The 288,358-nt window shown below is 39.2% G+C and overlaps 5 protein-coding genes, 2 long non-coding RNA genes and 2 pseudogenes across 8 annotated transcripts; 4 read left to right on the forward strand and 5 right to left on the reverse strand.

Annotated features, from left to right (window-relative positions):
- Positions 1-3,807: 3,807 nt before the first annotated feature.
- On the reverse strand, positions 3,808-5,117 carry LOC121782333. Its single transcript, XR_006046311.1, has 5 exons — positions 4,954-5,117; positions 4,724-4,854; positions 4,406-4,545; positions 4,209-4,315; positions 3,808-4,092 (listed from the first exon to the last, which is right to left on the reverse strand). It is a non-coding gene; the product is annotated as an uncharacterized LOC121782333 (long non-coding RNA).
- Positions 5,118-18,182: 13,065 nt separating this feature from the next.
- Positions 18,183-129,131, reverse strand: LOC121781473 (annotated as a pseudogene).
- Positions 129,132-133,700: 4,569 nt separating this feature from the next.
- On the reverse strand, positions 133,701-135,388 carry LOC121780893. The gene is made up of 2 exons (XR_006046111.1): positions 134,190-135,388; positions 133,701-134,078 (listed from the first exon to the last, which is right to left on the reverse strand). It is a non-coding gene; the product is annotated as an uncharacterized LOC121780893 (long non-coding RNA).
- Positions 135,389-147,507: 12,119 nt separating this feature from the next.
- On the forward strand, positions 147,508-149,607 carry LOC121781474. The gene has a single exon (XM_042179209.1). The coding sequence runs from the start codon at positions 147,508-147,510 to the stop codon at positions 149,605-149,607; it is 2,100 nt and encodes a 699-aa protein (XP_042035143.1).
- Positions 149,608-150,628: 1,021 nt separating this feature from the next.
- On the reverse strand, positions 150,629-152,620 carry LOC121780905 (GDSL esterase/lipase At5g62930-like). The gene is made up of 6 exons (XM_042178562.1): positions 152,467-152,620; positions 152,301-152,378; positions 151,735-151,878; positions 151,454-151,530; positions 151,183-151,347; positions 150,629-151,013 (listed from the first exon to the last, which is right to left on the reverse strand). The coding sequence occupies exons 1-6, from the start codon at positions 152,563-152,565 to the stop codon at positions 150,848-150,850; spliced, it is 729 nt and encodes a 242-aa protein (XP_042034496.1). The 5' UTR covers positions 152,566-152,620; the 3' UTR covers positions 150,629-150,847.
- Positions 152,621-174,183: 21,563 nt separating this feature from the next.
- LOC121780913 lies at positions 174,184-178,241 on the forward strand (annotated as a pseudogene).
- Positions 178,242-193,079: 14,838 nt separating this feature from the next.
- Positions 193,080-193,823, forward strand: LOC121781475. Its single transcript, XM_042179210.1, has one exon. It carries the CDS (start codon positions 193,080-193,082, stop codon positions 193,821-193,823), a length of 744 nt encoding a protein of 247 aa, XP_042035144.1.
- Positions 193,824-207,508: 13,685 nt separating this feature from the next.
- LOC121780922 (phospholipase A2-alpha-like) lies at positions 207,509-211,089 on the reverse strand. 2 transcript variants are annotated; one of them, XM_042178580.1, is made up of 4 exons: positions 210,890-211,089; positions 210,736-210,778; positions 210,512-210,637; positions 207,509-207,829 (listed from the first exon to the last, which is right to left on the reverse strand). In XM_042178580.1, exons 1-4 carry the CDS (start codon positions 210,980-210,982, stop codon positions 207,654-207,656), a joined length of 438 nt encoding a protein of 145 aa, XP_042034514.1. In that variant the 5' UTR covers positions 210,983-211,089; the 3' UTR covers positions 207,509-207,653. The 2 variants fall into 2 exon arrangements, with proteins under 2 accessions (XP_042034514.1, XP_042034513.1); XM_042178579.1 differs by having other exon boundaries at positions 210,875-211,089.
- Positions 211,090-244,126: 33,037 nt separating this feature from the next.
- Positions 244,127-247,090, forward strand: LOC121780849. The gene is made up of 2 exons (XM_042178488.1): positions 244,127-244,932; positions 246,818-247,090. Exons 1-2 carry the CDS (start codon positions 244,647-244,649, stop codon positions 246,862-246,864), a joined length of 333 nt encoding a protein of 110 aa, XP_042034422.1. The 5' UTR covers positions 244,127-244,646; the 3' UTR covers positions 246,865-247,090.
- Positions 247,091-288,358: the final 41,268 nt, after the last annotated feature.

The raw sequence follows: 288,358 nt of genomic DNA on the forward strand, positions 1-288,358 counted from the left end.
AATTCAACACATCAAAACAGAACAAAATTATTATAGTTCGAATTGAATCCCTAAAAATGAAAAATCATTTAAATTAGGGATTCTCATGTTAAACGAGTTATAGCTTTTCACACAAAGAAAACTGTGATTCCTTAACGATAGAGTTGGTGTGCTACCTCAAGAGCAGTCTCAAGATTGTTAGAGAGATGAGAAAGAAACTTGTCCAATGAATCAAACCCTCTCAGCAAAAGCACTGAATCCTCCTTAAATCACTTAGCATGATAGACTGCTTCAGAACTGTGAAGACCAAGCACAATCCAGCTCCATGTTAGGGAAAAGTAGATATGAAATCAATGATATTAGTACTATTTAGACTTGGAAAAAACTCACATTTTCTTGGAACTCTTTCTTTGATACTGCTTTATACTTTTTTTCTAGATCTGTGACACCAATTTTTTCTTTTCTTTTTCTTCTTTTCTCTTTTTTTTCTTCCCACAGATCTGCTTTCCCTTTTTTCCTTCTTTTTCTTTTTTTTTCCTTTTTTTCTCTCCATTTTGCTTTTATTCTACCCCTTCCATGTTTCTATTTACACTTTCTGCCCTAATGTTGGCTGACTACAATCAATATCTCACAAGAAGATGAGATATCATGTGATGTCAGGTTGTCGAAGTTGAAACTCTCATCTTCAAAACCTTTTTGCGGAGACAAAAATCAAACCGCATTCCCCATAGCAAGCTCTCATAAGAAGATGAGATATCATGTGATGCCAGCTGGTGGTACTCGAAAATGCAGGAACTGGGTTACCCTCGTCAAGTATGCATTGTCATTTTCCTGTCTTGATTGCTCTGCTAAAAGTGCTTCAAGTTGAAGCTTCACCAATTCAACGTCTTCATCTCCCGTTACTCCATCACAAAGTTTCTTGTTCTCTTCCTCCAACAGCCCACATCTCTCTTGCATAAATGCCATATCCCATCTGACCCACATCGGCTCTCTAGCCATGCTCGCTGCTTGTCTCGCCATGGTGATTGTCATCTATGGAAACACAACATTAATCCCAAAATCAATCAGACAATATGTTAACAATGCAAGCATTTCTCCACGTATTTAAAGAGACTCATATAACACCTGCTATCGTTGCATTTTATGTTGCATCAGCAATAGCATAAACATGAGGAGTGTCCAAAAGCTTCTTTCTATATCATCCCCATATAGCTGGGCATTTTTAAATGAATTGACTGAAATAATACAGGGCCTGTCATTCTCTATGCAAAGCAAAGACAAGGAAATTGTTTATAAGATTTAGAGGCAATCAGTATAAGCAAATAAAATGAAAAGGTTGTCAAATAGAGAATTACATATATATTATCTTGTAATTATCTATACCGATGATTGTGAAGAACTGAAGGCTCGTTCAAATAACTTAGTTCTGCAAGATTATCAACTTAGTCAAGTATCTAAGGATTGGTTGGTAGAAGGTCTTGTGTGGAAACTGTCACAACCTGTAATGATAATGCAGTAAGCACAAAGTTCTTGTAGAATGCAACAAAAGCAGTGAAGAGATGAAAAATCAAATGAACTAACACTTACGTCCGATAGCTGAAACAAAGATTTCTCCATAGAGTTTGATTTTATTTGCCCAGATTCCCATAGCTGATCATGTTTCCAACACCTAGCACAAAGATTCTAAAATCATGTCATCATCAATAATGAGTAGCTGAGATCGAAATTCCATTTGTAAACTGTAATTTGCTGATCATTTGGGCAAGATAAAAACGCAGCATTCTGATCATTCATGAGGCCAACTCTTTTTTAATGTGTCCTACAATACTGCTTGATATGTTGCATTGACAACACGGAGCTTTAACTACCCCAGCCAAATGCTTTAGTGTCGAGGAGAACAAAATGCAAAGAAACCAGACAAAGGACAAGCTGCATTCCAAAGCAATATATACATATGCCTGCAGGTATGAAAATATATTAAAGCTCAAACTTGTTTTAGATAACTACCTAATCTCAGGCAATGCAACCAGAGCCAAGTCAATAAACCATATAGAGTCCAAATGGACAGCATGATAACCCTCTAAGAAAAATCATTGAATCCTCCTCCAATCGTTTAGCATGATCAACTGCTTCACAACTCTACAAATCGGGAACAAGTACAATTCAACTTCAGTTTAGGGCTAAATAGGTAGGGAACAATGAGATTAGGACAACTATTTGGAATGCAAAAAACACACCTTTTTTGGCTTTTGGTTCTCAACAATCATGTCATGCGGCTGATAAGAGAGCTCTGGAAGAACTTATCGAAAGAAGGGCTAAACATCGACGAAGAAGAAACCGTGGAATATCAATGGTCCTGATGAAAATTGGAACTTAATTATCAGGGTTCAATCCATATTCCGAATTAAATGAACAGCGGCATGGATTTTAAATAGAGCAGTAGAAATACTTTGGGAAGGGAAGTCGGTATTTATCCCCTTTTGTTAATATTCTGTAGCCGAGCCTCAGATTTATCAGAGAGAACCTTCTGACAGTAGCCAATCAGGAGTACGTTCGACACTCTGAAGTCGTATGTGTGGCAAGTAGAAGTCTAGTCATCTCCCACTGCCTTGGCTTCTTCGAGTTCTCCAAGCTTTACCAAAGAGCCCATCATGAAGCTTCTTGTTCTCTTCCTCCAACAGCCCAGATCTCTCTTGCATAAATGCATTATCTATCCCATCTTCTTCAATCAGTTTTCAAGCCATGCTCACTGCTCATCTCGCCATGGTGAATGTCAGCTATCGAAATACAACATTAATCATATAATCAATCAACAACCTCAAACAAAGTTCCTTTTCAAGTAATATGAAGGTAAAGGCTTACAATTTTTGCTTTCTTGAACTTCTCCGTTTTTTTAGGCTCTTTTTTTTGCCTCATGGGAAGATTCTTCATCATGTCATCGTTATTTAGACAACACTTCATCCCCACATGGTTCAAACAAGGGGATAACATAGTATTCCACAGCTTATTCGGGCTATTTTTTGCTTCACATTTTTGTGGATCACTCTATTTTTTTTCTAGATCTGTGAGACCAATTTTTTCTTTTCTTTTTTTTTCCACAGATCTGCTATTTCTTTTTTTTTTCCTTTTTTTTTTCCTTTTTTTCTCCCCACTTTCTGCCCTAGTGCTTGCTGACATCATGATTACCCTTTAAGCAAAATCATTGAATCCTCCTCCAATCTCTTAGCATGATTAACTGCTTCACAACTCTACAAATCAGAAACAAGTACAATTCAGCTCCAGTTTAGGGCTAAATAGGTAGGGAGTCAATGCGATTAGGAAAACTATTTGGAATGCAAAAAACATACCTTTTTTGGCTTTTGGTTCTCAACAATCATGTCATGCGGCTGATAAGAGTGCTCTGGAAGCACTTATCGAAAGAAGGGCTAAACATCGACGAAGAAGAAGCCGTGGAATATCAATGGCCCTGATGAAAATCGGAACTTAATTATCAGGGTTCAAATCCAAATTCCGAATTAAATGAACAGCGGCATGGATTTTAAATAGAGCAGTAGAAATACTTTGGGAAGGGAAGTCGGTATTTATCCCCTCTTTTGCTAATATTCCGTAGCCGGGCCTCAGATTTATCAGAGAGACCCTTCTGACAGTAGCCGATCAGGAGTACGTTCGACACTCTGAAGTCGTATGTGTGGCAAGTAGAAGTCTAGTCACCTCCCACTGCCTTGGTTTCTTCGAGTTCTCCAAGCTTTACCAAAGAGCCCATCATGAAGCTTCTTGTTCTCTTCCTCCAACAGCCCAGATCTCTCTTGCATAAATGCATTATCTATCCCACAGATGTGCTATCTCTTTTTTTCTTCTTTTTCTTTTTTTTCCTTTTTTTCTCCCCACTTTCTGCCCAAGTGCTGGCTGACTACAATCAATATCACACAAGAAGATGAGATATCATGTGATATCACACCTTTTTGTGGAGACGAAAAATCAAACTGCATTCCCCATAGCAAGCTCTCGTAAGAAGATGACATATCATGTGATGTCAAGTGGTGGTACTCCACAATGCAGGCACACCCACATCTCTCTTGCATAATGTCATGTCCGATATGATCCACTTCAGCTCTGTAGAGCAGAAATATAAAAAATTAGCAAAGCAAAAAGATAATTTTAGCAACATGCTAAACCAATATTTTAACAAGGGAAGCATTTCTCTCGGTATTTAAGGTAATATATAGCACCTGCTACCAATGCATGGTATGCTGCATCATCCCCATATAGCTGGAAATTTTTAAATGGATTGACATATTGCCGGATTGACAGAAAGTAATAAAGGGCGTGCCATTCTCTATGCAAAGCAAAGACAAGAAAATTGTTTAAAATTAGAGGCAACATGTATAAACAAATAAAATAAAAAGGTTCTCGAATAGAAAATTACATGGAGTATGTATTATCTTGTAAATATCTATCCTGAAGATTGTGAAGAACTGAAGGCTCGTTCAAATAACTTGGTTGTGCAAGAACGTCATCTTAGTCAATTATCCGAGGAATAGTTTGGTAGAAGGCTTATTGTGGGAACTGTCACAACAAAAGTAGTGAAGAGATGATAAAGCAGTAAGTGCAAAGTTATTGTATAAGCAACAAAAGTAGTGAAGAGATGAAAAATGCAAAGAAACCAGACACAAACAAAGTTGCATACCAACGTGCCTGCAGGTAAGGAAATAGATTAAAGCTCTAACATGTTTTAGATAACTACCTAATCTCAGGTAATGCAACCAGCACCAAGTCCATAAACCATAAAGATCTAAATGGACAGCATGATAACCCTCTAAGCAAAAGCATTGGATCCTCCTCCAATCTCTTAGCATGATCAACTGCTTCACAACACTACAAATCGGAAACAAGTACAATTCAGCTCCAGTTTAGGGCTAAATAGGTAGGGAGTCAATGAGATTAGGACAACTATTGGGAATGCAAAAAACACACCTCTTTTGGCTTCTTGTTCTCAACAATCATGTCATGCGGCTGATAAGAGTGTTCCAGAAGCCGTGGAAAATCAATGGCCCTAACAAAAATCGAAACATAACTAACAGTGTTCAATCCATATATTGAATTAAATGATGAGCGGTATAGATTTTAAAGAGAGCAGTAGGAATACTTTGGGAAGGAAAGTCGGTAATTATCCCCTTTCGGTAATATCCCAAAGCTGAGCCTCGAATTTATTGGGGAGTCCCTTATAACAATATCCCATCAGCAGTAAGTTCGGCACTCTGAAGTCGTATGTGTGGCAAGTAGAAGTCCAGTCATCTAGCACAGCCTTAGCTTCTTCGAGATCTCCAAGCTTTACCAAGGTGCCCATCACGAAGCTTCATGTTCTCTTCCTCCAACAGCCCAGATCTCTGTTGCATAAATGCCATATCCCATCTGATCCACTTCAGATCTCTTGCCTTGCTCGCTGCTCGTCTTGCCATGTCATTGTCAGCTATGGAAACACAACATTAATCCTATAATCAATCAAACAACCTCAAACAATGTTGTTTTTCAAGTAATATGATGAGTAGGGTACCTATAATTTTTGCTTTCTTGACATTCTCTGTTTCTTTTGAGCTCTTTTTTGTTTGCCTCTTGTGAACTTTCTCTACAGAATTTTCTCCATCTTTGGTTAAGTTGATGATCTTGCACAACTAAGAAAACTATGATCCCTTAACGATGGAGTTGGTGTGCTTCCTCAAAAGCAGTCTCATGATTGTAGAGAGATGAGAAAGAGACTTGGCCACTGAATCAAACCCTCTCAGCAAAAGCACTGAATCCTCCTTAAATCACTTAGCACGATCAACTGCTTATGAACTCTGGAAACAAGCACAATCCAGTTCAAGGTTCGGGAAACACAAAAACGAAATCAATGATATTAGAAGTACTATTAAGACTGCAAGAAACTCACATTTTCTTGGAACTCTTTCTTTGATTCTGCTCTCTATATTTTTTCTAGATCTGTGACACAATTTTTTCTTTTTTTCTTTTCTTTTTTTCTTTTCTTTTTATTTTTCAACAGATCTGCTTTCTCTTTTTTTCTTATTTTTCATTTTTTTTTCCTTTTTTCTCCTCATTTTGCTCTTATTCTACCCCTTCCATGTTTCTTTTTTCACTCTCTGCCCTATTGTTGGCTGACTACAATCAATATCCACAAGAAGATGAGATATCATCTGATGTCAGGTTGTCGAAAGTTGAAAATCTCATCTTCAACACCTTTTTGCGGAGACGAAAAATCAAACCGCATTCCTCATAGCAAGCTCTCATAAGAAGATGAGATATCATGTGATGTCAGGTGGTGGTACTTCCAAATGCAGGCACACCCACATCTCTGTTGCATAATGTCATATCCGATCTGATCCACTTCAGCTCTGTAAGGCAGAAATATCAAAAATTAGCAAAGCGGAAAGAGAAAATTAGCAACTTGTTGAACCAATATTTTGAACAAGGGAAGCATTTCTCCAGTTATTTGAGGTATTATATAGCACCTGCTACCATTGCATGGAATGCTGCGTCATCCCCATATAGCTGGACATTTTTAAATGAATTGACAGAAAGTAATACAGGGCCTGCCATTCTCTATGCAAAGCAAAGACAAGAAAATTGTTTAAAATTAGAGGCAATCTGTATACACAAATAAAATAAAAAGGTTCTCGAATAGAAAATTACATGGAGTGTGTATTTTCTTGTAAATATCTACACAGAAGATTGTGAAGAACTGAAGGCTCGTTCAAATAACTTAGTTGTGCAAGATCATCATCTGAGACAACTATCTGAGGAACAGTTGGTAGAAGGTTTATCAACCTGTAGTGATAAAGCAGTGAGTGCAAAGTTCTTGTAGAAGCAACAAAGGCAGTGAAGAGATGAAAATTCAAAGAAACCAGACATAAGAAAAGTTGCATTCTAACGTGCCTGCAGGTAAGGATATAGATTAAAGCTCAAACTTGTTTCAGATAACTACCTAATCTCAGGTAATGCAACCTGAACCAAGTCCATAAACCATAAAGAGTCCAAATGGACATCATGATAACCCTCTGCCAAAAGTGCTTCAAGTTGAAGCTTCACCAATTCAACGTCTTCATCTCCCGTTACTCCATCACAAAGTTTCTTGTTCTCTTCCTCCAACAGCCCACATCTCTCTTGCATAAATGCCATATCCCATCTGACCCACATCGGCTCTCTAGCCATGCTCGCTGCTTGTCTCGCCATGGTGATTGTCATCTATGGAAACACAACATTAATCCCATAATCAATCAGACAATATGTTAACAATGCAAGCATTTCTCCACGTATTTAAAGAGACTCATATAGCACCTGCTATCGTTGCATTTTATGTTGCATCAGCAATAGCATAAACATGAGGAGTGTCCAAAAGCTTCTTTCTGTATCATCCCCATATAGCTGGGCATTTTTAAATGAATTGACTGAAATAATACAGGGCCTGCCATTCTCTATGCAAAGCAAAGACAAGGAAATTGTTTATAAGATTTAGAGGCAATCAGTATAAGCAAATAAAATGAAAAGGTTCTCAAATAGAGAATTACATATATATTATCTTGTAATTATCTATACCGATGATTGTGAAGAACTGAAAGCTCGTTCAAATAACTTAGTTCTGCAAGATTATCAACTTAGTCAAGTATCTAAGGATTGGTTGGTAGAAAGTCTTGTGTGGAAACTGTCACAACCTGTAATGATAATGCAGTAAGCGCAAAGTTCTTGTAGAATGCAACAAAAGCAGTGAAGAGATGAAAAATCAAATGAACTAACACTTACGTCCGATAGCTGAAACAAAGATTTCTCCATAGAGTTTGATTTTATTTGCCCAGATTCCCATAGCTGATCATGTTGCCAACACCTAGCACATAGATTCTAAAATCATGTCATCATCAATAATGAGTAGCTGAGATCGAAATTCCATTTGTAAACTGAAATTTGCTGATCATTTGGGCAAGATAAAAACGCAGCATTCTGATCATTCATGAGGCCAACTCTTTTTTAATGTGTCCTACAATACTGCTTGATATGTTGCATTGACAACACGGAGCTTTAACTACCCCAGCCAAATGCTTTAGTGTCGAGGAGAACAAAATGCAAAGAAACCAGACAAAGGACAAGCTGCATTCCAAAGCAATATACATGCCTGCAGGTATGAAAATATATTAAAGCTCAAACTTGTTTTAGATAACTACCTAATCTCAGGCAATGCAACCAGAGCCAAGTCAATAAACCATATAGAGTCCAAATGGACAGCATGATAACCCTCTAAGAAAAATCATTGAATCCTCCTCCAATCGTTTAGCATGATCAACTGCTTCACAACTCTACAAATCGGGAACAAGTACAATTCAACTCCAGTTTAGGGCTAAATAGGTAGGGAACAATGAGATTAAGACAACTATTTGGAATGAAAAAAACACACCTTTTTTGGCTTTTGGTTCTCAACAATCATGTCATGCGGCAGCGGCTGATAAGAGAGCTCTGGAAGCAATTATCGAAAGAAGGGCTAAACATCGACGAAGAAGAAACCGTGGAATATCAATGGACCTGATGAAAATCGGAACTTAATTATCAGGGTTCAATCCATATTCCGAATTAAATGAACAGCGGCATGGATTTTAAATAGAGCAGTTGAAATACTTTGGGAAGGGAAGTCGGTATTTATCCCCTTTTTGCTAATATTCCGTAGCCGGGCCTCAGATTTATCAGAGAGACCCTTCTGACAGTAGTCGATCAGGAGTACGTTCGACACTCTGAAGTTGTATGTGTGGCAAGTAGAAGTCTAGTCATCTCCCACTGCCTTGGCTTCTTCGAGTTCTCCAAGCTTTACCAAAGAGCCCATCATGAAGCTTCTTGTTCTCTTCCTCCAACAGCCCAGATCTCTCTTGCATAAATGCATTATCTATCCCATCTTCTTGACTTCAGATTTCAAGCCATGCTCGCTGCTCGTCTCGCCATGGTGAATGTCAGCTATCGAAATACAACATTAATCATATAATCAATCAACAACCTCAAACAAAGTTGTTTTTCAAGTAATATGAAGGTAAGGGCTTAAAATTTTTGCACTCTTGAACTTCTCCGTTTTTTTAGGCTCTTTTTGTTTGCCTCATGGGAAGGTTCTTCATCATGATCATCGTTATTTAGACAACACTTCATCCCCGCATGGTTCAAACAAGGGGATAACATAGTATTCCACAGCTTATTCGGGCTATTTTTTGCTTCACATTTTCGTGGATCACTATTTTTTTTTCTAGATCTGTGAGACCAATTTTTTCTTTTCTTTTTTTTCCACAGATCTGCTATCTCTTTTTTTCTTCTTTTTTTTTCCTTTTTTTCTCCCCACTTTCTGCCCTAGTGCTGGCTGACATCATGATAACCCTTTAAGCAAAATCATTGAATCCTCTTCCAATCTCTTAGCATGATCAACTGCTTCACAACTCTACAAATCAGAAACAAGTACAATTCAGCTCCAGTTTAGGGCTAAATAGGTAGGGAGTCAATGAGATTAGGAAAACTATTTGGAATGCAAAAAACATACCTTTTTTGGCTTTTGGTTCTCAACAATCATGTCATGCGGCTGATAAGAGTGCTCTGGAAGCACTTATCGAAAGAAGGGCTAAACATCGACGAAGAAGAAGCCGTGGAATATCAATGGCCCTGATGAAAATCGGAACTTAATTATCAGGGTTCAATCCAAATTCCGAATTAAATGAACAGCGGCATGGATTTTAAATATAGCAGTAGAAATACTTTGGGAAGGGAAGTCGGTATTTATCCCCTTTTGCTAATATTCCGTTGCCGAGCCTCAGGTTTATCAGAGAGAACCTTCTGACAGTATCCAATCAGGAGTACGTTCGACACTATGAAGTCGTATGTGTGGCAAGTAGAAGTCTAGTCATCTCCCACTGACTTGGCTTCTTCGAGTTCTCCAAGCTTTACCAAAGAGCCCATCATGAAGCTTCTTGTTCTCTTCCTCCAACAGCCCAGATCTCTCTTGCATAAATGCATTATCTATCCCATCTTCTTCACTTCAGTTTTCAATCCATGCTCGCTGCTCATCTCGCCATGGTGAATGTCAGCTATCGAAATACAACATTAATCATATAATCAATCAACAACCTCAAACAAAGTTGTTTTTCAAGTAATATGAAGGTAAGGGCTTACTTGCTTTCTTGAACTTCTCCGTTTTTTTAGGCTCTTTTTGTTTGCCTCATGGGAAGATTCTTCATCATGATCATCGTTATTTAGACAACACTTCATTCCCACATGGTTCAAACAAGGGGATAACATAGTATTCCACAGCTTATTCGGGCTATTTTTTGCTTCACATTTTCGTGGATCACTCTATTTTTTTTCTAGATCTGTGGGACCAATTTTTTCTTTTCTTTTTTTTTTCCACAGATCTGCTATCTCTTTTTTTCTTCTTTTTCTTTTTTTTCCTTTTTTTCTCCCCACTTTCTGCCCTCGTGCTGGCTGACATCATGATAACCCTTTAAGCAAAATCATTGAATCCTCCTCCAATCTCTTAGCATGATCAACTGCTTCACAACTCTACAAATCAGAAACAAGTACAATTCAGCTCCAGTTTAGGGCTAAATAGGTAGGGAGTCAATGAGATTAGGAAAACTATTTGGAATGCAAAAAACATACCTTTTTTGGCTTTTGGTTCTCTACAATCATGTCATGCGGCTGATAAGAGTGCTCTGGAAGCACTTATCGAAAAAGGGCTAAACATCGACGAAGAAAAGCCGTGGAATATCAATGGCCCTGATGAAAATCGGAACTTAATTATCAGGGTTCAATCCAAATTCCGAATTAAATGAACAGCGGCATGGATTTTAAATAGAGCAGTAGAAATACTTTGCGAAGGGAAGTCGGTATTTATCCCTTTTTGCTAATATTCCGTAGCCGAGCCTCAGATTTATCAGAGAGAACCTTCTGACAGTAGCCAATCAGGAGTACGTTCGACACTCTGAAATCGTATGTGTGGCAAGTAGAAGTCTAGTCACCTCCCACTGCCTTGGCTTCTTCGAGTTCTCCAAGCTTTACCAAAGAGCCCATCATGAAGCTTCTTGTTCTCTTCCTCCAACAGCCCAGATCTCTCTTGCATAAATGCATTATCTATCCCATCTTCTTCACTTCAGTTTTCAAGCCATGCTCGCTGCTCGTCTCGCCATGGTGAATGTCAGCTATCGAAATACAACATTAATCATATAATCAATCAACAATCTCAAACAAAGTTGTTTTTCAAGTAATATGAAGGTAAGGGCTTACAATTTTTGCTCTCTTGAACTACTCCGTTTTTTTTAGGCTCTTTTTGTTTGCCTCATGGGAAGATTCTTCATCATGATCATCGTTATTTAGACAACACTTCATCCCCACATGGTTCAAACAAGGGGATAACGTAGTATTCCACAGCTTATTCGGGCTATTTTTTGCTTCACATTTTCGTGGATCACTCTATTTTTTTTTCTAGATCTATGAGACCAATTTTTCCTTTTCTTTTTTTCCACAGATCTGCTATCTCTTTTTTTCTTCTTTTTTTTTCCTTTTTTTCTCCCCACTCTCTGCCCTAGTGCTGGCTGACATCATGATAACCCTTTAAGCAAAATCATTGAATCCTCTTCCAATCTCTTAGCATGATCAACTGCTTCACAACTCTACAAATCAGAAACAAGTACAATTCAGCTCCAGTTTAGGGCTAAATAGGTAGGGAGTCAATGAGATTAGGAAAACTATTTGGAATGCAAAAAACATACCTTTTTTGGCTTTTGGTTCTCAACAATCATGTCATGCAGCTGATAAGAGTGCTCTGGAAGCACTTATCGAAAGAAGGGCTAAACATCGACGAAGAAGAAGCCGTGGAATATCAATGGCCCTGATGAAAATCGGAACTTAACTATCAGGGTTCAATCCAAATTCCGAATTAAATGAACAGCGGCATGGATTTTAAATAGAGCAGTAGAAATACTTTGGGAAGGGAAGTCGGTATTTATCCCCTTTTGCTAATATTCCGTAGCCGAGCTTCAGTTTTATCAGAGAGAACCTTCTGACAGTATCCAATCAGGAGTACGTTCGACACTATGAAGTCGTATGTGTGGCAAGTAGAAGTCTAGTCATCTCCCACTGACATGGCTTCTTCGAGTTCTTCAAGCTTTACCAAAGAGCCCATCATGAAGCTTCTTGTTCTCTTCCTCCAACAGCCCAGATCTCTCTTGCATAAATGCATTATCTATCCCATCTTCTTCACTTCAGTTTTCAATCCATGCTCGCTGCTCGTCTCGCCATGGTGAATGTCAGCTATCGAAATACATTAATCATATAATCAATCAACAACCTCAAACAAAGTTGTTTTTCAAGTAATATGAAGGTAAGGGCTTACTTGCTTTCTTGAACTTCTCCGTTTTTTTAGGCTCTTTTTGTTTGCCTCATGGGAAGATTCTTCATCATGATCATCGTTATTTAGACAACACTTCATTCCCACATGGTTCAAACAAGGGGATAACATAGTATTCCACAGCTTATTCGGGCTATTTTTTTATTCACATTTTCGTGGATCACTCTATTTTTTTTCTAGATCTGTGGAACCAATTTTTTCTTTTCTTTTTTTTTCCACAGATCTGCTATCTCTTTTTTTCTTCTTTTTCCTTTTTTTTCCTTTTTTTCTCTCCACTTTCTGCCCTAGTGCTTGCTGACATCATGATTACCCTTTAAGCAAAATCATTGAATCCTCCTCCAATCTCTTAGCATGATCAACTGCTTCACAACTCTACAAATCAGAAACAAGTACAATTCAGCTCCAGTTTAGGGCTAAATAGGTAGGGAGTCAATGAGATTAGGAAAACTATTTGGAATGCAAAAAACATACCTTTTTTGGCTTTTGGTTCTCAACAATCATGTCATGCGGCTGATAAGAGTGCTCTGGAAGCACTTATCGAAAAAGGGCTAAACATCGACGAAGAAAAGCCGTGGAATATCAATGGCCCTGATGAAAATCGGAACTTAATTATCAGGGTTCAATCCAAATTCCGAATTAAATGAACAGCGGCATGGATTTTAAATAGAGCAGTAGAAATACTTTGGGAAGGGAAGTCGGTATTTATCCCCTTTTGCTAATATTCCGTAGCCGAGCCTCAGATTTATCAGAGAGAACCTTCTGACAGTAGCCAATCAGGAATACGTTCGACACTCTAAAATCGTATGTGTGGCAAGTAGAAGTCTAGTCACCTCCCACTGCCTTGGCTTCTTCGAGTTCTCCAAGCTTTACCAAAGAGCCCATCATGAAGCTTCTTGTTCTCTTCCTCCAACAGCCCAGATCTCTCTTGCATAAATGCATTATCTATCCCATCTTCTTCACTTCAGTTTTCAAGCCATGCTCGCTGCTCGTCTCGCCATGGTGAATGTCTGCTATGGAAATACAACATTAATCATATAATCAATTAACAACCTCAAACAAAGTTGTTTTTCAAGTAATATGAAGGTAAGGGCTTACAATTTTTGCTCTCTTGAACTACGTTTTTTTTAGGCTCTTTTTGTTTGCCTCATGGGAAGATTCTTCATCATGATCATCGTTATTTAGACAACACTTCATCCCCACATGGTTCAAACAAGGGGATAACGTAGTATTCCACAGCTTATTCGGGCTATTTTTTGCTTCAAATTTTCGTGGATCACTCTATTTTTTTTTCTAGATCTGTGAGACCAATTTTTCCTTTTCTTTTTTTCCACAGATCTGCTATCTCTTTTTTTGTTCTTTTTTTTTCCTTTTTTTCTCCCCACTCTCTGCCCTAGTGCTGGCTGACATCATGATAACCCTTTAAGCAAAATCATTGAATCCTCTTCCAATCTCTTAGCATGATCAACTGCTTCACAACTCTACAAATCAGAAACAAGTACAATTCAGCTCCAGTTTAGGGCTAAATAGGTAGGGAGTCAATGAGATTAGGAAAACTATTTGGAATGCAAAAAACATACCTTTTTTGGCTTTTGGTTCTCAACAATCATGTCATGCGGCTGATAAGAGTGCTCTGGAAGCACTTATCGAAAGAAGGGCTAAACATCGACGAAGAAGAAGCCGTGGAATATCAATGGCCCTGATGAAAATCGGAACTTAACTATCAGGGTTCAATCCAAATTCCGAATTAAATGAACAGCGGCATGGATTTTAAATAGAGTAGTAGAAATACTTTGGGAAGGGAAGTCGGTATTTATCCCCTTTTGCTAATATTCCGTAGCCGAGCTTCAGTTTTATCAGAGAGAACCTTCTGACAGTATCCAATCAGGAGTACGTTCGACACGATGAAGTCGTATGTGTGGCAAGTAGAAGTCTAGTCATCTCCCACTGACATGGCTTCTTCGAGTTCTCCAAGCTTTACCAAAGAGCCCATCATGAAGCTTCTTGTTCTCTTCCTCCAACAGCCCAGATCTCTCTTGCATAAATGCATTATCTATCCCATCTTCTTCACTTCAGTTTTCAATCCATGCTCGCTGCTCGTCTCGCCATGGTGAATGTCAGCTATCGAAATACATTAATCATATAATCAATCAACAACCTCAAACAAAGTTGTTTTTCAAGTAATATGAAGGTAAGGGCTTACTTGCTTTCTTGAACTTCTCCGTTTTTTTAGGCTCTTTTTGTTTGCCTCATGGGAAGATTCTTCATCATGATCATCGTTATTTAGACAACACTTCATTCCCACATGGTTCAAACAAGGGGATAACATAGTATTCCACAGCTTATTCGGGCTATTTTTTTATTCACATTTTCGTGGATCACTCTATTTTTTTTCTAGATCTGTGGAACCAATTTTTTCTTTTCTTTTTTTTTCCACAGATCTGCTATCTCTTTTTTTCTTCTTTTTCCTTTTTTTTCCTTTTTTTCTCTCCACTTTCTGCCCTAGTGCTTGCTGACATCATGATTACCCTTTAAGCAAAATCATTGAATCCTCCTCCAATCTCTTAGCATGATCAACTGCTTCACAACTCTACAAATCAGAAACAAGTACAATTCAGCTCCAGTTTAGGGCTAAATAGGTAGGGAGTCAATGAGATTAGGAAAACTATTTGGAATGCAAAAAACATACCTTTTTTGGCTTTTGGTTCTCAACAATCATGTCATGCGGCTGATAAGAGTGCTCTGGAAGCACTTATCGAAAAAGGGCTAAACATCGACGAAGAAAAGCCGTGGAATATCAATGGCCCTGATGAAAATCGGAACTTAATTATCAGGGTTCAATCCAAATTCCGAATTAAATGAACAGCGGCATGGATTTTAAATAGAGCAGTAGAAATACTTTGGGAAGGGAAGTCGGTATTTATCCCCTTTTGCTAATATTCCGTAGCCGAGCCTCAGATTTATCAGAGAGAACCTTCTGACAGTAGCCAATCAGGAATACGTTCGACACTCTAAAATCGTATGTGTGGCAAGTAGAAGTCTAGTCACCTCCCACTGCCTTGGCTTCTTCGAGTTCTCCAAGCTTTACCAAAGAGCCCATCATGAAGCTTCTTGTTCTCTTCCTCCAACAGCCCAGATCTCTCTTGCATAAATGCATTATCTATCCCATCTTCTTCACTTCAGTTTTCAAGCCATGCTCGCTGCTCGTCTCGCCATGGTGAATGTCTGCTATGGAAATACAACATAATCATATAATCAATTAACAACCTCAAACAAAGTTGTTTTTCAAGTAATATGAAGGTAAGGGCTTACAATTTTTGCTCTCTTGAACTACGTTTTTTTTAGGCTCTTTTTGTTTGCCTCATGGGAAGATTCTTCATCATGATCATCGTTATTTAGACAACACTTCATCCCCACATGGTTCAAACAAGGGGATAACGTAGTATTCCACAGCTTATTCGGGCTATTTTTTGCTTCACATTTTCGTGGATCACTCTATTTTTTTTTCTAGATCTGTGAGACCAATTTTTCCTTTTCTTTTTTTCCACAGATCTGCTATCTCTTTTTTTCTTCTTTTTTTTTCCTTTTTTTCTCCCCACTCTCTGCCCTAGTGCTGGCTGACATCATGATAACCCTTTAAGCAAAATCATTGAATCCTCTTCCAATCTCTTAGCATGATCAACTGCTTCACAACTCTACAAATCAGAAACAAGTACAATTCAGCTCCAGTTTAGGGCTAAATAGGTAGGGAGTCAATGAGATTAGGAAAACTATTTGGAATGCAAAAAACATACCTTTTTTGGCTTTTGGTTCTCAACAATCATGTCATGCGGCTGATAAGAGTGCTCTGGAAGCACTTATCGAAAGAAGGGCTAAACATCGACGAAGAAGAAGCCGTGGAATATCAATGGCCCTGATGAAAATCGGAACTTAACTATCAGGGTTCAATCCAAATTCCGAATTAAATGAACAGCGGCATGGATTTTAAATAGAGTAGTAGAAATACTTTGGGAAGGGAAGTCGGTATTTATCCCCTTTTGCTAATATTCCGTAGCCGAGCTTCAGTTTTATCAGAGAGAACCTTCTGACAGTATCCAATCAGGAGTACGTTCGACACGATGAAGTCGTATGTGTGGCAAGTAGAAGTCTAGTCATCTCCCACTGACATGGCTTCTTCGAGTTCTCCAAGCTTTACCAAAGAGCCCATCATGAAGCTTCTTGTTCTCTTCCTCCAACAGCCCAGATCTCTCTTGCATAAATGCATTATCTATCCCATCTTCTTCACTTCAGTTTTCAATCCATGCTCGCTGCTCGTCTCGCCATGGTGAATGTCAGCTATCGAAATACATTAATCATATAATCAATCAACAACCTCAAACAAAGTTGTTTTTCAAGTAATATGAAGGTAAGGGCTTACTTGCTTTCTTGAACTTCTCCGTTTTTTTAGGCTCTTTTTGTTTGCCTCATGGGAAGATTCTTCATCATGATCATCGTTATTTAGACAACACTTCATTCCCACATGGTTCAAACAAGGGGATAACATAGTATTCCACAGCTTATTCGGGCTATTTTTTGATTCACATTTTCGTGGATCAGTCTATTTTTTTTCTAGATCTGTGGAACCAATTTTTTCTTTTCTTTTTTTTTCCACAGATCTGCTATCTCTTTTTTTCTTCTTTTTCCTTTTTTTTCCTTTTTTTCTCTCCACTTTCTGCCCTAGTGCTTGCTGACATCATGATTACCCTTTAAGCAAAATCATTGAATCCTCCTCCAATCTCTTAGCATGATCAACTGCTTCACAACTCTACAAATCAGAAACAAGTACAATTCAGCTCCAGTTTAGGGCTAAATAGGTAGGGAGTCAATGAGATTAGGAAAACTATTTGGAATGCAAAAAACATACCTTTTTTGGCTTTTGGTTCTCAACAATCATGTCATGCGGCTGATAAGAGTGCTCTGGAAGCACTTATCGAAAAAGGGCTAAACATCGACGAAGAAAAGCCGTGGAATATCAATGGCCCTGATGAAAATCGGAACTTAATTATCAGGGTTCAATCCAAATTCCGAATTAAATGAACAGCGGCATGGATTTTAAATAGAGCAGTAGAAATACTTTGGGAAGGGAAGTCGGTATTTATCCCCTTTTGCTAATATTCCGTAGCCGAGCCTCAGATTTATCAGAGAGAACCTTCTGACAGTAGCCAATCAGGAATACGTTCGACACTCTAAAATCGTATGTGTGGCAAGTAGAAGTCTAGTCACCTCCCACTGCCTTGGCTTCTTCGAGTTCTCCAAGCTTTACCAAAGAGCCCATCATGAAGCTTCTTGTTCTCTTCCTCCAACAGCCCAGATCTCTCTTGCATAAATGCATTATCTATCCCATCTTCTTCACTTCAGTTTTCAAGCCATGCTCGCTGCTCGTCTCGCCATGGTGAATGTCAGCTATGGAAATACAACATTAATCATATAATCAATTAACAACCTCAAACAAAGTTGTTTTTCAAGTAATATGAAGGTAAGGGCTTACAATTTTTGCTCTCTTGAACTACTCCGTTTTTTTTAGGCTCTTTTTGTTTGCCTCATGGGAAGATTCTTCATCATGATCATCGTTATTTAGACAACACTTCATCCCCACATGGTTCAAACAAGGGGATAACGTAGTATTCCACAGCTTATTCGGGCTATTTTTTGCTTCACATTTTCGTGGATCACTCTATTTTTATTCTAGATCTGTGAGACCAATTTTTTCTTTTCTTTTTTTTTCCACAGATCTGCTATCTCTTTTTTTTTCTTTTTCTTTTTTTTTCCTTTTTTTCTCCCCACTTTCTGCCCTAGTGCTGGCTGACATCATGATAACCCTTTAAGCAAAATCATTGAATCCTCCTCCAATCTCTTAGCATGATCAACTGCTTCACAACTCTACAATCGGAAATAAGTACAATTCAGCTCCAGTTTAGGGCTAAATAGGTAGGGAGTCAATGAGATTAGGAAAACTATTTGGAATGCAAAAAACACACCTTTCTTTTGAGCTCTTTTTGTTTGCCTCTTGTGAACTTTCTCTACAAAATTTTCTCCATTTTTCAAGTTGATGATCTTGCACAGCTAAGAAAACTATGATCCCTTAACGATGGAGTTGGTGTGCTTCCTCAAAAGCAGTCTCATGATTGTTGAGAGACGAGAAAGAGACTTGGCCACTGAATCAAACCCTCTCAGCAAAAGCACTGAATCCTCCTTAAATCACTTAGCATGATCAACTGCTTATGAACTCTGGAAACAAGCACAATCCAGTTCAAGGTTAGGGAAACACAAAAACGAAATCAATGATATTAGAAGTACTATTAAGACTGCAAGAAACTCACATTTTCTTGGAACTCTTTCTTTGATTCTGCTCTCTATATTTTTTCTAGATCTGTGACACAATTTTTTCTTTTTTTCTTTTCTTTTTTTCTTTTCTTTTTTATTTTTCAACAGATATGCTTTCTCTTTTTTTCTTATTTTTCATTTTTTTTTCCTTTTTTCTCCTCATTTTGCTCTTATTCTACCCCTTCCATGTTTCTTTTTTCACTCTCTGCCCTATTGTTGGCTGACTACAATCAATATCCACAAGAAGATGAGATATCATCTGATGTCAGGTTGTCGAAAGTTGAAACTCTCATCTTCAACACCTTTTTGCGGAGACAAAAAATCAAACCGCATTCCCCATAGCAAGCTCTCATAAGAAGATGAGATATCATGTGATGTCAGGTGGTGGTACTTCCAAATGCAGGCACACCCACATCTCTGTTGCATAATGTCATATCCGATCTGATCCACTTCAGCTCTGTAAGGCAGAAATATCAAAAATTAGCAAAGCGGAAAGAGAAAATTAGCAACTTGCTGAACCAATATTTTGAACAAGGGAAGCATTTCTCCAGTTATTTGAGGTATTATATAGCACCTGCTACCATTGCATGGAATGCTGCGTCATCCCCATATAGCTGGACATTTTTAAATGAATTGACAGAAAGTAATACAGGGCCTGCCATTCTCTATGCAAAGCAAAGACAAGAAAATTGTTTAAAATTAGAGGCAATCTGTATACACAAATAAAATAAAAAGGTTCTCGAATAGAAAATTACATGGAGTATGTATTTTCTTGTAAATATTTACACAGAAGGTTGTGAAGAACTGAAGGCTCGTTCAAATAACTTAGTTGTGCAAGATCATCATCTGAGTCAACTATCTGAGGAACAGTTGGTAGAAGGTTTATCAACCTGTTGTGATAAAGCAGTGAGTGCAAAGTTCTTGTAGAAGCAACAAAGGCAGTGAAGAGATGAAAATTCAAACAAACCAGACATAAGAAAAGTTGCATTCTAACGTGCCTGCAGGTAAGGATATAGATTAAAGCTCAAACTTGTTTCAGATAACTACCTAATCTCAGGTAATGCAACCTGAACCAAGTCCATAAACCATAAAGAGTCCAAATGGACATCATGATAACCCTCTAAGCAAAATCATTGAATCCTCCTCCAATCTCTTAGCATGATCAACTGCTTCACAACTCTACAAATCGGAAACAAGTACAATTCAGCTCCAGTTTAGGGCTAAATAGGTAGGGAGTCAATAAGATTAGGAAAACTATTTGGAATGCAAAAAACACACCTTTTTTGGCTTCTTGTTCTCAACAATCATGGCATGCAGCTGATAAAAGTGCTCCAGAAGAAGATGTCGTGGAAGATCGATGGCTCTGATGAAAATGGGAATTAATTATCAACGTTCAATCCATATATTGAATTAAATGAAGAGCAATAGAGATTTTAAAGAGAGCAGTAGGAATACTTTGGAAAGGGATGTCGGTATTTATCCCCTCTTGGTAATATCCCGAAGCTGAGCCTCGGATTTATCAGGGTGACCCTTTTGACAGTATCCCGTCAGCAGTATGTTCGGCAAAGTCGTATGTGTGGCAAGTAGAAGTCCAGTCATCTAGCACAGCCTTGCTTCTTCGAGATCTCCAAGCTTTACCAAAGAGCCCATCACGAAGCTTCTTGTTCTCTTCCTCCAACAGCCCAGACCGCTCTTGCTTAAATGCCATATCCCATCTGATCCACTTCAGCTCTCTAGCCTTGCTAGCTGCTCGTCTAGCCATGGTCTTTGTCAGCTATGGAAACACAACATAAATCCTATAATCAATCAGACAACCTTAAACAATGTTGTTTTTCAAGTAATATGATGATAAGGGTACCTACATTTTTTGCTTTCTTGACACTCTCTGTTTCTTTTGAGCTCTTTTTTGTTTGCCTCTTGTGAAGCTTCTCTACAGAATTTTCTCCATCTTTGGCTAAGTTGATGATCTTGCACAACTAAGAACACTATGATTCCTTTACGGTGGACTTGATGTGCTACCTGAAGAGGAGTCTCAAGTTTGTTTGAGAGATGAGAAAGTGACTTGGCCACTGAATCAAACCCTCTCAGCAAAAACACTGAATCCTCCTTAAATCAATTAGCACGATCAATGCTTATGAACTCTGGAAACAAGCACAATCCAGCTCAAGGTTAGGGAAAAATAAATACGAAATCAAAGATATTAGAAGTACTATTTAGACTGCAAGAAACTCACGTTTTCTTGGAACTATGTCTTTGATTCTGCTCTCTATTTTTTTTCTAGATCTGTGACACAATTTTTTCTTTTTTTCTCTTCTTTTTTTTCAACAGATCTGCTTTCTCTTTTTTTTTCTTCTTTTTCTTTTTCTTTTTTTCTTTTTTTCCTCATTTTGCTCTTATTCTACCCCTTCCATGTTTCATTTTTCACTTTCTGCGCTATTGTTGGCTGACTACAATCAATATCCACAAGAAGATGAGATATCATGTGATGTCAGGTTGTCGAAAGTTGAAACTCTCATCTTCAACATCTTTCTGGAGAGACGAAAAATCAAACCGCATTCCCCATAGCAAGCTCTCATAAGAAGATGAGATATCATGTGATGTCAGGTGGTGGTACTTCACAATTCAGGCACACACAGATCTCTCTTGCATAATGTCATATCCGATCTGATCCACTTCAGCTCTGTACGACAGAAATATAAAAAATTAGCAAAGCGGAAAGAGAAAATTAGCAACTTGCTGAACCTATATTTTGAACAAGGGAAGCATTTCTCCAGTTATTTGAGTTATTATATAGCACCTGCTACCACTGCATGGAATGCTGCGTCATCCCCATATAGCTGGACATTTTAAATGAATCTGAGTCAACCATCTGAGGAACAGATGGTAGAAGGTTTATTGTGGGAACTGTCATAACCTGTAGTGATAAAGTAGTGAGTGCAAAGTTCTTGTAGAAGCAACAAAAGCAGTGAAGAGATGAAAAATTCAAAGAAACCAGACATAAGAAAAGTTGCATTCTAACGAGCCTGCAGGTAAGGAAATAGATTAAAGCTCTAACTTGTTTTAGATAACTACCTAATCTCAGGTAATGCAACCAGCACTAAGTCCATAAACCATAAAGAGTCCAAATGGACATCATGATAACCCTCTAAGCAAAATCATTGAATTCTCCTCCAATCTCTTAGCATAATCAACTGCTTCAGAACTCTACAAATCGGAAACAAGTACAATTCAACTCCATTTTAGGGCTAAATAGGAAGGGAGTCAATGAGATTAGGACAACTATTTGGAATGCAAAAACACATCTTTTTGGCTTCTTGTTCTCAACAATCATGTCATGCAGCTGATAAGAGTGCTCCAGAAGCCTAGGAAAATCGATGGCCCTAATGAAAATCGGAAATTAATTATCATGTTCAATCGATATATTGAATTAAATGAAGAGCGGTATAGATTTTACAGAGAGAAGTAGGAATACTTTGGGAAGGGAAGTCGGTATTTATCCCCTTTTGGTAATATCCCGAAGCAGAGCCTCGGATTTATCGAGGAGACCCTTCTGACAGTATCCCGTTAGCAGTATGTCCGGCACTCTGAAGTCGTATGTGTAGCAAGTAGAAGTCCAGTCATCTAGCACAGCCTTGGCTTCTTCGAGATCTCCAAGCTTTACCAAAGAGCAGCTATGGAAACACAACATTAATCCTATAATCAATCAGACAACTTCAAACAATGTTGTTTTTCTAGTAATATGATGATAAGGGTACCAACATTTTTTGCTTTCTTGACACTCTCTGTTTCTTTTGAGCTCTTTTTTGTTTGCCTCTTATGAAGCTTCTCTACAGAATTGTGTCCATCTTTGGCTAAGTTGATGATCTTGCACAACTAAGAAAACTATGATCCCTTAACGATGGAGTTGGTGTGCTTCCTCAAGAGCAGTCTCATGATTGTTTGAGAGATGAGAAAGAGACTTGGCCACTGAATCAAACCCTCTCAGCAAAAGCACTGAATCCTCCTTATGAACTCTGGAAACAAGTACAATCCAACTCGAGGTTAGGGAAAAGTAGATATGAAATCAATGATATTCATATTAGAAGTACTATTTAGACAGCAAGAAACTCACATTTTCTTGGAACTCTTTCTTTGATTCTGCTCTCTATTTTTTTCTAGATCTGTGACACAATTTTTTTCTTTTCTTTTTTCTTTTCTTTTTTTCTTTTCTTTTTTCTTTTCTTTTTTTTCAACAGATCTGCTTTCTCTTTTTTACCTTTTTTTTCAGTTTTTTTTCTTTTTTTCTCCCCTTCCATGTTTCTTTTTTCACTTTTTGCCCTAGTGTTGGCTGACTACAAATCAATGTCTCACAAGAAGATGAGATATCATGTGATGTCAAGTTGTCGAAAGTTGAAACTCTCATCTTCAACACCTTTTTGCGGAGACGAAAAATCAAACCGCATTCCCCATAGCAAGCTCTCATAAGAAGATGAGATATCATGTGATGTCAGGTGGTGGTGCTTCACAATGCAGGCACACCCACATCTCTCTTGCATAATGTCATATCCGATTTGATCCACTTCAGCTCTGTAGGGCAGAAATATCAAAAATTAGCAAAGCGGAAAGAGTTAGCAACATGTTGAATCAATATTTTAACAAGGGAAGCATTTATCTAGGTTTTTAACGTATTATATAGCACCGGCTACCATTGTATGGTATGCTGCATCAGCAACAGCATAAACATAATTAGTGACCAAAGCCTTCTTTCTCTATCATCCCCTTATAGCTGGACAGTTTTAAATAGATTGACAGAGGCCAGCCATTCTCTATGCTAAGCAAAGACAAAAAAATTGTTATCAATTAGATGCAATCAGTAAAAACAAATAGAATGAAAAGGTTCTTGAATAGAGAATTACATATATATTATCTTGTAACTCGTTCAAATAACTTAGTTGTGCAAGATCATCAACTTAGTCAAGTATCTGAGGAATAGTTGGTAGAAGATATTTTGTGGGAACTGTCACAACCTGTAGTGATAATGCAGTAAGTGCATCGTTCTTGTAGAAGTAACAAAAACAGTGAAGTGATGAAAAATCAAATGCACTAACACTTCCGTCCGAAAGCAGAACCAAAGCTTTCTCCCATGAGTTTGATTTTATTTGCCCAGATTCCCAGAGCTCATCCTGTCGCCGACACCAAACACGAAGATTCTAAAATCATGTAATCAAGCACAATGAGTGGCTGAGAGAAAAATTCTATCTTAAACTAGAAATTGCTGAGCATTTGGGCAAGATAAAAATACAACATTCCGATCATTCATTAGCCCAACTCTTTTTTCATGTGTCCCACTATGCTACCTGATATGGAGCTTGGACAATAAAAAACTTTAACTACCCCAGCCAAATGCTATATGTCGAGCAGAACAAAATGCAAAGACACTAGACACAGGAAAAGTTGTATTCCGACGTAATATAGATAAGCCCACAGGTAAGAAAATAGATTAAAGCTCTAACTTGTTTTAGATAACTACCTGATCTCAGTAATGCAACCAGCACCAAGTCCATAAACCATAAAGAGTCCAAATTGTCAACATGAAAACCCACTAAGCGAAAGCATTGGATGCTCCTTCAATCTCTTAGCATGATCAACTGCTTCACAACTCTACAAATCAGAAACAAATACAATTCAGCTCCACTTAGGGCTAAATACGTACAGAATCAATGATATTAGAAGTACTATTTGGACTGCAAAAAACACACCTTTTTTGGCTTCTAGTTCTCAAGAAGCATGTCATGCTGCTGATAAGTGTGCTCCAATAGCACTTATCAAAAGAAGGACTGAACATCATAGGAGAAGAAGAAGCCGTGGAAAATCGATGGACCTGAAAAAAATCAGAACTTAATTACCAGCGTTCAATCACCATATTTCGAATTACATGAAGAGCGGTATAGATTTTAAAGAGATAAGTAGGAGTACTTTGTTAAGGGAAGTCGGTATTTCTGCCCTTTAGATAATATCCAGAAACAATGCCTCAAATGTATCGGAGAGACCCTTCTGATAGTAGCCGAACAGGAGTATGTTCGACACTCTGAAGTCGTATGTGTGGCAAGTAGAAGTCTAGTCATCTCCCACAGCCTGGGCTTCTTCGAGCTCTCCAAGATTTACCAAAGAGCTCATCATGAAGATTCTTGTTCTCCTCCTCCAACAGCCCAGATCTCTCTTGCATAAATGCATTATCTATCCCATCTTCTCCACTTCAGTTTTCAAGCCATGCTCGCTGCTAGTCTCGCCATGGTGAATATCAGCTACGGAAACACAACATTAATCATATAATCAATCAGACAACCTCAAACAAAGTTGTTTTCAAGTAATATGATGATAAGGGCTTACAATTTTTGCTCTCTTGAACTTCTCCGTTTCCTTTGAGCTCTTTTTTGTTTGCCTCTTGGGAAGTTTCTTCATCATGATCATCGTTATTTAGACAACACGTCATCCCCACATGGTTCAAACAAGGGGATAACGTAGTATTCCACAGCTTATTCGGGCTATTTTTTTCTTCACATTTTCTTGGACCTATCTATTTTTTTTTTCTAGATCTGTGACACCAATTTTTTTTCCTTTTTTTCCACAGTTCTGCTTTCTCTTTTTTTCTTCTTCTTTTTCTTTTTTTTTTTCCTTTTTTCTGTCCATTTTGCTCTTTTTCTACCCCTTCCATGTTTCTTTTTTCACTTTCTGCCCTAGTGTTGGCTGACTACAATCAATATCTCACAAGAAGATGAGATATCATGTGATGTCAGGTGGTGGTACTTCCAAATGCAGGCACACCCACATCTCTGTTGCATAATGTCATATCCGATCTGATCCACTTCAGCTCTGTAAGGCAGAAATATCAAAAATTAGCAACATTATGAACCAATATTTTAACAAGGGAAGCATTTCTCCAGGTATTTTAGGTATTATATGTAGCACCTGCTACCATTGCATGGTATGCTGCATCATCCCCATATAACCGGACATTTTTAAATGGATTGACAGAAAGTAATACAGGGCCTGCCATTCTCTCTATGCAAAGCAGAGACAAGAAAATTGTTTAAAATTAGAGGCAATCTGTATAAACAAATAAAATAAAAAGGTTCTAGAATAGAGAATTACATGGAGTGTGTATTATCTTGTAAATAACTATACTGAAGATTGGGAAGAACTGAAGGCTCGTTCAAATAACTTAGTTGTGCAAGATTATCAACTTAGTCAAGTATCTGAGGAATAGTTGGTAGAAGATATTTTTTGGGAACTGTCACAACTAGTAGTGATAATGCATTAAGTGCAAGTTCTTGTAGAAACAACAAAAGCAGTAAACAGATGAAAAATTTAATGAAACCAGACAAAAAAAAAGTGGCATTCCAACATGCCGCAGGTAAGAAAATGGATTAAAGCTCTAACTTGATTTAGATAACTACCTATTCTCAGGTAATGCAACCAGCGCCATGTCCATAAACCACAAAGAATCCACATGGACAACATGATAACCCTCTCAGCAAAAGCATTAAATCCTCCTTCAATCTCTTAGCATGATCAACTGCTTCACAACTCTATAAATCGGTCACAATTCAGCTCCAACTTAAGGCCTAATAGGTATGAAATCAATGAAATTAGAATTATTATTTGGACTGCAAAAAACACACCTTTTTTGGCTTCTGGTTCTCAAGAATCGTGTCATGCGGCTGATAAGAGTGCTCCAGAAGCACTTTTTGAAAGAAGAACTGAACATCGGATGAGAAGAAGAGGCTGTGGAACTTCAATGGTCCTGATGAAAATTGAAACTTAATTATCAGCGTCCAATTACCATATTACGAATTAATAAAGAGCGGTATAGATTTTAAAGAGAACAATATGAGTACCTTGTGAAGGAAAGTCGGTATTTCTCTCCTTTTGATAATATCTCGAAGCAGTGCCTCGGATTTATCGGGGAGACCCTTTTGAAAGTAGCTGATCAGGAGTATGTTCGGCACTCTGAAGTCGTACGTGTGGCAAGTAGAATTCTAGTCTTCTAGCATAGCCTTGGCTTCTTCAAGCTCTCTAAGCTTTACCAGAGAACCCAACTTGGTGATGTAGCAAATTTCTGTAAAGCCCACAACCTCATCATTTCATCTTTTTGCCCTAGATGGGCATATCAAGTGACAGCATCTTTGTCAAGCTTCTGTTCCACCTTCTTCATTTAAGCAAGCGCTCTCACCTTCTTGTCTGCTTTTATGAACTGAAATGCAGCCATAGAATATGGACGCCAATCAAAGAAAATGTCAATTAGTGACTCCATCTTATCCAGAAGCTTCTCCATGCCACTGAGATCAGATCTCTCACCAAAAGAACTCAAGCCTATTCGCTACACCATTCTTCTTTATTTCTGAGATTCTCTCAGGGATTTTCTCAAGTTGACCTACTTTCTTGTACAGGACCATGATGTTGTTATAAGTAATTGCTGATGAGCCATATCCCACGTCTTTCATTCTCTGCAGATGGAGAAGATCCGTGCCTCGTGCTGAGTTTCCATTTCAATTTCAATTTCAATTTCTATTTCTATTTCTATTTCTATTTCTATTTCTATTTCTATTTCTATTTCTATTTCTATTTCCATTTCAATTTCAATTTCTATTTCTACTTCTACAGAGGAACTTAAAGGAGGAAGGGAAGGAAGAGAGAGCATAAAACAGAGAGAGGGGGGTGAGGAGAGAGTCAAGTACTTGTATAGCAACGGTCGTTTTAGACTAGGTATTTTATTTTTTAAATTTTAATCCTTACAAATTTTCAATTACTTGATTGTTATTATTTCGCACCCTCATTTTCAATTACTAAATTTTTTGGTAATCAATTATTGTTGACTTTATGTACGTTTCAATTTTCTAATGTCATTCGGGGACCGGAAGCAGAAATTAAAACAATGTTCATCTTTACAAGACAAAAAAGCCTTAAACCCCATCAATCAATTTTTAAATTGCTTATTGAGTTTTTAACGTGTTTGACATATTTAAAGGTGCGTATTTTAGTATTTATAGATTTTGAATTTAGAAGATTAAACAGTTTTTATGTTTTTCATAAAAATGGAGGAAGTGAAAGGTTTTGGAAGAAACTTCTATTTTTTTATTATATATATATATATGATATTGGTATTATATAATCCACACATTTTTATACGTTCAGGGTTTGATATCGGTGATGGGTAGTGACCTGATTTAGGTATTCTTCATACTCTTCATTAATATTGTTTTAACATGAACTTGGTTTTCTACATGATGATTTTTTTCATTTGTGCATTAATAATGTTAGCTTTGCACCCTCAATCCATTCCCTCAGTTATTTTGTTATTATGGAATTGTCTTTGTAATTATACGATCAGCTAAGCCTTATTTGGTTACTCCAGGAGCAACTATTCATGGCCATCATGGGGAACTCTTGTACAAAGGAGATACTTTAATTACATTTATATATGAAAATTCGAGATCTTGTGATATTACCCAAGGGCTCCCAAAAGTAGAACAGATGTTTGAAGTGCGTTCGGTTGATTCAATACCTATGAATCTAGAAAAGAGGATTGAGGGTTGGAACGAACGTATAATGGGGTCTCTTTACCTTTATAGTAATAATGAATCGCGACTCTTATTCGCGGGACACTAAAATGGAATAATGGATGCAAAAATGGACATAGTTACTCATGTTTTATCTATCAAACCTGAGTAATTTTATAAGCAATTCTTTAAAAAAGAAAAGCTTGTGTAGCTTCATCAATAGATAGATTGCAAGTCCTCTGATACATTTCTTCTGTCTGTCGATCTATCTCCATTTTGACGGTATATCCAAGGGAAAACATGACAGGCACATTGATTTCATATTCTTGCAGGAAGAAGTGACAGAGGAGTTGCACTCTTCTTCCTCATACGACAGCTTTAGCCCCGTTGACACAGGATTGGGGTTCAAAACGGTTCCAATACGGCCAGCTTCATCCAGACAAAAGTTGTTGTTCAATGATATGTGAAGCTTCTGCTGAATGGGCATGTTGATAGAGCAGTTGTCGGTGGGCGGGTGCCTGTTCCTGGCATGATTTATGGTTCCAACGCTGAATTGGAACTGCAGGCGAGTGTGATATGTAGATAAGGTCTGAGATGAGCTTAAGCTAATCAGAGCAAGAAGACAACATCAAAAGCACAACACTACCGCGAATTCAAGACGTGGGAAATAGGTGTTCATGGAATCTCACTTATTTTGAAGACAATTTCAACCTTGAGTATTATCATGTAGTCCTAAAATGGCCCGTCAGGCTCTCTTAATCCTACATGTATGCTCTATCTACAAAAGACATTCCAAAAACAAAACTATAACTTAAGCTTGCTGAACATAGAAGAGGAAACCATCCTCATATTGCAATGAAATGAAACTATTCATACATATAATCAAGTTCAAAACACAACATATTCAACAATCTCAAACTTAGTTTAATGTCACTGTTTTGCAATCTCTTTATACATTACGAGCCTAGGATTCACAAAACTTGGCACCTCAGACGATAACCCTTTAGACCACCGTTATATTAGCACTTTCTTGTCACAACGAGCACAGAAAACTTTGTAAGAATTCAAAAAACCGAACTAATTTGGTAATGTTGATTAACATCTTTTTTGGGGGCATTAGATTTCAGTATCTATGAGAAATCTCAGAGACATCAAGACGGGTTAAAATACACCCAAGTTGAGTGCAAAATGTCTCTAGAAGATCAAAGAAATTACCAACAATCACAGAAGCACCACCATAGCCATATCTAATAAGAAAACCATGTCAAAGATAAAACAAACTTAGAGAAAAGAGCCACTTTTCTATCATAACACAAATGACAAAATATACTCACCATTTGTTAATAGCTTTAGTTGAGGCAATGTGTTGTTATGGTATTGGACATTAGTTTCCTCCACAGAACCAGGGAACATTATATTTGCATCACTTCCTCCTCCTAACATTTTCCTCCAAGGCTTCAAGAAATTTTCTCTATATTCAAACAATATGACCCTAAAAAGCCAAATGGGTATGAGGTTTTAGCATGAATATACTTCAGCTAATGAAAATCTCCTTAATCATTTCCATCCCAAAACATAGTAAACTTTAAAGCAAGAACACAGTTAGAGCTACAAAATCAAGATCCAGAAAACACCCATTTGTTCAAATGAACTCCCAACCAAAAAATAACTAAACAAAAAAGTAAATTCTAAGATACACATCACATCAACGAAATGAAAAAATGGGGAAGGAAGCATAATAGAATCTCCATTCCTTAAAGTATGAACACCCAACCAAAACACAATTGAACAAAAAACAAATTCCAAGATTCACATCGATGAAATGAAAAAAACAACGAATCAATGATGCACTTTTTATTAGCACTATAAATACCTGCAAGTATACAGAGTAGGAATAGTATAGCTAAAGGTCAGTACCGGATATCGATCACGGGGAAAGCAAACACAAATTGTCTATCTTCTACTAAAACTCAATTACTATTTGGAAAGCCGAAAGATTCGAAGATTTTTTTAAAACAAATAACTTTGAAAATAAAGAAACTACTAATTGCAATAAATCACACGGATAAAAGTATAGAGATAATGGAATTTCAGGGATGTGCTTTCACAATTATGGTTATACAAATTCCAACCACAACATCCTAGCACAGTTCTTACTTTGATAGAACGAGTCACCTAATTTATGCTCATGCGATGCAAACGTTGATTATAAACATTAGGGTTGTCAATCCTAAATACGTAACTCCTAGAAGCTCCTAAGACTCTTATAATGTCTTCACTCTCAATTAAACCGTTTTAAAGGAAGCTAATTATAGTGTCTATTAAGTGGATCTAACTCGCCAACCTCCTCTCACGATTATGTAGCAAGTTATATTAAATAATCACTGAATGTGTCACTCAGATGTGAAGTATTATGGAACAACTTAAGGAAGAAACAAAGTAAGAACAAACAGATATTAAATAGAAATAGGAATTGTATAAACCAATAAAAGTTGCTAACACATCCCTAGAATCCTACGAGTTTAGTACACATGATAGAATAAACTAAAACATACATTGAAGGGAAGACAATGAAAACATAAGAACTAAAGCAAATAAAACCCGAAGGTTGAATCCTTGTAGTCGTGATGATCTTGAATCCTGTTCAACTCCTTGCACAATGAAGCTCTCTAACTTTTGAACTCTGGAAGTATTTTGCAAAGAGAAGATCTTTTTTTGTGATGAAGCTTTGGGGGCTATTTATAGGGGAGAAATCGCCCCTTCTCATATAAGGAAAATGGTTGCAAAATATGGTAAATCTTGGGAAGAAGGTAGGGCAAATCTGCTCGCCGCTTTTTCCTGGCGGGCCGCTGCACCTTGGCCAGCGGTCGCCATGAGTTGATCCGAGGCTTCTGACCTTTGGCCGGCGGTCGTTGCACTTGTTTCAGCGGTCGCCATCCATCATCCCGTAACTCTCTGGACTCGCGGTAGCGATCGCCACGCGTTCTCCAACGGTCGCTGGACGTGTCTTGACTTCATGCACAACCCCGAAGCGGGCCGCTATTGGCTTAGCGGTCGTTGGGCGCCAGCGGTCCCCGACAATGTTACAGCGGACCGCTAGACATGCAGAATAGCTCCATATTTCCAACTTCGGGTTTTGATTCCCTTTTTAGGCTCAAATATGCACATTTCTCACAAAATATGTCAAAATACCAAAATAGACAAAATATGCAAATAATGGACATATAATGTGACTTAGACATTAAAAACGGATCAAAAGATTGCCTTAAAACCGTGCAAAATCCGAGCGTATCAATCAATCACTCTCCTGTCTTTTCTTTCACTCAACAGTTTTGAACTGTTTTGGTTTGTGTTGTGTGACTGTACGGCAGCTTCCTGCTTCCATTTCGTTTCCTCAACGATTCTTCGGTATTTTACTTTTTTAAGACAAAAGTGGTCCTAAACATATGACGATTTTATGATTTAGAGGCAGAACATTATCTTTTGAATTATTTCATCCCTTACATTTGAAAATGGCCGGATTTAGTCTGTTTTGGACGGCACCGTTTAAAATTAACGGTCAACTACTGTTTAAACTAAATTAGAGGTTTAATTAGAATATTTAATATTTTTCTTAAAGACAATCTCTCTCTCTCAACACTCTATTCTCTCCTTCTCTAAACACCATCTTCTTCCCCTTCCACTCCACGTCTCCACCACCCTCCTCTGCCGTCGGTCCTGCTCACCAAGTTCGTATCAATTTATGATGCTGCTGCTTCTCCCGGTGTTCAATTCGCTGCCGCTGATCCTCCAATCCAACCATGTAATTCCCCACCTCCGCTCGAATCATCTCCTACATTACTCCTATCGATTCCCCGCTTAAGGGAGCATAATTAACTAGGGCTGGCAATTTTCGACACGACACGATAATCTGACACGAATCCGCATGAAATTATTGGGTTGGGGTCAAGTCTTATTGGATCCGTGTCTTTATCGGGTTAACCCATTAAGAACTCGATAATTTTGAGTTGGGTTCGGGTCGGATGCGGGTCGGATACGGGTAACCCATTAAGAAATAATAATATTATTTTTATTATTATTTAAAAAAATATATATTACTTTAATTTTTAATTTCTTATAAATTAGGTTTAAATATTATAAAACGAATTTTAATTGTGTAAATTAGGTTAAAAATTAAGGTTTAATCGTGTAATATTAGGTTTTAATCGTGTAATATCAGGTTCGGGTTGTTATCGTGTCGTGTCAACCCATATTATATCGTTTCGATAACGGGTTCGTGTTGGGTGCGGGTCGTGTTCGGATTTGAAGGTAGCAGGTCGGGTTCGTGTTCGGATTTACAGTTTTCTTAACAGGTCGGGTTCAGGTTAGGCCTTATTGGGCTGGGTCATTATCAGGTTGACCCGATAACGACCCAATCCGCACGATTTGCCAGCCCTATAATTAACCCCTGCTTGCTTACTGTTGCATCGGTTAAATAGGCGACGGCGGAAATTGTACAGAATTAGGTTGAATTTAGGGTAATGAGTTGGTAAGTTAGTGTTGTGATTAACGGAGTCGATCCGGGGAGTGAAAGGCTAAGACTTGTGGGCAGATCGCCGAGCGAAGAGCTAGTGTGGGTAGAATCAGAGGCAGAGGGTCTAGGTAGGGCGAAATAGGTGATGGAGACGGAGCCGGCGCTGACAGATCTCTTCAAGGGAGGAGTCGTCGTCTTCGGTGAAAGAGGAACACCTGCGCTTGAGGGTGGAATTCCAATGGTTTTTTATGGTGTTGTCGGTGCGCCGGAAAGGAGGCAGGCAATGGTGGCACATTAGTTGATGAAGCGGGCGTGGGCGCTGTGACGCCCCGATTTTTCCTATTTCTTTTAAGTTGGTTTTTGGATGACCGTCAAACTTTTAGTCGATATCGTTTCATTTTATTTTTAGAGTTTATGGATTTTTTTAGAAGTCCAAAATATTAATTATTTATTCTAGTCAAGCAGTCAAATTTTGGTCAAATATTTTTCTCCCAAATCCCATTACCAAACGATTTCCCCATATCTCCACTCCCTAAAATCTCTCTAACACCAAATCCATACATCTATCAGGTTTGCCTATAAATATCCCACATTCACGATCCTTTCAAACCTGCTGCAGCTCTTTTCTTCCCTTCCTCCAAAAGTGTGAAAGAGAAACCAAGAAAGTTGTGATCTGCTTGTGCAAATTTTCTTCCTCCCAAAGGTATTTTCTTTTCTTCAATTCCATGGCATAATTGCACAATCACGGTAGCTCACTCACAGAAAATAATACAACACTTAGGAACCCTTCTGAGAGACCCTTTCATGTTCAAGCTCCGATCTTTAGTGCAGTAGAAGATTTAGTGTCCCAATTCTTTTGAGTAACTCTGAATTTAAATAAGATGGTTGAATAAAAGTTAAATAAAAGGTTTAGAATGGGGAAAAGGGGATGGGACTTACCGGTTGTGCGAGCAGTGCTGCTCGGCGACGAAGAAGCGGTGATGGCTGCGAATTGCAGCGGCTGCTGGTACAAGCAGCGAGCGAGAGGGAGGTGGACACTCTGTTCCTGACTTTGGATGAAAATTTGGGGGAGGGAGAGAATCTGTTTTAGGGGTTTTTGTCTCTACTTGGATATAGAGACAAGAACTGAGCTTGGTATTGAAGAAATTGTTGTGGTGAATTTGTGGAAGAATGGTGGAGGGAGAGACAGACGTGAGATTGAGAGAGAGAGAGGGAGTTGTTTTGGGTTGATGAAGAAGACGTATTTGGAGGCTGGGAATTTTAATAAAATTGATGTGTTCTTTTTGAGATAAAAAAAGGAGAGAGAGATGTTAGGGAGACGAGGCTGACTATGTACTGGTTTTTAATCTTTATTGTATGCTTTTGGGCCAATACTTGTTTTGAGCAAATTGGAATTTAATTGAGAAAAAAAGGAATTTTTGTTGGGTAAGGAGTATACTTTTAAATACTTATCTTATCCTTTTTGTGCATATATGTGTAGTAATGTGGGAGCATAATTCGTTTACTCCTTTAGTTGATTAAATGCTATAGCTACTTAATCGGTAAGGCCTTGGGCCAATTTTATTTATTCGTAAGTTGGATCCATATATAATCAATTAGTAAATGGAGGTTCGGGTACTGGGCGGCTCTAATTTTTAAAAGAATCGAAATTTTGGCGTGTTGAGAATTCTAAATAGTGGGATTATTTTGGTTTAGTGTTGATCGAGAGATTAAATATTTTGGGGACTTTTGTGTTTAATTGATGAATTCGTCTTATTATATAAAGTTTTCTCGACGAAGGAATGAAGGATAATGTGAGCACACCCACGTCGTAGGATGCATGCATCGTTTTTAAATTAATTTATTTTGCAAAATCTAATTTTAACATAATCATATTGTGTTAAAAATGGTGAACTTTTGCACTGCGTTTGTGGTTGTAGCAGAAAGTGATTGAGGAGTTAAGCGTTTGAGGTGGGCTTTCTAACTAAGTATTTTGTGGGCTTTCTTTTAAATAAGGACTACGTCCTAAGTATTTTTTTATGTGAAAAATGATGTAAATATTGGTCATGCCGTGTTTTGTTTTATCTATGGAACCTATCTGATGTGGCTTTTGCCATCAATGGATAATCGAATTCGGGTCTGTCTAGGGAGTGAGTCCCTATTCAGGCTAGTGTACACCTATGGAGATCGTGCGCTATCTCTTCGAGTTGGCCGGTCTAGTGACTCTGAATGTGGCCACATTCCTTGTCATCAAAGGATCAGATATGGTAGACAGCTATGAGAAAATGGTTGATCAACCGAATTTTACAATGGAAATTATTTTAGTGTCTTGGGCGATTTCTAAAGTTAAAACCCCAAGGTCACTCAATGGTGGCATGATAAATACTTTTTATAAAATGTTTTCGGCATGAGTCCACTGAGTGCATCAAGCACTCAGCCTTGCATTTCTTTTTAAAAATGTGCAGGTTGAGCGTGACGGGTGCGGTGGGTGTTGAGCAAGACCGTTGAAGAAATTTAAGTGTCTAGAATGTGTCATGTTTTCACAGGTGGCATATTCCTTCTCTCAAATGCTTCCGCTGAGTAGTTGTCCTTCTTTTTGAGTTGTTCATTGTTGAGATACTCTGATTTTATTCGAGTTATTCCCATTTATTTTGAGTTATGGTCGAGTTGTGTTGTTTTCCCCTTTCTTCCCCGCTTCTTTAATCCTCCTCTAGTCGCGATCAACCGTGTTTTCTATCCTTAGAAAATGCGGGCGTGGCAAAGTGGTATCAGAGCAATTTTTCTTTCCGCTCTGGACCCGAGAGTCTTTTTCAGTCTTAGTCTAGACTTGTTTTGCTAGACTAAAATAATAAATAAAATAATAATTGTGTATTGAAGGCTCAACATCCCGCTTCGCCACGCTCAACCGAGAAAGAGGTAACATGTTTTTTTTTTAAATGTTTTTATGAGAAAGTTTTCTAGGAAGAACATGAGAAACTATGGTTTTGAAAACAATGTATGTTTTACAATGGGATAGAGGAGCTATGGTTATGAAAACAAAGTATGTTTTACAATGAGATAGAGGAGCTATGGTTATGAAAAAAAATATTTGTTTATTTTTCTACGAGAAGATGAAAATCTATGGTGATAGAAAGATGTATGCTATGCAATGGGACTTGTCTTTTATGAAAGGATTTGATTAATGGAAAATGTTGTGTTTATGAATTGTTCGAAAATTCTTGAGTTTCGAGAAAAATAGTTTTAACTTTTTCGTTTGGAGAATTGAGCTATGGAAGTGTGATGATATTTATGTTATGAGGTACAGAGTATGATGCATTATTCTATGGAGTGTTTTATACGAATGATGAAAGTTGATGCGAAAGTACGTTTTAGTTTTGAGTCCAAACTTTTACTTTAAAAGTGAGATGTGGAAATTTTTGAGGAAAGTGTGAAAGTGTAAAGGAAATTTTGTTTCAAAAGTTTTGAATATAAATGTGAAGTTCGAAAGTTTTTTGCTATGGGATGTGAAAATATTGTGTGTTTATCATGTGGTATGAATGACGTTAATTGTGGTAGATGTTGAGATGTGAGATGATGAAGTATGTTGCGAACATAGAGTGCTTATGTTCTAGGCTTGACTGGGTACGCGCGAACTGTAGTTTTAAGTTGAAATAATCTATCACTTTCCCGAGTGACAAAAACGAACGAGAATCTGAAAGTGTGGGGCGAACCCCTAATTTGTCATGGCACGACGAGGCAAGGAGATCGAGAGTGCAAATGGAGGACGATTGTCACGGCCACCCTTACTAAGGATAATAAAGACGGGGAAATCGTGACTAGGAAATGGACTAAGGAGCGGGGAAGAAGAAGGGGTAAACAATGAAAGACAACATCTTAAACAAAGCTTCAAAAGAAAAGTTTTAATTGATTAAACAATTAAGCAGCAGATTAATATCTCAAGGTAATTAATGTCAAAAGTAGTGTAGAGCAAAACGAATGACTTTATCAAGAACGATTCGAAACAAGGCAGCGGAATAAAGGTGTCTAGAGAGTCATAGGGAGACGCCTATGTATGAAGATACGACGCATCCGGAATTTCTTAAGGCTCGACTCAACATCCGCCGCAACATCATCGCTCAACCTGCACATAAAGAAAACATATGCAGGGCTGAGTACTTGACATACTCAGTGGACACATGCCAAAATATTTGATAAAAGTTATGTCATTCATACCATAGTGAACTCGAGTTTTAACATCTTAGAAAAGAATATCATCGAGTATCACAAAACATTTTCGTAGACTGGCCCGTCAAAACAATCTCCTCACTTTCTCATCAATCAAACAATCACATCCTCTTACCATAGTGTAACGAAAGTGTGGCCACACTATTCGCCCACGAGACCGGACGACTAGCAAGGACGGCTCTTGATCCCACCTGTGTACACAACCTGATAGGGTTTGCGGCCCTACTCAGACCCGAATTCGTTTCACACATAGCCCTATAGCCTAACGGAGCAAGCTCAAACGAACTAGGCATCAGACAACAATCTCAACATAAAAAACAATCATGGCATGACATAACACTTTAAACCACCCTTATATCTCCAATATCATAATTTTGAAACGTAGAAGAGTTTTAGTAAAGAAAGCCCACCTCGATTGCTTACAAACACGGTTCACAACTTTATTGAAATCCTTGCTCTTCGTACCCACGTACGCACAACAACCCTTATTAACATCATAACCACATAATACAACACAATCAGTTTTCTATCAACACATTACTCATGCATGCCCTATCGTTCCTTTCATCGTTTTCTCATATTGCTCATCCCAACGTTCACCATCATAAACGATACGAACCCTTTGGCATACATCAACGTGAAACGCATAATCACATCATAGGATAAGTTCTTACTCACACATGTATCATGTATTTCATTCAAAACTTGCCAACAAGACTATTTCAAACAAGACATGAATCTGGCAGAACATTGCAGTCGTTTTGTAAAAATCATTAAAAATCCATCCGATATCATTTGAAGCTAAAATTTGGTCACCACACAGTAGACACATCAAGGTTCATCCATTTAAAAATCCACACCAAAATCACATCTTTAGGTCGGTCAAAAACAAAAAACGAAACTCACTGGACGAGAATACAAATTCTGACAAGACTGCGCAGTTCAATTGAAAAATTCGTTAAAAATTCATCTTTTGTCAAAAGAGGCTGAAACTTTGACACAAAACAGAAGACGCTTAAATTTCACTCAGTTAAAAATTCGTGCCAAAATAAGATCGTTTGGTCGGCCAAACACCCGTCGGAACCTACTGTCCGGACACCACAGTTTTCATGCTCAACATTTACAAACTAAGGTTTGTCTATCATTCATCCACACATACATATTCATGCTTTCAACACATATTCCCGCTTCAAAAACGACATCACAGCCATGTTCTCCTATTTACACATAGCATTCACCAATGAATCATCCACAAACTCACACACACATATACATACACACACATACACATACTTTCACATGCAAACATCCTTCCCAACTGATTAATTTTTAGATCTACGATTTCTACACTCAGTATATGCATGAGGGGATCAAGAAACATGGATTCAATGGTAGAAAGAGAAAGATGAATCAAAGTATACCTTTCTCTTGAAAAACAATCGGTAGGAATGACGAATGATGCTATTCTTCGATGACGAATGATGCTATTCTTCGATGAATCTTGAATTTCCAACTCCACAATGATGCAAGAACAAGGAATTGGTGAAGGATTGGTGGAGAAGGAGAGGAAGAGAGAGACGTGTGGTATGGAGAGAAGAGGGAGGCAAAAATATGAGGGCTAGGGTTAGGGTTCTTTTAATTTATAGTCTAGGATAAATCCCACAATAAAACAATTAAAATTGTGGAAGAATAAAATAGATGTCAATGATTAAATCCCACCATTAAAAGGAAAATAGGCGTTTAGTATGTGGGGAGTAATTTTCGAAAATTGCTATTTAATTAGCATAGATATTTATTTGGTATTTACTTGGAGAGATAGATACTCACAAAAATAGGTAAAAAGATATTGAGTATTTAAAAGGCATATGGGCAAAAATTATGAGGTTTTAGGGAAAGAAAGAATCAAATCCTAATTAACATAGGATATAGAGAGATTTGACAAGATATGATAAGATTTAATTGGACTTTAATTCAAGGAAAGAGATAAATAAGATACCAATTAAATCTACAAAAATAATTCTATCTCCTAATTAATAGGAGATTTCGAAAATCTCAAGGGATGGCCAAGGGGCCGAAAATCATGAAGAATAGCATAGAGATAATTTGGTTTGGATTTAATTTGGATAAGTATCCCAAAGCAATTAATTAAATCCAAGAAATAAAGTATTATTTCCAATAAATAGGAGGGCCGAAAATTTCAAATAAAATGGCTAGAATGATTATGCATTATCCCATTTAAGTTAATTCGTACATTGGAAGCTTAATCACATTAACTCACATAACTCACAAGTCCAGAGCATTTGTCCTAGCGGCAAAGAGCTTAGACATTATTGTATGAGGTGCCGAGTTCGAACCCTCTTAACATCAATTGTAATACATCAATTGTAATTTTCTCCTTTCTATGGGAGTTAAAAAAAACTAACATAACTCACAACAACTAATTTCACATAATTAACTCAAACACATAGAGACTCAATTTCAATAAAAGAAATTCTCATTCAACATCCACATTAATTAAAATAAAATAAGCCATCAAATAAAAATAATTAAAAAAGTCACAATTTTCTGGGTGTTGGACCATGAAACTTTTTCTTGGGATTGCGTGAAACTTTGAAGCAAGCTCGGTGCGAACCATTCGAAGAACGTAAGCAAATTTCGGGACGAAATTTTTGTTAAGATGGGTAGATTATGCCGCCCCAATTTTTCCTATTTCTTTTAAGTTAGTTTTTGGATGACCGTCAAACTTTTAGTCGGATATCGTTTCGTTTTATTTTGAGAGTTTATGGATTTTTTTTTAGAAGTCCAAAATATTAATTATTTATTCTAGTCAAGCAGTCAAATTTTGGTCAAATATTTTTCTCCCAAAATCATATTACCAAACGATTTTCCCATATCTCCGCTCCCTAAAATCTCTCCAACACCAAATCCATCAATATCTATCAGATTTGCATATAAATATCCCACATTCACGATCCTTTCAAACCTGCCGCAGTTCTTTTCTTCATTTCCTCCAAAAGTGTGAAAGAGAAACCAAGAAAGTTGTGATCTGCTTGTGCAAATTTTCTTCCTCCCAAAGGTATTTTCTTTTCTTCAATTCCATGACATAATTGCACAATCACGGTAGCTCACTCACAGAAAATAATACAACACTTGGGAACCCTTCTGAGAGACCCTTTCATATTCAAGCTCTGATCTTTAGTGCATTAGAAGATTTAGTGTCCCAATTCTTTTGAGTAACTCTGAATTTAAATAAGCTGGTTGAATAAAATTTAAATAAAAGGTTTAGAATGGAGAAAAAGGGGATGGAACTTACCGGTTGTGCGAGCAGTGCTGCTCGGCGACGAAGAAGCGGTTGCTGGTACAACAACGAGCGAGAGAGAGGTGGATACTCTGTTCCTGACTTTGGATGAAAATTTGGGGAAGGGAGAGAATCTGTTTTAGGGGTTTTTGTGTCTACTTGGATATAGAGACGAGAACTTGAGCTTGGTATTGAGGGAATTGTTGTGGTGAACTTTAAATACTTATCTTGTCCTTTTTGTGCATATATGTGTAGTGATGTGGGAGCATAATTCGTTTACTCCTTTCGTTGATTAAATGCTATAGCTACTTAATTGGTAATGCCTTGGGCCAATTTTATTTATTCGTAAGTTGCCATATAGAATCAATTAGTAAATGGAGGTTCGGGTACTGTGCGGCTCTAATTTTTAAAAGAATCGAAATTTTGGCGTGTTGAGAATTCTAAATAATGGGATTATTTTGGTTTAGTGTTGATCGAGAGATTAAATATTTTGGGGACTTTTGTGTTTAATTGATGAATTCGTCTTATTATATAAAGTTTTTTCTACGAAGGAATGAAGGATAATGTGAGCACACCCACGTCGTAGGATGCATGCATCGTTTTAAAATTAATTTATTATGCAAAATCTAATTTTAGCATAATCATATTGTGTTAAAAAGGGTGAACTTTTGCACGTCGTTTGTGGTTGAAGCAGAAAGTGATTGAGGAGTTAAGCGTTTGAGGTGGACTTTCTAACTAAGTATTTTGTGAGCTTTCTTTTTAAATAAGGTCTATGTCCTAAGTATTTTTATGTGAAAAATAATGTAAATATTTGTCATGCCGTGTTTTGTTTTATCTATGGAACATATCTGATGTGGCTTTTGCCATCAATGGATAATCGAATTCGGGTATGTCTAGGAAGTGAGTCCCTATTCAGGCTAGTGTACACCTATGGAGATCGTGCGCTATCTCTTCGAGTTGGCTGGTCTAGTGACTTGGAATGTGGCCACATTCCTTGTCATCAATGGATCAGATATGGTTCACAGCTATGGGAAAATTGTTGATCAACCGATTTTTACAATGGAAATTATTTTAGTGTCTTGGGCGATTTCTAAATTTAAAACCCCAAGGTCACTCAATGGTGGCATGATAAATACTTTTTATAAAATGTGTTCGGCATGAGTCCACTGAGTGCATCAAGTACTCAGCCCTGCATTTATTTTTAAAAATGTGCAGGTTGAGCATGACGGGTGCGGTGGGTGTTGAGCAAGACCGCTGAAGAAATTTAAGTGTCTAGAATGTGTCATGTCTTCACACGTGGCATATTCCTTCTCTCAAATGCTTCCGCTGACTAGTTGTCCTTCTTTTTGAGTTGTTGATTGTTGAGATACTCTGATTTTATTCGAGTTATTCCCATTTGTTTCGAGCTATGGTCGAGTTGTGTGGTTTTCCCCTTTCTTCTCCGCTTCTTTAATCCTCCTCTAGTCGCGATCAACCGTGTTTTCTATCCTTAGAAAATGCGGGCGTGACAGGCGCGAATGATGGTGTCTTCCTCGTCGAGATGAAGGCACAGTGCTTGACCTGAGGGGAAAGCTGGTAGCACCAGCGGAGGCGGCAGCTCTTGCCGAAGCGGCCGGGAATGAAGGATTAGTACTAGGCTTGAATCCCCTTGATTAGCGTAAGACTTGTACAAAAACAATAAACCAGACATAGGATCTATTCACATGTTTACACAAAATTACATGCTAGGACGCAAATAATTCATGATCATAGAGTATAAATCCTAAAACATGAATTCTACGGTTTAGAAATACCGAATTAATTATCCAAAGAATCGTCGATTGCTTGCGCCTTCTCCACTTGGTGATCTTCAATACTTGACCACAAATCTTCTAACTGGTTCCCAAACTGTATTTCGATATAAGGGTGGGCTAATCTTATCAAAATACTAGGACTCGAATAAAGAAGACAGAACTCCCACATAAAGTAGGAGAAAAATTGGACTCATTCCCAGAGAGAGAGGGGACGAAAAATGTAGAGAAAAAAATAATGATTATGTCTCTCCTTTATTCTCCTATTTATATTAAGTTACATATTGAACCCAGTGAGAGATCTGTGGAGGTTTGGATGCAGGCCACACCCAATTAACTTTTATTTAATTAAATTGAACCATAATTTAATATAAGCTTGAATTGGAATATTATTATCAGCCACTAAGTAATAATATTGATTTACCTATCCAAGTCCGAAATTACAAGTAATCCGGGTTTCCTCTTTAATATGTCATTTCCTGCGCTTAAGATATAATGTCGATTAATTATTTTAAGTCTGTTACTGACTCAATTAATTAATACTCCCTCCGTCCGGCATTAGGAGTCCGGGTTGAGTTGGGTGCGGGTTTTAAGAAAGGTTTGAGTGTGTAATAATTGGAGTGTGTGAGAATGGTATGTGGGACCCATTTGCATTATTATTTGCTTTATTCTTTGGATGTGTTTTTACTTGTGCTTTTTAGTGTTTTATTTTATAGTATTTTTATTTCACTTTTTATGGAAATCTCTAACCGGGACTCCTAATGCCGGACGAATGAAAATGGTTAACCGGGACTCCTAATGCCGGACGGAGGGAGTATTTTATTTATTCCAAGAGTGGAGTCAACAAGAAACGATTATTTATTATTCATGGAATAATTAAATTCCAACTAGCTAGATTTCCGATTAATAAAACCTTGTTTCGAGATCCTCTTGAGGACATTATAAAACTAGACTCACCTAGCGCACGATTCATTGCAATAACAATACTAGCACCTCTAGATATTGATCACCACTACCCAAGATATCAGCATTCTTGGGTTGCGAAAAACCCGCACCATTTGATAAGTCAAAGTAGTGCATAACCAAAATCATATGTTCAATATTATGTCAATAATGATTAAGAAACAACAATCACTGAGACCTCGTTTTTCAGTAAATAGCAAGAAAGACTTATCTCACGGTTAGATCCGTTTAGTGCTATACCACACCAATGTCATCTTATTTCAATAAGGTTAGAAATATGCGGACTGACATTGCAACCTTTCGCGATTGGTAGTCAAATCCTATCTAGGTTGTGAAATTCTTATTTCTCTTTTGCAAAGCATTGCATAGAACCGATTGTAGTTACCTTAAAGCGGACGACGCCCACAACCAGTCTACTAAGCAAAAGACTTAGGGTTTGTTTGCTTCTTATACATTTAAATGTTTGTAAAACATCTTATAAATGCACAAGCAAACACAATGTAATAATAATAGTGATTCTATTCGTGCGAAACTGCTCGAATAATACTGATTCGGGTTTTTCGTATACAAGCAAGATTCTATTTGTGCTTGAAACATGCTTTTCAGTATACCAAAACTAACATTTAGGAATGCGGAAACGGTGATAAATTATGTCAGAATTATCAGAGTTATTGATTTGAATTGATTGGATTGCTTTATGTTTTTGTTTTTAGCAATAAGGGAATCCGAGGAAGAAGAAGATAATAAACATAATTAGTAACCCAATAAATAAATTAAGTTATAATTAAATTGTTAATAAAATGTAATTAGTAACATAATCTAGTCGAAATAGCTTAAACTGCAGTTGATCTTCATTTTTAAACGGTGCCGTCCAAAAAAGGACTAAATTCGGCCTGTTTTCAATTGTAAGGGACGAAATAATTCAAAAGATAATGTTCTAGACCAAAATTGTCATATGTATAGGACTACTTTTGACCTTCACTCTTTACTTTTTTCTTGCTAAATTGGCAACCCTTCATTTTTCTTTCACTTTTTACCTTTCTTTTTTGACGGCCTTGATTCGTGTTTCAAATTACTCCTCTCATCCCATTCTAAGTACACATTTTTATTTTTGAGATCTCCCACTCTAAATGACATATTTCTAAATATAAAAACATCACTCTCTATACTTTTTCCCTCTCACTTACTTTATTCTCTTCACTTTACTCACAAAATAATACTACATAAAATCTCGTGTCAAATTAGAAATGCTTCACTTAGAATGAGACAGGGGGAGTAGTTTGTTATTTAAGTTAGCCCCAATATTATTAATTCATTAAAAATTGACAAATACTTCCTCCGTCCACAAAAATTAGTATTATATTACCATTTTGAAATGTCCACAATAAATAGTCACATTTCTAAAAATATAAAGTTTTCTTCTCATACATACTTTTCTTATTTTTTTCTCCTCTCTCTTTCATACTTTATCCACTTTTTTTCCTTATTTCTCTTACTTTATCTAATTTTTTCTCATCACCTCTCTTACTTTACCAATTTTTTTATTAAAACTCGTGTAGGCTATAAATAAGACTATTTTTTATGGATGGAGAGAGTACTATACTTTCTCCGTCCCTGGAAAGTATGAACATTTTATTTGATATGGGTTTTAATATATAATTGGTAAAGTAAAAGGAAGAGATAAATAGTAGTGTAAGTAGTGTTAGTAGAGAGTGAGCTATACCTACACATAGTAATAGTAAGAGGCAGAACTGTGTGTAAAGGGGGAGGAGGGGCTTTAGCCCTTATGAATCCAATTTTTAAAAAAATATTCTATTATAAAGTTTCAAAATTTATTTATACTACCACCAGTGATGAATTTCTTTTGGACACGAGATCTAAGAGCATCCGCAGCGGTGGCGGTTGGCGCCACCGCCGTCCGTGCCAGCGGCAAGGCGAAGGACCGCCACCGCTGCAACCGCGCCGCTGGCACGGCGCTGCTCGATGTATCGAGCACGTCCGTGCCAGCGGACGCACACGTGGCGGTCTCCCATTCGCCAACGGCATAGCCGTTGGTTTCAAACATTTTTTTATTTTTATTTTTAAAAAAATCGGATTTTTATTAAAAAAATCGATAAAAAATAAAAAAAAAATTTTCACTTCCCCAAAAAATTATATCCGTTTATAACCGTTTTTCCCCACTTTTTAATTTTTTTTTTATTTTTTTTACCCCAAAAATACACACTTTCATCTATAAATACCCCCAATTTCACTCCAAAAAATTCACACTTTCACTACACAATTCTCATCATCAATCTCTCATATCCATTTTCATCTTCCTCTCACACCCTACAACACCACTATGTCCGGTAACGACGACAACCCAAGCGGCTCTCACGGTTGGAACCCCGAATGGTTCGGTTCGCAACCGTTTCATAGTCCGGAAACGGAATATTCGGCCCCTCCTCTCACCCAAGATTCGGGCGTTCCGAGTGGCTACCGGCCATACCCAATCGACGATCAAGGTGCCTCCGATGGGCGCTACGGGTGGACACCGGAGCCTAGGCCTCGCGCCCCTTCCCAAATGCCGAATCCTCCATCTCGCGCCGGTGTCCGCACACCGTACTCACCGGCGGAGATGGACAGATTGTTCAAGGCGTACTTGGAAATCTCCGAAGATGCGGTGGTTGGAACGAACCAATCCGGCGATCACTTTTGGTGGCGCGTCTCTAGCCGGTACAATGCACACCGGCCGCCGGGAACGATCGAGCGCAACGAGAGTATGGTGCGCAACTGCATCGGCCGAGCCAACGAAGAAATTGGCAAGTTCAACGGCTATTTCATCCAGGAGTCCCGGAATGCCGGGAGCGGCCGAAGCGAGGTCGACATCATCACCGCCTCGCTGAGCACCTACCAATCCATGAACGGTAAGTCGTTCAAATATCTTAACGTTTGGCAGGAGACGCGGACGCACCCGAAGTATAAGGGAGGCATAACATCCTCCTCTAGCGGCTCCTCCAAACGCTCACGGTCGGCATCCCTATCCGACGCCGGCGAAGAAGTGGCTAGCCAACTCGCCGAAGCTAACTTGGGTAGCCCCGATGCCCAACCAAGCGGTTCCCGACGCCGACCGCAAGGTAGGAAGAAGGCGGCGGCCGAACGACGTCGCGCCGCGACTCCATCTGCCCCTGCTCCCGAACCCGCACCCTATGTTCCACCTCCACCCCCGAACAACTCGTTGTGGGCCCTTTTGGCCCAACTCAATATGGCCGATAGGTCAACTATGACCCCCACGCAACTTCAAACGCACGAGTCCATGATATTGGGTCTCCAAAAACAATTGGGGTTGGTGCCGCCGGATGCGTAGTCTTCCTCGGGTTATATTAGCCAATAATTATGTAATTTTTAATTTTTAGGAGTTTAATTATGTAATTTTTAATTTTTAGTATTTTAATTATGTAATTTTTAATTTTTAGGATTTTAATTATGTCTTTTTATTTATTTGTAATTTGTTATTTTTATTGTGGTTTTTTTAATGAATTTTAGTATTATGAAAATATTTTGTGTAATTGAATTTTATATTAATTGTGCTCGTCCTTGCGGAAGAGCACAGTTGTGGGTGTTGTGCTCTTGCCAGAGAGCAGGCATGAATAGTACCACCCGGGCCCACAACCGTGCCGCTGGCAAGAGCACGGTTGTGGATGCTCTAAGGAAATGATATTTATTGAGTAAAAGTTGAGTGAAAAAAGTAGGAAATATATACACAGAATAAAGTAAGAGAGATAGAATAAAGTATGAGAGGGAAAATGTTTTGCTTTTCGGTAAAAGAGGAAATCAATCACTTTAGTGAGACAACCCAAAATGGAAAGTTGATCACTTGTGGTAGGACGAAGGGAGTACATATTACTCCCTCCGTCCACAATTAAGTGTCTCAAGTTTCCTTTTTCCTCTGTCCATATTTTAGTGTCTCATTTACTTTGTACTACTTTTGGTAATAGACTCCACATTCTACTCGCTCATCCTACTCACTTTTTATTTTATACTAATATACTTATCCACACTCTACTAACTTTTTTCAACTCAACTTAGGATACTTAAATGTGGACGTAGGGAATAATAAAAAGGCCCATACTTATAATCTAAATTACTTAAATATTTATTTTTAAATAAGATTTTGAAAATTTAACCCCTATTTTTATTCATTTCTGCATCGGCCCTTGATAGTAGTGTAGTGCAATAGTATAAAATGTAAATAATATGATGTGTAGGAGTAATGTAATACTCTATTTAACTATTTCAAAATTAGAAAGTTCATGATTTTCAATGACCAATTAATAAGAAAATAGTTCATACTTCTTAAGTACGAAGAGGTATGAATATTTAAAACACATGGAAAATCCCTTTTTAGAAATAGTACGGTATAATTTTGCGTAAAATAAAAATTAGTGAAAGATTGTATTTTTAAAGCAATATTTAAAACTCCGTATCTAAAAGAAATGCCTCAACTACCTTGGGACGGATAGAGTATTTTTTATAGTTATAAATTGAATTAGTCATAATTCAATTCAGACAACAACAAGTAATATTAATATTCTATTTGAGATGCGCAGAGGAAGAGTGAAAGAGCAGGTTTGTGCAGGTGTCGTTAAGGCAAGGATGTATCCTACTGATCAGTATGGAAGTCCCTGCTAATCCTGAACCTGGTATCAATAATCCTCAACCCACTTCTACTGGCTAGTATAGTGGGCGTAAGGGTCAAATCCAACAGAGATGAATACGTTTTGGGAATTGTGGTGATATTCTGGAAAGGTTTGGTTAGCTACCACGCTTTGGGTTGAGACTTATCTAGGCTGAAATTTAAGGTGGTACTCTACTGACTAGGGGGTGGGAAAGGTGTTGGACAGGCGGCTGTGTACGTGGAAAGTGGGGAACATGGTTTTCAGGAAGTATATGGAAAGTACTAGTTTACTATAAAAGGTTAAACAGAATATCAGAGGAAAAAGAGGTAGTTAGGTGACTAGGCCTACAGGTCTGAAAAGTAACAGCTGAAAAGTAAGGAAAAGTAAAGTACAAAAGCAAAAAGTAACTAAAAAGTAAATGTGGTCCCAAATTTGGATGTGGACATTGTCTTCTCCAACAAGTCTGAACACAAATCAAACAACTCAGGTTCCAAGAACGAGAAATGCAGATTAACAACTTCACAAAAACGGATCTACAATCTAAACTCCAAATCAAAAGATTAAACTAACGAAACTTAAATTACGCTTACTGGGTAACATGCAAGGTGACAGAATAACGTAAACTCGGATTTCACACTAAGACACTTCTGGAAAATAAATCCAAACAGCCACTGAACTAACAAATCACAGATCGAACAACTCCAAATGAAATCATGCTTCCAACACTTAGAAATTACTGCAACAACTAGATCTAAGCTACCTAGGTAGAATGAAACAGATTTGAACAGAAAGAGATGCATAAAAACAACTTCATTGCATAAAACGTTTGGATCTCAACAAAACACTTCAAAGGATGATAAGTACTGAAAATGCAGCAGATCCAACGAAAGAGAACAAGTAAAGGTTAACTAAGAAAGCAAATAAAGATTGTTTTGCCACTCCGGGCGATGAAACTGCTACTAATACGGAATAAACTGGCTGGAACGGTAGAAGGCGAATCTCCGGCGGACTTCTGGAACTTCAGGTGACCATGGCTGTGGCGAGGAACGAGAATTACGAAGGATAATGTTGAATGAGGGATCTACCGAAGAGAAATTGCTAACTAAGCGTAGGAGTTAACTAACTAATTGATCCTTATTCTCTCTCCAAGTGGCTTCCTTTTATAGGGAGGCCTCCCTTGATTTTTAGGGTAGACTTCGAACATGAAATGACTCTTTTGCCCCCTTGCTTGCGGCTGATCTTCCCAGCTATCCTTCTTCTCCATCTCGAGCCTTTTTGGCATGCATACTGGTCAGGATAACAACATCCTGACGCCCCCCTGAAGTATCCGAAGCTTTGCCTACTGGCTAGAACACTTCCCTACACACTTTAGCAACTGTTTTGCAGAATATATGCCAATTATGCACATTATACTGACCAGTAACCAAGGCCTAGAATACGACTTATCAAACTGCTCACACTTACCACATGCTTGTCCTCAAGCGTGGAGAACAAACAAAAAGAAGTAAGTCGAATTCTAGCTTGGTTACTCCCCTGACCGACTCTATCCTACCCTAGACTCTAACTATGACTCAAAGAAAAACACATAACAAAGATAAACACATAAAAGAAAACTAAAACACTTAGACACATTAACACTGTAATTGGGCTATATTTTCAACCATCCCTCCCCTCGGGATCAGGTGCAATCCGGCCTTAGACAGCCTTGAACTTCCGCGCCCCTCTTTTTTTCTCCTAGTCAGTATATCCGCTCGTCAAGATCGCCCAAACTTTTGGCCAAACACTAGGTTCTCTCAGCCACTCATACCTCTCCAAGAATGTTAGGACTGTTCTCTCTAAATACTAGGTTTTCTTTACATTTTTTCTTCTTCCCTTCTTATTGTTTTTTTGGACCTGGAATGACTTCCTAGTCGATTTTTTTCCTTGCTTCTCAAATCTTTCGCTCCAATTGGTTTCTTTATTGTATGTCCTTCTGGCCAGTTTCCTTCTTGCCTTATGCCTTGCACACACAATTCCAGGGGCTAGGGGTTATATCTGGGTATGTGTATGGCTAGAAAGTGGGGTTCTAAGGGTTTGAAAATAAATATTTTTTTTGGGAGGGGGGTTTCCTACTGCCTTCAGTGTTGCTACACGCAGTCACTTCACCCTAGGCCCCTTGTGGCAGCCACTTTTTTTCTTTTCTGAATTAGTGGAAAGTGGTTCCACTTAAGGCTTATAACTCACATTTTAAGAGGGCTTTCGTGTTTGGCTCTGATGATGGGCTTTTCTTTCATACTCGCATCATCTATCCTGGCTAGGAGGTACTAAGGGGGGTGATTTCTGTTTTCCAGCATGTCGTATCTCCCTCAATTCCCCTCACCATCAGCTCAGGACAGTTGAGTTTTAAGCCCAATCAACAAACACAAGAAAAAAAAAACTAGACCTAACAAGATACTAACACAAGCATAAACACAAACCACACATATACACATATATCATACTGGCCATTTGATAGGCTAATTTCATGCATAGGTCTAGGGCTTTAATTCGTGAAATTTCTGGGTCTAACGCACGTTTTAAGCCAGGTGTGTGAAGATTTTTCGCCAGGTCCAGGAAATGAGGAGGACAGTTGCGTGGACCTAGGAAATAGGCGCATGAGTGGACATTATGCGGAAAATTGCTTGACGGAGGAAACCTCGGAGTTGAAGGGTAGAATAGAGATTTCTACGAAGACTCTAGAAGGCTATGTCTGCATCTATAAAAGGGAGAAGCATGCACGCTGGAAAAGGCTGCTGGGTTGGAGGCCTCGCTAACAGCCTGTAGCTTAGTTCACTTTTCACACACTTGGGTTCTTTTCGTGGGAAGATTCAGGGTTCGCACCGGGGTTCATGTTTAGTTTTCTTTGAAGCTATTGTGGGTTGTAACACCGTCCTTCTGTGGGGCGAAGAAACAATTTAATTTCTGCTTTCATACTTTCCTGATTTCGCCGAGCTTTGCTGTTCGAAGCTCGGAGCTCTATTTGTTTGTTTTGCCGAATATTCTCTAATTTTAATGCAAGTTTGATTTTCTGTTACATTGATTTTCATAATTTTGGAGTTGGATTGTTCGAGTTGGATGCGTTTCGTAGTTGTTTTTTGAATTTATGCAGGTTTGTAGTTGAATCTGGGTGATCGGAGTCTGTTTGTTGATAAATCGGAGGGTTGAGTTCGCTGGAGTTGTGGAGTTGTTTGTGGTTGTTTGAATTCGGAGTTGATCGGAGCAGATCTGTGAAAACCAGAGTTATGGAGTCGGTTGTGTCTGTTGTTGGGTTCGGATCGCTTAGATCCGGAGTGGATTAAGCATCCGACGTGAATCTGAGCAAGATTGATTTAATTTCATGCCTAGTTTACGTGTTTTCATTTCATTTCGCCTAGTTTATGTAGATCTGATGTATTTCCGGTTCATAGCAAGTTTTCGGCATCCAAATCTTTATATTCTGTTCGAATCTAGATATATGCTCTGTTTTCTCCATTTGTGTGCTTGAATCGGTAAGGAAATTGCATGTCGTTGTTAGTTGGAGCATGAGTTTGTTATTTGCAGCTTTAGCCGTACTTGCTATATTTGGAGTCATGGTCCCCACTGTTTTATTCTCCCTGTCTAGTCTTAATTAGTTAGTCGTCTACTCCATCCAGGAAGCAAAATGTGTCTCTCAGTATTGAAGTCTGATTCTATTACATGTTCTGTGTCCTAGGTCTAGCATTTACATTTCGTGTCTAGGTCTAGAAGTAGTTTAAAATTCTCAACCCTTTTGCGTGGCAGCAGCCGCTTGTTTCCAGAGTCTCTAAGCACTACTTTACGAATCCATCTTCGTGGAATCGACCCCGCTTCCCTATACTAATTTATAGTATTCGGGTTGAGGGATTTAATATTTTTTTAAAGGGGAGTCGAGTGTGTCCAACGACAAAAATACTCCGTGTTCTCTTGAGTTCCTGGACCTGGTGATCCAGTGGATTTAAGGAGCGTGGTGTCTTGACCAAGCACTTGCATTAGTTTTCTCTGTGCACACTTGCTTACTCCGTAATACGTAAAACATCAACGTTTTACCTTCAAATGGCGCCGTTGTCGGGGATGGATGGCGTGCTTTGTGTTAAGTGTTCAGAGTCTGTGGTGTAAATAGTTTTGATTTATTTTCTTTCTCTTTTATTGTAGTTTATGAGCAGAGGCTCAAGATCTACCTACTGGAGCAACTCATCTGGGTGGAAGCACGACCAGTTAAATTGGCGGGTTAAGGATACAGTCTCTACTGTTACCACCAGATCAGGGTTTACCACGGGAGATCCGTTTCCGAGTGAATTTACTAGCGACGAATCTTGGACGTCGTCAGGAGGCGATGATCCAGAGTCACCACCCGAATCAGAAACAGAGTCAGAAACAGGGGAAGCAAGCAGAGGAAGTAGTCATGGCGCACGTAGTAGATCTAGATCCAGAGATCGGCTCGCTCACTGCCCATTTAGATGGAGAACCAGCCCAAGCCATAGTAATGAACCAGCGCCAGAGGACTATTGAGATCAAGACAAACGTACTCGGCATCTTGCCAACGTTCTCTGGGCGCAGAAATGAGTGTCCGTATCAGTTCTTAAATGAATTCAGTAAGTTGTGTAGAATTCAGAAGAGGCCGAATGAAACAACAGAGGAGGATTATCGCCTACGGGCAATTCTGTTTACCTTGAAAGGGGAAGCTAATACGTGGTTATTGAGGTTGCCCCCGGATTCTATCCGCACATGGAGGGACTTCAAGTTGGAATTCTTAGATTATTTCTTCCCATCTAACAAGACGAATGCACTGAAAAAAGAAATACTAGAGTGTAAGCAGGATTACGATGAATCTCTGAGTCAGTATTGGTCGAGATTCAAGGGGTTGTTGGATGCGTGCCCGAACCACCGAATGATAGAGGCAGAAACCTACTCTCTGTTTTATGAAGGGGCAACTCCTGAGTCAAAGGACTTAATGAATTCCTCGAGTGGGGGGAATTGCACAAGAAAAAGGGGAAGTGAAGCAAGAGAAATCCTGGGGAAGTTGATCGACGCTAAGAAGGCGTACGATAACCCTAGGAATGCAGTGAGAAGAGGATCGGTGCATGCCATAAGAGAACAAGAAGATGATAAAGTAGAAGCGAGGATTGACAGGCTCGAGAAGGCTCTTTTGAACGCGATTGAAAAGACAATTCCACAAGCTTCACAAGGGAAGGATAAATCTCCTGGTCAAGGAGATAATCAAATTCAGCAATATTACGGGACCCAGGAAGGAGATTATCAGGCCCAGGTCAATGCAATGGGAAGTTGGAATCCCGATGGGAGCTGGAATCCAGGGAGACAGAGAGATGCGCCCTGGAGAAACCATCCAAATTTCAGATGGACTGACAATGAGCAGAATCAGCCAGCACCACAACAAAGTCAGCAGTTTGCACCTCAGCCCGAGAGACAAGGTAACTGGTCAGGAAGGAATCACAAGGGGCAGGGCAGCTGGATCAATCGGAACCAAGGAGACCACTCGAACTGGGGAAACAGAAATCAGAACAATCAAGGGAACTCCTATGTACCACCGCACCAAAGGAATTTTTAAAACAATTACCAGGGTCAAGGAAATCAATACAACAACTCTTCAGGAGGTCAAGGAAACGCTCGTCAGGGTCAAATGAGTGGACCGACTCTGAGTATAAGGCCAGGGCCCAGCCAGCCACCAAAGCCACCAAAGAGTATCGATGATATGGTGCACGATCTCGTCATTTCTCAACAACATATGCAAAACAACCTGCAATCGAACAACGATGTCGTGCACAAGCTTTGAGACACTCAACAGGAGCAGAAGGCAGCAATGGATATGCTGGCCAAGCAATTATCCCAGATAGCCACTTCTTTGAGTGATATGAGGGGGAATGAAGGAAAGATTCCCTCCTCGGTAAGGCCACCGGATAGAGCGAATATAAGTCAGATTACTTTGAGATCCGGGAGGGGATATGATGGGCCATTGGTAAGAATGAAGGAAGCGACAGACCCCAAGGAAGGCAAAAAGGAAGACGATACAATTCCTAGGTCTAGGAACTTGGAGGGAGAAAATTCCTTGGTCAAGGATGACCTTAAGACAGGAGATTTGGAGAAACCTCTGCCTAGGTCAACTGAACCATTCTTCCTCGATCCAGAGCCAGCATTGAGAAGTAAGGCAGTAGGGGAAGAAATCGGAGAATTCTCAGTTGAAAGCTCTATCGGAGCAGGGAAGCGACTGAAGCCTTTCCCAAGCCGGGGAGAAGCCAAGAAGAAGAAGGAAGAGCCGGTGGATTTCATGGATATTTTTGGGAAATTGGAGATTAATCTACCATTCTTACAGGCTTTGAAATTGCCGGTGTTTAGCAAGTTCATCAAGGAATTTATAGCTGGGAAGGCTAGACCCAGTGGGAAAATTTTGATAGGTGAGAACGTCTCTGCAGTGATTCAAAAGCGGAGGATGCCTTCGAAATGCAATGATCCAGGTATGTTTACCTTACCCATCTCTATTGGTGATGTAAAAATTGAGCATGCTATGTGTGATTTAGGTGCATCCATAAATGTGTTACCACTATCTATATACAAGAAGTTAGTAGGTGTAGGCATGGTGGACACCAAAGTGGCGATCCAATTGGCAGACAGGTCATGCATTTGTCCTGAAGGAGTGCTTGAGAATGTAATAGTAAAGGTACATGACTTCTTGTACCCAGCTGATTTCCATGTGATTAGAATGAGTGATAATGAGTCTGCAGAGTCTGGCGGCATACTACTAGGGAGACCCTTCCTGCGTACCGCTAAGACTATCATTGATGTTTTTGATGGTACCATCTGCCTTGATTATAATGGGGAGAAATATACATTCAGCATAGGTGAGGCAATGAAAAAACCTCTTGACGTTGAAAATTTGCATGCTGTAGATGTTATTAACCCCTTGGTCCAGGAATATCTTGAGACAGAGTTAATGCAGGAACATATCGAGAATTCTGAGATGAGTCATGCCATCGATAGAGAAGTAGCTAGTTGGTGTCAAGAAATGAACACGAGTGAGTTATCAGACGATGAGCTAGCTGAAGCGATTCTGGAATTCTGTACGAACTCGGAGCTAGCTCGATCAAGGAAGACATCTTATGTGGCGAGCATGGACAGTTCTACTGAGTCTAAGAAGGGAATAGCAATTGAGTCGACAGAGAAAACCCCTTGCCCCAGGAAAAAGATGTTCCCAAGAAAGAATTGAAGACGCTTCCACTTGAGCTCATGTATGCGTATTTGGAGGGGAATGAAAATTTCCCGGTGTTTATTAACAGCAGCTTGACCGAGGGACAAGAAGAGGAATTGCTGAAGGTAATTCAGAGGAACAAGAAGGCTATTGGGTGGACACTCTCTGACTTGGTTGGAATCAGTCCAGATATGTGCATGCATCACATTCGCCTAGAAGAAGGAGCAAAAGCCTGTAGGGACCCGCAACGCAAATTGAATCCGAACATGAGGGAAGAAGTGCTGAAGGAAGTATTGAAGTTGCTATCCCTAGGAATCATATATTCCATACCAGACAGTGAATGGGTTAGTCCAGTACATATGGTACCGAAGAAGTCAGGAATACAGGTGGTCAAGAACGATAGAAATGAGTTGGTCCCCACTCGACTTGTTACTGGGTGGAGGATGTGTATTGACTACCGAAAGCTGAACGAGGCTACTAGGAAGGATCACTTCCCGTTACCTTTCATTGACCAGATGTTGGAAAGATTGGCGGGAAAGTAATATTTCTGTTTCCTGGATGGATATAGTGGGTATTTTCAAATCTATGTGGATCCCGAAGACCAGGAGAAGACAACTTCCACGTGTCCCTTTGGAACGTACGCTTACAAAAGGATGTCGTTTGGTCTGTGCAATGCGCCAGGCACTTTTCAGCGGTGTATGATGAGTATCTTCTCGGATCTTCTGGAGGATTGCATCGAGATATTTATGGATGATTTCACTGTGTACGGGAATTCATTTGACTCATGTTTGGCGAGCTTGGACTTAGTGCTGAGAAGATGCCAGGAGAAACATTTGGTTTTGAATTTCGAGAAATGCCACTTTATGGTCCCTGAGGGAATTGTCCTAGGGCATGTGGTATCGGAAAGAGGCATACAGGTAGATCAAGCAAAAATCGATGTTATCTCAAAACTGCCTTACCCGACGAATCAAAAAGAAGTGAGAGGATTCCTAGGGCACGCAGGATTTTATAGGAGGTTTATAAAGGATTTCGCAAGAATTGCTCAACCGCTCACTCACTTATTGCATCACGATGTGGAGTTTGTTTTCGATGAGGAGTGTAAAAAAGCTTTTCAGCTGTTGAAGGACAGATTAGTATCCGCTCCAATTATCAGAGCACCTGACTGGAATCTACCCTTTGAAATCATGTGCGACGCCAGCGATTATGCAGTTGGGGCGGTGCTGGGTCAAAGAGTTGATGGAAAAAGCTACGTGATTTTCTATGCTTCGAAAACGCTAAATCAAGCCCAGAAGAACTACGACACCACTGAAAAAGAGATGCTGGTTGTTGTATACTCATTTGAGAAGTTTCGACCATACTTGCTGGGGTCGAAGGTGATCGTTTTCACAGACCACGCAGCTATTAAGTACCTGCTGACGAAGAAGGAGTCCAAACCGAGATTAATCCGTTGGGTGCTACTTTTACAAGAATTTGATTGGGAGGTTAAGGATAAAAAGGGAACTGAGAACAAGGTGGCTGACCATCTGAGTCATATTTTTCAAGGGGAGACCGAGGAAGCAATACCGAATGTATTCCCCGAGGAACATTTGTATTATTTAGGGAAATTTCCTAGACCTATCAATTGGGAAGAGATTATGACAGGTCCAGGAGATTCTGAAAAGGGTAAATGTCACCTAAACGATGAGCCATGGTTCGCAGACCTGGCAAACTACTTGGTCACTGGAGAGGTGCCCAGTTCGCAGGAAATCTCCCGGGCCCAGAGAATGAAGCTTAAAAGCGAAGCCAAGTATTATTTCTGGGACGACCCGTATTTGTGGAAAATGGGAGCTGACCAGGTGATTAGAAGATGTATACCAGAATGGGAACAAAGGGATGTGCTGAACCATTGCCATGCCCTAGCGTGTGGAGGTCACTTTGGACCTAGGAAGACTGCAAAGAAGGTGTTAGATAGTGGTTTTTACTGGCCTACTTTGCACAAGGATTCATTCGAATTTTGCCATAATTGTGAGAGGTGTCAGCAGACTGGTGGAATCTCCAGGAGAGATGAAATGTCGCAAGTCCCTGTGATCGTTTGCGAAATCTTCGACGTATGGGGAATGGACTTCATGGGTCCATTTCCATCTTTATACGGGAACACATACATACTTATGGCGGTTGATTATGTTTCGAAATGGATAGAGGCCAAGGCGACCACTTCTTGTGAAGCTAAAGAGGTAGCAAAATTTCTTAGAACTAACATCTTTAACAGGTACGGAGTGCCCAGAGCTATAATATCTGACAATGGGGCGCATTTCCGTAACCGGACTATTGAAGCTCTAATGAGAAAGTACGGAGTTCACCACCGTCTTCCCACACCGTATCATCCTCAATCAAATGGGCAAGCAGAGATCTCCAACAGGGAGATAAAGTCGATATTGGAGAAGAAGGTTAATCCGTCAAGGAAGGATTGGAGTAAGAGACTTGATGACGCATTGTGGGCATACAGAACAGCGTATAAAACACCCATTGGAATGTCCCCTTACAGGTTAGTATTCGGTAAGATGTGTCACTTACCGGTGGGAATTGAGCATAGGGCGTACTGGGCGGTCAAGGAGATTAATATGAATCCTCAAGCTTGTGAGGGAGAGAGGAAACTGCAGCTCCAGGAGTTGGAAGAATTGAGGCTTGAGTCTTACGAATCAGCGATGTGGTACAAGGAAAAGACCAAGCTTTGGCATGATAAGAATCTTCGGACCAAGGAACTGCAAGTTGGGCAGAAAGTTCTCCTGTTCCAATCCCGGCTCAAGTTAATTCCTGGTAAGCTTAAGTCCAAATGGATTGGACCATACACTGTTGTGAGTCTTCGTGCAAATGGGGCAGTAGAGATCCAGGGAAGTGCTTCAAACTCTACTCCTTTTCTGGTTAATGGTCATAGAGTGAAGATATTTAGGGATAACTCGGAGATGTGTGTAGTGGACGAAGTGCCGCTACGCGCACTCCTTGAGATCGCCTGACTGGTCTGGGAAGGAAGTGTTCTTAGAAAATTCCTGGGTCAGGTGACTTAGATTTCTTTATATATACCTTGACCCAGGGAATCTTGAGAACACTTGGAAACAAAATGTGTAAATATTTAATTGCTTTCTTTAAATCAAGCAAAAAAAAAACCAAACAAATAAAAAAAAATAATAATCTTCCAAAAATATTTTCGAAATACCAGACTCCTCAGGAATGTTTTTTTTTATTGTCATATCCTAGACCTGGGGGGTCTGGCATTTCATTTTTTTAGTTTGATATCTTTTTATGTGCAGTTTTGCAGAGAGTATCTACTGGGGCAGGGAGTTGCGGAGTACAAATTTGGGGGGAGTTGGCACCGGTTCGGATTTCAAAAGGCACTTTTATGGGGAGGCGTACGGTAGCTAGCGTCATACCTGCAACAGCCTGCAAAACGTCCTCTCCCATACCTACGCTATAAGCGTGTTTGTTTTTTTTTACTCATTCTCTCTCTCTACATTCAAAAATAAAAAAATTCGCAAATTCTCTCTCGTGTTTTCTTTCTCTAACCCTAATCAAGATACAAGTTTCGTCCAAGTTTCTCCAAATCTTTCTACAGAATTCCTCATGGATAACAAACAGGGGACCGGAAACACGTCGGGAACCACCGATTCAAGCGCGGCAGTGTTTATGGCCGACATACTACAAAAATTTGGGGGACCAGAAAAGGCGATGGAGGCGTTTGCTATGTTCGCGGCTGTGATGGGGAAATCCGTACCGGCAGTTTCAATATCTTCCGTACCACCACCGGAAATTTCAGGGGTTTCAACATCCCAACCGGAGGCCGTCGCGGAGCCAGTACCCGATATACCAGAAGCCGTCGCAGAGCCCGACACTACTGTTCCAGAACCGACTGCCACAAAAACTCATGCAGAAGAAGCAGATCTGGCGGCAGGGTTGGAGTTGTTGGCTGTAAGTGAACCCAGGTTAGATTCTGCCACTGGGGAAGAAACCCCTGGTGTTTCCGAGGGGGTAGGTCCTATTATCGCCGCCGTGGATTTTGTTGAGGGGGAAACCCTTGGTGTTTTGGAGGAGTTTGTTGAGGGGGAAACCCTTGTTGTTGGTAATGATGTTCCAGAGGGCGACGAAGCCCTAAATTCTGAAAGAAACTTAGCGAAGGAAACCCCAGAAGTGGTTGGGGGCACCGAAGCCCAAATTGTTGAGGAAGATGTCAAAGAGGGAGAAACCCCTGAGAAGTCTGTGGGTATTGAAGCCCACGTTGAACAAGAGTTGGTTGGGGTAGAGTCCCCTGTTTATCTCAAGGGGGCGACCCCTTTTATGTCTGAAGAGGAAGAAGCCCTCGTTGCTGATGCTGAACAAGACCCTGTTGAGGACAGGGTTAAATTGATTGTGGATCTGACGGATGTTCCAGAGGGGACGAATTTACCGATCGACGCAAGGGACGCAAGGAGGCAAGCTCGTCGGAGTTTACGTGATGAAATCGAGGAACACGTTCCACAGACAGAAGAAAGGTCGTTGGGTCTAGAGACCGCAACACCTGAGTAGGTAATCTCTCCTAGACCTAGCGATGGGGGGAACGACGAGGAGTAGCGCCACCACGCGATCGAAAGGAAGAGAAAAGGAAAACAGATTGCTCCTTCCTCGACCAAGAAAGCAAAAGGGAAGTCCGTTGAACCCTCTCTCCCTTCACCTGCTAAGGTACCATACGCTGCTGAGTCCGAAAGCCCTGATGGGTCCGGCGACTCCGAAGAAGAACAAGAAGAGGAGCTCAACTTCGAGCCGAAAGAAATCTAGATCACCAAAGAACTGCTGAACGAGATGAGGAAGTTCGCGGACCCAAAACGCTCCGCCATACACAAAGAGAAGAGTGGTTTGGGAAAGGTTGCTTAGTCCGGGAAGATGTATGACTAAGCGGAACTCAAGGAGATCGCGTCAAATGACGAGTTTTGGGGGTATATAGATGCAATCAGCTTTGACTGGTTACTAAAGCATAGCACCCTTGATGTTCCAATAGACTTGGCACGGGAATTTTTCTCGACTTTTCGGTTTAAATCCACCACCGACTTAGAGGCCGATTCCATTAGCTTCCGGCTCTTCAATGAAGAGCGTGTGATGAGCATCCATGAGTGGACTTTACGGATGGGTCTGCTGACGCGTACAGAAGATGACGAAGGATTATGGAACGAGAGAATAGTCGGCCCACCGAAGTTCACACCAGGTTTCAAAGCACAGAGTGCATGGGAGTTCTTGACTCACCCGAGGGTGGGTCAATTTAAAACTAGTTTTTCGAAGGCCCACCATATCGAGAACAGGATCCTGAGGTTCGCCCAAACCTTCATTAGCTACAATCTGATGGGCACAACCAACAACGCATTGACGACTCCCGACTTATACTTTACCTGGTGCATGGCCACGGGTGTACGTGTCCACTTGGGTTACTAGTTAGCTCAAGCCTGCCACCAAGTAACTGCCAACCCTTCCCGGCATCTATACACATGCCATCTTCTTGGGGCGTATCTACAGCGGAATGTGATTATGAAGATCCACAAGTCCTGCCGAGAAGTGAAGATGTGTCTACCCCCAGAGGTTTTCAACATGGATTACTTCTTCAACAAGGGGTTGCTAATCACGCACGGGAAGGACGTCTGTTTCTATGAAGTTGGTAAGTCGGAAGCCCAGATCAAACAGGAGCAAGAGGTGGCGGGAGTGAAGGAAATTGCTGATGTGGATGAAGCCAGAAGATCAGTCGTGGAAGTTGAAGAAATGAGGAAAGAAGTCGGATGGATGAGATCCGAAATTAAAATGGTGAGAGAAGAGATCGTGGCCCTACGGAGCAAAGGAAAGGACAGTGCTGAAAGTGAGAGAGTACGGAAGGAGGTCACGGGAGTAAGAACGGAAGTACACAACATGCGAATAGAAGTTGGGCAAGTTAGGGAAGAGATCGTGGCCCTTAAATGGCGTGTTTCCGATCTAGTGGCTACATCAGCCAAGTATACTGAGAAGATGACGGAGGCTGTTGCACTGATGATGACGATGGCAAAATGGTTTAGAATGAAGTTCCCAGACGCACCAGAGTTGCTTCCTAGACCTGGGAGCACTTTAGAATCGCCGGGGCAGGGAAGTTTATCTCTTCAAAAGTTTTCCCAACCGACAAAACCTCTAACCGCCCCGTCTGCCAGGAAGCCCGTGACTGTGAAATCAATCCCCAAATCTGTGACCCTGAGGAAGACCGTACCCATACAGACAGCAGAGACGACAGAGAAGCCGGAATCGCCGGTGAGAAAGAAAGCTAAAGTGACCCAACTGGCCGTGCCGCCCAAGTCTGGCTCCCGAGGGGGCCAGACCCCGAATTGAAACCCCCCTAACCCAAGTAACTTTTGCTTTTCATCTTTTTTTTTATTTGCTTTCCGTTATGTTTATCCGTGCCAGCATGCTTTGTTTTGTACATATGTGTTGCAACTTCCCACACTTAGCCCAATCTTAGGTCTAAGTGTGAGAAGGGGTTGCGTTTATTTTGCATGTTTGGTTTTGTTTGTTGAGCATTCTCCCACTTAGCCCGGTGTACGGTCTAAGTGTGAGAAGTTTGTTTTGTTTCTAGCATGTTGTTTGTTTGTTTATGGTCTGTTTTGTGTCTTTTATACTTCCCTTTTTCCCCCCTTCACTAGGATAGCTTGGGGACAAGCTTGAGTGAAGTGGGAGGGGGAGTGAATAGGTGCAAGTATTTGCTTTGTTTTTCTTTTTCTGTGAATAAGAGTCTTAGAGTTTTTCAGTTTTGTTTGTGTGTTGCGTGTTGCATGAGCTAGTGGATACAATAAGGAAAAAATTCCCTTAGTAAGAGCAATTGAAGAAAGGATACACGTCAACTTTGATGCCCTTTTGCTTAACAAACTAAAAGCGGTCTGAATGAAGTAAGGACGATAGAAAATGCCTTAGATAACCTAGCTGTGCAGCCCTACTATAAAATGAGTTATAAGTCTAAACACTTTGAGCTAACTTGTAAAAAATGGGCAACCATTTGATGCTTAGGGAGTAGAGTATAAAGGAGAAAAAATGGGTTATGGAGGTATAAGCTGGACGAAGTCCAGAAAAAGGAGGTATAAGCTGGACGAAGTCTAGGAAAATGAGGTATAAGCTGGACGAAGTCCAGGGGAGGAGTAAATTAAAAATATATATATATATATATTGAAAGGAAAAAAGAAAAAAAAGGAGGTATAAGCTGGACGAAGTCCAGTGGGAAAATAAAAAGAGGAAAAAGAAGATTAATTACCTAAGGGCAGGAAGAAAAAATTACCTGACCCAGAAAAAAAGGGGGGAGGAGATGATAGAAAGGAGAAACTCTCATAACCCAACGCATCAGTGGTGTAACTTTAACTTTGGAGCGTTTTGATCCTAACATCCCTGGTGAGGAATGAGTGATCGAGCGAACCTAATGGCTGGGAAATCAATAGGCTATCTTGACAAACTGACGGACCGTTTAGGTCGACAAAGGAAGAGGGAGGATTTGAAGACTGTAGACGATCAGAGAGAACTTAAGCTTGTGGGGACAGTCACCTAAAAGTTGAAACTAGTGCATGCTTATTTGTTGTGTTTTGTGTTCTTTTTGTGTTATTTTCTTTTCTGAGTCTGTATGTGTCTAGGTTTAGGAGTCTGTTTCTGTGTTAGTGTCTTGTTTGTAGAGTCATTCTTGGGAACCGTGCATTGAAATTTGCCTTTTTTCTTTTTCTTGTCTTTCATACTTGAGGACAAACATGGTTTAAGTGTGAGCAGTTTGATAAGGCTAATTTCATGCATAGGTCTAGGGCTTTAATTCGTGAAATTTCTGGGTCTAACGCACGTTTTAAGCCAGGTGTGTGAAGATTTTTCGCCAGGTCCAGGAGAGGAGGAGGACAGTTGCGTGGACCTAGGAAATAGGCGCATGAGTGGACATTATGCGGAAAATTGCTTGACGGAGGAAACCTCGGAGTTGAAGGGTACAATAGAGATTTCTACGAAGACTCTAGAAGGTTATGTCCGCATCTATAAAAGGGAGAAGCATGCACGCTGGAAAAGGCTGCTGGGTTGGAGGCCTCGCTAACAGCCAGTAGCTTAGTTCACTTTTCACACACTTGGGTTCTTTTCGTGGGGAGATTCAGGGTTCGCACCGGGGTTCATGTTTAGTTTTCTTTGAAGCTATTGTGGGTTGTAACACCGTCCTTCTGTGGGGGCGAAGAAACAATTTAATTTCTACTTTCATACTTTCCTGATTTTGCCGAGCTTCGCTGTTCGAAGCTCGGAGCTCTATTTGTTTGTTTTGCCGAATATTCTCTAATTTTAATGCAAGTTTGATTTTCTGTTACGTTGATTTTCGGAATTTTGGAGTTGGATTGTTCGAGTTGGATGCGTTTCGCAGTTGTTTTCTGAATTTATGCAGGTTTGTAGTTAGATCTGGGTGATCGGAGTCTGTTTGTGGATAAATCGGAGGGTTGAGTTCGCTGGAGTTGTGGAGTTGTTTGTGGTTGTTTGAATTCGGAGTTGATCGGAGCAGATCTGTGAAAACCGGAGTTATGGAGTCGGTTGTGTCTGTTGTTGGGTTCGGATCGCTTAGATCCGGAGTGGATTAAGCATCCGATGTGAATCTGAGCAAGATTGATTTAATTTCATGCCTAGTTTACGTGTTTTCATTTCATTTCGCCTAGTTTACGTAGATCTGATGCATTTCCGGTTCATAGCAAGTTTCTGGCATCCAAATCTTTATATTCTGTTCGAATCTAGATATATGCTCTGTTTTCTCCATTTGCGTTCTTGAATCGGTAAGGAAATTGCATGTCGTTGTTAGTTGGAGCATGAGTTTGTTATTTGCAGCTTTAGCCGTACTTACTATAATTGGAGTCATGGTCCTCGCTGTTTTATTCTCCCTATCTAGTCTTAATTAGTTAGTCGTCTACTCCATCCAGGAAGCAAAATGTGTCTCTCAGTATTGAAGTCTGATTCTATTACATGTTCTGTGTCCTAGGTCTAGCATTTACATTTCGTGTATAGGTCTAGAAGTAGTTTAAAATTCTCAACCCTTTTGCGTGGCAGCAGCCGCTTGTTTCCTGAGTCTCTAAGCACTACTTCACGAATCCATCTTCGTGGGATCGACCCCGCTTCCCTATACTAATTTACAGTATTTGGGTTGAGGGATTTAATATTTTTTTGAAGGGGAGTCGAGTGTGTCCAACGAAAAAAATACTCTGTGTTCTCTTGAGTTCCTGGACCTGGTGATCCAGTGGATTTAAGGAGCGTGGTGTCTTGACCAAGCACTTGCATTAGTTTTCTCTGTGCACACTTGCTTACTCCGTAATACGTAAAACATCAACGTTTTACCTTCACCATTGCGTCCCCTCTCCCACTTCACAAGTGCCTGCCCTCAGATAAGGCTGTGAAGTGGAAAAGGTAATGGCCAGTATGTTGACACATAGAAAAAACAAGCACAATGACATACTAAAACTGAAAACTTCTCACACTTAGACTATACAATAGGCTAAGTGGGAGAATGTAAAACCTAAACAGAAACCAACAATTACAAAACACATATATACAACAAACTCCTCACACTTAGACTATATAATAGGCTAAGTGTGAGTTGACATGCATACGAAAAAGAAAACAGAAAACACAAACACATGCGCCAAAAATAGCAAACCCTTTACTTCTCACACTTAGACTATTGCATAGGCTAAGTGTTATGAAAGGGGTTTGCTCACGTACTACACAGATTATACTACCTAAAAAAAGCAAAACACAATTAAAATACGAAAAACTAAAAACTGAAAATAAAAAGAAAACTAACTGGTCAGGTGGGGTGGTGGTCACTTGTTCCTCCTGCTCCTTCGCGGGGCAGGTTGTGGTGCAGGTGGTTCTTCCGGTTGTTCCTCCTCATTCTCGGACTGGTTCTCATCAGACTTCGCCGGCGGCACCTCGGCACTCTTGTTCCCTGATTCTGTTTCCTCTTGCACATTTGGTTTAGTATACTGGCCTTCATGGCCCCTGGCTCCGGTTGCTCCTTCCTGTTTTCCCTCGGTTACTTCCCTCAGTATTTCCTCCATCACGGACGCTATCCTGGTCAACTCCGATCACATCTGTTGGTTTTCCTCTTCCATCTTTGCCACTGTTTTTTCCAACCTCTCCTGCCTCTGCTCCTGCGCTGGTGTTCCCTGGGCTGCCGTCGCTCTCCCTGTAGGCATAGCTTCTTCTCCCATTGCACAGAAACGTGGTACCCCCTGCCTCATGTAAACGGTGTTTGTTCGGACGAACAAAGGTGTATCAAATAGACCAGGAGGGTCCACCATGATCTGGTCGGATAAGTCCTCGGCCTCCGTGATGATTATGTTGTTTCGGACGAACATTCCCAAGATATGGTATAGAGTGAGATTTCTCGCTGGGTGGGTGGCAATTAGATGGCATTGGTAGGCGGTCCAAAAACCCAGATGTAACTTCCTTCCGTGCTTGGCGCACCAGAGAAGGTATAACTCCGTCAACGATGTCCTAACAGCGGAGTTCGACTGCCCCAACAAATTGAAGTCCAAGTGAAGCTGGACTAGGCGTAGGATTGGGTTATTGAAATGGATTGAGCGAGAGAGAGTGGATGCAAATCCTCCAGAGGCTGGGTGAGTTAACTCCTCCCATGCCGCCTGGGGCTCAAATTCCACATGTCTGCGGGGAATTCCCCGCTCCCTACTTCTCCACTCAGGCCCTATGGCCTCCTCCAAACTGCACATTCCCAGACGCACTGTTCACTCAATCAGATTCATCCGTATCTCTCCGCCAAACAGCCTAAAACTGACACATTCCTCATCTAGATCAGTTGTGACCTTAAACTTAAAGGTCGTGAAAAACTCCTTCGCTAATGTAACCGGGACACTCGGATCTCCATTCTCCAATAACCATTCGAATCCTAACGCGTGCAAATAAGAGAGAAACTGCTCGCGGGCACCCAACTCATCTAAAGAAGGAATATGAAGTACCTTTCCGCTCTTCACTTGCTTACTCCCTTCATCCTTGCTATCGAAAACTTTTTGTAGCTCCTTCGAGTCAAAAAGCTTCATCTACTCCACCAGATCATCAGTAAGGTCCACTGTCCAGCGCCGGTACCTCAGTCTCTCTACCGGGGGATGTACTAGCTCCCGATGATCGTGCGGAAGCTGTTGCTCACTGTACTCCTCGTTCTCTAGGGAAATATCGCTGTCCGATTCTGACTCTTCACTGACATCGTATTCGCTATCACTCTGTTCCCTCCGGTATTCCTGGGCTCGCTGAACTAACTCAGTAATGACTATGCCAATGTTCACTGTACGTGGCTTCTTTTTGCTGGGCTTCTTCTTCATAGGGGCCTTCCCATTCCGTTTTCTCTCTTCACGATATCTAGCTCTTTCTCCATCTTCCTCGTCTTTCTTTTCTTCGGGTTCCTTCTCAGCTTGTGTTGAAAATTGATCCTGGGCAGTAGGACTGGTCTCCTTGTGGCCTACTGACCTGGATGCGAGGTCCAGACCCTCAGCCATCCCGTCAGCCTCTTCACCTTGGCCACTCAGTGTTGGAGAGACCGCTTCGGTTTCCATTGCAGTATCCTCTAGGTCAGTAACAGGTAAAGACTCATCCCCAGGTTTTGTGGGAGTAGCCCTTTCCTCATCACTCAAGATTTCCACCAGATCTGCCTCCGTGTTCGGCTTCGCCTTACTAGCTGCCCACTTTCCTAAGCATCATTGAGATACTCTTTGCGGCTTTGGCCGACTAGCCTTAGGTTCGCCCTTCAACACCAACTTCCTCTTGACGGCATTCGGTTTTGTCACCGGAGGTGCCACTGGGTTGGGTACTTCTGGTCTTGCTTCTGTTTCTTTTGCTTTCATTTTCTGTGCTTCAATAGATGTATCACCCCTCTCTGCTTCTGACTGGGGTGATTCCGGCATAATCTCTTCTTCCCTAGCTTGGCTTTCCGAGCGGTTTCCTTCTTTGGCTTCTTCACTCTCTCCTACTGCTCGTGATGCGAGGTCTAGCCCCTCAGCCACCACGGCAGTGTCATCTTCCATTCGATTGACATCATCTAAAATAGCCTGAAATTCCTCATCGGTCATTAGGCCCTGCTTCTTGGCTGATTCGTTCAGATCTATCTCCTCCCTCGCCACTTTTCGGGGAACGACTCCCGCCGTCAGCGTTTTCCCTGACTCAACTGCTCCTTATAGGCTCCCCTGTTCCTGACCTTTCCTCGCTTCACGTTCTTCCGAGTCAGAATCGTAATGAGCTGAAATGGGGTCAATCTCTATTGAATCACTGTGTTGTGGAGTTTCTGAGGGTTCCGAGGACTTAGGTGGTGGGGTAGTCGATGGAGCTTCTCTTTCTGGTGGAATTCCGAAGGAAGTCACAATGGGGGTGGGGAGTGTTGTTGTAGATGGCACAATCGGTTCCGAAGGATTTTCTCCGATTACTCTCTCTTGTCCCCCGGTTTGACCCAAACCGGCCAGCGCCGCCGACCAATCCCTATTGGGGTCCTGCTGTCGAAGAAACGCCGCCATTGCTTCCAAGGAGACCATTGTTGGCGCTTGAGGAGCCGGCTCCGATGGTTGCGGTTGCGGTTGTGGGCTCGGCGGCCGTTCTTCCCGCGGTGGTGGTGATTCTGGTTTTTCTTACCTGTGGATTGAAGTGGGTTTGATTTTTGTTGCGAATGCCTTCCTTCCCATGGCTTAGATCTGTGAAATTTTGGGTATAAAGTGGGGGTTGGTGTTTGTGGAGTGACGGTGGAAATTTTGCAGAGAGAAAAATTTGCAGAGAGAAATTGTGAAGTGAAAAATTGGGGAGACGGCTGGTTATGGTTGGAATAGGGCAGTTGTGGGTTTGCAACCGGTTATAGGCGGTTCCAAATCGCGTCGTTTCGAGGGAGAGGCGGTTGAGAATACCGACTCCTGATTGGTCGGCGTGTCCACTCTCTCTGCTCACGTGCCCCTTCCAGCCGCTGCCACCCTGCAAAAGCTGCAGAAAGTCCACAAATTCAAATTCGTCCCTTAATGATTTCCCCCTATATTTTCCTAGATTAGAAATAAAGTAAATAGGACACTTAAATAAAATAGGAGTTTCACCAAAATGGTATTCTGTTGGTCAGTACGTACTCCCAATTAATATTTGAGGTCCGAAAAATATTTTTGGTTTTTCTTAAAACTAACTAGCATGCAATGGTTCAAATTAATTAACTACCACATATGTACCATATTTACATCTTCCTTAGGAAAATTGGAATTCTACTTTGCCAGCATATGTACATTACGCTAAAAGGAGCTAGCCCAGTGGAATTCCAATCCCCATCCTACCGGTCAGTATGAAACCTGAGTATGTGGTTGCAGTGGGATTTCATCCACTACAGCCACATCACTATTGGCCCTAAATACCTTCAGCCTATGCCCATTCACAATAAAGGGTTCAGAGTTAGGAAGACTCCCTGAAATCTCCACTGCTCCATTAGAACGGAGTGCGGTGATGACATAAGGCCCTGTCCATTTCGACTTGAGTTTTCCAGGCATGAGCTTCAACCTCGACTGGAAGAGTAGTACTTTCTGCCCAACATGAAGATCTTTGGTCCTCAGATTCCTGTCGTGCCACAATTTGGTTCACTCTTTGTACCATACGGCTGAATCAAACGACTCCAATCTGAGTTCCTCTAACTCCTGCAGCTGCAGCTTCCTTTCCTCTTCACAGGCTGTAGCATCCATATTCACTTGTTGTACTGCCCAGTATGCTCGGTGCTCAATTCCCACTGGTAAGTGGCACATTTTTCCAAAAATGATTCGGTACGGGGACATTCCTATGGGGGTTTTGTAGGTTGTACGATATGCCCATAGAGAATCCTCTAACCTCATACTCCAGTCCTTCCTGGAAGGATTTACGGTCTTCTCCAGAATCTTCTTTATCTCTCGGTCAGAGATCTCTGCCTGCCCGTTCGCTTGTGGGTGGTAGTGGCTTGATAGTCTGTGATGCACACCGTACTTCTTCATCAAGGCTTCGATGGTGCGGTTACTGAAGTGGGTGCCTTGATCGGATATTATGGCCCTTGGTACTCCGAATCGACTTAAAATGTTACTTTTGAGGAACTTGGCCACCTCTCTTGCTTCACACGTGCTTGTGGCCTTGGCTTCTACCCACTTGGAGACGTAATCCACTGCAACTAGGATATACAAATTTCCATAGGACGAAGGAAAAGGACCCATGAAGTCCATTCCCCATATGTCGAATAACTCACAGACAATTACCGGAACTTGGGGCATCTCATCTTTTGCAGATATCCCACCGGTCAGTTGACAGATTTCACAACTTCTGCAGAACTCGTACGCATCCTTGTTGAGCGTTGGCCAATAAAAACCGCTATCCAGAATCTTCCTTGTCGTCTTCTTAGGACCAAAGTGTCCTCCACATGCCAAGGAGTGGCAATGGATCAAGACAACCCGCTGCTCCCAGTCAGGAATGCACCTCCTTATCACTTGATCGGATCCCACTCTCCACAGATAGGGGTCGTCCCAAAAGTAGTATTTTGCTTCACTCTTAATCTTCATTCTTTGGGCCTTGGTAATACTCGGCACTTCTGGAAGCTCTCCAGTCACTAGGTAGTTGGCTAGGTCTGCATACCATGGTTCTTGCCCTACCTTTTCTTTCCCTCTTGCTGTATCATACTGGCCAGTAAGCTTCATCACTTCTTTCCAGTCAATTTTCCTGACCTCAAAAACCACCTCACATAAATGCTCCTCTGGAAACTTGTCGTGCACCTCTTCGCTGTTTCCATCTTGCACTATTCTACTCAAATGGTCTGCCACCTTGTTCTCGACTCCTTTCTTATCTTCCACTTCCCAATCAAATTCTTGTAACAAGAGTACCCATCGGATCAAACGGGGTTTGGATTCTTTCTTGGCAATCAGATATTTAATCGCTGCATGGTCAGTATATACGATGACCTTGGATCCCAACAAGTATGGCCGGAACTTCTCGAAAGAATACACCACTGCCAGCATCTCCTTTTCAGTGGTATCGTAATTCCGCTGGGCTTGATTTAGAGTCTTAGATGCATAAAAAATTACGTACCTCTTCCCATCGATCTTCTGACCCAGTACGGCTCCCACTGCATAGTCGCTGGCGTCACACATTACTTCGAAAGGATAGTCCCAGTCAGGAGCCCGTATGATAGGTGCGGATATCAGCTTTTCCTTGAGAAGGTTGAAAGCAGCCTTGCATTGCTCATCAAAAACGAACTCCACTTCATTCTGAAGAAGTCGGGTAAGGGGTTGGGCGATCTTGGAGAAATCCTTGATAAATCTTCGATAAAATCCGGCGTGCCCCAGGAAGCCCCTTATCCCCTTCTGATCAGTAGGAAACAACAATTTAGATATAACGTCCACCTTGGCTCGATCTACCTGGATTCCTCTCTCTGAGACCACGTGCCCTAGAACAATCCCCTCGGTGACCATAAAATGACACTTCTCAAAGTTCAAAACCAAACTCCTTGCTTGACACCTTTCGAGAACTATGTCTAAGTGATGAAGGCATGAGTCGAAAGAATCTCCGTAGACTTTATTGTATGCTTTTGGGACAATACTTGTTTTGAGCAAATTGTAATTTAATTGAGAAAAAAAGGAATTTTTGTTGGGTAAGGAGTATATACGTTTATGGCTGGGAGTATATACGTTTATGGCTGGGAGTATACTTTTAAATACTTATCTTGTCCTTTTTGTGCATATATGTGTAGTAATGTGGGAGCATAATTCGTTTACTCCTTTAGTTGATTAAATGCTATAGCTACTTAATTGGTAAGGCCTTGGGCCAATTTTATTTATTCGTAAGTTGGATCCATATATAATCATTTAGTAAATGGAGGTTCGGGTACTGGGCGGCTCTAATTTTTAAAAGAATCGAAATTTTGGCGTGTTGAGAATTCTAAATAGTGGGATTATTTTGGTTTAGTGTTGATCGAGAGATTAAATATTTTGGGGACTTTTGTGTTTAATTGATGAATTCGTCTTATTATATAAAGTTTTCTCTACAAAGGAATGAAGGATAATGTGAGCACACCCACGTCGTAGGATGCATGCATCGTTTTTAAATTAATTTATTTTGCAAAATCTAATTTTAACATAATCATATTGTGTTAAAAATGGTGAACTTTTGCACTGCGTTTGTGGTTGTAGCAGAAAGTGATTGAGGAGTTAAGCGTTTGAGGTGGGCTTTCTAACTAAGTATTTTGTGGGCTTTCTTTTTAAATAAGGACTACGTCCTAAGTATTTTTTATGTGAAAAATGATGTAAATATTGGTCATGCCGTGTTTTGTTTTATCTATGGAACCTATCTGATGTGGCTTTTGCCATCAATGGATAATCGAATTCGGGTCTGTCTAGGGAGTGAGTCCCTATTCAGGCTAGTGTACACCTATGGAGATCGTGCGCTATCTCTTCGAGTTGGCCGGTCTAGTGACTCTGAATGTGGCCACATTCCTTGTCATCAATGGATCAGATATGGTACACAGTTATGGGAAAATGGTTGATCAACCGAATTTTACAATGGAAATTATTTAAGTGTCTTGGGCGATTTCTAAAGTTAAAACCCTAAGGTCACTCAATGGTGGCATGATAAATACTTTTTATAAAATGTTTTAGGCATGAGTCCACTGAGTGCATCAAGCACTCAACCCTGCATTTCTTTTTAAAAATGTGCAGGTTGAGCGTGACGGGTGCGGTGGGTGTTGAGCAAGACCGTTGAAGAAATTTAAGTGTCTAGAATGTGTCATGTTTTCACACGTGGCATATTCCTTCTCTCAAATGCTTCCGCTGAGTAGTTGTCCTTCTTTTTGAGTTGTTGATTGTTGAGATACTCTGATTTTATACGAATGATGAAAGTTGATGCGAAAGTACGTTTTAGTTTTGAGTCAAAACTTTTACTTTAAAAGTGAGATGTGAAAATTTTTGAGGAAAGTGTGAAAGTGTAAAGAAAATTTTATTTCAAAAGTTTTGATATAAATGTGAAGTTCGAAAGTTTTTTGCTATGGGATGTGAAAATATTGTGTGTTTATCATGTGGTATGAATGACGTTAATTGTGGTAGATGTTGAGATGTGAGATGATGAAGTATGTTGCGAACATAGAGTGCTTATGTTCTAGGCTAGACTGGGTACGCGCGAACCGTAGTTTTAAGTTGAAATAATCTATCACTTTCCCGAGTGACAAAAACGAACGAGAATCTGAAAGTGTGGGGCGAACCCCAAATTTGTCATGGCACGACGAGGCAAGGAGATCGAGAGTGCAAATGGTGGACGATTGTCACGACCGCTCTTACTAAGGATAATAAAGACGGGGAAATCGTGACTAGGAAATGGACTAAGGAGCGGGGAAGAAGAAGGGGAAAACAATGAAAGACAACATCTTAAACAAAGCTTCAAAAGAAAAGTTTTAATCGATTAAACAATTAAGCAGCGGATTAATATCTCAAGGTAATTAATGTCATAAAGTAGTGTAGAGCAAAACGAAAGACTTTATCAAGAACGATTCGAAACAAGGCAGCGGAATAAAGGTGTCTAGAGAGTCATAGGGAGACGCCTATGTATGAAGATACGACGAATCCGGAATTTCTTAAGGCTCGACTCAATATCCGCCGCAACATCATCGCTCAACCTGCACATAAAGAAAACATATGCAGGGCTGAGTACTTGACATACTCAGTGGACACATGCCAAAATATTTGCTAAAAGTTATATCTTTCATACTATAGTGAACTCGAGTTTTAACATCTTAGAAAAGAATATCATCGAGTATCACAAAACATTTTCTAGACTGGCCCGTCAAAACAATCTCCTCACTTTCTCATCAATCAAACAATCACATCCTCTTACCATAGTGCGACGAAAGTGTGGCCACACTATTCGCCCACGAGACCGGCCGACTAGCAAGGACGGCTCCCGATCCCACCTGTGTACACTACCTGATAGGGTTTGCGGCCCTACTCAGACCCGAATTCGTTTCACACATAGCCCTATAGCCTAACGGAGCAAGCTCAAACGAACTAGGCATCAGCCAACAATCTCAACATAAAAAACAATCATGGCATGACATAACACTTTAAACCACCCTTATATCTCCAATATCATAATTTTGAAACGTAAAAGAGTTTTAGTAAAGAAAGCTCACCTCGATTGCTTACAAACACGGTTCACAACTTTATTGAAATCCTTGCTCTTCGTACCCACGTACGCACAACAACCCTTATTAACATCATAACCACATAATACAACACAATCAGTTTTCTATCAACACATTACTCATGCATGCCCTATCGTTCCTTTCATCGTTTTCTCATATTGCTCATCCCAACGTTCACCATCATAAACGATACGAACCCTTTGGCATACATCAACGTGAAACGCATAATCACATCATAGGATAAGTTCTTACTCACACATGTATCATGTATTTCATTCAAAACTTGCCAACAAGACTATTTCAATCAAGACATGAATCTGGCAGAACATTGCAGTCGTTTTGTAAAAATCATTAAAAATCCATCCGATATCATTTGAAGCTAAATTTGGTCACCACACAGTAGACACATCAAGGTTCATCCAGTTAAAAATCCACACCAAAATCACATCTTTAGGTCGGTAAAAAACAAAAACGAAACTCACTGGAAGAGAATACAAATTCTGACAAGACTGCGCAGTTCAATTGAAAAATTCGTTAAAAATTCATCTTTTGTCAAAAGAGGCTGAAACTTTGACACAAAACAGAAGACGCTTAAAATTTCACTAAGTTAAAAATTCGTACTGAAATAAGATCATTTGGTCGGCCAAACACCCGTCGGAACCTACTGTCCGGACACCACAGTTTTCATGCTCAACATTTACAAACTAGGGTTTGTCTATCATTCATCCACACATACATATTCATGCTTTCAACACATATTCCCGCTTCAAAAACGACATCACAACCATGTTCTCCTATTTACACATAGCATTCACCAATGAATCATCCACAAACTCACACACACACATACATACACGCACATACACATACTTTCTCATGCAAACATCCTTCCCAACCGATTAATTTTTAGATCTACGATTTCTACACTCAGTATATGCATGAGGGGATCAAGAAACATGGATTCAATGGTAGAAAGAGAAAGATGAATCAAAGTATACCTTTCTCTTGAAAAACAATCGGTAGGAATGACGAATGATGCGATTCTTCGATGAATCTTGAATTTCCAACTCCACAATGATGCAAGAACAAGGAATTGGTGAAGGATTGATGGAGAAAGAGAGGAAGAGAGAGACGTGTGGTATGGAGAGAAGAGGGAGGCGAAAATATGAGGGCTAGGGTTAGGGTTCTTTTAATTTATAGTCTAGGATAAATCCCACAATAAAGCAATTAAAATTGTGGAAGAATAAAATAGAGGTCAATGAATAAATCCCACCATTAAAAGGAAAATAGGTGTGTAGTATGTGGGGAGTAATTTTCGAAAATTGCTATTTAATTAGCATAGATATTTATTTGGTATTTACTTTGAGAGAAAGATACTCACAAAAATAGGTAAAAAGATATTGAGTATTTCATAAATAAGGTAACAAAATAATTCAAGCATCTCCAAGTGGGGAAATAAAAAGGGGCGTGTATAATGGGAAAAATCAAGGAAAAATACATAAATCCTCAAATCAAATAGGAATAGGATTTAAATTTGGTAATTTCTTGTAGGAAAAGACTCTCACAAAATAGGTAAGAAATAAATTAATCCCACAAGTAATTGAAAGGCATATGGGCGAAAATTATGAGGTTTTAGGGAAAGAAAGAATCAAATCCTAATTAACATAGGATATGGAGAGATTTGGCAAGATATGATAAGATTTAATTGGACTTTAATTCAAGGAAAGAGATAAATAAGATACCAATTAAATCTACAAAAATAATTCCATCTCCTAATTAATAGGAGATTTCGAAAATCTCAAGGGATGGCCAAGGGGCCGAAAATCATGTAGAATAGCATAGGGATAATTTGGTTTGGATTTAATTTGGATAAATATCCCAAAGCAATTAATTAAATCCAAGAAATAAAGTATTATTTCCAATAAATAGGAGGGCCGAAAATTTCAAATAAAATGGCTAGAATGATTATGCATTATCCCATTTAAGTTAATTCATACATTGGAAGCTTAATCACATTAACTCACATAACTCACAAGTCCAGAGCATTTGTCCTAGCGGCAAAGAGCTTAGACATTATTGTATGAGGTGCCGAGTTCGAGCCCTCTTAACATCAATTGTAATACATCAATTGTAATTTCCTCTTTTCTATGGGAGTAAAAAAAAAACTCACATAACTCACAACAACTAATTTCACATAATTAACTCAAACACATAGAGACTCAATTTCAACAAAAGAAATTCTCATTCAACATCCACATTAATTAAAATAAAATAAGCCATCAAATAAAAATAATTAAAAAAGTCACAATTTTCTGGGTGCTACAACGATGGACCATGAAACTTTTTCTTGGGATTGCGTGAAACTTTGGAGCAAGCTCGGTGCGAACCATTCGAAGAACATAAGCAAATTTCGGGACGAAATTTTTGTTAAGATGGGTAGATTATGACGCCCCGATTTTTCCTATTTCTTTTAAGTTAGTTTTTGGATGACCGTCAAACTTTTAGTCGGATATCGTTTCATTTTATTTTGAGAGTTTATGGATTTTTTAGAAGTCCAAAATATTAATTATATATTCTAGTCAAGCAGTCAAATTTTGGTCAAATATTTTTCTCCCAAAATCCCATTACCAAACGATTTTCCCATATCTCCGCTCCCTAAAATCTCTCCAACACCAAATCCATCAATATCTATCAGATTTGCATATAAATATCCCACATTCACGATCCTTTCAAACCTGCTGCAGTTCTTTTCTTCCTTTCCTCCAAAAGTGTGAAAGAGAAACCAAGAAAGTTGTGATCTGCTTGTGCAAATTTTCTTCCTCCCAAAGGTATTTTCTTTTCTTCAATTCCATGACATAATTGCACAATCACGGTAGGTCACTCACAGAAAATAATACAACACTTAGGAACCCTTCTGAGAGACCCTTTCATATTCAAGCTCCGATCTTTAGTGCAGTAGAAGATTTAGTGTCCCAATTCTTTTGAGTAACTCTGAATTTAAATAAGCTGGTTGGATAAAATTTAAATAAAAGGTTTAGAATGGGGAAAAAGGGGATGGGACTTACCGGTTGTGCGAGCAGTGCTGCTCGGCGACGAAGAAGCGGTGACGGCTGCGAATTGCAGCGGCTATGGACGGCGGCTGCTGGTACAGCAGCGAGCGAGAGAGAGTTGGATACTCTGTTCCTGACTTTGGATGAAAATTTGGGGAAGGGAGAGAATCTGTTTTAGGGGTTTTTGTGTCTACTTGGATATAGAGACAAGAATTTGAGCTTGGTATTGAGGGAATTGTTGTGGTGAACTTTAAATACTTATCCTTTCTTTTTGTGCATATATGTGTAGTGATGTGGGAGCATAATTCGTTTACTTCTTTTGTTGATTAAATGCTATGGCTACTTAATTGGTAATGCCTTGAGCCATTTTATTTATTTGTAAGTTGGATCCATATAGAATCAATTAGTAAATGGAGGTTCGGGTACTGGGCTGCGCTAAATTTTTAAAAGAATCGAAATTTTGGCAGGTTGAGAATTCTAAATATTGAACTTATTTTGGATTAGTGTTGATCGAGAGATTAAATATTTTGGGGACTTTTGTGTTTAATTGATGAATTCGTCTTATTATATAATGTTTTCTCTACGAAGGAATGAAGGATAATGTGAGAACACCCACGTCGTAGGATGCATGCATCGTTTTTAAATTAATTTATTTTGCAAAATCTAATTTTAGCTTAATCATATTGTGTTAAAAAGGGTGAACTTTTGCACGTCGTTTGTGGTTGAAGCAGAAAGTGATTGAGGAGTTAAGCGTTTGAGGTGGGCTTTCTAACTAAGTATTTTGTGAGCTTTCTTTTTAAATAAGGACTATGTCCTAAGTATTTTTATGTGAAAAATAATGTAAATATTTGTCATGCCGTGTTTTGTTTTATCTTTAGAACATATCTGATGTGGCTTTTGCCATCAATGGATAAATACTTTTTATAAAATGTTTTCGGCATGAGTCCACTAAGTGCATCAAGTACTCAGCCCTGCATTTATTTTTAAAAATGTGCAGGTTGAGCATGACGGGTGCGGTGGGTGTTGAGCAAGACCGTTGAAGAAATTTAAGTGTCTAGAATGTGTCATTGTCTTCACACGTGGCATATTCCTTCTCTCAAATGCTTCCACTGACTAGTTGTCCTTCTTTTTGAGTTGTTGATTGTCGAGATACTCTGATTTTATTCGAGTTATTCCCATTTGTTTCGAGCTATGGTCGAGTTGTGTGGTTTTCCCCTTTCTTCCCCGCTTCTATAATCCTCCTCTAGTCGCGATCAACCGTGTTTTCTATCCTTAGAAAATGTGGGCGTGACAGGCGCTAATGATGGTGTCTTCCTCGTCGGGGTGAAGGTACAGTGCTTGACCTGAGGGGAAAGCTGGTAGCACCAGCGGAGGCGGCAGCTCTTGCCGAAGCGGCCGGGAATGAAGGATTAGTACTAGGCTTGAATCCCCTTGAACAGCGTAAGACTTGTACAAAAACAATAAACCAGGACAAAGGATCTATTCACATGTTTATACAAAATTACATGCTAGGACGCAAATAATTCATGATCATAGAGTATAAATCCTAAAACATGAATTCTACGGTTTAGAAATACCGAATTGATTATCCAAAGAATCGTCGATTGCTTGCGCCTTCTCCACTTGGTGATCTTCAATACTAGACCACAAATCTTCTAACTGGTTCCCAAACTGTATTTCGATATAAGGGTGGGCTAATCTTATCAAAATACTAGGACTCGAATAAAGAAGACAGAACTCCCACATAAAGTAGGAGAAAAATTGGACTCATTCCCAGAGAGAGAGGGGACGAAAAATGTAGAGAAAAAAATAATGATTCTGTATCTCCTTTATTCTCCTATTTATATTAAGTTACATATTGAACCCAGTGAGAGATCTGTGGAGGTTTGGATGCAGGCCACACCCAATTAACTTTTATCTAATTAAATTGAACCATAATTTAATATAAGCTTGAATTGGAATATTATTATCAGCCACTAAGTAATAATATTGATTTACCTATCCAAGTCCGAAATTACAAGTAATCCGGGTTTCCTCTTTAATATGTCATTTCCTACGCTTAAGTTATAAATGTCGATTAATTATTTTAAGTCTGTTACTGACTCAATTAATTAATACTCCCTCCGTCCGGCATTAGGAATCCGGGTTGAGTTGGGTGCGGGTTTTAAGAAAGGTTTGAGTGTGTAATAATTGGAGTGTGTGAGAATGGTATGTGGGACCCATTTGCATTATTATTTTCTTTATTCTTTGGATGTGTTTTTACTTGTGCTTTTTAGTGTTTTATTTTATAATATTTTTATTTCACTTTTTATGGAAATCTCTAACCGGGACTCCTAATGCCGGACGAATGAAAATGGTTAACCGGGACTCCTAATGCCGGACGGAGGGAGTATTTTATTTATTCCAAGAGTGGAGTCAACAAGAAATGATTATTTATTATTCATGGAATAATTAAATTCCAACTAGCCAGTTTTCCGATTAATAAAACCTTGTTTCGAGATCCTCATGAGGACATTATCAAACTAGACTCACCCAGCGCACGATTCATTGCAATAACAATACTAGCACCTCTAGATATTGATCACCACTACCCAAGATATCAGCATTCTTGGGTTGCGAAAAACCCGCACCATTTGATAAGTCAAAGTAGTGCGTAACCAATATCATATGTTCAATATTATGTCAACAATGATTAAGAAACAACAATCATCGAGACCTCGTTTTTCAGTAAATAGCAAGAAAGACTTATCTCATTGTTAGATCCATTCAGTGCAATACCACACCAATGTCATCTTATTTCAATAAGGTTAGAAATATGCGGACTGACATTGCAACCTTTCGCGATTGGTAGTCAAATCCTATCTAGGTTGTGAAATTCTTATTTCTCTTTTGCAAAGCATTGCATAGAACCGATTGTAGTTACCTTAAAGCGGACGACGCCCACAACCAGTCTACTAAGCAAAAGACTTAGGGTTTGTTTGCTTCTTATACATTTAAATGTTTGTAAAACATCTTATAAATGCACAAGCAAACACAATGTAATAATAATAGTGATTCTATTCGTGCGAAACTGCTCGAATAATACTGATTCGGGTTTTTCATATACAAGCAAGTTTCTATTTGTGCTTGAAACATGCTTTTCAGTATACCAAAACTAACATTTAAGAATGCGGAAACGGTGATAAATTATGTCAGAATTATCAGAGTTATTGATTTGAATTGATTGGATTGCTTTATGTTTTTGTTTTTAGCAATAAGGGAATCCGAGGAAGAAGAAGATAATAAACGTAATTAGTAACCCAATAAATAAATTAAGTTATAATTAAATTGTTAATAAAATGTAATTAGTAACATAATCTAGTCAAAATAGCTTAAACTGCAGTTGATCTTCATTTTTAAACGGTGCTATCCAAAAAGGACTAAATTCGGCCTGTTTTCAATTGTAAGGGACGAAAAATTCAAAAGATAATGTTCTAGACCAACATTGTCATATGTATAGGACTACTTTTGACCTTTACTCTTTACTTTTTTCTTGCTAAATTGGCAACCCTTCATTTTTCTTTCATCTTTTTACCTTTCTTTTTTGACGGCCTCGATTCGTGTTTCAAATTACTTCTCTCATCCCATTCTAAGTACACATTTTTATTTTTGAGATCTCCCACTCTAAATGACATATTTCTAAATATAGAAACATCACTCTCTATACTTTTTCCCTCTCACTTACTTTATTCTCTTCACTTTACTCACAAAATAATACTACATAAAATCTGGTGCCAAATTAGAAATGCTTCACTTAGAATGAGACAGAGGGAGTAGTTTGTTATTTAAGTTAGCCCCAATATTATTAATTCATTAAAAATTGACAAATACTGCCTCCGTCCACAAAAATTAGTATGATATTACCATTTTGAAATGTCCACAATAAATAGTCACATTTCTAAAAAATATAAAGTTTTCTTCTCATACATACTTTTCTTATTTTTTTCTCCTCTCTCTTTCATACTTTATCCACTTTTTTTCCTTATTTCTCTTACTTTATCTAATTTTTTCTCATCACCTCTCTTACTTTACCTATTTTTTTATTAAAACTCGTGTAGGCTATAAATAAGACTATTTTTTTATGGATGGAGAGAGTACTATACTTTCTCCGTCCCTGGAAAGTATGAACATTTTATTTGATATGAGTTTTAATATATAATTGGTAAAGTAAAAGGAAGAGATAAATAGTAGTGTAAGTAGTGTTAGTAGAGAGTGAGCTATACCTACACATAGTAATAGTAAGAGGCAGAACTGTGTGTAAAGGGGGGGAGGGGCTTTAGCCCTTATGAATCCAATTTTTTAAAAAATATTCTATTATAAAGTTTCAAAATTTATTTATACTACCACCAGTGATGAATTTTTTTTGGACACGAGATCTAAGGATATGATATTTATTGAGTAAAAGTTGAGTGAAAAAAGTAGGAAATATATACACAAAATAAAGTAAGAGAGATAGAATAAAATATGAGAGGGAAAATGTTTTGCTTTTCGGTAAAAGAGGAAATCAATCACTTTAGTGAGACAACCCAAAATAGAAAGGTGATCACTTGTGGTAGGACGAAGGGAGTACATATTACTCCCTCCGTCCACAATTAAGTGTCTCAAGTTTCCTTTTTCCTCTGTCCATATTTTAGTGTCTCATTTACTTTTTACTACTTTTGGTAATAGACTTCACATTCTACTCGCTCATCCTACTCACTTTTTATTTTATACTAATATACTTATCCACACTCTACTAACTTTTTTCAACTCAACTTAGGATACTTAAATGTGGACGGAGGGAATAATAAAAAGGCCCATACTTATAATCTAAATTACTTAAATATTTATTTTTAAATAAGATTTTGAAAATTTAATCCCTATTTTTATTCATTTCTGCATCGGCCCTTGATAGTAGTGTAGTGCAATAGTAGTATAAAATGTAAATAATATGACGTGTAGGAGTAATGTAATACTCTATTTAACTATTTCAAAATTAGAAAGTTCATGATTTTCAATGACCAATTAATAAGAAAATAGTTCATACTTCTTAAGTACGAAGAGGTATGAATATTTAAAACACACGGAAAATCCCTTTTTAGAAATAGTACGGTATAATTTTGCGTAAAATAAAAATTAGTGAAAGTTTGTATTTTTAAAGCAATTTTTAAAACTCTGTATCTAAAAGAAATGCCTCAACTACCTTGGGACGGATAGAGTATTTTTTATAGCTATAAATTGAATTAGTCATAATTCAATTCAGACAACAACAAGTAATATAAATATTCTATTTGAGATGCGCAGAGGAAGAGTGAAAGAGCAGGTTTGTGCAGGTGTCGTTAAGGCAAGGATATATCCTACTGATCAGTATGGAAGTCCCTGCTAATCCTGAACCTGGTATCAATAATCCTCAACCCACTTCTACTGGCTAGTATAGTGGACGTAAGGGTCGAATTCCACAGAGATGAATGCGTTTTGGGAATTGTGGTGATATTCTGGAAAGGTTTGGTTAGTTACCACGCTTTGGGTTGAGACTTATCTAGGCTGGAATTTAAGGTGGTACTCTACTAACTAGGGGGTGGGAAAGGTGTTGGACAAGCGGCTGTGTACGTGGAAAGTGGGGAACATGGTTTTCAGGAAGTATATGGAAAGTACTAGTTTACTATAAAAGGTTAAACAGAATATCGCTGTCCGATTCTGACTCTTCACTGACATCGTATTCGCTATCACTCTGTTCCCTCCGGTATTCCTGGGCTCGCTGAACTGACTCAGTAATGACTATGCCAATTTTCACTGTACGTGGCTTCTTTTTGCTGGGCTTCTTCTTCATAGGGGCCTTCCCCTTCCGTTTTCTCTCTTCACGATATCTAGCTCCTTCTCCATCTTCCTCGTCTTTCTTTTCTTTGGGTTCCTTCTCAGCTTGTGATGAAAATTGATCCTGGGCAGTAGGACTGGTCTCCTTGTGGCCTACTGACCTAGATGCGAGGTCCAGACCCTCAGCCATCCCGTCAGCCTCTTCACCTTGGCCACTCAGTGTTGGAGAGACCGCTTCGGTTTCCATTGCAGTATCCTCTAGGTCAGTAACAGGTAAAGACTCCTCCCCAGGTTTTGTGGGAGTAGCCCTTTCCTCATCACTCAAGATTTCCACCGGATCTGCCTCCGTGTTAGGCTTCGCCTTACTAGTTGCCCACTTTCCTGAGCATCGTTGAGATACCCTTTGTGGCTTTGGCCGACTAGCCTTAGGTTCGCCCTTCAACACCAACTTCCTCTTGACGGCCTTCGGTTTTGTCACTGGAGGTGCCACTGGGTTGGGTACTTCTGTTCTTGCTTCTGTTTCTTTTACTTTCGTTTCCTGTGCTTCAATAGATGTATCACCCCTCTCTGCTTCTGGCTGGGGTGATTCCGGCATAATCTCTTCTTCCCTAGCTTGGCTTTCCGAGCGGTTTCCTTCTTCGGCTTCTTCACTCTCTCCTACTGCTCGTGATGCGAGGTCTAGCTCCTCAGCCACCACGGCAGTGTCATCTTCCATTCGATTGACATCATCTAAAATAGCCTGAAATTCCTCATCGGTCATTAGGCCTCATCGGTCATTAGGCCCTGCTTCTTGGCTGATTCGTTCAGATCTATCTCCTCCCTCGCCACTTTTCGGGGAACAACTCCTGCCGTCAGCATTTTCCCTGACTCAACTGCTCCCTGTAGGCTCCCCTGTTCCTGACCTTTCCTCGCTTCACGTTATTCCGAGTCGGAATCGTAATGAGCTGAAATGGGGTCAATCTCCATTGAATCACTGTGTTATGGAGTTTCTGAGGGTTCCGAGGACTTAGGTGGTGGGGTAGTCAATGGAGCTTCTCTTTCTGGTGGAATTCTGGAGGAAGTCGCAATGGGGGTGGGGAGTGTTGTTGTAGATGGCACAATCGGTTCCGAAGGATTTTCTCCAATTACTCTCTCTTGTCCCCCGGTTTGACCCAAACCGGCCAGCGCAGCCGACCAATCCCTATTGGGGTTCTGCTGTCGAAGAAACGCCGCCATTGCTTCCAAGGAGACCATTGTTGGCACTTTAGGAGCCGGCTCCGATGGTTGCAGTTGCGGTTGCGGTTGTGGGCTCGGCGGCCGTTCTTCCCGCAGTGGTGGTGATTCTGGTTTTTCTTCCCTGCGGGTTGAAGTGGGTTTGATTTTTGTTGCGAATGCCTTCTTTCCAATGGCTTAGATCTGTGAAATTCTGGGTATAAAGTGGGGGTTGGTGTTTGTGGAGTGACGGTGGAAATTTTGCAGAGAGAAAAATTTGCAGAGAGAAATTGTGAAGTGAAAAATTAGGGAGACGGCTAGTTATGGTTGGAATAGGGCAGTTGTGGGTTTGCAACCGGTTATAGGCGGTTCCAAATCGCGTCGTTTCGAGGGAGAGGCGGTTGAGAATACCGACTCCTGATTGGTCGGCGTGTCCACTCTCTCTGCTGACGTGCCCCTTCCAGCCGCTGCCACCCTGCAAAAGCTGCAGAAAGTCCACAAATTCAAATTCGTCCCTTAATGATTTCCCCCTATATTTTCCTAGATTAGAAATAAAGTGAAAAGGACACTTAAATAAAATAGGAGTTTCACCAAAATGGTATTCTGATGGTCAGTACGTACTCCAAATTAATATTTGAGGTCCGAAAAATATTTTTGGTTTTTTTTAAAACTAACTAGCATGCAAAGGTTCAAATTAATGAACTACCACATATGTACCATATTTACATCTTCCTTAGGAAAATTGGAATTCTACTTTGCCAGCATATGTACATTACGCTAAAAGGAGCTAGCCCAGTGGAATTCCAATCCCCATCCTACCGGTCAGTATGAAACCTGAGTATGTGGTTGCAGTGGGAATTCATCCACTATAGCCACATCACTATTGGCCCTAAATACCTTCAGCCTATGCCCATTCACAATAAAGGGTTCAGAGTTAGGAAGAATCCCTGAAATCTCCACTGCTCCATTAGAACGGAGTGCGGTGATGACATAAGGCCCTGTCCATTTCGGCTTGAGTTTTCCAGGCATGAGCTTCAACCTCGACTGGAAGAGTAGTATTTTCTGCCCAACATGAAGATCTTTGGTCCTCAGATTCCTGTCGTGCCACAATTTGGTTCGCTCTTTGTACCATACGGCTGAATCAAACGACTCCAATCTGAGTTCGTCTAACTCCTGCAGCTGCAGCTTCCTTTCCTCTTCACAGACTGTAGCATCCATATTCACTTGTTGTACTGCCCAGTATGCTCGGTGCTCAATTCCCACTGGTAAGTGGCACATTTTTCCAAAAATGATTCGGTACGGGGACATTCCTATGGGGGTTTTGTAGGTTGTACGATATGCCCATAGAGAATCCTCTAACCTCATACTCCAGTCCTTCCTGGAAGGATTTACGGTCTTCTCCAGAATCTTCTTTATCTCTCGGTTAGAAATCTCTGCCTGCCCGTTTGCTTGCGGGTGGTAGGGGCTTGATAGTCTGTGATGCACACCATACTTCTTCATCAAGGCTTCGATGGTGCGGTTACAGAAGTGGGTGCCTTGATCGGATATTATAGCCCTTGATACTCCGAATCGACTGAAAATGTTACTTTTGAGGAACTTGGTCACCTCCCTTGCTTCCCACGTGCTTGTGGCCTTGGCTTCTACCCACTTGGAGACGTAATCCACTGCAACTAGGATATACAAATTGCCATAGGATGAAGGAAAAGGACCCATGAAGTCATATCCCCATATGTCGTATAACTCACAGACAATTACCGGAACTTGGGGTATCTCATCTTTTGCAGATATCCCTCCGGTCAGTTGACAACATTCATAACTTCTACAGAACTCGTACGCGTCCTTGTTGAGCGTTGGCCAATAAAAACCGCTATCCAGAATCTTCCTTGCTGTCTTCTTAGGACCGAAGTGTCTTCCACATGCTAAGGAGTGACAATGGATCAAGACATCCGCTGCTCCCAGTCAGGAATGCACCTCCTTATCACTTGATCGGATCCCACTCTCCACAGATAGGGGTCGTCCCAAAAGTAGTATTTTGCTTCACTCTTAATCTTCATTCTTTGGTCCTTGGTAATACTCGGCACTTCTGGAAGCTCTCCAGTCACTAGGTAGTTGGCTAGGTCTGCATACCATGGTTCTTGCCCTACCTTTTCTTTCCCTCTTGCTGTATCATACTGGCCAGTAAGCTTCATCACTTCTTTCCAGTCAATTTTCCTGACCTCAAAAACCACCTCACATAAATGCTCCTCTGGAAACTTGTCATGCACCTCTTCGCTGTTTCCATCTTGCACTATTCTACTCAAATGGTCTGCCACCTTGTTCTCGACTCCTTTCTTATCTTCCACTTCCCAATCAAATTCTTGTAACAAGAGTACCCATCGGATCAAACGGGGTTTGGATTCTTTCTTGGCAATCAGATATTTAATCGCTGCATGGTCAGTATATACGATGACCTTGGATCCCAACAAGTATGGCCGGAACTTCTCGAAAGAATACACCACTGCCAGCATCTCATTTTCAGTGGTATCTTAATTCCGATGGGCTTGATTCAGAGTCTTAGATGCATAAAAAATTACGTACCTCTTCCCATCGATCTTCTGACCCAGTACGGCTCCCACTGCATAGTCGCTGGCGTCACACATTACTTCGAAAGGATAGTCCCAGTCAGGAGCCCGTATGATAGGTGCGGATATCAGCTTTTCCCTGAGAAGGTTGAAAGCAGCCTTGCATTGCTCATCAAAAACGAACTCCACTTCATTCTGAAGAAGTAGGGTAAGGGGTTGGGCGATCTTGGAGAAATCCTTGATAAATCTTCGATAAAATCCGGCGTGCCCCAGGAAGCCCCTTATCCCCTTCTGATCAGTAGGAAACGGCAATTTGGATATAACGTCCACCTTGGCTCGATCCACCTGGATTCCTCTCTATGAGATCACGTGTCCTAGAACAATCCCCTCGGTGACCATAAAATGACAATTCTCAAAGTTCAAAACCAAACTCCTTGCTTGACACCTTTCGAGAACTATGTCTAAGTGATGAAGGCATGAGTCGAAAGAATCTCCGTAGACCGTAAAGTCATCCATAAATATCTCTATACAGTCCTCAATTAGATCGGAGAATATGCTCATCATACATCTTTGAAACGTACCTGGAGCGTTGCATAGGCCGAAAGGCATGCGTCTGTATGCATAGGTTCCGAATGGGCAAGTGAATGTAGTCTTGTCCTGGTCCTCAGGATCCACGTAAATTTGGAAATATCCGTTGTATCCATCCAAAAAGCAAAAGTACTTCTTACCAGCTAGTCTCTCCAACATTTGGTCGATGAAAGGCAAAGGGAAATGGTCCTTCCTCGTTGCATTGTTCAGCTTTCGGTAATCGATGCACATTCGCCAACCCGTGACTAGCCTCATTGGGATCAGCTCATTCCTCTCATTTTGAACGACTTGGATTCCCGACTGCTTTGGAACCATGTGGATCGGGCTGACCCAGTCACTATCCGGCACTGAATAGATAATCCCTAGCGACAACAATTTCAAGATTTCCTTCAATATTTCTTCTCGCATGTTAGGGTTTACCTTCCTTTGAGCATCTCGATGCGCTTTTGCTCCTTCCTCCAGCCTAATATGGTGCATGCAGACGTCGGGGCTTTCTTGTTCTTGCTCAGCACAGTCAGTAGTCTCGCCTCTTATTCCTTTGTAAGGCTGCTGCTGATGATCACTGGATATGAGTTCTCCTCTCCGAGGAAAGCATACTTCAGATTCGATGGCAGTTTCTTCAGCTCGACTTGGGGTGGAAGTGTGTCTTCGGGTAGAGGGTTTCTTTCAGCTTCTCCTTCTTTTTCTAATTCACCCCCTGGGGGTTCCTCAATACTAGCTGGTAGCTGAGCCCCTGCGGCACCAATGAACTCTGATTTCTGGCAAAATTCCTTGATCGCTCCTTCTATTTCTTCATCAGTCAACCCTTGGCTACTGATCAGATCGCACCATGCAGCAGCTTCTACGTCGGCCTGCTCATACACATCTAAAGCTTGAAGTTTCTCCTGCAATAGTTCGGTCTCAAGAAAATCTTGGACTAAGGGGTCAATCACATCAACATAGCATAAGTTTTCAGAATCAATAGGCTTCTTCATGGCCTCATTGATATCTAAAGTAAATTTCTCCACATGGAAATCAATGCAAATTGTCCCCTCAGCCATGTCTACTATTGTCTTGGCCGTTCTCAAGAATGGTCTCCCTAACAATATGCCACTAGATTCCCTAGCCTCGGACTCGCTCATTTTAATCACATAAAAGTTAGCAGGGTAGGTAAAATCACGCACTCTAACCAACACATTCTCTAAAACACCCTCAGGACTTATGCATGACCTATCAGCCAGTTGGATCAACACCCTAGTACTCGACAATATAACTCCCTTCAATCGGTTATAGATTGACAATGGCATAACATTTATAGATGCCCCCAGGTCACACATTGCATGCTCGACTTTTACATCTCCTACAGTTATGGGTAGAGTGAACATACCTGGGTCGGCTCTCTTATGTGGTAGTTTTTCCTGCACAATCGCCGACGCTATCCCTTCCACCATGATCTTCCCATCCTCCTGGGCTTTCCGGGCTATGAACTCCTTAATGAATTTCCCAAGAGGGGGTAGCTTCACGGCTTGGAGGAATGGTATGATGACATCCAATTTCCCAAAAATCGACAAGTAATCCACCGGGTTCCCCTTCTTTCTTTTATAACAAAGCGGAAAGGGAATGGTTTCTCCCCTTTCTCTCTTCTACCGGTCCCTCAGTAACCTCCGTGGAATCTTCCTTGGGCAAATTCTGGAACTGAGTCTCCGTTATGGATTCTACCTCTTGATGGGGTTTCTTCCTGACCAGTACGTTCTCGGGTTCACCTCCTCCACATGGCGTCTTCCCCAAGAAAAATGGGTCCTGCATCCGAGGCATGGATCTATTAAGTTCTTCCACTGAGATGGTGTCGCCCTATCTTCGTTCCACTCGGCTCTCCACTTGGTTGTTTCGGTCGAGGTCCATCATAAGTAGTTCCTGACCTCAATGTAACCTTACTCACATTTGCCTTTTCGGGTATTTGGACTGTAGACGGGAGTTTCCCTGCATTTCCTTTCAAATCACTCACCGAACTGGCCAGCTGGGCCAACTGCCTATTCATCATATCCATGTTCGCTTTATGTTCATTCTGGGTATTTTGCATCCCCTGCACTACTTCGTTGTGGGATTGCAACTCACCCTTGATACCTTGCTGCGACGCGAGCAATTCTCCCATCATGTCCTCCATGGATCGTCTGGTCCTGTTGGAATATTGTGACTGAGTTGGGCCTTGGTGCTGGTTATACTGGGAACTTTGGTTGGGCTGGAAATTTTGGAAGTTTTGTTGGTTCTGGTTAGGTGGGTATTGGTTATACTGGCCAGAAGGGTTATACTGGTCTTGGTGATATTGGTTCTTGTTCTGGTTTTGGAAATGATTTTGGTTCTGATGGTGTTGGGGTGCTTGATTCGGCTGATTTTGGTAATTTTGGAAGTTTCTCTGGTGGGGTGGTATATAGACAGGGTTTGGGCTTTGGTGTTGTGGGTTTTGGTTTTGGGATTGTTGGTTCCTTCCTGACCAGTTGAACTGGTGGTCCGGGTTTGCTGGCCCACGGTTGGGGTTTGGGTTCGAGTGGGGGTGATATTGGTTCTGACCTTGACCTTGGTTTTGATTTTGGTTCCCATCTCCCCATCGAAAATTTGGGTGATCCCTCCATGGTGCGTCCCGTTGTCTCCCCTGGATCCAATTCCCATTTGAGTTAAAATACCCGACAGCATTAGCCTGCTCCATACTGACCGAGTCGTTTGGCTGATCATAGCTCGGTTCTTGGTTTCCCTGTTCTGCACCCTTGTAGTTCCCAACTGGGGAAGTCGGCGATGTATTCTTCTCGATTGCGCTCAGGAGTGACTTCTTCAGCTCATCCATCTTCAAATCCATCTTCTGTTCAAGCTTCTACTCCTGGTCAGTAGACGAGGCACTTGCAACCCTTTCTCGGTTGTATCCATCCCTTGAATGGTCATACTCCTTCTTCACACTCAGTAGTTTCCTTAGGACCCTCTTCGCTTCGCTGACCCGTAGCTGCGTGAAGCTTCCTCCGGACGACGAATTGGCCAGGTCCTTGGTTGTTATGTTCATCCCCTCATAGAAGGTATGATGTATCTCAATGTCCGCCATGCGATGATTGGGACATGCATCTAAAAGGCCCATATACCTCGCCCAATAATCGCTCAAAGGTTTATCGTACCCTTGCTTCACACTAGTTATTTCCCTTTTCAGCGCGCTTGTCTTGGATGACGGGAAAAACTCGCCTAGGAATACTGACTTGAAATCAGTCCAACTCTCAATGGAGTCGGGGGGCAGGCGCATGAACCAGGTGTTAGCCTCCCCTTTCAGTACGAACGGTCCAGCCCGTCAGCCATCCCGTCAGCCTCTTCACCTTGGCCACTCAGTGTTGGAGAGACCGCTTCGGTTTCCATTGCAGTATCCTCTAGGTCAGTAACAGGTAAAGACTCCTCCCCAGGTTTTGTGGGAGTAGCCCTTTCCTCATCACTCAAGATTTCCACCGGATCTGCCTCTGTGTTCGGCTTCGCCTTACTAGTTGCCCACTTTCCTGAGCATCGTTGAGATACCCTTTGTGGCTTTGGCCGACTAGCCTTAGGTTCGCCCTTCAACACCAACTTCCTCTTGACGGCCTTCGGTTTTGTCACTGGAGGTGCCACTGGGTTGGGTACTTCTGGTCTTGCTTCTGTTTCTTTTACTTTCGTTTCCTGTGCTTCAATAGATGTATCACCCCTCTCTGCTTCTGGCTGGGGTGATTCCGGCATAATCTCTTCTTCCCTAGCTTGGCTTTCCGAGCGGTTTCCTTCTTCGGCTTCTTCACTCTCTCCTACTGCTCGTGATGCGAGGTCTAGCTCCTCAGCCACCACGGCAAGTGTCATCTTCTATTCGATTGACATCATCTAAAATAGCCTGAAATTCCTCATCGGTCATTAGGCCTCATCGGTCATTAGGCCCTGCTTCTTGGCTGATTCGTTCAGATCTATCTCCTCCCTCGCCACTTTTCGGGGAACAACTCCTGCCGTCAGCATTTTCCCTGACTCAACTGCTCCCTGTAGGCTCCCCTGTTCCTGACCTTTCCTCGCTTCGCGTTATTCCGAGTCGGAATCGTAATGAGCTGAAATGGGGTCAATCTCCATTGAATCACTGTGTTGTGGAGTTTCTGAGAATTCCGAGGACTTAGGTGGTGGGGTAGTCGATGGAGCTTCTCTTTCTGGTGGAATTCTGGAGGAAGTCGCAATGGGGGTGGGGAGTGTTGTTGTAGATGGCACAATCGGTTCCGAAGGATTTTCTCCGATTACTCTCTCTTGTCCCCCGGTTTGACCCAAACCGGCCAGCGCAGCCGACCAATCCCTATTGGGGTCCTGCTGTCGAAGAAACGCCGCCATTGCTTCCAAGGAGACCATTGTTGGCGCTTTAGGAGCCGGCACCGATGGTTGCAGTTGCGGTTGCGGTTGTGGGCTCGGCGGTCGTTATTCCCGCAGTGGTGGTGATTCTGGTTTTTCTTCCCTGCGGGTTGAAGTGGGTTTGATTTTTGTTGCGAATGCCTTCTTTCCAATGGCTTAGATCTGTGAAATTCTGGGTATAAAGTGGGGGTTGGTGTTTGTGGAGTGACGGTGGAAATTTTGCAGAGAGAAAAATTTGCAGAGAGAAATTGTGAAGTGAAAAATTGGGGAGACGGCTGGTTATGGTTGGAATAGGGCAGTTGTGGGTTTGCAACCGGTTATAGGCGGTTCCAAATCGCGTCGTTTTGAGGGAGAGGCGATTGAGAATACCGACTCCTGATTGGTCGGCGTGTCCACTCTCTCTGCTCACGTGCCCCTTCCAGCCGCTGCCACCCTGCAAAAGCTGCAGAAAGTCCACAAATTCAAATTCGTCCCTTAATGATTTCCCCCTATATTTTCCTAGATTAGAAATAAAGTAAAAAGGACACTTAAATAAAATAGGAGTTTCACCAAAATGGTATTCTGATGGTCAGTACGTACTCCAAATTAATATTTGAGGTCCGAAAAATATTTTTGGTTTTTTTTAAAACTAACTAGCATGCAAAGGTTCAAATTAATTAACTACCACATATGTACCATATTTACATCTTCCTTAGGAAAATTGGAATTCTACTTTGCCAGCATATGTACATTACCCTAAAAGGAGCTAGCCCAGTGGAATTCCAATCCCCATCCTACCGGTCAGTATGAAACCGGAGTATGTGGTTGCAGTGGGAATTCATCCACTATAGCCACATCACTATTGGCCCTAAATACCTTCAGCCTATGCCCATTCACAATAAAGGGTTCAGAGTTAGGAAGAATCCCTGAAATCTCCACTGCTCCATTAGAACGGAGTGCGGTGATGATATAAGGCCCTGTCCATTTCGGCTTGAGTTTTCCAGGCATGAGCTTCAACCTCGACTGGAAGAGTAGTATTTTCTGCCCAACATGAAGATCTTTGGTCCTCAGATTCCTGTCGTGCCACAATTTGGTTCGCTCTTTGTACCATACGGCTGAATCAAACGACTCCAATCTGAGTTCCTCTAACTCCTGCAGCTGCAGCTTCCTTTCCTCTTCACAGACTGTAGCATCCATATTCACTTGTTGTACTGCCCAGTATGCTCGGTGCTCAATTCCCACTGGTAAGTGGCACATTTTTCCAAAAATGATTCGGTACGGGGACATTCCTATGGAGGTTTTGTAGGCTGTACGATATGCCCATAGAGAATCCTCTAACCTCATACTCCAGTCCTTCCTGGAAGGATTTACGGTCTTCTCCAGAATCTTCTTTATCTCTCGGTTAGAAATCTCTGCCTGCCCGTTTGCTTGCGGGTGGTAGGGGCTTGATAGTCTGTGATGCACACCATACTTCTTCATCAAGGCTTCGATGGTGCGGTTACAGAAGTGGGTGCCTTGATCGGATATTATAGCCCTTGATACTCCGAATCGACTGAAAATGTTACTTTTGAGGAACTTGGTCACCTCCCTTGCTTCCCACGTGCTTGTGGCCTTGGCTTCTACCCACTTGGAGACGTAATCCACTGCAACTAGGATATACAAATTGCCATAGGATGAAGGAAAAAGACCCATGAAGTCCTATCCCCATATGTCGTATAACTCACAGACAATTACCGGAACTTGGGGCATCTCATCTTTTGCAGATATCCCACCGGTCAGTTGACAACGTTCATAACTTCTGCAGAACTCGTACGCGTCCTTGTTGAACGTTGGCCAATAAAAACCGCTATCCAGAATCTTCCTTGCTGTCTTCTTAGGACCGAAGTGTCTTCCACATGCTAAGGAGTGACAATGGATCAAGACATCCGCTGCTCCCAGTCAGGAATGCACCTCCTTATCACTTGATCGGATCCCACTCTCCACAGATAGGGGTCGTCCCAAAAGTAATATTTTGCTTCACTCTTAATATTCATTCTTTGGGCCTTGGTAATACTCGGCACTTCTGGAAGCTCTCCAGTCACTAGGTAGTTGGCTAGGTCTGCATACCATGGTTCTTGCCCTACCTTTTCTTTCCCTCTTGCTGTATCATACTGGCCAGTAAGCTTCATCACTTCTTTCCAGTCAATTTTCCTGACCTCAAAAACCACCTCACATAAATGCTCCTCTGGAAACTTGTCGTGCACCTCTTCGTTGTTTCCATCTTGCACTATTCTACTCAAATGGTCTGCCACCTTGTTCTCGACTCCTTTCTTATCTTCCACTTCCCAATCAAATTCTTGTAACAAGAGTACCCATCGGATCAAACGGGGTTTGGATTCTTTCTTGGCAATCAGATATTTAATCGCTGCATGGTCAGTATATACGATGACCTTGGATCCCAACAAGTATGGCCGGAACTTCTTGAAAGAATACACCACTGCCAGCATCTCATTTTCAGTGGTATCGTAATTCCGATGGGCTTGATTCAGAGTCTTAGATGCATAAAAAATTACGTACCTCTTCCCATCGATCTTCTGACCCAGTACGGCTCCCACTGCATAGTCGCTGGCGTCACACATTACTTCGAAAGGATAGTCCCAGTCAGGAGCCCGTATGATAGGTGCGGATATCAGCTTTTCCCTGAGAAGGTTGAAAGCAGCCTTGCATTGCTCATCAAAAACGAACTCCACTTCATTCTGAAGAAGTAGGGTAAGGGGTTGGGCGATCTTGGAGAAATCCTTGATAAATCTTCGATAAAATCCGGCGTGCCCCAAGAAGCCCCTTATCCCCTTCTGATCAGTAGGAAACGGCAATTTGGATATAACGTCCACCTTGGCTCGATCCACCTGGATTCCTCTCTCTGAGATCACGTGTCCTAGAACAATCCCCTCGGTGACCATAAAATGACAATTCTCAAAGTTCAAAACCAAACTCCTTGCTTGACACCTTTCGAGAACTATGTCTAAGTGATGAAGGCATGAGTCGAAAGAATCTCCGTAGACCGTAAAGTCATCCATAAATATCTCTATACAGTCCTCAATTAGATCGGAGAATATGCTAATCATACATCTTTGAAACGTACCTGGAGCGTTGCATAGGCCGAAAGGCATGCGTCTGTATGCATAGGTTCTGAATGGGCAAGTGAATGTAGTCTTATCCTGGTCCTCAGGATCCACGTAAATTTGGAAATATCCGTTGTATCCATCCAAAAAGTAAAAGTACTTCTTACTAGCTAGTCTCTCCAACATTTGGTCGATGAAAGGCAAAGGGAAATGGTCCTTCCTCGTTGCATTGTTCAGCTTTCGGTAATCGATGCACATTCGCCAACCCGTGACTAGCCTCGTTGGGATCAGCTCATTCCTCTCATTTTGAACGACTTGGATTCCCGACTGCTTTGGAACCATGTGGATCGGGCTGACCCAGTCACTATCCGGCACTGAATAGATAATCCCTAGCGACAACAATTTCAAGATTTCCTTCAATATTTCTTCTCGCATGTTAGGGTTTACCTTCCTTTGAGCATCTCGATGCTCTTTTTCTCCTTCCTCCAGCCTAATATGGTGCATGCAGACGTCGGGGCTTATCCCCACCAAATCTGTAAGACTCCATCCAATCGCTTTCTTGTTCTTGCTCAGCACAGTCAGTAGTCTCGCCTCTTATTCCTTTGTAAGGCTGCTGCTGATGATCACTGGATATGAGTTCTCCTCTCCGAGGAAAGCATACTTCAGATTCGATGGCAGTTTCTTCAGCTCGACTTGGGGTGGAAGTGTGTCTTCGGGTAGAGGGTTTCTTTCAGCTTCTCCTTCTTTTTCTAATTCACCCCCTGGGGGTTCCTCAATACTAGCTGGTAGCTGAGCCCCTGCGGCACCAATGAACTCTGATTTCTGGCAAAATTCCTTGATCGCTCCTTCTATTTCTTCATCAGTCAACCCTTGGCTACTGATCAGATCGCACCATGCAGCAGCTTCTACGTCGGTAAAATCATGCACTCTAACCAACACATTCTCTAAAACACCCTCAGGACTTATGCATGACCTATCAGCCAGTTGGATCAACACCCTAGTACTCGACAATCTAACTCCCTTCAATCGGTTATAGATTGACAATGGCATAACATTTATAGATGCCCCCAGGTCACACATTGCATGCTCGACTTTTACATCTCCTACAGTTATGGGTAGAGTGAACATACCTGGGTCGGCTCTCTTATGTAGTAGTTTTTCCTGCACAATCGCCGACGCTATCCCTTCCACCATGATCTTCCCATCCTCCTGGGCTTTCCCGGCTATGAACTCCTTAATGAATTTCCCAAGAGGGGGTAGCTTCACGGCTTGGAGGAATGGTATGATGACATCCAATTTCCCAAAATCGACAAGTAATCCACCGGGTTCCCCTTCTTTCTTTTTATAACAAAGCGGAAAGGGAATGGTTTCTCCCCTTTCTCTCTTCTACCGGTCCCTCAGCAACCTCCGTGGAATCTTCCTTGGGCAAATTCTGGAACTGAGTCTCCGTTCTGGATTCTACCTCTTGATGGGGTTTCTTCCTGACCAGTACGTTCTCGGGTTCACCTCCTCCACATGGCGTCTTCCCCAAGAAAAATGGGTCCTGCATCCGAGGCATGGATCTATTAAGTTCTTCCACTGAGATGGTGTCGCCCTATCTTCGTTCCACTCGGCTCTCCACTTGGTTGTTTCGGTCGAGGTCCATCATAAGTAGTTCCTGACCTCAATGTAACCTTACTCACATTTTCCTTTTCGGGTATTTGGACTGTAGACGGGAGTTTCCCTGCATTTCCTTTCAAATCACCCACCGAACTGGCCAGCTGGGCCAACTGCCTATTCATCATATCCATGTTCGCTTTATGTTCATTCTGGGTATTTTGCATCCCCTGCACTACTTCGTTGTGGGATTGCAACTCACCCTTGATACCTTGCTGCGACGCGAGCAATTCTCCCATCATGTCCTCCATGGATCGTCTGGTCCTGTTGGAATGTTGTGACTGATTTGGGCCCTGGTGTTGGTTATACTGGGAACTTTGGTTGGGCTGGAAATTTTGGAAGTTTTGCTGGTTCTGGTTAGGTGGGTATTGGTTATACTGGCCAGAAGGGTTATACTGGTCTTGGTGATATTGGTTCTGGTTCTGGTTTTGGAAATGATTTTGGTTCTGATGGTGTTGGGGTGCTTGATTCGGCTGATTTTGGTAATTTTGGAAGTTTCTCTGGTGGGGTGGTATATAGACAGGGTTTGGGCATTGGTGTTGTGGGTTTTGGTTTTGGGATTGTTGGTTCCTTCCTGACCAGTTGAACTGGTGGTCCGGGTTTGCTGGCCCATGGTTGGGGTTTGGGTTCGAGTGGGGGTGATATTGGTTCTGACCTTGACCTTGGTTTTGATTTTGGTTCCCATCTCCCCATCGAAAATTTGGGTGATCCCTCCATGGTGCGTCCCGTTGTCTCCCCTGGATCCAATTCCCATTTGAGTTAAAATACCCGACAGCATTAGCCTGCTCCATACTGACCGAGTCGTTTGGCTGATCATAGCTCGGTTCTTGGTTTCCCTGTTCTGCACCCTTGTAGTTCCCAACTGGGGAAGTCGGCGATGTATTCTTCTCGATTGCGCTCAGGAGTGACTTCTTCAGCTCATCCATCTTCAAATCCATCTTCTGTTCAAGCTTCCGCTCCTGGTCAGTAGACGAGGCACTTGCAACCCTTTCTCGGTTGTATCCATCCCTTGAATGGTCATACTCCTTCTTCGCACTCAGTAGTTTCCTTAGGACCCTCTTCGCTTCGCTGACCCGTAGCTGCGTGAAGCTTCCTCCCGACGACGAATTGGCCAGGTCCTTGGTTGTTATGTTCATCCCCTCATAAAAGGTATGATGTATCTCAATGTCCGCCATGCGATGATTGGGACATGCATCTAAAAGGCCCATATACCTCGCCCAATAATCGCTCAAAGGTTTATCGTACCCTTGCTTCACACTAGTTATTTCCCTTTTCAGCGCGCTTGTCTTGGATGACGGGAAAAAACTCGCCTAGGAATACTGACTTGAAATCAGCCCAACTCTCAATGGAATCGGCAAGGCCTTCAGTCTATAATCATCCTTAGTCGCTCCTGCTGGCCTTCTCTGTGCCCTACATATTTTACAAAACTCATGTAGGAACTCATACGGCCCTTCGTAACTCTTCCCGCAGTATGTAGGCAGAATTGCGATCACATGAGGCTTCACATCACAGGCAGTTTGCCCTGGGGTCACAACTATGGCTTGAGGTGGTTCTCCCTCGGTATGTGCGTTCAGCGTCCCGATCTCAGGATCTTCTTCTCCTTGAGCGGCCATCCTTCTCGGGTTTCCCTCTATCCTTGGTATCTCTTCCGGTATTGGTCCTTCTATGGTGTATTGCTCCTCGTCACTACTCGAACCTAAGTCAGACAAAGTTGTTGACAGGCCAGAACGAGTGGTCACGAGTATAGTTCCTCGCTGGAGTATATTCGGTCCCCGATGGTCAGGAGCCGAGCTGCTGCTCATAAACTGAAACGAAAAGAAAAGAGAAAAATTATGAACAGTATATACGCCAAAGTATCACTCACAATAACAGCTAATAACGCCATTCATCCCCGGCAACGGCGCCATTTGAAAGAGCAGGTTTGTGCAGGTGTCGTTAAGGCAAGGATGTATCCTACTGATCAGTATGGAAGTCCCTCCTAATCCTGAACCTGGTATCAATAATCCTCAACCCACTTCTACTGGCTAGTATAGTGGACGTAAAGGTCGAATCCCACAGAGATGAATGCGTTTTGGGAATTGTGGTGATATTCTGGAAAGGTTTGGTTAGCTACCACGCTTTGGGTTGAGACTTATCTAGGCTGGAATTTAAGGTGGTACTCTACTGACTAGGGGGTGGGAGAGGTGTTGGACAGGCGACTGTGTACGTGGAAAGTGGGGAACATGGTTTTCAGGAAGTATATGTAAAGTACTAGTTTACTATAAAAGGTTAAACAGAATATTAGAGGAAAAATAGGTAGTTAGGTGACTAGGCCTACAGGTCTGAAAAGTAATAGCTGAAAAGTAAGGAAAAGTAAAGGACAAAAGCAAAAAGTAACTAAAAAGTAAATGTGGTCCCAAATTTGGATGTGGACATTGTCTTCTCCAACAAGTCTGAACACAAATCAAACAACTCAGGTTCCATGAACGAGAAATGCAAATTAACAACTTCACAAAAACAGATCTACAATCTAAACTCCAAATCAAAAGATTAAACTAACGAAACTGAAATTACGCTTACTGGGTAACATGCAAGGTGGCAGAATAATGTAAACTCGGATTTCACACTAAGACACTTCTGGAAAATAAATTCAAACAGCCACTGAACTAACAAATCACAGATCGAACAACTCCAAATGAAATCATGCTTCCAACACTTAGAAATTACTGCAACAACTAGATCTAAGCTACCTAGGCAGAATGAAACAGATTTGAACAGAAAGAGATGCATAAAAACAACTTCATTGCATAAAACGTTTGGATCTCAACAAAACACTTCAAAGGATGATAAGTACTGAAAATGCAACAGATCCAACGAAAGAGAACAAGTAAAGGTTAACTAAGAAAGCAAATAAAGATTGTTTTGCCACTCCGAGCGATGAAACTGCTACTACTATAGAATAAACTGGCTGGAACGGTGGAAGGCGAATCTCCGGCGGACTTCTGGAACTTCAGGTGACCATGGTTGTGGCGAGGAACGAGAATTACGAAGGATAATGCAGAAGGAGGGATCTACCGAAGAGAAATTGCTAACTAAGCATAGGAGTTAACTAACTAATTGGTCCTCATTCTCTCTCCAAGTGGCTTCCTTTTATAGGGAGGCCTCCCATGATTTTTAGGGTAGACTTCGAACATGAAATGACTCTTTTGCCCCCTTGCTTGCGGTTGATCTTCCCAGCTATCCTTCTTCTCCATCTCGAGCCTTTTTGGCATGCATACTGGTCAGGATAACAACATCCTGACGCCCTTTTCGCCTGAAGTATCCGAAGCTTTGCCTACTGGCTAGAACACTTCCCTGCACACTTTAGCAACTGTTTTGCAGAATATACGCCAATTATGCACATTATACTGACCAGTAACCAAGGCCTAGAATACGACTTATCAAAGAGTTGCAAGAATGGGCAAGGATCGATTTCCACTACTGCCGTATAGTTGCAACATCTCTAAGGCACAATTGTTAGGCTTTGGGAGATGGCTTTCTGGCAAGAAAGTGTTAATGGCCCTCCCCCTTAGCGGGCCACTTTGTACCCTACTGTCAGACCTGGATGTGGGGACCCTTGAGGTTGGGGTTTCAACCTTTTGCAAGAATACTCTATTTGAGAATTGTCTCAATACTTTATTCTATCTTTACTTCTTTACTTTATTTTTTCATATTTATCTCTCTATTTAATTTTTAAAACACTCCCTCTGTCCCAGCTAAGTTGAGTTGTATACTCCCTCCGTCCCACAAAAGATGTCATACTTGTGGGATGGCACATGATTTTAGGAGGTTTTATTTTGTGTGTTAGGTGGAAGAGAAAATATAATATTTATATTATTGTGAGAGAGAACTTTTTCTAAAAATGAAAATGTGACATCTTTAGTGGGACAAACTAAAAAGGAAAGTGAGACATCTTTTATGGGACGGAGGTAGTACCTTTTGGAATATCTCAACTAAGTTGAGTCATTTTATTTTTTGACAAAAAATAATACATCAAATCACTATTACTTTATTTAATCACCTACTTTATTCTCTCTTTGTCTTTCCTAATTTATTATTTTCTCATACTTTTTAATACAATTTCTTAATCCTTGTTGTTAGAGAACAAAGTGAAGAGCATACTCAGATAGAAGGGTTTAGGGATGTCCAGTGTTAGTATTATTTGTATGTAGTATGTTTATTTTGTGTATAGTGTGTGTATAATGTTTAATTTATGTACTATGTGTATTGTATATGTGTGTGTATAGTGTGTGTACTTTACATAGTGTGTGCAGTGTGTGTATAATATATGTATAGAGTGAGTATATATCTCTTTTGTATGTAAAGTGTGTTTATTTTTTGTATTTTAGTGATTAGGGTATGTATGTTGTGTATTGTACATTTTTGTGTATAGTGGGTTTTTATATTTTGTGCAATTTATGTAGTGTGTAGTGTGTGTGCATTGTGTATAAATTTTATAGTTTGTATGTGTGTGTCCAATGCAAGTATGTTTTTTTTAAATAAACTCTTTTATTAAGGAGAAAATTACAAATAAACTCCTATACTACAGAAATGAGGAAATTGCAACTGATGTCAAGAGGGCTTGAACTCGGCACCTCATACGATAATGTCTAAGCTCATTGCCGCTAGGACAAAGGCTTTGGACGTCAAATGCAAGTATGTCGTGTATAGTGGGTCTGCAGGGTGTGCTTTTAGTGTGTGTATTTTCTGTATATTGCTTAAGGTGCACGAAGGTTGGGCGCCCATCTTCTGGGGAGTCAAACGTACAGATTTGTTCTTCTTCCTTAAAGACAAGATTGCTAGAAGAATCAGTGGATGGACTCACCGTCACCTCTCTTTTAGAGGAAGGCTCACCCTTATCAAAAGTACCCTGGAAGCGATCTCAATCCACATCTTTCAAGCTATTGAACCGACGAATGGCGCGCTCAAACAACTGGACCAGCTTGGGGATCCACAAATGACAGGAAAACAAAAACCCATTGGATTAGCTCGAAACAAATTTGTCGCCCCACGGCGGAAGAAGGGCTTGGGGTTAGACGGTTCAAAGTACTCAGGGCCTTCAACATCAAATTGTGGCGGTGGTTCCGGGAGCACAACTCCCTTTGGTCTGTGTACTTAACTAACAAATATTGTAGGACGTCCTCTCCGCTTGCCCGGTCGGTCTCTGGCAGATGTAGCCCTACTTGGCGAAGGCTCTCTAGGATTTGGGCCCAAGTTCAGCCGCATATCCGGTGGGTAATCGGAAATGGAAATATAATTTTTTGGGATCATATTTGGTTGGGAAATACACCTATGAGAGACGCAAGCCTTGATGACAGAGGCCCCCCTACAGCTCGGGTTTCGGATTCTGGGAGGAAGGAGGCTGGAGTACCCCTAAACTCCAGCTCCTTCATGACCAAGTCGGGTTGCCACAACAGATCATTGAAGAGATCGCTAATATCAATTCTGGCCGAAGAACAAGACAACCCGAGGTTAAACCTGTCTCGGATGGGGAACTTCACCCTGTCCTCGGCGTGGGAAACCGTTCACACGCATCGCCCGCTCATCCTGGCCCTTGGTGACATCTGGACGGCAGGGAGAAATATCGAACTCGCCTCAAAATGCCATTGTTGCCCCGCTCGACCGGGATTGAATCATTGCAGCATATGTTTGTACAAGGAGCAGGTGCAGCTAGAGTTTGGAGAGAGTTTGATGTGTGGTTTACCAGCAATCAAAACCCCCTCCGCATCAATGACACTACTATCCTAGACCGGCTCGAGGTATGGGCCAAGAGAGTCCGCCAACCGGCCAAGACACACCTAAGCCGAGTGATTCCGTATCTTATCCTCTGGTTCATATGGATAGAGTGCAACAAGAGCCAGCATAATGGTATTCGATTCAAACCTTTTCATGTGGTTTGGCAGGTGCAAAGGCACATTCGGAACCTCATGATCAATGGGAGCATTGGGCCGAAACAATGGAAGTGTGTTAGCATGACAATGGACGTGTCGGCTCGAGCGGAGAGAAGACATCCCCCCCAATGGTTATGCCGGTCAAGTGGAATCCCCCAGAACCCCCTTGGATCAAGCTAATGTGAAGGGGAAGCTGCCACAGGAAGTGCGAGTGGAGGTGGGATCATCCGCGATCACTGCGGAGCTTTGTTGAAGGCATTCGCCACTTCACTACGCGCCGGCTCCATCAAAGGCTACTTTTGTCCAAGGAGATCGGAACTGCAACAGTACAAACACACCAGGCACAAAATACAACAATAAACAAAACACACAACACCCCCCCCCCCCCCCCACACACACACATAACACTCCAAACACTAACAAAACACACATTATAAAAATGATACACATATAAAATACATATTGCACACCTTATAAACACAGAATCTACGCACATACATAAAATACATACATATACACGAAATACATGCATTGCAAATACACGTACATAAACACTATATACACATACATAAACACATGATACCAATAATATACACAAAATAGAAACAATTTGTTAGTCACACACACAATAATACAAGATATACACAAGATATACACTGCACACACACATTACACACAAAATAAACATGTACAAAATACACGCAACGAAAACTATAAACATACTAGACACACTATACACGAAATACACGCACTGCACATCCACTATACACAATACGCTTGCATTGTACTCACACATACACACTATACAAAATACACAATGTACATACACTACATAAAATGCACATAATACACAAGACTACATATACAAATTACAGAAACACATTATACACAAAATACACACTAGCCACTACACATTATACAGAAAATAAACTATCTACTCACAATGTAAAAAAACACACTTTAGACACACAATACAAACGAAATATACACTACACACTATACATACACTATACAAGTAAAACACACACTACACACTCTATACATAAAGTATACACACATTATACATGCACAACACACTCTATATACTCTATATAAAGTTATACTGCACACACTATTCACAAAGTATACACTCACACAGTATACATAAAATTAACACATACATAAAACAAATACAACACAAACAATACGCACGAAATATACGCACTGTACACCTACTCCCACTATACACACATACAAACTATACTAAATACAAACAATTGCATTTTATACACATACTATACGAAAAATACAAAAACAATATATACACAAAATACACATTACACACAACAATACACTATACACAAAACACTACACCATAAACATATATAAACATACTACTCTCACAATATATACACAAAATACACATTACACACAACACTACACCATAAACATATATAAACATACTACTCTCACACTATACAAAAAATAAACACACTTTACACACGCTACAAACGAAATACACAATGCAAAAATTATACAAACACTTCACACACATACACTACACACTATTCATAACTGCACACATACAGTATACTCATGTTATACACAAAATACAGACACAAACTATACACAAAATACACAATACACTAAAAATACGCACACATACATAAATAAAATATACAGCGATACATAAACATTATGCACAAAATGCACATGCTAAACAAAAGATATGCATGTACTATGCACAAAATATAGGCACTTACATTGCGCTACATACTCACAAACACAAAATATCCACAATACCCACATTGCACCCACTAAACAAAACACAAACATTATACAGAAAATACATACACTACACACATATACACACACAAAATAAACACACTGCACATATACAATACAAAAATACACACTACAAATATACACAAAATACATGCATTTCAAACACGACATACGGTACAAAAAATAAACACAACTTACACACATTACAGATGAAAGAAACTACACACTCTTTACATAAAGTATATACACACTGCACACACTCACACACATACACTACACATAGTACATAAATTAGACATTATACACGGACTACACAAGAAATATTGTACACAAAATACACAACATACTATACACAAAATACATATACTCTACACAACACACTACACACACTATACACATACTATACACATACTATATAAAAGTTACACACAATACTCACACTGCACTACATACACACTGTACACAAAATACCCCCACTGCACACACTAAATAAAACACACACACTACACACAAAATACATACAAGCTTACACAAAATAAAGAGTAGTGCTAAATGGCCACATTATGGCCAACCATAAAAATAAAAAAATAATAAAAGATAGTGTATTTAATGCCATTTCATTGAAATCAATACTTCTAAAAAGTATCAATTTTATTTATACAATTGCACCCTTAGTTATAAAATATAAATATGAAAGAGACTAGAATTTTAACTCATGGTGCATGAAATTTATATAAATAAAAATTAATATTTATTAAGGTTACATGATAATTAATTTAATTATTTCTTATATTTATAATACCAATGCATCGTGGTAATATTTTTATTTTTCATATTTACTTAAAATACTTTAAATGTTTATATATTTACAAATAAGTAAAATTGAGCTTTGATCAATATACTTATTTATATTAATAATCATGGGTTAATATTATAAATGATCACTAAACTACATATCAAATTAGTTCCAAATAAATTTATTTCATAACGAGTACAAAACTTTATTGATTCCTACTTGGTATAATAGGAAAACATTTTTAAAAGGACAAAATTTTAATATTAAATTAAAAAATAGTGTAAAAATAAATTATTGAAAACATAAAATTAAAAAAAATGAATGAATGGATTAGAGAAATGAAATAAAAAACAACTAGAATTAAGTAAAAGGGTAATAGTGTAAAATTATTTGAGCATTAAATGACTTATTTGAAACATTAATAGTCATACTATCTAAATTTACTAAAATGTCATTTTATGGCCAGTCATAACGTGGCTGCATAGCATTTCCCCAAAATAAACACCTTGCACACATATGTACATAACATACATGCATTGCAAAAACACATACACATAATACATGCATTGCACATAATACACACTATATACACAAAATACAAACAATGTGATAGTCACACACAATACACACAAAATACACACTAGACACACTACATGAAAAACACACACTACACATACTATACACAAAATAAACCCATACAGAATACACACACTGCACACCCATTATACAAAACACACACGTACACACATATACATACACTACACAAAATATACAAAATGCACGCCCATAACACACTACATATATTGAGCATAATCAAAGACTACACAAAATATAGAAACACATTATACACAAAGACCAATACACAAATCACATACTAATACACAAAATAAACATACAACTGTATAAAAAATTAACACACATTATACACACTGTACACTCAATACACTTATACACACACATACACTACACAATACATAAATTAGACATTATACACAGCCTATACACGCAATACTATAAATAATACAGATGAATATTATACACAAAATACATAACACACTATACACAAAATATACACATACTATACAAAATATACACAATTAACAATATTCATGCACTTCAAACACACTTACACACACTACACACAATACACAAAATACATTACGCACAATACACAAAGTAAATAATGCAGTGCACACACTATACACAATGTACACACTATAAATAAAATAAACACATTCTACACAAAATACATGCATTAAAAACACACATACACAAAATACCTAATACACACAACACAGTATGTACACAATAAACATACTATTCACATTGTTTACAAATTAAACACACATACACAGAATACACACAACACACACATACTTAAGATGAAATACACAACACACACTTCAGATGAAATACACACTACACACAATATATGCACACACACACACTACACACTCTACACTCCACACACTATATACACTACATACACTATACATTCTATATGTCTCTATACATTATGCTTATCTTATCTAATGACCTAGTCTGACCATATTCTGTTATGTCTCTTTACATTAAGGGAAAATAGATTTGCAAGCAAATTCTCTAGTACAATTACCATAATATTATGAATCTTTTGTTCATCATCAATGTTTGGGATCTTCAAAGATTCACTTCATAAGCACTTCTTCACCTCAGCCTACCTGAAAAAATAACCATGGGCATCCGGTCATAATATTTCCAAGAATTCGGACAATGGAAAAGTTGCATTCCTGTTAATATAGCAAAGCTCGCTGGAAAAAAATAGATTAAAGTTCTAACTCGTCTTAGACAACCCCCTGATTTCAAGTAATGCAACCATCACCAAGTCCATAAACTTTTCATAAAGAATCCAAATGTTACCAAATTATGCTATGAAAATAGTCACGAGGAAACTTCAAGATGGAATTCAAGCATGCCAATAAAATTGTAGAATAAAGAAATTTAAAGCAATTAGCATTATGTTGATTAAAGTATTAATCATTCAGATAATTCAAGACAAAAGAATTTACTTATATGAATTCACAATTTGTAACCGTTGCAGGCTATTTTGTGAAGGAAAGAAAGAAGAAAATAACTTGAGTGCCTTTTATGTTGATTAAAGCTTCAAAATGGCTCACTGGGATAACATGTGTTTGGTGGATATTCAAAGGAAACAAGGATCAAACATGGGTATCTAGCTGCCCTCTATCCCTATTGCATATTGACCATCCATCATACTTAAATCACTTAACTCATGTAGTTAAAAACCGAACTCATCAAATAAAAGCAAAAATTAATCATTAGGTCAACAAACACATAAAAGCGCACAAAAAACAGTAAGACACAAATGAGCAACACCTCCGCCCACTAAGGCCGTACTCTCAAGTTGGGGCTTACACTGGAAGAAGATTCAAAACGCTGACCAACAGAGAAACAGAAGAATAAAAGAAAAGAAAGGGGCCACCTTGTGTGCTGGTCAGCTTTGCATGTCATTGGATCTCAGGCATGTCTAAGATTGGGAAGTTTTCTATTCTACCCTTGCATCTTCAGAACTGTGTCAGCCCCATTCCTCTCCTATTTCAACTCCTTTCCTCCCTTGCAACAACTCTTGAGGTGGCTGATTTCGTCTGCTCCAACAAGCCTTTATCTTCTTTCTGTGCTTGCATCTCTTTTATTCTTATAGCCAACTTCCTCATTTCATTCCCTCTATCCACTCTCTTTTCTTTTTCACATTTAACTTAAACCTAGCACCAAACCAGAAAGGGCAAATAAAGTTGATCACAAAAAAACTATTAGAAATAAAGCTACAGCATGGAACAAAGGAAGAAGATCATTACAGGAACTGCAGCTAACCTGATAATTATAGACAGGCTTACTTCAGTCGCAAATATAAAAAATTAGCAACTTGCTGAACCAATATGTTAACAAGACGAGCATTTCTCCGAGTATTTTAGGTATTATGTATCAAAATTCTATTTGTAAACTAAAAATGGCATACATTTAGGCAAGATAAAAATGCAACATTCTGATCATTCACGAGCCCAACTCCTTTTTCATGTTTCCCCCTATTTTACTTGATATGGTGTATAGACTATACAGAGCTTTAACTTCTCTAGCAAAATGCTTAGTGCCAGCAGAAGTAATTTCCAAGAATTCGAACAGTGGAAAAGTTGCATTCCAACGTAATATAGGAAAGCTCGCTGGTAAGAAAATAGATATAGCTCTAACTTGTCTTAGATAAACCCCTAATCTCATGTAATGCAACCAGCACCAAATCCATAAACTGTACATAAAGAATCCAAATGTTACCAAACTCTGCCATGAAAACAGCATCAAGATGGAATTCAAGCATGCGAATATAATTATAGAATAAAGAAATCTAAATCAGTTAGCATTAAGTTGATTAATTTATTACACATTCAGATAATTAAGGCAAAAGAATTTATTTATGGATTCACAATTTTTAATCCTTGCAGGCTCTGTTTTGTGAAGGAAAGACCGAAGGAAATAACTTGAAATGCCTTTTATGTGTGATGCTTACTTCTTGCTCATATTTGACGAAATGTTGATTGAAATGGTGCTCGAGCCGCTGGTCAGCACAGCTGATGCAAAACAAATCAAACTATAAAATTATTCTTCTGGTGCAAAAAAGCAATCAAAGACTCCCAGTAAGAGAAACTAAAGTAGGACAAATTGCACCATAGTATATATATATATATATATATATATGTAGTGGAAAATATCAATAATTGTATACCTTAAGTGACTCAAACCCATATAAAGGATGCTTACTGAACGCCCCATATTATCTTTCCCCTAGGAAAGTGACAAGTTTATCTGCTCCACAGGCCATTAGAACAAGCTTACATAAATAAACATTGCCAATGCATCTCTTGTGTCAATTGCCTAAATACGAGGGAAAATAAACAAGTCATAAGTATGATGGTTTAGCAATCAAACCAAGCTGTAAAACATGCATATGCAAGGAATTACTGATCTTCGAAATCATGAACCTATTCAGGTGTCAAGAGATTTGGTGACCTCTCCTGGTTGACATCATAAGAATTAGATCTTGCTCCTAAAACTTCACAAAACCTGATGGACCATCACAATAATGATTTCTCATAAACCTGTTATAAACCTCACAGTCTTCATTTTCATTTGGCATTAAAAATAGAAAATTCTAGACGAGAGATCAAAGAATATCAGTAACCATCAGGATGAGAGTAGCTAGATAATTTCAGAATGTATAGAATCTATTCTCATTGCCATTGCATCTATTAATGTCGAAGCAGACCACACATTATCGTAAAAAAATATTAATAAACAGCAATTATGATTTACATACCTTTTAGCAGTCAGATAGAGGTAGGCGATTAAACTGAAGGCCAACGTTTCTCAAATTATTCCTTGCATATGTTTCCTTTGTGGTCATTGTTTGACTCCCCAAGCAATTTCTGGATGCCAACAATTTGTTTTAGAACAAAGATGTACACGATGGCATGGCTACCATGTAAAACACAAAGAAGAGCGGAAGCTAATAAGAACATATTCATAATATATAAGCTTAGACAGAAGTAAGTCATTATAGTTTTTAGTCTTGAACAGCAGAAGACTCCCTATGAAAATTCACAGAGTTCGAACTCAATCCCTAAACATCAAAATCATTCAAATTAGGGATTATCGTGTTAAACGAGCCATAGCTTTTCGCACTAAGACTATATGACTCCTAAAGGATGGTGTTGGAGTGCTACCTCAAGAACAGTCTCAAGATTGTTAGAGAGCTAAGAAAGAGACAGGGCACGAATACGTATGAAGCTTCAAAATGGCTCACTGGGATAACGTGTGTTTGGTGGATATTCAAAGGAAACAAGGCTCAAACATGGGTATCTTAGTTGCCCTCTATCCCTATTGCATATTGACCATACTATATGAAGAATACATGCAAATTAAAGTCACTCAGAAAAAATTAGTGTGTTTTACATCAAGGCTCAATATGGCATTAATCCAACTCAAAACTCATTATTCCATCATTCTTAAATCACTTAACAGGGTCATGTAGTTAAAAACCGAACTCATAAAAAAAAGCAAAAATTAATAATTAGGACATGCTCGACTAGCTAATAAAACAAACACATAAAAACACAAACGGCAAGACACAAATGAGCAACCCCTTCGCCCACTAAGGCCATACTCTCAAGTTGGGGCTTACTGTTGAAGAAGACTCAAAACACTGACCAACAGAGAAACAGAAGAATACAAGAATAGAAAGGGGTCACCTTGTGTGCTGGTCAGCTTTGCATGCCATAGGATCTCAGGCATGTCCAAGATTGGGCAGTTTTCTCTTCATCCCCTGCATCTTTAGAACTGTGTCAGCCTCATTATCAACTCCCTTTGTCCCTTGCAACAACTCTTGAGGTGGCTGATTTCGTCTGCTCCAACAGCTCTTTATCTTCTTTCTTTGTTTGAATCACTTTTATTCTTATAGCCAACTTCCTCATTTCATTCCCTCTATCCACTCTCTTTTCTTTTTCACATTTAACTTAAACATAGCACCAAACCGAAATAGGCAAATAAAGTTGATAAAAAAAATTTTATTAGAAACAAAGCTACAGCATGGAACAAAGGAAGAAGACAAGCATTTCATCCGGCTTACTTCATCTGCAAATATAAAAAATTATCAAATATAGACAGGCTTAAACTGAATAGCTTGCAGTTAACATGATAATTATAGACATGCTTACTTCATCGGCAAATATAAAAATTAGCAAACCAGATAGAAAAATTAGCAACTTGCTAAACCAATATGTTAACAAGACAAGCAATTCTCCGAGTATATTAGGTATTATATATAAAAATATTCTGCCATTGTACATAACTAGCACAACTAGCATGAATGGATCAGCCTTCCATTGTTGCAGATGATCAATAAATATTCTGCCACCAACACAATAAGTATAATGGATTTTTCATAACTGAACCGGTCAAAATCAAATGGTACAAGTTGACATTTTCTATCATACATGAACACTATTTGTAGCTCCAATTTCATTTAGCTAGATAACATTTAACAAATGCATACCCATGAAAACAACCATAGTAATTGATTACTACAGCATAACAATAATAATCAAGTTCTAAATCAACTTGAGGTTCCCTTGCTCTAGCTAAATTATTGCCTTTGTACAAATATTCCACTAAAGTAAAATGACAAGTACACTAACCTCCCGGGCATGATGCCGAATTCTGAATGTTACACCCTCTTTCTCCCGGTTAGTACTGATGTTTAGCTGAAAATGTTACATATGTAGCTTTGGGAAGATTTGAAAATATATCCAGCAATGATATGAATCCAATAGGTGTCTGATCTAGCACACCATTGTAAACATACAGTAAAGAGACACAATTTGTTCGATAGTAAAATATATCTATTCAACAAATGCAGGTAAAAGTCCGATAAAATAACAATTAGCAGATGAGAAAAATGAGTTGGGTGTATTATTACGGTTCATCTTAATGTTTTACTGATTGACAGAAAATGGCTTTAGTTGCCCTTCTTCTCATGCTACCCATAATAGACATAAATAGAACTATGTCAATCAAAATACTGCGTGAAAAAGGAAAACCCTACTATACAACAATTATAACGCTGATTACCTTCTCAAAAGGATCCACACAATCTTGGTTGACTTCAAAATCCTCTTCCAGTCATTTCCATCTACCTCATATTCTTTTGATTGTAAATATGTTTCACCAGCACCAATAATAAAATTACAGTATCAGAAGGGTTATGCTAAAATATGTAATGCACAATTTAAAATCAGAACAGTCAGTATTAAGTTGATTAATGTATTAATCATTCAGATAACTAAGGCACAATAACTTAATTACGGATTCACAAATCATAATCCTTGCAGGCTCTATTTTGTGATGGAAAGACGGCAGAAAACAAATTGAAATGCCTTTTGATTTGTAATGCTTACTTCTTGCTCATGTTTGACGAGATGTTGATCGAAATGGTGCTCGAGCCGCTCGTCAGCGTAACTGATGCAAAATAGTTCAAAATATAAAGTTATTCTTCTGGTGCAATAAAAGCAATCAAAGACTCCAAGTAAGATTATCTAAAGTGGGACAAATTGCACCATAGTGGAAAATATCAATCATTGCATACCTTAACTGACTCAAATCCATATCAAGGATGCTTACTGACCGCCCCATATTGTCTTTCCCCTAGGAAAATGACAAGTTTATCTGTTTCACAAGCCATTTGAACAAGCCCAATGCATCTCTTGTGTCAATTGCCCAAATATGAGGGAAAATAAACATGTCATAAGTGTGATGGTTTAGCTATTAAACCAAGCTGTAAAACACTCATATACGAGTAATTATTGATCTTTGAAATCATGAACCTATTCTGGTGTCAGAGATTTGGTGACCTCATCCTTTGTGTTCATACCCTCCAGGTTGACATCATAAGAATCAGATCTTGCTCATAAAACTTCACAAAACTTGATGGACCATAACAATAATGATTTCTCATAAACGGTGCTATAAATCTCAGTCTTCATTTTCGTTTTGGCATTAAAAATAGAAAATTCTCAACGAGAGATCAAAGAATATCAGTAACAGGATGAGAGTAGCTAGATAATTTCAGAATGTATAGGATCCTGATTTTTTCAAAGAATTTTCCCGTCTCATAAAGAACTCACAGTAAAAAGCTCACATCGATATAATTAAGCCAAAAATAATTTATTTATAATTTTAAAAACCTAAAAGAACATATAAATGTAACATATCCTATATCTAGAATTAAGTGGCATGTATAATACGTTATCAAAACTTTATCATCACTATGACAAGGAAATTCTAATCATAAGTCACAAAGACACCCACCCACATTATGGTCTCAAACAAATGTACATAACTAGCACAACTAGCATGAATGGATCAGCCTTTCATTGTTGCAGATGATCAATAAATATTCTGCCACCAATACAATAAGTCTAACGGATTGGATCAACCTAACTAGCACAACTAGCATGAATGGATCAACCTAATCTCAGGTAATGCAACCAGCACCAAGTCCATAAACCATAAAGAGTCCAAATGGACAGCATGATATCCCTCTAAGCAAAAGCATTGGATCCTCCTCCAATCTCTTAGCATGATCAACTGCTTCACAACTCTACAAATAGGAAACAAGTATAATTCGGCTCCAGTTTAGGGCTAGAATGCTAGATAGGTACGGAAGCAATGAGATTAGAAGTACTATTTGGATTGCTAGATACAAACCTTTTTAGCTTCTGGTTCTCAACAATCATAAGAGTGCTCCAGAAGCACTTATCAAAAGGACTAAACATTGAAGAACGTGGAAAATCGATGGCCCTGATGAAAATCGGAACTTAATTATCAGGTTCAATCCATATTTTGAATTAAATGAAGAGTGGTATAATTTAAAAGAGAACATTAGGAATACTTTGTGAAGGGAGGTCGATATTTATCCCCTTTTATTAATATCCCGAAGCAGAGCCTCGTATTTATCAGGGTGACCCTTCTCATAGTAGCTGATAAGGGGTATGTTAGGCACTCTGAAGTCGTGTAAAATCAATGGCCCTAATAAAAAATCGAAACTTAATTATCGTCGTTCAATCTATATTTTAAATTAAATGAAGAGCGGTATAGATTTTAAACAGAACAATAGGAATACTTTGAGAAGGGAAGTCGGTATATATGCCCTTTTGCTAATATCCCAAAGCAGAGCCCCGGATTAATCAGGGAGACCTTTCTGACAGTAGCCGATCAGGAGAATGTTCGGCACTCTGAAATCCAGTCATCTAGCACAGCCTTGGCTTCTTTGAGATCTCCATGCTTTATCAATGAGCCCATCACGAAGCTTCTTGTTCTCTTCCTCCAACAGCCCAGATCTCTCTTGCATAAATGCCATATCCCATCTGACCCACATCGGCTCTCTAGCCTTGCTCGCTGCTCGTCTAGCCATGGTGATTGTGTGCTATGGAAACACAACATTAATCCCCTAATCAATCACACATTCTCAAACAACGTTGCTTTTCAAGTAATATGAAGATAAGGTTACTTGCATTTTTTGCTTTCTTGACATTCTCCGTTTCTTTTGAGCTCTTTTTTGTTTGCCTATTGTGAAGTTTCTCTACAGAATTTTCTCCATCTTTGGTTTTCTCGTTGTTGGCATGTAAGATTTCACTCAATGTTGGTAGTCCGACATGACTTCTACCTCCTACAAAATGCAGACCACACATCAATTCTACGAACATTTTAATCATTTGATTCATTATTTCATAATTAGAATAAAATGGGACCATCAATCTTAGGATGAAATTCAACACATCAAAACAGAACAAAATTATTATAGTTCGAATTGAATTCCTAAAAATGAAAAATCATTTAAATTAGGGATTCTCATGTTAAACGAGTTATAGCTTTTCACACAAAGAAAACTGTGATTCCTTAACGATAGAGTTGGTGTGCTACCTCAAGAGCAGTCTCAAGATTGTTAGAGAGATGAGAAAGAAACTTGTCCAATGAATCAAACCCTCTCAGCAAAAGCACTGAATCCTCCTTAAATCACTTAGCATGATAGACTGCTTCAGAACTGTGAAGACCAAGCACAATCCAGCTCCAGGTTAGGGAAAAGTAGATATGAAATCAATGATATTAGAAGTACTATTTAGACTTGGAAAAAACTCACATTTTCTTGGAACTCTTTCTTTGATACTGCTTTATACTTTTTTTCTAGATCTGTGACACCAATTTTTTCTTTTCTTTTTCTTCTTTTCTCTTTTTTTTCTTCCCACAGATCTGCTTTCTCTTTTTTCCTTCTTTTTCTTTTTTTTTCCTTTTTTTCTCTCCATTTTGCTTTTATTCTACCCCTTCCATGTTTCTATTTACACTTTCTGCCCTAATGTTGGCTGACTACAATCAATATCTCACAAGAAGATGAGATATCATGTGACGTCAGGTTGTCGAAAGTTGAAACTTTCATCTTCAAAACCTTTTTGCGGAGACAAAAATCAAACCGCATTCCCCATAGCAAGCTCTCATAAGAAGATGAGATATCATGTGATGCCAGCTGGTGGTACTCGAAAATGCAGGAACTGGGTTACCCTCGTCAAGTATGCATTGTCTTTTTCCTGTCTTGATTGCTCTGCCAAAAGTGCTTCAAGTTGAAGCTTCACCAATTCAACGTCTTCATCTCCCGTTACTCCATCACAAAGTTTCTTGTTCTCTTCCTCCAACAGCCCACATCTCTCTTGCATAAATGCCATATCTCATCTGACCCACATCGGCTCTCTAGCCATGCTCGCTGCTTGTCTCGCCATGGTGATTGTCATCTATGGAAACACAACATTAATCCCATAATCAATCAGACAATATGTTAACAATGCAAGCATTTCTCCACGTATTTAAAGAGACTCATATAGCACCTGCTATCGTTGCATTTTATGTTGCATCAGCAATAGCATAAACATGAGGAGTGTCCAAAAGCTTCTTTCTGTATCATCCCCATATAGCTGGGCATTTTTAAATGAATTGACTGAAATAATACAGGGCCTGCCATTCTCTATGCAAAGCAAAGACAAGGAAATTGTTTATAAGATTTAGAGGCAATCAGTATAAGCAAATAAAATGAAAAGGTTCTCAAATAGAGAATTACATATATATTATCTTGTAATTATCTATACCGATGATTGTGAAGAACTGAAGGCTCGTTCAAATAACTTAGTTCTGCAAGATTATCAACTTAGTCAAGTATCTAAGGATTGGTTGGTAGAAGGTCTTGTGTGGAAACTGTCACAACCTGTAATGATAATGCAGTAAGCGCAAAGTTCTTGTAGAATGCAACAAAAGCAGTGAAGAGATGAAAAATCAAATGAACTAACACTTACGTCCGATAGCTGAAACAAAGATTTCTCCATAGAGTTTGATTTTATTTGCCCAGATTCCCATAGCTGATCATGTAGCCAACACCTAGCACAAAGATTCTAAAATCATGTCATCATCAATAATGAGTGGCTGAGATCGAAATTCCATTTGTAAACTGAAATTTGCTGATCATTTGGGCAAGATAAAAACGCAGCATTCTGATCATTCATGAGGCCAACTCTTTTTTAATGTGTCCTACAATACTGCTTTATATGTTGCATTGACAACACGGAGCTTTAACTACCCCAGCCAAATGCTTTAGTGTCGAGGAGAACAAAATGCAAAGAAACCAGACAAAGGACAAGCTGCATTCCAAAGCAATATACATATGCCTGCAGGTATGAAAATATATTAAAGCTCAAACTTGTTTTAGATAACTACCTAATCTCAGGCAATGCAACCAGAGCCAAGTCAATAAACCATATAGAGTCCAAATGGACAGCATGATAACCCTCTAAGAAAAATCATTGAATCCTCCTCCAATCGTTTAGCATGATCAACTGCTTCACAACTCTACAAATCCGGAACAAGTACAATTCAACTCCAATTAGGGCTAAATAGGTAGGGAACAATGAGATTAGGACAACTATTTGGAATGCAAAAAACACACCTTTTTTGGCTTTTGGTTCTCAACAATCATGTCATGCGGCTGATAAGAGTGCTCTGGAAGCACTTATCGAAAGAAGGGCTAAACATCGACGAAGAAGAAACCGTGGAATATCAATGGCCCTGATGAAAATCGGAACTTAATTATCAGGGTTCAATCCAAATTCCGAATTAAATGAACAGCGGCATGGATTTTAAATACAGCAGTAGAAATACTTTGGGAAGGGAAGTCGGTATTTATCCCCTTTTGCTAATATTCCGTAGCCGAGCCTCAGGTTTATCAGAGAGAACCTTCTGACAGTATCCAATCAGGAGTACGTTCGACACTATGAAGTCGTATGTGTGGCAAGTAGAAGTCTAGTCATCTCCCACTGACATGGCTTCTTCGAGTTCTTCAAGCTTTACCAAAGAGCCCATCATGAAGCTTCTTGTTCTCTTCCTCTAACAGCCCAGATCTCTCTTGCATAAATGCATTATCTATCCCATCTTCTTCACTTCAGTTTTCAATCCATGCTCGCTGCTCGTCTCGCCATGGTGAATGTCAGCTATCGAAATACAACATTAATCATATGATCAATCAACAACCTCAAACAAAGTTGTTTTTCAAGTAATATGAAGGTAATGGCTTACAATTTTTGCACTCTTGAACTTCTCCGTTTTTTAGGCTCTTTTTGTTTGCCTCATGGGAAGATTCTTCATCATGATCATCGTTATTTAGACAACACTTCATCCCCGCATGGTTCAAACAAGGGATAACATAGTATTCCACAGCTTATTCGGGCTATTTTTTGCTTCACATTTTCGTGGATCACTCTATTTTTTTTTCTAGATCTGTGAGACCAATTTTTTCTTTTCTTTTTTTTCCACAGATCTGCTATCTCTTTTTTTCTTCTTTTTTTTTTCCTTTTTTTCTCCCCACTTTCTGCCCTAGTGCTGGCTGACATCATGATAACCCTTTAAGCAAAATCATTGAATCCTCTTCCAATCTCTTAGCATGATCAACTGCTTCACAACTCTACAAATCAGAAACAAGTACAATTCAGCTCCAGTTTAGGGCTAAATACGTAGGGAGTCAGTGAGATTAGGAAAACTATTTGGAATGCAAAAAACATACCTTTTTTGGCTTTTGGTTCTCAACAATCATGTCATGCGGCTGATAAGAGTGCTCTGGAAGCACTTATCGAAAGAAGGGCTAAACATCGACGAAGAAGAAGCCGTGGAATATCAATGGCCCTGATGAAAATCGGAACTTAATTATCAGGGTTCAATCCAAATTCCGAATTAAATGAACAGCGGCATTGATTTTAAATAGAGCAGTAGAAATACTTTGGGAAGGGAAGTCGGTATTTATCCCCTTTTGCTAATATTCCGTAGCCGAGCCTCAGATTTATCAGAGAGAACCTTCTGACAGTAGCCAATCAGGAGTACGTTCGACACTCTGAAGTTTTATGTGTGGCAAGTAGAAGTCTAGTCATCTCCCACGGACTTGGCTTCTTCGAGTTCTCCAAGCTTTACCAAAGAGCCCATCATGAAGCTTCTTGTTCTCTTCCTCCAACAGCCCAGATCTCTCTTGCATAAATGCATTATCTATCCCATCTTCTTCACTTCAGTTTTCAAGCCATGCTCGCTGCTCGTCTCGCCATGGTGAATGTCAGCTATCGAAATACAACATTAATCATATAATCAATCAACAACCTCAAACAAAGTTGTTTTTCAAGTAATATGAAGGTAAGGGCTTACAATTTTTGCTCTCTTGAACTACTCCGTTTTTTTTAGGCTCTTTTTGTTTGCCTCATGGGAAGATTCTTCATCATGATCATCGTTATTTAGACAACACTTCATCCCCACATGGTTCAAACAAGGGTATAACGTAGTATTCCACAGCTTATTCGGGCTATTTTTTGCTTCACATTTTCGTGGATCACTCTATTTTTATTCTAGATCTGTGAGACCAATTTTTTCTTTTCTTTTTTTTTCCACAGATCTGCTATCTCTTTTTTTTTCTTTTTCTATTTTTTTTCCTTTTTTTCTCCCCACTTTCTGCCCTAGTGCTGGCTGACATCATGATAACCCTTTAAGCAAAATCATTGAATCCTCCTCCAATCTCTTAGCATGATCAACTGCTTCACAACTCTACAATCGGAAATAAGTACAATTCAGCTCCAGTTTAGGGCTAAATAGGTAGGGAGTCAATGAGATTAGGAAAACTATTTGGAATGCAAAAAACACACCTTTTTTGGCTTCTTGTTCTCAACAATCATTGCAAGCAGCTGATTAGAGTGCTCCAGAAGAAGAAGAAGATGCTGTAGAAGATCGATGGCTCTGATGAAAATGGGAATTAATTATCAGCGTCCAATCCATATATTGAATTAAATGAAGAGCGGCATAGATTTTAAAGAGAGGAGTAGGAATACTTTGGGAAGGGAAGTCAGTATTTATCCCCTGTTGGTAATATCCCGAAACCGAGCCTCGGATTTATCGGGGAGACCCTTATGACAGTATCCCATCAGCAGTATGTTCGGCACTCTGAAGTCGTAGAAGTAAAGTCATCTAGCAAAGCCTTGGCTTCTTCGAGATCTCCAAGCTTTACCAAAGAGCCCATCATGAAGCTTCTTGTTCTCTTCCTCCAACAGCCCAGATCTCTCTTGCATAAATGCATTATCTATCCCATCTTCTTCACTTCAGTTTTCAAGCCATGCTCGCTGCTCGTCTCGCCAGGGTGAATGTCAGCTATGGAAATACAACATTAATCATATAATCAATCAACAACCTCAAACAAAGTTGTTTTTCAAGTAATATGATGGTAAGGGCTTACAATTTTTGTTCTCTTGAACTTCTCCGGGTTTTTTCAGGCTCTTTTTGTTTGCCTCATGGGAAGGTTCTTCATCATGATCATCGTTATTTAGACAACACTTCATCCCCACATGGTTCAAACAAGGGGATAACGTAGTATTCCACAGCTTATTCGGGCTATTTTTTGCTTCACATTTTCGTGGATCACTCTTTTTTTTTCTAGATCTGTGAGACCAATTTTTTTTTCTTTTTCTTTTTCTTCTTTTCTTTTTTTTTCCACAGATTTGCTATCTCTTTTTTTCTTCTTTTTCTTTTTTTTTCCTTTTTTTCTCCCCACTTTCTGCCCAAGTGCTGGCTGACTACAATCAATATCACACAAGAAGATGAGATATCATGTGATATCACACCTTTTTGTGGAGACGAAAAATCAAACTGCATTCCCCATAGCAAGCTCTCGTAAGAAGATGACATATCATGTGATGTCAAGTGGTGGTACTCCACAATGCAGGCACACCCACATCTCTCTTGCATAATGTCATGTCCGATATGATCCACTTCAGCTCTGTAGAGCAGAAATATAAAAAATTAGCAAAGCGAAAAGATAATTTTAGCAACATGCTAAACCAATATTTTAACAAGGGAAGCATTTCTCTCGGTATTTAAGGTATTATATAGCACCTGCTACCAATGCATGGTATGCTGCATCATCCCCATATAGCTGGAAATTTTTAAATGGATTGACATAATGCCGGATTGACAGAAAGTAATAAAGGGCCTGCCATTCTCTATGCAAAGCAAAGACAAGAAAATTGTTTAAAATTAGAGGCTACATGTATAAACAAATAAAATAAAAAGGTTCTCGAATAGAAAATTACATGGAGTATGTATTATCTTGTAAATATCTATCCTGAAGATTGTGAAGAACTGAAGGCTCGTTCAAATAACTTGGTTGTGCAAGAACGTCATCTTAGTCAATTATCCGAGGAATAGTTTGGTAGAAGGTTTATTGTGGGAACTGTCACAACAAAAGTAGTGAAGAGATGATAAAGCAGTAAGTGCAAAGTTATTGTATAAGCAACAAAAGTAGTGAAGAGATGAAAAATGCAAAGAAACCAGACACAAACAAAGTTGCATACCAACGTGCCTACAGGTAAGGAAATAGATTAAAGCTCTAACATGTTTTAGATAACTACCTAATCTCAGGTAATGCAACCAGCACCAAGTCCATAAACCATAAAGATCCAAATGGACAGCATGATAACCCTCTAAGCAAAAGCATTGGATCCTCCTCCAATCTCTTAGCATGATCAACTGCTTCACAACACTACAAATCGGAAACAAGTACAATTCAGCTCCAGTTTAGGGCTAAATAGGTAGGGAGTCAATGAGATTAGGACAACTATTGGGAATGCAAAAAAACACACCTCTTTTGGCTTCTTGTTCTCAACAATCATGTCATGCGGCTGATAAGAGTGTTCCAGAAGCCGTGGAAAATCAATGGCCCTAACAAAAATCGAAACATAACTAACAGTGTTCAATCCATATATTGAATTAAATGATGAGCGGTATAGATTTTATAGAGAGCAGTAGGAATACTTTGGGAAGGAAAGTCGGTATTTATCCCCTTTCGGTAATATCCCAAAGCTGAGCCTCAAATTTATTGGGGAGTCCCTTATAACAATATCCCATCAGCAGTATGTTCGGCACTCTGAAGTCGTATGTGTGGCAAGTAGAAGTCCAGTCATCTAGCACAGCCTTAGCTTCTTCGAGATCTCCAAGCTTTACCAAGGTGCCCATCACGAAGCTTCATGTTCTCTTCCTCCAACAGCCCAGATCTCTGTTGCATAAATGCCATATCCCATCTGATCCACTTCAGATCTCTAGCCTTGCTCGCTGCTCGTCTTGCCATGTCATTGTCAGCTATGGAAACACAACATTAATCCTATAATCAATCAAACAACCTCAAACAATGTTGTTTTTCAAGTAATATGATGAGTAGGGTACATACAATTTTTGCTTTCTTGACATTCTCTGTTTCTTTTGAGCTCTTTTTTGTTTGCCTCCTGTGAACTTTCTCTACAGAATTTTCTCCATCTTTGGTTAAGTTGATGATCTTGCACAACTAAGAAAACTATGATCCCTTAACGATGGAGTTGGTGTGCTTCCTCAAAAGCAGTCTCATGATTGTTGAGAGATGAGAAAGAGACTTGGCCACTGAATCAAACCCTCTCAGCAAAAGCACTGAATCCTCCTTAAATCACTTAGCACGATCAACTGCTTATGAACTCTGGAAACAAGCACAATCCAGTTCAAGGTTAGGGAAACACAAAAACGAAATCAATGATATTAGAAGTACTATTAAGACTGCAAGAAACTCACATTTTCTTGGAACTCTTTCTTTGATTCTGCTCTCTATATTTTTTCTAGATCTGTGACACAATTTTTTCTTTTTTTCTTTTCTTTTTTTCTTTTCTTTTTATTTTTCAACAGATCTGCTTTCTCTTTTTTTCTTATTTTTCATTTTTTTTTTTCCTTTTTTCTCCTCATTTTGCTCTTATTCTACCCCTTCCATGTTTCTTTTTTCACTCTCTGCCCTATTGTTGGCTGACTACAATCAATATCCACAAGAAGATGAGATATCATCTGATGTCAGATTGTCGAAAGTTGAAACTCTCATCTTCAACACCTTTTTGCGGAGACGAAAAATCAAACCGCATTCCCCATAGCAAGCTCTCATAAGAAGATGAGATATAATGTGATGTCAGGTGGTGGTACTTCCAAACGCAAGCACACCCACATCTCTGTTGCATAATGTCATATCCGATCTGATCCACTTCAGCTCTGTAAGGCAGAAATATCAAAAATTAGCAAAGCGGAAAGAGAAAATTAGCAACTTGCTGAACCAATATTTTGAACAAGGGAAGCATTTCTCCAGTTATTTGAGGTATTATATAGCACCTGCTACCATTGCATGGAATGCTGCGTCATCCCCATATAGCTGGACATTTTTAAATGAATTGACAGAAAGTAATACAGGGCCTGCCATTCTCTATGCAAAGCAAAGACAAGAAAATTGTTTAAAATTAGAGGCAATCTGTATACACAAATAAAATAAAAAGGTTCTCGAATAGAAAATTACATGGAGTATGTATTTTCTTGTAAATATCTACACAGAAGATTGTGAAGAACTGAAGGCTCGTTCAAATAACTTAGTTGTGCAAGATCATCATCTGAGTCAACTATCTGAGGAACGGTTGGTAGAAGGTTTATCAACCTGTAGTGATAAAGCAGTGAGTGCAAAGTTCTTGTAGAAGCAACAAAAGCAGTGAAGAGATGAAAATTCAAAGAAACCAGACATAAGAAAAGTTGCATTCTAACGTGCCTGCAGGTAAGAATATAGATTAAAGCTCTAACTTGTTTCAGATAACTACCTAATCTCAGGTAACGCAACCTGAACCAAGTCCATAAACCATAAAGAGTCCAAATGGACATCATGATAACCCTCTAAGCAAAATCATTGAATCCTCCTCCAATCTCTTAGCATGAACAACTGCTTCACAACTCTACAAATCGGAAACAAGTACAATTCAGCTCCAGTTTAGGGCTAAATAGGTAGGGAGTCAATAAGATTAGGAAAACTATTTGGAATGCAAAAAACACACCTTTTTTGGCTTCTTGTTCTCAACAATCATGGCATGCAGCTGATAAGAGTGCTCCAGAAGAAGATGTCGTGGAAGATCGATGGCTCTGATGAAAATGGGAATTAATTATCAACGTTCAATCCATATATTTGGAAAGGGATGTCGGTATTTATCCCCTCTTGGTAATATCCCAAAGCTGAGCCTCGGATTTATCAGGGTGACCCTTTTGACAGTATCCCGTCAGCAGTATGTTCGGCAAAGTCGTATGTGTGGCAAGTAGAAGTCCAGTCATCTAGCACAGCCTTGCTTCTTCGAGATCTCCAAGCTTTACCAAAGAGCCCATCACGAAGCTTCTTGTTCTCTTCCTCCAACAGCCCAGACCGCTCTTGCTTAAATGCCATATCCCATCTGATCCACTTTAGCTCTCTAGCCTTGCTAGCTGCTCGTCTAGCCATGGTCTTTGTCAGCTATGGAAACACAACATTAATCCTATAATGAATCAGACAACCTTAAACAATGTAGTTTTTCAAGTAATATGATGATAAGGGTACCTACATTTTTTGCTTTCTTGACACTCTCTGTTTCTTTGAGCTCTTTTTTGTTTGCCTCTTGTGAAGCTTCTCTACAGAATTTTCTCCATCTTTGGCTAAGTTGATGATCTTGCACAACTAAGAACACTATGATTCCTTAACGGTGGACTTGGTGTGCTACCTCAAGAGCAGTCTCAAGTTTGTTTGAGAGATGAGAAAGTGACTTGGCCACTGAATCAAACCCTCTCAGCAAAAACACTGAATCCTCCTTAAATCAATTAGCACGATCAATGCTTATGAACTCTGGAAACAAGCACAATCCAGCTCAAGGTTAGGGAAAAATAAATACGAAATCAAAGATATTAGAAGTACTATTTAGACTGCAAGAAACTCACGTTTTCTTGGAACTCTGTCTTTGATTCTGCTCTCTATTTTTTTTCTAGATCTGTGACACAATTTTTTTCTTTTTTTTCTTTTCTTTTTTTTCAACAGATCTGCTTTCTCTTTTTTTTCTTCTTTTTCTTTTTCTTTTTTTCTTTTTTTCCTCATTTTGCTCTTATTCTACCCCTTCCATGTTTCATTTTTCACTTTCTGCACTATTGTTGGCTGACTACAATCAATATCCACAAGAAGATGAGATATCATGTGATGTCAGGTTGTCGAAAGTTGAAACTCTCATCTTCAACATCTTTCTGGAGAGACGAAAAAATCAAACCGCATTCCCCATAGCAAGCTCTCATAAGAAGATGAGATATCATGTGATGTCAGGTGGTGGTACTTCACAATTCAGGCACACACAGATCTCTCTTGCATAATGTCATATCCAATCTGATCCACTTCAGCTCTGTACGACAGAAATATAAAAAATTAGCAAAGCGGAAAGAGAAAATTAGCAACTTGCTGAACCTATATTTTGAACAAGGGAAGCATTTCTCCAGTTATTTGAGTTATTATATAGCACCTGCTACCACTGCATGGAATGCTGCGTCATCCCCATATAGCTGGACATTTTAAATGAATCTGAGTCAACCATCTGAGGAACAGATGGTAGAAGGTTTATTGTGGGAACTGTCATAACCTGTAGTGATAAAGTAGTGAGTGCAAAGTTCTTGTAGAAGCAACAAAAGCAGTGAAGAGATGAAAAATTCAAAGAAACCAGACATAAGAAAAGTTGCATTCTAACGAGCCTGCAGGTAAGGAAATAGATTAAAGCTCTAACTTGTTTTAGATAACTACCTAATCTCAGGTTATGCAACCAGCACTAAGTCCATAAACCATAAAGAGTCCAAATGGACATCATGATAACCCTCTAAGCAAAATCATTGAATTCTCCTCCAATCTCTTAGCATAATCAACTGCTTCAGAACTCTACAAATCGGAAACAAGTACAATTCAGCTCCATTTTAGGGCTAAATAGGAAGGGAGTCAATGAGATTAGGACAACTATTTGGAATGCAAAAACACACCTTTTTGGCTTCTTGTTCTCAACAATCATGTCATGCAGCTGATAAGAGTGCTCCAGAAGCCTAGGAAAATCGATGGCCCTAATGAAAATCGGAAATTAATTATCATGTTCAATCGATATATTGAATTAAATGAAGAGCGGTATAGATTTTACAGAGAGAAGTAGGAATACTTTGGGAAGGGAAGTCGGTATTTATCCCCTTTTGGTAATATCCCGAAGCAGAGCCTCGGATTTATCGAGGAGACCCTTCTGACAGTATCCCGTTAGCAGTATGTCCGGCACTCTGAAGTCGTATGTGTAGCAAGTAGAAGTCCAGTCATCTAGCACAGCCTTGGCTTCTTCGAGATCTCCAAGCTTTACCAAAGAGCAGCTATGGAAACACAACATTAATCCTATAATCAATCAGACAACTTCAAACAATGTTGTTTTTCTAGTAATATGATGATAAGGGTACCAACATTTTTTGCTTTCTTGACACTCTCTGTTTCTTTTGAGCTCTTTTTTGTTTGCCTCTTATGAAGCTTCTCTACAGAATTGTGTCCATCTTTGGCTAAGTTGATGATCTTGCACAACTAAGAAAACTATGATCCCTTAACGATGGAGTTGGTGTGCTTCCTCAAGAGCAGTCTCATGATTGTTTGAGAGATGAGAAAGAGACTTGGCCACTGAATCAAACCCTCTCAGCAAAAGCACTGAATCCTCCTTATGAACTCTGGAAACAAGTACAATCCAACTCGAGGTTAGGGAAAAGTAGATATGAAATCAATGATATTCATATTAGAAGTACTATTTAGACAGCAAGAAACTCACATTTTCTTGGAACTCTTTCTTTGATTCTGCTCTCTATTTTTTTCTAGATCTGTGACACAATTTTTTTCTTTTCTTTTTTCTTTTCTTTTTTTCTTTTCTTTTTTCTTTTCTTTTTTTTCAACAGATCTGCTTTCTCTTTTTTACCTTTTTTTTCAGTTTTTTTTCTTTTTTTCTCCCCTTCCATGTTTCTTTTTTCACTTTTTGCCCTAGTGTTGGCTGACTACAAATCAATGTCTCACAAGAAGATGAGATATCATGTGATGTCAAGTTGTCGAAAGTTGAAACTCTCATCTTCAACACCTTTTTGCGGAGACGAAAAATCAAACCGCATTCCCCATAGCAAGCTCTCATAAGAAGATGAGATATCATGTGATGTCAGGTGGTGGAACTTCACAATGCAGGCACACCCACATCTCTCTTGCATAATGTCATATCCGATTTGATCCACTTCAGCTCTGTAGGGCAGAAATATCAAAAATTAGCAAAGCGGAAAGAGTTAGCAACATGTTGAATCAATATTTTAACAAGGGAAGCATTTATCTAGGTTTTTAACGTATTATATAGCACCGGCTACCATTGTATGGTATGCTGCATCAGCAACAGCATAAACATAATTAGTGACCAAAGCCTTCTTTCTCTATCATCCCCTTATAGCTGGACATTTTTAAATAGATTGACAGAGGCCAGCCATTCTCTATGCTAAGCAAAGACAAAAAAATTGTTATCAATTAGATGCAATCAGTAAAAACAAATAGAATGAAAAGGTTCTTGAATAGAGAATTACATATATATTATCTTGTAACTCGTTCAAATAACTTAGTTGTGCAAGATCATCAACTTAGTCAAGTATCTGAGGAATAGTTGGTAGAAGATATTTTGTGGGAACTGTCACAACCTGTAGTGATAATGCAGTAAGTGCATCGTTCTTGTAGAAGTAACAAAAACAGTGAAGTGATGAAAAATCAAATGCACTAACACTTCCGTCCGAAAGCAGAACCAAAGCTTTCTCCCATGAGTTTGATTTTATTTGCCCAGATTCCCAGAGCTCATCCTGTCGCCGACACCAAACACGAAGATTCTAAAATCATGTAATCAAGCACAATGAGTGGCTGAGAGAAAAATTCTATTTTAAACTAGAAATTGCTGAGCATTTGGGCAAGATAAAAATACAACATTCCGATCATTCATTAGCCCAACTCTTTTTTCATGTGTCCCACTATGCTACCTGATATGGAGCTTGGACAATAAAAAACTTTAACTACCCCAGCCAAATGCTATATGTCGAGCAGAACAAAATGCAAAGACACTAGACACAGGAAAAGTTGTATTCCGACGTAATATAGATAAGCCCACAGGTAAGAAAATAGATTAAAGCTCTAACTTGTTTTAGATAACTACCTGATCTCAGTAATGCAACCAGCACCAAGTCCATAAACCATAAAGAGTCCAAATTGTCAACATGAAAACCCACTAAGCGAAAGCATTGGATGCTCCTTCAATCTCTTAGCATGATCAACTGCTTCACAACTCTACAAATCAGAAACAAATACAATTCAGCTCCACTTAGGGCTAAATACGTACAGAATCAATGATATTAGAAGTACTATTTGGACTGCAAAAAACACACCTTTTTTGGCTTCTAGTTCTCAAGAAACATGTCATGCTGCTGATAAGTGTGCTCCAATAGCACTTATCAAAAGAAGGACTGAACATCATAGGAGAAGAAGAAGCCGTGGAAAATCGATGGACCTGAAAAAAATCAGAACTTAATTACCAGCGTTCAATCACCATATTTCGAATTACATGAAGAGCGGTATAGATTTTAAAGAGATAAGTAGGAGTACTTTGTTAAGGGAAGTCGGTATTTCTGCCCTTTAGATAATATCCAGAAACAATGCCTCAAATGTATCGGAGAGACCCTTCTGATAGTAGCCGAACAGGAGTATGTTCGACACTCTGAAGTCGTATGTGTGGCAAGTAGAAGTCTAGTCATCTCCCACAGCCTGGGCTTCTTCGAGCTCTCCAAGATTTACCAAAGAGCTCATCTTGAAGATTCTTGTTCTCCTCCTCCAACAGCCCAGATCTCTCTTGCATAAATGCATTATCTATCCCATCTTCTCCACTTCAGTTTTCAAGCCATGCTCGCTGCTAGTCTCGCCATGGTGAATATCAGCTACGGAAACACAACATTAATCCTATAATCAATCAGACAACCTCAAACAAAGTTGTTTTCAAGTAATATGATGATAAGGGCTTACAATTTTTGCTCTCTTGAACTTCTCCGTTTCTTTTGAGCTCTTTTTTGTTTGCCTCTTGGGAAGTTTCTTCATCATGATCATCGTTATTTAGACAACACGTCATCCCCACATGGTTCAAACAAGGGGATAACGTAGTATTCCACAGCTTATTCGGGCTATTTTTTTCTTCACATTTTCTTGGACCTATCTATTTTTTTTTTCTAGATCTGTGACACCAATTTTTTTTCCTTTTTTTCCACAGTTCTGCTTTCTCTTTTTTTCTTCTTCTTTTTCTTTTTTTTTTTTCCTTTTTTCTGTCCATTTTGCTCTTTTTCTACCCCTTCCATGTTTCTTTTTTCACTTTCTGCCCTAGTGTTGGCTGACTACAATCAATATCTCACAAGAAGATGAGATATCATGTGATGTCAGGTGGTGGTACTTCCAAATGCAGGCACACCCACATCTCTGTTGCATAATGTCATATCCGATCTGATCCACTTCAGCTCTGTAAGGCAGAAATATCAAAAATTAGCAACATTATGAACCAATATTTTAACAAGGGAAGCATTTCTCCAGGTATTTTAGGTATTATATGTAGCACCTGCTACCATTGCATGGTATGCTGCATCATCCCCATATAACCGGACATTTTTAAATGGATTGACAGAAAGTAATACAGGGCCTGCCATTCTCTCTATGCAAAGCAGAGACAAGAAAATTGTTTAAAATTAGAGGCAATCTGTATAAACAAATAAAATAAAAAGGTTCTAGAATAGAGAATTACATGGAGTGTGTATTATCTTGTAAATAACTATACTGAAGATTGGGAAGAACTGAAGGCTCGTTCAAATAACTTAGTTGTGCAAGATTATCAACTTAGTCAAGTATCTGAGGAATAGTTGGTAGAAGATATTTTTTGGGAACTGTCACAACTAGTAGTGATAATGCATTAAGTGCAAGTTCTTGTAGAAACAACAAAAGCAGTAAACAGATGAAAATTTTAATGAAACCAGACAAAAAAAAAGTGGCATTCCAACATGCCGCAGGTAAGAAAATGGATTAAAGCTCTAACTTGATTTAGATAACTACCTATTCTCAGGTAATGCAACCAGCGCCATGTCCATAAACCACAAAGAATCCACATGGACAACATGATAACCCTCTCAGCAAAAGCATTAAATCCTCCTTCAATCTCTTAGCATGATCAACTGCTTCACAACTCTATAAATCGGTCACAATTCAGCTCCAACTTAAGGCCTAATAGGTATGAAATCAATGAAATTAGAATTACTATTTGGACTGCAAAAAACACACCTTTTTTGGCTTCTGGTTCTCAAGAATCGTGTCATGCGGCTGATAAGAGTGCTCCAGAAGCACTTTTTGAAAGAAGAACTGAACATCGGATGAGAAGAAGAGGCTGTGGAACTTCAATGGTCCTGATGAAAATCGAAACTTAATTATCAGCGTCCAATTACCATATTACGAATTAATAAAGAGCGGTATAGATTTTAAAGAGAGCAATATGAGTACCTTGTGAAGGAAAGTCGGTATTTCTCTCCTTTTGATAATATCTCGAAGCAGTGCCTCGGATTTATCGGGGAGACCCTTTTGAAAGTAGCTGATCAGGAGTATGTTCGGCACTCTGAAGTCGTACGTGTGGCAAGTAGAATTCTAGTCTTCTAGCATAGCCTTGGCTTCTTCAAGCTCTCTAAGCTTTACCAGAGAACCCAACTTGGTGATGTAGCAAATTTCTGTAAAGCCCACAACCTCATCATTTCATCTTTTTGCCCTAGATGGGCATATAGTGAGATCAAGTGACAGCATCTTTGTCAAGCTTCTGTTCCACCTTCTTCATTTAAGCAAGCGCTCTCACCTTCTTGTCTGCTTTTATGAACTGAAATGCAGCCATAGAATATGGACGCCAATCAAAGAAAATGTCAATTAGTGACTCCATCTTATCCAGAAGCTTCTCCATGCCACTGAGATCAGATCTCTCACCAAAAGAACTCAAGCCTATTCGCTACACCATTCTTCTTTATTTCTGAGATTCTCTCAGGGATTTTCTCAAGTTGACCTACTTTCTTGTACAGGACCATGATGTTGTTATAAGTAATTGCTGATGAGCCATATCCCACGTCTTTCATTCTCTGCAGATGGAGAAGATCCGTGCCTCTTGCTGAGTTTCCATTTCAATTTCAATTTCTATTTCTACTTCTACAGAGGAACTTAAAGGAGGAAGGGAAGGGAAGGAAGAGAGAGCATAAAACAGAGAGAGGGGGGTGAGGAGAGAGTCAAGTACTTGTATAGCAACGGTCGTTTTAGACTAGGTATTTTATTTTTTAAATTTTAATCCTTACAAATTTTCAATTACTTGATTGTTATTATTTCGCACCCTCATTTTCAATTACTAAATTTTTTGGTAATCAATTATTGTTGACTTTATGTACGTTTCAATTTTCTAATGTCATTCGGGGACCGGAAGCAGAAATTAAAACAATGTTCATCTTTACAAGACAAAAAAGCCTTAAACCCCATCAATCAATTTTTAAATTGCTTATTGAGTTTTTAACGTGTTTGACATATTTAAAGGTGCGTATTTTAGTATTTATAGATTTTGAATTTAGAAGATTAAACAGTTTTTATGTTTTTCATAAAAATGGAGGAAGTGAAAGGTTTTGGAACTTCTATTTTTTATTATATATATATGATATTGGTATTATATAATCCACACATTTTTATACGTTCAGGGTTTGATATCGGTGATGGGTAGTGACCTGATTTAGGTATTCTTCATACTCTTCATTAATATTGTTTTAACATGAACTTGGTTTTCTACATGATGATTTTTTTCATTTGTGCATTAATAATGTTAGCTTTGCACCCTCAATCCATTCCCTCAGTTATTTTGTTATTGTGGAATTGTTTTTCCAATGATCTATTAATATGATTTTTTATATCCTAAATTTACCTTGCCACATTTAAATTTTATTGACTTTGTGTACTAGGAGTAATTTTATTTATATTAATGTACTCCTTTCGTTCCAAGTGGGACGCATTTCTTTTATGGCAAAAAAACAACACTCTTTCTCTCTCTTATTTTATCATATCTCTTGTTTTTTTCTCTCTACCTTGTTTCATTCCTAGTTTATTCTTTCTTCATTTACTCACTAAATACCACAACCTAAAAACTTGTCCCAAAAGAAATGTGTCACATATAATGGAACGGGGGAGTATATATTTGTTCCTATTGAGGATTTTAATCTCTTTCAATTTAAAAATTATTTTAATTTAATTTATAGTTCTCTTATTCCTATTTACCTTGACAATTGGCAATTGCAGAGCTACTATGGTTTAGGGTTCCATGTTATTGATGTTAGACTCGGTTATTAGGCCACCTATTTTGAATTCACAACTTAGATCCGCATCGTGGAAATGAATGTTGAGTTATGGAAATAAGAAATAGCGTTGGATACATCTAAAATCATACTCTGAACAAAAATACTATTATTTTATTTAATATCGACTCTCTTTGTTGCATAATAGTAGAGTAATTTTTACACTTCGAGACATTCCATCATAGTAGAGTCATTTCCATGTTTAGTAAAAAGTTACATTTTTTTCCTCACTTACTGTATTCTCTCTCTTACTTTATTCTATCTACTTTTCTCTCTTTCCTACTTTATTATCTCTTCACTTAATATATTTAATATCTCTTTCTTAATTTCTGTGCCGAAAAGAAGTGACTCTACTACTATGGAACGGAGGGAGTACAAAACTACATAGGATTTTACATTTAAAATCTGAAGTGATAAACCAACGTAATTAGAGGCCCAGCCTGGCCCAGCCCATGTCAAAGGTGGACTGGGTTGGGCCAGGCTTTTTATTAATTTTGCTAGACACGGCCCGCCCCAACCCAGACCCACCTGCCATGTGAGTCCGGGCTGGGCTAGGCTTTGGTAAAAAATTTGTTTATGTATTTTAAAGATATACTAAATACTCCATTCGTCCCAACTAAGTTGAGTCAGTATTCCTTTTTTGGATGTCCTAACAAAGTTGAGTCATTTCCTTTTATAACAAAAAACAAAACATTCAATCAATATTACTTTATTCCATTAATAACTACTTTACTCTCCCTCTCTATCTCTCCTATTTTATTCTTTCTCTCCTACTTTTCAACACAATTTTTTAATCTTCGTGTCCAAAAGTTTTGTATCAACTTAGTTGTGACGGAGGGAGTATATTATATGGAAAAATAAAACATGTAACTTATATTTATATCTCATTTACACTAAAGCTAAAATTAAATAATGTGTTTAAGTTCATTTACTGACTTTGTATAAACATCATTTTTCATATTCTTTCTTCTATATAAAAGTAGCTACTTGATCTTCGGGAGTCGTTGGCGGCCAGCGGTAGCAGGCTGTGTTGCAGCAGACCGCTGGACGGCTCGAATACTCCAGATTTCCATCTTCGGATTTTAGCACATTTCTCACAAAACACGTAAAAATACCAAAATAGATAAAAATATGTAATTATTGGACATGTAATGCAACTTTGACACTCAAAATGAACCAAATAATGGCCTTAAAACAGTGCAAAATCCGATGCTAGATGCCCTTCCGTGGTACGGAGTCAAATTCTAGAAAATGCATATCTAATCAATAATTCATTTAAGAAGCTAGATACCCTTGTTCCAATTATTCCTCTGATTGCGGAATTGGCTAAAGCGAAATTTTGTAACGTATTTGGGCATCCCATTAGTAAGTCGATTTGGGCTGATATATCAAATTCTAATATTATTGACCGATTCACTCGTATGTGCAGAAATATTTCTCATTATCGTAGCGGATCTTTCAAAAAAAGAGTTTGACCGATTCGCGCGTATATGCAGAAATATTTCTCATTATCATAGCGGATCTTCCAAAAAAAAGAGTTTGTATCGAATAAAGTATATACTTCGACTCTCTTGTGCTAGAACTTTGGCGCGGAAACACAAAAGTATTGTACGAGCTTTTTTACAAAGATTAGGCTCGGAATTATTGGAAGAATTTCTTATGTCGGAAGAAGACGTTCTTTTTTTGACCTTCCAAAAAGCCGCTTCTGCTTTCCGGGGAGTATATAGAAATCACCACCTTGGTGATAGAGCCAGATCTGAGGGTCAGAATCGTCGAGGCTCAAAGGTGTGATGAAGGATTAGAGAAAATCCGTCTGAAAGTGAGGATGGGGAAAGGAGAAAGTTATCGCGAAGAGGCGGATAACGCTCTCACTTATGAAGGAAGACTGTGTGTGCCCAACGGCGAGACACTCAGAAATGAGATCATGAGTGAAGCTCATGAGACGTCATACACTACCCACCCTGGAAGTACAAAAATGCATCAGGACATGAAGAAACAATTCTGGTGGGATGTCATGAAGAAGAATATAGCGTCGTTTGTAGAAAGATGTCTGGCATGTCTGCAAGTGAAGGCTCTACATTAACGACCCTATGAGAAATTGCAACCCCTTGAGATTCCAGAATGGAAATGGGAATACATCGAGATGGACTTCGTGACGGGACTACCAAAATCCCAACGAGGGAACACTGCCATCTAGGTGATTATAGATCGTCTCACCAAGAGTGCTCACTTTATACCAATTCATATCACATGTGGATCGAACAAGCTAGCTCAGATCTATGTACGAGAGATCATACGCTTACATGGAGTACTAGTGACGATCACCTCAGACCATGATTCAAAATTTACTTCTAGATTTTGGATAAGCCTGCAGCAAGAGCTAGGCACTCGGTTGAACTTTAGTACTGCATTCCATCCACAGACTATGATGGGCAGTCTAAGAGAACGATCCAGACTTTGGAAGATATGCTAAGAGTCGTTGTGCTCGACCGTGGAGGAAACTGGGAGCTAGCATTACCGCTCATAGAGTTTGCTTACAACAACAGTTACCAGGCAACTATAAATATGGCCATTGTATTGGAAGAAATGTAGGTCACCACTTTACTGGGATGAAGTCAGTGAGAGAAAAATTCTTGGACCGGATTCTGTGGAGGAGATGATAGAAATTATCCGACAGATCCGTGAGAGAATCAAGGAAGCTCAAGATAGGCAAAAATCTTACGCAGATGTTCGCAGAACCAATCTACAATTCAAGGCAGGAGACAAGGTCTTTCTGAAAGTGTCCCCGTCAAAAGGAATAATACGGTTCGGGGTCAAAGGCAAGCTAAGACCGCGTTTCATCGGATCCTACGAAATCCTGGAAAAAGTCGGTCCTGTGGCGTATAGATTGACACTACCACCAAGTTTTGGAAATGTGCACAATGTTTTTCATGTGTCATAGTTGAGAAAATATGTGTTCGACCCCAAACACATAGTCCACCAAGAAGAAATGGTGTTGGAACCAGATTTAAGTTATGAAGAAAAGCCAGGAGCAATCTTGGATCGAAAAGTAAAAGAGTTGAGAAATAAATCTATCGTAACAGTGAAAGTTCTGTGGAAACATCATGGCCAAGAGGAAGCTACGTGGGAACTTGAAGACAAGATGAAAGAAAAATACCCGGAGCTCTTTGAATGACACAAGCAAATTTTGGGACGAAATTTTTGTTAAGGAGGGTAGAATGTAATACACGCTTCTCTTATTATCTTTTTCCGTTGATGTTTAATGTCGAACTAGAGAATTTGTCGCTCTCTTGATTCGTGTTTTGAATGGAATCCATTACCTTTCTATTGATGTTCAATGTTGTAAGTTCGCAAAAACAAAAGTTAAAGAATTAATCGAACAAACTAAAACATTCTAACGTATAGTTATGAAATACAATGAACGTTGTACAAGGAGTTAAAGTCGTTCTTCTCGAACTAAAGTGTTCGTATACATCTCGAATAATACATTAACCTATATGATCATCTCACGTGTGATTTATGAACGGAAAGAAAAGAATATGGGTTACTATACTTTTAAAAAATATTCATGAATGAGCCAAGAAGACTAAGAAACTAAAAGCTCCTACTATCTACACTTTGGGCCTCTTTTTTCCAAGCCCAAATCTCACCCCCACCACGGCCCATATCCGAGCAACCGTCAGGCCCGGGCCAGCATGCCCATGTCTCGGGTAGCCAGGTGGCAGCTGAGCCTTTCCCAACCTGCAAGATGCAAACAAGAATTTATGAGTAAAGACACAAGAAATTAAGAAAAAAAAATCTAAACTAAGAGGAGGGACAAACCCCTTTAGTAAAAGAGGACAAATGACTTACCCAAAAAGGAAAGTCAATGCCTGCAAATCCACCCCTCAAGGCAGCCCCTGCATCCTCTCCTTTTACACTATGCAAGACCAAACAAAGCACATTAATACAAGGATACTTGGGCCGAAGCATAAAACCAAAAGTTCTTAATTAAAAGTGGTGAGAATCAAGGAGAAATCGATATGCTGCAGCAAATGAAAACAAAACTGTTGCAACAGTCATTTAATCCTCCTAAGTATACTACAATGTGCCTATAAGAACCCCTCTTTATCACCCTCAAGTTCCCCCTCCCACACACTTTGAAAATTCAGCCACAATAGCAAGTTTGATAGTGAGGGAGCTCGGTAAAGTTTCTGCAGGATTATTGCAGGCAGCCCCTACTCCCCATAGGTAACATTTCTTCTCCCTTCCCACAAGCTTTCCATGCTCAACTCAAGCTCACCCCCTACTCCCTTCCACTGCTTTTAGGAACTCCAAAGTAGGTGATCGAAATTGAGTCTAGGAACAGGGAACTAAAAGGAACAACAACTACTTTGCAAGAAAGTAACCTCCACCTCCTTTTCAAACTCAATTAAATTGCCATGTCATCATGTAGCAACCAAACCTCAAGCATGTTAGAGCACCAACACTTCAAAGAAAAAACACAGCATGATAGAAGAGCAGTAGCACTCAAGCTCAAGCATGCACTTATATAAAATGGAACAGAAGAACAAAATGTTAATCCCTCTCAAGCTTTAGACCCCTTAACAGCAACACCTCTCAATTTCTAAATGATAAAAGGATTTAGGGTAGTGCTTGTCCCTCCTAACTCAGTTTCGACCAAGCCTAAAACACAAAATTCTAAAGAAAATACTATGAGTCAAGAATTGAAATTCTAGGGTGAGGAACTTAGCTTAGGAAATGGATGTCGGGAGGCTCCGAGCCTAGCCGACGGAGGAGCGTATGGCGTCGGCAGAAGCTGTGAGCTGCCTTCGGGACAGCGGCTGCTCTGGCTGCGAGACGGTGGCCTCGGTACGACGCCAAGTGCGGAGAGATAGCCGTCGTGCATGCCTGGTGGTAGCGGCGCTGCGGGTTATCGGAGTAGAGGGAGGAGGGCGGTCACGGAGGCATTTGCCCAGAGTTTCTGCCGAGAGGAAGAAAGGGGTAGAGGATCTCCTGTTGAAATTGGCAGATTCAAGTCAGCATGAAAGTGAAGTTGAGAAGCTGAAATGAAAGAGAGAGTGAGATGCGGATGATGTTCGTACATAAAAGCAATATGTATGGTTGGAAAATATCTTCCACCAACTGTCATAAAGCTGGCATCTAGTCAGCATGCACACATGGAAAGGGAGTTTGTTAGCTCGTTAATTAGTTGTGTTTCTTAGCTCTTCTTTTCTTCTCTGTATAAATAGCTCATTTTTGTTCTTTGTAATCAATTTTTCCGATGATCAATAATATGATCCTTTCTCTCAAATTTCTCTTATGATTCCAGATTTATAGTTTTCTACATGGTATCAGTGAAGTTTTTTCTGAATATTCCGCTGTTTCTTCGTTGATTTCTGATATCCACCGTATTCGATGGCTCCTCGCGGCGGCGGCGTTCAGATCCAGCCGGCGGAGGATTTCTCCAGCCCTTACTACCTTCATCCGAGCGATAATCCTGGTCTACAATTGGTACCTCATCTCCTCACCGGTTCCAATTACATTAATTGGAGCCGATCTATGTCGACTGCTCTTTTAGCTAAGAACAAGTTACCTTTTGTTAATGGAGTTTTGTTGAAGCCTACCGATGATGATTTGCTACATTCAGCTTGGATTCGATGTAATAGCATGGTAGTCTCATGGATTAGAAACTCTCTTTCGCCTCAGATTTATTCTAGTATCATGTACCTTGAAGATGCGAAGGAAATCTGGTCAGATCTTCGCGATCGTTTTTCTCAATGTGATTCCGCTCGAATTTACCAACTTAAACAGAGGATAATGACTCTGACTCAAGGAGATGATGATGTGAATAATTACTTCACAAATTTGAGGATTGTATGAGATGAATATAAGCATACTCAGCCACTTTCATGGTGTGTTTGCACCAACTGCAGATGTCATAATGCAGCGAAGTGGCAGAAACATCAGGAAGAGAAGTGTGTTATGCAGTTCTTAATTGGCTTAAATGCTTCATACTCTCAGATCCGGTCTCATATATTGTCTATGATGCCTTTGCCTAGCTTGTCTAAGGTTTTCTCTCTGGTTTTACAAGAGGAAAGGCAACGCACAATTGGAGGAAATAATGAATCTCAGAAATACTCTCATGCTCCTCCATCTATGAGTGAGCAACCGTATTCGGCAAATGCAGCCTCCTCTAACTTCAATAAAGGCAGATTATGCACTCACTGTGGGAAAACAAATCACACAATTGATAAGTGCTTCGCTCTTCATGGTTTTCCTCCAAATTTTGGTAAAGGAAAGTTTAAATTCAGTCCAATCTCGAAGGAATTTGGTTCTGCTAAGTCAGTTAATTTTGTTGATGACTGCTTGCCTGATTCAAGCTCAAGTGATAAGGCTCCAGCAACTTCTGCTATTATGCCCACTTATGATCAGTGCCAACAGCTAATCTCTCTTTTGCAGAGTCAACTTGCCACTTCTTCCTCTTCTCCACCTGTTTCAGCCGCACAAAACTCTCCTGCCCCCACTCTTTCTCCACCATTCACAGGTACTACTCTCTTTCATCCACTCATAGCTAACATACATGTATCTTCTCTTGTTTGGCTCTTGGACACAGGAGCTACCCATCATGTTTGCTGCAACTTGTCCCTATTCAAATCCACTTTTCCTGTTCGAAATGCATCTGTGAAATTGCCTAATGGAGCCACAGCTTCCATCACCCACATAGGAACTGTGTGCTTAACACCTTCCATCACTCTATATTTTGTTCTTCATGTTCCTTCTTTTTCTTTCAATCTCATTTCAGTCAGTTCATTGACAAGCTCTATGTCTTGCAATGTGATATTTTCTCCTGACTCCATTGAAATTCAGGAAGCTTCACAGGCAATTGTGATTGGGAAGGGTAGAAGAATTGGAAACCTATACTCCTTAGATGTGAAACCTGATCATGAAGTCACTCGAGGTTACTCTACTTCTGCACCAATTTCTTTGTCTGTTTCACATTCTCTCTATGTCAATTCTGTTACAATTGATGTTTGACATAAGAGATTAGGACATCTATCTTACACTAAGCTAAAATCCATGTCTGATACTCTATCTTTCATGAATAAATCTCATTCATTGTGTGATATATGTCCCCTTGCAAAACAACAGTTGTTACCTTTTCAATCTTCCATCAGTGTTGCTAATGAACCTTTTGATCTTATACATTGTGATGTATGGGGCCCTTTCTCCCCAAACACACAACAAGGTTACAAATATTTCCTCACTATTGTTGATGATTGCTCAAGGTTTGTTTAGACTTTCTTGATGCAGACTAAATCTGATGTTAATCTCATTCTCACTCAGTTCTTCAAAACCATTTCTACACAATTCTCTAAAAACATCAAAGCCATCCGAACAGATAATGCTCCAGAATTTACCATTCCTTCTCTATACACCTCATTTGGAACTATTGTACAACACTCTTGTGTTGAAACTCCTCAGCAAAATGCTCGAGTTGAAAGAAAACATAAGCATCTTCTCAATGTGGCTAGAAGTTTGTTGTTTCAGTCGCATTTACCCATTGAGTTCTGGGGGGATTGCATATTGAGTGCTTCTTATTTGATAAATAGAACCCCTTCATCTGTTCTTCCAAACAATCTAACCCCTTTTGAAGTTCTATTCCAGAAAAGTGCTTCGTATACACATTTAAGAGTGATTGGTTGTCTATGTTATGCTTCTACTCTACATAGAAGCAGAGATAAATTTTCACCTCGAGCAACAAAGTGCATTTTTCTGGGGTATCCATCTGGATACAAGGGGTATAGACTTCTGGACTTGGGTTCCATGCAAGAAATAATATCCAGGAATGTTGTTTTTCATGAAGATGTTTTTCCACTTGCACATCTTCCATCATCTTCCTTCCCTATTTCTTTTCCTTCTGTTTCTCCTGAACCGTCCTCACACCTCTCCTCCTCACCCCCAAATCCCTCTTCTTCTGAACCCTCCTCTCAGCCTCCCTTAACTTATCCTGATCCTCCAGTTTCTTCAGTCACCAGAACTGGAAGAAACATCAGAACTTCTTCACATTTGACAGATTTTATCTACAACTCAGTTGCATCATCTACTTCTCATCCAATATCTGCTCACTTTACTCTCTCAAATCTATCCCCTGAATACCTGAAATATGTCATTCTTATGTCTGCCATATATGAACCTCACTCCTATAAACAAGCCTCCCAAATCAAAGAATGGCAGTTGGCAATGCAAGACGAATTAGCTGCCTTTATCAGAACAGATACTTGGTTTATAACTGTGCTTCCACCTGGGAAAATACCAATCGATTGCAAATGGATTTACAAGGTTAAATATCTTGTTGATGCTACTGTTGAAAGGTACAAAGCACGGTTAGTAGCCAAAGGTTTCACTCAACTAGAAGGTGTTGATTTCTTGGACACTTTTTCTCCAGTGGCTAAACTGACAACAGTGAAGATGTTGCTTGCTCTAGCAGCCATTAATGACTGGTCTTTATCTCATTTGGATGTCAATAATGCTTTCCTATATGAGGATCTAGAAGAAGACATCTATATGACAATACCACCTGGTCTAGAGGTTGACAGACTCAGTGTTGAGGGGGCCACACCTGAGTCAACACTAGTCTGCAAATTGAAGAAGTTTTTATATGGTCTAAAGCAAGCCTCGAGACAATGGTGCCTAAAGCTATCAGAAGTTCTCAGAGGATTCGGCCTACAACAATCAGCATCTGATCACTCATTCTTCTTCAAATCTGATGCAAGAGGCTTCTTTGGCATTATGGTTTATGTAGATGATATATTGGTGGCAACCACTGACCCTCAAGTGACTGAGAATTTCAAGGAGTTTCCTTCACAACATTTCAAGTTTAAGGATTTAGGAACACCAAAGTATTTCCTTGGTATTGAAATCGCCAGAAATAAGAAGGGAATACAAATATCACAAAGGAAATATGCCATGGATTTGATCAATGATGCTGGATTACTGGGATGCAAACCTTCATCTGTTCATATGGACCCTATGAAGAAACTACAACTGGATTCTGGTTCTCCCTTAGAAGAACCCTCAAAATACAGAAGATTGATTGGGAGATTACTCTACCTTTGCATCACAAGACCAGATATAACATTTGCTGTTCACAAACTAAGTCAGTATGTATCCAAACCATGCATAGATCATTAGGATGCAACTGAAAAGGTTCTGAAATATCTGAAAAGAACTCCAGGTCATGGTCTCTTCTTCTCCAGCAGCAGTAAACCCACTCTAAGCATTTTCTCAGATGCGGATTGGGCAGCTTGTCTTGACACAAGGAAATCCATGACAGGTTATTGCTTATTTCTTGGTAACTCCTTGATTTCGTGGAAAGCAAAGAAGCAAAACACCATCTCTAGGTCCTCTGCAGAGGCAGAATATCGTGCCATGGCTCAAGCGACATGTGAGGTTGTGTGGGCAAAAACATTACTTGAAGATTTTGGAGTCAAGATTGGGAAGGCTGTGCCTTTGTATTGTGACAACCAATCGGCCATCTACATATGCTCTAACCCCTTGTTTCATGAAAGAACAAAACACATTGAGATTGATTGCCACACAATTAGAGAAATGTACTTGAAAGGTGTAATAAAGCCCCTGCATATTAGAAACAATCTGCAAGTTGCAGATATCTTTACAAAGCCTTTGGGAGATACAACCTTCCAATCCATATTGGACAAGATGAACTTCAATAGTTTATATAGTCCATCTTGACGGGGGATGTTGAAATTGGCAGATTCAAGTCAGCATGAAAGTGAAGTTGATAAGCTGAAATGAAAGAGATAGTGAGATGCGGATGATGTTCGAACATAAAAGCAATATGTATGGTTGGAAAATATCTTCCACCAACTGTCATCGAGTTGGCATCTAGTCAGCATGCACACATGGAAAGGGAGTTTGTTAGCTCGTTAATTAGTTGTGTTTCTTAGCTCTTCTTTTCTTCTCTGTATAAATAGCTCCTTTTTGTTCTTTGTAATCAATTTTTCCGATGATCAATAATATGATCCTTTCTCTCAAATTTCTCTTATGATTCCAGATTCATAGTTTTCTACATCTCCGGTGGCGTGAGACGCCAAGGAGGGAACGCCGGCGACGCGAGGTCGCTGCACGGAGTGATGCACCGGACGGAGGGGAGCGGCGGTTTTCTTTTAGGAATTTGATTTTTTCCCAATTTGGGAATATTGAAATGAGGGAGAAGACCGATGGAGTTTATGAGTAAATTTGGGCCATTTAATTTCTTTTAATTGGGCCACTCCTTTTAGGTCAAGGACATAATTTGTTGGGCTAATGTTTTACTTATCTACGTGATTCTCTCTCGTACTTTACCATTTCTCCACTTTAACTATTTACTATCATTTTTACAAAACGAGTGCTCAAAAGGGACTGGGACTGCTAAAGCCGGACGAAGTGAGTATTATCTTTATTTTCTAAAGGGACGTCTTCGCACGTCGTTTAAGACCAAATCAAGGAACTTTTCGGCTAAGGAAATAGCTTTTGAGGTGGGCATTCCTTTTAAACGTGACTTTAGCATGTTTATGTGAAAAATTCTATACATGTTTTTGTCATGCCATGTTTTGGCTTTTATAAATACCTATCTGCTTGACTTTGCCAATCATGTTAATTGAATTTGGGTCCCAGTAGGGCCATAAACCCTACTCGGACTAGTGTACACATATGAGGACCGTGAGCTAGCTCTCGAGTTGGTCGGTCCAGTGACCGTCGTGGAATGTGGCCACATTCCCGGTTCACATACATTTAGATATGGTATCTATGTTTATGTGATTGCTCAATCAATTTTATGAACTAAAGAAATTTTAGTGATGCGGGCTTTTGAGTAAAACCACATAATATTTATTGAAACAAACATACTTCTAGTATCTATTCGCACATACATGTCCCATACGAGTGTCCTCAATATCTTGAAGTATCCATTGTATCCCCAACCGACGCCATATGAATTTTGACAAATATAGAATTTGTCCGGGCCATTGTATATGTAACCAACAATGGTTACGGCATGAGTGGTGCCATTGGCCTAACGCCTTGCATCTTTCAAAATATCTTATCAGTTTAAAATTTTAGCCATTGGTAATATAATCAAATCAAATACTATGAAATGAATATTGAATTGAAGATTTTACAGTGATTCATACCCCATACCCCATTTCTGCAGTCTAAAAATAAATTTGTGGCCAAATAAAACCGGTAACCGGTTGTCTACGCAAAACATCTTCTATTTCATCATCGGATGTTAGCATTCTATAGTTTCCAATCTGAATCTTTTCATCCAGCATAAAAGATGAATCATTAAAAGATTTTACATACTACAAAGTTCTATTTGAAAAATGTATTTATTAAAAATTTTACTTACAAGTTCTCCGGGTTTTCAGAGACACGAATCATAGGCAACATATGATCTGAATAATCCAATTTACAACTTGATCAAACTTACACGTCGACGATAAATCATGTTTGGACATAGACCATAAGTAAGAACATAGGCAAATGCAAACTTCAAGTGACACCCATACCCTTCAAGCGGGAGTATTTGATTAGGAACCCCAACAGGTTCTTCAGGGGGCATAATCAAATACTCTCGCTTGAAGGGTATGGGTGTCACTTGAAGTTTTGCTTTGCCTATGTCCTTACTTATGGTCTATGTCCAAATATGATTTATCCGTATAGGTAAGTTTGATCCAAGTTGTAAATTGGATTATTCAGATCCTATGTTGCCTAAGATTCGTGTCCCTGGAAAACAGTAGAACTTGTAAGTAAAATTTACGATAAATACATTTTTTAAATAGAACTTTGTAGTATGTAAAATCTTTCAATCATTCATCTTTTATGCAGGATGAAAACATTCGGATTGGGGACTATAGAAGAATGCCTGACATCTGATGACGAAATAGAAGATACTTTGCGTGGACAACTGGTTACCGGTTGTATTTGGGTCACATATTTATTTTTAGACTGCAGAAATGGGGTATGGGGTATGAATCACTGTAAAATCTTTACTTCAATATTAATTTTATAGGTATTTGATTTGATTATATTACTAAGGCTAAAATTTTAAATTGATAGGATGTTTTGAAAGATGCAAGGCATTAGGCCAATGGTGCCACTCATATTGTAACCATTGTTGGTTGCGGATATGATGGCCTGGACAAATACTATATTTGTCAAAATCCATATGGCATCGGTTAAGGCTACAATGGATACTTCAAGATAATTGAGGACATTCGTATAAGACATGTATGTGCCCATAGATACTAGAAGTCTGTTTGTTTCCATAAATATTATGTGACGTCCACCTTTTCATCTTTCATGTAATTAGCAATTATTTTTGTAGAGTTCAAGTTTGCTGAAATAATTGAAGAAGTTGCCTTTTCATCCGACCCCACAAATTTCTTTTCTTGGATCCATTGCTAGTTCTTGGTAATATGCCTCTTTTATTGTATTTTGTATTTCTTATGTATAATTAATGTTAGTAGTATTTGTTTATGTTTGTGTTTAATTTTATGTGGCATGGGGTGATTTAGTTATTGAGTTCAAACATTATTTGAGGAAACATTAAACCTGAAAACGGGGGTCTCACAAAAACTAAATCACTGAGCGAAAATGAAATATAAACTACAAGAATAAAAAAATTGCATGGTACGTACCAATGGCTGCTCTTCCTTTTCTAACATGTAGCTTCACCCCCGCTTTATAAGTATGCAACTACAACAAAAATGAAGATGCAATAGAAAAAATGATTATGGAAATGATTCAGGCTGAAGTAGTGAGGCAACTATAGAATGATCATAAATCAATTATGACTTTAATTCGGTTTTTTATTAACCGTAGTAACAATTTCTATTTTGGAACCTTTATTTGATTGGTTACTCGATAAATCAGTTCAATTAATAACCGAACCGAAACGATTGATTAACAATCCTCATATGTGATTGATTGTGGGAAATTGGAGGTTTTCTTACGTGCTAAGTACATTTGACTCAAACAAGGGGAATGTATTAGAGTGAAACTACATTTTAATAACTCTGAGCTAATTGGGACAATTTTTTTGAAAAAAGTGATGATATCCTATGGAATGTATTAGAGAAAATGATTTACCTTCCTTTATTTGCTTATTACTTCATTTTAGATAATGGAAAACTTATGGAGAAATATAATTGAATGAACTAAAAGCTAATTCATTAAATTTTAGAGAGTCCCCATTTATTTTCAGTGGAATTTTATAGATATAATTTAGAATTGACAAACTTATAATATTTTATTTTACAGCTTATAAACCCTAACATACCAACAAACTCATAAGTTGTTTAAGAATTTTATTTTAGAATTTGAATAAAACAACAGCTTTATCAAAACAAGATTATGAATATAATAGCATTAATAATGGTCCGTCCTATTACTTAAGATCTAAAACATATGTGAGTCATTACCTTATTATCATCCATGGCCAAGGAGAAGATCGCAGATCTCTCTCTTCGCGCAAACAATCGAATATCACAACAACAAATCCAAAGCGCATCGTAGCACTCGATCCATATCCACCGATCATCTTAGAAGAAATTAAGCCGATGTCGATCAGAACCAGCTCAATTCATGTGGATGGAAATGTGGAGAAAGAGGCGAGGTTGAGAGGACTAAATGACTATTCTTCTTTTATTATTTTCGTTTCGTTAAGCACGCGGAATTGCTATATATATAGCATTACCATCTTCAAAATAAGACAAATGAAGTAAAATATCAACAAATACATCTCTCAAGTGTAATGAATAAAAGTTTGCGTGTGATCACATATATGTATTTGCATAATAATTATAAATTAATTTAATCATATTTATTACTAATACATTATGGTAAGTGTGCGCTTTGCAAGGAGGAACGAGAGACCATTGAGCATCTCTTTTTCAGCTGCAAGTTTTCCTCCAGCTTGTGGTATTTTTGTTGCTCTCAATGGGGTATCTCATACTACATCCCAAACCATGCAATGGCAAATCTACTCTCATGTCGTGGTACACCGTTCACAAAGTTTGATATGAAAGCTTGGTTGTCATTGTTCTATATTATTACATGGACAGTTTGGGATCTCAAGAATAAAGTTGTTTTTCCAAGGCCTAAACCCGAAATGGGATTTTGAGAAGAAAAAAATGTTGTTTTGGCGCCTCGGCATGTGGACTCGGGGTTGGTGTCACGATTTTCCCTTCTCGCCCGGACAAATGCTTGATAATTTGGAGGAAGTCAGGAAGTGGGTGTTGGCAATTGAAACTAAAATAATATATTACAACTGTCCCACATCGGTATTCATATAGACTTGAAACCACTATATAATTCTAATGGGTCACTCCTATCACCAATTGGTTTTAGGATGGAACCCATGGATTTCTATCATGGTAACAAAGCGGGTCGCCGATTGTGGGTCAAATTTAACTGATCCAGCAGTATATCTGGACTGAAACCAAAAAAATGACTGACCTAGCAGTATATCTGGGCTTAAAATTTGGGCCAGTGGTCCAACCAATCAGAAAAAATTGGACAAGTAGTCCAATCGATCAGAAAAAAAGTCCAATCCCTCTAAGGTTCACCTTGAGGGTTTGAGGGAGGGTGTAGACAATTGAAACTAAAATAATATATTACAACTATCCTACATCGGTATTCACATAGACTTGAAACCACTATATAATTCTAATGGGCCGCTCCTCCTATCACCAATTGGTTTTAGGATGGAACCCATGGATTTCTATCAGTGGGCAGGTTCTTGTCGACGTGAGACTAGGTGGTAAGCTTTTCGTGGCCTTCTTGACAGTGTTTTTTTGGTACCTTTTGCATGTCGTAGTTTTCTTTTCTAGCTTTGTTTTGGGGAGAAGTTTATTGCTCATTTTCCTGCTACTTGGTGTTATTTTGTTTCTGTTTTGTACCCCATAGCTCGCTTATCTTGGCTCGAGCATTTTGATTAATCAAAAAAATTAAAAGGGAAAATTGCCCGTAAAGTCATGAACTTTCAAGTAGTTTGGTTTTTCCCGTGAACTTTAAATCTTGCATGAAAAGACATGAACTTTACCAGACTGTGCAAATTTTCCATCTGACCCGACCCGATAGATTTCCCACACAATTTTATTATCATACGTGGCGTGCCGGAGGCGTTACTTGGCAAATAAAAATTTTAGGGTTCAATTCAAATTGTGGAATTAATGCTACTTTTATGCTCAATTCGATTTGTGGAATTCAATTTGTTTGTTTATGTCGATTTGTAAACTAAATTCGACTTGTGGAATTCGATTGGTATGTTTTCATTTGTGCTACTTGTATGTTTGTGATAAGTTCGAGGTCAGAGATTGCAAAGACAGAAAAGAAACAATCAGAATTAGTGAAGTTGCCAAGTCACGCCTCCGGCGCGCCACATATGATAAGTTTGTGTAAAAAATCTATCGAGTCAGGTATGATGGGAAATTTGCACAGTTCGATAAAGTTCTTGACTTTTCATGCAACATTTAAAGTTAACGGAAAAAACCAAACTATCATCAAAGTTCATGACTTTAGAAGCAATTTGCCCTTATTAAAATTATGAATCATATTTGTACAACTAGTGACGGATCCAGATATATAAATGGGCCGATAGTGAAAATTTATATAAAAAATAAAAAATTATATTCTAATTTTATATATAATATATTTATAATGTTTACTACACATCAAATAACAACTATAATAAACAGAAATTGAATAATTCGTCATTCTCAAATTCATAAATCACAAATTAAAACCTAAGTTTGTAACTATTTAGTTCCAAAATAATAAATCAAATTATAATTAACATATCTCTATCATAATGAATAAATAAATAATTTTAGATTGAATATATGAATAAAAAAATCATTATTACATAAATAATGTAATATTATCAATAATTTGTTCATTTTTCTTATTATACTATTTTGAATTTTTTGAAGAACATTTAGAATAAAAAGCAAACTAAAAGAAAGTGTAGTATATCCATAGCAATAATATATTTTGAATTTTTATTATATTATTTTGAATGCTTAAAGAACATTAAGAATGGAAAGGCAAAATAAAAGAATGTGCATTAAAAGAAATACTATAACTTAATGTATTAAGGGAACTAAACCCTTAAAAGAGTCCACTTTGGCACGGCCTTTATAATTACCCGTTAGTTACTCTTATCTTATATTATCCCATTCACAACCAAATTAATTATGCCTTGATTCTGAATTAGATTTTACTTAATAGTTAATCATTTATTTTTAGACGTAATTTTTAAATTGGGACCCTCTTAATTAGTTTTGAAGTGATTTTATTCTATAATTCGTAGTTTATATATAGTCTTGTTAAGAATAAATCATAAATAACTAAATAATAAATAATAGACATGATTAATTTTTTATGTTTAAATTTAATTTCAATCAAATAAATACTCCATCGTCGTAAGCTGTGACTCTAAAGAAATTTGGAGTTTGAGACTTGGACTAAAAGAGTCGATCAATCACTATTCGAAAGGAACAAGAAGGGAAGAAATTTCTAGGCTGCTGTAGACGACAATGATTTGTGATTTTTAACCTGTAAATAATGTAATTGTATCTGATTTTAAGTAATTCATTCAAACTATGAATTTATTGTAATGCAATTAAATCGATCAATGCATTGCACGAGTGTGATACGAGGTAGATTTAAAGCCATACTATGAACGACTCTACCATTTTTTTTTATTTTTTATCTCGAACATGAAGCACTCTACCGTGTAATTGGACCCTCTAATTTGTTATAACCATATACGATGATGCTATACTACATCTGATAATGGACTAATACTATCGCACAAATGGCATCGCTATGGATTGAAACATAATATACATTAATGTAACTGCACAAAATTCCCACATGAAATCCTTATGGTAATAAAAAATAACTGTAACATTTATATGATCAATACTAATTTCTGTGTTAGTTACTGCTACCAAGGATGTATTCAACGCCAAAATTGATTAAAATCGCAATATGTTTTTTTCTTTTCTTCTAGTTGATTTTTTTTTGTTTGTCTGAATTGGGGACGCTATTAAGACTTGGAATAGAAGACTCAATAAGTCATTATTCAGCAAAATCAAACAAAGAGTTAGCTTCGGAGATCATGGCTTCTTCATCTGATTGCTCCCGGTTATTCGAGGAGGTGCAAAACAAAACTATGCCATGGATAGGATTGTATATTGCAGCTGCTACTACCTTGTGCAGTCTTGCAATGGCAGCTGATGCTTTCATTGGCTTTAGGAGCAAAAGGTATTGGCTCCCCTCCAAATGTTTCTCTCTCAACGCTTTCTCCTTGACTATATTAGCTGTCACCATGAAGCTGCCTGTGGATCTTACAAGCACTGACCTTAGTTCCATTGATCAATATGCTCGGATTAGCAGCCTTCTTTTCATGTCTACTTGTATGAATAACTTCATCATATCTTTGGGATCCATGGAGAATAATGAAATTGTACTAAACTTAGCAGCTTTAGGCGTCCTAGTCATCACTATCATGGTTAATATATGCATTCATATTGTTCAGATGCATCCATTCACTTCCGGTGTGTTCTATATGTTGCTCCCACAAATAGCATCTCTTGTCATCATGCTCCTCTTCCTTGCAATGTCATGTTCTATGTCCTTGATGCTTCCAACTGCTAAAAGATACCTAGAATTGAAGTATAATGAGATGCACATATTGGTTTCAAGTAGACAACTGGATGAAAGTATTGATGAAGTTGGAATATTGGTGAAAGGGTATTGGGTGATGGCAGAAACCAGCAACCCACAGTTTGTGTTGGCAAGATCTGCCATTTCTTCTACTTCAGCTCTCTTGTGTATTTTGATAACCCTACTCTCCATCCAAGTTTACCTTTTGGCATCCCCCCTATTATCCACTTCAACTCTCATCTATTATTGTGCACATAACACTTCAAGCTATAGCTGGTCCATACACTGGATTTTAAAATTTCAATTTACTGGAATGTTCTTTGCTAGTATAGCTCCTATATCCAGATGGTTCACTGCTTTGACCATCAAGGTCACAGATACACAACATAAGAGCTTCAGAGATGAGCTCAAGGTTGACAAGTACTGGACTTTGAATCTTGTAGAGTGGATGGATACATCAATTCCACTTCGAGTTCAAAACCGCCTATGCAAGAAACTACTATGTGATGTACGAAGATTTGTTCTAAATATCTGCATTGGATTTCAGATTTTCTTTGTTTTATCTGGCAAACTACTTCTATTCCTCTTTGCTATATATGGGAGAGGAGTTTATTTGTTTGTCAGCAAGAAATCTCAGAGTTCAAGGGATGGAGCACAATTAGATTTTAGCCAATATGCTGTTCTACTTGAAGGTGAGCCACAATTGCCTAGCTACATCGTCAAGAACATATGCAATGAGGCTGATAGGCTTATAAAGAAAGGCGAAGAAAATCAACCCAAGAATCTGATCCGACTTCTGAAAGCATCTTCAAATTTCAATGGGGTGGGACGATTTGACAGCAACCAAGTTCCAAGCCAAGAACCTCCAAACTTCTGGTCTCTACCTGTCGTGACTTTGATGACCATTACAGTTGCACTTACCGACATTGCAGATGATAAGGCTAACCAGTTATTGGCTAGTGTTAGAGAGGGCTTGTCCGTCGTGAAAATCATTGAGGGAACTCTAGATAGAAATGGGGAGTTGGAAAGCTTCAGAAAAGCTGCAGATGTGGTTTGGGTTGGAGTTGAAGTATACAGAAAATGGGATTATAAAGATCTTGACAGCACGAGCTTAAGAGGTGCAACGTACGAGGAAACGCTGAAAAACCTCTCCTTTGTTGCAGAAAAGATTGTGACTGAATTCATGGCTCAAACAAGAGATGTTCTGATGCAGAACCCTCTAAACTGGCCCGTTAGAGTTATAGCTGCTAACTCAATGTACAGAATTGCTCGGACGATCTTGTTATGCATGACAAATGGCGAGCACCAAAGTGATGACGAGCTGCTTGAGGGTATATCCATCACCATCTCGGATATAATAGCAGTGTGCCTCACCAATCTAGTGCAGGTCATAACACTCAATTGTCATATACACGACATCAGAGAAAGGCATGAGAGTGTGAGACGAGCATTGGTTCTTTTTGGTGAGAGTAAAGAGATTCTTGAAATTCTACAACAGCGTGAGGTTCCGAGATTGGATGTGGAGAAAGTTGACGCAACAATAGTGGGATAGTAACTTCATATTGTTTACATAGTATCTATGTTCTCGGTCATATTTGGATTTCAATTGCAAAATATGACTTTTAAATAGTGTCTATTGCTTAGTGCATTTGGTTTTGTGTTGCAAAATATGTATTATCAAAAAGGACTATAAAACTGCACGACTATAAATTATTTTATAGTCGTGCAGTTTTATAGTCGTGCGTTTTTATAGTCGTGCATTTGTATAGTCTTGCGGTTCTATAGTTATTTTTGATAAAATATTTTTAAAAAAAATAATAGTCATTCGTATCCAACTATAATGAAGCCAACCATTTTCAAACTACTAATTAATAAAAAAGTTCAATGTTACAATTTTAAAAGGACAAAAATAGCTTTATCTAAGGTTCTACTTATACTTACAAAGTAGGGTGAGATAGGTCGACCCAGGCCAGCCCAAGCTTGGTGGGGTTTGGTTAGGTTGAGTGCCGACTGGGCCTAAACCCATGTCTGAAGTTAGCTGGGCTGAGTTGGGCTAGACTAGGCTTTTTGTTAAATGTTTGGGCTCATGCCACTTGATAAGTGGATGGACTAGGCCTAGATTGATTGGCTGATTTGGATTGAGCAAGGCTTTAAAGTTTAAACTAACTATATAACTGGATAAAATGAAAAATTTGAAGTGATTTCTATAACTCAGTTGATATGTTGAGTCTTGATGTTAACTGCTATGAGTAATTTCATGACATCTTTGGGATCCATAGAGAATTATACTTGAAATTTTGCTGAATATAGTAGCTTAGGCATCTAAGCCCATATGCATGCATTCATATTTATACACTTGAAATTCTGCCCATCGTGACTTTCACGAGCATTTCACTTGCTCTTACCGACGAGGCTAACTAGTTATTGCCTCTTGTGAGCAAGAGCATGTCCATTGTGAAGCTCATCGAGAAAACCCTATATAGCAAGGGAGAGTTTGGAACCACGAAAAGCAACATATGTGTGGTGTTGAATATTGATGATACTTTGGCATCTGCTTCAGCATCAAGTGATTATACAACAATAAAATAGTGGTGTATTTGTTGATTAACCATTGTTTGTAAATAATTCCTTTAAACTTCATTTACAACATCTGTTCTCATCAAGCATTGTTAGCCTCCCAAATTTACTAAGAGAGAGCGAAAAGGAATTTACTGGGCTCAAAACAGAAAATTCTGCGCATTTGTTATAATAAAAATAAATTCAAATTTGCTGCAATGAGCAAGATTAAATCATCACGCGGTGCACACTTGAGTGAAGGATCTTGCAGGGTTTTCTTCATCAATTTCTGAATGTTGGGGGAAATCATATGGGAGGTCTGAGAAGCCTGCTTCATCAAGAATCTTGACCAGTTCCCCAAAAACCACTGCATTTCCTTCCGGAGTCAAGTGGAGACCGTCACTGTGTACATAAATAAGATCACCTAGATGTGAGTTCAACGACATACAGTAGCTTCATATTCTCACTCACACTAAAATCTGTTGCGGTCTATGATCAAAACGTCAAGAAGCCATAGCATGTTCAAAGAATTGATTAACGTGCTCTAAATGGAATTGATTCAATAACTAACCTCAAGAATGTTCTTTGCCAACCATTGGTTTCTTGCATCTTGGACCACAGATTGATTGAAGGAAGACCAAGTTCTTTGGCTATAGCAACACACTGCTCGGCATATGTCCCAGTTACTTCATTTGTCCTATCAGCCACTTTCGAGGCCTTATCACCGTACATGGACCTAATTTCACATACAAGTAAAAGGATAACCCTTGTAATATCAAACATATATATACCTAATTTGAGAATTAAAAAAGCACTAAAAAGCCAAAAAAAAATAGTTATACCTGGCATATTCTCGACGTCCGTCCAGATCAATAGGAGGTGGAGTTATAAGCACAACAAGCGTTTTGGGGGAACAATCCTGCAATTTAATCTAAAACCATTTAAATGCTATAGCAGAAGATGAATGGACTAGTCTAACACTTGTGGAATCACTGAAGAGTTGCAGAATCAGTACTCTATGTGAGTCTTAGTTCAGTAAGATTGACTTCTAAAGGAATCATTACATGAAATTCTATATATACAGAAGGTTGCCAATACGAAGCACAAAAGGTAGGAAAAATACCCTGATGTGCTGAACCATTTTTCTCAAGTTTTCCTTGTATTCTTCCAGAGGTACATGCTGCCTTTTGCCAGTGCCCTCCAGGAGAGCAGCATCATTAGCCCCGAAAAAAATAGTAACCGCAGCAGGAGAAGGCCCTTCAGATACCTACGCGGGATTAGAGAAAATATATCAACAATTCAACAAAGTGCAAGACAATATGAGAGCCAGCTCCGACTTGCAAACATCATATTTCTAAGTTTGAGCTATTTCGAACACGGATCTTTCGATTAATCTGTTGAATTCCACCGAAAAAATATCGAATGATGGAGAAAGGATTCATATCAGTTCCACATTCAAATAAGACAAAAAAGGCAGTATAGCTAGAATCTAATCTGCAATTATTCCATAAATTATGTATATAAGCTAACAACAGCCCAGATTTATCACAAAACTAGAAGACAAAATGAAACAAAATCATTCAGCTGATGCTAAAAGGCGATCAAGAAACAGATCGAATAACTTAACAAACAATCAAATGAAGGCAATATCGATTAAAGAAAAAAGAGTTTTCAAGAATGAAAATTTACCAGAGGGAAGAGGTGATTCAACAAGAAGAGAGCCCACCGAGTGTTATAGCCGCCATAGCCACGAAGGACTACATCAACCTGTTGTTTTCAAAGGGGCAATTCATCAACAGTTTATATATATCACGCCCACATCAATATCAATAGAGGAAAAGTGGAAAGATCGAACCTTTCTTGAGTATGTATCAGCGACAGAAGCACCCCAACCCCCTGATCTGAAAGATTGCTGGGTAATGGAGTCTCCAAACAACACTACGTGTGGCCTCATTCTTACTTCACCTCTCTTCCCCGCCGTTAAGTTATGCAAACAACTTCGGTCTACTCTCTTCCTCACCCTATTTAAGCCTTAGAGCATCCACAACCGTGCTCTTGCCAGCGGCATGGTTGTGGGCCCGGACGGTACTATTCATGCCTGCTCTCTGACAAGAGCACAACACCCACAACGGTGCTCTTCCGCAAGGACGAGCACAATTAATTTAAAATTCAATTAAACAATAACATTTCCATAATATTAAAATTCATTTAAAAACCACAATAATATTACAAATGACAAATAAAATTAAACATTATATAATTAAAATCCTAAAAATGAAAAATTATATATTTAAAATCCTAAAAATTAAAAATTACATAATTAAAATCCTAAAATTAAAAAAACCACTACTCGTTGCCGAATTTCGCCCACATGTGGTTGATTAGGTTTTCTTGTAGTTGATTGTGGATTCGAGTATCGCGCATTGTGTGTCTTGTCTCGATCCTCTGGCCAACCGTCGTATGCTCGCCTCGGCGTGGGGGAGACCTCGCTGTTGAGCTTCCGGCTTCGTCCTCGTCGTAGAAGCTAGCCGCCCTCGGCCCTTCGTCGGCTATAATCATGTTGTGTAATATAATACACGTGAACATGATGTCGGCGATATTATTCACGTACCACAGCCGAGCCGGGGCCTTCACCGATGGATGTAGCGGCGATTTGATCTAGTGCGTTGAGGAGGATGAGCGGGGGTATTTGCCGCGACATATGCTTCGTAAGCGGCACGATGTTGTTCGTAGTATTCATGTTCTTTGCGCTCCGCTTCCGCCATGAGATGAGTGAAATCCATTTGATGTTGATAGTTTGTATAAGAATTATGAATGAGAGATAAATTGATGTGATAAATGAGTGATGAATGTGTGTATTTATAGATGATTTTGGGAAAAAAAAATAAAAAAAAATTCAGAAAAAACGGGAAAAAAACGGCCATATTTTTGGGATTTGGAAAATATTTTTTTTATTTTTTAGCATTATTTATAATTAAATACCGATTTAAAAAAAAGTTTGAATGCAACGGCTACGCCGTTGCCCAATCTCGTGCCGCCACATGTGCGTCCGCTGACACGGACGTGCTCGATACATCGAGCAGCGCCGTGCCAGCGGCGCGAGCGCAGCGGCGGCGGATGGCGTCCGTGCCAGCGGCGCGGACGGCGGTGGCGACGTACGCCACCGCTGCGCATGCTCTTAATGGCATTAATTTGCGTCTTTTCAATCGCCATAACTTACAATTTTTAAGGGGTAAATTGTGAAATAGTATATTTCTTATAAAATGTACCCTCTTCGTCCGCCTTCAGGAGTCTCATTTCTTGGCGACACCGATTTTAAGAAATATTAAGAAAAGTGAGTTAGAAAAAAGTTATTGGAATAAGGGTCCACTTGTGTACATTAGTTATAAATGAAATGTGAGTAAAATGGGTTAGTGTAAGGTGACCTCATTACCATTTATGGTAAAAGTGAACCATGACTCCTATTTGGAGGAAGGACTAAAATGGCAAAATGAGACTCCTATTCGCGCGGACGGAGGGAGTAGCTTTTAGAAAAAAAAAAGTACTGCTTCAGTTCCATTTTAATTTTTCATTTTATTTTGTCTTATATTAGAAGTTCAAATTAGAATATTTCGTACGTGATAGAGCATCCACAATAACAGTGGAATATCAATAGTCAAGCCAAAAACTCTTCCTGCCACATTATTATGCCCTTTCCACAGCCTAGTCACCACCCTAACCAAACAATAGGCTAGTCATAGCCTAGCCAATGCCCTAGTCCTCCCGAGAAAAAAAACATCAAAAACAACAACAACGAAATGAATTGGTGAAAAAAATACTCCCTCTATCCCAAAAAATATGCACTTTGGAGTCTGCACGGGTTTTAATGTAAAATTGGTGAAGTAAGAGAGAGGTAGAGAGAAAAAGTAAATAAAGTATTGTTAGTGGAGAATGAGTCTCACCTCATTAGAGAGAAAAGACTTTCCAAAATTAGAAAGTGCATAATCTTGTGGGACGAACTAAAAAGGAATGAGCGCATATTCTTGAGGGACGGAGGGAGTATAGAAAAAAAATGAAATGGGAATTGGATACTCCCCCCGAATAGGAGTCCCATTTTTCCATTTTAGTCTGTCCACGAATAGGAATCCCAGTTCACTCTTACTATAAATGGTAATAGGGTCTCACCTTCCATGAACTCATCCCACTTACATTTCATTTAAAACTAATATATACAAGTGGGATTCCTATTCCACTAACTCATTTCCACCCACTTTTCTTAACATTTTTTAAAACCCGTGCTGCCAAGGAATGAGACTCCTAATGGCGGACGGAGGGAGTATTTTGGAAAAAAATTTAAAAGAATTAAAAATCGGCTAGTCAATCGCTCATCCACACAATAGTGGACTAGCGATTGGCTAGCTGTGGTCGTCCACGCCATAGCTCTAGGACGTTGGTTTTTTGTCCACTCGGTTAGCCTACCGCAATAGCGGACTAGCCAAACGCCCTAGCAGCACGCCGGTGGCTAGCGCATCGGCTAGTCCGCTATTGTGGATGTTCTAATATGCCTCATATTCCACTGACCTTATTCTATTAACATTTTATTATAAAATTAATACTCACGTTGTCTGTCATTTATAGTTTCATTTTGATTCGACACGAGTTTTAAGAAATTACTTACTCCGTCCCATAATAGGAGTCACATTTGGTTTGGGCACGAGTTTTAAGAAATGTAAAGAGTAGTGAGTGAGAAAAGTTAGTGGAATATGAGACACTTTTTATATTAGTTTTATAATAAAATTTAAGTGAAATGGCTTAATAGAATGTGAGATCTACTTACCATTTATGGTAAAAGTGAAATGTGACTCTTTTTGTGAGACGCAGGGAGTATTTGACTTTGTGAAGAAAAATGAAAAAATGAGTTAGTGGAACGTGGACTCTCACTTTTTATATATTGGTTTTATAATATAATGTGAGTGTAATGATTTAGGTGAATGAGGAGATTCATTTACTTAGAATGGAAAAAAGATAAATGAGACTTTAAATCGCAGACATCCTAAAATAGCAAAATGAGACATATTTCACAGATGGAGGGAATATATAAAATGAGTCTAACATTCTACTATCTTTGTTCACCAACTTTTCTACTTTTCATAAAATTCATATCAGGCTCATTTGGGACTTCAAAAGTGAAACAAATGGAGTAATAAATTCTAAAAAAAAAGATAAAATGAAAAAGATATACAAAAATAATTTCCTTATTTACTCTTTATGTAAAAGAGAGGTAAAAATACATCTTTAAAGTTTAAGAAGGTATAAAACATTCTTAAATACTCTTCTAATTGGAAAATGTATTTTTATGTTGAGAAAATAAATAGAGTAGGAGTAGTTATTTCTCTTAATCTTTTATTCACCGCCTCTTTGGAAATGCTCTAAGTCATCATTCTACTATTCAAGCGAACAATCTGATCTTTAAATTTGTTGGTCATGTGATTGTTTTTACGAATATAAGCTATCGTAGATAGATCTCATCAGCCAATTAATGATCCATGTTGCAAGTTTGTAACGGTTGCCATTGGCAGTGAACTCTATGGTTTGTGCTCAACAAAAGCACACATGTTGTTGAATAGATGGGAATGCATATGTATGTTTTGAATTGAATTTTGAATTTTGAATCTTGAATCATAGCATTATGGGACTTCATCAAAGATGAAGCAGAAAACATACAACAAAATTAACGTCAAACCAGTCCTTCATATTTATAATCAACATTTGAATTGGTTCTGAACATGTTACCATTCATAATGAATTGGTTCTGAACATGTTACCATTCATAATTATGTTAGGCTGATATTTTTGTACAAATTAAAATCAGAAAATGTATTCATTAAGCAAAATACTTTGAAAATAATTAGGTGACTAACAATCCCATATTAAGCCCGATCCGGTCAAAAAATCGCTAATTCATGGTTGATCGTCATAAATTGACGGAACCATAAAAAAGGACTGTACCGACAACGATTTTTTTTTCTTATGGAGCCGATTTTCAAAAAGTGAATGTTTTGGACCAACTTCGTATTTTAGTCATATGTTTAGGAACAAATTTGACCTTTACTCTAATAAAAAATGCTCCCTCCGTCTCGGCTAAGATGACACATTCTTTGGCCGGCACGAGATTTTAGGAGTTGCTAGTTAATGTGTTTAATTGGAGAGAGAAAATGTTGGTGGGAGTATTAAAATAGAGAGAGAAAGAGAGATAGATATTTTAATAAGGGTGAGAAAAAGTGGTTGAGTATATTAATTGGAGAGAGAAAGTTTCTAAAAAAGGAAATGTGTCATCTTAGTTGAGACAAATTAAAAAAGAAAACGTGTCATTTTAAGTGGGACGGAGGGAGTATAAAACTAAAACTTCATGTTATCATATCCCTCTTTCCTCTTAGATACCCTGCACTCTCCCTTTTTCTTATCTTTCCATTCTTTTTCCTACGTTTTCTTAGTAGACCCTTTTTCAATGAATCTTGCATTCATCTTTAATTTGGAAAATTCTTTCGTGTTGTTTCAATATTGATTGGAGATTTTTGGAGCTGTAAAAGAGGAAGGCGATGTTGACGTTGAAGATGTTAGTGCAAAAAGTCATTGGCGGTGTTCCTAAGCATGATGGAGAGGGTGAGGTTGGATCGACAGAGGAGGGAAAACTCATGGGTGATGTCTAGAAGAATCCCTTAGCGGTGGACCTGGGGTTGCTAGCATAGAGGAGCTCGGTGCTAGCGAGCCAGACGGCGGCAGGGAAGTACCGGAATGTGGGAAAATGGGAAAAGGAGGAGACGAGATGAGTGTATTTTTTATTTTTTTTGTTGTTGATAACTAAGAAGAGTGACAAAGAGAACACAAGGATAAGTGAAATGAGAAGGGAGAAAAAAGTTTTAAAAGTGTAATAGGACAGGTGGAAAATAATAAGAATGAGACAATATTAGTATAATAATTATGTTGGGAAAGCAAGTGAGATTGGTGGTACGTTGTCACTTTAAAAAAGGTTGTCATCTTAATACATATCATTCCAATAATATATAACCTTTTCCGATTTTTTTATTAATTGTGTGCGTGTTAAAATCATTTACTCCATCGGTCAGCGAATATGAGTCTCATTTCTTTCCGGCACGAGTTTTAAGAAATGTTAAGAAAAGTGGGTGAAAAAAAATTAGTGGAATATGATATGTGAGTGTAATGGATTTGTGGAATGTGATACCTTTTACCATATATAGAAATAATTAACCGGGACTCCAATTCGCGGACGTACCAAAATGACAAAATGAGACTCCTATTCTCGGATGAAGGGAGTATAATCTATTCCATCCTTTTAACTCCCTCCCCGACTGCTCTGATTCGACCCACAATGTCATTGGCGACGTCCCATATGCTGGGAGGTTTGAAGAGATGGAGTTGCAGGTTGTGACACTTGGCTGTAAGCCATATTTCTATGCTTTAATGATTTCGATAATGAAATCTAATTCTAGATTTGAATTAATTCAACCATAACATTTATACTATAAAGTGGAGATAAAATCACCAACCTCCATCCATGCTTTCTTCATTTGATGTAGAGGTTGAATCCACCATTTGATGTTTATTCTGTCTTTCGACTGAAATCTCTAATTGATGTTATCCCCTCTTTGACCTCAAGCCTTTAATGATTCTTTTGATGGATAAAGAATCAAGACCGAAAATATATATGTGAATACGCAATACAACTATTTTTGCGTATTCGTGTATTCCTTTTCTATATGTATGCAAAACAAACTTTAGTGCATGTATTTTACCATCATGCATGTGTTTTTCATATATCATGAAATATTGAAAATCGTGTGTGTATATATAGACATCACCACGGCATTCCTCAAAAGGACGTGTCTCTTTAATTTGCTAAACAAATGAATAGACACACCTTTTCAATTATGAAGTTACTAAAGGAATTAACCACTTCCATAATCCTAATTAACTGCCACTTAACCAACTTTATTTGCACCATATAATTTGAATTCACGTCACACATATAGTATATATATGTACAATCATTACTTTATTATATATATACATATAATAAGATCTTTCGTACATATATATATATTAATGAACCATTCATATATACTTATATATAATTATGATATATAATATCATAATATACTTATTTCAGAGGTAAGAGCGGAGGGTTATCAATACACCCGATTCTAATTCTTTAATCGAAACCGATCCATCAAGGTATCGTCTATTATATTAGAATCTATAACATTTAATATGAACTTGATCCTTATAATTAAACCAATAGACACATAGGTCATATAAGAATATAAATATTCTTACATTCTCCCACTTGACCTTTGTGTCGTCTTGACAGTTTAATAACCATAATGCGCACTTTTATATCAAGTTCAACATATACTTTAAATACCGTGATAAAATTAGAATCAGTCGAATCATGGCGGTCACACATCATTAAGCGACATGATCCCTTCCATGTATCACAAACTAATTCTAACTTTATATTGTCCTTTCATTGAGATGATCCTTTATTCTCAATGTATCATATGTTATCCAAAACCATAATTCATACATACTATAATGATAACATATTTAATAAACAGAAACACAACTTTAATTGAATTCCAAGTGTCTTACACCTTATGATCACAATATAATTCACGTAGCAAGGCTTTCTCTATAATACCCATATGTTTTTCATGGCCAATAAACATTTGGGTGATAATCCTTTATTTAACGGATCCGCTCTAATTATATTTGTCCTTATATGCTCAACAGACACTTTATGTTTCTGTACTTCTTCCTTTACAGACAAGTACTTCAACTTTATATGTTAATCACCTTTCATGTACTTATCTTCCTTTGTGAAGAAGATATTTGCGAAATTATCCCATACATTCTCAGCAGCTTGGCTATAATGTTAACAATCCCAAGTCCCAAGATTAAATTTCGCAATAACTTTTCACGAACCTTGACCTCAAAGCATGTCAAAATTCAACTTTCATAGTGGAAATAGCAATGACAAACTATTTTCCACTTTTCCATAATATTGCTCCCACGACTTAAAGGAACAAATAGCCAAACATCAATTTTCTACCATTGACGCATTCGGCACAGTCTGAATCTGAATATCCAATGACTTTTATGTCATCGGATCCCCCTTTTCATAAGCATGTTCTCTTTGGTGCCTTGCAAGTACCTGAGGACTTTCATTGCAGCTTTCCAGTGATCCTTTCGGGATTACTTTGATATCGACCCAACATACCAACAATAATGTAATATTCGGTCGCCTACATGTTTGAACATAGTTCAAACTCCCAACCACTGATGCATATGGAATTCTTTCCATTTCTTTACGCTCCAATTCTATTTTAAGACATTGTCTCCTTTCTGAATTTGAGTTTTCTTTATAGAGCAATTTTTCATTCTATATCTCTCCAAATTTTATTGATATATCATTTATGAGACAAATTCAACAATCCTTGCGATCTAACTTAAAATATTTCTATTTCGATCACATAAGATGTCTCACTCATATCTTCATTTCAAAATCCTTATGCTCCAATTCACTTTTAAGACATTTCATTTTACCGAACTTGTCTCCCTTCTAATTGGAGCAATCCTTATAGAGAGATATTATTTGTTAAGATCATGTAACATACCCATGTCACTTGCAACAAGCAAAATATTATCAACATAAAAGACTTACTTATAAACTTGCTCCCACTGATTTTTACATAGATACATCGATCAATAATGGTCTCTACAAATCATATGACGCAATGGTATAATTAAACTTTCAAATACCATTTGCAGGAAGCTTATTTTTAGTCCATATATTGACTTACTCAGCTTACACACTAATTTTCCTTTTCAAGTGATCAAGAATCCTTCAGGTTGGTTCGTATCTATTTTCTCTATAATTTCCTCCATTCATAAAGGTGATTTTCTCATCCATTTTGATTAAGCTCGAGATCATGATGAGCTTACCTAGCCAAATTAATTCTTAAAGAATTGTCACTTTTCATGGCTTGTTAGAATGAGTGAATATTTACCACGCCTTATGTCACATTCACTTTTAATAGTGTAAACCATGATCATTTGAAACGATATATTTTCCTTACTAATCGCCTTAATATTTATTGTGGATCACTATTCTCTTCTTGAATCGTGACAAGTTCATTTACTTCATTTTTGGTTAGTGGGTTTTACACATCATCATGTTGTTCTATTGTGGCTATTGACTGTGATACAATAAAAACAACAACCTTAGGCGCAATAACTTGTGGATGAAACTTGTTATGGACTTTTGAATATCCACCTTTCTGGTTTCACCACTCCCACTAGTTTTCAACATTTTCAATGAACCTAGCATTTCCCGCATTCTCGTACTATGGTTAGAATAATAAATGTGTACCCCTTCGATTTTCTGGATAGCCAATAAATAATTTGCTGACAATCCTTGAACCAAGAATCTTTTCATGTGGATCATATATAACATTACTTATGCTCGACAACCTCAAATACGAATATGTCTTAAGCTAAGTTCCCTTTCCATCCACAGTTCAAAATTAGTTTTAGGAAGTGTCTTACTAGGAACATGATTAAGCATATAAGTAGTCTTTAAAGCATAAATCCACAATAAACAGGGTAAAATACAACAACTTAACATAAATCTAACCATTTTCCTTAAAGTACGATTCCACCTTTCCGTTTTAGAGTATTAGGCATTGTATATCATGCACAAATGCCTCTACTTCGAGTAACTTTACAAATACATAAACTCTACAACTTTATCCGATCTCACAACTTTAACTTTTCCATCTAACTGCCATCCATCTTGTCAACGAATACCTTTAGGATATTCACTGACTTGGATATTTCATGCAGTAGACATTTATTCTATAATGTGAGTAATCGTCAATAAAGATGATAGAAGTATTTCTTACCAACCCAAGAAGGAGTATAAAAAACCACATTTATAGTATGTATTAACATAATAAGCTGAGTGCTTCATGTGGCTGATTTCCTTATAATGTGTTTAGTTTGCTTCCCTTTAATGCAATCTATACACATATCTTAGGATGCTAAATTCCAATTTTGAGGAAAACTTTCATACTGTACCAACCTCATAATCCCTTTATTTGGAAATAGAACCTAATCTTTAGCCACAAGAACGCCAAACTTTTACTTGACGAAAAAACATTTAACGCATATTAAATAAGGATTCAGAAAACTTTGCATCAAGATTGTATCTATTAAGTGAATCAAATAATGTACCATTACCATCATAGTAATCATTTCGGTACGATGTAGATACACCATATCCAATCTTGTTATTAAAACTTAAGTTATCCAATCTACTTACGAAAACAAGAGTTATAGCATATTCAGGCTCATAGAGATAATCTTTAAGATCTAAATGACATTCGATGTCTAAGATCAATCTGTAAGTCTCAATGCCTCTATTCAATGCTTTCGTCATGTTTTCCATGAACAAATATTGTTCAACTCCTTTTATAAATTGGATTGAACTGAATCGATGTTTAATATGAGACATATGAAATATAGCACCAAAACTTAACCACCAAGTATCACTAGGCTTTTCGATATGATTTAAATCAAAGTAAACAAAACCGTTATGTTTAATTTTCTTATCGAACAAGCCTTCCTTTTCGGAAAAAAACTTTCAAGAAGTGTTCTATTTACTTGCAAATGAAATACTTCTTTTCCTTATGGATTTACTTTTCCGTACCCTTCAGAAAAGGTTAATCCTTCCTCTTTTTTTTTTCTTTCTTTCTTACTAGGTTTTTCTTTACTGGTGCCAACACCTCCAAGAACTATGAGATTCGTAATTTTATAATTTATCTTCTTTAATCTCCCTTCCTTTTAAACTAACATAGCCTTGATTCTTTAAACGTCCCATTTATCTTTAATGGTGTAATAATTCACCTGGAACTGGCTCTAAATTCAACATGTAGGGAGTTCATGATAAATTTGGGCTGAGATTTGCTCAAGAACCTCCATTCTCAAGGTCTTTAACTTTACTGCCAAGCAAAACATGTTTGTCACATGATCGTAATTTGCTGAGACTAGTCAAACTTCTTTGTAGTCAGCTCATGCATTATGCTTCCTACAATTGACTTATCAGCCAAACCCGATTGAAAATACTCTTTAATTTTCTTAATGAATTCCCTTGCATTTCTGTCATGGGCAAAGATGACTTTAAATTTTCTGCCATCATCATTCTCATAAGGGTCAACCTGTTTGATCACTCTCAAGTCTCACATTGAGATTTTTATTTACAGAGTGATATCTATAATGGTTGAGGATTACTCTTCCGTTAGTATGACATGGTCCAATATCTTTACACCCAGCGTTAGCCGGATCTATTCAGACCATTCTCCATAATTTTGCCCATTAATTTAATGACAGAGTTAGCATATGCATACATATTTTATAAAGCTGCAACATTTATACATGCTTATCTATACGTGCTTGAGATCTTTAACACAGATTCATAAACAGTAATAAAACTTTAAATAACATGCATTCAAGTAACCTTTGGGTAATACTTAAGCACATGTACTTTCAGCGATGCTAAATATATACTTTAACAATTAATCAAACTAAACATATATCAAATAAGCATGTTGCCTTTGGGTGTACATACTAAATGACACATGAATAAATGATTAATCCACTTCGTATTTATTAACTATATACAATGATCCACCTTTGGGTGATCTCCTAGCATATAGATAATAAAATAATTGATCAATCAAACTCTTATGTCATTTATAGCATCCCTATAATCATGATCAATTAATCATCATTTATCATTTTTAATAAATAAATGCAATATAACAAGACCACTTTGGTGATAAACAAGTTATATATTATTTAAATATTAAAATCTTTAATGGGTAGAATATCCTTATATTGTTTTTAACATTTCATAAAACAATTACCCAACACACAAGCGGAAGCATATTAACCAAAACCGAAAAATCCAAGGCCATTCAAATTTCGATTTTGAAATCACATAAATGGTGAATTAACCAAATCTAGATTGTCTCTGATACCAACTGTAAGCCATATTTCTATGCTTTAATGATTTCGATAATGAAATCTAATTCTAGATTTGAATTAATTCAACCATAACATTTATACTATAAAGTGGAGATAAAATCACCAACCTCCATCCATGCTTTCTTCATTTGATGTAGAGGTTGAATCCACCATTTGATGTTTATTCTGTCTTTCGACTGAAATCTCTAATTGATGTTATCCCCTCTTTGACCTCAAGCCTTTAATGATTCTTTTGATGGATAAAGAATCAAGACCGAAAATATATATGTGAATACGCAATACAACTATTTTTGCGTATTCGTGTATTCCTTTTCTATATGTATGCAAAACAAACTTTAGTGCATGTATTTTACCATCATGCATGTGTTTTTCATATATCATGAAATATTGAAAATCGTGTGTGTATATATAGACATCACCACGGCATTCCTCAAAAGGACGTGTCTCTTTAATTTGCTAAACAAATGAATAGACACACCTTTTCAATTATGGAAGTTACTAAAGGAATTAACCACTTCCATAATCCTAATTAACTGCCACTTAACCAACTTTATTTGCACCATATAATTTGAATTCACGTCACACATATAGTATATATATGTACAATCATTACTTTATTATATATATACATATAATAAGATCTTTCGTACATATATATATATATATTAATGAACCCAGAGGTAAGAGCGGAGGGTTATCAATACACCCGATTCTAATTCTTTAATCGAAACCGATCCATCAAGGTATCGTCTATTATATTAGAATCTATAACATTTAATATGAACTTGATCCTTATAATTAAACCGATAGACACATAGGTCATATAAGAATATAAATATTCTTACATTGGCTAGCATGCCAATTGAGATAGAGTTGAAGGTTGTGGTACTCAACTTCTGATACAACCACTAGTATGCTGCTGCAGTACTGCCTAAATACTTATCATCTGCGTAAAACATGGCAAGACAATATACTATGACACTTTTTTTTTCATAATCAAGATTGTACATTTCTATTATTGATAATTTTTCCCCTTCCATTAATACACGCAACTATTTTTTTCTCACTCTAATTAAATATTCAACTTTTTTTCTCATTCCATTTAATATTTACACTCACTCTTTCTTTCTACAATTAAACACATTCATTAACCAACAACTCCTAAAATCCTTAGAGCACTCGCAACGCATCCCGTGAGTGTCTCTTATCTCGTCCCTCCGAGACGAGACGGACGCGAGACGCGTTGTAGCGTCCCTGTCTCGCCAAGACGGCTGGCGCGCCAGCTCGCCACGCGCCCGCGCGACGTGGCGTGCACTGGCGCCACGCGTGACGCCCACCCGCCGGCCCGTGAGTGGGCTTCGTCACGCTGACGCAATAAATAATTTTTTTAAAATTCAAATTTAATAAAAAAATTAAAAATTAAAAAACGATAATATAACCGTCAACGGTCATTTTTAAAAAAATATATATTTATTTTCTTTTTTTTCTATAAATACTCCTCTTTCACACACACAAACACACATATGTTCTTCTCAAATCATCTCTCTTTCCTCTCCAATTTTCATCTGAAATCATCTCTTTTATTCTTCTCTCAAATTTAATCCATTCATGGATCCATTTGAGCAAATGCGTCGAATAATGGAAGAATCGCTTGAAGAAGATCGACGTAGGGAGGCGGAGGAAGCCGAGCCGCCCCAACGACGATCCGGGCAGCCTTCACCGACGAATTTCTCCGGAAGCCAAGTACGGCAGATTGTCAGTTTCTGCTCCACCTTCACGAAGAAGTGCACGGATTCCCCGGGATGCTTGGCAGTGTCGATTGCATGTATTGGCAATGGAAGAATTGCCCTGTGGCGTGGAGGGGGTCATACACGAGCGGCCACAAAGGCACCCACCCCACCGTTATACTCGAGGCCGTTGCCGACTACTGGCTATAGATTTGGCATGCGTACTTCGGGGTCCCCAAATCGAACAATGATGTCAACTTGCTCAACCAATCTGACCTCTTCGCCGAAGTTTTGGATGGTAAAGCGCCGGCCATCAACTTCATCGCTAACAACCGGCGGTATAAAATGGGGTACTATCTTGCCGACGGCATCTACCCGAAGTGGCCAACCTTCGTGAAGACGTTCAACAGGCCGGGTGAACGAAAAACAGGCTCTTTTTGTGCAGAAGCAAGAGGCTGCTCGCAAGGATGTGGAGAGGGCGTTCAGGGTTCTCCAAGCGCGATTCAACATTATCAAAGCCCCGGCTCGTACGTGGTTTATGGAGAATATGGTCGACATCATGTTTACGTGCATAATCTTGCACAACATGATTGTCGCCGACGAAGGACCTGAGGTGGGAAATTGGTTTGACCTTGAAACCCCCGGAAGCTCTACCGCAAGTAGTCTGCCTCGCAGTGGAGTGCATCCATCTATGCAAGATCGGTTGTCTATTCGGGCAAGGACACGTGATTCTACCGCCCACGCCCGACTCCAAGATGATCTAATGGAGCACATTTGGGCAAACTTTGGCAACCAGTAGAGTGCGCGGAAGAAATTAAATTATGTATTTTTAATATTTTTTAGGATTTTAATTATGTGTTTTTTTAATTTTTTTAGAATTTGAAGTTGTAATTTTATTATATTTTATTTAATGAAGTGTGTTTTTATTAATTGAATTTGTTAGAAATAAAAATAAAAATGAAATTGAATGAATAGTTAAGGGATGAGATGGTTAAGAGACGGATAAGAGATGGAGGGTTGCAGGTGTTGTATCTTAGTTAAGAGATGGAGTGAAAAGTACAGTGGGGCCCATGAATAGTTAAGAGATGAGACGGTTAAGAGACGGATAAGAGACAGCATTGCGGATGACCTTAGCCGCTAAGGAGTATCATTTTAGCCGGGACGGGGGAGTAATAAACTATGAACATTGGATATTTTCTTTTTTCTTTTTTTTTCTAAACTTTCATTTGTTTAAAGGGTAAATGTAAATTTTGGTCCTACACATAGGATCAAAATACGAATTTGGTCCAAACATTCACTTTTTGAAACACAGGTCCATAACAAATGAAAATATCGACGAAGTAATCCTTTTTCTGACGGTTTCGTCAAACATATGACGGTCAACGCTAATTGCACAGAGGCATGACCGTTAGTTTTTTGACGGAATCGTAAAAAAGGACCATTCCGATAAGGATTTCATTTGTTATAACCTGTTTTACAAAAAATGAATGTTTTGAACTAAATTCTTACTTTGGTCATAAACAACCAAAATTGACCTTTACTCATGTTTAAATTTAAATATTTTAACCTAGGAATTTTCTGATTCTTTCCCAATGTTCTATTTTGGATCAAATTAAAATTGTTTGTACATTAATTAAGTTGTTTTCTGAAATGTATATTCAAATATTTTGAGAAAACTTATGTTATTGTGTTTAATTAATGCACATGTGCCCATAAACCATAATTCTCCTATAATAATCGTAAAAACGCTGAACCAAATGTATTTTGAAAGATAAAATTTACAAATATCTCATAAAATTTATCATTTATTCAATATACTAGACACAAAATTACATGTAATTTACAAAATAGTTTTTATCTGAAAACACAAATGAATACGACTCAATCTGAAAACTCATCTTGCTATTGAGGTACATATGTTTCTTATACTCATACTGAAAACTTATGCACTTCATACCGAAGTTTCAAACAAAATATTGGACATTAAATGATTTAAGAGAAAATGCTATTATTGGGTAATAAATAAAAAATTTTAAAGTTTGGAGGAAATTACAAATCTCAAAAGTTTGGGGAAAAATAAGAAAATTTCAAAAGGTTATGTAATTGCAGACAAATTAAGTACCTTTTTTTTTTATTAAAAAGACGTCATTTTAATGATCGTCGTTTTTTGCCAGGTTGTTACTTCTGATGTATATATACTTCAATTTAAAGAAAAATTAGTTTTGAGAGAAAAGAAAAAACTAAAATTTGTGTTAACTTAGATATACAGATATAATGTTAAATAAATATTTTAAAATTGCGGATGTATAAACTATTTAGTTACAAGTTACAACTACTTCTTAAAGTAATAATTAATAATTAAAAATCATACAATATTAACCAGTCACAAATACTAAAATACAGATGACAAACAACAATAAATAATGTCATATAGATCCAAAAGACCAAATACTCAATACAAATAATCGTCTAAATTAAAACACATGCATAATTTAAAACACATAAGTTTTCTTATATTATATTTAAAAATCAATAATTATTTTATTGAGATTACGAGCAGTATTTTTTAATGTAAATTTTTTTCAAAAGCATGTAATTTTATAGCAATTTGATTTCTTAAATTAATTATGTAGGAGTATATAATTAGATCAAATAATTTATGTACATAGGAGTACATAATAATCTATTTGTACCATTAAAAATACAACTTTTCCATTTGTGTTGTCCATTAAAATGAAACATTTCCTATACGAAAGCAACATTATATATACTTTTTTCCTTCATCTTATTTTATTATCTCTTCCTTAATTCATAAAATAACACTAGTAAAATTACATGCCAAAAAGTAATTGTTTTAGGACTGACAAAGCACAATATTAAAAGAAGAACAAGAACGAACATTCAAATCTCAACGAAGTACAATATTAAAAAGAAGAACAAGGACGAACATTCAAATCTCATCCATGATAAACATAAGATAAAAAAATAAAATATTAAATAGTATTAAAATTTTATTTCTTATTATTCAAATACTATGTTTTTAAATTTCTAACGATTTTATATTCTTTTTGTTCACAAACAGTCATCTTCTTTTTCTATTTTGATCTATCACACAAAATTAGTTTACTTCAAATTTCTAACGGTTTATATATTCTCGCATTTTTCACTAACAATACTATAGTCAAATTTTCTTTCCAGCTCTCTCATACTTTCCTAATTTCGAATCAAAACAAGTGCCATTCCGAAAGTCTTATTTTTAGGGGACAAATGAAGCACTCCCTCCGTCCCTCTGTAGCTGAGTCGTATTCCTTTTTGTATTGTCCCACTGTAGCTAGTCATTTCCTTTTTTTGGCAAAAAACAACAACTTTTCTTCTCTTTTACTTTACTCTCTCTTACTTTATTCTCTCTTCATCTCTCTACCTTTTTCCTTTTCTACTTTATTATACATTTAGTTAACTCAATTAACACAACTTTTTCTTAAATCTCGTGCAAAAAAGAAATGCCTCTACTACAAATGGGTAGAGGGAGTATTAAACAAAGTATCTTTTCCACTATTCAAATATAACAGATATAGTAGATACTCCCTCCGTCCCTCTATAGAGAGATGTTTCAATTTGAACACTATTTTGAAAAAATGATACTCCCTCCGTCCCATAAAAATATGGGCATTGGGTATGGCACGAGAATTAAGAGAAAATTGGTAAAGTAAGAGAGATGAGGAGAATGGTATGACAAAGTAAGAGGGGGAGGGGAAATGGTAGTTAAAGTAGTGATAGTGGATAGTGGGATCTACATTATTAAATTGATATAACTTTCCAAAAATGGAATGCACATATTTTTGTGGGACAGACGAAAATGGAAAGTGCACATATTTTTATGGGACGGAGGGGGTAATAAATAGTTAAAGTGGAGAGGAAGTAAAGTAAGAAAGTGAATAATTCTTACTTTGCTTTCTATCCACTCTAACTATTTATTACACCCCCGTTCCATGTTAATGAAGTCATTTTTATATTTTAGAAAGTTCCAACATAATTGAGGCATTTATATTTTTGATAAAAAATAATCTTTCATCTTACTTTATTCTCTCTTACTCTCTTACTTTATTCACCATTCACTTAACACACTATTTTAAAACTCCATTCTAAAAAGAAATGACTCTATTAACATGAAACGGAAGGAGTATTAACGGATGCTAAAAATGAAACGCCTCTGCTACATAGGGACGGAAGGAGTATTTTCTATCCAAATTAAATATACCAAACAAAAATATGACATCCTCAACTAAAATAATTTTAATTATATAACGAATCTTCATACCTTGGCATAACTCAAAAATAAAGAAAAGAGGGTGGTGGAGATCGATAGGTATAGAGAATAAAAAGTACTAAATGAATTTTACATTTTACCTTTTTTAAGACTCATAGATGAAAAAAAACCTTAAATGATATTTTTACATAATTCCATCCAAGTGCACTTTTAAAATTTTAAAAATGTAGAAGATGAGAAAACATGGAAGATGAAAGGGTATAACCAACATTTCAATGCATAGCAGCATAAAGCAGGAAGGTGAGGTGTGTGTTTCCGTTTCACAGTTTTGCTTCTCTGTTTTCTCCCTCAATCTTGCAAAATGTACCTGCCTAATTCGCCCACTTTTTCTTCACCAGACCCTCAAGCTATCATCTCCAACATGTCTTATCTTCAGGTTCGCTTATTCGCTCCCTCTCTCTCTGGGTATTGTGATCTCTTGTTTTGTTGATTCTTGCTCAAAATTGGAAATGTGGCTTCTCCCATTTGCTTGATTTCTCAAAATGGGTTCCAGATTTTCTTCTACAATTTGATATTTTGGGGATTTTTTCTTTTTGGTGGATTCGGATGAAGGGATCGTATCGGAGAGAAGGATCGACGCCGAGGATGGCTCTGCGGTCGACGTCTGCGGCGGAGGTTTTCTCCGTCAAGCAGTTTGCTAAATTTGTAGAGAAATGAAAGAAAATAACGTGGGAAATAGCTTTTCATTTATGATAAATGTGTTAGACAAGTTCCCTTTTTATATCTACATCCTAGGGCGGTTCAACCTCCTATCTCCGGGAAAGAACCACAAAGAAAACCCGAGATAGAGCTTATAAAGACGCTCGACTTCCTAGTCTATTACACTAGATAAACAAACATAACTAACTTTATTACTACCTCCCTACTTAGGTGGTGGAGCATGAAATGAAGGATAGACGATAGAATCATCGATAGGCTCTCCTGCATGTGTCGACGGAAGGGATGATGCTGGGTTCTTATCAACTCCCCCCGATAGGATCGTCCTTGTCCTCAAGGAGAAGAGAAGGATTGCGGCTGGAGAGGGAAGTGACGGTTTCCCAGGGGGCACCAGACCATTTCTTGTGCGGTATAGATGAACAACCCCGTAGCACAACGAAGGAGTCAGCTCGGGAAAATTCCATCGTGTGTTCCACATAATCATGTGTGACACGACCAAGTGATTCCAACCACTCCATGCCTAGAATGATATTCGGACCGTGGAAGTCCAATAAATGGAGATCAATCCGGAATAAATGGCCTTGGAGATCGACCATCGTCTCCTTGCTGACATGAGAACAAATTAAGGATTCACCATTACCGACATAAACACGAAAAGGTTTAATCTTAGTCAAAGAAAGACCTAGCTTTTCGGCGATACGCGGATGTATAAAATCATGGGAGCTTCCATTGTCAACCAAAATATTCACCGCGAATTTGTGAATTGTTCCCACAATATTAAAGGACTTCACGTGTTGTCGGCCTTCGACGGCATTCAAGTGAGATAGATCCGCTGTGATATCATTATCATCGGTCTCTAATTCAACCACATCATCTTCATCAGCATCGACGCCCATGTAAGCCAAAAAATTATGGTTACACACATGACCTGGGGTCCATTTGTCCTCACAATACCAGCATAATCCCCGACGAGAGCGATCTGCCTTCTCTGACTCAGAAAGGCGTACCACAGGCAGTTTGCTGAACTCTCGGAATCTGCCACCCGAAGGACGCGGACCTCGGGAAGACGAAGCCACGGTCTGATTAGGCACTGTGGAAGGATTGTGTGTGGCTCTTGATTCTTGTGAGACCCATGGCTGAGGCGAATAAGTGGAGGGAGACAGTTGGTGCTCCGGTCGACATGCCGATAATTCCTTGGCCAAAGCAAACGCAGCAGCAAGTGTGGAAGGGCGATGTAACTTGACCTCCCGTTGCAAAGGTTGTTTAAGACCAGCGATATAAAGGGAAGAAGAATATAATCTGGAACTCCGGAGAGCTTGTTCTGCAATCTCTCAAACTCAAGCTGATAATCCGACACCGTGCCGGTTTGACACAATTTGGCGATTAAGCCAATGTAACTTTCATAACAGTCCGGATCGAAACGATAACGTACGTCGGATAAAAAGTCTTGCCAAGTAACAAAATCATTATTAGAGCAATAATGTTTTATCCATTCGGAGGCTGGCGGGTCGAATAATGGGACGACATAGTGAAGCCTGTTTGTATCCGGCATCATCAAATGATCGAAATAATATTGGATTTGAAAATCCAATTTGCTGTGTCACTACCGTCAAAACTGGGAGGATCTAGACGAACACCTCTATGTTGATCATGACTACCGCGAGGCTGTCGATCTGCTGAGGGATACCAACAAGAAGTCGGCCGAAGCCCGACCATTGGAGATGAAAACTGGCGGTCGACGATCGGCGTTGGGCCGTACTGTGAATGCACCTGATTAGTTGGTAGCATGTGTGGGTGGTAAGGTCGAGCATGAGCATATGGATCAGAGCCGTACATTGGAGGAGAGTTGTATTGGAGAGGCAGTTGTGGTGGTACGAATCCGGTATGTGGAGGCTGGGAAGATGCAGTAACTTCATGGTAGTGGGAAAGAGGAGTTATGGACGGTTGTTGAGGAAAGTGAAACTCACTAACTGCTGTATTGGGCGGTTGCTGATTTGGTTGAGGGTGGAGAACTGCTGCGGAGAGCGGAACTGCATATGGTGGATCAGGATTGGGCCGGGGAGGAACACGGTGGTCTATTGGCCGGTGTTCAGATGCAGCCAATCGTGACTCCAATTTGGCAAACGAGGACATAATCCATTCCCACTGACCGGTGGAGATGATCCCGGAGGCAGGAACGGCCACCGTTAGCATGTTCGGATCAGGCCGAACATCATCAGTTTGCCGCAACCCGAGCTGTTCCCGGCTGGGAATGATAGGTATGTCGTTGGGATTGGTAGCCATGAGAACGTCAATGAAGGCACCAGATGATACGACGTTGATCGTATCGGAGAGAAGGATCGACGGCGAGGGAGGCTCTGCGGTCGACGTCTGCGGCGGAGGTTTTCTCCGTCAAGCAGTTTGCTAAATTTGTAGAGAAATGAAAGAAAATAACGTGGGAAATAGCTTTTCATTTATGATAAATGTGTTAGACAAGTTCCCTTTTTATATCTACATCCTAGGGCGGTTCAACCTCCTATCTCCCGGGAAAGAACCACGAAGAAAACCCGAGATAGAGCTTATAAAGACGCTCGACTTCCTAGTCTATTACATTAGATAAACAAACATAACTAACTTTATTACTACCTCCCTACTTAGGTGGTGGAGCATGAAATGAAGGATAGACGATAGCTTCCTCTATAGAATCACCGATAGGCTCTCCTGCATGTGTCGACGGAAGGGATGATGCTGGGTTCTTATCAGCTTCTCAAATAATAAATGTGTGATTAGGGTTTTGATCTCACGCCTTTGCTTCTGGACGCCTACTGTTTGGGCTAAAGTTTCTATTTTGTTGGATCTGTGGAGTTCTGTTTGTGCTTGATAGTGTGATAGTGTTGCAATCACAAATTATCATATGCAATGAGCAAGCTGAGGTGGAGAGGAATACGCCACGTCGACAAGTGAGTGTAATCGTCTAATATGAGCTGGCGAAATTGAGCTGACTCAGGGAGAGTGTGCAGCTATAAATAGAAGGCAACGGGCAGTTGTTATTCATTCATGAAATTTGTTTGAGCTTGTGAGCTGTGGTCATCGTGAGAATCCGGTGATTCTCCGTTGAATGTATCTTGTTCATCTTATCATTGTGTCTCTTGTTTCCATTTACATTTGAAGTTCCATTGTGTAGTACTCATTATCAATGCAGTTCCTATTCACTAGTTCTATCGATTTGTGTATTTGATTTGAGTTGCATCTATTATGGAGGTGGAGATATATTGGGGATCTTCACCCCCTTGTTTATTTGCTGATACCGGGAAAAGGATGCAACAAGTGGTATCAGAGCCGTCGATCCTCGGAGGGGAAAGACGGCTTGAATCACAGCAGTCCGATGCCGGAATCACAGAGAATCGAAGGGAGCTGGAATCACAACAATCCGATGCTCGATGGGAGAAGAATATGCAACTGCTTCGAAATATCATCTCCTCGAAGCCTGGGGGAGAAGTTGCAGCCGCGGATAAGGAATCATCACGTGTTGAAGAAGAGGATCAGCAAATCGGGATCCAATGGAAAAAATTGGAGGCTCAATGTGAGGGTCATTGGCGTCGCATGGATGCTAAATTCGACGCACTGAAGAAAGCAATTCTATATCTAAGCATCTCGAGCCAAGGTCGATCGATGGAGACAACGGATGCGAACTCCAGCAGCTATTGCAACACTGATTTTGAGCAATTGGAGTGTAATCGGTCTCCAGTGCAGAAAACAGAGGAGTTGGAACTGCCGCAAGTCGATGGCCCTGGATCTGACAACCTTAAATCACGAGACGAAGGCTGGGACGTGCAACAAACAATAGCGACGGTGGAAGCGGATTCGGAGCCTGCAGTCTGTCTGATTGCGGAGATTTGTGATGATAACAAAGGTGAGGTTTCTACAATGGGAGTCGATAGTTTAGTTGAGCAACTTAGTGGTGTTATGGAGGAAGAAATTGTGAATGATGGTTTAGTTGAGCAACTTAGTGGTATTGTGGAGGAAGAATCGATTATGCTAGGGAAGGATGCTATTGGTAATTCTAAAGAGTTTGGGAATCATAGCAATTTTTCATTGCATATGATAATTTGTGATTGCAACAGGGTATTGAAGAAATTTCGTGAATGTTATCTTTATGTCAGTGCTGTCAGTGTGGAACTGTAGAAGTCTTACTTTTTTTTTGTTTTCCTGCTTGCACAATGTTTGTGATTGGTGGTTCTTAGATCTGGGTTTAGGCAGTAGTGTTTTCATTTCTGAGGTTCTTGATTTTGGTGGTTTGATGAGTTTTTGTTGTTTTTGCTCAGCTTAATCAGTGTTGATTTTCACAGTTTGAAGTTCTAGGTTTACTTCTTAAGTTTGATTGATATTTGATTCTTAAAATTGTTCTAACCTTTATGTGTATAAGTGAGAAATTAATGGCTGCTAAGTAGCATACTTGTGGTGGAGTAAGAAGGCAGAGTGAATTGCTTTAATGTTCAATTTTTGTAGTGAATTGCTGCTCACATCTTTAAAATGGATTTGGTGTCTTCTAGGAATAAGATTCCTCCCTGACATCCCCGGATTGATCTAGTGAGTTAAATACTTCTGATTGTCCTCATTGGTGGCTGTCCTTCTATATTGGTTCATTGCCGGGGTATTGGATCTCGTGGCTTCTTTGGAGAACTGAACCTAAGATATGGGTTCTCGATTCCCCTCTCATCAGTTGAGCAATGGTCTTTATGTATCGGGCAGGCCTGAGCAGCCGAAAGAGAAGACTCCAACAATGAGCTCAGTTGCCATGCCGTATACTGGAGGTGATATTAAAAAATCTGGAGAGCTAGGTAAAATGTTCGACATCCCTATGGATAGCTCTAGGTCCTGCAAATCAGGTCCCATAAACAGTGCTCCAACAAGGTCAGGTTCTTTTGGTGGGGTAGCTTCTCCCTCGGGGCAGTTGAATTCCGTGAGAAGTGGCTCAGTTTCAGCTGGTGGGGCTTCTGGGTCAGTTTCATTATAGAAAACAAATTCTGGCCCACTTAATAAACATGGTGAGCCATTGAAGAAGTCGTCTGGTCCTCAGGGAGGTGGAACTGCTGTATCTCGCCAAAATTCGGGTCCTATTCCTCCAGTTCTGCCGACCACTGGCCTCATTACGTCAGGGCCTATTACGACGGGTCCCCTAAATTCATCGATCGGGTGCTCCACGCAAAGCCTCTGGTCCTTTGGAGTCTACAGGCTCGATGAAGATGCATAATGCTTCTTTAATCAATAACCTGGCTGTTACTCATCTTAGCCAGGATGATGAATATTCATTTCGCAAGAGCTTCCCTAAGCCAATTCTTTGGGCCATCATTCTCCTCTTTGTGATGGGATTTATTGCTGGTGGCTTTATCCTTGGAGCTGTTCGCAATCCCGTTCTACTTGTTGTTGTTGTTATTCTTTTCGCTGCAGTTGCTTCTGTATTCACCTGGAATACGTGCTGGGGAAGAAGAGCTATTACTAGTTTTATAGCTAGCTATCCAGATGCAGAGTTACGAACTGCAAAAGAAGGCCAATTTGTCAAAGTTTCTGGGGTATGTCGATATGTTCATTTAGAATATATGCAGTATTGACTATTCAGGTGCATTACACGAAGATTCTTCCGCATTCATAGAATGCATAAAAACTTGATAACTATGGGTTTCTTGTTGAATGTTGAAGCAATTATGGAATCCTAACAAACATGTCCTGTTATCAACAATACTTGCTATGATGCTATAGTGAATGCCATTCTAGACATTATATGCATGCAGCATTTGGTTATAAAATTGGATTCTGAGGCTAAGATCTGTCTTTCCCAGTCATCCAGTTTCATGTTGCATTATATTGTTTTAAACAAGGATACTAGATTACTCTCAACTCAAGTATTGGGATAAATATAAATATTTAAAGAATGTTGCAAGTCATGTATTTGCACTTAAGTTGTAAAGTTCCATTTTGGGTGACTAAACGTGATAAGGTTAAAACTATTAATATGGGTGAAGCAATGTGATTGTCGAATTATAAACGTGAGTGAACATAATTATCTCCTAGCCTTATTAAGGAGAATATTTTCCCAACGTATGTGCCTCATGGTGGTAATGTTTGTTCGGAAATAGAGCATTGATGCAGCTTGTTTTAACTTCAAAACCTGAGTGTTGTCCCAGCAAATTTAGCTTTCTCCTTTTGAAGGTTGTCACCTGTGGAAATGTTCCTCTTGAGTCATCATTCCAGAGAGTTCCTCGATGTGTTTATACATCTACAAGCTTGTATGAGTATCGGGGATGGGATTCGAAAGCAGCAAACCCAACACATCGTCGCTTTACCTGGGGCCTTCGGACATTAGAGGTGAGGAATACCTTGTTGACTACATACTGCTTAAGTTGTTGTTGAAGCTTTTGTTGCTTATGTTTCCTTCTTCAATGAACAAAATTCGTCTGGTTATATCATGCTAAGTAATACCTTTCTCGATATTTCTTTCTTTAGTGTTGATATGTCCAATTACAGTACTTTCCTCTACATTCAGTCTGTTATTCAACTAATCGCTCAAAACGGTTTAACTAACATGCAAGGGGGCATTGCATTTTTAACTCTTAATTGTATTTGAGAAATTGAGATCATTGCAAGAGAGAAAAATATAAAAGAGGCTAAATTTAACCAGAGTGTAAAATCTTAGCGAGTTTTATGCATATGCAAGCGTAAGGTCTGTTCTTGTATATTGATAAATACCTTCATTTGAATCGCAATTAGGTTGTGTTTACTAATTCACATTTTGCCCTTTTTGAACTTATGGGACTTTAGTACCTGCATGTGACATTTGATTAAAGTCTTCTACGTGAATTGTTAAACCATACTGTCATGAATTGTTAAACCCTACTGTTTGGGTCAGGCCAATATAATGAAATATGACTTGTTGTAATCACTGCTGCAGAGGCATGTTGTTGATTTCTATATTTCCGACTTCCAATCTGGTTTGCGGGCATTGGTCAAGACTGGCTATGGTGCCAGGGTAACTCCATATGTTTGACGAGTTTGTTGTGGTCGACATCAATCCATCTAACCGTGATATGTCTCCTGAGTTTGTCAGATGGTTAGGAGGAAGAAATCTTTCTAGTGATGATCGCCAAATGCGTCTCAAAGAGGGGTAACGATCCTATGATACCTCCCAACAACCTTGTTTATCCCGTTTCCTCTGACAAATATATATTTCTATGTACACATGCACACTGAGTGCACGTGACGAGCCACACAACATAATATTCTCGATTATGCAGCCAAAGCATGTTATGTGGATTCCACTTCTTAGAATCTCACTCATAGTTTCCAATGTTTTTCTTGATTGATGATTAGCTATATCAAAGAAGGTAGCACTGTGAGCGTTATGGGAGTCGTGCAGCGGAACGAAAATGTATTAATGATAGTCCCCCCGTCAGAACCCTTCTCAACAGGATGCCAGTGGAACAAATGCATCCTTCCAGCCAGTCTAGAAGGGATCGTGTTGAGATGCGAGGACACATCTGAGGTAGATGTCATACCAGTTTAGCAGTTTGACATTCACTGAGTTGGTTTGTTTCGTTATGAGGAAAAGCAAGAAACAACCAAAAGAAATATCATTTCTCATCAAAAGGATGGAAAGCAAAGGTGAGTTCAGTCTTGACCAGATGTATCTTTTTACCTGTGTGTGTTTTTTTTCGGTCTCTTTCGGATCCACGGGTTATATATATCTCGGTATGTCATCAGTGTGAATTATTATAGTACAGTGGAGGGGGAACTGGGAGATTAACAATTTGAACATTCATTTTTCAGTTTCATTCATCATTTTTCCCTTAATTTTTGGTTAGAATTGCTTTGGTCAATTAGAAGTGTACCTTTGCTCATGAATGTTTATTGGCTTGAGATATTCTCTGTGGCCTTTTTTAGGTCACTTTTTTGCGTTTCGTTGGAAATGAAGTACTCGTATTGTTCATGATACTCCCTCCGTCCAATAAATATAAGGAATTTAGGGTCGATACGAGTTTTAACATAAAATTAGTAGAAAATGGGACACATCTTATAAGAGAAGTAGGTCACTAATTCTGTGGGACACTGGAAAATGAAGATTATTTTATGGGATATTGGATCCTAAAATCAATGCACCAGATTTGTATCAGTGCAAAGCACGTGCAATGTCAATGCAGGGGTGATTTCGGCAAATTACTTCATAATTGTGGTTTATACTATGAATACAGTACACATGATTTTTGGTGGTTCCTCTATCAATTTTCAAATTCACGCATAATTTAAATTTATACATTAATACAATTAAAAATATAAGTACTCGGATGTGGTTTATACTATGAATACAACAAATATATAAATACATTCTTAGGGTGTGTTATATTGCTAATTATTTAAATTGTTAACTTATCAACGCAGTGTATTAAAAATGTCAACATGAACATATTAAAATGTCAACACATAATATCAACACGGTATATTGAAGTTCAACAAAATTATGTATTGACATTTAAATATTATCGTGTTGACATTTTTAATACACTGCGTTGATGGGTTAACAAGTTAGCAACTTAAGAAAGTTAGCAATTGATCAGGATAGTGATGCACTTCAAAAATAACTTATCTGAATTTGGAGATCAACGCTTATTAATGTGCCGCGTCAACGTCTGCATTTTAATTTAGAATTCATTTTATAATGGTCGAGGGGTGTTTTAGGGAGTTACTATTCTTTTAGTTAAGGTAAATCCCTAAACTGTGGAAATTTTAAGTGGGAAACATGGTTAGTTACATTCTTCCTTTTTTTAATGTTGATTTAATAATACTTTGCAACGATTTCGTCATTTTCTACAGTTGGAAAAGATTAATCTAGTTTTTCATTATTGACTTAAAGATTTCAATCTTTCATTATCTTTTTCAACAAATAACTCGTTTACACAGATTATTTGAAATGTTTTCACGGATATGCATAGAATCTTTGTTCTCGGTTTTATATATTGTTGAAATACAAATCGTATATCTCGATTTCAGTTCTCGATTTTATATATTGTTGAAATACAAACCGTATATCTCGATTTCACTCTAAAGAAATGTGTCAATGAAATTAGACAATTTGTAAGTTGGTGAGTTTTTTTTTATTATGCTTCAATTCGTCAATGGAATCTCAAGTTTAGATTATTTTTTAAATCTGCCATTGTTGCTCTAATTCTTTGCATTTGTTGTAATTTTTTTTAATTCGCATCACTTTGTTTTTGAAATTTGTAATCTATACAAATTTGATGTGATGATCTATGCTTGTTCATGAATGAACTTGTACCGTCGTTTATTATTTGGCATGGATATATATGTTTGCAATTAATTTTTCTGCAATATGTTTGTCCATCGATGTATATCAATAATGATACTTCTGGACTGAATACTGCAACCTTTCCATTAAATAATGCTAAATTGTAGCACTGCAATATATTTACACTGAATGCACGTAAAATTGCCGAGTAAGCACAAAGTTGCATCTAACTAACTTATACTACCTCCGTCCCCCAAATTTTGTCACAGTTTGACCGGGCACGAGTTTAAGAAATGTAATGGAAAATTCTTACCCAAAATAAGCAATCTTTTGAATAAATTAAGCAAACTACTGCTCAAATTAAGCGATCTTTCTAACATGTTAAGTAAATTCTCAATCAAATTAGCAACCTTTCCAACAATTTAAGCAAATTCTCGCCTAAATTAAGCAAACTAACGCCGAAAATAAGCAATTTTTCCGACCTGTTAAGCAAATTCTCACCGAAAAATAAGCAATCTTTCCAACAACTTAAGCGAATTCAAGCCCAAATTAAGCAATCGGTACTTGAAGGCGCTTGTTAGGATGGACCAGCTGGGATATCCTAACTTCCGTTTCCGACGTAGAGATGCGGATTGATCTTGTTCTCTTGGTAGTTCTCATTGCTGCATACTGGTTTTTTCCTTTTGTTTATTTAGTTTCTAGTTTATCTTTGATAGCATGGAGGATCTCGACTTGTGGGACCTCCAGTTTACTTCCTCATGTTCTTGGTTTGGATCCTAGCCACTTTTGGGCTAGGATCACGTTTTGGAACGTTATATTTTGATTTTATTCACGGGTTGGGGTCTGCCTAAACCCCTCGCCCACTCTAGATGTTTTTGATAAAAAACCCCAAATTAAGCAATCTTTCGAATAAATTAAGTAAACTAACACAACATAAATGGCTTCACCAAGATGATAATTACATTCTAATAAAATCAACATAAAACGAAAATTAAGCTGATACGAACATTATTTAGTTATATTAAATAGGGATACGTATATTAATCCTTACCTCTTTCATATCTTGTACTCCCTCCGTCCCATTAAATATGCAATATTTGCTTTTCGGCACAAGATTTTATGTAGTGTTGTTTTGTGAGTTAATGAAGAGAGAGTAAAGTAAGAGAGAAGAAAAAGTAAAGAGAGTATTGTTTCCATTTTTAGAAACGTTTCATTTTTAATGGGACAGACCTAAAAGGAAAACGTTTCATTTCTAATGGGACAGAGAGAGTATTATTTAATTACATATTCTAGTTTAATAATTTAGGGATTGCATATCATTTCCATATCTTAGTTCTCTTGCTCATTAAGTTAGTATTAGTATTATAAATATGGCTATTGTTATTCTCTTCAATCAATGAATGAAATCATAATTATTTGTCTTTTTTCTTTATTTAGTTTTCCGTCTAGAATCCTATTGATTATCGATAGAGCGACGTTTCTCTGCGACTTTCTTTATCTTCTTCACTTGATAAGGGTTCTTCCCTTATCAATTAATTTGATAAGGGTATTTCCCTTATCACGATGCCGGAGAGGATAAGCAAGCCCCGGGAGGCAGAATCCCGTCGACAACTCAAGCTTTAAACAAAGTACTAAAATAAAGCAGAAAGAAGCGTATATTCTATATTCATTCATTCCCCGAAAAGAATAACAATGTCTCCTATTTATAATACTCCTAAATACCCTAACTTAAAGAACAAAAATGAAATATAAAGATATTGTAAATCAATAATATACTAAATAATAGAGATATGAAAATATTGTTATGATATGATCGTATCACAAGCATATTCAACAACTAGCTTCAGCAATAATCCATGACAATCGTATAATGCAACGAATATAGTAAAATAAGCCGACAATGGAGAATTAAACAATTACCCGCCACATACAACAAATTTTACTTTAAACGATTGGCCAATTAAATTGAAGAACATTCATCCATCATCATTTACCCATTTCGCGAATTCTCTGAGCAAAAATGGCGACTGTACTAGCCGTTTCGTCGGTTCTTAGTGGATTAGTTTCTCGCTTAGTTTGAAAAATAATTCGATTTTTGGTGGAAGGAGATGTAGATTGTTGATGCAATTTTCTAGGGTTCAAAAATCGAGAGGGTTTTCAGAGGGAGTAGACTTAATTTGGAGAGAGTTGAAAGGTTAGGAATGAGTTAATGTGAGAAGGGAGATCGTGGAATGACTGCTGAAATCTTGCGCTTCTAATACCTGAACTGACTTATTTACTCTTGCATGCAACTTAAATGGTCCAAAATGCAACCCCAGTTGTCCAGAGTCTTTGTCCTAGTGGCAATGAGCTTAGAAATTATTGTATGAGGTGCCGAGTTTGAGCCCTCTTGACATCAGTTGTAATTTCCTCCATAATATAGGAGTTTATTTAAAAAAATAAAAAAAAACCACAATGCAACCCCAGTTGATGAAATTCTAGCCACGCATCTAATATCTAACCATAAGGAATGTTAGGATGTTATATCTTACAAGTCTGTAGGGAGTGTAGTGCTCCCCTAGTGAAATATCAATACTGTGAATCATAAATATCAACATATTTCGCTGAATATATCCACGTAATTTTATTGTATCAAAATATAAATGTATCAATATAATGCTGCATTTATATCAAGATAGTTAATTGAAAGTATCAATATCTATATAATTTGAATTTATCAATGACAATATGATTATATAAAAACGAATAAATCAACAAAGCAATACTAATGAATGTTAATATAACGAAGGGAAATTATCAAATACAATGTGTCGTGTACGAGAAAATAATATTGCATGAAATCACTATCTTAGAGCATCCACAGTAGTGGACGAGACGGCGGACGAGCGACCGAGCGACCGGTGAGCCGCTCGTCCGTCGCACTCGTCCACTATTGCAATCGGCGAGCGGCTTGCGGACGAGCCAGACGGACGACCTCTTGTCCATCGGATTTCTCGCTCGTCTGCTATTGTGGGTGCTCGACAGACGAGCGAACAGACGAGCGAACGGACGAGAGCATTTTTTGATTTTTTATTTAATTTTAAAACTCTATATATACAACTCGTTGCACTTCATTTTCATTTGCACCACTAGTATTTACGAGTTTCTCTCTCTCTACTCTCATTTCTATTCAAGATAAATGAAGCAGGACAACTAATCTTCAGCCACGAGTGAATCGCAAACTCCGACGTCCCCCGTTCGAGGTGGAATAGGCGGGAACGCCGGCGGGATGGCCGGACTGCATCCCCAAATGGCGGGGATGATGCCCGGGTACTACAATATGTACCCTTGGGCCGTGATGGCAGGGATGATGCCCTAAATGGCGGGCATGAGTGCCGCCATGACAAGGATGAGCAGGGAGATGCCCCAGATGGCGGGCATGAGCGGGATGATGCAGGGGTAGCTTGCCGCTGCGGGGGGTAGTAGAGTGGGGATCCCCGAATTGCCCGGGGACAATGTCTATCGTCTCACGATTGATTTTTTGACAGGTGCATCCCAGACCTGTACTCCACTAGAGTCTCAGTTCACTTCTGCTGAGACTTTCTCACTAGAGGAGTTGGGTCTATCTCCGGTGAGGGTGCCTCCCACTGAGAGTCCACCAGAGGTAGGACGTCGGGGTGCGTCGAAGAAGAAGGGCAGGGCCGCGGTAAGGGCAAGAGGGTGGTAGGTGAGTCTTCGCAGGCAGGGGCAGAGGACGATGGGGAGGATGGACGGAGGACCGTCTGGAGTGAGGAGGAGTGCGTGGCTCTGTCCAAGGCTTGGATCAATGTTTACGATGATCCCATATTGCCTATTAATCAGAGAATTAGCAATATGTGGAATTGCATCACCGACGCCTACTGTGAGTTTAAGCCGGCGGATGGAAAGATTTTTCATCTGAGGAGTGCCAGAAGCAATGGGACCGGATAAGGACCATGGTCTCCCGATTTGCTGGCATCTACGAAAACAACTCCTGCATGCTAACTAGTGGCCAGAGTTTCATGCGGGTGTTGCCGCTGGCTGGCCAAAGCGGGAAACACGCCGCGTTTAAATACTGTGACGCCTATGTGGTGCTGATGGATTCATCTAAGTTTCATGCGGGTGTTGCCGCTGGCTGGCCAAAGCGGCAGAGGATCAACAACGCCGGCGAGTACAACAACAGTCAGGTGCGGACGAATAAATATTTAACCATAGGAGCTGAAATTTCTAAATTTTATTCTAAAGTATACTTTTGAATAAATTAGATCATTTGTAGGGGCTTTTACATAATAATTTACACTAAATCTTAATAATTTTTTTAAAAAATTAATAGAAAAAGGGTTAAAAAAATAATATCAATGAGGGCTTAAGCCCCTCCCCCTCCTCACTTGGGTCTGCCCATGGCAACAGTGCAAGTTCCCACGACCTCCCCGACGATGCCGAAGAGGTCCTGACCCCTCCCTCGTTTTCCCGCTGTCGTCGCCCGGTTGGGGAAATGACGGCAATGCAGATGTCTAGGGGAGGCACCGGCGGATCCCAGGAGGTCCAATTGGCAGCTCCTAGTGTCCAGCCGAGTCCCGAGCTTGCCCGCCTCGCGCGCATCCAGCACCAGCAGAGCATGATAGAGGTCATACGGGAATGGAGATTGACGGATGACCCCTTACACAAGGAGATTCTGCAGGGGGCCATCGAGCGCATGAAGCGCAATTTTGGGGCTCCCACCCCTCGGCGGGAGTGGCGCAGGGGGAGCCTCTAGGGACTCCGATGCTGCCGGGATTGGCCAAGGGGATGATGAGGAGTGAGACGGGGGCCGCGTGTGTTGAAGCGTTGTGATGTTTTTTTTGGTGAACTATGTATTTTTTTATTTAATTATGTATGTTTTTTTAATTTATATAAAATGATTTCATTTTCCCCGTATTCGTGTGTCGAAATTTTAATTCTGTATTTGTGAAAGTGTGAATTTGTTTGTTGGAATGTCCTAGTGCTTGTCCACTATTGTGCAGTTGAATGTCCTAGTGATGTGGCAGTGGAGTGTGATGTCCTAGTGACGTGGTAGGAGGTGTTTTTGGGATGTCCTAGTGCTTGTCCGTGGGGATATCCGTTCTACTGTGGATGCTCTTAGAATACTACTCCCCTGTCCCACAGGGATAGAAAATGACCTACTTCCTTTTTTGGTTTGTCTCAACCAAAATAAGCCATTATTAAAATTAGAAACAACTTTATCTGTATTTTATTCCACCAATCTTACTTTATTCTCCCCACTTAAAAAACAAAATAAAATTGAAACTTTGCCGTGCAAAGAAGAGATCATCTTCCTTCGAACGGATGGAGTACATGAGAAAAATATTTAGGTAGGTGGGGAATTATACCGAAATACCGGGACACCAGATTTACCGTACCAAAAAAATACCGAAAATACCAATTTTTCAGTATAGCGTAGTTTTCGGTACGGTACGGTACCGAAAGATTCTCCACGATAACGGTATTAGATTTCTTATACCGCGGTATACAGAATTTTCGGTATACCGGTATATACCATCATAGTTAATTGTCGATATATATCGACACTTTGGTATACCGTGGTATAACGATTGAATATTATATATATAAACATACTATATATATATATTTATGTTATATTCATACTAAAATTTAACAATAGAATTCTCTATTATACAAAAATAAAAAATAGAATTGTTTTTTTGAATATTTGGTTATAATAGATTTTTTTCTGGTATAACAAGTATAACGGTATGTTCGGTATACCGCAAAAGTACAGTATACTGAAAATACGGTAACGGTATAAAAAACTACCTTACCGAATATCCGGTATATCGGAAATTCGGTACTGTATCGGTATGGTGTTTTGTCATACCGTAACTTTTGGTATGGTATACAGTATACCATACCGTAATTGTTTTATCATTTTAGGTCGTCCCCAAAATTCAACAAAAAGTCTAAATAAGGAAAGTTTTGAACTACTAATAAAGTTGACTCCACAATCCACTAATACTATCTCCACTACCTTTTCCTCCTCACTCTCTTACTTTTTCCTATCTCTCTCTTACTTTACCAATTGCACGTTAAAACTCGTGCCATATACAAATTTGTTGATTTTTGGGAGCGGAGGTATTATATGTAGGGCTGGCAAATCGTGCGGATTGGGTCGTTATCAGGTCAACCTGATAATGACCCAACCCAATAAGGTCTAACCTGAACCCGACCTGTTAAGGAAACTGTAAATCCGAACACGAACCCGACCTGCTACCTTCAAATCCGAACACGACCCGCACCCGACACGAACCCGTTATCGACACGATATAATATGGGTTGACACGACACGATAACAACCCGAACCTGATATTACACGATTAAAACCTAATATTACACGATTAAACCTTAATTTTTAACCTAATTTACACAATTAAAATTCATTTTATACTCCCTCCGTCCCGGGCTACTCGCTCATTTCCTTTTCGGCTCGGAGATTAAGGAATGAGTGTATAGGAAAGTCAAAAATGACGGCTGTAGGTGAAATTTTTTACTAAAAATGGAGAGAGTGCAAGTAACTTGGGACGCCCAAAAAGGAAATAAGTGCGAGTAGTGCGGGACGGAGGGAGTACTATTTAAACCTAATTTATAAGAAATTAAAAAATTAAAGTAATATATATTTAATTTTTTAAATAATAATAAAAATAATAATATTATTTCTTAATGGGTTACCCGTATTCGACCCGCATCCCCGAACCCAACCCGAAATTATCGGGTTCTTAATGGGTCAACCCGATAAGGACACGGATCCAATAAGACTTGACCCCAACCCAATAATTTCGTGCGGATTCGTGTCGGATTATCGTGTCGTGTCGAAAATTGCCAGCCCTAATTATATGTTTGAGAAATTTTCTTACTAGCTAAATATAGAGTCGATCCCTTCCTCGCCATCCTGCGACCACCAATCTAAAACTAAATTTCTTAAATGATTTAGGGGGAGAAAAATGAGTGAACTAAGAGAGAGGAAGAGAAAAAGCAGTGGAAATAGAGTTAGTGGATTGTGGTGTCCACTTCCTAAAATAGAAAGTTTAGAAAGTTTCTATTTTTAAAGACGACCCAAAATAGAAATAGTTTCTATTTTTAATTTTTGTGAGACAAAGGTTGTAAAATCAATGTGCATACATAATTTTAGAAAGAATGGATAAAATGAGTGGATGAGATAAAAGCTCACATAATTCAATAAATAGTGGATAAAATATCAACAAAAAGGTAAAATAGTCAATTTGTTATAACATAATAATTTTCACAGTTTTTTTATATCAACATAGTATATTACAAATATCAACACAGTAACATGAGAATCTCAACAAAAGTACCATAAAATATCAACACAGTTTTATTGATATTGTATATACATTATATTGAGATGGTTTGATGCATTTATTGATATAAAATCTTCTTATCAACATATACGAAAATTGAAATAAAAATTATAAAATTTCATCATTTGATCATCATTGGAACATATGCAATTGAGATATCGTTAGAATCCTTATGAACCGTTAATTTAATATGTTTTTTACGAAAAAATAATTTAAATCGAGAGAGTTACATAAATTTAATATTTTAAGATGATTTTGAGGAGAGAGAAAGCGTTTAATTTTAAATACCATGTATAAGAATTGACTTTGATACCTTTAAGTTTATTTAATAATTTTTAATTTAAAATATAATCTGCATGACATTATTTCAACCATTAGATCTTCTAGTTTAATGGTTAAGATCTGATCTTAATTTGTGATTGCTAATTAGTTAGCAATTGATTATAAGCCTACAAGTATTATATATATATATATATATATCTATATGAGTCTCATTATTCACAAATCCACTCTTAAAGACCGAACCACCGAACCATACCAAATTAGGGTTTTTAGATCTAATTTTTATGGATGAGAGACACAAATTTATCAATTATTTTCGCCTTCATCACGAGCCTATTTTAATTCATCCGAAGGTAAATAAGTCATACTAACATGTTACGAAGATTTAACTTCATTCCAGTAAGTTTTTACTTCATTCCATTAGGTTTTTACTTCATCCAGTAGGATTATTACTTCATTCCAGTACGTAAATGCGGTTTCGCCGTCGTGTGACGTTCTTTCTCTCTACAATATTATCTATCACCACCGCCACAACGTTGATATGGTGTAATAAACATATGGAATGATGTAATAAATTATTATAATGAAGTATGTGTAGAAGCATTTGAAGTCCTATTGGAATGAAGTAAAAACCTTATCCAATGAAGTAATAACGTTTCTGAATGAAATAATAAACGCACTTGAATAAATTGCATTTTTTAATGTAAATAAAGTAAAAACTCAGTTTAATGAATTCAAATGAAACATATGTTGAATCATTTCAAAATCTACTGGAAGAAAGTAAAAACATGTTGTAGTTTCAAGGTATTACGTACGGAATGAAGTAATAAACCTATACAATGAAGTAAAATGGGCTTGTAATGAACACCGAAAAATTTACACAGCAGCACATCTCATCAAAAAAACTAGATCTAATGGCCCAGATTTGGTCTCTAGTTCGGTCTTTAAAATTGGTTCGACATTGATCACAACTCTATATATATATATATATATATATATATATATAGGATTGTGATCAAGGTAGAACCATTCTTAAACGTAGAACAAATGCCAAACGGAGGTCGTTAGATCTTTTAATCCAATGGTGTTGATTTGCACAACAACTTCCCATTACAACCAAAACTATTATTAATGGGTGAATGCAGATAAGTGAAAAAATAAAGCATGCATGGACTCTTCTTCGTTTCATTCATTCTTCCATCAACATGTGAGTTTTTTCACATGTTGAGTCCGGAATGTCGTCAAAACATAGTCTAATATGTATGATTTTTAATCTTGACCGTCATTTTTTCTCATCCAATGAATAAAATATGTAGAGTTCTAGGTTCTACACTTAAGAATGGTTCTATCTTTAACGCAACCCTATATATATATATATATATATATATATATATATATATATATATATATATATAGGGGTGCATTATAATGATAACCCCAATTTCCGTAATAACCCTATAACTAAATCTGGACCACACATTTTTAAAATCACGTGGTCTAGATTCAAACTTAGATTTACTTCATAAAAAAAAGCGCGGGGGTAAATATGTCATTCCGCTCATGATAAAATTTACGTATCCAAATTTCGCTCATTTAATTTCTGAATTTCGCTCATTTTATCATTTTATCAGTCAGTCAAAAGTATCATTTTATCAACTCACAGTATCATTCTATCCGGCAAAACTATCATTCTATGCAATAAACCTAACATATATCATTTATCAGTCAGTCAAAAGTATCATTTTATCAACTCAGAGTATCATTCTATCCGATAAAACTATCATTCTATGCAATAAACCTATCATTTTATCATTTTATCAGTCAGTCAAAAGTATCATTTTATCAACTCAAGAGTATCATTCTATCTGGCAAAACTATCATTCTATGCAATAAACCTATCATTTTATCATTTTATCAGTCAGTCAAAAGTATCATTTTATCAACTCTGAGTATCATTCTATCCGCCAAAACTATCAATCTATGTAATAAACCTAACATATATCATTTTATCAGTCAGTCAAAAAGTATCATTTTATCAACTCAGAGTATCACTCTATCCGGCAAAACTATCATTCTATCCGGCAAAACTATCATTCTATGCAATAAACCTAACATATATCATTTTATCATTTTACGTGATATTTGGCGAAATTCAGAAATTAAATGAGGGAAATGACATATTATCATTTTATCAACTCTGAGTATCATTCTATCCGGCAAAACTATCATTCTATGCAATAAACCTAACATATATCATTTTATCATTTTACGTGATATTTGGCGAAATTCAGAAATTAAATGAGAGAAATGACATATTTACCCCCGTGCTTTTTTTTTGAAGTAAATCTAAGTTTGAATCTCAACCACAAGATTAGAAAATATGTATGGTTCAGATTTGGTTATAGGGTTATTACGTGATTTAGGGGTTATCATATCATCACAACTCTATATATATATATATATATATATATATATATATATATATATATCTTGGATTCAATATAAAATATATTAAATAAAATTAACTTTATTACATAAATTATTCGTGCATTTATTTATTCTATTTCCGTGACATATAAAACCTCTAAGAAGATAATAATTTATCAGTTTCGGTGAATGAAGTCATAAAATGGTCGGTTCATTTTCAATTTTTACTTTTACATTCAAATTCATAATGTTAGTAGGTGATAAGGCCCATTTCATGCATTGATTTAAGGGTAAAATGTATGCTATTTATCAGTTTATCGCGCAAAGCAAGTGTTAAACGTGCAGGAATGCCGCTTGACCAAGGTAACAAGGCCAAACTGATCAAGCGAGTACAATAGGCGAAAAAGGCCAGAAATCGGGGGAGTTGATCAAGGGGAGTAATCAAGCAGTCAAGGAGGGGACCACTGGCTTCCAGAAGAAGGACACGTGAGGCTAATGAGCTGGATGGTGCGCATCATTCTGTTATCAAGGACAACGTTCTAGAAGGGGACACGTGCTGATATATGAGACACAAGGACGAAGCTGAGTCATGAAATTGTTACTGAAAAGCGTCGTCATTCTAGAAGAAGAGCACGTAGCAATCGATGAGTCGCTCGCTCTCAGCGTGAACGAATATTCCCTGCCAAGATCGTTATCCAACTGGAGGTCGTTGCCAAGCTTATAAATAGATGATGTGCCACCACGCAAAAGAATCCAATCTTTTAGCTTTCCGTCTTTAGTTTTTAGTTTCGCTCGGTTCTCTAGATAGCTTAGATAGAGAATTGTTTAGTTAAAGGGCGCCGAAGTGAGCGCTACAAAATACTCGATATCTGTCGGCGTTATCTCAAGTTTCCCACCGAGGATCTTCTCAGTTTTACTTGCTTTCGTATTTTCCGAAGTGTTAGCTTAGTCTAATTTCAAGTTGCTTTGTAGTTAAAGTTTCGAGCTTTTTACATTCCGCATATTCGTTGTACTCGTTTGGATTCTGAGTATAAAATCAAAGTTGTTATGTTTTCGTCATCGTGTTTACTATTCTAAGTAGTCAATTTTTATTCCAGTCTGAAATTCACTTGACCCAGTAGTTAAAATTCCCTTGAGCAAGTAGTTAGTTACTTTTATGTCTAAGGTAAAGTCGGTAGGTAAAAACTCCCAAAGTTAAAGCGTGACAGCAGCCAACCCCCTGTTCACTACTCACACACTTGATACACTAGCTTCTATGTGGGATCGACCCCGAACTTGCCGCTTTACTGTTAAAGTAGTGCAAAATTGGGAGTTTATAAATTACATTGGTGGTGCGCGAAGAGCGAGAGCAACTTGATCAAGTGGCAACGGCATTTGCTAACTGATCCATCTGGTTCAGTTATCTCTTCCATATAACTTGAATAAATAATCCTTAAAAAAAAGCCCGCACGCCAAAATGGCTCCGTTGCAGGGGAAGCATGGTGTTATTTTATGTTTGTGTGTAGTACGTATGTGTACATAGTTCTTGTTTATTTTCTTTTCTCATTTGTTTTCCTTTCTGTTCATGAGAAGGTACCAACGCGGTGGACACTGCAATCATCCCTTCGTATACAGATATACGAACGCTAATTGGAGAGTCCAGGAAGCCGGTGTTGTTACCACGCGATACCAAGCCATACTAGCAGCAGCAGCAGCAGCCGCCGAACAACTGACCAGCGAAGAAGAAGGAGAGCAGAACGTACCACCCCAGTCACCACCACTTGAACAAGCAAAAGCAGAGATGGCCCTCGTCGATAACGACTCAGGAATCGGCTCTCTGCACGCTCATGATGAAAAAGAGCCCACCCATGCAATCGCCATTACTCCTGGGATGCGAACCATCGCAATCAAGTCAGGAGTACTGGCAGTTTTGTCCCATTTCTATGGCCTCTCGAAGGAGTGTCCGTACGCCTTCCTAGAGGAATTCTGCAGATACTGCGACATCCAACCTGTGCCGGCCGGATCTACATCTGAAGATTATAGGCTGAAGGCTATCCCCTTCGTCTTGAAGGGCGATGCGGGAGTCTGGCTTTTGAGGTTGCCATAAGGATCCATCAGGACCTGGGCCGAGTTCCGGATGATATTTTTAGATCGCTTCATCCCAGCGTCGAAGACATGTGCCCTCAAAATAGAGATTACAGAAGCCAGACAAGAGTATGACGAACCCCTCGGCCAATACTGGGATAGATTCCAAGGGGTGCTCAACCTTCTACAGAGGACTACTCAACCTTCTACAGAGGACTCACTGTGGGAGAAAATGGGAGAAAAGGAGATCGCCCCAACCACAAAATGGGAGAAAAGGAGATCTACTCAACCTTCTACAGAGGACTCACTGTGGATAGGAAGAACGATCTAAACCTAGCAGCCCAAGGGGATTTCTCAAATACCCCATTCAGCCAAGCCAAAAACATCCTGGAGAGACTAATTGAAGCCAAGAGGTCGTACGAGACGTCCCGTGGCCAGTACCGGAGAGGAGCAGTGCACGCAGCAGAGGCGTGCAGTGATGAAAAGTTAGAGGCTCGATTCGAGCAAATGGAGAAGAAGCTGCTAGAGGCAGTTGAGAAGTCTAGAGCGCCTCCGCCGCCTGCACCGAAGGAAAAGCAATATGTGCCGCCACCACCACCGCCAGAGGAACATCACTATTACTATTGCGAGTTTCCCCCTGAAGTGGAACCGCAACCTCAGGTGAATGCTGTCAGCCACTGGAATGCAAATGGCAATTGGATCCAGGGAAAACAGAGAGACACTCCATGGAGGGACCACCCTAACTTTAGGTGGACTGATCAGAATCAAAGCCAAGCACCTCAACCCTCGACACAACAGACGCAACCTTCTGAAGGGCAGCCCAACTGGTCAGCTCGAAACTAAGATAGATCAAATAGCGGAGGGATCAGAATGTAGGGAGGCCAGACAGGTTGGTCAAGTGGACCTCAAGGAAACTGGTCCAGTGGAGGACAGCCCAACTGGTCGAGCAGATAGCCGGAAGGAAACTGGGGGTATAGACAGCAAGGCCCCTAGTCAAGCAACCAGGGAAGGCAGCCGAACAATCAAATGGTCACCTATGTTCCACCGTACCAATGGGGAAATCAACACCCTGGAAATCAACAGCACAACCAGCCGCAATACCAGCAAGAGCATTATGGGCAATCTGACTACCGGCAGCCCAACCACGGTGGGGGACCGCCAAATCAAAGATATAACCGACACCCTAACGATGGCCAAGGAGATATGATAGTACTGCACCATCCTAATGATGCGATGCGGGAAATCCAAGAGGCTCAGAAGGAGCAGCGGACGACTTTGGAAATGCTGACGAAGCAACTGTCTCAAGTTGCGATGTCACTGGGAGAGCTAAGGGGCAATGAAGGAAAGATCCCAGCCACTGTGCAGCCACCTGGTCGTGAAAACATCAGCGAAGTGTCCCTAAGATCAGGGAAAGTCTACCAAAGCCCTATCGCACCTGTGATGTCCCCAGCATCAATGTCTGGACCAAGCCGTGAAGAGGAAGGAGAATCCAGTGGGGTGGATAAAGCAAAAGGGAGTGACAAAGGCAAAGCGAAAGTGGGAGGTGAATCCTCAGAAGGAAGTCAGGGAGAAGAAGCAGAGAAAGTTAAGTCATATCCATACCGAGGAATGGTGACTAGGAGAAGAGATGCCACAATTGACGTGGTGAATATGTTCAAGGATGGGGAGGTCAAGGTGCCGCTCTTGACGGCCTTGAAGATGCCCCCGATTAGCAAATTTATCAAAGATTATTTGGCGGGGAAGGTCAATGAGGAGGGCAGAATGATTACAGATGAGAATGTCTCCGCCTTGATCAAGAGAAGCGACCTCCCCTCTAAGAAGACCGATCCAGGGATGTTCACACTCCCTATTTTCATCGGAGATATCCAGGTGGAGCACACGATGTGCGATCTCGGGGCATCGATCAACGTTCTTCCATACTCCATCTATAGGAAGCTGGGAGCGGCCAAGCTCGTCGACACTGACATCATGATCTAATTGGCCGACAGATCGTGTATTCACCCAGAGCGAATTCTGGAAGATGTGATTGTGAAGGTGAATAACTTTCTGTACCCAGCTGACTTTTTCGTAATCAAAATGACGGAGCCAGCAGTCAAGGAATCAAGTGGAGTCCTACTGGGGAGGCCGTTCCTGTCTACGGCGAGCACCATAATAGACGTTCGTAATGGGACGATAAGCTCGGACTTCAGTGAAGAACAATTCACATTCAATATTGATGAAGCCATGAAAAGGGCCGGCCGACAGCGAAAACGTGTACTCAGTAGATGCGACTGAACCCCTAGTACAAGAATTTTTGGAGGAAGAGTTCCTAAAGAGGCAGTTCACTGACTCCGCTGTAGATGAAGAGGTCGAGAGAGAAGTTGCAGAGTGGTATGAGACCATGAATGTCAGAGAAATGGACGACCAAGCCATCGCGAAAGCGATAATAGATTTTTGTGAGCACCCGAGACCAGCTGGGTTAAGTGGGAAAGCTCAAGTATCCAGCCTAGAGAAGCGGCTTGATCAAGGCAAGCCACTGGAAAGAGAAGCGGTAGAAAACCCTCTGCCTACTGAAGAGCCAAAGCCCGCAAAGGAATTGAAGCCACTTCCGGCACATCTAAAGTACGCCTACCTAGGAGAGGAAGAAACGAAGCCCGTCATCATCAACAGTCAGTTGACCCAGGAGCAGGAAGATAGATTGCTAGAGGTGTTAAGAAAGAATCAGAAGGCTATTGGCTGGAAACTAACAGACCTGGTTTGCATCAGCCCGGACTTATGTATGCATCACATCCGACTGGAAGAAGGAACCAAACCACACCGCGACCAACAACGAAAGCTCAACCCCAACATGAGGGAAGAGGTGCTCAAAGAAATTGTCAAATTGGCCTCGATCGGAATTATCTACTCCATTCCAGACAGTAACTGGGTTAGCCCAGTACACATGGTACCAAAGAAAGGGGGGATCCAAGTAGTGAAAAATGAGAAAAATGAATTTATCCCGACAAGGCCAGTTACTGGATGGAGAATGTGCATTGACTATAGGAAGCTGAACGCAGCAACAAAGAAGGATCACTTTCCTCTGTCATTCATTGATCAGATGTTGGAGAAGTTGGCAGGGAAGCAGTACTTCAGCTTCTTGGATGGTTATAGCGGCTACTTCCAGATAGCGGTTAATCCGGAAGACCAAGAGAAGACGACGTTCACATGTCCCTTTGGCACTTACGCTTACAGGAGGATGCCGTTTGGTCTCTCTAATGCCCCACGCACTTTCCAAAGATGTATGATGAGCATCTTCTCTGACCTGTTGGAGGACTGCATTGAGATCTTCATGGATGACTTTACTGTCTATGGGGACGATTTCGATCAAGGGCTGCATAGCCTGAATAGGGAATTGGAAAGATGCCGCCAGAAGGACTTGGTTCTGAATTTTGAGAAATGCCATTTTATGGTTACTGAAGGAATAGTCCTGGGCCATGTAGTCTCAAGCAGGGGAATAGAGGTCGACCCAGCAAAGATAGCGGTTATTGCAAAATTGTCGTATCCCACTAATCAGAAGGAGATCAGGGCCTTTTTGGGCCACAGTGGGTTTTATAGAAGGTTTATCAAAGATTTCGCAAAGATAGCCCAGCCCTTGACGAGGCTTCTCCAGAATGACGTGGAGTTCGAATTCTCAGATGCCTGCAAGGCCGCGTTCCATATTCTGAAGGACCGATTGTTAAGCTCTCCGATAATACGCGCCCCCGATTGGAGTCACCCCTTTGAGAAGTTCATACCGTACTTGCTGGGGTCCAAAGTGATAGTCTATACTGACCATGCTGCGATTAAATACTTACTGGTAAAGAAGGAATCGAAACCGCAACTGATTAGATGAGTCCTCCTCTTACAAGAAATTGACTGGGAGGCAGCCGGCAAGAAAGAATGCGAGAACAGGGTGGCGCATCATTTGAGCCGAATCTTACAAGAAGATAATGACGAAGCTATCTCTGATGCCTTCCCTGAGGAGCATCTCTATCTGGTCAAGTCAACACATGGACTTCGATGGATCAACCAGGCAGAAAGGGTTGATCAAGCCAATCAAAGAATGGAGGCATTTGTGGTGGACGAAATTCCACTACTCATGCCTAACTCTCGCCAGTAAGCAGGTAGAAGGAGTGGTTGGGTACGCCGGGGTAGTCTGCTTGATCAAGTGACAATTTCTTATTCTATTAAACTGATCAAGTGACGTCCTAGGGGAACCCGATCATGTCCTTAGTAATTAGTGTAAATACTTTTTATTTCATGTGTTAGTCTTTAAATCTTAGGTAATTAAAAGACAGGAGTGGAGAAGGAAACTGATCAAGTGGAATTATTTGAGTCTTCATCTGGAATTAATTGTACACTTGATCAGTGAAATTTGAATTTAATTTGTGAGTACAATACTTGCATTGATCAGGGCAGGTGATGATAGGACATGCGTAGTCATTGGAGAGGTGTCAGGAAGCGCCAACTGCTGCATTGGACAAAATAGTACCGGAGAGAGAGAAGTAGCGTATCGGAGAAGCTTTGCCACCTGGCACTCTGAAAAGGCGCGCCTGTACGTGAAGAGTCACAGGGATCGCAACAGTCAGGATCTCAACAGCCGAGATATCAGTATAAAAGGCAGCCTTCAGATCCGAATACCACTTTTATCCAAACCGCCTACAGTACTTTCCTTTTTCACTGCCATACCGCTCAGAGATTCAAACCTTTGCCCAAGTTATTATCATCTTCACCAAAACCCACCACCATTCCAGTAAAAATGTTGATTGAGCAACTGTCCACTTCATCCTCATCCTCCGACGCCGGCGTGGTGACCGGGAAATCTCTTTCCCAGCCCATACAGAAAGCCCTAGGCCATCTTCTCAACCCCCACAAACTAGCGCCGCCGATCCACTGCCTGAAGTGGATGAAGAGGCTATACAACGCCTAGATAGAATCCTCTGGAGTATGCCCTCCGAGATGGATACCGCGACGGTGTACGCCACCCTAAAAGCCCGACTTGGAATTTCCTGGTCGAGGAACCCCGCTACAACCTCCGCACCCCAAAATCCTCCCCAAGACCCTCCATCCTGCTCCCAACACCCCATCACCACCGAGTGGTGGGGGTTCTACCTCCCCCCTCCTAGGGCCTTCACAACCGATAGAGGTTGTGACCATAGACGAAGACTCCGCTGAGGACCTTCAGCCGCCTCCCAGTGACACCCTACTGCAGCCGAGGGAGGCTGACTGGGTTTTTCACCAAGCGATGGAGAATGAGCCAGAGGAGAGGGAAGAGTAGTCGCTGCGCCGCCGGACGCGCCGGAAGAACATAGAGAGGATAATAGAGGAGATGGAGGCCAGGGTGGCCGATAAGCCAAGAAGATAAGAGGGGTCGGAGCGGAGGCCCCGCGTAGTGCGGCGGCTGGTGGATGAGCCGGAGGAGACAAACCAAGGGGTCGGGGAGGCCGTAGAAGAGAGAGGAGCCGGGGTGGCCGGTGAGGAAAGAGAGGCTGTTGAGGACAACCAAGTCAGGGCAGAAAGAGAGAGGAAGAGGAAGGGGAAGAGTGTTCTTCCTCCTCAGAAGAGGATGCGCCCCACAACCCGGGGCATTATTATTGTTGATACAGACCAACCTGCCCCTCCACAAGAAGGAGATGAGGGCAGCAAATCCGAGGCTAGAGAGCTTCGATGGGCCCGAACATCACACAGGCAACAAGGAAGGCCTGCAACACCCCCCACCGCCGATTACTCCAACACCACTATGGTGCTGACCACGGACCTCCTCCAGCGGATGCTGGAATTTGAAAACCCCAAGTGGCAGGATGAGGTCCACCTGTGGGTAACTCCCCAGAAGCAGCTAAAGGCCGGCAAGAAACTCCACCAGCCAGCCCTGGAGACTATCCGAGTCGAGGTGAAATTTACCCAGTATATCACTGGGATTGGTTTTGACTGGCTGCTGGAGATTGAGGAGACCTTCGTGCCGGAAGCCCTGGCCAAGGAATTTTTCACGTCCTTCCGGTTTACCGAAAGCACAGATTTGGAGGCCAGGAGCGTCTCCTTCAGGGTGTTCGGCCGTGCCCAGAATATGAGCCTGAACAAGTTCTCCATAAGAATGGGACTCCACACAGAGGTACATGTAGCCAATGGGGAGTGGTTCGGCCGCGACATTGGCCTTCCTAAGAGGAAATCAGATTTTGATCAGCAGGCCGTCTGGCAGGCCTTGTGCAATGGACGTGCCCCCGACTTTAAAGCCTCTGAGTCCAGAGGAACCCATATTGCTGATCCGACCCTCCACCTTGCTCAGGTCTACCTAGCCTGCAATCTCCTTCGCCAAGCCAATACACTGGCGATCATAACTCTGGCTGAGCTCTACTTTATGTGGAGCATGAGGGATCAAAGGAGGGTGCACCTTGGCTACTGGCTTGCCTACTCGATAAATCAGATTGCCACTCGCCCTGCCCACCACCTCAATGTCTGCAACCTGCTTGGAGCCTACTTAAGACGCAATTGGACCCTGGTTTTCCAGGAGGAAGTGGAGCATCCCAGTCGTTGCCCTAAGCCCGAATTATTTGACCTGGATTTCTTTGTAAGAATACAGGTACTTGAACGGCTTCCCGGTGGGAAACTTCGGTTCTACACAAAGGCTCGGCAGGAGAGGCAGAAAGAGCGGCAGGAGGAAAGGAGGAGGCCAGCAGATTGCCCGGCGAGCCCTGAGAGGCAACAAAGGCAACGGCTGGAGATGGTGCCCATGACAGAGCCAGAGGTGGCTTCACGCGCTAACAACGAATGGAAGCTCCGCATGGAGCAGATGCTTACGCCGCTGGTGGAGAACTCACATGCCCAGCTGGTCGCTCAAGCTAGGGTTCTGGAGGCTATCCGCCAACAAACCCCTGCTAGGCAACCACCGCCTCCCTCTACAAGCTCTCCTCCATCTCGGCGTCCTTCATCCTCCAGGCCGCCCTCAGCATTCCCCGGTCAACCTCCCAGGAAGCATTAAGTACAACCCCCATTCTCAGCTCATTTCAATCTCAAAACAATTTTATTTTTATTTATGTTTGGTTTGTATATCTTATATCCTGCTCCACCTCACATTTAGACTTGTGTTGGGTCTAAGTGTGAGAAGTTATGCGTGTTTGTTTTTGTTATGTTTGTTTGCCCGTCTTATCTATTTTGGTTGTTGCTTTTCTATGATTTTTGGCATGTTTGATTGTTGGCACTGTCTCACACTTAGCCCAGTGTCTGGTCTAAGTGTGAGAAGTTTTCCTTGTTTTTTTTATTGTGCCGTTGCTTGTGCCTAACCCTTTTTCCATTGCATCCAGTCCCTCGAGGACGAGTTCATATGCAGTGGGAGGAGGAGGGTTAGTTCCAGAAAATATAAATCATTCATGTCAAGTTTTGAAAAAATACAAATATCAGTTAGTAAGTAGGGCAGTATGGATGAAATTGGATAAGTGGAAGACTTGATTGCTTTGGGAAGAGTTAGAAAAAGGACCCAGTATGCTTACATGAAAAAACTTGATTGCTAAAACTTGATCAGTTTGAACGACGCAAGTATGATGGAAATGCTCAATTTTTAACCTTACTGTGAAGCCTCTCTATATGTGAGTTATAAGCAAAAGTAGAACACTTTCTACTATTTTTACAAAGAAAAAAATATTTTTCACCAGAGGCTGATTTTAATATTTAGATGAAAATTGCACAAGTAGTAAGGACTAAAGGCATTAGGACTTAACCAATTGAGCCCTTTCTTCTTTCGCTCCACAAACCCGCCTCGTCAAGCAAGACACCCCTTAGTTAACCACATTGAGCCCAAATACACTTTTACCCTTACTTTTGAAACCAAAACCCACATCCTTACTTTTTATAAACACGTGAGGAAAAAGAGTCAGAGAGATGAGTCAAAGGAAAGGGGGATAACGATAGAAAGGCGAAATAAAGGGTAGCCGGGTTGAGCAAGTTAGTCAATCAGGTTGATCAAGTCAGACATCAAGTAAAAAAAAAGAGTTTGAGAAGAAGAGGGCAGGAAAAAGAAAATTGTAGCTTGACCTAGTAAATCGAAAGTTAGAGAATAAAGCTAAAAATCGAAGGCTAGAAGTTGCCACTTGACCAAGTAAGATATCCAGTGGCAGAATAAATAGTTCAAATCTTTGGTCTCTTGACTCATGTGTTTTTCTTTTTACAGTTTATATTTTTAAACTTAGAGCCCTTAGGACCCTACCCTAATACACTACTACCCTTAAGCCCCATTACAACCCGAAACAAAGACCTTAAGGAACTATCTTGTGCAGTCCGATTCGAGGTATTAAAATTGTGGCAACACCGAGTGAACAGTCCTAACATCTCTGGTGAGAAATGAGTGACTGAGTGAATCCAACAGTGGTTTTAAATTGAGCAATCTTGACAAACTAACACCTAGATCAAGTGAACGCGAAAGGGAAGAAACATAAGCTGCTGGAAAATGGATTGACCTCGACCTCGGGTATGATTGTTGGAAGTTTATTCGGTCTAATGCATCAATGTGAATATGTGTTTTTGTTTTTAGTCTTGTTTTCATTTTTGTCTTCTTTTACTTTCTTGAAATGAGTAAACCATGCTTGAAATTTGCCTTATCTTTTTCTTTTCTTTTTCTTTATACTTGGGGACAAGTATGTTTTAAGTGTGAGCAGTTTGATAAGACCCATTTCATGCATCAGTTTAGGGGTAAAATGTACGCTATTTGATCAGTTTATTGCGCAAAGCAAGTGTTAAACGTGCAGGAATGCCGCTTGACCAAGGCAATAAGGCCAAACTAATCAAGCGAGTACAATAGGCGAAAAAGGCCAGAAATCGGAGGAGTTGATCAAGGGGAGTAATCAAGCAGTCAAGGAGGGGGCCACTGGCCTCCAGAAGAAGGACACGTGAGGCTAATGAGCTGGATGGTGCGCATCATTCTGTTATCAAGGACAACGTTCTAGAAGGGGACATATGCTGATATATGAGATGCAAGGACGGAGCTAAGTCATGAATTTGTTACTGAAAACAGTCGTCATTCTAGAAGAAGAGCACGTAGCAATCGATGAGTCGCTCGCTCTCAGCGTGAGCGAATATTCCCTGCCAAGATCGTTATCCAACTGGAGGTCGTTGCCAAGCTTATAAATAGAGAATGTGCCACCACGCAAAAGAATCCGATCTTTTACCTTTCTGTCTTTAGTTTTTGGTTTAGCTCAGTTCTCTAGATAGCTTAGATAGAGAAACGTTTAGTTAAAGGGCGACCGAAGTGAGCGCTACAGAATACTCGATATCTGTACGCGTTATCTCAAGTTTCCCGCCGCGGATCTTCTCGGTTTTACTTACTTTCGTATTGTCCAAAGTGTTAGCTTAGTCTAATTTCAAGTTGCTTTGTAGTTAAAGTTTCGAGCTTTTTACATTTCGCATATTCGCTGTACTCGTTTGGATACTGAGTATAAAATTGAAGTTGTTCTATTTTCGTCATCGTGTTTACTATTCTAAGTAGTTAATTTTCATTCCAGTCTGAAATTCACTTGACCCAGTAGTTAAAATTCCCTTGAGCAAGTAGTTAGTTACTTTTCTATCTAAGGTAAAGTCAGTAGTTAAAAACTCCCAAAGTTAAAGCGTGGCAGCAGCCAACCCCCTGTTCACTACTCACACACTTGATACACTAGCTTCTCTGTGGGATCGACCCCGGATTTGCCGGTTTACTGTTAAAGTAGTGCAAAATTGGGAGTTTATAAATTACAATGGTGGTGCACGAGAGCGAGAACAACTTGATCAAGTGGCAACGGCATTTGCTAACTGATCCATCCGGTTCAGTTATCTCTTCCATATAACTTGAATCAATAACCCTCTAAAAGCCCCCACTCCAGTAAGATTAACTTAATTACAAATTTATATGACACTTAATGTAATATCCCGGTACAGGGCTTTAGATTAAATATGATCATTCGATACGAAGTAGTTAAAAGAAATGTCTCAAACTTCATGATAGTATAAAGAAGTGTTGTTTATAATTTTTATATGATAAGAATATAAGAATATATAAGAAAAACTGTGAAAATCATATGATTCGGAAATTTTTGTTTATCACGCAAAAGATACCTATAGTGTCCGAGAAGAATCCAAAGGGACATTCTTGTGTGGGAGTAGGGGTGAGACTCACCCAGACTGTGCCAGCTATGTCCAAATGCTCGGCCATGGGCTGACAAGGCCACCTGGCCTGGCACGTGCCATCGAGCCATTGTGCAAGGCCATCGAGCCATCGTGTAAGGTCATAGAGGCATCGTGCCAGGCCATTGAGCCATCGTGTAAGGCCATAGAGCCATCGTGCCAGCCATTGAGTCATCGTGCATGGAAACTAAGATTCGTACTAGTCCCCTGGGCCATTGTTCGAGTATTGCTAAGCCCCAACCATGTGATTTGTGAAAGATATGCGATTAAACAAAAAGCTCAGGAGTCAAGCATAGATGAATGTGTGAAAATATGAGATGTTGATACTTAGTACCTGCAAATGATTTACTTGATGTGACACTCGGTGTATGGTACTTCGGGTGTTACAAGTTGGTATCGGAGCCTAGGTTTAGGCATTCTTAGGATGATAGGTTAACAATGACGGATAGAGTTATATGTATTGGAAATGTTTTGTCATAATAAGATATAGAGAATATGTGTTTGTGTATAGGTGATGAAATATGTTAATGTGTATTTGAATATGATAGGTGCTGAATATGTGTATTTGTATATGATTCGAACAGTGTGAACCGACGGACTATGAACGGGTTCACACTCTGGTTTAGAATCGATGGACTATGAACGCATTCCATTCCAGCATATAGATGTGTGAACCGACGGACTATGAATGGGTTCACACTCTGGTTTGGAATCGATAGACTATGAACGGGTTCACACTCTGGTTTGGAATCGACAGACTATGAACGGATTCCATTCCTACATATAGATGTGTGAACCGACGGACTATGAACGGGTTCACACTCTGACTTGGGCTCGACGGACTATGAACGAATCCCATTCCAGCACATAAATGTTTTAAATGTACCCTTTAGAAATTTCGGATGAAATTTCTCTAAGGAGAGGAGAATTATAATATCACTGTACATGGCTTTAGATTAAATATGATCTCTCGATTCAAAGTAGTTAAAAGAAATGTCTCAAACTTCAAGATACTATAAAGAAGTGTTGTTTATAATTGTTATATGATAAGAATATAAGAGTATATAAGAAAAACTGTGAAAATCATATGATTCAGAAATTTTTGTTTATCACGCAAAAGATACCTATAGTGTCCGAGACGGGTCCAAGGGATATTCTTGTGTGGGAGGAGGGGTGAGACTCAGCCATATCACGCCAGCTATGTCCAAAAGCTCAGCCATGGGCTGAGACGTGCAAGGCCACCGGGCATGGCACGTGCCATCGAGCCATTGTGCAAGGCCATCGAGCCATCGTGTAAGGCCATCGAGCCATTGTACAAGGCCATTGAGCCATCGTGCCTGGCCATCGAGCCATTGTGCCAGGCCATCGAGCCATTGTGTAAGGCCATTGAGCCATCGTTCCAGACCATTGAGCCATCGTGTAAGGCCATAGAGCCATCATGCCAGGCCATTGAGTCATCGTGCCAGGCAACTGAGATTCGTACTAGTCCCTTGGGCCATTGTTCAAGTATTGCTAAGCCCCAACCATATGATTTGTGAAAGATATGCGATTAAACAAAAAGCTCAGGAGTCAAGCATAGACGACGAATGTGTGAAAAATGAGATGTTGATACTTAGTACCCGCAAATAATTTACTTGATGTGACCTTGCCCTACATGGGCTATACAATTTACATGATTTGCATAATATGTTTTATATTTGAGTAATACAGGAGTAAACAAGATGATAGAATATGTGACACTCGGTGTACGATACTTCAGGTGTTACACTTAATAAGTGTCACTAGAGGAATCTTATTCTGACATTTGTGTTGAAACACAATATTATAATGTCGCGAAAGACTGGTGTAAAGATATAACATTTATGCTGACATGTTTTATAAAGTGTTACTCCCCCGTCCCAAGTTACTTGAGTAATTTCCTTTTTTGACTAAAAACAAAACATGTAATCTCACATACTTTATTCTTTCTTTTACTTTACTCTCTCTTCTTTCTTTTACTTTATTCTCGCATTTACTTTATTTAACTCACTAAACACAACTTTCTTAAATCTCGTGCCGAAAAGAAACGCCTCAAGTAACGTGAGACGGAGGGAGTGTAACTTAGATGTAAGGATATGTCATATTTCTAGCAGTGAATGCTGGTCCAGAACATGTCCTTATACTATATCTTGCTAAACGATTCTTCAGATAACATGTGTTCATATAATATTGACTTTCACCTAGTCATGACCTGGATTAGTTGCGTACTATATACAATTCTTGTTAAACCATTCTTTTGAGTGTATTGTTCAATTTTAAGACGACTACATTGTTTCTTACTATGTTGTGTCTTCTTTGCTGTTGGGTTCAAATTTAAGCCATCCACAACCACTCTATTGTCTTCTTTACTGTTGGGTTCGATTTTAGGCCGACCAATATATTGTGTCTTCTTTGTTGTTGGATTTCTTGAAAAATGTCTGCTAACAGACAACAAGCTAGAAGAACGAAGCCCCCACATGCTCCTTTGTTAAAAAATGTGCAACCCAGGAAGCAAACGAAAATAACAGACTTTTTTTTCAACTACAGAAAAATAGGTTTCGACTAAATTTTTATTTTGATAAGAACATTTCTAGATTGGAAATCCTTAATAGTTATTTTGAAAGGAAAATAAAATAAATAGTAGATGTTAGAATTGGTCATTTAATTAGAAGGGAAAGAATGGGATACTAAATTACTATTAGTAGATATATATAATAACTCTATGGTTAAATTAATATTTTCGTAATGAACAAAACATATTTCACTTCTTTTTTTTATTTTTTTATATTTCACTTCAAATTTATTAAAAGTGTTGAGAAGGGTTACGCTGGCAATTAGGATATTTATGTTCAACAAAGTTATGAATAAGTAGAATAAAATTTTTAGAAGTATATATGATTTCCTTTTTATTAGTGCTTATAATTTAAATTGACTACTTAATTAAATAGAAATATATTTTTTATATGTGAAAAATGAAATATCTTCCAGTACCATAATGACTAATGAGAAGTTTCAATTGCCTATAGAGAAATCTAGAAAATTATTTGCACATTCTAATATTCTTAATATTAAATTTAAGCACAATAATGATTTTAATAAGTTTAGAACTCCCTACACAGTTGTTTACATACTCACACAGTTACACATAAAACTTCTCTCCACTCTCCGTCTCTCTTCACTGCTGACTGCCGGCCAACGAACCTTCTCTCAGCTTCACACAAGTTTATTCCTCATTTCGTGTCTGTCTCCAACCACCATTAAAGAAGGAAATTAAACTTGAAGAAGCAATAATTGGGTAGTCAAGAGCTTGGTTGACTGTGCTTGTTACTAAACCAAAGTAACTCTATAATTTTGGCTTATTTTTATAGCTTAAGGGAATGTTAAATTTAGAATGATAGGGTTTTTGTCATTTTGGGTTATGTATATGTGTGAGTTAATTCTTGAAATATTTATGATTAATGAAGTTTAGGGTGCTATTGAGCATGTTTTAATTATTAATTTCAAGCAATAGTAATTTTAATTTGTGTAACTCATGTGGATCGAAAATAGAGTTGGTGGTTCATGATTTTTTTATGAATACTTGTTTCGATTATGTAAAGAAATGTGGAGTAATTAACTAATTAATCAAGCATAATGGTAATGCAAATTGATGTGAAGATGGAACTTGTGTGATGTCTGAAAATGGATATTGTGTAGGGGCTTAATGTTGTAAATTTTATCTAATCAATTTCATAATGTATTTATAATCTAGCTAGATTGAATTCTGATTAGTTTGATTGGCATTAATCAAGCTTCGAAAATGGTAAATTTATCCTAATGAAGAGAAAAGGTGCTTATGTAGCTAAGTCTAAAAAGAATAGTTATGGACATATTGTTAATATTGAAATAAAAAAAACAAACTGAAGGATGACAAATGTAAGAAGAAGATAATTTTGAAATAATATCAGATTTAGTATATCAATGAAATAATATCATATTGAAATAGTTAAAATGTGAAAAGACGAAATTGCCCAAATGCTCTAAAGGGTATTTTCGGATAAAAAATAGCCAAAATGACCAATTTCAAAATAAATCATTAGTTCAAGGATGTCTGTCTATATTTTTAAAGTCCATGGACTATATGTGAGATAAACTCATAGTTCATGGACTATTTTTATAGTTCACACTATACTGAAATGTGAGTGATATAAAGTTAGTGAAATATGATGAGAAGTTTATTGGTGGACGGAGTAAATAATTATTTGGATAATTATCGCTAAAGTAGATAATTGTGTTCCACAAAGCTTTTGGCGCAACGATGGCCCATTAATCCAATTCTAATTAAGAATCAGAAACAAACAACCTCTAAATTGCCCATTCACCTTAGCATTCATGGGCGATAATTCACCTTAGAGCATCCACAATGGGGCGCTCTATAGTTCGCCCTATAGGGCGCCCTATGCTACGTCACATCAGCATTTTATCCTCCTACTTATTCACCTGCAGTGTGATGCCCTATAGGCCGCCCTAAGCATTTTAGGAAAACACGTTGTATCGGGCGTGCTATCGTCCGCGTCGCCCGCAATGGGACGGACGATAGCACGCCCGATGCGTGTTCCATAGCCTATCGTCCGCGGATGATGCATCGGGCATCGTCCGCCAGGGCGACGCGGACGATAGCACGCCCGATGCGTGTTCCATAGCCTATCGTCCGCGGATGATGCATCAGGCATCGTCCGCATAGCTACAGTGGCGGACGATTGCACGCCCGATGCATCAGGCGAACTATCACCCGCCCCACTGTGGATGCTATTAACACAGTTAAGAATTCCTATAATCATTAATTTAATGATATGCATTGGAAAGTATAGCTATGAAACAAATCAAGATTCATAATCAATAGTGTATATTGAACTTTTAAACATAATAGTTAGACAACTTATTTGTTGGTTTATATGTTTCCCACGACTGGTTGAATTCTGAACTAGATATCATTACTTTTATATTCATGTGCATTATCAATTTGTTACAAAAACAATTCGCAATACATAGTTTTATAGAAGAAAGCTAGAAAATCTCTATAAAACATTAAATACTCCCTCTATTTAACGGAAAGTGATTAATTTTTCATTTTGAGTTGTTCTACGACTTCTACCGCAAGTATTAATTTCTTCTTTTTTTGGTAAAAAATAATATTTTTTTCTCTCTATTACTTTAATATCTCTTTCTTACTGTTTCCTCTGCAACTCACTTCATCATATTCTTTTCACTTAAATCAATTAATAGGAATATATTTTTTATACTGTCATGCTGACAAGAAGTTAGATCACTTGCGCAGAAGAAAGGGAGTATTATTTATATATAGTCTAACCGCGCATGATCCTAGCGTTTGCCAATTTCTCTTCACCCCAAATCTCACCTTCAATTCCTCTGTAAATTGCACACTTCAAATTGTGATGGTCATGCTGGAATTGGTGAATTTGAATAATTAATGGAAATCTTAACCAACAATCATTGAAGTGAGATTTAGGTACGAAGAGCAATATAGTAATAACCCAAATCTTATCCTTTCACCAACAAAAGTCAAAGTCAAAAATTTAAGAACAATGGGATCGAAATTGGCTACACAACAATATCGATCAATTAAAGATTCAAGTAACTGGTTGCGGTTTAAGGTTTACCAAAAATTCTTCCTGCAACGATAGCAGCTTTCATGGCATTGTTAATTGCTTGGATAACATCACCAATTTCACAGGTGTTGCCTTTGAATGTGGGTGCCCTTGACTTCTTGAATGAATCCACACATTTTAAGAATTCTTTATTGCATTGCTGGCTCAAGTAATCGTCTGCACTCACCAAACATAAGATTATTTTAGCATTCTAAATAATCAGAATCACCAAACATTATATTAGTTTTAGCATTCCAAAGAATCAGAAATACCAACTACTAGTAGTACTATTTAAAATTACTACTATCATTCAACGTGGTGACAAATTGGAAAAACAGTACCACAGGTACGATAATTCTTAGACGGTAAACTATGAAAACAAAAAAAAGTGTAAATATAATAAATAAAAAAGATATTTATGAATATATACTAAAAGTAATAATGAATTGGGATCAATGTCAAACTAATTTTAATGATCAAATTAGGGCCATTAGATCTAATTTTTTATGAGATGTGCTGATATGTCGATCTTCATTACAAGCCCATTTTACTTCATTCTAATTGGTTTATTACTTTATTCTAGTACGTAATACCTTGAAACCATAGTATGTTTTTACCTACTTCCCGTGGGTTTTGAAATGATTCAACGCATGCTTCATTCGAATTCATTAAACTAGGTTTTTACTTTATTTACTTTAAAAAATGCAATTCATTCCAATAGGTTTATTACTTCATTAAAGAACGTTATTGCTTCATTGGACAACGTTTTTACTTCATTCTAGTAGGACTTTAATGCTTCTACACATACTTTATTCAAATACTAGTTTATTACATCATTCCACGTGCTTATTACACCATTCAATTAGACTATCATTCTATTTTTTGTCAGTGTCGTTGCGGCGGTGATAGGCATTGTAGAGAGTAAGAATGGTTCACGACGGCGAAACCGCATGTACGTACTGGAAGGAAGTATTAATCCTATTGGAATGAAGTAAAAACGTACTAGAATGAAGTGATATATTATGGAATGAAGTTAACTTCTCCTAATATGTTATGACTTATTTGCCCTAGGCTGAAGTAAAATAGGCTCGTGAAGAAGGCGAAAATAATTTATACATTTGTGTATTTCATCCTTAAAAAACTAGATCTAAAAACTCTAATTTGGTTTAGTTCTGTAGTTGTGCAATAAGGAGTGCATTTGCATATAATGAGACTCATAGTAATAGTTATTTTTGTATAAATATAAAAGTTTACTTGAATTATACTCCCCCCGTTCCATAGTAATAGAGTCATTTCGCCATTTTTGTATGTTCCATAGTAATAGAGTCATTTCCCTTTTTAGTAAAAGTCAACACATTTTTCTACACCTACTTTACTATCTCTTACTTTTTTCTCCCTTCATTTCTCCACCTTTTTCATTTTCTACTTTATTCTCCCTTTACTTAACTCACCTAACACAATTTTTCTTAATCTCCGTACCGAAAATAAACGCCTCTATTACCATGGAACAGATGGAGTATGAATTATAGACTTGAAATTGGAATGGAAGAATAACGTTAATAAATTCACTATTTGATACAACAAAAAATATTTAAAATTGAATTTCATTTCGACTTCTCACAATTTTATAATTTGAATCTTGTACTAAAAAATGAACTTTTGAATTTTAAAATTGGGTATCTCAAAAACACATAAGCGCACTCACATTACATACTAAAAAGAACACTTGACAATACCCACAACACACCGAAAAGCACACACAACGCACATCGTTACACACAAAATAGCCACTATATCCAACACATACACATACACATACACATACACATACACATACACATACACATACACATACACATACACATACACATACACATACACATACACATACACATACAACATTGCACACACAAACATATACTCCGCGTTTGTGAAAAATGTCCCATTATATTGGAACTGTAAATCGCGGACATTTCGGAATGGCTAAATGAGACCTTTTTTTGTACGAACGATGAGAGTACATAATGGCACGTACAACTAAAATATTAATAAAAAAATAATGTAGAATTACATAATGTATATAAATAAAAAATTAACAAAAGCAGTCAATTAAAAGCAAATGCCAAATTTAATAAAATTTTGAGTTATCAAATAAACATTTGAATTAAAAATATAATTTCTTATACTTAATTTATCATATAAAAAAATAAACTAACATATTATAATTATAAATTTAATTTTATAAAAATGCAACTACTAGTTAATTTAAATTTCATGTTACCTAATGTACCATTAGTGAAAATGCAGGGGGGAGAGGACTGGTGAGGGTGATTGAGGACCACATAGCTCTAATTATTGTACTCCAATTTTTACATTTACTTTGTGCATTTCTTTGCTTGGGAACCATTGCTTGTGAATGGTAGATAGTGTTAGTGAGTTAAATTCTGAGGTTGAAGGTGATAGAAATCCGTGGGTTCCATCCTAAAACCAATTGGTAATAGGAGGAGAGGCCCATGAGACTTATATAGTGGATTAAGCTCTTTGTGTACACCGATGTGGGATATTTTTTTATGTTCATTTTATGTTTCAATTGCCAACAGAAGGTTTCCCTGAAAGTTAATCCGTCAAAGAAATACTCTTGATTCTACTTATTATTTAAGAGGATTCATTTTTCTTTTTAAGAAGTCTGAATTAAACTGATATACTATTTTCTAAGTAAAACGGAAACATCATTATCCAAAAAGCGGGACGGGAGAGTACTATGTAATTATGGTCAGTGGTCAAATACCAGACATTATAAAATGCCCAAAAATTTACATAACATAATTAAACAATAATTGACAGAATTGAAGAACTTACTTCCCATATTTGATATGCACTGATCATGATGCATACAGCAAGTGTCTAAGCGATCACACGGCTGCTCTCCGGGGCATCCAGTGTATAATAGCCCACAATATTTCCCATATCGCAAAAATGGAGGAGCTAAAATTTCAAAAAGAAAAAAGAATAAAAAAATATGTGACCACAAGATCCAAGAGAAGAGGATATTAAATTATGTATAGAAAAAGAAACACGACTACCTTCACAGAACATTGATTCACACGTTTTACTACACTGCTTCAACTGCAAAACATAAACTTATTAAAATAAGAATAAAAAACTGAGATACGCTAAACCATATCATATTGTTTTTTATTTTAAAAAGGGGAAACGTCTCACCAAGCCGAGACCTACATTTGCTTGCAGGCCGATGTTGAGAGCGTGAAGTTGAACAATGTAGAAAGAAAAGATGAAGAAAATTAGTAATTGAGGGTATGAAATAGCCATTAGATCACAAGGTGGGGAAATGGAAGCTTCAAAACTTGTTTGCAGGGAATGTGAGGAGAGAGAGAGAGAGAGAGAATTGAGTGTTTGCAGGGAACTGATTTGTCATTTAACATACCCCGTGACTTGTTTTTGTTGTGTAGTTTCACATTTCTCACGAAGGGAATCAATCCTATTCATTTTTACTATCATTTTATCTAATTCACTCCAATAGTTTCGTTGTGATAATTCTATGTTGTTTGAGATTAAACAGACAATAGGTACTGTGCTGTATAGCATCACAACTTCTGTTTTCTTTAATTTCGTGCCTAAACATGAATTGCAGACTATCTTGTTTTTCTTTTTTTGAGACAATTCACTCTTCGTTTATGTACATCACTTTTGAGATTTCTTAGATAATAGTAATATATTTAAATTTTCTATTCACCAGTTGTGTATTTGTCTTTTGTCAGTTGAGGTATATCCACAATAGCTACCCTGGTAATAGAACCATCATTGGATGAAACTCGTATAACTTTAGAACAGATATGTTAACCCACCAATGATGACAACACTTCATATAAATGGTTGATACGAATCAACTATGTTAACGTATACTTTTCTGATGAAGATATTAATCTAATGATGAAAATATTTACATAAATGATGATTAATACTTTCTCCGTCCCACTTTAGGTTGGTAAGTTTTTATTTGGCACGAGATTTTATTTAGTACTCCGTCCACCCTACTTTAAATGAAGTATTTCTATAGAATAAGCATATGACCAAATCACTTTAAGTAGAGAGTGACTATTCTATATAATAAAACAATTTTGGTTTTAAATATATGACCAAAATACGAATTTGGTCCAAAACATTAACTTTTTTAAAAATGAGTCCATAACAAATGAAAGTGTCGCCGAAGTAGTCCTTTTTTATGGTTCTGTAAAAAAACTAACGGTCAACACTAATTACACAGTGACATGACTGTTAGTTTTTTGACGGTACCATAAAAAAAGGACCACTCCGATAAGGATTTCATTTGTTATGGATCTATTTTTCAAAAAGTGAATGTTATGGACCAAATTAGTATTTTGGTCATATGTTTAGGACCAAAATTGACTTTTAGTCTTTTTTATATTTAGAAATGTGTCGTGTAGAGTGAGACATCCCAAAAAGTAAAAATGTGTCATTTAGAGTAGGACGGATGGAGTATTATTTTGTGAATTAAGTGGAGTTATGATAAATTAAGGAAAGTGGTGTTTAAGTTTTAAGAAATGTGTAGTGATATTCTAAAAATAAAAAGATACTCCATCTGCCCCATTAAAAGTGAAACGTTGTCTAAAATGGAAACAACATCAACTCTACTTTTTCTCATCCCTTACTTTACTCTCTCTTCATAACTCACAAAAAATACTACATCAAATCTCGAGTCGAAAAGCAAATGTTTCATATTTATTGGGACAGAGAAGTATATTGTAGGAGAAATGTTTATAAAAATTAATAGTTGTACATAGGTCTTGTTAAAGAAAAAACGATGTTCATACACATTTAGGTAATTTTAAAGGAAAATATGATGCACTCTTTCTAAACTGTATTAGTGTTGTATGGAGATAGCAGTAGTAAATTTCAATAAAGAAATATGTTAAATAGGGTAAATAGCCATGTTTGATGAAATTTGGTCAAATTTTGATCAATCCAACGAAGTTTGAAACTAGAATATTAAATTATAAAGTTTCAATTTTTCTTAAGAGAGAACATCTTTTTTAGTACATAAACTATCTCAGATAAGCAAATTTGGTCCTTAACATTTCGTAATTGTCACGGCCGCCCTTACTAAGGATAGCAAGGACGAGAAAATCGCGACCAAGGGTAGGGACTAAGAAGCGGGGAAGAAATGAGGGACATAATAAAAGTTGACACATAATGCAAAAATCTAATTAACTCCCAAAAGAACATTTGTTTTAGTCTACAAAAATATTTTAGTTTAACGAAATAAGCAGCGGATTAAAGTCTCAAAGTATTTGACATAATAAAAACCGTACGAAGTAAAGTAAACTCTTGTGACATCAGTTTCAAAAGTAGCAGCGGAAATAAATTATCAAAGAGAGTTACAGGATGACGCCTATGTATGGGGACACAACGCATCCAAAGTTCCTAAGCCGACTCAGCAGCGCAATATCCTGCTCAACCTGCACATAAAGAAAACATATGCATGGCTAAGTATTTGATATATACTCAGTGAACACATGCCAAATATTTGATAAAAGTTATGTCATCCATACCACAGTGAACTCGAGTTTTACATGTAGTTAAGAAAATATCACGAGTATCACAAAAGCAGTTTCATAGTCTGGCCAGACAATCAATCTCCTCACTTTCTCAACAATCCAACAATCACATCATCATTCCACAGTGCGACGAAAGTGTGGCCACACTATTCGCCCACGAGACCGGCCGACTAGCAAGGATGGCTCTCGATCCCACCAGTGTACACAGCCTGATAGGGTTTGCGGCCCTACTCAGACTCGAATTTGTTTCACACATAGCCATATAGCCTAACGGAGTAAACTCAGACGAACTAGGCATCATGCACACAATCTCAATCAAAACAATCCATGACATGACAAAACACTTTAAACCACCCTTATAGCTCCACAATCATACTTTGGAAAAATAAAAGAGTTTAGTTAAAGAAAGCCCACCTCGCTTGCTTAGACAACACAATACACAACTCAAAAGCAACCCTCGTTCCTTGTGCTCACGTACGCACAACAACCCTTGTCAACACCACAACATAATCAGCCTTCCATCAATACAATTTATCATGCATGTCCTATCGTTCCTTTCATCGTTTTCTTAAATTACCCATCCCAAACGTTCACCAATATAAGGAAACACACCATAGTATACCTCAACGTATAACACATAACCACGCCATAAGATACGTTCCTTAATCACACATGCATCATGTAATTCATTCAAACTTGACAACAAATATTATTTTAACATGACAGAAATCTGGCAGAACTGCATAGTCGTCTTGTAAAAATCATTAAAATTCCATCCGACCTCTGTTGGGGCTGAAATTTTACCACAACACAGTAGACACATCAAAGATCATCCAGTTAAAATTTCACATTAAAATATCATCGTTTGGTTGGTCAAATAAAAAACGAAACTCACTGGACGAGAATACAAATTCTGACAGAACTGCGCAGTTAACTTCAAAAATTCATTAAAGATTATCTTTAGTCAAAAGAGGCTGAAATATATACACAACACAGAAGACATCTCAAATTTTACTCAGTTAAAAATTCGTGCCAAAATAAGATCGTTTGGTCGGTAAAACACACGTCGGAATCTACTGTCCGAACACCACAGTTTTCATGCTTCACAAATTCGAATTCGGGTTTATCTATCATTCATCCAAACACATATATTCATGCTTCCAACACATAATCATGCTTCAAAAAGATCTCACAACCATGTTCTCATATATTCACGTATCATTCACCAACGAATCATCCACAACCTCACACATACACATACATAAACACATATCCACATACTTTCCCATGCAAAACATCAATCCCAACCGATTAATTTTTAGATCTATGATTTCTACACTCACTATATGCATGAGGGAATCAAGAAACATGGATTCAATGGAAAGGATGAGAAAGAGAATTCAAATGTACCTTTCTTGTTCAAAAACAATCGGTAGGAATGATAATTGATGCGATTCTTCGATAAATCTTGAATTTCCAACTCCAAATTGATGCAAGAACAAAGGATTAGTGAAGGATTTTTGGAGAGGATGAAGAGAGGGGGGGAGGCGTGCGAGGGAGAGAAAATGAGGGAGGGAAGCGTGTGATTTGGTGGCTAGGGTTAGGGTTTTAGTTATTTAAGGTTTATGTTAAATTGTCACACTAAATTAGAATAATTAAATTGTGGGAGAATAAAATAGAGGTATATTCCCACAATTAAAAAAAATAAAGTAGGCGTGTAATGGAGGGAGAGGATTTTCGAAAATTGCTATTTAATTAGCCAGGAATTGATTTGGTATTTACTTGGAGAGAAATATATTCACAAATTAGGCAACAAGATAATGAGTATTTCATAAACAAGGTAAAAAGATAATTTAAATTCCAAGTATAGCAGGAGGGGGGGGGGGGGGGGGCGTGTACTATGGAAGCATGGAAGAGAACAATATTTAAATCCTCAATTAAATGAGACTAGGATTTAAATTTGGTAATTTTTTTGTAGGAAAAGACTTCCACAAAATAAGTAACAAATAAATTTATTCCACAAGGAAAAAAAAGAAGGCATATGGGGCGTGTGATAGGGAGAGAATTAAAAGGAAAATATTCACACCTCCAATGAATTTGGCATAGGAATTAATTTGGTATTTATTTGAATAGAAGGGATTCCACAAAATAGGAAACAAATATAAATTCCTCTACAACAAGGGAGGGCCGAAAATTTGGGTTATATTCCCACAAGGAAATAATTCAAATCTTAATTTAATTAGGGTGAGGAAACAAAATGTGGCAAGATTTAATTGGATTTAAATTAAATGAAAGGAATCAACAAGGCACCAATTAAATCAAAAATAATTCATCCTCCTAATTAAATAGGGGATTTTTCGAAATCTCTCAAGAATAGGCTTAGGGTTCGAATTCCATGTAGCACAAATTAGGGATAATTTGATTTGGATTTAATTTAGATAAATATACCAAAATAATTAATTAAATCCAAGAAAGAGAATATAATTTCCAATAATTGAAGGGGCCGAAAATTACCACTAAAATAGCTAGAACAATATGCATGATCTCATTTAATTATTTCCCAACTTTGAAAAATAAATATGACACTTCATTCCACATCACTCACGACAATTTATTTCACATAATCAACTCAATCACATAGGAACAAATAAATTCCATAAAAGAAAAATTTCCACTCGACATCCATATTAAAACAAAAGTCACAGAAATTTTTGGGATGCTACATCCTTCCCCTCTTAACAGAAATTTCGTCCCGAAATTTGATCGTCTCACATAAACAACTCGGGGTACTTTTCTTTCATTCTATCTTCTAACTCCCACGTGGCTTCCTCGGAGCCATGGTGTTTCCACAACACCTTCACGGATGCTATCGACTTGTTTCGCAACTCTTGCACCTTTCGATCTAGGATTGCTTCGGGTCTCTCCTCGTAGCTCATGTCGGGGGTCAGAATCACTTCCTCTTGATGAATCACATGTTTGGGGTCGAACACGTACTTGCGCAACTGCGACACATGGAACACGTTGTGCACATTCCCAAAACTAGGAGGTAATGCCAAGCGGTACGCTGCAGGACCTACTTCATCGATAATCTCGTACGGCCCTACAAATCATGGTTTCAGTTTTCCCTTCACTCCAAACCTCACAACTCCTCTCGTCGGGGATACTTTCAAGAATACTTTGTCACCAACATCAAATTTGATTTCCATTCGGCGCACGTCAGCATACGACTTATGCCTACCTTGAGCTTCTTTGATCCTTGCACGGATTTGATGCACAATTTCGGTCATCTCCTTGATTGCGTCGGGTCCTAACATCTTCCTCTCACCAACTTCATCCCAATAGAGTGGGGATCGACACTTCCTGCCATACAAGGCTTCATACGGCGCCATATCGATCGTCGCTTGATAGCTATTGTTGTAGGCGAATTCAACCAATGGTAGAACAGTCTCCCAACTTTCCCCTCGATCTAAGACAATGGCTCGTAGCATATCCTCAAGTGTTTGAATCGTCCTCTCTGACTGTCCGTCGGACTGCGGGTGGTAAGCAGTGCTAAAGTTCAATTTCGTGCCTAACTCTCGTTGTAAACTTATCCAAAATTTTGACGTGAACTTCGTATCGCGATCAGATACAATGGTCTTTGGCACTCCATGCAAACGCACAATCTCGCTCACGTAGATCTTAGCTAACTTTTCCGATCCATAGGTAATCTTAATCGGTAAGAAGTGCGCGCTTTTAGTCAGTCGATCGATAATCACCCAAATTGCAGTGTTGCCCTTTTGTGACTTTGATAAACCCGTCACGTAATCCATGGCTATATGCTCCCACTTCCATTTGGGAATTTCAAGCGGTTGCAATTTCCCACATGGCCTTTGGTGTAAGGCCTTCACTTGTTGACAAGCTAGACATCGTTCCACGAATGATGTTACGTCTCCTTTCATTCCGTTCCACCAAAAGCGTTGCTTCAAATCTCGATACATCTTCGTGCTTCTAGGGTGAGCAGTGTAAGATGTGTCGTGTGCTTCACTCAAAATCTCATCTTTCAGTGCATCGTCGTTCGGCACACATAATCGTCCATCGAATGTTAAAGCATTGTCCGCCTCTTCACAAAAATGGTCATGTTTCTCGATTCTCACTTTCACACGTGTCTCTTCTAATTTCTCATCACGTCGCTGAGCTTCTATGATCTTGGTTCTTAAGTCTGGCTCAATCACTAGCGTCGCTATTCTTCCTCCTACTGTCTCGGGCGCTTTTACTACCTCCAACTGCATCCTATCGAACTCACGGATCAATGTTTCCTCCCGAGTTAGCAACGAAGCCAATTGAGGCTGGTTCTTCCTACTCAAAGCATCTACCACTACGTTCGCCATGCCTGGATGATAGTGAATACCACAGTCATAATCTTTCACGATCTCTAACCAACGTCGCTGTCGCATGTTTAGCCCCTTCTGCTCGAAGAAGTACTTGAGACTCTTATGATCCGTATAAATCTCACATCTCACTCCATAGAGATGGTTTCTCCAAATCTTTAGTGCGTGCACTACTGCTGCTAGCTCCAAATCATGAGTCGGAAAATTCAGTTCATTCGGTCTCAACTGTCGGGAAGCATATGCTATCACTTTCCCATCCTGCATCAACACGCATCCTAGTCCTACTTTCGACGCGTCAGTATAGACGGCAAAGTCCTTGTCGGGTTCTGGCACCGCTAGGACAAGTGTTGTAGTCAATTTCTCATTCAATAGTTAAAAACTTGCCTCGCATTCCGGCGTCCAAACCACCTTGATTCCTTTCTATAACAGTTGCGTCATCGGTCTCGCAATCTTAGAGAATCCCTCGATGAAACGTCGGTAGTATCCCGCCAATCCCAAGAAACTACGGATTTCACTCGGCGTTTTCGGTGACTTCCAATTTTGCTCAGCCTTGACCTTCGCTAGGTACACTTGAATTCCATTTGCCGTCACGATATGGCCAAGAAAGTTCACTCGAGTCAACCAAAACTCACACTTACTAAACTTGGCATAAAGCTTCTCTTTTCGTAACGTTTCCAACACAGTTTGCAGGTGCCATCCATGCTCCTCCTCGTTCTTCGAGTATACCAACACATCGTCGATGAAGACTAACACAAACTTATCAAGATACTCGTGGAAAACTTGATTCATCAAGTCCATGAAACTGCCGGGGCGTTGGTCAGTCCAAATGGCATCACAACGAATTCATAATGGCCATAACGAGTGTGAAAAGTAGTCTTAGGCACATCCTCTCGTCGGACCTTTAGTTGTTGATACCCAAACCTCAAGTCTATTTTCGAAAATATGCCCGCTCCTCGAAGTTGGTCAAAAAAATCATCAATCCTTGGCAATGGGTACTTATTCTTCAAGGTCAACTTGTTGAGCTCACGATACTCGATGCACATCCTCATCGTTCCATCATTTTTCTTTATGAACAACACAGGCGCTCCCCATGGTGATACACTAGGTCGGATAAATCCCAAATCTAGCAGTTCTTGCAACTGAATCTTCAATTCAGCCAACTCTTTAGGAGCCATTCAGTATAGTGCTTTCGATACTGGTGCAGATCCGGGTTCCAAGTCGATGGTAAACTCCACTTGTCTGCCGGGTGGCGGTCTAGGCAAAGTTTCAGGGAACACATCGGGAAAATCTTGTACTACTGCCACGTGTTCCACCCTCAAATCCTTCTTTTCCTCTCCGTTCAAGTACACAAGATACGCTGGACGCCCTTTTCTTATCATCGTGGTTGCTTGTAAAGCAGAGATTATGGAGGTTCTTCGGTTCAAAGAGATCTCGTGCAAGATGGTCGGCTCGTTGCCAGGGGCTTGGAAAGAAATCTGTCTCTTTTTACAGTGAATCGTTGCGTGGTTCTCGGTAAGTCAATCCATTCCCAAAATTATGTCTACGTTCTCCAAAGGCATAACATGCAAAAGTCGAGCTACTACTCCTAACTCTCCTAACACAAACTCTACGTTCGAGCAAGTTCGTGCAATATCAATCAGACCTCCAACATGTGAAGACACATTCAAACTCGATTCAAGTTTAGCAGTAGAGAGTTCTAAGGCATTCACACATGACATTGAAATAAAAGAGTGTGACGTACCCGTATCAAACAACACAATAATAGGTAGTTGTTGGATCTTTCCCATACCTGCCAAGTTCTCTTTGCCCTTGATGGCTTGTTGCTCCTGTCCTTTCTTCCCTCTCAAAGCATATACCCTTGCCTGCTGTGGGGCCACTTGTCGGATCAGTTGAGGTTGTTGCGGCTGCCTCTGTCCTTGTCCGTTCCTCATCATTTCTTTATTGTTCGGACACTCTCGAGACATGTGTCCATTCCCACCACATACGAAGCATCAGATGCCTCCGACTCTGCACTCCCCAACGTGGAACTTGGAGCACCGATTGCAGTAAGGTGTCCTCGGCTGATTTCCTCTCTGTTGTGGCACAACCTGTCAGCCATAGTTCTGAGGCTGGCGGAAAGTGGGATGGTAACACTTGTTGTCATACGGGGCTCGGTTGCCTTCCCACTTCCTCTTGTCCCGGTAATTCAGTTGTTGTGTAGGTGGTGTAGGATTTGCCACTCTCTCGTTCTTAGGCAGTGCCTCTTCCACATCTAAGGCGCAACTCAAATGCTCGGAGTAAGAAACTCCTTGGCGGCTGGCCACGGCTACTCTTATCTTGGTTCTAAGGCCAGAGCGGAACTTCGCGGCCATCTTCTCATCCGTGTCTACCAACTCAGATGCATATCGAGTCATCTCGCAAAGAGCACGGTCATATTCTAACACTGTCATATTTCCTTGTTTCAAAGTGTGGAACTCTGCTGTCTTGGCTCGTCTGTAGCTCATGGGGACGTACTTATTATACAATTCTTCCTTGAACTCGTCCCATGTTAACGCCTCTCGGCGGGCGGGGTCCATTGTCCTTCGTCTAGTTTCCCACCAATGATCTGCCGGCCCAATCAATTGATACGTTACGCATGCCAGACGCTCCCTGTCAGTGCACACCATAAACTCAAAAATACGCTCGATCTCGCGTATCCAAGCCTCTGCCTTTCGTGGCTCTCCTAACCCATCAAACTTTGGGGGTTTCTCTTTTCGGAATGTCTTGATGTATTCTTTATCTTGAGGTTGCAGTAGAGGTGGTGGTGGAGGCGGGGGTTGGTTCCCAATACTTCCCTCAGATCGCTCTTCCCCATTGCTCTCCACTCGTAGGCCACGCCCTGCCCCACGTCCACGTCTCGGTGGCATTCTGATCTAAAACACAAGTTAGCGTCGTTGATAGTATTCGTTGTGATCAAAATCAAAACATAACTTCCTTGCAGTCAATCACGTATACGAAACGATAAACCGTAAATACGCAAAGCCGAACAAAATGTGGATCTTTTATAGAAGCTCGGAAAGGGAAACAAAACATTCGTTCAACTCAAAACAAGAAACGTACTACTTCTATTTGTTTCTAACAACTTAAAAGGAAAACGACATCGAACTAGCTATCATTATTTTCTTCTTCCTTTGGGTCCTCTTCCTCCTCCGGGTCCTCTTCTTCTCCCGGGTCCTCTTCTTCTTCCGGGTCCTCTTCTCCTTCCGGGTTATCCCCTCTGAGATACTCGTCAATCATACGAAGGTCCTCGTCATCGTCATGACATCCATAACATAGTCGCCTTCGAAACCCGGAACCATTCCTACTCTTGCTCCGACTTCACCCCCTGTCACGGGTTCAATCTCGATCATGTGTTTGTCCTCCCATACTATTTCATCTTCCTCCTCATCCTCCGACGGTGGTAGCTCAAAACGAGAGTCGACTAGAGCACACTTTAAGGCCTTCAGGAAGCCTTTCATGTCGCCATCCATCGCATTAATTCGTGGTTCGTACCACGTGAACCGACTGGCCGTTGCTTCCATCCAATCTTTCCAACTCTCGGGCATCAACTCAACTAATCTCCTTATGCCACTATAGGACGACGCATGGTATCCGCGGACCTCTCGCCATAGGGTTTCGAAATGGGCGACGACCTCTCTTAGAGCTTTTCCTTCTTCTCTCGTAGCGGCGGTAATCGTCTATTGCTTGTCGCATTCTGGCACTATATTGATCGCTCTTAAGTGCGGTTCGTTTCGTTCATACCATCTACGTCAAGACGATGAAGAGAGGGGGGAGGCGTGTGAGGGAGAGAAAATGAGGGAGAGAGGCGTGTGATTTGGTGGCTAGGGTTAGGGTTTTAGTTATTTAAGGTTTAGGTTAAATTCTCACACTAAATTAGAATAATTAAGTTGTGGGAGAATAAAATAGAGGTAAATTCCCACAATTAAAAAAAATAAAGTAGGCGTTTAATGGAGGGATAGGATTTTCAAAAATTGCTATTTAATTAGCAATGAATTGATTTGGTATTTACTTGGAGAGAAATATATTCACAAATTAGGCAACAAGATAATGAGTATTTCATAAACAAGGTAACAAGATAATTTAAAATCTCCAAGTATAGCACAAGGGAGGGGGGGAGCGTGTACTATGGAAGCATGGAAGGGAACAATATTTAAATCCTCAATTAAATGGGACTAGGATTTAAATTTGGTAATTTTTTTGTAGAAAAAGACTCCCACAAAATTGGTAACAAATAAATTTAAAAGGAAAATATTCACACCCACAATTAATTTGGCATAGGAATTAATTTGGTATTTATTTGAACAGAAGGGATTCTACAAAATATGAAACAAATATAAATTCCTCTACAACAAGGGAGGGCTGAAAATTTGGGTTATATTCCCACAAGGAAATAATTCAAATCTTAATTTAATTAGGGTGAGGAAACAAAATGTGGCAAGATTTAATTGGATTTAAATTAAATGAAAGGAATCAACCAAGCACCAATTAAATCAAAAGTAATTCATCCTCCTAATTAAATAGGGGATTTTTCAAAATCTCTCAAGAATAGGCTTAGGGTTCGAATTCCATGTAGCAAAAATTAAGGGATAATTTGATTTGGATTTAATTTAGATAAATACACCAAAATAATTAATTAAATCCAAGAAAGAGAATATAATTTCCAATAATTGAAGGGGCCGAAAATTACCACTAAAATAGCTAGAACAATATGCATGATCTCATTTAATTATTTCCCCACTTTGAAAAAAAAATATGACACTTCATTCCACATCACTCACGACAATTTATTTCACATAATCAACTCAATGACATAGGAACAAATAAATTCCATAAAGAAAATTTTCCACTCGACATCCATATTAAAACAAAAGTCGCAGAAATTTTTGGGATGCTACAATAATACTCCCTCCATCCCATTACAAATGATGGATTTCTTTTGGACACATAAATTAAGAAAATAATATATATTGAGTTAAAGTGAAGAGAGTAAAGTATGAGAGAGGAAAAATTAAGAGAGATAAAGAGAGAATAATGTAAGAAAGAGAGAATAATGTAAGAGATGGTTGAAGTTTTGTTTTTAGCTAAAAAGGGAAAATTGATCACTTGTAGTAGGACAACTCAAAATGGAATGTTGATCACTTGTGGTGGGAAGGAGAGAGTATCTTTTTAAGATCCATTAATTATACATTAATATCAACTCAACTACTTTTTGGCTATTACCAATATTTTCATTACCAAAGTACCCTTAAGGCCATGAAGGACAATTCAATATATTTATTCATCCACTTTTTTTCTTTCTTCTAATTTATTTGGGATTAAATTGAATAGATCTTATACTATTATTATTAATATATACCATACGTTATTTGAATATTATGATATTACTTTCTAGTGCTAGTTAATAGTTTTATATGGTTTCATTCTCAATTATTTTGATTAAACTAAGATAAATATTTTATTTTAATAAATCTCGTAATTTTATTAAAATGAAAATTTAAGTTAATCATAATATATAGTATATATTCCCTTCGTCCCTCTGTAGTAGATGCGTTTCTTTTCGGCACGAGATTTAAGAAAAGTTGTATTAAATGAGTTAAGTAAATGAATAATAAAGTAGGAAATGAAAAAGATAGAAAGATGAAGAGATAATAAAGTATTCCCTCCGTCCCACTCAAAATGGCCACATTCTTGAGTGGTACGATATTTTAGAAAGTATTGTTAGGAGGAATAAAGTAGAAAGTAAAAAGATAGTTGAATATTTTAATGAGGAGAGAGGAGAGAGGAGGTTATTTTCAAAATTGGAAAGTGGCCATCTTGATTGAGACAAACAAAAAAGAAAAGGTGACCATCTTGAATGGGACGGAGGGAGTAAGAGAGAAGAAAAATTGTTGCTTTTTGCCAAAAAAAGAAATGATTCAGCTACAGTGGGACAACCCAAAAAGGAATACGACTCAGCTACAGAGGGACGGAAGGAGTACTATATTGAAATAAAAATTTAAAAAGTAGAAAAAATATGATTCAGGAATAGTCAAGGGAATAGATATGAGAACTATGAACAGTTTTCATGATGTTGTAAATGGGCTAATGATAATATTAAGACGCGACATTGTGATATTAAACAATTGATAGCAACTATTGATTTATTATTTAGTTAAACAATCATACACTTAAATTAATCATATATTCAACTAAGAATGTCATTGTCTTTTTTATTAAATTGATTATTGATAATTTCAACTAATTTTTTTAGACTATAATTACAGGGTACTTTGGTCATGAAAATATTGAAAATAACCAAAAAGTAGTTAAATTGATATTAACTTATAGTTGATGGACCTTAAAAGATAATATGAAATGTTACGGACCAAATTTGCTCATTTGGAATGGTTGATGTACTAAAAAAGATGTTCCCTCTTTTCTTAATTGTCTCACGTGTATGTATAACGAAAATGACGCGTTTCATCAAAATAAAAATAGAAAAAAGGAAAGGAAACTAAAAATAAAAATACAACTTATTTTAATGAAATACGTTATTTTGAACATCATCAAAACGGGTTGTAGCACAGTTAGCAGCGCGGAGCTGTGGTGCCCTTGATGTCACTGGTTCAAACTCCACCACCCGCTGGGAGACTTTCGGCCTTAATCCATAAGCCCGGTCGAGCAGGATTAATCCGATTCCGCCGAAGGCGGATTCGGAACACCTGTGATCAAACCAAAAAAAAAAAGACGACATTTTATATATACATTAGAAACTTGAGAAACTTTGAAACTTTATGATTTAAATTACTATTAACCCTTTGAAATATTAGTTATGTGAGACTCTCGGTGTGCCAAAAGTATAAAATTTTGAAGGGGCACATTTTAATACACATTATTAGTAGTGTAATTGTAATTGAAATAGCATCAGTGGGTAGTGAGGTCCACAATATTAGTAGTGCGTAGGGGTAGTTGTTGCTTAAATATTTCCTAAATTAAAAAGTTGATCATTTTAAAAGACATACTAAAATAGAAATAGTTCATATTTTTAAGGGACGAAGAGAGTATTTGTTACCAGAATATAATGAATCATATATGTTGTGCTATGTATTTTGATATACACAATCACCATATATTAATAACTACATATTTGTCATAATAGTGGCAGATTCAGGAATTTCATGTTGGGGTACGATAAATAATTATAAATAATTAGGGTGACTTAGGTATTTAAAATTCAATCAATCTCTTTTCGTCTATTATCTCAATTATTTTTTTACAATGAGTCCCTTCAATGTGTATAAAAAAGACGATTTTTAGTGTTACTTAAAAATATTTCGCTATATAGAAAGTAGGTTACTAGATATTTATATAACAAGAAATTTATTGTAGTTTGGAGAAAGTTTAAATATTTAATTTAAACAAAATACATCGTATTTTCTACATAATTAAAAATCATAAATGATACTCCTAAAGATTAAATTGTAAACTATACATGATGAGAGAGCATATAATAAATTATTATATTTATTCAAACATTAATTAGAAGCCATGAATAAAACTCCAATGTAGTGAATAACCAAAAATGCATCAAATGGAATTTGAGAGGCTGTGAAAAATGAGTGTCTTACCAGTAGGCTAACCAAATGGAATTTGAGAGGCTGTGAAAAATGAGTGTCTTACCAGTAGGCTAACCAAAAATGCATCAAATGGAATTTGAGAGGCTGTGAAAAATGAGTGTCTTACCAGTAGGCTATTTAGAGCTTTTAGGTACAATCGTATCCCTTTGTCCTTATATTCATCCACTAGTGTGTCATAAACAAGTCCTTGTAAATTAAGTTTGTCGTTGTAATGAACAAAACATGGTTATTAATTGAAACACATTAGTAATGGAGGCAAGAATAATAATATAGTCTTTTACAATTGAGCTTCAGTTGTTAAATGTAAAAACATTATGAATTTGTGATTTGTAGTAAGTGTTAATAATTTTTACACCCGTCTTACAATAATATGAATATGAAATGAGTACTTGAATGCAATTGACATTATGTTATCTCCCCGAACTTAGAGATATGCTCGTGGTTCTGAAATAGTTGGTTCCACTTCGAAATAGTTAGTACTAGAATCGTAATCGTCCTATAAAGAATTACTTGGTTCAAACTTCAAAGTCTGAACCATGAATCACCGAGTTTTGTAGAAAATTACGTGCAATTTAAATCTTATCCAACATATGTATGTAACTAGGGATGTCAATCGGGCAGGCCCAGCAGGTTTCAGACCAACCCTACTCGGGTTGCGGGTCAAACGGGTGCGGACCAATCCTTGAGATATATGCTTAAACTCAAACATGATCAAATACTAATATTTCATATTTGTGCGAAATAAAACATAAACATATTTCGAGAAATTTTACAGCATATTTTAGAAATTTAAATATTTTTTTGTAAATTTAAGGTTTCTAATTTATTTATCTATTATTACATAATAAAAAATTAATATATAATTTGTATATTTAATATAAAATTGAAAATTTATTTTTTTAGTAATCTATATTATAAAAAATAATAAATGAAGTGTCAAATTACAAGTCAAACAAATAGAACGATAGAAATTTTATTGAGTTTCAAGCCAGCCCATCGGATTTTTCGGTCTGACCCTAATAGATTACGGGCTAGTCGGGTTGTTATTTTATCAGGCTAGACATTTTCAACACTAACCCTACAAAATTGTAGAATTTGGCGGGCCATCCAGCTCTCTCTAACAGATTGCAGAGAACAAAAATTATAGGTAATATTATTTCTGTCTTCTCATATTATCCATTTTATAATAAGTTAATAATTTGGGTCAGATCAGGGATCTATGGAGGAATGGGTTGGGCCACTGTTCTAGCTTTTACTAATTAAATTTAAACTAATTCAATGTTGGCCCAAACTTAAATATTATTATCATTCACTATGGATATAATATTGACTGCCCATCCAAACCAAAATTACGAGTATTCCGGGACTTCTTCTTTAATTAAATCATTTCCCATGTTAAAAATATAAATATCCATTAATTAGTTTCTAGTTCAGAAATATTATTTATTATTTACTTTAATTGATATTTTGTACTGAACATTTTTTGTGTGCTTTGTCATTTATGCCCTTTTAGGCCTCAAGGACAGGATGGTAAAAAGCGCGTCTGAAATTGTGAATTTTTGGCATTTTTGACCTAAAATGTGATTTTCTGAATGTTGGGTAGTTAGAAGGTGATACTTTGGGTACCATTTTTGTAGTCTACACTAAACAAAAAAAATTGTAAAGGAATGTTGGGTACTGAGAAGGTGATACTTTGGGTATTGTGATAGAAATAATTCATAATTTTAATCATTTTAAACAAAAAAAAGAATTATGTATGTTAATCGTGTCAACCCATTAAGTTTCAAGTTAGTTCTACTCGAGTTATGGGGCTAATTAGAGTGAAATTTGATAGGGTTAAAATTTCGATCTTAACCCCATATATTTTTAAGTTAATGAGTTTAGGATTTAGGATTTAGCTAACTATGAAAATAACCATTTCATTATTTGTTCTAAATGATCCTATATTTATAATATATAGATATATACTTCATCCATCTTAGCTCAAGTGATTGACTGGTTTTCGGCACGTGTTTTGAGAAAATGATACTCCATCTGTTCCATAGTAATGGATGCGTTTTGTTTTCGGCGGAAATTAAGAAAAATTGTGTCAGGTGAGTTAAGTAAATGGAGAATAAAGTGGAAAATGAAAAAGATAGAGAGATGAAGAGAGAAAAAAGTAAGAGAGTAAAGTAGATGACTTTTACTAAAAAGAGAAATGACTCTATTACTATGGAGCGTACCAAAATAGCAAAATGACTCTATTATTACGGAACGAAGGGAGTAATAAATAGTTAAAGTAGAGAGAAATCAAAACTAAGAGAGAAAATAATGTAGAGGAAGTGACTTGCTCTACATTATTCTCTCTCTTACTTTACTTTCTCTCCACTTTTACTGTTGTTACTACTATCATTTTCTCAATACCACGATAAAAAATATATCAATCACATAGGTAGTGACATAGGGAGTATAAAAATTAAAGATATAAATAATATTATATCATTAAGTATAATGCATATAATATCATTAAATATAATGCATAATGAGAAAAATTACTCATATTAAAGAAAATTTAACTATGAGTATTTTGAAATATATACTTCAACTGAATTATAATTAAATGCTACTACTGTAACAATTGAAAATTTGTGACATTCGATTAGAATGACGTACGATAAATCCAATTTAAGATTTATAAAATTAAGTAAAAAAGAAATACATTTTGATACATTTAAATTATATTCTAAAATATAAAATATTTCCTACAGTGAACATATATATTTTAATTCTTTTATTTATTATTATATTAATAAAATTTTAAAGCATAGTAAATATATATTAAATGGTTGATTTTAAAATTTTTTTTCTAGTTTTTTCTTTATCAAAATTATTATTGAATTGTTGAATAGACAATATTTAAACTTATGATTAATCTGTCTGGTTTTGGGCCGATCTTACATAGGTTGTGGATTAATTGAATGTAGCCAATCACATTATAACTTTATTTATTAAAAAATTTCAATTCTAATAATAAAGATTTAGTAAGCTATTCGGATCAATTGGGGTGAATTCAGTTACATTGATTCTCATATTATAACTTTATTTAATTAAAATTTTCATTTTTAATTATAAAAATTTAGTAATCTACTCGGATCAATCCGGTGAATTCAGTTACAATGATAGACAATGTTTAACCAACCTTACTTTCAGGCTACGCATCAAAGCCCAATGCAAGAAACATACTCGTATTAGGGAATCTATAAATAAATAATGAGTACACATGATTAAATTATCTATTTGGGCTCTGTGACTTAAATTTAGGTTGAAGATCAATCAACTTGCCTTAGGATCAAAAGTTGTAATGTACTTTTACCAGATGATTTTTGAAATATTACTTATTTAATACATAAAAAGAATAGGATGCAAAATTCGAAAATCTCAATATGTAAATTTTGAAATCTATGCTTCAGTGTAAGTCACGTGATATGATTCCCCTTCCACTATTTATAGGTGGTGTTCGGTGACGAAGATAAAATAATACCAAGATATAATATAGGATTGAATTGTGAGATTATTTTAGTCATAAGGGGTTAGCTATGACTAATTATCCCATGATTATTCATCTAGGATTGAAATGTGAGATTGAATCTCATGAACCAAACACGCTATAAATTTAATCTCGAATACAATCTTACAAACCGAACACCCCCATAGAGTACTGATGGGCTTGTTCAGTCATCCAATGAGATTTGGGGAGTGTTCCTTTTGAAATTTTCTTTAATAAGATTTAGTCCAATCCAATTAAATTTAAATTAGGAAATATTGACCAGTGCAACTAATCATGATCTACATTAATATATTGATTAACCTTCCAATTCTAATTACTAAAAATAGGCTCCTTTTTAATTTAATTAATTTCCATTATTTAAGATATTCTATGTCTATTAATTAATCAAATTTGTTACTAGCTCGACATAGTTCCAAAGTGTGCTAAAAGCTCTGAAAATTTATACTGGAATAAATTTCAACTAGGTAGGTTTATGTACAATGAAACCTTGTTTTGATCATATCTAGGGAACAATATAATATACTCTCTTCATCCTATAATAGATGACATACTTAGGACCCGTTTGATAGCATAGAGATACCAAGATAAGGTTTTGTATCCATGTATTTCCATTCATTTGGTAACAAAGATACTTCTATCTCTTGGCCCGACGAAAAACCACTATTTCCCTCATTTATGTATCTCACCAAATTGGTGAGATACGGAACTATTCAACCTTGTTTTCCACGCTGCCCTTCATTCCATTTCTACAACCGCCCCATATCCCATCACCCATGGCAACACTCTAGCTGAAGGCGGGGGGCCTTCTGACGGTGCACTGCCGACTCGATCTAAGACCCTGCAATTTTTCTTGTCTTCTTCGATGTGTACGATGGTGGTTGTCTCCGGCAGTAGTGAGGGCGTCTCTCAACGGCCGCCGTCGTAAACTTACCGCCGTCGCACCATCTTTTCCCGCCGTCGAGCTTTGAGGCAGTGATATTGCAATTCTAGATCTGCCTGAGCCTTTTCATCTATGTGTTGTGTCCTTCGCCAGAGGCAGTGAATAACAACGGCTATGGCTCCTCATTGGTGCTCTGTTTTCTTCCAGAACCGAGCATCTACAACTGAATTCTTAACGAGATGAACAATTTATCAATTCATCAATTGTTGTAAGCTTCTTCATACAGGTTTCTTCTTCTAAGTTTTGAATTCGGTATTTTTTTAATTGATTGCTGCTCGATGGAAGATCTTGATATTGTTGGCATGGTTTATGCAATTTGGTAGTAGTTGAATTGAGAATTTAGTGATTTTGGGCGGAAATTGAAGTTTTGTTGTTCATTCAAAATTTACTTTTTAAGGCTAAACCTGTTTATTATGTAGCATCTTTGTACATTATTTACCTTTCGGCTTTGAGGCGAATTAAATTCAAGCTTTTGTTGTTGCTCAAGATGGTTAGCTAAATGGACGTAGTTATTCAAACTGTTGAAGCAGTTCTTATGCAATGAAGAATGTTAGAATCAGTTTATTGCTAGGGTCAAAATACTACTTTCATTCATTAGAATGCAGAAGAAGAAGCACATAACATATTCATAATGTTTTGGGTGAAATTGGTAGATTATATGCAGAATGAGATTTATAATAGACCTCGAATTCGTACTAATAGGTTTGTTAAAATGGCAATTTGGGAGGATTCTGACACCTGCTTCGAGAGGCAGCAACAAGAAAAGGAAATGTTATGGCTTCAAGCAGAGTAATGAGCAGCGACTGAGGCGGCCACTTGCAGAGAAAGAATATGGTCTAACGAACGAAAGGCGAGCAAGGAAAGAAGATGGACTGATGCTAAGGATGATCCTATGGCTAAGGCTGAAGCTGAGGTTTTGAAACAGAATGTTTGAGCCTGGGAACAAATACATAGTCTATCCTCGCTTCCATGATTTGTATAGTCACTTTGATTTTGTGCTATCCTTTGTTCTTTTCATGTGATTGTTACATACTTTGGAATGTTAAAAATTCAAATTGTTGAATTGATATAAACATATGCATATTACATATTATTAAGAACAAGGGCAACAATGTCTTTTCAGTTGTATATATGACATAATCTTAGTTATTATTTTATCTATCAAACAAATAGTATAAAATCTTTATCTTGTTCTAATCCTGAGTTCGGCCCTCATTTGTTATCAAGAGTTACATATCTTGTTATATCCTACCTGTGCTATCAAACATGCCCTTAAGGAATGATATGAGATATTAGTAGATGTTGTTTTGTGTATTAGATGGAGAGAAAAAATAGTATATTTATATTAGTATAAGAGAGAGCTATTTCTGAAAAGGGAAATGCGACATATTTTATGTGATAAACTAAAAAAGAATGTGTGACATCTACTATGGGATAGAGGGAGTACATGACACTAAGACATGATTTCTATAGAATAACAATTCTATCCTTTCTCGTATGTTAGTTACAAAAATCCGCACATATTGACGAGTCAAAGTATCGTATAACCAACCATCTATGCCCAACGCTACTTCTATATATTTAGACATAAATAATCATTGATATCATGTATTTGGTTTAACAATATATTATTCACATGTATATGTGTTGAAAAATATTCAATATTGTCTACCAGCTACCGTCTGAAAGATCATCTATAACCCGAGGTGTACCAAACAGTCTACATCTTTAGAACAAAGACTTGTTTGGTCATTTTGTTTAGTATTTTCTATGAATTTAATCAATAATAATAATATAATCAGATCATGTGATATTGTCACGACCACACTTTCCAAGGATAGAAAGCCCGATTGATTGCGACAGTGACGGAACCAGGAATTTAGAAAAGCAGGGGCTGAACCTTTATCCAGACATATCCAAAATTATCAATTTATATGTTCTAAATAAATATTACTCCATTTGTCTCACAAGAATATACACTCTTTTCTTTTTAGTCTGTCGCATAAGAATATGTACTTTCCAATTTGAAAATTATTTTTCACTAATGAGGTGAGACCATTTTCTACTAACAATAGTTTAATTACTTTTTCTTTCTACTTCTATCTTATTTAACCAATTATTCATTAAAACTCGTGTCTACCCAAAAGAGCATATTCTTATGGGACGGAGGAGTATTATATTTTTATATTAATCCAAAAAATTATAAAGATGATGTAAAATAAATTATTAAAATACTACTCCCTCCGTCTCGGGCTACTCGCTCATTTCCTTTTCGGCTCGGAGATTAAGGAATGAGTGTATAGGAAAGTCAAAAATGACGGCTGTAGGTGAAATTTTTTACTAAAAATGGAAAGAGTGCAAGTAACTTGGGAGGCCCAAAAAGGAAATAAGTGCGAGTAGTGCGGGACGGAGGGAGTATTTTATATATAAACATAATACTAATAAAATATAAATACAAAAAATAAATATATTAACATATTATTACATATATACAACAAGATTTGAATAGTAAATAAAGTCTAAAGATATTTAATTTACCAAATCTTCTTAAGAAATACTAATAAAGATTAAAATAAACGTAGTAAAACTTTTATATACATGTTTATTACTTATAATAGTATCATGTCACTATAAATCTATGATGAATTAGTTTTAATATATACGGAGTCAAAAAATTTAATATAAAGTAAAATACTAGTAATAATAAATTTATGACAAAATGAATTATTTTGTCGGGAATCCCAATCAGATAGTATGACATTGTGCCTTCTATATTCCTCCTAATTCTCTCTCTCCCTCCAGCCCAGCCCCATATCTCTCTGAACCTATTATTCTCCACCGCTTCCGTTTAAGAACTCTATATAAAAATGGCGGACGCCACCGGCAAGCCCCCGCTCCATGTCCTTAAATAAAATAGCACCTCATTTTAATTTCCTTGGCCCATCCTCTTCCTCTCCTTACTTTATTTATTTTGGCCCAACACATATTCATACTTTAGCCCAAACACTAGTAGCCCAAGTTAATTAATAATGATCCAAAACTTGGTAAAATTTCCTACTCCAGATCCTAAGAGCATCTCCCGTGGTTGCCCGTCCCACTCGGACATCCACCAGGACTTCCCAAAAATACCTCCTGCCACGTCACTAGGACTTCCCATCTCACTGCCACGTCAGTAGGACTTCCCCTGCACAATTCGCCCTTCCCATCGCCCTTCCCACTAGGACTTTCCGCAATAAAATAAATCACAAATTCACAAATTATTATGCAATTTATGTTTACGGAAATAAAAATTTCAACACGAATACAAACAGGAAAATTTAACAACTTCATTAAAAAAATACTTTAACAACTTCATTTAAAAAAAATCAAAAATCAAAAATACCGGACGACCGACCGGACGTCCTACCCCCACCCCACAATGGCGCCCGTCCACTCGGACGTCCCTCGGATATCCGAGGACGTCCGACGTCCTACCTTGATGGGCGTATCCGACCCCTTTTGCCACAATGGAGGACGTCCGGTCGCCCGTCGCCGACGTCCGAGCCGGATGTCCGCCGCTGGAGATGCTCTAACTTGAAGAATGACTCAATTTCATTTCTCTATCCCCAAATCAACAACCCTAAATTAGAACCCTCCAACTCTCTCTTCTTCTCGGCGCCCGAAACTTGCGCCGGAGCATCTGCCATCGTCTCCAGCCACCTGGCTGCTCCTCCATCTCTCTCTTTCTCAATTCTTTCATTCACACAGAATTCCCAAATTGAGGAAATCCCTAACTTCTTTCTCCCTCCTTTCTCTCGGCGCTTCTCACAGCGCCGTCTGCCCAATTTCCGGCCAGCGACGAGCCGCCTCCACCGCCGACGACTCCAGCAGCTTGAAGCCAGCGCAGCAAGGGCCGTCGACGTCTCTGGTGCGGAATCGGGGTCGTCGAAGAACTGAACAACGACCGGAATCGCACCTACTTGTATGGAATCTCGAGCAGGAGAATGAAATGGAGAAGAAGGAGTTAATTGCATTAATTTCTGTGAAAAATGTGCTTACAAAATGAGAAGAGTTCATCTTATATAGATGAACTCACGTAACTAACTCTCACTTAACCGTAACTAACAAGCGGTTATGAATCTAACTAACTGAGCTAACTCTTCTTCACTGCCACGTGTCGTCCGCTTCTATGATTCCTTCGCATGCATCCATCCATGCTTACGTGTCATGATCGTTTTCATGCACCAAATCTCCCCCTTCAAATAACCTTGTCCTCAAGGTTGAAAATGTGGATAGCGTTCCTGTATATCATGAAGAAATTCCCACGTAGCATCCTTCGGGAATGAATTTGCCCAATGAATTAAAACTTGCGTTGCCGGTTTGTTGCCGCGTTTCACCAAACGTCGGTCAAGGATTTGGACTGGTTCCAAAAAAGTCGAGTTTCCTACCTCCGGCAAGGTACCGTGCAATTGAGACAAAGGTCCCATCTTTTTCTTCAACTGAGATACATGAAAAACAGGGTGTATTTTTGAACTGGTTGGTAAAGATAGTTTGTATGCCACTTCTCCAAATTTGTCGATGATCTTGAAAGGACCGAAGTATCTGGGGCTTAATTTGTGAAATTGTCTGTCACGGAGTGTATTCTGACGGTATGGTTGCAACTTTAAGTACACCCAATCTCCCAAGGCAAACTTGCGATCAGACCTATGCTTGTCATGCTTCTGTTTCATCCTTTTCTGAGCTCGTTCCAGATGGTGTTTAAGGACTTCTAGCATTGCTTCTCTAGCCATTAAGCTCTCGTTAACATCATAAACTGAAGAATCTCCTCTGAAGTAGGGAATGTGGATAGGTGGGGGGTAACCATATAGTGCCTCAAAAGGTGTAGTTTGTATGGCCGAATGGAAGGAAGTGTTATACCAAAACTCCGCTAAGCTCAACCATCTACTCCAATCGGTTGGTTGATCACCACACATGCAACGAAGATAAGTTTCAAGGCAACGATTAACCACCTCCGTTTGTCCATCCGATTGAGGGTGATAGGCCGTTGACATATGTAATTCTACTCCTTGAAGTTTGAAGAAATTGGACCAGAATTTGCTCATGAAGACCTTATCCCGATCACTGATGAGAATACTCGGCAACCCATGAAGTTTGAAGACGTGATCTAAGAAAGCTTGAGCCACTGACATAGCTGAATAAGGGTGTGTGAGTGACATAAAATGAGCATACTTGGTGAGGCGATCCACCACTACTAAAATGGGAGACTTTCCATGAGAATTTGGAAGACCTTCGATAAAGTCCAAACTAATCTGGGACCACGCATCTTCGGGTATTGGGAGAGGTTGTAGCAGCCCCGGAGAAGCACTATTATCATATTTATAACGTTGGCATATGTCGCATTCTCGAATGTAATTCCGAATTTGCTTCTCCATATTTACCCAATAGAACAATGAAGAGAGTCTTTTGTAGGTAGCCAAGACTCCAGAATGACCCCCCTGTACTTGAGGTATGGAATAGCTGAATTATCATGAGTCTCAAATTCTGATCATCTCCAACCACTAGTCGGCCTTTCCTTCGTAGTTGGTTGCCAATCCAAGAAAATTTAGAGTTGGCATCAGGGTTCTGCTGGAGGTCAGTTATCAGGGTTTTCAGTTGAGTATCAGTTTCCCATGTCGCTTGAATCATAGGGTATATATCTGTGGAGATAGTTGTAAGGGCCATGCAGAAAATCTCAGAAGAATGCACACGAGAGAGTGCATCAGCCACTACATTCTCAACTCCCTTTTTGTATGTAATCTCAAAATCAAAAGCCATTAGCTTAGATAGCCAGCTAAGCTGAGCAGGGGTGGATAACTTATGTTTCAATAAGTGACTTAGAGTCTTGTGATCTGTTCTTACTTCAAACGGTTTAGTGCTCAGGTAGTGGCACCAATGTGTCACAGCAAAGACAATAGCCAATAACTCCTTGTCATAAACTGACAGAGCCATATTCTTTGGTGACAGTGTCTTGCTAATGAAAGCAATGGGGTGGTTGTTTTGCATCAAAACAGCCACAATTCCATAACTTGAAGCATCGGTATCTATTACAAAGGGTAAAGAGAAATCAGGTAATGCTAACACAGGAGGAGAAAGCATAGCTTCTTTAAGTGCTCAAAAGCTGCATCAGCAGTAGCATCCCAAGAAAAAGCATCCTTCTTAAGTAGATCAGTGAGAGGTCTGCATATTATGCCATATCCTTTGATAAATTTTCTGTAATAACCTGTGAGTCCAAGGAAGCCTCGAAGTTTAGACACATCAGTAGGGGTTGGCCAATCTTTCATAGCCTGAATCTTCTTTGGATCAGTCGCTACACCATCTTTAGAAATAATGTGGCCTAGATATTCAACCTTGCTTTTAGCAAATTCGCATTTACTTTCTTTAGCAAATAGAGTATACTGCTGTAGTTTCTTGAAGACCAGCTTTAAGTGATCCAAGTGAGCCTCCACATCCTTGCTATATATCAGGATATCATCAAAGAAAACGAGCACGAACTTCCTCAAGAAGGGTCTGAATATATCATTTATTAGACTCTGAAATGTGGCTGGTGCATTGGTTAGTCCGAAAGGCATCACTGCAAATTCATAGTGACCATCATGAGTACGAAAGGCGGTTTTAGGAATGTCTTCGGCCTCCATTCTGATCTGGTGGTAACCTGCTCTTAAGTCAATTTTGGAGAAAACCGTGGCTCCCTTCAATTCTTCCAAGAGTTCATCAATAAGAGGTATAGGGTATTTATCTTTAATTGTCATCTTATTCAATTGTCTGTAATCCACACACATGCGCCATGTTCCATCCTTTTTCTTCACTAAAACCACAGGAGAAGAAAACAGGCTTGAACTTGGTTGAATAAAGCCTTGCTTCAAGAGATCAGCCACTTGTTTTTCAATAATACTTTTCTGTATGGCTGAGTGTCTGTAGGGTCTAGAGTTTACTGGTGAAGAGCCTGAGATCAAGGTGATTTTATGATTGTGAGATCTCAAAGGAGGCAGAGAAGATGGCTCAGCAAATATATTTTTCTGTTCTTCCAGACGCTGTTGAATACTGGAGGGAATTGAGACTTCAGCTTCCTCTGATTGTTCTACAGAAAGTAATGTTGTAGACCCTTCCTCAGTCACTTGTATGCAACATAGTTGTATCCCCTCAGTATGAGTCAAGAGTTTGCTCATCTCCTTTTCAGAAACCTTGTGTACTTGCAGCTCATTGTGACCTCCTCTGACTAAGTGTCTTCGACCATTTAGTGTAAAATCCATAGTTAGATTTTTGAAGTCCCATTGGATAACCCCTAATGTCTCCAACCATTGTATTCCCAACACCATGTCACAACTTCCCAGAGGCAGAAGAAGAACATCAGTTACAAATGGAGTACCTCTTAATAACCAATGCATACCTTTACACATTGATTTACACTCCAACTGGTTCCCATCAGCAACATCAACCATCACTGGATTTACTGGAGTCTGTTGAAGTCCCAGTTTCTTTGCCAAGAGCAAATCAAGAAAATTATGCGTACTTCCAGAATCAATAAGAATGTGAATAGCTTTCTTTCCAACACGGCCAGTAACTCTCATGGTGCGAAAGCCTCTTGAAGGAGAGTCGTTTATAGCATGTATTGAGATCAGAGGATTCTCATCATCATATATCTCCTCATCCTGAATCTCAGCCTCAATAGATGAATCTCTCACAGCATCATCTATTTCCAATAAGTACAATTGTTTCCTAGCACAACGATGTCCTCTTTCAAATTTCTCATCACAGCCATAACATAAGCCTTTTGCTCTCTTTTAAGCCATTTCTTCATCGGTTAATAAGCGTCTAGTTTTTACAGCAGGCATAGTAGGCGTGGGTAATAGTGGTGTTGAATATGATGTAGATCTAGCATCCGTGGTAGTAAACCTTTTAGAATTTGAGGCATAACATCTTTAGCATTAGTCGACAGATCCTGAAGTCTAGCTAGAGCATAGGCATGGACTAGTGTTTGTGGCATGAACATTCTGACAGCCTTTTGCACATGCGGTTTCAATCCATTGATAAAATGGCTAATAGCATAAGACTCAGATAATGAAACACAACCAAGCAGCAGTTCAAATTGGTCATGGTAGTCAGCAAACGCACCTGTTTGTTTGAGTGCTAGGAGCTCGGTCATTGGATCGCCGAGGAGTTGATTTCCAAATCGACCTTCCAAAGCTCGCAGAAACGTTGGCCACGGTGTAGTCATTGCTCGATCTTGATATTTTGCCCAATTTTGAAACCATTGAAGCGCGCGGCCTTCAAAATTAATCACTGCCAAACGCACCTTCGATTCTTCCGGTGTCAGATCCACCGCGAAGAAGTGATCGCAACGGAGAATCCATCCAGTTAAGTCCTCTCCGTTGAAGATCGGAAAACCAACCTTAGATTGGCGAGTAGCAAAATATTGTTGCCGATGCTGAACGCCCCCTGCAAACTGAGCATTAGGAGCTCCCCCCGGTGGTGGAACCAGGCGAGATATCAATTCATTTTGCTGCAGTTGGAGAGCTAGAAGCTCCTCTCTGAATTCCTTCATGGAGAGATCGCGCGCCTCCTCAGATTCAGCACGGCGTCGCTCCGAATCAGTAAATCTCACAGAGAGCTCAGCTATGGTAGCATTGACTGACTCCTCCAACCTCCGCATATCGCCGGAGCGAGTGTCCATCGCCACAGGAATCGGATCGGAAAGGCTGATACCACTTGGTGCGGAATCGGGGTCGTCGAAGAACTGAACTGTTAGGAATTCTTGTATTCATCTAATGAGCGCAGCGGAAATTGCAGACAAGAATAACAGATCTAGATTCATAATCATATTGCAAGTTGAGCACGTAATACACAACGGAACTAAATCTTACTTGTTGTGTTGTTTTCTTCTACGATTGTGTCCTGCAAGTTGAATCCACTACTATCGAGGTCCACGTGTATTCTGATCCGATGCAGGAACAATTCCTCGGTACAATCGCTCTATAGAGAAAGCTAGGAATTCTCTACAAAGCTTTACGTATTTTCTCTCTATCGTTACGCTATTTCTCTTCTCCCACAATGAAGAATAAATAACCATTATATAGATGGTGAGTCACTAGGGTTCCATGATTGTTGGGCTTATGGACTATTATAATTGTAGCCCAACTATAATTATTTAATCCATATTAATCTAATCTAGCCCATATCCTTTCAATCTCCCACTTGGACTAGCATTAGATATAATACGCAATTCCAACTTTGTACCCTTGAGCGGATCAAAATACACATATAGTGTGACCCTTTAGGCCCTCATTATCGACGACGATCTAATCGAAGTCTGCACAAAACTCCTAGACTGCGTTGGCAGCGTAGCTCGATATATGACGGACGTTTACGTGAATTCGGTAAACAAGCCTTTACACAAAGTTTATAATAATATCCTTTCATTCACGAACCACCCGATTGAGCCTAAGATTTGTCATGTGTCATCCAAATAGCTCAATCACTTTATCTCATCTTTATTAAATGACCCATTCGATCATATTCAATTACTTTAATTGAATATATCTTTGCATTGGCCAATGACTTAATGGTCAAGTAATATAGAGAATTTGAGTGTTCTCTCAAAATTCTAATCGAGGAATGAATCTCATTCTTGGCTCAACTACCATTTCCATTTATCTTATGATGTACCCAACACAAGCCCGTGTCTCAATTCTCCTTTGGGAGGCAAAGCGTTGGACAAGATCAAAGCACACCACTCAACAAACAAAATGTGTAATGACCTCAGATCCTAGGATATTACATACTTCATGTACTAATAAACTGCAGACACTCAACAAAACAGTTCAATAGTAGGGTATACCAATACTCTCCAAAGTATACCATGTGTCCATCACGAGTATCTAATATCTCATAGTTGTGAGAACAACTACATTCTCGAAGAATGTGATGCAAACCCCATGCTAACCTATAACATATCATCAATATCACATTCTTGATGATCATTGGTTAGGGCTATTTTAGAATTATACTATATCATTAATGTCTCACACCATTAACGACAGTCATAATTCAAGGGAACAAATATTTAGAATAAAATCAAACATTTAAAACAATTATTCCAATAAGTGCACAAAACCCATAGAAAATGAAATTTTCATATAATGTGATCAAGTAATATTGTCTCAACACAAAATGTTTCTAAGACATATAAAACTGTAACTCCCACTGATTCAAAGCCATCTTCCAAGATGCTTAACACCTAAGCTCTCAAAGTGCTTGTTGTGTTTTGCTATATATAACGGTTTGGTGAAAGGATCAGCCAAATTATCATCAGTGGGTACTCTTTCTAATTTTATGTCGCCTCTTTCAATTATTTCTCTGATCAGATGATATCTTCTAGGAACATGCTTGTTCCTGTTCGTAGCTCTGGGTTCTTTTGCTTGCGCAACAGCACCAGTGTTGTCACAATACAAATGTATTGCACTATTGGCACTTGGAATGACACCCAGTTCTTTAACGAACTCTAACAAAGCAACAGCTTCTTTGGCAGCTTCAGATGCAGCAATATACTCGGCTTCGGTGGTGGAATCGGCAGTTATACCTTGTTTGGAACTATTCCAACTACTGCTCCACCATTGAGGACAAAACATATCCAGACTGAGACTCATAGTCGTCATGGTCTGTTTGGAAACTAGAATCAGTGTACCTAGTAACTGATAACTCTGGTTGTCTACCATAGACTAAGAAATATTCTTTAGTCCTTCTAAGGTACTTAAGAATAGTCTTAACAATTTTCCAATGTTCCTCACCGGGATTTTGCTGAAATCTGTCTGTCATGCTAAGCGCATAGGCCACATCTGGCCTAGTAGAGATCATGGCATACATAATAGATCCTATAGCCGAAGCATACGAGATCCTTTTCATGTTGTCTCTTTCTTTGTCATTAGAAGGACAATCCTTCTTTGACAATACAATGCCATGTCCCATAGGAAGAAAACCTTTCTTAGAATTCTCCATTGAGAAGCGCCTTAGCAACTTGTCTATGTAAGTGGATTGTGATAATCCTAACATCCTATTCGGTCTATCTCGATAGATCTTGATTCCAAGGATGTAGGAAGCATCACCCAGATCCTTCATCATAAAGGAACTAGACAACCATTCTTTCACGGATTGCATCATGGAACGATCGCTTCCCATAATCAAGATGTCATCAACATATATGATGAGGAAGACAACGTTTCCATTCTCGCGTTTACTATAAACACATGGGTCCTCTTTGCTTCTGACAAAACCAAACGATTTGATTGTTCTGTCAAAACAAATATTCCAACTCCTCGAAGCTTGCTTAAGTCCATAGATGGACTTCTTTAGCTTGCACACCGGACTTTCTTTCGATACAAAACCTTCTGGCTGTGTCATATAGACATCGCCTTCTAATTCTCCATTGAGAAATGCGGTTTTGACATCCATTTGCCAAATGTCGAAATTGTAGTATGCAGCAATTGCAAGTAATATCCTAATGGACTTGATCTTAGCAACTGGCGAAAAGGTTTCATCATAGTCAATGCCTTCGCGCTGAGTATAACCCTTTGCCACTAACCTAGCCTTGTAGGTTTGTACTTTGCCATCTGCATCTCTTTTCTTTTTGAATATCCATTTGCAGCCTATGGGGTAAACCCCATCTGGCAAGTCAACTAGTTCCCAGACTAAGTTGAAGTACATCGAGTCCATTTCAGATATCAAGGCTTCAAGCCACTTCTCTCGATCGGTGTCTGACACCGCCTCGGTATAGGTCTTAGGCTCATCGTAATCTAAATCAACTTCATCATCTTGGTTCTCAACCATTAGATTCAGTCTCTCAGGTGCACGACGAATCCTCCTAGGCCTATTGAGTTGGTTTTCTTCTGGCTCGGGCTGTTCATTCTGAATGTGAGTAGGTTCAGGAATATCACTATGATCTTCTTGAGGTAGAGGTGATGCAACTATTGTATCATCTTGTCTTTGATGCATCTCATTGTCTTGAGGAGGCTTTTCGAGAGTCCCTCTAAGGTCTCCTCTAATAGTAATTTCCCCTCCCAATAGATCATCAAAAACTCCCACTGAGTTATTGTTCAAACCATTTGACAATACCTCATTCTCAATGTTATCTTGTGGTTCTTGAATTTCTTCAAGATCTACCATGTTGTGACTTTGTTCCTTTAAGACATAAGTGTCTTCAAAAAACTTCACATTCCTAGAGATTATCACCTTGTGATCTCCGGGGCAGTAGAATTCATATCCTCTAGTTTGTTTAGGATATCCCACAAAATAACACTTCTCACTTTTAGATTCCAACTTATCAGTCATCATTTTCTTAACAAAGGCTGGACAACCCCAGGTCCGCATATAGTCAAGACAAGGCTTTTTGCCATACCATAACTCATATGGTGTTTTCTCAACTGATTTAGATGGAACTCTATTCAGAATGTAAATAGCAGTCAATAAAGCATGACCCCAGAGAAATAAAGGAAGACTAGCTAAACTCATCATGGATCGAACCATATCTAATAATGTTCGATTTCTCCTTTCAGATACTCCATTCATTTGTGGTGTACCAGGAGGTGTCCAGTCTGACTGAATTCCATGCGATTTCAAGTAATCAAGAAATTCTCGGCTCAAGTATTCCCCTCCTCGATCTGATCGAAGAGTTTTGATACTTTTCCCAAGTTGTTTCTCAACTTCACACTTAAACTCTTTAAATGTCTCAAAGGCCTCGGATTTGTGTTTCATAAGATACACATATCCATACCTTGTCAAATCATCAGTAAAAGTAATGAAGTACGAATAACCACCTCTTGCTTGAGTTGGAAACGGTCCGCACACATCTGTGTGGATCAACTCTAGCACATCATTAGCACACACCCCTTTCCCAGAAAGTGGTTTATTAGTCATCTTTCCTTTGAGATAGAATTCACAAGCACCATATGATTCAAAATCAAATGAATTTAGATAGTCTAACTTTCTCAATCTCGCTATCATTTTCTCATTGATATAACCAAGTCTACAATGCCAAAGATAAGTAGCATTATCCGTATTACATAGCTTAAGTCTTTTATTTTGCACATTGAGAATATTCCGTTTGCATTCAAGCATATATAATCCATTCTCTAACGAGGCATTTCCATAAAGCAATCCATTAGTAGAAAACGAGCATCTGCTGTTTGCAAAATGGAAGGAAAAACCTTCGATGTCCAACATCGGAATGGAAATAATATTCTTTGAAATAACTGGAACAAAATAACAATTATGTAAACCTAGTCTATGTCCTGAGGGAAGATCTAATCTATAAGTTCCCACGCGTTCGGCAGCAACTTTTGCTCCATTTCCAACACGTAGGTCTACTTCCCCAGGCCTCACTTTCCTGCTGTCAATTAAACCTTGCACATTATTACAAATGTGTGAACCACAAGCGGTATCCAATACCCAGGATTGTGAATTATTCATAGACATATTTATCTCAATGACAAACATAGCTGAGCTCCCACTCATTGCACCTTGTGCCTTAAGTCTTGGGCAGTCTCTCTGCCACTCCGTGAAATTTGACCTAGTCAATTTGTTTGTTTCCATCATACACTCATAAGATAAGTTTGACATATTATCTGAACAGAAAATAAAACGAAAAGCAAATTATAAAAGCATATAAAGATCACATTCGTATCACTAATCAAACAAGGGTTTATTGTATTGATTAGCTCCCACTAATTTTAACATATATTATGTCCCCCAAACATAAAATACGAATTTATATCAAATATAAATTTTAGTGGTCCAAGATCCAAGTCTATATTATTGCAGCCCCTGCTTTGGCTGATCACTACAATAATATCACAAGGTAGGCCTCCAAGCCAATTGCAACAACTATTTTGCAACTCTTGGTTTATTAATCCAATTAATATGCATCCATAAACTATTTAGGCCGCTTTGGCGTCACTAAACAATTTAAGCAAGTCAACCCCATCACACGATGTCAACCATGCATCTATGAATGAGCCTAGGCCTTGTAGATTTAGAGTAAACACTTTGGCGTAAAACTCGTGGTCGAAAAGGCTAGGAACATCAAACAATTATGATGGACGATGCGTTTGTTTCAAAACAAGACTTATATTTTATGGGGAAAAGTGTGATACTAGTTTTGTGAATATAATATCCAATATTAAATTTCAAACAATTACTGGGCGCCGCCTACCCAGACATAGTATAACACGGACTACACATACTGGGCGCCGCCTACCCAGACAATAAAACAGTCTCTAACTACTATAGTTAAAATAAATAAGCATAAAATCAAATAGCATGCTTATCACATAAGATATCAAATAATGCCCAATGAATAAAATCAAATTTTATTCTCTAATTAAATGTGGATTTAAAATTACATTAATTCGAAATTAATATAACAAAATTTATTAATCCAATTAATAAACTAATTAGGGATACTTTATAATTAAATTGATTCTGAATCAATGTATACAATCAAATTGATTCTGAATCAATGTATACAGCCCAAAAGAAAAGCCCCAATTCCTTTTCCTTCTCTATTCTGTCTCACTGCATCAACGAATTATCTAACCAATTAGTAAACAATCACCAATTCCAAATCATCACTTGTGTTTCGAGCTTTACATCCTCAATTATCCAATCAATAAAATGGATGCTAAAACAATCAAAGAGGAGAAGGCTGAGGTAGAGATCTGGCAGTATGTATTCGGCTTCACACCAATGGCCGTAGTGAAGTGCGCAATCAAGCTCGAAATCGCTGACGCCGTCGAGAGCCACGGTGGCGCCATGTCTCTGCCCGACCTCGCCTCCGCCGTCGGCAGCATCATGCGGTACTTGACCCACCGCGGCTTCTTCGAGCTCAACAAATCCACAAATCAATGCTCCAACACTCCCTCGTCTGCGGAATTTGCGCTTGCGAGAAGCCAATCAGTGACTCGTTCCAGATCCACGGCTGCAACCACTCCTACTGCACGCGATGCGTCTCCAATTACGTTGCGGCGCGGCTACAGGAGAGCATAGCCGCCATCGGCTGCCCCGTCCTCAGTCCCCGTCGATACGACGCCTCTACTCTCAGACCAGATCTTCCGCCCCACCGTCGCCCTCGCTCCCCCCGCCTCCGAGAAGCAGCTGCCGATCAAATCGAGGAGTTGCAGAGAGATTGGGGTTTGTTGTTCGAAGATCATAGTGATTTTAGATTTGGTTTGAATTTCGTGAAATTTCCAATTTTGAATGAATCAAATCAAATCGGATTCGATTGCAAGAATTTTGAAATCTTATTTCATAATTTTGATTTCCAAAATCATCCACAAATTAATTAGGAAACAAAATTAATTATGAATCAAGCCCTGAGCTCTGATACCAGTGTTAGGAATTCTTGTATTCATCTAATGAGCGCAGCGGAAATTGCAGACAAGAATAACAGATCTAGATTCATAATCATATTGCAAGTTGAGCACGTAATACACAACAGAACTAAATCTTACTTGTTGTGTTGTTTTCTTCTACGATTGTGTCCTGCAAGTTGAATCCACTACTATCGAGGTCCACGTGTATTCTGATCCGATGCAGGAACAATTCCTCGGTACAATCGCTCTATAGAGAAAGCTAGGAATTCTCTACAAAGCTTTACGTATTTTCTCTCTAATGTTACGCTATTTCTCTTCTCCCACAATGGAGAATAAATAACCATTATATAGATGGTGAGTCACTAGGGTTCCATGATTGTTGGGCTTATGGACTATTATAATTGTAGCCCAACTATAATTATTTAATCCATATTAATCTAATCTAGCCCATATCCTTTCAAACGACCGGAATTGCACCTACTTGTATGGAACCTCGAGCAGGAGAATGAAATGGAGAAGAAGGAGTTAATTGCATTAATTTCTGTGAAAATGTGCTTACAAAATGAGAAGAGTTCATCTTATATAGATGAACTCACGTAACTAACTCTCACTTAACCGTAACTAACAAGCGGTTATGAATCTAACTAACTGAGCTAACTCTTCTTCACTGCCACGTGTAGTCCGCTTCTATGATTCCTTCGCATGCATCCATCCATGCTTACGTGTCATGATCGTTTTCATGCACCAGTCTCCAATTGCAGCCTACGCTGCTCGGTCCGCTTCCCAGACCAGCGCCACCGCCGGCTCTCCTACCCTCGCTATCTTGGCCGTGAATCACTCCGGTTTAAGCTAAATTCCATTTCTCTACCGTGTACTATTTAATGACTGTGAAGACTAGATTTTTGAGTAGTTCTAATCTTAAGCTGCTGTCAATTATGTATTAGTTGAGGACCGAGCATGGGGAAACTTTAAGAGATGAAAAACTCATGGTTACTATTACGTGGATTAGAGTCTAAATTGGTGTGCCTTAAAAGGTGATGTTTTAATAGTGGATGAAGGAAATCTGGAAAAAGGCAGTGGTGGTGATTAAATTTTTGGTAGTAATAAAGTTCTTAAGAAATTATGTTGTGAGCTACTGTGGTGACTGACAGAAGAATAATCATTGACATGGATGTTATTGGGGAAAGATTGTGTATGGCAGTTATACTAATAAGTAGATGTGATATGCAACTAAAAGCTGAGAAAGGGTATGATTTTCACCTGATCAGTTGTGTTTCACTTGCTGCATACTCTAGCTACTGCTACTTTGATTATGATTTTGAGATTTTGCAATTGGTGTGAGAAAGAGTTGGGACTGGATGGAGGCACATATATATAGGCTGAAAATCTGCTTGGTTGTTGGGATTTTGGCAGAGGGATTGCAGTTTGTTGGGATTCGGTCTGCCTTAATCTCTGCCAAAGAGGGATCCTGTCCCCTTGGTCTTTGTTGGAAGGAAGTCTGCCCCTTTCTTGACTTCTTAGTAGCTGTTGTGACAGCCTTTGTAGTGTGTACTCGTCACTTTATTGGAGCTGATTTGGTATCTTTTGAGGACTTGATTGGGGTTTTTATTCTCCCTTGTCTTCTCCTTGCAGCAACATCTCTTCTCTCTTTATTGGGAGTACTAGGTGCATGTCTAATAATTATCTTTGTTTCATTGTGGCAGGGGAAGTTGGTGTTGAAAAGAGGTGGCTGCTGACTTGTCCTTATTGAGCACTTAATGGTCCTTGCAGGTCTGGTCTTTAAGGGATGGAGAGAAGAATGGGCTATGGGTCTTGGGTCAAGGCCGTGGCTGATGGCTCGGCTAGTTGGCCAAGAAATGTACACATCTTTTTGTATTGTAGTTGTGTGGTTTAAATCCATTATTTAATCATGAACTACTCTACTGAGCTTTGTACATAGAATACTCTACCTCTATTATCTTATAGTGTAACTTTACACCTCATATTTAGTATATTGAACTTCCATCCCAAAAATATAATTTTATGTTCTTGTTTCCCCCCCTTTTTTTTGTCTAGCCGTTCAACGCCCTTTTGAGAATAACTAAGGTGTCAAAAAGTCGGGGTGTTACAAATATATATAATTTCTTAAAATAAATTGAAAATTGTGAATTTTAGATAAAAACATTCTTTTGTGGCATACATCCTTACGTAAATAACTTTCATAATTATTTATTACATTGATTTATCAAAAGGAGAGAGTTTTTTCAATTTAGCAACCACACCAGTGTTTAAATTTAAATCATGATGCTCATTTACAGACTTGGAATTATGTTCAGATCCATTATTTGATACTTTTGAAACATTCACGTATTCAGTTTCTAGGGGTGCAATTTATACTTTTCACTCTGCCTATGACTCTACTTCCTAAACTGAACACATAATCAGAGATAGATTCTATCTCTGAAATCTCAATTGGTATAGCTAAATTGTCGTCTAACCATGCTGGAAAACGACTTTTGTGACAACATTTTATAATGATGATAAGTGATTACCATTGTGAGTAAATCCTAATCTGTCGATATTATTTTATTTAAACAGCATATCCATAATCCATGCATGAGTAAAGTACCGCACTAACTTCAATCATTGAAACATTTATTTTGGGTTTAGTGATGGAAATTCCGTCGAGAATGACATTACTAAAAAAATGTTTATTAAATTAATAATTTGGTATTCGAGATGAGTTTTTAGAAGGCAAGCGCCTCGAACAGTTCGATTGCAATTAACGAGTAGCGATAGAAACTCGAAATGCTTGTCGTGTAGGATCCCAAATTCCCAATACCTCTTTCTCGCTCTAATCTTGAACATTATATTTTGATGTTAGTTGTCTACTTCATTTGCTCCTGTGACTGACATTAATGTTTTGGTTAAAGTGAAATTAGTAGTGCAACTAATTTGTTCAATAATTAATCAATACATGGCTCATATTGATTGAGATGGATTTGGGCTGGAGACAATTTCTACATCCGTAACTGGTTATAACAGCATCCATGCTCGCCCTCCTCCGTTCATGTTGAATTGTTTCAGGATAATTTTACCTTCGTCACTCCATTTTCCGGAAATTTCATTGACACCTTTTGGATCTGACGATCGCAGCTATAACCAGTTGTGAATCCGACGTTGCCTTACGCGTAGGCACTGCAATTTTTAGTCTTAGGTTTGGTCAACTGTACATAGTTAATGATATACGTTTTATTGAAAAAAACAAATCCTCAACAGCAATAAAAATGGGTCATTTATTATCATTGTGAAAAACTAGAAAAAAAAGTCCACTCATCGTAAATAATTTATATATAAATTTTACAATTTTATTTATAATTTTCCCTAAGTCTTGAATGGTAGATATAAAAATATACTACTCCATATATTATTGAGGATCGCTCCCATCGCGGAATAAATTTTAAAAGATGGAATTTCTTTTAGACAAGTCGAAGATTCTTAAATATTGGTTAATGTGGTTTAAAGAATCTCGTGAGATGGGAATAGAATTTTATCTTCGTCTTTAATTGATTTCCAGTTTCAAGAATATATCTGACCAGAGTCCAGAAACCTTTTTTAGTAACTTGTGTTTATCAATCAAATATCATGTTTCTGGATCTTTTCAGAAAATAACTACTCCTATGACAATATTATAAAGTAAATCTAAAATGGAAGGTGGAGATGCAAAGTTATTTTAAAATTGTTATTTCTTAGTATTTTAAATAATTATATATAAAATCGATGTGCATGTGTAGTAGTACTAAATTTCATGCGCCACGTGATAATAAAACCCAGGCCATTCTGTTGTGTGTAAATTCAAATAATATACAGGAAATAAAAAATAAATTAATTAGCATTAATTTGGTTACCTTATGACTTGTAATGAGATATTGAGCACGCTGAAATTGAGAGGATCCTCATTAAGGCTTTTCCTTTATGCAAATCAGAATGATAAATATTGCAAGATATAAGATAGCTGCAAAAATATGAAGTTTTGGACAATTGTATTTCTCCTTTTCTCTTTTCCTTCACATTTTGACATGATGTGCTCATCCTTCTCAATCGGTAGAAATGAAGTATACGGCGTAAGGTACCTGTAATATTTATCATTATTATCAATATAAAATATTGGTGATTATAATGTCCACTTCTTATATGACATCATAATATTATAGATTATATTTATTTACGTCCATAAATAATAATTTAAATTTTTGATAATACGAGTTTAATGCAAAATTGATAAGTAAGAGACTGATAAAAATAAAAGTGATTAAGATAATTTTGGTAAATGAGACTTATCTCATTAGAGAAAAAAACATACTAATATTAATAGATAGAGACTAAAACTTGTGGCTCACCCGAAATAATAAAATAAGACTATTTTTGGTAAATAGTTATTATTTGTGGCAGACAATGATAACAATGTTGATTTGTATTTTATTAAGCACAAACTTATCATATGGTAACACTAATACGATATGACATAGAGAATATCCACTTATTTGCCTTGTTAGGAATTACCATATGGAACATGATAAGATAAAGAATAACCTGTGATGGGGTACGAACTAAACAACTAAACCCTAATGGCGAGCCCAATAGCAGTAACGGCCCATTAGCCCAAAACCCAAGAAAGAGTATCAGTTCGGCACAACCAAAGAGTTCAGTTCGGTTCGGCACAACCAAAGAGTTCGGTCGCAGCCTACAGCTCGGTAAAAGCCAACCAATCAAGCTCTACTCTCAGATCGGCAAAAGAACCAATCAAGCTCTACTCTCAGATCGGCCAAAGCTGATCGGCAAAGTTCAGCAGTTCGGTCTCAGTATTCGACCGAACAAGGAGATAGTGGACCCATGCAGGACCTCCACGACCTCCACTACACCCACGATCTATTTAGTGGTATGAAGCAGTTGTCAACCTGCAAGCCACGATCTTGGATAGTGGACCCATGCAGGACCTCCACGACCTCCACCACACCCACGATCTATTTAGTGGTATGAAGCAGTTGTCAACCTGGAAGCCACGATCTTGGTTCACATGTATAAATAGAACTTAGATCAGATAGACAAGGAAGCTCTAGAGATCGAATCTCATATAGCAAGTCAGTGTTGTAAGCTGTAATCCAGATCAAGCAATACAAATTTGCCCTCCTTTCTTCCCGTGGACGTAGATTTACTTCAGTAAATCGAACCACGTAACTTTCTGTGTCGTGATCTATATTTATTACCTGCATTTATTACCATCAAAAATTCGCCCAATCATCACTGGCGCCGTCTGTGGGAACCAGAGAACCAAATCTGTGATAAAAGCGAGTTTTTGATCCTCTTCCACCAAAAAAATGCATACCAGATCACATAATACCCGTGCTTCCGTCCGTGATAACCATGAGGAAGCTAGTCCAGCCCGTAGGTCTGGAAAACAGCCTCGTGAGAAATCTGTCTCCAGTTCTCACGGTGAAGGAACAAGCCACTCCAGAGGTCGTCGCACCGAGTCTTCCCAGCAGCCCGATTTGAACGAGGCTGTCAAGTTGTTTTTGGCCGAGAAGCAGGATGAATTCTTAACATTCCTGCAAACAGGCCAAAAGCCGGAGACGAAAACGGCGGATTCTCCCTCTCCATCCAGACATGAAAGTCACTACCGCAGTAGTGTCGCATCTCCCCGGAGAAAGAATCCTCACCACCGACATGTTCCTCTTCCTCCTCGTTACCGGAACCACAGGAGAACTCCATCTCCACCATACCGAAGAGATGTCGGGTTCGCCATGTATGGAGCGCTGAAGACTCCATTCTCGGATGATATCACCCGAACTCCGTTGCCGCAGAATTACCGAACTCCGTCAATGACTTATGACGGGTTAGTGGATCCTCATGATTTCTTGGGACGCTATCAGTGTAATATGGCGAACCAAGGTCTCAATGAGGTTCACATGTGTAAGCTGTTTCCCGAGCTGCTCATCGGGAACGCAAGGAGGTGGTTTGATAGCCTCCCTCAAGGCAGCATTAGATCTTACAGAGATCTAATGGATGCTTTTCATAGGAGATTCTTCCAGAAAGCGGAAGCCCGAATCACTTCGGCTCAGCTGCTTTCTATTCGTCAAGGTCGCGATGAAAAAATTAGCGACTTCATGACGAGGTTCCACAAGGAATGCCTACAAGTAGATGATCTCAATGATCTACTTGTCATTTCGGCATTCCAAAATGGAATACTGCCAGGAGCTCTCTACAGGAAGCTCGTTGAATGCAGTCCGCAAACAGCTCAAGAGATGTGGGACATTGCGGACCAGTTTTCTCGTGCCGATGAGGCAGACCGTCGAAAACGGTCTTTAGACAGCTCATCTAGAGGAGACAAAAAGAAGCCCGATCATAGCGATCAGAGGCTTCCTCGCCGAACTCCTTTTGAAAGAATTCAAAGGGCACCGGTACAAGGCAGATTGGGACCACGTCTCGATCTTGAGAAACCGCCCGCTCAGTTCGTACCATTGAACAAGTCGAGAGCGGAAATTTTCGAACTGCATTCCGATATGTTCGAAAAGCCAAAGCGGATGACGAAATCGGCCGCGCGCCGAAGTCAGGATAATTATTGCTCCTTCCATCAAGACCACGGTCACGATACCGAGGAGTGCCGACATTTGGCTGCAGGTATTGATGTTCTTGTGAAAACAGGGACGTTAAAAAAATACCAAAGCAAGCAGCCGAAAAAGAACAAGAAGCAGAGAGGTGCGAACTGTGCTCCTCAGGATCCGAAAAGGCAACAGGATCCCGAAGACGATGACGAGCCGCAATATGATGGAGTAATCCAGACTATTGACGCTCTCCGAGCCGGGAAGACTAAATCGTCCCTGAAGTCAGAGCGTAGAGGCTTCAATCGAGAGGAGCCAACGCATAAAAGGCTGAAGCAGGACGAAGTGATTACATTTTCAGATGCCGATCCCGTCCCGGCCATCTCTCCTCATCAAGACGCCATTGTCATTCAAGCCGGAGTGGCAAACAAACTGATCCACAGAGTGTTCGTGGATACAGGAGCGTCAGTTAGCATTCTTTTTAAAGAATGTTTCGATAAACTGGAAGTGGATCCAGCTCGGCTCAGTCCGGCTCCGCTTCCTCTGAAAAGTTTCGCCCAGGAGGACACCCGCCCTGAAGGTATTATCAGCCTTCCGATTACGGTGGGAAGAGCGCCTACAAGCTCCAGTACGATGATCGAGTTCTTTGTGGTAAAAGCTCGGTCCCCGTACAACATTATACTGGGAAGAGACTGGCTCAACACAGTTCGGGCCATTTGCTCTACTTATCACCTCACCATCAAGATCCCCACTAAAGGAGGGATAGCGGTCATCCGAGGTGATCAAAAGAGAGCAAAAGAGTGTTTGCAGATTGCGCTTAAAAGTGCCGAGCAATCAGATCGGCACCATCAAGCATAGCAATCACAGCAGCCGGAGTCAGAGGCAGGCGAAATGACCGAAGTCACACCGGAGCCGAACTCGATGGAAGTTCGGTTATATGAAGATGATCCATCCAGAACGGTGAAGATCGGTTTCGCGGGAACACCTCTACTCCGGGAAAAGACCATTCAGCTCCTCAAAGAGTACAAAGACGTCTTTGCGTGGTCGCCGTTGGACATGACCGGAGTGCCCCCCGAGGTAATTACACATCGGTTAAATATTGATCCTTCAGTCCGGCCTATAAAACAGAAGCAAAGACTCTTTGCGGCAGAAAGAAGTCAAGTCATCCATGACGAAGTCCGCCAATTACTGAAAGCGGATGTGTTATTTGAAGTGAAATATCCTTCTTGGGTGGCCAACCCTGTGATGATCAAGAAAAAAGAGGGAGGATGGCGGATGTGCATATATTTTACCGATCTAAACAAGCACTGTCCTAAAGATTGCTATCCCCTTCCGAACATAGATAAAAAAGTAGAAGCTTTGATAGGCTTCGAAATTTTTTGTTTTCTTGATTTATACAAAGGATATCACCAAGTTTTAATGGATGAGAGTGATGCTTCAAAAACGGCTTTCATTACTGACTTCGGCATTTTTGCTTACAAAAAGATGCCATTCGGTTTAAAGAATGCCGGAGCCACATATCAAAGGATGGTTGACAAGCTATTTCGGCACCTAATCGGAAAAGAGGTTGAAGTGTATGTTGACGACATAGTCGTTAAAAGTAGAAGCACTTCGGAGTACGAAGACAATCTCAAGTCCACTCTCGACGTGCTCCGAAAAGCCAACCTCAAACTCAATCCCCAAAAATGTACCTTTTTGGTAGATTCGGGAAAGTTTCTAGGTTGTTGGGTTTCAAAGGAAGGACTCGAGGCAAATCCGCTAAAAGTTCAAGTTGTTCAGAACATGGCAACGCCGAAGTCCATACATGATGTGCAAAGGCTAACTGGATGTCTAGCCGCACTGAATAGATTCCTTTCCCAAGCAGCCGAAAAGCAAATGCCGTTCTTCAATGTGTTGAAGAAGGCACCAAAGTTTGAGTGGGGAGTCGAGCAGAAAAAGGCTTTTGACGAGCTCAAAAGTTATTTAGCCGAGCTTCCTATTCTCTCTGCTCCAACAGATGCCGAAGTGATATTCTTATACTTAGCGGCATCAGATCAAACCATTAGCGTGGTGCTTGTACGAGAAGAAGGCCTAAAGCAGCTTCCCATCTACTTTACAAGCCGAGCATTAAGAGGTCCAGAAACAAGGTATCAACCTCTGGAAAAAATTGCTCTGGCATTAGTAAATGCAGCAAGGAGACTGCGGCCATATTTCTATGCTCACAAGGTATGCGTCTTAACCGATCTTCCACTTCGGCAAGTTTTGACTAAGCCTGAAGCATCAGGCAGAATTGCCAAGTGGGCCATAGAGCTAGGAGAACACTCAATAGAATATCTACCTCGGAAAGCCATCAAGGGACAAGCCTTGGCAGATTTTCTTGCAGAGGCAAAGTTCGATCAAGCAATCCCTGTTATTGCCGAACAGAAAAATCCTGCCAATAACGAACTAACACAGCCCCAGGAATCCGAAGTAGAACCGCCGGACTGCTGGAGTGGATTCGTAGATGGAGCTTCGAATAAGACGGGAAGTGGAGCTGGTATTCTACTTATCGCTCCCGACGGACACGAGGTAACTTATTCACTTCGGTTCTTATTCCCAACTACTAATAACGAAGCCGAATACGAAGCCCTCCTTGCCGGACTTCAATTAGCGCAAAGTCTATTTGTCAAATCTCTCAAAATCCATTGTGATTCACAAGTCATAGTGAATCACATGCTGGGTACAAGTGAAGCCCGAGATGAGAGGATGAAAAAATACTTGGACAAAGCGCAAAGCATTAGCCGAAGTTTCTCTTATTTTCGGATAATCCGCATTCCCAGAGCGGAAAACAGCCGAGCAGATACTTTAAGTAAGTTGGCCTCATATCCGAGCTCAAAGGTGGAGGAATTACTACACCGAAGCATTGATGAAGCTGAGGTACATTCAGTAACCAGCTCGCCGAACTGGATGACGCCGATCTTACAGTATCTAGATCAAGGACAACTGCCCGAGGATAAGAGAGAAGCTCGGAAAATCACATGCCGAGCACTTCGGTATGAACTTCATGAAGGAGTCCTATACAGAAAGTCCTACCTTCAACCGTTATTGCGATGTGTAGGACCAGAAGAGACGGACTACATCCTTAGAGAAGTTCATGAAGGATCTTGCGGTAGCCACATCGGAGCTAGAGCTTTAGCTAAAAAAGTTCTGAGATGGGGATATTATTGGCCAACTTTGGTACAAGAAGCAGTGCAGCTCGTCAAGACATGTACGAAGTGCCAAATCCATGCAAATATCCCAAGGATGCCGCAGACCGATCTATGTGCTATGCAAAGCCCTTGGCCTTTTATGCAATGGGGCATAGACATAGTAGGACCACTACCACAAGCTCCTCGGCAAATGAAATTCCTTATCGTTGCCGTGGATTACTTCACGAAGTGGGTGGAGGCTGAACCATTAGCTACGATAACGAGCTCGAAGGCATTGGATTTTGTCTGGAAGAACATAGTTTGCCGATTTGGCATACCCCATATCCTCATTTCGGATAATGGGACTCAGTTCACCGACAAGACATTCAAGAATTGGTGCCAAGAGCTGAATATTCAACAGCGGTTCACTTCGGTCTCTCACCCACAAGCAAACGGACAAACGGAAGTAACAAACCGTATTCTGGTGAAAGGGTTAAAAGCTCGGTTAGAACAAGCCAAAGGACAATGGGTAGAAAATCTTCCTCAAGTCCTATGGTCTTACCGAACTACACCAAAAACCTCAAACGGTGAAACTCCGTACAGTCTGGTGTACGGCACTGAAGCCGTGATTCCGGTTGAGATCGGCATACCCAGTCCCCGAACTCTTAATTTCTCAGCAGAACTGAATGAGGACGGACTGAGAGCCGAACTAGATCTTGCCGAAGAAAGAAGAGAATTGGCCTGCATAAAAGCAGCCAAGTACAAGGAGCAAGTAGCCCGGTATTATAACCAAAGGGTGAAAAAGCTGCAATTTCAAGTGGGAGATCTCGTCTTGAGAAACAATGAAGTAAGCCGAGCAGAAAAGCTGGGCAAACTCGAACCCACATGGGAAGGTCCATATCGGGTGTCAGAAGTCCTCGGCAAAGGGTCTTATAAATTGACTCACATGTCAGGAGAACAAGTACCCCGAACATGGCACATTTCCAACCTCAAGAAGTTCCATTTGTAAGAGACAGTCCGGTCAGTCAGTCTTGTGTCTAGTTCGGTCCTAGGGGTATGTGCTTTCTTTGTTTTTTACTTGTTTTTCATGCTTGTCGTTTTATAAAAGTTTAAAACCTTTTTCGTCTTTTTTATTTGTCTTTATGTGCGTTATCTCTCTATGTGCGTGTCGTCTCTTACAAATGTTACTGAGGTATCTTGTTCTTTAAAGGCTGATCCCCTTTTTAGAACATGTATTAAAGACAATTGTGAGTCCAAGCTTCTCAGGAAGATACAAGACTCCACAATTCAGCTTAAGAAACAAGCAGTTCGTCTGAAACGAACTGCAAAAAGGGAAAGTCCGATCCGAGCGATAAAACTCGCCAAATTAGGACAAAGGGAAAGTCCGATCCGAGCGATAAAACTCGCCAAATTAGGACAAAGGGAAAGTCCGATCCGAGCGATAAACCTCGCCAAATTAAGACACAAACCAAGTCCGGTCAAAGAAGTTTACTTCATAAGACCAAAGACGAGTCCGGTCAAAGAAGTTTACTTCATAAGACCAAAGACGAGTCCGGTCAAAGAAGTTCACTTCATAAGACCAAAGACGAGTCCGGTCAAAGAAGTTTACTTCATAAGACCGAGGACGAGTCCGGTCAAAGAAGTTTACTTCATAAGACCGAGGACGAGTACAATAAATGAAATAAAAAATCGCTGAACTGTAAGTACGCAGTGATAGAAGCGAAATGAAAAAAATTTTCATTTATTAAGTCTTGTTCGGCATACAACTCCGCTGCCCTACGAGAGGGCGTTACGCTATTACAAAGGACTATTCTACTGTCCACGGTTGCTAAAGTTGAGCCACCTATCCGAAAAATCCTCATGATGCTGAGTTCGGGCGTTCCGAGCAGTTGAAGAATAAGTAGGTGGACGAGCTGCTCTGATCGATCTACCGCCTCTTCCCTGAGTCCGGGAAGTTCTGGCACCTCGGCGGACCAGAGTCTCTTCACGAAGCATTTGTTGATCTTGCTCACTCATAATCACAGCTCCTCTACGAACTTCAGTCCGTCCTTGTCTTGACGTTTCCGGTTGCTCCTGAGTCCGTTCTCGTCTTGACGTTTCCGGTTGCTCCTGAGTTCGTTGCTGATTTGGAGTAGGATTTTGAGCAAGTGGATCAGAGGTTTGAGCTGGAGTGTGAGCATCTGTTGGCGGGAAATGCCTAAGGAATCTCTCGATTGAAGGACGCCGGGAAAGAATGATGTCGTACCGAGAAGCCCAGCGCCGCAATGATTTCACAACTTGTTGGCAAGCCGAGCTCTCCAGCGCATTGTTCCTCCGGAGTACATGAAGCTCCTCCCACAGTTCATCAACTTGATTCTGAACTTCAGATATGCTCATTCCCCCGGCGTCCGCAGATGAAATCCTCATATGCAGTCCTCTCAGCGACGACAATATCCAGCTCGGCCTCCAGATCCTTCCTTATGGACTCTAAGTCCTTATTGTCGGACTCCAGCTCCACTGAACGAGCCAAGAGTTCGTCATACTTCATCTGGTCCTCTATGGCTTTTTTCTCAGCTTCGTTTAAAGCCGAAGAGTATAGCCGCTTCCAGTGAAGTACCTCCAGCTCCTTAGAGTTAAAGAATACAAAGCAGCTAGGTCAGTTCGGCATTTCAGCTTACCGAGCAGGCAGTAAACCACAACAGGAGTAAAAGAGGTCAAGAAAAGCTATACGAAGACACGAGTGTAGAAAGAAAATTTTTTCATTCATAAGAAAAAAAATTTTTACACAAGGAGGGCTTCAAGGCCATTTTACAAGAAGGAAGACAGAAACTAAACTAAGAGAAGGGAGACGAAATCATACTCCGCTAGTTTCATCTCCGGCTCCCCTCCGGGTTTCAGCTTCTCCCTCCTTGTCCACCTCGGCTTCAGCCTCAGCCTCCCTACTCCCCCCAGCCTGCTCGGCGCCCCCATAGCCGATCTGCTGCACCTCCTGCTCGGCCTGCCCGTCGCCGGTCTGCCGATCCGGCTGCTCGGTCTCCTTGCCGGCCTCGTTTTCCTGCTCACCCTCTCCTTGGAAAATTGGAGCGGGTGAAACAGGTCCCAAGGAGGCAAAGATGGCCTCCATGTTCTCGTCCCGGTCAGCTCGGCAATTACGGACTCGGTCAGCAGAAAGCAGGACCGAGGAAGACGCGAGCTCGTCAAGGAGCGGCAGACTCTGGAGACGAGCTGCAATTTCTCGGCCATACAGCGGCAGGACGACTTCGGGTCCCTGCTCAGCATTATCGGTCATCAGTTTCAGCAGATCACCGACAAAGGCCGAAAATTGATTGCTCAAAAAGAGTTTCTCCGCGAAAGCACGGAGAGCCTCCCCTTGGGCAACCACGGCAGCAGCCTCCCTCTGTTTCGACTGCTCTCTCTGGATAATGAGCTCGTTTTTTGCCCGCTGTGCCTCATCCTGAGCCGAGATCCTAGCAGCCCTTGCCTTCTCAAAGTCTGCCCTAGCCTGTTCGGCCTGGTGACGAGCAGCAGTCAACTTCCTCTGCATCTCAGCATAGTCGCTGGACGCTTTAGAGAGTTCAACTGCGACGAGCTTGCTGAGCATATCGTTCCTCTGAAAATGGAAAAAGGAAAAAGTCAACCGAGGGGCCACAAAAATACAGGAAAAAAGCAAGGCCAGAAAATCAAGAAGAGAATTCACCTCGGCGAAGTCCGTGGGCCATAAAAAGGGCTCACAGATATGTTCCGAAGGAGGCGCCAAGACCACGTCTTTCTCTGGCGCTCTTGGGGGCTTCTGAAGCTTCGCCTTCCTATTTGCCGAAGTCGACTCCGGCTTCTTTGGATCCGAAGAGGTCTTTTGCCTCTTCGGATTCTTCTCGGCATCAGACGCCGAGCTGGTGGTATTCGGCCTCTCCGGCTCCTTAGATTCGGAGGATTTGCGACCGAGCTTGTTTAGCAAGTTCACTGCCAAAAAGCAAGAAAACAAGGTTAGTTTTCGTCGTCAAGGTAGTAATGCATAAAAAAGAAATCCTCACCCTCAGTCTCGTCGTCCGAAGACGAGGAGTCGAACACGAAGTCGCCCTTGACGAGCTCAGACTCCAAGTACTGCGTCCTAATCATAGGAATCTTATTGAGCTCGCCCTCGAGCTCGTTCAACGGTTCTAACCGAGGATGAGGAATTACGGACTTCGGCCCTCTCCAGGGAAAGCCCGGAGCCGCTGTCCTATTGTAAAAAAAGAAGCGATTTTGCCATTTCGGCCATTTGGTTTTACAAAAGGCTCTAAAGGGCTGTAAAGGGATCAAGTAAAACCAAGATCCCTTCCTCTTAAACTGGAAGAAATTAAGGATTGCCCTCAGAGACAGATCCTTATCTAGCCTACGCAGTTCGGCAGCAAAGGCCGATAAGTGCCTCCAAGAATTCGGAGTCACCTGACCTAAAGGGAGTTGGAAAAAATCAAGAAGCTCTACAAAAGGTGGGGGAAGAGGGAAACGAAGCCCGCATTCTAAGCAGGCTTCGTAAACGGTGGCATAACCCTCCGGCGGGGCGTTAGCCCTATGATCGTCGTCGGGAACCACCGCCTTCCCCCCGGGAAGAAGATATTTTCCGTGTAGGGATATCACAGTGTCCTTACTCAAGATGCTGTGAAAGTATTCTACGGTCTTCTCCCCGGACTCTTTCCGGCTAGAAGATCCCTTACCCCCTTTCCTACCGCTACCTGACTCAGAAGAAGAAGAAGAAGACATGATTCTTACTCTTTGAAAGTCTGAAGAAGTTCTGAAGAAATTCTTGAAGGAGCGGAAGGAAATTTTGCGCAAAAGAGAGAGAATGCAGAAGAAACAATAACAAAAGTGTTCCAATGATGGAAAATGGTAATATTTATCAGATTCACAGAGGCATTTCAAATCCGTAGCGCCGTTTCAAATCCCCCTTTTTCTGGATTCAACGGCCGGATTCGCTATCGCATTTAATGCAGACACGCGCATGGCACATCCCCTGACGTCAGCCTCCCCCTTACACTCATCCAAAATGCCGAAGTGATTCACTTCGCTTTTCGGGGGAGGGGTAGTGATGGGGTACGAACTAAACAACTAAACCCTAATGGCGAGCCCAATAGCAGTAACGGCCCATTAGCCCAAAACCCAAGAAAGAGTATCAGTTCGGCACAACCAAAGAGTTCAGTTCGGTTCGGCACAACCAAAGAGTTCGGTCGCAGCCTACAGCTCGGTAAAAGCCAACCAATCAAGCTCTACTCTCAGATCGGCAAAAGAACCAATCAAGCTCTACTCTCAGATCGGCCAAAGCTGATCGGCAAAGTTCAGCAGTTCGGTCTCAGTATTCGACCGAACAAGGAGATAGTGGACCCATGCAGGACCTCCACGACCTCCACTACACCCACGATCTATTTAGTGGTATGAAGCAGTTGTCAACCTGCAAGCCACGATCTTGGATAGTGGACCCATGCAGGACCTCCACGACCTCCACCACACCCACGATCTATTTAGTGGTATGAAGCAGTTGTCAACCTGGAAGCCACTGATCTTGGTTCACATGTATAAATAGAACTTAGATCAGATAGACAAGGAAGCTCTAGAGATCGAATCTCATATAGCAAGTCAGTGTTGTAAGCTGTAATCCAGATCAAGCAATACAAATTTGCCCTCCTTTCTTCCCGTGGACGTAGATTTACTTCAGTAAATCGAACCACGTAACTTTCTGTATCGTGATCTATATTTATTACCTGCATTTATTACCATCAAAAATTCGCCCAATCATCAACCTGACTACATAAAATGTGCTCGTGATAATAGTGAGGACTAGCTGAGAGAATTTGGAATCATAATCATGTGCAAGTTTCTGTTTTCGATCATGCAACAATTATGGATTCAATAAAACTAAAATTTTCCAAAACCATTGAAAGCAAAGTATATGAACGATCATAGGAAAGGTCTGTATCAGCAGATATATATTTTGGCATATGTGTAGTTGATTGTATTTATGTGTTGAAAGAGAGGGAGAGGGAGACTAACATGAGGAACACCAATATGGCGGGGGCGATCGTGGAGAGATCGACAATAGTGTCACCGGGATGCCACCACTTTGTGATACGTATTGAGGCCATCTAAGCCTGCATTGTTCCACTCCATAGACGAGAAAAATACAAAAGAAATCGTAGCAAACACTGCAGCCCGGGGAGCAGGTGCCACTACTTCTCAGCAGATATTTTGCCATATTATTTCTTCGACCAATCCCACAGCTGAGGGATGAGAATCAAAAGTAGCCCGGAATACTCCTTAAAAACCACCATATTCTCATTCGTTGGCACAAATCCACGGCTTCAAAGCCTTGAGAACTCCGAAACCAACGCAGGAGAGTGAGAGAAAGTAGTAGATAATATAGGCAGAAAAGGCGTTGATTTTGAAGACAATGTTGCGGTGGCAACAAGACATGAATAACTTGGACATTTTCGAAAAATTTTTACGAAGGTGTTGATTTGTGTAACAAGAAAAGTCCATCACACTCACGCTCGCCCAGTTTTGTGGGATTAGTTGTGCTCATAGATGTTGGAAAGCTAAATTGAAGTGTTCCAAAGAGGATGTGGAGTCCCAACATGTTGGAAGTGTATAACATTTATTATAGAGGGTTCCAATAAGTATAGTTCCTAGAACATTTATATCTAGAGTCCTATATAATGTATCCTCCATGTACTCTCAAATAATCAAGTAAATAAAACTTCTTTCTTCCTATCTTTCTTCATGGTATCAAAGCAGAGTAAAATCTGGCTCAGAAAAGATTCATCATAGCCAAGAAACCATACCAATCTCGGCCAAGAGGCTGAAACCGATCCCAAGCCAAATACCATACCAATCACGGCCAAGAGGCTGCCCAAAAATCCCTACACATAAAACATGTCAGGATCAGATTCCGAAGGAGAAAATAAATCCACAATCAAACCATCCAAGATGAAAACAAGCAAGCACGTCACTGTTGCATTCAAACTAAATGGGAAGAACTATCCTTTATGGGCCCGACTAATGAAAGTCGCGATAGGAAGCCGAGGAGGGTATTCCCACATCAAAGATCCACCGCCAGAACCAGAGAACCCCGGGTATGCCGAATGGGAGGAGACTGATCTCGTGGTGTTTTCGTGGATCATCGACAACGTCGAAAATGACATAATTGCCGACTTTGCTCACCACCAAACCGCAAAGGCAATCTGGGACAATCTCGCTGTAACGTTCGAAGGCAAGAAAGATCCGTATCTTATATACGATCTAGAGGATAAAGCCATCGCACTCCGCCAAGGAAGTCTGGATCTCGAAACCTACTACAGACGAATCCACGGACTGTGGATCAATGTAGATAGGTGTCGAAAACAACCGGTGGATTGTTGCGACAAGGGGGTCAAGCAGTTCCGAGAGTTCTCAAACACCATGAGGCTATTCAAGTTTCTCACTGGACTTAACCCTGAGTATGATACAATTCGAAGGGATATCCTCAAAGAGGAACCTTACCCCTCAGTCGAAGAAGCTTACGGAAGGGTCCAGAGGGAGGCGGCTCGATTGAAGATCATGCCACCGGCATCCTCGACACCTACCGAAGTTCCTGGCGTTGGAAGCGCCGATACATCATCGGGGGAGATCGGCTACGGGTACGGAGCACAGAGAGACCGGCCAATCAATCGAGGACCACCGCGACCGCCACCCACCAGAGCCAATCACCAAGACGGAGGAAGAATCGACAAAACCAAGCTATGGTGTTCACATTGCGGGAAAAACAAACACACGAGAGATACCTGCTTCCTCCGTGTGGGATTCCCCGAATGGTGGGACGATAAACAGAGGGCACGAGCACAAACGAAGTTCGCTGCCGTCGGAATCGGCGAAACAAGGCAGGGGAATCCCCAAAATCAACCCAGAGAAGGACCAAAGGGAGGACCGAATCCAGGTACCCCAAAATACCCCGGTGATAATGGCGGTGGCAGCAGTGGCGGCGGAGTTCGGGTTGGAAATTTCGTCGAGAGAACGGAAACTCAGATCGAGAGACAGAAATGGAATGGAGGCGCAGCAATAGGAGGTATCGGGTTTGGTCAAGGATCAAACCCTAGATCTATCCCTTTATTGCATTTTAATCCCCAGAATATGAAAGTCATGCAATTTAGTCCGTCACTTATTGATAATCCCAAATGTGACCCCCCAGATCTGGATATTTGCGAAACCAACCCCAAATTCCCTAGAAAGTCCGACTTACGCCCCCCAATTAGCCATATCTCCACACATAATCGGTTTACACCATTGATGAATTTTTCCGCTGCTTTATCTGTAAAAAATACAAAAAATGTTGATAGGAAGGGATGGATTTTTGATTGTGGCGCCACAGACACTATGACACCAGAAAGATCTGATTTTAGTAATTTTAAAGAGGTTACTAAAACTTACATTAGAACTGCCAATGGGGAATTCATTACTGTAGCAGGGGCAGGAACCATAAGAATTTCCCCTACTCTTCGATTATCAAACTGTCTGTTTGTCCCTAGCCTGTCTCAGCGGCTAATGTCAGTAAGCCACGTAACAAGGGAATTAAATTGTACACTGCTAATGCATCCAACTTTCTGCATCTTACAGGATATTCGGACGAGGAGGATCATTGGGCGTGGCACTGAGGATCGAGGACTCTACTACGTGGATGGGGTAGCTCAACATGGCAGTGCGATGCTGGCTCATGGGTCCACGAAAGAGGAGGCTTGGCTGTGGCACAGAAGACTAGGACACCCGTCTCATGGTTACTTTAAACTTTTGTTCCCAAATTTTTCTTTACCTAAAGATTTTTCTTGTGAAACTTGTGTTTTGGCCAAAAGCCACAGACAGAGTTTTAAACCTTCAGATACTCGTATGAAATCCATGTTTGATTTAGTGCATGCTGATGTGTGGGGGCCGGCACCTGTTATTGGGGGTAGTGGATTTAGATATTTTGTGACATTCATTGATGATTGCACGAGAATGACTTGGATCTATTTCTTGAAACATAAGTCAGAAGTAATTGACAAATTCATTCTTTTTTTCCATATGATACACACCCAGTTCCACAAAACCATAAAAATTCTTCGTTCAGATAACGGGAGGGAATTTGTTAACACCGCTATGTCCAATTTCTTTCATAAACAAGGTCTCCTCCACCAAACATCCTGTGCTTATACGCCCGAACAAAATGGGGTAGCTGAGAGAAAAAACCGAACCATTCTGGAAATGACCCGTGCCCTTATGATTGAGTCCAACGTCCCAAAATTCCTTTGGCCAGAAGCCGTTGCAACCTCTATCTACCTCATAAACAGACTACCCACCAAAATTCTAAAAACCAAAACCCCCCTTGACATCCTTTCCCAACAAGCCCAAATACCAGAATCCCTTAGCATGCCACCAAAAGTCTTTGGATGCACTGTCTATATTCATATCCCTAAACATGAAAGAACCAAATTTTCCCCTTGCGCAACCAAATGTGTCTTCGTGGGATATGGGGTCAACCAAAAAGGGTATAGATGCTACGATCCAAACACTAGGAAAATCATCACCACCATAAACTGTGACTTCCTTGAAACCGAGTTCTTCTATAAACACCACCTTAACAGTCAGGGGGAGACATCCGAAAGTAATTATGGGGACTGTCTAAGTTGGTTTGTGCCACTTCCAAGCCACTCGATTGAGGATCCACCCGAGACAGTTGTCACTGTCGCCGAGCAGGCCCCTCCAGAGTCTCCTCAACCGCGCCCATCTGACTCTCCTTCACCAATATCCGAGGTATGTCCGGAACCAGTCTCTGAGGAAAGTTCTACAGTTAATACTAACAATGCAGAAACCGAGGATAATACTGTAGACAGTGATACCGGGAGGTATGTTCTCCCTCCACGAAGTACTCGAGGAATTCCTCCGAAGAGATACTCTCCGGAGAGGATTGGAAAGAAAAGCAGATATGGAGTGGCAAACTTTGTTCAAGGCAATCTGACGAAAATGGCCCGAGCATTTGAGGCTGCATTATATGAAGAACAGGAGATCCCGCAGACTGCTGAAGAAGCAATGAAGTACAAACACTGGAGAGAAGCTATGCTTACCGAGATGAAAGCCTTGATGAGGAATGATACTTGGGTGAAAGAAAAACTGCCAGAAGGAGTGAAGGCTGTGGGATGTAGATGGGTGTTCACTATCAAAAGAAGGCCAGACGGGTCAATCGAACGATATAAGGCCCGACTAGTAGCAAAGGGATATACTCAAACGTATGGAGTCGATTATTCCGAGACTTTCTCCCCAGTAGCAAAAATCAACACCGTACGAGTATTATTCTCGATTGCAGCAAACAGAGACTGGCCTCTCCATCAGTTCGATGTCACGAACGCATTTCTACACGGTGAACTACCAAAGCCCGTGTTTATGGTTCCTCCCCCAGGGTTCACTAACGAATTTATGACTGGAGAAGTGTGCAAGCTGAAAAGAACGCTATATGGGCTGAAACAGTCCCCAAGAGCCTGGTTCGGCAGGTTCACCGAAGTAATGAAGAAATATGGGTACCAGCAGAGTAACTCAGATCATACATTATTTCTCAAAAAAAGGGGAGGAAAGATCACGTGTCTCATCATCTATGTCGACGACATGATTATCACAGGAGACGATGAAGAGGAAATAGGTGAATTGAAAAAGAACTTGTTCACAGAGTTCGAGATGAAAGACCTAGGCCTCCTCAAATACTTCTTGGGCATTGAAGTCTTGAGATCAAACCGGGGAATCTTCATAAACCAAAAGAAGTATGTGCTTGACTTGCTTGCAGAAGTGGGAATGATAGATTGCAGACCTGCCGACACTCCAATAATACAGAATCATGGATTACAAATACGTGAAGGAGGAAAGCTCACCGACAGGGGGAGATATCAGAGATTGGTAGGAAAACTCATCTACCTTTCACATACTCGACCAGATATAGCATATGCAGTAGGTGTCGTCAGCCAGTTTATGCACTCACCGCAGGAAGATCATTGGGAAGCTGCCATAAGGATCGTTCGATACTTGAAAGGAACGGCAGACCATGGGGTGCTGTTTGAAAAACATGGTCACTTGGAAGTACATGGGTTCACTGATGCAGATTGGGCAGGAAACCCGAATGATAGAAAGTCAACCGCCGGGTACTTCACTTTTGTAGGAGGAAACCTTGTCACTTGGAGAAGCAAGAAACAGAAGGTGGTTGCGTTATCAAGTGCAGAAGCAGAGTTCCGAGGCATAAAGAGTGGCCTCACCGAGATATTATGGTTAAAAAGACTCATGGCTGAACTTGGTCTTCATTCATCACAACCTTGTAAGTTGTTCTGTGATAATAAAGCTGCGATTAGCATCTCAGAAAACCCGGTTCAACATGATAGGACTAAACATGTGGAGGTGGATCGACATTTTATAAAGGATAACATTGAAGCCAAAATTGTCGAGTTACCGTTTGTTAAGTCCGAAGATCAATTGGCTGACATATTGACTAAGGCAGTGAATTCGAAGTCGTTCCGAGAAGCACTTGACAAGTTGAGTGTTGGAAATCCCATCACTTAACTTGAGGGGGAGTGTTGGAAAGCTAAATTGAAGTGTTCCAAAGAGGATGTGGAGTCCCAACATGTTGGAAGTGTATAACATTTATTATAGAGGGTTCCAATAAGTATAGTTCCTAGAACATTTATATCTAGAGTCCTATATAATGTATCCTCCATGTACTCTCAAATAATCAAGTAAATAAAACTTCTTTCTTCCTATCTTTCTTCAATAAATATGCAGTGGGGATTTATATATATATATAGGGATAAAAGTCGTCACAGGAAAATTGACGCATCTAGGCATCAACTTTGTACCCAGTGACCCAATTCATAAAATGGAATTAAAAGAAAAACATTTAACTTTTTCTAAAACAGTCTCTGTAACAGAATGACATGGTAATATTACTTTTCTTTTTCTTTAATAATTATGAACAATACTCCAAACAACTATCGGGATTTATAATGTTTATTTTTGTAATACTAATAAGAGTAAAATTATACAACAAGCATATTAGTACACATAACGTGTGAAAGTGTGTCCATGCAAACTACTGGAGCTCGGCTTCTGAGCTCGGAAATGAAGCTCGGCTTTGAGTCCGGTTGTGATCGAGTGGTGGAGCCTCGGCAGCTCCGAGAAGAGATCAAGAAATAAAGCTCGGCTTTGAGCTAGCCGAGAAAGGCAGTTCGGTTGATAGCCGAGAAAGGCAGTTCGGTTGATAGCCGAGAAAGGCAGTTCGGTTGCTAACCAAGAATGGCAGTTCGGTTTTAGCCGAGCAGCGGTTATAACTAACTTTGGGAAATAGAGTTAGTTGGATTTTATTTCTTGATTGCATCTTGTATAAATAGCTCGATAGAGCTCAGTAGTGAGAGAGCAGAATTACACCATATACACACACTCAGAGAGATTAAATCTCAAGATAGCAAGCAGTTGTGAGCGGTAGAGTGTGAGTGTGAGTTCGTTGTAATTGTAAAGAGTTCGTCAATAAGATTCCGGTCATCTTCTCCGTGGACGTAGGTGGATTATCACCGAACCACGTTATATCGTTTGCGTGCTTTATTTCCTCGTTCGTGCGTGTGTGAGATCGGCGGTATCACGACCCAACAAGTGGCGCCGTCTGTGGGAAACGTTGAAACGTTTTCTTGATTGGTTTTCTGGGCGAGTTGAAGTCCGGGAGCTCTGTTGTCTGAGCCGATCTTGGCGATTGCCCACCGTTTGTTCGAGAAATGTCCACGGCCAGGTTCGAGGTGGAGAAGTTCACCGGCAGAAACGATTTTGGGCTGTGGAGGCTGAAGATGAAGGCCATCTTGATGCAGCAAGGCCTATGGGATGTCTTGAAGGGAAATAGTGATCCTAAAGAGAATCCGGAGGCTGACGAGAAGGAGAAAGGGAGGCTTCAAGACATGCAATACAAGGCCTATAGCACCCTGATCTTAAACTTGACAGATAGGGTGCTTAGAGAGGTTTCCAAGGAGGAGACAGCCGCAGGGGTGTGGACAAAACTTGAGTCATTATATATGACCAAGTCCCTTGCAAATCGATTGCATTTGAAGCAGAAACTTCTTGCCTTCAAGTTCTCGGATGGAAGAAGCATTGCTGAGCAGCTTGAGGAGTTCGGAAAATGTATTGATGATCTTGAAAACATCGATGAGGTAATCAAGGATGAGGACAAAGCCTTGATGTTGCTGAATTCCCTTCCTAAAAGTTTCGAACATTTCAAGGATGCGGTGCTACTTGGAAGAGAGTCCAAGGTTACCTATGAGGAGATTCATTCTGCCCTAAAATTGAAAGAATCACAGAGGATTGATCATCCAACTTCTTCAAGGAAAAATGATCCAGTAGCTGAAAGTTTGTATCTGAAGAAAAGTCAGAACAAGAAAGGCTTTAAGAAAAAGAAACCAAAGAAGGAGAGGGCTGAGGGAGAGAAGGAGACCAGGAGCTGCTATTATTGCAAGAAACCGGGCCATTTAAAGAAATCTTGCAATGCTTGGAGAAGGAAGCAAGGGCAAGAGATGGCTGGCAACCTGGAGACTGCTGATCTAGCTCAAGAGGTGGAGGCCAACGAGGCCTTGAATATACACTCAGGAGCAAAGATTGAAGAGTGCTGGATTATGGACTCGGGCTGCTCCTTCCATATATGCTCTCACAAATCCTGGTTTCAAGAATTGTCAGCATGGAGAGGATCAGTGATGCTGGGGAATGATCAGACGTGTGATGTCAAGGGCATTGGGGAGATCAAGCTCAGAATGAAGGGTGGAAGTGTCAAGACTCTCACAGAGGTCAGGTTTATACCACAGATCAAGAGAAACTTGATCTCTCTTGGATTGTTAGAATCAAAGGGGTACAAGTTTGATTCCAGTAATGGGATTCTCAGAGTAACAAAGGGTTCCAGAATCGTTATGGAGGCCCAAAGAAAGAATAGCTTGTACTACTTGCTGGGAGAGACAGTGGTTGATGCAGTGAATGTTGCTCAGTCAGAGAATCTTAATATTTGGCATGCTAGGCTGGGACATGTGGGTGAAAAGGGCATCAGGCAGCTGGCCAAACGTGGTGTGATGAAGTTAGGTACATCAGAGAAACTGAGTAAGTGTGAATCTTGCATTCTTGGAAAGGCGAAGAAGCTGCCATTCACTGGTGGGAAGCACACTTCAACCGCACCCTTTGTGTATGCCCACAGTGACCTTTGGGGGCCATCTCCAACTGAATCCATAGGTGGAGGTAAGTATTTCATCTCCATCATAGATGATTATTCAAGAAAAGTATGGATATATATCCTGAAAGAGAAGTCCCAAGCATTTGAGAAGTTTAGAGAATGGCATGCTAGATATGAGAATGAGAAAGGGTCAGTGCTGAAATATCTTAGGACTGATAATGGCATGGAGTTTCTGTCTACTGAATTTGATAGCTTCTGTAAGGAGAAGGGAATAAGGAGACATAGGACAGTGCCAAGAAACCCCCAACAAAACGGGTTGGCAGAGAGAATGAATAGGACATTGCTAGAGAAAGTGAGATGTATGCTATTTTATTCTGGAATGCCAAAGAAGTTTTGGGCAGAGGCCGTTTCTACTGCAGCTGCCCTCATCAATAAGTGTCCTTCTTCAGCAATCTCTGATGAGACCCCAGATCAGAGATGGTATGGGAGCTTGGGAGATTATTCTGCATTGAAGATTTTTGGATGTGCAGCTTATGCACATATAAGGCAGAATAAATTAGAACCAAGAGCCAAGAAATGTGCAATGTTAGGATACCAAGATGGTGTGAAGGGATACAGATTGTGGAACTTGGATGGAGAAGGTCAGAATGTTATAGTGAGCAGAGATGTAATATTCAATGAAGAAGAAATGCCATTCAAGAAAAATGGAAGAGCCTCTGATGGTGGCAGCAGCTCTAGTATGCAGAACTTTGAGTTTGGTGAAGGATCTGGTGGAACAGATACAGATGAGGATGCTGATATTACAGAAAATCAAGAAGAAGGTGGAGTACTTAATCCTCAACCAGCTCAGGATGTGAGTGATCATGATCCACCAATGGAGCAAGCTGCTGCAAGTCAGGAAATTAGAAGGAATCCGAGGAGGAATGCAGGCTTGCCTAGTAGGTTTTCAGATTATGATATGAGCTTCTTTGCTCTATGTGTAGCAGAAGTACTCATGTTTTCAGAGCCCTCGACCTATGAAGAAGCCATGAGTTGCAAGGAAAGTCAGAAATGGATCAAGGCCATGGAAGAAGAAATTGAGTCCCTATTGAAAAATGGAACTTGGGTTTTGGTGATTGATCCAGGGATAAAGAAACTGATCAGTTGCAAATGGTTGTTCAAAAAGAAGGTAGAGGTGGGGGAGGTTGAAAGCATACGTTTTAAGGCAAGGCTGGTTGCTAGGGGGTTCACACAAGTGGAGGGAATTGATTACACAGAGGTGTTCTCTCCAGTGGTGAAACATACTTCCATTCGGATCTTGTTGGCCATGACTGCTCATTTTAACTGGGAGCTGCATCAACTCGATGTGAAGACAGCCTTTTTACATGGAGATCTAGAGGAAACAATCTACATGATGCAGCCTAAAGGCTTTGAGAAACCTGGAGAGGAGAAGAAAGTTTGCTTGCTGAAAAAGAGCCTATATGGCCTCAAGCAAAGTAGTAGGCAGTGGAACAAGAAATTCCATGAGCAGATGGAGCTGATGGATTTTGAGAGATCAAACTTTGATAGCTGTGTGTATATCAAGAGAAAGGGAGATCTGATAGTTGCCTACTTATTGCTGTATGTAGATGACATCCTGTTGGCTGGATCTAGCAAGAATGAGCTGCAGATTGTCAAGAAGGAACTGAAGCAGAAGTTTGAAATGAAAGACCTTGGGGAGGCAAAGCGGATCCTAGGGATGGATATCATCAGAGACAGAGGAAAAAGGGAGCTGAGGTTGGTTCAAGCTGATTACATCAGGAAGGTGATAGAAAAGTATCAAGTGAAGGATGCAAGGTTCGTCTCCACTCCATTGGCAGGCCATTTCAAACTTAGCAAAGAACAAGAGCCAAAGACAGATGAAGCTAGAAGGGAAATGAGTCTGATACCCTATGCGAATATAGTGGGCAGTGTGATGTACTTGATGATTTGTACAAGGCCGGATGTTGCTCATGCTATAAGCGTGGCCAGTAGGTACATGGCTGACCCGGGCAGAGAGCACTGGGGCCGCGCTGAAATGGATCTTGAAGTATCTAAAGGGATCTGTAATGATTGGTTTGAAGTTTGGTGGTGGAGCCTGGTCTGAAAAGGATGAAGTTCTTGAGGGATTTTGTGATTCGGATTATGCTGCCAACTTGGACAACAGAAAATCCCAAAGTGGCTACATATTCACGTTATTTGGCACAGCAGTGAGTTGGAAATCAAATCTACAGTCTGTGGTTGCATTGTCTACGACCGAGGCTGAGTATATTGCGCTAACAGAGGCTGCAAAGGAAGGAAAATGGCTGCAAGGGATACTACAAGATCTAGGAATGAAGCTGGGAGCAGTGAAGATTAACTGTGACAGCAACTCGGCTATATGTTTAGCAAAACATCAAATGTTCCATGAGAGGTCGAAGCATATAGATGTGAGGAGACACTTCATCAGAGATGAGATTCAAAGTGGAAAGATCAATGTGGTGAAAGTTCCTACCGAAGAAAATGCATCAGACATGTTGACAAAATCTCTGCCAACTTCGAAATTCAAACATTGTTTGAAGTTGGTTGATATTGTGGAGTGTTGAAGCTTGTAACAAGGATTGAGAAGGGAATCCAGATATTGATGGAGTTTTGCAAGGACAAGGTGGAGATTTGTGAAAGTGTGTCCATGCAAACTACTGGAGCTCGGCTTCTGAGCTCGGAAATGAAGCTCGGCTTTGAGTCCGGTTGTGATCGAGTGGTGGAGCCTCGGCAGCTCCGAGAAGAGATCAAGAAATAAAGCTCGGCTTTGAGCTAGCCGAGAAAGGCAGTTCGGTTGATAGCCGAGAAAGGCAGTTCGGTTGATAGCCGAGAAAGGCAGTTCGGTTGCTAACCAAGAATGGCAGTTCGGTTTTAGCCGAGCAGCGGTTATAACTAACTTTGGGAAATAGAGTTAGTTGGATTTTATTTCTTGATTGCATCTTGTATAAATAGCTCGATAGAGCTCAGTAGTGAGAGAGCAGAATTACACCATATACACACACTCAGAGAGATTAAATCTCAAGATAGCAAGCAGTTGTGAGCGGTAGAGTGTGAGTGTGAGTTCGTTGTAATTGTAAAGAGTTCGATCAATAAGATTCCGGTCATCTTCTCCGTGGACGTAGGTGGATTATCACCGAACCACGTTATATCGTTTGCGTGCTTTATTTCCTCGTTCGTGCGTGTGTGAGATCGGCGGTATCACGACCCAACATAACGATACATTATGAAGGCTTAGATACGATTTATATGTCGGAAAAGCATTATTCCATTTTAAAAGCATTATTACATCATACATGAATCAAATCTAACGAGTTTTCCCTTTAAAAAAGCCTTAGGTTAAAATAAAAAAATGTCGACTTTAAATGGCGCATCCAGAAATTAATCTGCGTGAGTATGTAAAAATTAGATAATATACATAGTTAAATAATTAATATTTTTTACAAAAATATAGGATAATTTATATAACACTATTATTTAGAGGTGAGAAAAAAATCGAAAACTGAATATCTGAATCGAACTAATCCGAAATTTTGAAATTCAGTTCAGTTTTTTCGTTTGGTTCGATTTTGTAATGAAAATAAAATCAATTTTTTAGTTTGGTACAGTTTGGTAAAAAAAAACGAAAAACTGAATTATATTTTTAATAATATATTTTATATACATACATACCATAAAACTAAACCCTAAAAGAATGCACTACAAACTTCCGTTTGCGCCTCTATTGTATATATCTTCCACCCACGCCTTCCAGCTAGACCTACACAAACTGAACCGAATCGACGGTTAATCGCCGGTTCATAACCTGGAACCGGCGCGGTGGTTCCAAACTGCCGGACGATTCGTTCAGGTTCAAGAATTTGAGAAACCAGAGCCGCCGATTCAAAACCACTGGCTCGTCGGTTTGTACCATTGATTCAACGGTTAAAAGTAGATTTCAGGCTAGGGTGTAAGCTATTCTTGTGTAGTGTTGTAGAGAAGTGGTAAGAAACCGCCGATTTTCCGTCATAAACCAACGGTTTTGGTTAGAAACCGTGGACTGGACCGATTCAGCCCTAAACGGCTGGTTCCGACGGTAAACCTTCCGAAATTTCTAATTTCATTTTTTTAAAATCAGATTTTCCCAATTTTTCTCCTATAAATACCCCTTCTCCGTCATTTCTACTCACACCATTCTTGTGTTGACAAAGATTTCTCTTCTTAATCTCTATTATCTACTATCATTCTCATACTTCAATTACAATATGTCTTCTTCTGGTCATGAGGACATGCATCCCCCTCCTCCAACCGTACCACAAAGCAGTAAAGAGTCTAAGTTACCATCAATTATGTCTCTATTTGATAAAGATTACAAGAAGGTCTCAGTTATGTGTTGACAAAGATTTCTCTTCTTAATCTCTATTATCTACTATCATTCTCATACTTCAATTACAATATGTCTTCTTCTGGTCATGAGGACATGCATCCCCCTCCTCCAACCGTACCACAAAGCAGTAAAGAGTCTAAGTTACCATCAATTATGTCTCTATTTGATAAAGATTACAAGAAGGTCTCAGTTAGTGCTGATCCGCTATCTCAAGAGATCATCGGAGTTTAATGCATGCTGCAACTACTGCACAAAGTCTACAAATTTAATGAAGGTGGGGGATATCGTACTCTCATCCGTCATATGAAGACAACTTTCATCCTTGTTGTTTGAATTTTATTTATGTGCCTTTTGTAGATAAATAAAAACCGGACCAGAACTATCGGTTTCGGCCCAAAACCGGCGATTTCAATCCGCCTGCTTAACAAGCGGGGTTTTCAACCAGAACAGGAACCGCCGAACACCTTGTCGGGCTGGTTCAAGTTCAAGATATTTCTGAACCGTGTGTAGGTGTACTTCCAGCCATCCTCGCTGGCCTCTCCACACGTCCACCCACGGCAGCTTCGTTCGCCGCCTCCATCCACATATTAATTGTATTTTCATATTGAAAACACTTATTTTGATTAGTTTATTGTTTGTCACAATAACATTGCATGTATTTCTTCATATTAATTGTATGTATTTCTACACAAATTAATTTTGATTAGTTTATTGTTTTACACATTTTGATTATCATTTTATGATTTTGGTTTTTTTTAAATCACATATAATTTCGTTTTAGCTCAGTTTTTTATAGTTCAGTTTTTGGTTTGGGTTTGGTTTCAATTTTTGAAAAAATTTGATTATTCAGTTCAGTTTGGGAAAAAACTGAACCAAAACCATAATGTTAACCCCTTCTATCTCTTTGTAAATGTCTCATATTTCCTTATTTGAACGGTCCTCAATAAATATTTCATTTCACTTTTACCACTTTTAGTAAATGGACCATACATTCCACAAACTCATTCTACACACAATTATTATAAAACTAATACTCCCTCTGTCCCATAGAAATAGGTCATTTAGGATCGGCATGGGTTTTAATGTGTAATTAGTAAAGTAAGAGAGATGGAGAAAAAGTAGTTGAAATTGTGTAGTGGATTGTGAGACCCATAAATGATAAAGGAAAAAGGGAAGGAGAAAAAGGTTTCCATAAATGGATGTGGACTATTTCTATGGGACGGACAAAAAAGGAAATATGTGATGCACTATTGTTTAGCACTACAACTACTTGCAAGTATACAAGGCAGAAATAATATAGCTAAAGGTCAGTACCGGGATATCGAACACATGGAATAATATAGCACTACAACTACTTTTGAAGAATGGCCATACCTTTCTCCACAGAACTCTGATTGAGATGATCTTAGCACCAACATGAAGCTCTTTCAAAGAGGAAGATAATGGTATATAGCACGCCCTCATCGGACATCAGAATCTCCAGTAAAATGAGTTTGAACACATGCTGTCGTGCGCGACCTGGCCCAGCGGGCCGCTGGACAGCTCCAGTACTCTCTAGACTCGTTTCAACGACCGCTGCATTGGGCCCAGCGGGCTGCTGGGTTGCACTTCAGTTATAGCTTCCGAATTTTGATCTTTTTATGTTATTTTTCTGCTCTATTTTGCACATTTCTCACAAAACACGTCAAAATACCAAAATGGACAGAATATGCAAATAATGGACATGTAATGCAACTTTGACACTCAAAACGGACCAAATAATGGCCTTAAAACAGTGCAAAATCCAAGTGTATCAATATGTCATATTTCTATGGGACGGAGGGAGTAGTACTATATAAAAGTGGGGTCCATATTCCACTAACTTTTTCCATCCACTTTCTTTCGTAAAGTCAAACAATTTCTTAAAATCCGCACCGGTCAAATATGAGACATTTAATAGGGACCAGAGGAAATATCGTTGTTCATCTTCTGAAACTAAAAATACAAAATTTTACAAAACTATGATTTTACTTCCATTTTCAATTATAAAACATGTTTTAAATCAAAATATCTGATTATTTATACGGCAAAGCATTAATTATACATTTTTTAAAATCAAAGTCATCCAGTGTGAGCTGGGGTTTAGGAAGACCCCCAACCCGAAAATAAAATCAGAATATATCATTCCAAAACATGATCCAAGTGAAAAACATAACTAAGATGAACAAGTGAAAAAATTAAAAGCAGAATATCAAAAACTAGCATAATAACATAATCAATCCACATCTCTACGTTGGAAGCAGAAGTTAATATATCCCAGCTGGTCAACACTAACAAGCGCCTTTTGGTATCGAGCGCGCAGAGACTGAATCATAGAAGGAAAATTCAGGAGTACTATCTTCAGGCCCATTCCATTAAATCCAGAAAACTAACTTTTTTTAGAAAAAGGAAAAATTCTCAAACTTAAAAAGAAAATCCCAGCCTCTGCTAAGTTTCATTTTTTATAATGGAAATTTGTAGTAGTACTCTCTCCGTCCTATGTTACTTGAGGCTTTCTTTTCGGCACGAGATTTAAGAAAGTTGTGTTTAGTGTGTTAAATAAAGTAGATGAGAAAATAAATTAAGAGAGAGAACAGAGAGTAAAGTAAAAGAATGAATAAAGTATGTATGATTAAATGTTTTGTTTTTAGCCAAAAATAGAAATGACTCATGTAATTTGGGACAACCCAAAATGGAATACAACTCAATTAACTTGGGATAGAGGAAGTATGCTAATACTATAAGTCTGGGATATTAGGCTATTAGGCTATTAGGCTATTTTTTTGTAAAAAGAAAGTCAAAGGACTAAAATTTGATGGCCAATTAAATCTATACTACTTAAAAGTGGCAGTTGGTTAAATTTACTATAACACCCTTTTTGGTGGGATTTTGAGGAGTTGATGATGTATTTTTTTTATTGTTGTTATTTCTACCTCAAAATGTATTAAACTAATTTAGAAAACATCATTTGTACACATGTGAAACTGTGAATCGAGACAATCAAGAAGAAATATATTTTCCCAATGCTTGACTGGAGTGTGATTGTAAAATATTTTATTAGGTCAGGTCTACAAGGAAATAAAATCTCATATTTAGTATTATGGGTATATAACTATCAAATAATGATGTTGAATCTATTTAATTATTTCTATTGGTTATCTTTGTTTCATAGTTCTTATTTCATGCATCTGAAATTCTTATTGAACTAATATCACCATTTTTTGAAAATGTTAAAGCAAAAGGAGAAGGAATAACATCAACTCACAAATTAGAAAATGAAATATAGGACATGAGAGAGAAATTGAGATAGACACATTTATGGTGTGAAAGATGGAGGGACGAGAGAGACACAGAGAGAGATATTGAGAGAGAGTGAGAGAAAGTGATAGAATACAAGATATATATATATATATATATATATATATATATATAGAGAGAGAGAGAGGACTTAATAAATACATATATCTTTCTTGCTGAGCAATTTTTTAGAGTATTAAACTCAATGAATTGTAGAAGATTGGATTGACCTTAAGCTTGTGGCGACGATTGCCAAACAACATAAACCAGTTCTGTCTTTTCTTTTCTTGTTACTTGTCAATGTGTTTAGTTTACTTACATGCTTTTCCTTTCTAAGTCTTGTACATATTTGTGTTAATGCTTTTCAATAAGAACCATGCTTTGAAACTTGCCTCTTTCCTTTTTCTTTTCTTTCATACATGAGGACAAGTTTGGGTTAAGTGTGAGCAGTTTGATGAGGCTCGTTTCACGCATGTTTCCTACCTTAAAACTGCATCAAATTCTGTAAACTAACTTCCAATTTTCAATTTTGAGCCAGGTGTGTATGAAGTCCACCATTTTTCAGAAGAATGAGTTGATCAAATGGGCGGACGAATGGATCAGGAGAAGGAGCCAAATTTCTGCACAAATGGATCAGGTTGAAGCATATAACACGCATCAGAGCACCCAATGAGAAGACAAATGCGTTGCATAAGAAAAATCCTCAACGTCAAAGGGTAAAGATGACCTTTCAAAGAACAAATGCCCTAAGGATCCAAACCTCACGCCTTCCTATAAATGGACATAGAGAAGGAGGAAGGAGAGGGCTTCGATCGGTGTCACTCATTAGTTTTCATCTCTCTTCTAGAGCTGGAATTGGGAGCTCCAAACACTTCATCTTCCTGTTTTCACACATACACTTGGTCATGTTCTAGTTTAGCCTAGTTTAGTTGACTTTTGGTGGTACTTTTCTACACTGTTATCGTTTTGTTCTTGCTATTCCACTTCGAGAAGAAGTGATGAAACAATTTCCTGCTTTTGTTGTTTGTGTTCAATCTACTTTTGATGTTATCGACTCTTGATGTTTTTGATTTAGTAATTTCAGTGCCTTGCTTTCATTTCCAGCTGATGTGTTATGTTTCAAGCACGATATTACTGATCTGCCTTCGATTTCTGTTTTCCGACTCATGGCTTAGCTAAGAAAGTTTCGTTGTCCTTTGATTGAGTCAGATCTGATGTTTTATTTCTTAGTTGCCTTAGGATGTTTAGATCTAGTAGCTACTATTTTATTTCTGCATGATTATGAGTTAGTTTCTTTTTTACGCAGTTGGAGTTTAGATCTTAGGAGTGGATTCAATTATATGAGTGGTTTGATGTTTCATCTTCCGTAGCATTTTCAGATTTGTTCTTTGCTCTGTTTTTCATGTTGATTCTGTGAAGAAGATGAAGTTGTTAAAAAGTTTTAACTTTATCGTACACTTTGCAAGGGACTGACATTCCCCAGTTTATTCTGTTCGTCCATTTATGGAAAGTTCAATTAAGTTGATCAAGTAGACTAGTTAAGCTTTCATGAGTTGCTCAGTTGAGTGGTTTTAATTTCTAAAGTCCCGTAGTTAACTTAACCCACCATAGTAAAGCGTGGTAACAACCATTCCCATTTCGTGTCTCACCTGCAAATGTTAAACACATCATCTATGTGAGATCGATCCTTGCTTCCTTATACTAATTAATAGTATTGTGGGTTAAGGTTTTGAAAACACGCTTTCGAGTTCTTCTTTTCGTCTCACTCGAGTAGGAGTAGGTTGAGTTGATCCGGCCAAATCTTTACTGGATCCACTAACCTGTCCTCACAGGCAGAGGGCACACAATTGGCTAGACGGATCAGTTCGACAATCCAACCTGAGCAAACCACAACGATAATAAAAGAGAGATTAGAAGAAGCGGAGCAGATGCCTTTCAACTGTTTTGCACTATATGGGATTCAAATGTTGACCTCTATCTGGATGAATTGAAAAAGAGTGAAGGGATAATTCCAATAGTGATTGTTCAGTTTTGCAAGAAATTTTTTTTCAGAGATAAACTTATCTTTATTCAGATATATCATTCCAAACTTAAGATTGGTTATCTATAATTTTTTATAAATAACATGTTATTTATTTATTAGGTAAAATAAGAATTTCTACTCATTTTCAAGCCTTCAAAGTTGTCATAAATGCTGATGTTGATGAAGTTAAACAGTTTAGAAGGAGGTAGTTATCTTTGAGGACTGGATTTTAGAATAAAACTGTTTTTATATTCTTCATCTTTAAGGATTTGATTTATTACTTATCTAATCTGATTTTACTTGGTTTAGGATAAAAGATGATGTCAGATTTCTTAATCTTGCTCTTGTTAATCAAGAAGGACAGAGGATTGGAGGGGAACATGATGATTTCCATTTGAAATCCCTTGAGGATTTGTCTTGCTTAGAGGCATTGAATAATTTTTAGACCTTTAACCTTAATATTGAATTATCTTCTTGAAGTTTATTTGTATAATTTCAATAGTTTCTTTCTGGATATGATTTTCAGGAGGGGTCATGTTGGGTTTTTGGAAAGATTGAGTTAGTTTAGTGCCATTATGGTGAATGGTTTTATTTGGCTTGCAAGACATGCATGAAGAAAGTTAGACAAGTGGAAAATAAGTATAACTGTACTGGATGTCACAAGACTCATTCTTATGCAGTTAAAAGGTTTGACACTCATATTTGGATTTATTTTTATACATATAGATGTATTAAGTTCAGTTGTTTGCTTAAATAAGTAATATCAATGTTGTTGTCTTTTGTAGATTCAGATTTGTTGTGAATGTTGTTGATCACACCAGCAATGATTCTTTGTTGTTGTGGGATAGGGAAGGCATTCAGTTATTAGGAAGAAATGTGGTTGACTTAGTTAGAGATGGTGGTCAGGTTTGTGTTTTTTGAATTTTGTAGAGGCATAGTTTTGCAAACTTTGTAGTTTTAATGTGGATTCTGTTGTTGCATGCTTTTCCTACTACTTCCATTACACATCAGATTGAAGAAACTGTTGTTGGTCAGAATGTTTTGTTCAAAATTCAGTTGAAAAATCATATTGAGTATTATAGGAGCTACACATTCACTGTCAACAAGGTGTGCACTATTCCTGAAGTGGTTGAGAAGTATATTCCTAAGGATTTGGTTGAACAGATTTTTGAATCTGATGTGAAATTGTCTGATCTTCTTTTTTGGAAATTGAAAACTCTCCTTCATTCGCATCTTTTGTTGTCATTGTGGCTTGCTCAAGTTAAATCATCAAATTGATCCAGCTAGCCTATGTGTGTCTTCTACCTGCAAAATACCGGTGAGTGGATCCAGTGGAAACTCAGGTTGATCAACTTGACCTAGATTCGACTTGAGTGAGATGGACCAAAGAGTTCAAAATGTGTTTTCAAAACCTTAACCCACAATACTATTAACTAGTATAGGGAAGTAAGGATCGATCCTACAGAGATGATGTGTTTACATTTGTTTGTTGGACACGAAATGAGAATTGGCTGCTACCACACTTCACTACAGTGGTTAAGTTGGGACTCTTGACTTGAAAGACTAACTAAACTAAACTAAGTTGATCCACTTGTTAGACGAAATAAATCTACTTGATCAACTCATCCTATCATTTCCTGAAATGGACAAACAGAATAAAACAATGACTGTCAGTCTCCTGCAAAACGTATGATAAGATAACACTTTCCTAACGTCTTCATTTTCTTCATAGAATCAACATGAAAAATAGAGTAAAAGCAGATCTAAACAATTACGAGCAAGAAACGTCGTAACAACTTATAAATTGAAATCTACTCCTCAGAATTAAACCTCATTCACGTAAACGAAAAACCAATGCATGATCATGCAAAACTTCGTCTTAATCTATCAGATCTACACATCCTCAAACATTTCAACGATAATTTCCTTCCTAACATTCGAACAAATATGAATCGAACTTAGATCTAAACACCGACAAGACAATTGAATGGCATTATGCATCGCAACAGAGCAGTCAGAAACAAATCTAAGAGATCATGCATAACAAGAGAAAATATCAACGATGAAATCATAATACTGAAATTACTAGGTCAGAAGATCATCAGTAGCAACAAAACATGAATTGGAAATAACTAAGAAAGTAGAAAATTGTTTCATCGCTCCTTTTCGAAGCGGAATTACAAAGCAAAAGTAAAGCTAACACCCGATACTGCCACTAGACTAGACTAAGATGGGACCAAGTGTGTGTGCACGGAAATCAGGAAGATGAAGTAAAAGAGCTCCGATTTTAGCCCTAAAAGAGAGCTGAATTCCTGTGAGACCCCCCCCGGGATCTGATCGACTCATTTTCTTCTTGTGTTTGGCTTCCTTTATATAGAGAGGTGTAGGGCTCTGATCCCTAGGGTACCATCCTCTCTGAAATATCATTCATGCTCTTCACTTTTGTGGTGGGGTCTTCAACTCTATCTCCCATGCGGAAACTCCTGCTGGCTCCACTAGATTCGAACTTGATCATCTTAAGGCCGCGGTTTTTTACTTCTTTCCTTGATCTGTTCTTCCGCCCAACTGATCTGTTCTTTTTTCTGAATAAGCTGGTTTTCACACACACCTGACTCAAAATTAGATGTTAGTTCACAGAATATGATGTAGTTTTATGATAGAAAACATGCGCGAAACGAGCCTCATCAGAAATGATCTTGCTGAGGTACTTACATTATTTATTTCATATTTTATTTTTACATTTCTTAGTGCAAATAAATGATATTTCATTTTTATGATAGGTTTATCAGAAATCACCTGATGTGTCTACTCTTATGAATGAGAATGTGAATGATTGGTGTGTTTGAGATCTAAATCATCAAGTTATTTCTATATCAGTGTCTAATTTTGAAGAAACCCTGACAAATATGAATCTAATCCAGAAAGAAGATTTTTACTCTCACATCAGTGTTGAATTTCTTTATGCAAAACATTGACTGAAAATGGCTCAGCAATGCATGCTTAAAACTTTTACTAAACAGATCCAAAATTGGACTGAAATCAAAGCTGAACAACTATTTCTGTCATAATTTTATGCATAAACTATATCTATGCAATTATTGAAAATAATGAATTTATAACTTTTTTCAACAGGAAGATCAAGGTATAAAAGCTCAACATAAAGGATGATGAGACATTCAACTATGCAAAGAAATCCAGAAATAAGAAGATGAGTACCTGAACTTGAATGTGCTAAGTCATTAGATGGAAAACTCTTGAGTATTGCAGATTTTCTCAGTTTCTTCATTGATAGCTGTCTTTTATGTTGGTAACAAAGAGATATTATAGATTAATATGACATGAATGCTCAATGGAAAAGCTAAGATTTAGAAGGTATAGAACTACTTCTGAACCATGATGACCATAATCTGCGTAATGAAATGATGTATGTAGGACAAAGAAGAAGTTTAAGAGAACTATAGAAAAGTAAGAAGTCAGAGACAAATGATAAGTTGAATGCAAGAAATTTAAAGGGTTAGAGCCACACATAAACCAAGAAGACCCTTCAGTTTATCATGGTTATCAACAGTCTAAACCTGCAAAATAGGTTTACAAAAGGCTTCTTGGAAATATTGATTTAATCTGCTGTAAATTTTACAAAAATGAAATCAAAATAGACTTAAAATAGTTGATTTATGTCTGAATGTTCAAATTTATGAGCTTAAGAGACTCGCAAATGCAAACTACTAACGTATACTCGCAAATGCAAACTACTAATGTATACACACTTGATAAGGCTAATTTCATGCATAGGTCTAGGGCATTAATTCGTGAAATTTCTGGGTCTAACACGCGTTTTAAGCCAGGTGTGTGAAGATTTTCGCCAGGTCCAGCAAAGAAGGGAGACAGTTGCGTGGACCTAGGAAGAAGGCGAAAGAGTGGACATTATGCGGAAAATTGCTCGACGGAGGAAGCTTCGGAGTTGAAGGGTAGAATAGAGATTTCTACGAAGACTCTAGAAGGTTATGTCCGCGTCTATAAAAGAGAGAAACATGCACGCTGGAGGGATCTTCTCGGTTGGAGACCTCGCCAACAGCTTGTAGCTTAGTTCACTTTTCTTCACACACTTGGGTTCTTTCGTGGGAAATTCAGGGCATACTTGGGGTTTACTTCTAGCTTACACACTTTTCGATCTGGTGGTAACACCGTCCTACTTGAGGGCGAAGAAACAATTTATTTTCTGTTTACGTTTTTGCTGAATTCGCCGAGCTTCGCTGTTCGAGGCTCGAACCTCTTTGTTTTCTGGATATTCTCTGTGTTTATGCAAGTTTCGTTTTAGTTTATGCCGACTGTGTTGATCTTTGTTTGTCGATTATGTTTACTTGAATTCTGAGTTGGATTGTTGGAGTTGGTTGTATTAGTGTTCCCTGTAAGCACACGAAACACACACGATCCGACTCAGCTCCTACTTCAAATGGCGCCGTTGCCGGGGATGGATGGCGTGCTTAGTGTTAGTGTTCAGAGTCTGTGGTGTAAATAGTTTTGATTTGTTTTCTTTCTCTTTTGTTTGTAGTTTATGAGTAGAGGCTCAGGATCTACCTACTGGAGCAACTCGTCTGGGAGGAAGTACGGCCAGTTTACTTGGCAGGTTAAGGATACAACCTCTACTGTGACCACCAGATCAGGGTTCACCATAGGAGATCCGTTGCCGAGTGAATTAACTAGCGACGAATCTTGGACGTCGTCAGGACGCGAAGATCCAGAATCCCCACCCGAATCAGAAACAGAGTCAGAAAGAGGGGAAGAAGAGGAAATAGTCATGGCGCAAGTAGTAGATCCAGATCCAGAGATCGGTTCTCTCACTGCCCATTTAGATGGAGAACCAGCTCAAGCAATAGTGATGAATCCATGCCAGAGGACTATTGAGATCAAGACAAACGTGCTCGGCATCTTACCGACGTTCTCTGGGCGTAGAAATGAGTGTCAGTATGAGTTCTTAAATGAATTCAGCAAGTTGTGTGGTATTCAGAAGAGGCCGAATGATGCAACAGAGGAGGATTATCGCCTACGTGCGATTCCGTTTACCTTGAAGGGGGAAGCTAACACGTGGTTATTAAGGTTACCCCCGGATTCTATTCGCACATGGAGGGATTTCAAATTGGAATTCCTAGATTATTTCTTCCCATCCAACAAGACGAATGCACTGAAGAAAGAAATATTAGAGTGTAAGCAGGATTACGACGAATCCTTGAGTCAGTATTGGTCGAGATTTAAGGGGTTGTTGGATGCATGCCCAAACCACCGAATGATAGAGGCAGAGACCTACTCTCTGTTTTACGAAGGAGCGACTCCTGAGTCAAAGGATTTAATGAATTCCTCGAGTGGGGGGAATTTCACAAGAAAGAGGGGAAGTGAAGCAAGGGAAATTCTGGGAAAATTGATCGACGCTAAGAAGGCGTACGATAACCCTAGGAATGCTGTGAGAAGAGGGTCGGTGCATGCCGTAAGAGAGCAAGAAGATGATAAAGTGGAGGCAAGGATTGATAGGCTCGAGAAGGCCTTTTGAACGCGATTGAGAAAACGAATCCACTGACTTCACAAGGGAAGGAGAAATCTCCGGGTCTAGGAGATAGTCAAATTCAGCAATATTACGGGACCCAGGAAGGAGATTATCAGGCCCAGGTCAATGCAATGGGTAGTTGGGATCCCGATGGGAGCTGGAATCCAGGAAGACAGAGAGATGCACCTTGGCGGAATCATCCAAATTTCAGATGGACTGACAATGAGCAGAATCAGCCAGCACCACAACAAAGTCAGCAGTTTGCACCTCAGCCCGAAAGGCAAGGTAACTGGTTAGGAAGGAATCAAGAGGGGCAGGGCAGCTGGATCAATCGGAACCAAGGAGACCACTCAAGCTGGGGGAACAGAAATCAGAATAATCAAGGGAACTCTTATGTGCCACCGCACCAAAGGAATTTTTAGAATAATTACCAGGGCCAAGGAAATCAATACAACAACTCTTCAGGCGGTCAAGGGAACGCTCGTCAGAATCAAGCGAGTGGACCGATACTGAGTATAGGGCCAGGGGCCCAGTCAACCACAAAAGTCACCAAAGAGTATCGATGATATGGTGCACGACCTCGTCAGTTCTCAGCAACATATGCAAAGCAACCTGCAATCGAACAATGACATAGTGCATAAGCTTCAAGATGCTCAACAGGAGCAAAAGGCAGCCATGGATATGCTGGCTAAACAATTGTCCCAGATAGCCACTGCTTTGAGTGATATGAGAGGAAACGAGGGGAAAGATTCCCGCCTCAGTAAGGCCACCAGATAGGGCGAATATAAGTCAGGTTACCTTGAGATCCGGGAAGGCATATGATGGGCCAGTGGTGAGAACGAAGGAAGCGATAAGCCCCAAGGAAGGTAAGGAAAAAGATACTATTCCTAGGTCTGGGGACTTGGAAGGAGAAAGTTCTTTGGTCAAGGATGACCTTAAGATAGGAGATTTGGAGAAAACCCTTGCCTAAGTCAACTGAGCCATTCTTCCTCGATCCAGAGCCAGTATATGAGAACGAGGCAGAAAGGGAGGAGACTGGAGAATTCTCAGCTGACAGTTCTACAGGAGCAGGAAAACGATTGAAAGCCTTTCCGAGCCGGGGGAAAGCCAAGAAGAAGAAAGAAGAGCCGGTGGATTTCATGGACATTTTTGGGAAACTAGACATTAATCTACCATTCCTGCATGCCTTGAAATTGCCGGTGTTTAGCAAGTTCATCAAGGAATTTATAGCTGGAAAGGCTAGACCCAGTGGGAAAATTTTGATAGGTGAGAATGTCTCGGCAGTGATTCAAAAGCGGAGGATGCCTTCAAAATGCAATGATCCAAGTATGTTTACCTTACCCATCTCTATTGGTGACGTGAAAAATCGAGCATGTTATGTGTGATTTAGGTGCGTCGATAAATGTGTTACCGCTATCTGTATACAAGAGGTTAGTAGGGGTAGGCATGGTGGACACGAAAGTTGTGATCCAATTGGTAGACAGGTCATGCACTTGTCCTGAAGGTGTGCTTGAGAATGTGATAGTAAAGGTACATGATTTCTTGTACCCAGCTGATTTTCATGTGATAAGGATGAGTGATAATGAGTCTGCAGAGTCTGGCGGAGTACTTCTAGGGAGACCTTTTCTACGGACTGCTAAAACTATCATTGATGTTTTTGATGGTACTATTTGCCTTGATTACAATGGGGAGAAATATACATTCAGCATATATGAGGCAATGAAAAGACCTCTTGACGTTGAAAATTTATATGCTATAGATGTTATTAACCCCTTGGTCCAGGAATATCTTGAGACAGAGTTAATGCAGGAACAGATCGAGAATTCTGAGATGGGTCATGCCATTGATAGAGAAGTAGCCAGTTGGTGTCAAACAATGAACACAAATGAGTTATCAGATGAGGAACTAGCGGAAGCAATTTCTGGAATTCTGTACAAGTCCGGAGCTAGTTAGGTCAAGGAAGACACCTTATGTGGCGAGCATGAACAGTTCTGCTGAGTCTAAGAAAGGAATGACAATAGAAAAAAATCCCTTGCCCCAGGAACAAGATATCCCCAAGAAAGAATTGAAAACACTTCCACCGGGGCTCAAGTATGCTTATCTGGAGGAGAACGAAAACTTCCCGGTGATTATTAACAGCAGCTTGACCGAGGGACAAGAAGAGGAACTGCTGAATGTAATTAGGAGAAACAAGAAAGCCATTGGGTGGACGCTCTCTGATTTGGTTGGAATCATTCCAGATATGTGTATGCATCACATTCGTTTAGAAGAAGGAGCAAAGGCCTGTAGGATCCGCAACGCAAGTTGAATCCAAACATGAGGGAAGAAGTGCTGAAGGAAGTATTGAAGCTGCTATCCCTAGGAATCATATATTCCATACCAGACAGTGAATGGGTTAGTCCCGTACATATGGTACCAAAGAAGTCATGAATACAGGTAGTTAAGAATGATAAAAATGAGTTGGTCCCCACTCGACTTGTTACTTGGTGGAGGATGTGTATTGACTACCGGAAGCTGAACGAGGCTACTAAGAAGGATCACTTCCCGCTACCTTTCATTGATCAGATGTTGGAGAGGCTGACAGGTAAGCAATATTTCTGTTTCCTGGACGGATATAGTGGATATTTTCAAATCTATGTGGATCCCGAGGATCAAGAGAAGACAACTTTCACGTGTCCCTTTGGAACGTACGCTTATAGGAGGATGCCGTTTGGTCTCTGCAATGTGCCAGGGACTTTCCAGCGGTGTATGATGAGTATTTTCTCGGATCTCCTAGAGGATTGCATCGAGATTTTTATGGACGACTTCACTGTGTACGGGAATTCATTTGACTCGTGTTTGGCGAGTTTGGATATAGTGCTGAGGAGGTGCCAGGAAAAGCATTTGGTTTTGAATTTCGAGAAATGCCACTTTATGGCCCCTGAAGGAATTGTCCTAGGGCATGTGGTATCGGAAAGAGGCATACATGTAGATCAAGCAAAAATCGATGTCATCTCGAAACTGCCTTACCCGACGAATCAGAAAGAGGTGAGAGGATTCCTAGGGCATGCAGGATTTTATATGAGGTTTATAAATGATTTCGCAAAGATTGCTCAACCACTCACTCACTTATTGCATAACGATGTGGAGTTTGAGTTCGATGAGGAGTGCAAAAGGGCTTTTCAGTTGTTGAAAGATAGACTAGTATCTGCCCCCATTATTAGAGCGCCCAACTAGAATCTACCCTTTGAAATTATGTGTGACGCAAGCGACTATGCCGTGGGAGCAGTGCTAGGTCAAAGAATTGATGGAAAAGCTATGTGATATTTTATGCATCCAAAATACTGAATCAAGCTCAGAAGAATTATGACACCACCGAAAAAGAAATGCTTGGCGGTGGTATACTCATTTGAGAAGTTTCGCCCATATTTGCTGGGGTCGAAGGTGATCGTTTTCACGGACCATGCAGCTATTAAGTACTTGCTGGCAAAGAAGGAGTCTAAACCAAGATTAATCCGTTGGGTATTACTTTTACAAGAATTCGATTAGGAAGTTAGGATAAGAAAGGAACTGAGAACAGGTGGCTGACCACCTAAGTCGTATCTTCAAGAGAGACCGAGGAAGCAATTCCAGATGCATTCCCCGAGGAGCATTTGTATTATCTGGAAGAACTCCCTAGACCCATCAATTGGAAAAAGCTCATGGCATTAATAGGTCCAGGGGATGCCGAGAAAGGGAAATGTCAGACAAACACTGAGCCATGGTTCGCTGACCTGGCAAATTACTTAGTCCTGGAGAGGTACCCAGTTTCCAAGAAATCTCCCGTGCCCAGAAGATGAAATTGAAGAGTGAGGCCAAGTACTATTTCTGGGATGACCCGTATTGTGGCGAATGGGAGCCGACCAAGTTATCCGGAGGTGTATCCCAGAGTGGGAACTGATAAGGCTAATTTCATGCATCGGTCTAGGGGTTCATTCATGAAATTGCTGGGTCTAACGCATTGAATTAAGTCAGGTATGTGAAGTTTTTCGCCAGATCCAGGAAAAGAAGAGGACGCTTGCATGGTCCTAGGAAACTGGCGAAAGGGTGAACAATTGGAAG

Source organism: Salvia splendens, chromosome 20, assembly GCF_004379255.2.
Source record: "Salvia splendens isolate huo1 chromosome 20, SspV2, whole genome shotgun sequence".
NCBI classification, from domain to species: domain Eukaryota; kingdom Viridiplantae; phylum Streptophyta; class Magnoliopsida; order Lamiales; family Lamiaceae; genus Salvia; species Salvia splendens.

Bases quoted from the DNA above. Each gene is read 5' to 3' on its own strand.
- LOC121781474 (XM_042179209.1), top strand. From the start codon at position 147,508: ATGGCTTCTTCATCTGATTGCTCCCGGTTATTCGAGGAGGTGCAAAAC.
- LOC121781475 (XM_042179210.1), top strand. From the start codon at position 193,080: ATGCGGGAAATCCAAGAGGCTCAGAAGGAGCAGCGGACGACTTTGGAA.
- LOC121780849 (XM_042178488.1), top strand. From the start codon at position 244,647: ATGCTCCAACACTCCCTCGTCTGCGGAATTTGCGCTTGCGAGAAGCCA. The intron at 244,933-246,817 runs GTTTGTTGTTCG...TCATTGTGGCAG, and splicing joins GGAGTTGCAGAGAGATTGGG to GGGAAGTTGGTGTTGAAAAG.
- LOC121780905 (XM_042178562.1), bottom strand. From the start codon at position 152,565: ATGAGGCCACACGTAGTGTTGTTTGGAGACTCCATTACCCAGCAATCT. The intron at 152,379-152,466 runs GTTCGATCTTTC...TGAAAACAACAG, and splicing joins CTGATACATACTCAAGAAAG to GTTGATGTAGTCCTTCGTGG. The intron at 151,879-152,300 runs GTAAATTTTCAT...AATCCCGCGTAG, and splicing joins TGAATCACCTCTTCCCTCTG to GTATCTGAAGGGCCTTCTCC.
- LOC121780922 (XM_042178579.1), bottom strand. From the start codon at position 210,982: ATGGCTATTTCATACCCTCAATTACTAATTTTCTTCATCTTTTCTTTC. The intron at 210,638-210,735 runs GTAGTCGTGTTT...TTGAAATTTTAG, and splicing joins TGAATCAATGTTCTGTGAAG to CTCCTCCATTTTTGCGATAT. The intron at 207,830-210,511 runs GTAAGTTCTTCA...TGGTGAGTGCAG, and splicing joins GTGCATATCAAATATGGGAA to ACGATTACTTGAGCCAGCAA.